The 288,358-nt window shown below is 43.1% G+C and overlaps 8 protein-coding genes across 17 annotated transcripts; 2 read left to right on the plus strand and 6 right to left on the minus strand.

Annotated features, from left to right (window-relative positions):
• Positions 1 to 349: 349 nt before the first annotated feature.
• On the minus strand, positions 350 to 46,577 carry sec13 (SEC13 homolog, nuclear pore and COPII coat complex component). Of its 4 annotated transcripts, XM_078414402.1 has the most exons (10): positions 44,336 to 44,650; positions 43,095 to 43,237; positions 38,421 to 38,465; positions 25,650 to 25,765; positions 23,818 to 23,969; positions 18,449 to 18,582; positions 17,958 to 18,091; positions 8,724 to 8,844; positions 7,182 to 7,328; positions 350 to 1,698 (listed from the first exon to the last, which is right to left on the minus strand). In XM_078414402.1, exons 2-10 carry the CDS (start codon positions 43,161 to 43,163, stop codon positions 1,588 to 1,590), a joined length of 1,029 nt encoding a protein of 342 aa, XP_078270528.1. In that variant the 5' UTR covers positions 43,164 to 43,237; positions 44,336 to 44,650; the 3' UTR covers positions 350 to 1,587. The 4 variants fall into 4 exon arrangements, with proteins under 4 accessions (XP_078270528.1, XP_078270531.1, XP_078270529.1 ...); XM_078414405.1 differs by lacking the exons at positions 43,095 to 43,237; positions 44,336 to 44,650 and adding an exon at positions 46,559 to 46,577; XM_078414403.1 differs by lacking the exons at positions 43,095 to 43,237; positions 44,336 to 44,650 and adding an exon at positions 45,473 to 45,649.
• A 73-nt stretch (positions 46,578 to 46,650) lies between these two features.
• LOC144601884 (cullin-associated NEDD8-dissociated protein 1-like) lies at positions 46,651 to 78,839 on the plus strand. Its single transcript, XM_078414401.1, has 15 exons — positions 46,651 to 46,837; positions 48,307 to 48,450; positions 50,861 to 51,015; positions 51,622 to 51,745; positions 58,309 to 58,565; positions 60,201 to 60,306; positions 61,729 to 61,877; positions 63,746 to 64,038; positions 68,399 to 68,540; positions 70,044 to 71,549; positions 73,046 to 73,141; positions 74,517 to 74,686; positions 76,056 to 76,220; positions 76,534 to 76,641; positions 78,560 to 78,839. Exons 1-15 carry the CDS (start codon positions 46,659 to 46,661, stop codon positions 78,785 to 78,787), a joined length of 3,822 nt encoding a protein of 1,273 aa, XP_078270527.1. The 5' UTR covers positions 46,651 to 46,658; the 3' UTR covers positions 78,788 to 78,839.
• Positions 78,840 to 82,584: 3,745 nt separating this feature from the next.
• On the minus strand, positions 82,585 to 102,610 carry ccdc174 (coiled-coil domain containing 174). The gene is made up of 11 exons (XM_078414406.1): positions 102,490 to 102,610; positions 98,771 to 98,875; positions 97,228 to 97,328; positions 95,636 to 95,694; positions 93,563 to 93,725; positions 91,585 to 91,680; positions 89,703 to 89,839; positions 86,882 to 86,976; positions 85,771 to 85,915; positions 85,437 to 85,601; positions 82,585 to 83,466 (listed from the first exon to the last, which is right to left on the minus strand). Exons 1-11 carry the CDS (start codon positions 102,529 to 102,531, stop codon positions 83,198 to 83,200), a joined length of 1,377 nt encoding a protein of 458 aa, XP_078270532.1. The 5' UTR covers positions 102,532 to 102,610; the 3' UTR covers positions 82,585 to 83,197.
• Positions 102,611 to 105,487: 2,877 nt separating this feature from the next.
• Positions 105,488 to 122,940, minus strand: tatdn2 (TatD DNase domain containing 2). The gene is made up of 7 exons (XM_078414413.1): positions 122,778 to 122,940; positions 119,048 to 119,426; positions 112,091 to 112,612; positions 110,762 to 111,622; positions 110,290 to 110,417; positions 109,219 to 109,402; positions 105,488 to 105,798 (listed from the first exon to the last, which is right to left on the minus strand). The coding sequence occupies exons 1-7, from the start codon at positions 122,792 to 122,794 to the stop codon at positions 105,658 to 105,660; spliced, it is 2,232 nt and encodes a 743-aa protein (XP_078270539.1). The 5' UTR covers positions 122,795 to 122,940; the 3' UTR covers positions 105,488 to 105,657.
• A 5,566-nt stretch (positions 122,941 to 128,506) lies between these two features.
• On the minus strand, positions 128,507 to 175,551 carry LOC144601887 (interleukin-1 receptor-associated kinase-like 2). Of its 7 annotated transcripts, none has more exons than XM_078414407.1 (14): positions 175,048 to 175,551; positions 164,343 to 164,522; positions 159,601 to 159,738; positions 155,604 to 155,698; positions 151,766 to 151,960; positions 150,005 to 150,069; positions 148,178 to 148,292; positions 146,555 to 146,670; positions 139,497 to 139,707; positions 138,582 to 138,644; positions 137,730 to 137,897; positions 134,393 to 135,212; positions 133,542 to 133,667; positions 128,508 to 130,917 (listed from the first exon to the last, which is right to left on the minus strand). In XM_078414407.1, the coding sequence occupies exons 1-14, from the start codon at positions 175,208 to 175,210 to the stop codon at positions 130,913 to 130,915; spliced, it is 2,460 nt and encodes an 819-aa protein (XP_078270533.1). In that variant the 5' UTR covers positions 175,211 to 175,551; the 3' UTR covers positions 128,508 to 130,912. The 7 variants fall into 7 exon arrangements, 5 of the variants coding, with proteins under 5 accessions (XP_078270536.1, XP_078270533.1, XP_078270538.1 ...); XM_078414412.1 differs by lacking the exon at positions 175,048 to 175,551 and adding an exon at positions 171,011 to 171,091; XM_078414408.1 differs by having other exon boundaries at positions 128,509 to 130,917; positions 133,542 to 133,664.
• A 7,978-nt stretch (positions 175,552 to 183,529) lies between these two features.
• LOC144601891 (uncharacterized) lies at positions 183,530 to 200,930 on the minus strand. Its single transcript, XM_078414415.1, has 9 exons — positions 200,705 to 200,930; positions 199,459 to 199,563; positions 195,667 to 195,748; positions 195,402 to 195,464; positions 194,213 to 194,298; positions 193,090 to 193,182; positions 190,682 to 190,787; positions 189,006 to 189,113; positions 183,530 to 184,277 (listed from the first exon to the last, which is right to left on the minus strand). The coding sequence occupies exons 1-9, from the start codon at positions 200,893 to 200,895 to the stop codon at positions 184,140 to 184,142; spliced, it is 972 nt and encodes a 323-aa protein (XP_078270541.1). The 5' UTR covers positions 200,896 to 200,930; the 3' UTR covers positions 183,530 to 184,139.
• Positions 200,931 to 212,768: 11,838 nt separating this feature from the next.
• Positions 212,769 to 243,599, minus strand: LOC144601890 (protein SSUH2 homolog). The gene is made up of 13 exons (XM_078414414.1): positions 243,489 to 243,599; positions 239,748 to 239,815; positions 236,493 to 236,591; positions 235,435 to 235,510; positions 229,719 to 229,848; positions 228,625 to 228,685; positions 227,912 to 228,036; positions 227,388 to 227,450; positions 226,032 to 226,111; positions 224,050 to 224,142; positions 221,592 to 221,697; positions 216,300 to 216,407; positions 212,769 to 214,316 (listed from the first exon to the last, which is right to left on the minus strand). The coding sequence occupies exons 1-13, from the start codon at positions 243,509 to 243,511 to the stop codon at positions 214,176 to 214,178; spliced, it is 1,173 nt and encodes a 390-aa protein (XP_078270540.1). The 5' UTR covers positions 243,512 to 243,599; the 3' UTR covers positions 212,769 to 214,175.
• An 8,904-nt stretch (positions 243,600 to 252,503) lies between these two features.
• Positions 252,504 to 266,147, plus strand: LOC144601642 (caveolin-2-like). Its single transcript, XM_078413871.1, has 3 exons — positions 252,504 to 252,647; positions 263,363 to 263,550; positions 265,997 to 266,147. Exons 1-3 carry the CDS (start codon positions 252,504 to 252,506, stop codon positions 266,145 to 266,147), a joined length of 483 nt encoding a protein of 160 aa, XP_078269997.1.
• Positions 266,148 to 288,358: the final 22,211 nt, after the last annotated feature.

The raw sequence follows: 288,358 nt of genomic DNA on the forward strand, positions 1-288,358 counted from the left end.
GCACGCAATAAAAAGTTTTTTCACTGTACCTCAGTATACGTGACAATAAACTGAACTGATAATGGGGTGACCAATGCTACCTAACCAAAGTCTTATAAAGCTGCACCATGACTTCCTGGCTCTTGTACTCAATGCCCTGACCTATGAAGGGATGCATGCCACGTGTCTTCTTTTCTGCTCTAACTACTTATGTTGTCACTTTCAGCGAGTTATGGACTTGGACCTCAAGATCCCTCTGTACATCAGTGCTGTTAAGGATCATACCATTAATTCTATATTTAATGGTATATAAAGGATCATACAATTCTATATTTTAAAAAAAGCAAGAAAAACATATCAATAATATTGTATCAATTTATTTAACAATTCTATGTGAACCAATGAGTCAGCGCACCACAGGAAACAATTAATAAGTATTTAAACCAAATGGCTTAATTTCTAGTCTTGAGTTTTGAAATTCTAGTCTTGAGTTTCTAGTAATGAGTTTTTTTTAAATCACCCCATGCTCCTGCAGTTTAAAGTCTGAATTACACACAGGAAAAAATATTTATGAAAATGGGCTTTAGCCAAAGACTCAGTCACACAGAAACTTAAACAATGCATTCAGTTTGGACGGTTGGCGATAAATGGGCTTTGAAATGGAAGTGTTGCAGTTGCAGCTGGAATGCACATTAAACTAAACTGAAGAATGGGTCGATTTCTCTCCTTAGGCCTGTGAAGTGCAAGGAAATCAGAAACTTCAACAGTCGTTAGCTCAACTAAATTCTGGCATTTAAATGCTGGTAGATAAATATAACTGTTTTAAAATGCAGGGCCAAGTCAGAGCATGCAGTGGAAAGAGTCCAACGTGGGGAAGAAATTTAGCTGATAGGCAACATTTAGATGATAATGTATTTATTTTTAAAGGCAGGTGATACAATTTGAATCTCCCATAGTTTTATTACAAGGCAACTTTCCTTTTTGTTTTAAAGGGACTTGCTTCTCAACGTCTACAAATGCTACGCCGAAATCAATTGACAGAGAGTGGACAGGAACAATTCATGACCACTAACCAAGCAACATTTTACAATTTGGGGGGGGGGGGGGAAAGAGAAACCATGTACTCACTACTCACAAACCAAAGCAGCACGCACTGGTTCTACTTGACAGATCATTGTGCTGTCCAGGAATATTTATTTTAAATTCGTCAAATGCTCTATTGCTGGAGATGCAGTATCACACGGTGATAGATGAGCTAATGGCCTGTCTCAAATCTCTATGCAGCTATAACATTTTTAATTTATGCATCACAGACATTTATTGCACAATGCCTTACAATCATTCCAAGGACAACCAATTTGGCCAAATAGCACCTCCTTTTAAAAGCCTCCATTACTTCCCCGAAAAGCACCCTGAATCTGGCAATTATAAAAGGTTCACCGTACACACCAATGACGTCCAGCTAGTAATATATTTTTTCCCACCCATTATCAGTCCAAGGATCCAGACACAAAACACTTTATGCTTTTGTTCCCAGTTTTCTTGGAATCCATTTTATTTTGCCAAATATACAAGTCGGGCAGCATTCCTGCAGTGGTCCTTTGCCATTCACTGCTCATTCTGTTGGCCTTCTGTGACACTTGACACTGATCCCTGGCCTTTGTTCACGTCACTGATGCAAACCCACTGGCCTTCCACTGATTCTTTCCACAAGCTGACCTGCAAAGACAAATTGGGAAAGACAATGCTTAAGGTGTTGGATCAACGGATGTACCAACCCGCGCATTTTAGTGAAATGGAAGTAAACTGGAGCACAAGGAGAAAACCTATGTGGTCACAGGGAGAGCATCCAATGTCATGGTTTAATTAGGATCGCTGGAGGTGTCAGGCAACAGTTCGACCAGCTGCACATCGCTTCGTCCTAATTATGCCACCTTGAAAAGTAAATGAATGAGAGATTCAGAGTTGCAAATGAACCATGTGAATGTGGGCATGGATCGAGTATCGGCTAAAAGGCAGCTCTTCTTCATTAAATACATTTTTTAAAATGAGGGCTATTATGACAATCTAGCAGCAGTGTGGCATTATTGCACTATTACATACACAGGTTTTGCTTAAATGAAGTTAAATTCTAAATCATAACTGGAAGATTTAATCCATCGGATGATTCTTCTGACATATAAATTGGCCAGAAGAAGCGGTAAACCAGAGGACTGGGAGAAATTTAGAACTCAACGGAGGAGGACAAAGGGGTTAATGAAGAGAGGGGAAAAAAGAGCATGAAACAAAGCTTGCGGGAATATAAAAACTGACTATAAACGTATCTTTAGGTATGTAAAAAGGAAAAGATCAGTGAAGACGAATGTAGGTCCCTTACAGTCAGAGACAGGTGAATTTATAATGGGAAACAAGGAAATGGCAGAACAGTTAAACAAGTATTTTGGTTCTGTCTTCACTAAGAAAGACACAAACAATCTCCTGGAAATATTAGAGGATCGAGGATCTAGTGGGAGGGAGGAACTGAAGGGAATCCACATTAGTCAGGAAATGGTGTTAGGTAAAGTGTCGGGACTGAAGACAGATAAATCCCCAGGGCCTGATGGTCTGCATCCCAGAGTACTCAAGGAGGTGGCCCTAGAAATCGTAGATGCATTTGGTGATCATTTTCCAATGTTCTCTCGACTCTGGATCAGTTCCTATGGACTGGAGGGTAGCCAATGTAACCTCACTTTTTAAGAAAGGAGGGAGAGAGAAAATGGGAATTTTAGACCGGTTAGCCTAGTGGGGAAGATGCTGGGAATCGATTATTAAAGATGTTATATTTGGAAAGCAGTGATGGGAATAGTCAAAGTCAGCATGGATTTATGAAGGGGAAATTATGCTTGACTAATCTTTTGGAATGTTTTGAGGATGTAAAAAGTAGAATGGATAAGGGAGAGCCAGTGGATGTGGTGTATCTGGACTTTCCAAAAGCCTTTGACAAGGTCCCACACAAGAGATTAGTGTGCAAAATTAGAGCCCATGGTATTGGGGGTAGGTTATTGGCATGGATAGAGAACTGGTTGGCAGACAGGAAGCAAAGAGTAGGAATTAACGGGTCCTTTTCAGAATGGCAGGCAGTGACTAGTGTGGTGCCGCAAGGCTCAGTGCTGGGACCCCAATTGTTTACAATATATATATAAAGATTTAGATGAGGGAATTCAATGTAACATCTCTAAGTTTGCGGATGACACAAAGCTGGGTGGCAGCGTGAGCTGCGAGGAAGGTGCTATGAGGCTGCAGGATGACTTGGATAGGTTGGGTTAGTGGGCAGAAGCATGGCAAATGCAGTATAATGTGGATAAATGTGAGGTTATCCACTTTGGTGGCAAGAACAGGAAGGCAGATTATTATCTGAATGGTGTCAGATTAGGAAAAGGGGAGGTGCAACGAGACCTGGGTGTGCTTGTACATCAGTCACTGGAAGTAAGCATGCAGGTACAGCAGGCAGTGAAGAAAGTTAATGGCATGTTGGCCTTCATTGCGAGAGGATTTCAGTATAGGAGCAAGGAGGTCCTATAGCAGTCGTACAGGCCCCTGGTGAGGCCGCACCTGGAGTATTGTATGTAATTTTGCTCTTCTAAATTGAAGGAGTGCAGTGTAGGTTCACCAGGATAATTCCTGGGATGGCGGGACTGACATATGATGAAAGAATGGGTCGATTGGGTTTGTACTCGCTGGAATTTGGGATGAGAGAGAATCTTATAGAAACATATAAAATTCTTAGAGGATTAGACAGGGTAGAAACAGGAAAAATGTTCCTGATGTTGGGGGAGTCCAGAAACAGGGGTGATAGTTTAAGAATAAGGGGTAGGCCATTTAGGACTGAGATGAGGAAAAACTTTTTCACTCAGCGAGTTGTGAATCTGTGGAATTCTCTGCCACAGAAGGCAGTGGAGTCCAATTCACTGGATGTTTTCAAGAGAGTTAGATTTAGCTCTTAGGGTTTAGGGTTAAGGGAATCAAGGGATATGGGGAAAAACCTGGAACGCTGTACTGTTTTTCGATGATCAGCCATGATCATATTGAATGGCGGTGCTGGTTCGAAGTGCCAAATGGCCTGCTCCTGCACCTATTTTTTCTATGTTTCTAGTCCAGTTTCTGCATTATTAGTCCAGTAAAATGACCAGATTGATATTGATTCTGGCATCCCTTGAAGAAGTCCAAATATGTACTATATTTATCTCAAACCAATTATAACCGAAACAAATTATCTGGTCATTATTCCATTTACTGTTTATGAAACAATTCTCTGTAAAGTTGTTCCTGTACTTCCTATATTACTTTATTTCATGAAACTACATTTCATTTCATTGACTGTAGAGTGTTTCTAATTTGTTACGTTTCTCATTTTTGGGGAAAGAGAAGGATCATAACTCATGCCGCATCTATGACCTACATTTGTCACTTGAGGTTGCCTATACACTGAGTGGTCCCTCAAACTACTTCAGAAGGGTTAAAAGCTCTAGTATATCACATTAACACTGATGCCAAGCTGGATAGGGCCCCACTTTTTCTGCAGAATGTGAGAACCCAACATTTCATTTTGGCAACCAGCTCGCTATTACAGGTTCCATTTCTCAAACTGCCATTCAATTGAAGCTCTCATCCTCTTGCTCAGCACCATAACTGCCATCCAGTGAATCACACTTCAAATCCTCCAGTGGCAAATTAGATTTTAATTTTGTCTGAGTAAAATTTGTTTTAAAAGTGCCAGTAATGGTGACACGTTGCTGTCAGATTTTCATGTTACCCTCGCACACTTTCTAATGCATTAGGCTGAGGAAATATGCCTTTTGGGCGATACGTGATCCTTGCTCACTTCCATATGGTTTATTTGCAACATCCTTTGAACTCTTCACTCATTTACTTCAAGATGGCACAGAGACACAGTTCGGATGGTGTAATGTGTAGCTGGAAGAACCACTGCCCTATAACTCCAGTGATTCTAGTTCGATCCTGACCTCCAGTACTATGTCGTTTGCACATTCCCTCTGTGAGCACATGGCTTCTCCAGTTTCCTCCCACACCCCTAAATCATGAGGGTTCGTAGGATAATTGGCCACTGTAAATTGCCTTTAGTGTATAGGTGAATGGTATAATTTAGGGGAAATTAAGAGAATGAAAGAAAATAAAATGGGATTAGTATAGGATTAGTGTAAATGGGTGTTTGATTGCCTGTCTCAAATCTCTAGGCAGCCACCACATGGCTGAATATTAGGCTGAATGGGCCCGAACCATGCTGATCATCAAATACCCATTTCTACTAATCCTATACTAATCCTACACTATTTGATTCAAGGGCACTCTGAGTTAGGAAATGAATGCCAATGATCTGGGTGTCATTTAAAGATCAGATTTAAATTATAATCTTGCTAATATCAGTCATCTACAATTTATGATTAAAAAACAAGTACAACGTTAATGCACATAAATAAAATAACCTGCATCAATAGGGAGCCATTCAGAAACTTAACATGGGAGAAACACTTCACAGTCAATAAAATGAAATGTAGTTTCATGAAATGAAGTAATACAGGCACTACTTTGCACAGAGAATTGTTCCTAAACAGTAAATAGAATAATGACCAGATAATATGTTACAGTGACATTGGTTTGAAATAGAGGACATATTTGGACTTCTTCCATTACTTTACAAATTTTTCTATGCCCACTTCAAAGATAGCATCTCCAATAATGCAGTATTCTCTTCACACTGCACTACACTATCAGTCTTAAGTCTCTTGAACTCAGAAGGTGAACTCTTCCATATTAAGTCAGCAAAGGCACTTCCCAATATGATGAAATAAGCCAAATAGGCCAGAGGAGCTCCATGTTCAATGAGAATAACCGCAGTTAATTATTCTTGGAAGCTTATATCCGTGTTATTCTCTATTCCCAATGACACGCTGCTCAAAATTATATCTACAGCTGATGGAAGAACTTGTGCTGACCTCAACAATGCAATACCTCATCGCTGTCCAGTTTTAGAAAACATTACTGGTTTCTGATATCCCCATGAAAACAAAGATGAGAGAACCACTAACTTTGAAAGAAAAAAAATTGAAATATATACAGACACATCAAATTGGCAAAAGATGCACATGGTATGAAAGGGAAATACCCCAGACAATGAGGTGTCTTCCAAGGTCAGCACCCCTCACCCATTCCTCAAAATGTGATTAAGAAAACATTTTCTCTACCCTCCCCAATGGCTTAGTTTTTTATACATAGACCATTTAAAAAAAAATCAACTGTGGAACACAGAAGTAATTTCAATGCACTACTGATGAAAGACTTAGATACTGTGCATGAAATATGGGATGTTAAGTAAGACATTGATTTAATGCACACATTTTACCAATGAAAATATCCTCAACACCAAATAATTAAATGTATGCTTGTGGCAGAATACGACTGAGGAAGTCTGATTGCCGTCGGATTCTATGTATCCCATGTATCCCAGCTCAATGAATTGTAGATAGAGTTATAGACTGACAGGATTAAATGACAGGCTTGAAATTCAATTCAGACACTAAGATTATTTATATATGATATATAAAATGTCAGATCAGTCAGACAGCGTTATGGACCATAATCTAAAATCAAGGTAACGATTTGAGTTAGATCTGAAACACAACTTTACGATTAGATTCCAAAAGTCAAATCAGTTCAGGGACCAGTTTTAAAACGGTCACAATCATTGCATAAATTCTTGGGATGCTCTAGCAGTGAATCATATGGACACATTTTCTGGGTTGACCATGACTATTCTCTGAAGATTAGAATACGGAGAGAAGCATAGAGCTTGACAGTCTGGGTGCAGGGAAAATGTTTTTTTTTCTGGCTGAGGATCTTAGGAGATTTGAGGTAGGCCATTGAAGACTGAGATGAGGAGAAATACCTTGTAAACGAATGGTGAACCTGTGGAAAACCCTCATTGGCGAGCTGAGGTGGCTCAGTCGTGTTATTCATTCAAAACAAATACCAAGATTTATGAACATTAAGGGAATAAAAGGGTGAGGATTTATCGGAAAATGGCACTTGGTAGAAGATAGTCATGATCTGGATGAATGATGGAGAATGCCTTCGGAGCCAGATCGACCACTCCTGCTCAATATTTTAATATTAGAGCACACACGTCAAATCGAAGCAACCATTACCTTGTTGTCACCTCCAGAGACTGCCAAGATATTCCCAGTGATGGACCAGCTGACATGCCACACGACGTCGTTGAACTTGTGCAACAGTTTATGCGTCCACACATTCCCAGCAGGGTCATCGCAAATCCAGATAAAAACTCTGCCATCCTGTGAGGAATAGAATAATAATAATGAAACCCTATGGACAGATGAAAGCTATTCAGCACATGTGCGCTGACTCCAGAAGAGCTAGTCTCCCAGCCCTTTCTACATAACCATGGAAGTCTTACCTCGAAGTATATATCCAGCTTCCTTTGAAAGTTAATACAGATTCTGTTTTGCACACTCTCTCATGGAGCTTATTAAAGCAATTTACCATCCAAAACGTAATTCTGTCTCCAATCATTTTCTTCTTACAATTATTCTCAATCTATGACTTTTAAAGCTACTTTAACTTCAGACCCAATACTGGGAATAAATTAACTCAGGCCATCATTTTTACAGCCAGATTTGAATGTGCAAATTTAAATCAGCACAGATTGGATTTCAATACCCCTGCTGGCAAGTTAAAGTACTACAGAGTGAAAGACAAATCTACAGCACAAAAAAGCAAGATAATATTAAGTAACAACTCATAGATCCGAGTGCAATGTTAATATTTGAGACTGAATCATGATGACCTTGGTCTTGATACATGGCATCCATTTTCAAATCTTTGCTTCATCTATTCCTCATTCAAACCAATTGTTATTTATGTTAGGTACGAGTCTTATGTGGATAAATGCATTTCCGATTAGTAATTGAAAAAATAATAGCAGACAGTCCTATGCCAGGAATCTCCTACTGTGCATTTGTTTGTAAATGAAGTAAAAAATTATAGAACTCAAATGTTTTTTTAATAACTGCGCATTTCGCCAGGAACTAACAAGGCCATTTATCCCACCAAGGCCATGGCAACACCTGGCAGAATAATTCCATCACTGCCACCCGCCCTCTGGTCTGCAGCCCTGCGACTTATTCTCTCTCTCATATTCATCAATCACCTTTTGGTTCCTCTTGCTAATTACCTAGGCTCAAGGGCAATTTACCTCAGCCAATTAACTTGCATGTATGTTTTTAGGAATGTACCGGAGCATCCAGTCATTCATATTTGCTCAATAAATAACTATGTACATAAAGAAACAATTATTTTTATTGCCTGTATGCTCAAGACATTTTGATTAAGTTGATGGAATTAATCAACAATTTTTACTGGACCACACTGCATTAACCTCATGAATTGGAGCAGTTTACAAGCTTTGGCACCCTATTCACAAAGTTGTTTTACAGGCCCATTCCCCTTTGATTTGCCTCAAGTCTGTGGAAACATGCATAAACATCCCAATGCTTATTCATGAAACCATTGTTGCTCTCAGTGTTGTACCATTTCGAGACAGAATGCATCTTTCGCTCCAAGAGCTGCGATATATACATTCAGCTCCATAACAAGCTATCTCATCAAACTATCTTGCTCTTTCTGGACTGACCCGAGTCTGCTTATACATCTTAGTTCTGCTTGTTTACCTGGGAGCAACTGGCGATTGTACTTGTGGGAAGCCCAATAGATGGAGCCCATGCAACATCTCGAACCCAGTCGCTGTGGGCTTCAAGCTTTTGATCCTCTTTCCATTGGCCTTCCTCCTCTCTGCAACACAAACAGAATCAAGTTAGGCAGAATTATTTTAAACGTTACTAGAGGCTAAACGTTTACAGAAAATATATTGCATACAATATTCGGAGAGAAATCCTGTGATATTCATAGTGCCCCAGTCTGTAAAATGGACCAGTGTACTTCATGTGGTGTAATGACTAATTTTGACAATGCCCAGGGAAACATTAAGATGGGACCAAAACATTGCCATGAAGGTGATGTTAAGGGGGGGGGGGGGGTTTAAATGTGGAACCGTCAGGGAAGCAAAGCTTAGCAGGAGAATCCAAGGGCTTGGTGTCTAGATAACAGAAGACAGAGCTTTCAATGTAGGGCAAAGAAGGTGCATAGAACAGTAAAGCACAGGCATGGGCCCTTTGGCCTACAATATTTGTGCCGAACATGATGTCAAGCTAAAGCAATCTCATATACCTGCAGATGATCCATATACCTGGATTCCCTTCATTTCCATGTGCCTGCCTAAAAGCTCTTAAACGCCACCATTGTATCTGCCTCCGCCACCACCCCTGGCAATGCGTTCCAGGTCCTCACCATTCTCTATGCAAATAAAAATTTGCCCTGCACATCTATCTATATACTAAAACTCTTGTTTGTTTGTTTGTTGTTTGTTTGTTCCTGAACTACAGCCAAACGGTACACAATAGCGCAATAATTTTAAGCCCACCTCACTCACCGTCGTCCCTTTGGTGCTAATGGAAGAAGTTTCATTGAAATCAGTGTTATATTTTTTGTTATTCATATTTTAAAGTTTAAATAATTCTCCTAGGGAGGGGGAGGGAGGGGAATGGAGTGGAGGGGTGGGGAAGTGGGGAGCAGGAGGGTTGGGGAGGGATGGGGTAAGGGGGGTTGGGGAGAGGGGGAGGAAGGGAGGGGGAGGAGGGGAGGGGGAGGGGGGAGGAGGGAGAGGGGAGGAGTGCTGCACCAATGCAGGAGAGGTTTGGGCCTAGTATCCGAGTATCCATTTGGTCTAGTATCCATTAAACTCCTCCTCTCACCTTATAGGAAATCCACATTAGGCAGGAAATGGTTTTGGGTAGACTGATGGGACTGAAGGCTGATAAATCCCCAGAGCCTGATGGTCTGCATCCCAGGGTACTTAAGGAGGTGGCTCTAGAAATAGTGGAAGTATTGGAGATCATTTTTCAATGTTCTATAGATTCAGGTTCAGTTCCTGTGGATTGGAGGATAGCAAATGTTATCCCACTTTTTAAGAAAGGAGGGAGAGAGAAAACGGGTAATTATAGACCAGTTAGTCTGACATCAGTGGTGGGGAAGATGCTGGAGTCAATTATAAAAGACGAAATTGCTGAGCATTTGGATAGCAGTAACAAGATCATTCCGAGTCAGCATGGATTTACGAAGGGGAAATCATGCTTGACAAATCTACTGGAATTTTTTGAGGATGTAACTAGGAAAATTGACAGGGGAGAGTCGGTGGATGTGGTGTACCTCGACTTTCAGAAAGCCTTCGACAAGGTCCCACATAGGAGATTAGTGGGCAAAATTAGAGCACATGGTATTGGGGGTAGGATACTGACATGGATACAAAATTGGTTGACAGACAGAAAGCAAAGAGTGGGGATAAATGGGTCCCTTTCGGAATGGCAGGCAGTGACCAGTGGGGTACCGCAAGGTTCGGTGCTGGGACCCCAGCTATTTACGATATACATTAATGACTTAGATGAAGGGATTAAAAGTACCATTAGCAAATTTGCAGATGATACTAAGCTGGGGGGTAGTGTGAATTGTGAGGAAGATGCAATAAGGCTGCAGGGTGACTTGGACAGGTTGTGTGAGTGGGCGGATACATGGCAGATGCAGTTTAATGTGGATAAGTGTGAGGTTATTCACTTTGGAAGTAAGAATAGAAGGGCAGATTGTTATCTGAATGGTGTCAAGTTAGGAAGAGGGGATGTTCAATGAGATCTGGGTGTCCTAGTGCATCAGTCACTGAAAGGAAGCATGCAGGTACAGCAGGCAGTGAAGAAAGCCAATGGAATGTTGGCCTTCGTAACAAGAGGAGTTGAGTATAGGAGCAAAGAGGTCCTTCTACAGTTGTACCGGGCCCTGGTGAGACCGCACCTGGAGTACTGTGTGCAGTTTTGGTCTCCAAATTTGAGGAAGGATATTCTTGCTATTGAGGGCGTGCAGCGTAGGTTCACTAGGTTAATTCCCGGAATGGCGGGACTGTCGTATGTTGAAAGGCTGGAGCAATTAGGCTTGTATACACTGGAATTTAGAGGAACGAGGGGGGATCTTATTGAAACATATAAGATAATTAGGGGATTGGACACATTAGAGGCAGGAAACATGTTCCCAATGTTGGGGGAGTCCAGAACAAGGGGCCACAGTTTAAGAATAAGGGGTAGGCCATTTAGAACGGAGATGAGGAAGAACTTTTTCAGTCAGAGAGTGGTGAAGGTGTGGAATTCTCTGCCTCAGAAGGCAGTGGAGGCCAGTTCGTTGGATGCTTTCAAGAGAGAGCTGGATAGAGCTCTTAAGGATAGCGGAGTGAGGGGGTATGGGGAGAAGGCAGGAACGGGGTACTGATTGAGAGTGATCAGCCATGATCGCATTGAATGGCGGTGCTGGCTCGAAGGGCTGAATGGCCTACTCCTGCACCTATTGTTTATTGTCTATAGCAATGCCCTCTAGTGTTGAACATTTCCAACCTGAGACAAAAGGTTCTAACCGCCTACCCTATCAATGCCTGTCATAATTTTGTATACTTCTATCAAGTGTCCTCTCAACCTCCAATGTTCCAGAAAAAACAATCCTAGTCTATCCAATCGTTCCCTGTAGGTGAAACACTAATCCATGCAGCATTCAGGTAAATCTCATCTGCATCCTCTCCAAAGCCCCCACATCTTTCCTGGGCGACCAGAACTGCATGCAATACTCCAAATGCAACCTAACCAAAGTCCTACAGCACTGCATCATGATTTCCTAAGTCGTATAGAGCTGCATCATGACTTCCACGCAATTCAAAGCTCCATTTACTCAGTTAAAATGCTCTCAGAAAGGGCTGTGCATTTATCATCATACATCAGCTATGCTAAAGGGGGGAAAAAAATCGCACAAAGCCAGCTCTCTCTGATAAAGTATAATTCATGGCTGGTAGGAGCACTTAATCTATCTAACACCAATGCCAAAAGTGTGAGACTGGTAATCAACAGTACTGCAGTAGCCTGGTGTTTTTTGTACCGTCTATAACAAAATACTTTCACCACACATATATGAAATATGGAAGAAAATCAGTTACATTATTAACACATGCAAAAAGACAATGAACTGACAGAAATAAGCTTTAAACTGCAACAACCAGATTTATTAACCACCTAATCAATGAGGGTAGTTTTATACTGAGTTCAAGAGCAGCCGAGGATAGACACAAGGGGAAACAAAAGGTGTCAAAAAGGAAGCTTTAAAATAAAATCTCCAACAATGCGCATGTCAATCCCGCATGCAATCCCGTAGCTATTGTCTGAATACAGTACAGATTCAAGCTACTGTCAGTCTGCTGTTAGGTGGGATAGGGAAGGGAGCTGTGGTAGTTTAATTGTAGTCTGAAATACCAGGAAGTAAGATGTTGTCACTGGCTGTACAACTCATTGGAGACCTTATTATTTTTTTAAAAACTGATGGATATAACTCACGTTGATTCCAAGTGGCAGCAAATCACACCTGAAGAGGAACATTCTTGGTTACAGTAAAAAATTAATCTAAGTTTTGCAGAGACATGCATGCTTGCCTAATGTGGTTCAGCATGCTACTGAGCTGCTCTTACGGCTGTGAACCTCAGAAATCAGAGGTTCTCAGGATTCATCTCATCCTTCTACTGAGTTAGATAGCTTCCTCCAGGCTCTTGTGTTAGGGAGATAAAAATCAAGAAATCTTTACTGCTATACAAGAAGCCCCACTGGAATAACGACTTGGGAAAGACAAATTATGTTCTGCCAGGGTTGCAACTATTTTCACTGTTCTCCAAACCCAGGTCAAAACATTGCAAGACAGCGTGAAAGAACGTCTGAAAATGATCACAATGCTTGTTAATAGAGAATAATCTATTTTCAAGTATGGGTTGATAAAAAACAACTCGCGTTTATTTAATATTTATGCACAACACAGGGAATGGAATATCCATTTATGGTAGGATTTCCATGACAGATTCAAAGACAAGACAAGGCAGATCAGTAGCCACAGCAAAACACAGTGATGGAGGAGCTCAGCAGGTCAGGCAGCATTTGTGGAGGGAATGGACAGATGACATTTGGGGTTGGGACCCTTCTCCAGACTTCAATTGGGTAGTTAGATTGGAACTAGCTGGAGGCGTGAAAAACATTGATAAGTGGGAGGCATTTAAAAACGAGATGGCAGGAGTTCCGAGTTAACGTCCCTGAAAATGTCAAGGAAAAGGAGAAAATGTATGTCAAATGTAGGAAATTGGTATCAACGAATTTTTTTAGGTTTATAGGGTACTAGCTGCTGTGGACCCGTTGGGTCCAAACCTCTCCTGCGTTGGTCTAGCACCCTCCCCTCCCCTCCCCCACCCCCCCCCCCCCCCACTCACCCACTTCATCCCCCCTCAACCCCCCCTACTCAGCTCCCCCTCCCCCCTCATAAAACTCCCCCAAACCTCTCTTGCATTGGACTAGCACCCTCCCCCCCCACTCCATCCCCCCTCAACCCCCCTCCATTCATCTCCCTCACCCACTCCTCCCCCCTTAAAACTCCCCCAAACCCCTCCTGCATTGGTCTAGTACCCTCCCCTTCCCCACTCCCCCACTCCATCCACCCTCAACCTCCCTTATCCCCCCCTCCTCCCCCCTCACCCACTCCATCCCCCATCAATCCCCATTCCTGCCCTCCCCCCCTCCACCCCTCACCGACTCCGTCTCCCCTCAACCCCCCTTATGGCGATCTCAAAATGGCAAACCTCCCCCAAATGCGCACGTGCGGATCCAGCGGCCATCTTACCATTGTGACGCAAGATGAACACATAAGTATTAGATCAACGGGCCCCAACTGTGCAGGCACGGCTGACAGGCAAGTCAAGTGGGAGCGATTTATTAAAGTTTAAAAAGTAATTTATTAAACTTTAAAAAGTGAATAACTTTAAAAATATAACAACAATTTGAACTGCAGACCAATGGTGAGTAAGGTGGGCCTAAAATTGTTGCGCTATCGTGTACCGTTTTGGCTGTATTTCGGGAATAAACAAACAAACACACAAGATGAGAGTTTTAGTGATATATACTAGCGAAGAGGGCCCGTTGGGCCCATTCCCACACCCCCCATTCTCTCCTCCCCCAACCCCAATCTTACTCTCCCCACACCCCCCCTTTCCCCACGACCTCCCCTTTTCCCAGTACCCCTATTTCCCCCACCACCAAGCCCCCTCCGGACGACCCCTGTTGTCCCCCTCCCCAGTCCCCATTCTCAGACCCCGCCACCATTCTCTCCCCCAGACACACTCTTACTCTCCCCCACCCCCCCCTTTCCCCACCCGGGTCTCCCGGGTGTGGGAGAGAGGAGAGAAGCAAGGGGAGAGAGGAGAGGGGAGCCCATACGCACAGCAACGCCACGCTGAAAGCCTTCAATAAATCAGTAGGAGGGGGGTTGCGCGAGCTCTTATTTTGACGTCACACCCTGAAGGCAATGGAAAAAACAGCTGAAATCTTTTTTATTTTACTAAAACCTCTGTAACTTAAAAAATACACGACTGAATCAAATAAAAATATCATTTTCCAGCAGCGTTCAGCGTGGTGATTAAGTCGGTGCAAAAACCGTGGCGCTACGGTTCACCGTTTTTGCCGAAATCAGCCGAAATAACTGAGAGAAAAAAAGTTTTGACTTTTAAACCTCTGTAACTTAAAAAATATACGACCGAATTAAATAAAAAAATCATTTTCGGCAAGCGTCCAGCGGTGTGCAAAAATTGTGGCGCTACGGTTTACCGTTTTGCCGTAATCAGCCGAAATCACAGATATATATGCGTGCTGAGCACAGAGTGAGGAGATGCCGCGCATGCGTGCTGAGCACAGCCGCACCACAGCGCCACCCTGAAAACCTTCAATAAATCGGGGGGCAGCGCTTTTAAACCTCTGTAACTTAAAAAACACGCGACCAAATCAAATGAAAATATCACGGCCGGTCGTCCGGGAGGTTGGCGATTAAGGCGGTGCAAAAACTGTGGCGCTACGGTTCACCGTTTTGCCGCAATCGCTGTTACGTATATATTCAGGTCAAACCACAAAAAACAACATATATATACATATACACAAGATCTGACTTTTAATAAGATAGATATATATATATATATATATATATATATATATAGATTTAGGAGATAACTTAAGAAAGAAATTAGGAAGGCAAGAAGGGGCAATGAAATGACTTTGGCAAGTAGGATAAAGGACAATGATTAAACCTTTTAGGTATATTAGAAGAGGGCAGCTCAGGAAAGAGTAGACACCCCTCAGGTTTACAGGCTAATGAAAGGCAGGAACTGATTAGCAGTCACTTGGTTTTGTATGGGGAGATCAGGTCACAAATCTGAGTTTTTTTGAGGAGGAAACTAAGAAAATTGTTGAAGGCAATGTATAAAATTTACATGGACTTTAGCAAAGCTTTTGACAACATCCCACACAGTCCAGAAGGTTGGGGCACAAGTGATCTGAGGTGAAATGGAACCCAAAAGTGGCTTGGTGATAAGAGGCAGGGGATAGTGGAGGATGGATGATTTTTTCTGACTGGAAATCCATAACAACTGGTGCACTGTTGAGACTGGTGCTGAGACCTTTGTTATTTGTAATATAGAAATAAATGATATGCACGAGAATGTAGGTAGTTTAATCGGATGTTTACAGACGACACAAATAGTGATGGAGTCATGGATAGTGAAGACATTTGCCTAAGGATGCAATGGGACACAGATCAGATGAAAAGTTGAGCAGGGCAGTAGCAGATGGAATTTAATCCAGATGTGTGAGGTAATGCACTTTGGGAAGACATGTTCTGGTTGGACAGAAAAAGTAAATAGCAGGGACTTTCTTGTCGTTGATGTACAAAGAAACCTTGGGGTGCAAGTCCATAGATCACTGAAAATTGTGTCACAGGTGGATGAGGTAGTGAAGAAGGCATGGGGTAGTGTTCATTTTCAGGGGCTGAAACACTGGTGTTCCAGCTGTACAAAATGATGGTAAAACTGCAACTAGAGTATGGTGTAGAATTCTGTTTGGCACACTAGAGAAAGGATTGGATAGCAATAGAGTGCAGAAGTGATTCACCAGCCTACAGCCTGAAATGGGCCATGCAGTTATGATGAGAAATTGGATATGTTGGGTTTATTCTTACCTGAAGATAGCAGCCGGAGGAGTGATGTGTTGAGGCCCATAAATATAATGGGCATAAATAGACCAGACAGTCAGAGACTTTTTCCCAGGTTAGGGGAGTCTCGAATGAGAGGGTATAGGTTTAAAGTACGAGGAGAAACATTTAAAGGAGATCTGAGGGGTAATGTTTTTTTACATGAAGGGTATTGGTTACCCGGACAAATTACCAAAGGTGGTGGGAAAGGCAGAGGCAATTATAATTTTTAAAAAGGCATTTCGACAGGTACTTGGAAGGAAAAAGATAGAGAGATTTACGGGCCTAGAACAGATAAATGGGATTATCATGGACAGGCATCATGGTAATCATGGACAAGATGGACCAAAGGGACCATTATGATTCAGGCAGGCAAAGAAGGTGACAAATTCTCGAGTGAGTTGGTGCTCTCAGACCATGAATCTTATAAACACTTCTTGGGCCCTGGGCATTGTTCAAACAAAATTAAACTGCAGAGTTAAAAAAATTGCACTCTTCCAATGTAGCTCAGCATGTGACTGTGCTGCAGTAATGAATCACAGGAATCAGAGGAGCCGAGGTTTGATCTCTTCTTGTGCTGAGTTACATTGTTTTCCCCAGGCCATGGAAAATTAAGGAATCTTTATCTTTCCTTTTAATTTTAATTCTCAGTCCTAATAATCACCCAATGTTGGCAGTTCAGTTACATATATTTTGTGCAAATCTTTTCTCAAACCTCTGCTGCCCTCTCTCAGATTAAATTCTTAATTATGAAACAGTTCTGCCTTCAAATACTTTGTCTCTCACAGCTCTGGGCTTCGCTTTCCCAAATGTTCCAGGGTCATAGTTGTTCTTAGGCGCCCACCTTTCCCTCATCTGGTTCTGCTTCACCCCTTCCCTCATGGTTTCCATTATCACCATTTTAATTATCACATTCCAGCTTTGGTAGCTTTTGTGTTCTAGGCATCTCCCCCTAATTGGCTTTTTAATGTCTCCATCTATTGCCTATTGCACCTATCAATGAACTCCACCCCTCCACCTCCCCAACCCTGACTCCATCTGCCTCGTTCCTCTTCCCACCAATCAGTTACTGGCCTGTCTCGCCCTCTCCCACTCTCAATGGTGCTTTATTTGTCACCTATGCAAGTGCAGTGAAATTCCTTGTTGTATATTATTGTATATTTACACATGCAGGCACTGCCATGTTTTGCCGCTTTTTCCAAAGTCTGTTCCACCTGCACGCTCGGTCTCTGTAAGCCCCAGGCTTCAGCAGGGCCTCTCTCCGTCGCCTTTGACTGGATCGGCCTGCAAACCGATGTCCCCCTCCTTGCCCAGCCAGCTTCGTAACCCAATGGGCATTTCCTGCAGCCGACCTTGAAGGCACTGGAAGCATTACCCTGGTTCGCCCTCCTACCAGCCAACCCTCCAGCGGCTCCCTCCTGGTTCTGCCTTCACAGGTCTTCAGGTCTTCCAAGTGGCCATTGCGGCTGCGGCACTTCAAGAAGGCCTTTCCCCTTGATATTGGCTATATTCCCTGTTCATTCTGTCCAGAAGCAGGGATTTGAACTAAAATATTGACAATTTTTTCTCCTCCACAGATGCTGCTCAATCCGCTGAGTTCCTCCAGCAGATTGTTTCTTCCTTCAGATTTCAGCATCTGCAGTCTCGTGCCTCCAAAGTTCCATCCAGTTGGCCAGAAAGGACTTTACTTCCCAGTATATAACAATTTGCAAAGAACTTACTTCCAAATTTTGACCAGATTGTCACAGCCCCCTGACACAAATCTCTTGACGTAGTTTGGCTTCTGTCCCGAGGGTTGATCTATAAGACTTCCTGGTAAAACTGCAGGAGCCCAACTTACAGCATTGCAACCGATCTAAAGGGGGAGAAATGGAAACAGCTGTATGCAAAAATCAAGATGCTATCACTCACTGAACACTTAAATCAGAGCTCAGAATCAAAAAGACATGCAGTATAATGATCTACATTACGACGCGACTTAATCCGGCCTGAACAAAGATTAGTGGATTACTCGCTCCTGATGACACCTTAATATTGCAAATAACCGACTCACAAATTTGACTCTAATTTTATTGTGCATTGCGCTTCCATGGATTTACTCTACCGTGGTTTTGATAATGAGCTTGCTTCCAATAGAAATGGAGTTAATAAGTTTCCCCAATACTGTCTTCTGGATCAGCCATTCAACTAAAAAAAGATTTTTTTTTCTTACCGTGTGTGCATTGCTAATTTTCTTCATTTCCCATTGACCATCGCCTGTGTACGAAAGCACTGAGATTGCGCCATCCGAGCTACCACATGCAAGGATCAACCCAAATTCGTGGGGTGCCCAGCATAAAGAGTTCACTGCAACAAGAAAACCAGACTGTGTTTTGGATGATAGAAAAGAAAATAGGAGTAGGCCACTTGGCCCCTCAAGCCTGCTCTAACACTTAAATCGATCGTGGCTGATCTGCCTCGTCTCGTCTGAGTCACTTCCTTAAACCCTTCATTTCCCCCAACATTTCAAAATGTATGTCTCTCTTCGTTAAGTGCCCCAATGACCAAGCTTCCACAAAACTCTGCGTAGAAATTCACCATCCTCTGAAAGTTCTGTTTTAAATGATGGACGTCTTATTTTGTAACTATGTCCCCTCATTCGTGTTTTTCGCTCTAATGGAAATGTCAACATTAACTATCATAGCCTCTTGAGATCTTATATTTTTCCATATGATCACCCTTCTTTCTTCTAAACCCTAAAGAATATAGATGTATTTCATTATCTACTCATAATATGACAATTCTCTCGTCCAGGAATTAGCCTACTGAATGTAGTTTCAACTGTGGCATCTACACAACAGTGTGGAAAATTACCTTGATATGGCCAGTACACAAAAAGCAAGACTAATCAAATCTAGCTACTCCCAATTATGCTAAGTGATGGAATCTGCCACCAACAATGTTATTGAACAATGTTACGGATAGGATATAGACCAAATGCAGGCAAGGGGGCCTAACTTAGCTGGGGCATCTTGGTCAGCATGGACAAGTTCGCCGATGGATCTGCTTCCATGCTATTCCATGATTGTATAACGATGTTATCAAATAACACTTACTCTCCAATAAGATGTTGATGGATGCCAAATTTGAGCTTCAATTGACCACGCGGCTCAAACCTCATCATAACTTTGGTCCAAATAAAGACCAAAGATATGGATTCTAGAGAAACGCAGAGAGTGATTGCCCTCAACATTGGCAACATTTGCCCAGTTATGGCTATAAGAAACCCTGGTAAAACAACAGTCAATGGCATTAAGTAATATACTGTTACATTTAGAGTCACAACTTTCACACAGGTTGTAGATGTGGTCGGTCAATCATGTCAACATCAGGACTGCTGCATAATTCCCGTTATTTCCCCAACTAACAAAGGAATGAATAGATCTTTGTGATAGCCAAGCCTGTATATGATACTGAATAGAGTGGGTGGATTTGTAAGAGAATAACTCCGCATGCCTTTGAAATCCACTCAAATATAATTTCAAACTTTGAGTTTGGAGGTTCCTCCAGCAATTGATTTTCTATCATCAGAAATTCTTAATGGAAGTATTGCAATGTGTGTGCACTAGTTTGATAAAGTTGAGAGGCATTATTTTTTATTTGATTTTAGGAAACAAAAGCAATTTTAATTTTAATTGGAATGCAGATGCAGCAGCACAAAGTTAATCAGTTATTCAAGCCTGATTCACCATTCAATTATACAATGCTGATCTGTAACCCAACTTTTGATCTAAATTGTTTGAAAACCTTCACCTAATAAAAATCTGATAGATTTCTGTATTGATAGGTTAATTGCCCCAACATCCAAATCCTTTCAGGAAAAGATTTCTAGATCTCCGTTATACTTGTGTGAAGAACTGCTCCCAATTATTGTCTTTGAAGCACTTCTGAGATGGTGTCACATAGCTCTGCATTCTTACCAAAAGATTAAATGGTTTCTTAGAATCACTGTAATAGCAACAATTCCCTTGCCCGGCCCAGATGAATCATTCTGGAACAAGAATGTACAGAATCACAGATGCCAAGGCAGAGCCAGCAGAACATAGGGGAAAGACTCATGACTCTTGCCCACTCTAATGTGGAGTAATTCCTCATGATCAGGAATTTTTCAAATCTAACAGAAAAAAAAGTAATTTACTCGCACAAATGATAATTGCACAAGTGCAATGCATGAAGACTGAAGCATCTGTTTATAAAACAAAAACACCTTTTCTCATGCGCCATATTTTGTGGTAGATCTCAAATTGGGATGCGAGTCCACCTTATGAAGTAAGTATATTCGTGCAATTACCCAAAGGTTTTTTTAATTTAACTAGTAGAATGTCCATCGTCAGCTGAAACTCCTGTAATTACTTTTTCCAAAAAGTCTTGTTTGCTTTTTTTTTTAACCCTCTGACTCAGTATATTGGTCTTTTATGCTATGTACTCATTTATTTTGTCTGTTGTCACTTTCCAACATACCTTGTGAATGATAAACAGGCATAATATGTTTTGTATGAAGAGATATTAATATTTTGCAGGGAGCCTGGTGATCTTTCCAGGTGGAACAAAGGAGTCCAAGGGGATAGGTGTACAAAATTATGAGAAGCCCAGACATGATAAACAAAAAAAAACCTAATTCCTTTAGAAGTGGGGTCAATGACAAGTGAACATAGATTTAGGTTAATTGGCAGTAGGATGAGTGGGGAAATTGAGGAAAAACAAAAATTTTGCACAATAAGTATCTGAATGAACACTTGAGCAATAATCTGTAGGATTAGAGAAGGAGCAGGAAAAGTGATATGAGCCAGAAGTGCATTTTTGGTTGTTATGGACATAAACCAATGATCACCCCTTTCTATGCCATCAATTTTTGATGATAATGATGGCCTCATCAGTTCAGTGGGACGTCTGGATATGGTGATATTATCAAACTGAGTGACCAGGAAGGAAGTATCAGATGTTTCAATTACTTTTAAAATATTGCAGTGTTAATGATATATTGGGACATATGCTATTTGTTTGGAATGTGAGGAATTGCAATGCACATGTATGAAATTAGATTTTTTTTACGACCAGATGGTTAAATACAGTTTATAATGATCTCACTTCAAATTAATTCAACAAAGTGGAATATATTCCAAGAGGATAGACAACGAGACTACTCTGCATATAGTTTGAAATCATGTCAGTCGAAGAGATTGCCCTTGGTTCGTTTGGAGAAGATTGCAAACAGCACAATTTGTGTAGGAGTGTTGAAACACGATTTTGCAAAAATGCCAAGTTCTTGTCAATGCATAGAGCTGTGATGGTGAATCCGAGGCTTCATCTTTAATACTGAGAAACCAGGCTAATAGATCAGCAGCAATACTCAAAACATTTATCATCCATTTGGACCACTGGTTTACAATAGATTAGATGCTACCAAATGTGGTCAATTATTAATTTACAAAAGGGACTGACAAAATAATCCAATTGATTGTATACTCGGCTGAATGTTTCAAATTGCGGGGGCAGAGGTTGCAAACGTGTTAGGGATAAAAAGGAAAAAGCAGAAACTAGAAATGTAATTGTTATTTAAATAAAATTGCAATGATAGATCACTTATTTGAAGACTAGATATTTGGAAATTGTTTTGGAGTGATTAAAATGGATGGGAAGGATTATTGTCCAAAAGAACATGGTAACTGGATCTTTCTGTCTGAATTTGCTTCCAAATTCAAATAAATACCTTTAACCATCTTTTGTACCTGTTATGCACAACCATGCTGTGCAACAGCCTAGATAAACCAGTCCCTTAAGGCCCATTTCCACTAGAATAATCTGGCCACAGTTATTTTAAGATGCACAGGATAGAACAGCTTTGCACCTGGCATAAAATGAAGAGTTGGGTAAGCCTCATGCCTATTTTGTGCGCGTGTTTTTTAAAATCAAAATCATTTGTCAAATTTCACACTTCATAAAGTAAGGATGCACAGACTGGAAATTAATTCTCCTCACTCTGTGAAGAGTAGCACTTCGCACTCAGCTCAAACAATAACTTTTATTCTGGTTACCTATCTCTCTTTGAATTGCTCACTAAGGCAATCTCTGATCTATTGTCCATGAAGAGGGTCCTCAGGTTACAACAGGGTTCCATTCCACGAGAGCTGTTCGTACGTCAGAAATGAATATAAAAGTGTGTGCGTATGTGAGGACGACAGAAACAGCTGTGACAGGAGAGTGAGCAGGCATGGGCAGAGTGGCCGCCAGCCGGCCTCACTGACTCATTGTGCAAGCGAATCTGCTCAGTGCTTCCAGCTCTGATCGCCTCAATCTCGCGCCCGATTGTTGCGTGGGGTGGGGTGTGATGGTATGGTGCGGAGAGAAGGCACATGGAAATGCCCTGTTCACAACCAGAAGATGCTTACAGCCCAGTAGCAGCTGGAAAATTAATTCTGCCGGTCTCCCAAATGCCTGGGGAAGTACCCTTTTCAACCCTGAAAACAACCAACTGTGACCCTTCAACAGGCAGAAAATCCATCTCCGTGTTGACCTCCGAAGAGCAGGAAAGCATGCTCAAACCACACATTCCTGCAAAGATATCACTTCAGTTGCAGCAGTATACAGCTGTACTCAGGGTTCAAGTCAATGGCTAATGCCAAATCACCTGATTTGTCTCACAGACTCACCTATGAAGCTGTGATATAAAATTAGCTTGTTTCAAAATATTGTTTACAAGTTCATCTGAAAATTTCCGTTGTCAAAAATGAGTAAATCACAGGTTTCATAACCCCAGGAGACGCAAAACGTCACCTATCCATGTTCTCCAGGGACTGCCTGACCCGCTGAGTTACTCCAGCACTTTGTATCTTTCTTTGTAATCCAGCACCTGCAGTTCCTTATTTCTGCAGTTGCTGAAATCCTGCGGGAAGTTTGAAGAAGAGCCCCAACCCGAAACATGATCTGTCAGTCTAAAGAAGGGACCTGACACGAAATGTCATCAGTCCATTTCCCTCCACAAATGTTACCTGATCCACGGAGTTCCTCCAGCAGTTTTTTTTTGCTGATGAGGCCATGATGTGTTTTCTCTCTCTTCTGGTCATAAATGTCCCTATGAAACAAGTCTGACAATGTGGAGTCATATACAGCTGTAATATACACAGTAGTCTAACACTGACCAGAGTAAGGAATATGGATAACTCAGTGGTACTTTCAACTTATAGTGAACAACTGTGCCACTGCGAGAGAAAAGCCTGGAAAGCTTACAGTTAGTGTTTGACTGAGTTCAGCTGCGGGGAAAAAAAAAATCCTGACTAGATATTTGTACCTTTAAAATTTAACAGATGGAGACATAAGGAAATGCAGATGGAGGACATGGATAGATGATGTTTTGGGTCAGGATCCTTCAAAGCATTGCCTATCCATCCCCTTCAGAGATGCTATCAGCAGTTGTGTTTTTCTTTTTCTTTAACAGATATCTAGATGAACTCCCAAGCCACTAAAAGGAAAAGAAACCCAGAAAATTCTTCTGAAAAAGAATATTCCAATCCTAAACTGTGAATAGCAAAGAAGAATCCTTACCAGAAGAATCATGGCCTGTGTATTCATACATCTTGTCCCAAGTCCCATTCTCCTCCTTCCAGATGATGATCTTCCGGTCATAGGAACAAGATGCCAAGATGTTTCCGTACATGGGATGAGCCCAGCCCACCTGCCACACGGGACCTTCATGGCTGAATAAGGATTTGTTCATTTAAGTGTGCAATTGACCATTTTTTTCTTCCAGATTATGTAGTTTTGTAAATTAATTATTTTATGCCAAAGCTTATTATATACATTACACGAGTCTGGAAAGCTATATTCTTGTTGGAAAGTTCGAAGGTTTCCCAAGAAAGGGAGGTTCTGAAAGTAGCTGTAACTATAGGTACTTGGTGGAATTATTAAATCACATACAAGCCGGACAGGATAAGGATGGTAGATTTGCATTGCTGAAGAGCATTAACAAACCAGGTAAATTATATACGACAATTAAGTCGTCACCATAATGGAGAGCAATTTTTCTTCCCTAAAGAATAAACATACTTATTTTAATTACATTCCCCAGCTGTTGGATGTCTGGGCTCCAATAAGTCAACCAGTGTAAAATTATACCTCCATAACAACTTCGGACTTCAAAACAAACTAAATCTAATCACAGATAGATACAAAAAGCTGGAGCTGAAGGAATGGGTGATGTTCAGGGTCTTGGCCCGAAACATTACTCCAGCTTTTTGTTACTTCAGGTTTGAGTTACTCCGGCTTTTTGTGTCTATCTTCGGTTTAAACTAGCATCTGCAGTTCCTTTCATAAACCTAATCACATTTGCCAGTCCAGGTATTTACACAGTCTTAGGATTATTCTCTCGTATGGTGTTCAACTGTAGAGTTACCTTGCTGGAAAAAAAAGCACAGCTCAAGTTGAAGGGTGTCACAGGTGAGAATGAAGGAGGTGGGGAAATTTTGAGCACTTCCTAAATCTGTTTCTTACAACCAAGGATTGGGAAGTATATCAATCACAAGCCATATGCAGAAACAACATCATTAAGGATCTCTTCAATTGAAAATACCCACAACTAGAAACTTATACCATCTTACAATCAGATCAGCCATGGTCTTATTAAATGGCAGAGCAGGCTTGAGGGGTTGAATGGCCTAATTCTGCTCTGAAGATGCATGTTTATATGTGTGATCATCAACAAGCCATTCACATTGGAATGATGCTAACACTATGAGAGCCAAATGGCAATTACATCAGTTGGTTTGCTGGTTTATGCTACATTGCTCCAACTGACATTTAAGCGGAACGGAGCTAATGCAGATTTTCCTGGAGGCATGAATGCTAGTCTGGCTCGATATAAGTTCTCTATTCACAAAATGCTGGAGTAACTCAGCAGGTCAGGCAGCATCTCAGGAGAGAAGGAATGGGTGACGTTTCGGGTCGAGACCCTTCTTCAGACTGATGTCAGGGGGGCGGGACAAAGGAAGGACATAGGTGGAGACAGGAAGTTAGAGGGAGAACTGGGAGTTAGAGGGAGAACTGGGAAGGGGGGGGGAGAGAGGGACAGAGGAACTATCTAAAGTTGGAGAAGTCAACTTGATATAAGTTCTTTAGTGGAACAAGTGTTTGTTGCTATCTGAAATCTCACTAATCATTGCTAGGCAAACTTTGGCAATTTAGTTTTTGAAGAAACATTGAAATCCAGCGCAGAGTATACAGTGGTAAGAAGAAAGGATTGCAAGAATGCTCTATTTTTACTTCTGACCAAGCTAAGTTATATTCATTTCACTATCTTTGAACTGTGGAGATGTGGACCTTTTCCAGTACTTTATGTCAGTACTAAGGAAATATGCCTCTAACCAATACGTTCCACTTACCCCCTCAGATCAGCAACAAGGATTTGGCCTCCATTTTTAACATCAAATATCTTGACAGATCGATCAGAGGAGCAGGTTGCGAGACGAGTGCCGTAGTAATCCATCTGCGCATCATGCTGCACGTAAACAGCGGAGAGAGTGATTACAACAGTAGACTGCAATTGCTCAAATTAACTCAGAGGCGGTGTCGAATCAAGTAATTTCAATTTACAAAGCTACTGTAGTTGTTAAGATCTAAAATACACTGTCTCCACTACTCTGCCTTGCTGGTTTCAAAAGAGAGATTGATAAGTATTGGAATAGAAAGAAGATATGGCATTGGGGAGAGGGTAGGGGAACAAGACCAGCTGGATTGTTCTTACAAAAAGAGAATATGAACTTCATGGGCCAAATGGCTCCTGTGTTCTAATCGTACAATTGACTAACTGTTTTGAAATTAGAGACATATCAGAAATATCTACATTAAATACAAAGAAGCTATACCAGCTACAGAGAAAGGAATAGAAAGGCAAATGTACATTTTTTTAAAATTCAATTTGAAAGAGATTAGATTGATAGAAATCACCCATTCTTCAAAAGAACCCTTGGCATCTAGAACTACTGCACTCGCTATAACATTCTAGATCATATAGTACGTCTCAATTTCTTTTTACCTGAATTTCATGTCTAAAACACTCCAATCAGGTTTCCAATCATGCTGTAGTAAAGAAGCAGGCCTGATGACATAGTGGGGAAACAGGACCTTCGGCCCAACTTGCCCACACCAGCCAACATGTCCCAGCTACACTAGTCTCACCTGCCTGCATTTGGTCCATATCCCTCCAAACCTGTCCTATCCATGTACCTGTCTAACGGTTTCTTAAATGTTGGGATAGTCCCTGCCTCAACTACCTCCTCTGGCAGCTTGTTCCATACACCAACCACCCTCAGTGTGAAAAGGGTTACCCCTCAAATTCCTATTAAATTGTTTCCCCTTCACCTTAAACCTATTTCCTACTCTGGGCAAGAGTCTTTGTGCACCCACTCGATTTATTCCTCCCATGATGTTATACACCTCAATAGGATCACTCATCATCCTCCTGCGCTCCAAGGAATAGAGACCCAACGTACTCAACCTCTCCCTGTAGCTCAGACCCTCTGGTCCTGGCAACATCCTCGTAAATCTTCTCTGTAACCTTTCCAGCTTGACAATATCTTTCCTACAACATGGTGCCCAGAACTGAACATAATACACTAAATGCAGTCTCACCACCGTCTTAAACAACTGCAATATGACCTCCCAACTTCTATACTCAATACTCTGACTGATGAAGGCCAATGTGCCAAAAGCCTTTTTGACCACCCTATCTATCTTTAAGTGCTCTATCTAACTCTCCCTTGAAAGCATCCAGAGAATCGGCCTCCACTGCCTTCTGAAGCAGAGAATTCCACAGATTCACAACTCTCTGGGGGGGAAAGTGTTTCCCTCATCTCCGTTCTAAATGACCTACCCCTTATTCTTAAACTGTGGCCCCTGGTTCTGCACTCCCCCAACATCGGGAACATGGTTCCTGCCTCTAGCGTGTCCAATCCCTTAATAATCTTATATGTTTCAATAAGATCCCCTCTCATCCTTCTAAATTCCAATGTATGCAAGCCCAGTCGCTCCATTCTTTCAACATATGACAGTCCCGCCATCCCGGGAATTAACCTTGTGAACCTACGCTGCACTTCCTCAATAGCAAGAATGTCCTTCCTCAAATTTGGAGACCAAAGCTGCACACAATACTCCAGGTGTGGTTTCACCAGGGCCCTGTACAACTGCAGAAGGTCCTCTTTACTCCTATACTCTTACTATGAAGGCCAACATGCCATTAGCTTGCCAGACTGCAGTAAGATTTATGTGCAAAGTTGACCACACTATCAACTACCAAAGCCTCTCTAACATCATCGAGCTGGATCAGACTATGCTGCCATATATATCTATTCAGTCACAAGCCAAAGAATTATGAGAAATGGCTTCTCTCTCACATCTGGTGCACTTCCAAAGATCCATCATTGTAGATAAGAAACATGAGTCAACCACACTTGGTAACAATCCCTGGAAACACTGCATCAGTTTCCACATGCATGATGAGGATCTCAGCTCTTGATTCATCGGGAGCCCCTGACATCAAGGGCCAAATGAGTAAAGATTTATTGCAACTTAACATTGGAAAGACTATAGCTATTCCCTTTGAGCCAAATCAAAAGTTATTTTTCCATATTTTCTGGTTCCGTTCATGAGCAACATTTTGAAACTGAACTGTTATATGTTATAGTCTTTTGTTATATCCGACTCCAATTTTAAATTCATTTACTGACATTTGTATTTGAGCAACATTCAAGGTAGAAGTAGGGAGTGCAACTTGAAAAGGAGTCACTATGTACCTTTGAAACATGACAACTGAAAGAAATAGAATACAATTGGTTGAAAAGGGAAGTATGCAGTTGTTTCTGCATCATACAGATGATATGCATACTAATACTTTCAAATAACAGGTATTTAAACTAGAAACTAAATTGAAGATTGAGGGCTTGCTCCATCTCTGCATTTCATGATGGCCCTTGACAAGATGTTGAATTGAATCAAGCACATTCATTTGAAATGGCAGATAACATTTACTAAACAATGATGAAACCACAAATTAAGTTTATACTCGTATTCAATTTTGATACGGTTCACAAACATCTGACTGACAGACTGAATAAAGTATGGGTAACAAGCCAGCTTGGAGCTCCTAATTCCAATGTTTATCCTGATCAACACTGCCATCCTCTGGTCTCTGTGTGACACAAAGAAAGGCACACCATGTTGCTTTTCTACTTGTTTAAGGATTCCTATTCCTCAACAGTGTTACATCTCTACACAATGTTAGCAATTATTTCAGCCAAGCTACTGCAGATCCTCCATGCTATTAATCACTCTGCAACCCCTGCCACCCACTCATGGTCACTCTGCAATATACTAAACTCAAACATGACCTTTTATCTTGGTTGCACTTAATTCCCTTAATTTCTAAACATTCATCAATCTCGGTATTGACTACATTCAACAACTGAGCTTCTACAGTCTTCTTGGGTAGAGAATTTCAAAAATGTAGACTCTCTAGACTATGACATTTCTATTCATGAAAAATAAAAACTAAACTACAGATGAATATCTCAAATAAAAACAGAAAATGTTGAAAACATGTAGGTCAGGCAATATTTGTGGAAAGTGAAACGGATAATATTTCTGGTCAAAGATCCCGATCAGAACTTTAAAGTCTTCTCATCGCTGCCCAGAAAGTCTGATCTATTATTTTGCACCTGTGTACTCCAATTCTGGATGCACCAGCAATGGAAAACATTAACCTTGCCTTGAGCCCATCAAACCAATTAGTATTTTATATATAAAGAAATATAAACACATAGTATTTTATATATTTCTATTTCTTGTTCTTTTAAACTCAAGACAGTAGAGGCCAGCTTGATATGACAAACCTACATCTCAGGAATCCATCTTACTACAAAAACGTATGTTGCTATTTTTTTACAGCAAAATGGATGACCTACTGCCAGTGTCTCGCTCATTCACTTAACCTTGTCTTTCAAAGCCTCTCTGAATCTTCGTCACACCTCACATTGCAATGGACTTTTGTGTGATAAACAAACAAATATTTAATTTATTGCATTCACTCATCCAAATCATTGATATGAATTGTGAACACATTGTGATCCAGCACCAATCCTGCTCTCTCCCCATAGACACAACATCCAAACCAAAAAAAAATAATATTGTTTTCTGTCCAATAACCATTCCCCAATCTACACCAATGCATTACTCCCAATCCCACATGCTATCATTTTGTCTAGTAATCCCTTGTGTGGCACCTTATTGAAGGGCCTTTAGAAAGTCTAAATACACAATATCCACTGATTCTCTCTTTATCTATTCTGCTAGTTACAACCTCAAACGCTAATCAATTTGTCAAACAAGATTTCCCTACCATAAATCCATTGACTTTGTTCAATCCGTTCATTATTTTCTACGGGCCGTTATCGCTTACTTAATGATTCCAACATTTTCCTGAACTTACAACAGGTTATGTGTGTCATTCCATTTTTTCTCTCTGTGGTTATAAATGTGACTAGGTCGGTTGGAACAGTTCGAGAATCCATGGAATGTTGGAAACCAACATCTACTACTTTCATGGCCATCTCCTACAAAATCCTAAGAGGTAGTCATCGGGTCCTGGGGATTTAATTCCTATTCATTTCTCCAATACTAGTTTTACACCTTTGTTAATTTATTTTGCCTCCTCATTCACCTATAGTTTTCACTGGTTCCACAAGATGTTCTGTGTCAAAGATGAGCACAGAGTTTTTGTAAAATTCACTGCCTCTTCCCTACTTAGCATTTTCAGTTTAACTTCACTCCCTTAGCCTCTAAATTGAGGCAAAACACAAAACTGCATCACACTAAAATGTAAGAATACACACCCAACCTATCAGCTACCTTAGGGGTTTTTTCTGTAACTCAACATACACACTCCAAGCCTTCCAAATCTCCATATGAGTACAGGTGTTAAATTCATCAGACATACCCCCATATATGGTAGCGCAGAAGCACAGCTGCTGCGTCACAGCACCAGAGACCTGGTTTTAATCCTGGCCTGGGTGCTCTCTGTGTGGAGCTTTCACCTTCTCCCAGTGACCGTGTGGATTTCTGCTGGGTAATCCGGTTTCCTCCCACATCCCAAAGACGTGTGTTTGTAAGTTAATTGACCACTGTAAACTGCCCCTGGTGTGTAGGGAGTTGATACAAAAGAGGGATAACATAGAACTAGTGATTGGGTGATCAATTGTCAGCGTGCTCAATGACCCGAAGAGCCTTTGGCCATGCTGTATCTTTTGATCAAACAATCAATACGGTAATCTCTGCCTGTACCCACTTAATAATGTACAAAGAACACTTAATTATAATCACCTTTGCTATACTTAATGATATGAGCGGGCCCGACATTCAAAGAATGTAATTTTATTACCCAATGTGTCACCCGTTATGGGTAATAAAATGCTTTGTATGACAGCAGTAACGTGGAGCTGTCCAAATCATCAGTCAAGGCAATGGTCCAACCAGTCTGGGCAAAAAGCACTTACCTTTGCTCACATCAGCAGAAACAACAGTGAGTTGCAATGAACTGGCATTTATTCATTCCTCTTATCAGCACCAGACTTATTTCTGGGCGGGGAGATCCAAGAGTTGGGCGTACCATCACTTAATTAGGTAAAGCTGATGAGTAGCTTAACCTCATTTACCCTTCTTCATTTCATTAATGTTAATACTTCTGTCCATCATCTTCATGTGGCAATTTTAAATTGTTTAACTTCAACAGCCTCATCCTTACCTATCAAAATCAATGGGTGGAGGACCCCCCCCCCCAACTTTCTCAACTTTGAATTCCATCTGCTACCATTTTTCTAAATGAGTTCATGCCAAAATTTTCAGTCTCAATTTTGTTTTTAAACATAAACATCTGAACAAATCTTCAATCTGTAGATACCATTTGGCAACCATACTATAAAAACTACTGCTAAACCAAGACATGGTGCTGCAGGAGCATCTCTGTTTAAAGATGAAATGCCAACACAGAATTTCACTTTCTAGAAAAATTGTTGTCATTTTTAGCCAACAGCTTTTCCTTCAAAAAGGTGTTCAGTGCTTGCAGGATAGATGACAATGACGAATTTATATAAAAACTAATCAGGTCTAACATTCTTGCAAGCAGAAAAATCCTAGGGCTGTGATCAGTCTGACAAGCCTTGGGACAATATTACGGCAAATCCCATATGTGACAGAGACACCAGGATTAAAATAATCCACTGCTTTTCTGGAATCAATATCCCACCTAAAATGGCCACAAGAGTAAGGCAAAAAGTAGAGTTCTTCAATCCATTCTATGTGTTTTCTATTTTTATCGCTGATGCACAACTTTATTAAAAGGACAAATTTATTAATGTCAAAAATAAATACAAAATTACTTCCAGCAAAATCCTTGCTCTCCTCTCATCATAACTACCTATGACAGGTTTATAATGCTGACTGAAGTTTCAAAGACAAAACTTAGAATTGAACAAGAGGGATATTTCTTTAGTTTAGGATGTGGAAACAGGCCCTTCGGCCCACCGAGTACACGCCAACCAGCGATCCCCACAGATTAACACTGTCCTACCCACACACACACACACACACACACACACACACACAAGGAACAATTTACATTTGGGCCATTCTTAGTCACGTGTATGACTAAAAATGGAAAAAATTGTGGAATACATGTCTGCTAATTCTGAAAGCATTACAGGTATATTGTTTTGTACTGTATATATGACATATATGTCGAAATTTATCGTGAAATTTTTATATGTGACAGTGACGTTTGTTTAGAGTCAGAGGTCAAACACGACTGGTCACATAAGTCATATATACAGTACAAAACTATATACCTGTAATGCTTTCAGAATTAGAAGAGATGTATTCCACATTTTTGGTCACACACGTGATTAACAATGACCCAATTATACCAAGCCAATTTAACCTACGAACCTGTACATCTTTGGAGTGTGGGAGGAAACTGAAGATTTCTGAGAAAATCTACGCAGTCACGAGGAGAACGTACAAACTCCATACAGACAGCACCCGTAGTCAGGATCGAACCCGGGTCTCCGGTGCTGCAAGCGCTGTAAGCCAGCAACTCTATCGCTGTATCACCGTGCCGTCCTTAAAATTTCTCTGCAATTTGTGCATGCGCTCACATGCCTTTTCACTTTACTAAACTCCCTGTGAGACATCAAAATGTTTTCTTCAAAAACAGCTTATTTCGCCATACATAATAAAGGGTGAGATGTTGTACAACCTCAGAGATCTAAAGTATCCCTGTTTGATTCCAAAGTTGTGCTGATCACAACATTAAGTGGTAGGACATTAAAATCAGCAGTGATTGATGAAGGAAAAGGAAGAGGAAATAACTTGTCACAGTATCTCCAACTGGTAGGCACGAGAGACAAGTGAGATGATGATCTGGCTCAGCTCACAATGGAGAATACTATTTGGCCTAAGAAGGGCTAGAAGCTACCAATACCTAAAGTTTTTTTTAAAACTGAGAAGGATGATCCATCTATAGCTAACTGAAGAAGTTAATCATGACATTAATTCAAAGGGAATGGCAATGTTGCAAAGATTAGCGGTGGGCCACAAAATTAGGTACATTTTTAAAACGAGCAGAGAATAATTAAAAATATAATAGAAAGGTTATGAAAGATAACAAGGACTTTGAAACGGGCAGTAAAGAATCCTTTCTATTCTTCCACATAGGAAGAAAGAACTTAGCTAATGGTTGATCACTTAGATGCAAGACTGGGAAATTAATATTGAGTAATGACAAAATTGCAGAGATGTTGGACAAATATTTTGTTTCTGTCTTCATGGCAGAAGACATGAAACATGTCCCAATAATAGAAAAAAATTAGAGGTAAAAGAGATATGTCCTTCATGGCATTATTCAACACCAATGATAGCATTTCTGGCCACTGAATTCTACAGTTTAGACTTGGATGTAAGTCTTCCCATTACTTGGTCTATGGTTCCTGCTACATAATACCTGTCATACCTTTCCCTGTATAAGCCAGCTCAAGCCTGGCACAAAGTTGAACGAGGAACAATGTTGTCCATGCCCATAATGCTATTTTAACAATACAAAAAATATTCCAGGTTGAACATGGAATATTGTCCTTTGTTCCATTACCACAGCTAACTCGTCTCTGCTCCTTCCCTGTAGCCTTCTAAAGTGCCTTTATCAACAGCTTCCTTATTCTTGGCATTGAAACCCCTTCAGTAGGAGTTGCTGATCTATTCCTAACCTCAAAACTGATTGTAGGAAATGGAATCTTCATTTTATGTTTAATCCAATCAAGACTGATGATTTTGCATTCTCAATTTCCCTAACCAGAGACAGACAAATAAATATTTATTAACTCTTCTGAAAACTTCTGTATGATTACCCCTTGCTCTTCTTTGGCTCAGTAAATACAGCTTTTTGTTTCCAAGTCTACTGGTTTCACTCGTCCTGTTTAGTTTCACTGTTTGCGTATACTTTATCACCTTTTCCTCAGCCAACAATGACCATTGCCTTTTCTTGATCATCGTTGCTGCTTTGATTTGTCTATTCATACCTTTCATTCATTTGTTCTTTGTAACTTTTCATACCTCTAGTTTCCCCCTCCCCTGACTCTGTCTGAAGAAGGGTCTCGACCCGATACGTCACCAATTTCTTTTCTCCAGAGATGCTGCCTGACCCGCTGAGTTTCACCAGCATTTTGTGTCTAGCAGTCTGGTAAAACTCTTACACCTCTCCAAAACTTGCATGTCCACTTCCACATTAAACAAAGAAAAGATTCAATAAAATGAAAGAAAATGAATGAGCACAAAGAAAAATCCAAAAGGTCTTTTCACTATTAAAATTAAATACTTTAAGTGGGCCAGTAATTAAACATCATCAGATGGACAATTTTTAAGTTAGTGGATTGACATAAAACTCATGCAGCCTTTGTCCTTTCCGTTCCCATAATTTCTTGTGAGTAGTAGTGTAGCATATTGGCCAAGTTGGAAAATTAGTATTCAGAGGCCTGAATTATTAGTCTCACCATGACAGTTGGGTAATTTAAATTCAAGTAATTAAATAAGTCGATTTGGGCTTGTATTCACTGGAATTTAGAAGGATGAGAGGGGATCTTATAGAAACTTATAAAATTCTTAAAAGACTGGACAGGCTAGATGCAGGAACAATGTCCCCAATGTTGGGGAAGTCCAGAACCAGTGGTCACAGTTCAAGAATAAGGGGTTGTCCATTTAGGACTGAGATGAGGAAAAAAAAATTCATCCAGAGAGTCGGCCTACTCCTGCACCTATTGTCTATTGTGACATTTCTGACCAGCCAAGGCCATTGCCCTGAAATATTAACTGAAAATCAAAAACGCTGTCAATGTTGAAAATCTAAGATAAAACCAAAAAATGTTGAAAACATCTCAGAAGGTCGGGTATCATCTGTGCAGAGACAAACATATTTAATGTTTCTTGTCAATAAGGCTGCATCAGAACTACATGACCTTCTGAGTATTTCTAACATGTTCTGTTTCAATTTTAGTCTGGAATGCTAAATCTGATTCTCCCTCCACAAATACTCTCTGATCAGCTGAACATCCCCATCATTTTGTGTTTCATATTAGATTTCCACAATCTGCTGCAGTTTGCTTTGAAAATAGATTAGTAATGACGACCATAAAAATCCATCCAGATCACTGAAGCTCTTTGGGAATGGAAATCTGCCATCCCTAGCTAATCTGACCTCTTTGCAACTCCTATCAACCAGTCTTGTGCTGTCTGAAATGGTCCAGCAAATTTCTCAATTCAGTAGCCAATTTGATATCAACAATAATTGCCACCCTTGCTAACTGCACCCTCATATACAAGTTAGAAAAGCTGCGAGGGGAATGTAGCTTTCCGAATTTAAATAAAATGTTCCTGTCAAGGATTACATATTAAAATCAAAGTAAAGTTCAGTTCAGTATAGTTTATTGTTACATGTACCGAGGTACAGTGAAAAGGGTCTAAGAGTCTCGACCCGAAACGTCACCCATTCCTCCTCTCCCGAGATGCTGCCTAAGGGTCTCGACCCGAAACGTCACCCATTCCTCCTCTCCCGAGATGCTGCCTGACTGATCTCCCGGTGGCCCAGCACTTTAACTCCCCCTCCCATTCCCAGTCTGACCTCTCTGTCATGGGCCTCCTCCAGTGCCATAGTGAGGCCCGCCGGAAATTGGAGGAGCAGCACCTCATATTTCGCCTGGGCAGTTTGCGGCCCGGTGGTATGAACGTCGACTTCTCCAACTTCAGATAGCTCCTCTGTCCCTCCCTTCCCCTCCTCCTTCCCAGATCTCCCTCTATCTTCCTGTCTCCACCTATATCCTTCCTTTGTCCCACCCCCGACATCAGTCTGAAGAAGGGTCTCGACCCGAAACGTCACCCATTCCTCCTCTCCCGAGATGCTGCCTGACCTGCTGAGTTACTCCAGCATTTTGTGAATAAATCAATTTGTACCAGCATCTGCAGTTATTTTCTTATACAGTGAAAAGCTTTTGTGTTGTGCTAACCAGTCAGCGGAAAGATTACATGATATACACCGATGAGCCAAAATATTATGACTGACAGGTGAAGTGAATAACATTGATTATCTTGTTACAATGGCACCTGTCAAGGGGTGGGATATATTAGGCAGCAAGTGAACAGTCAGTTCTTGAAGTTGATGTGTTGAATGCAGGAGAAATGGGCAGGGGTAAAGACCTGAGCGGCTTTGACAAGGGCCAAATTGTTATGGCCAGATGACTGGGTCAGAGCATCTCTGAAACAGCAAGGCTTGTGGGGTGCAACAGGGTGTTGGGCGCCCAAGGCTCATCGATGCGCGAGGGCAACGAAGGCTATCCCGTCTGGTTCGAACCGACAGAAGGTCTACTGTGGCACAAGTCACAGAAGATTTTAATGGTGCTCACGGGAGAAATGTGTCAAGTCAAGTTTATTTGTCACATACATATATACAAGATGTGCAGTGAAATGAAAGTGACAACGCCTGCGGATTGTGCTAAACTACAAAACAGAATAGAAAAAACAATTTTAACACAAAAAATAAATTAATACAGTAAATTAAATTAGTCCCTGGTGATATGAGAGTTAACAGTCCTGGTGGCCTGTGGGAAGAAACTCCGTCTCATCCTCTGTTTTCACAGCGTGACAGCAGAGGCGTTTGCCTGACCCGGAACAGTCCATTGCTGGGGTGGTAGGGGTCCCCCATAATGTTGCTGGCTCTGGATCTGCACCTCCTGATGTATAGGTCCTGCAGGGGGGCGAGTGTAGTTCCCAGAGTGCGTTTAGCCGAACGCACTACTCTCCGCAGAGCCTTCCTGTCCTGGGCAGAGCTGTTCCCAAACCAGATTGTGATGTTCCCAGACAAGATGCTTTCTACAGCCCCAGAGTAGAAGCACTGAAGGATCCTCAGAGAGACTCTAAATTTCCACAACTGTCTGAGGTGCCTTTACCACCAGTACGGCAATGTGTATTGTCCATGTCAGATCCTCTGTGATGTGGACTCCCACTCTCACCCTATCCGCAGTAATCCCATTTACAGTGCATCACACCCTGCTGCATATGGGGCTGCACGGGGAGGACCAACAGCATATTAGGCAGGTGGTCATAATGTTTTGGCTCATCAGGTCATCGTGTTTTGGCTGATCAGTGTATTTACGTTGAATTCTTCAAAATTAGATAGCATTGTTATGTTTCTCTCTCTCTGTCCCCACTCTCTCTCTCTCTCTCTCTCTCTCTCTCGTTCTCTAATACTAAAATAATCTGTGGCCGCCTTATTTCCCTTGTTGCATTGCTCTAGCTGAGATCACCTTGCTGGCAGAACAAAAAAAAAAATTACTTTATCGATTTTCTCTTGCAAAATGGCATTCTATATTGTGATGTAAGGAAATAAAGAAACTGCATTGCAGTGTCTATGAAATGCAGTTGATGCCCTGCTGCTAGAAGTAATTGCTCTGGAGGTTTAAGTGTACTTGGGAATAAGTGAATTTGCAGTATAGAATCAAGACCCTGTCAGTTCTCCATCCCTTCCCCTAATGTGGCAGCCCCAGTCACAAGAGGGCAGAGTTCCCTAACACAAACATTCGGAATTGTCTATTGGGAAGCAATGTTTTTGCTGACTGTCCATTTACAGGACCCCTTAAGGCTTATACCCTAAAGTATTCATGACATAAATGCAACCGTGGCAAGTTCAAACAGAAAAATCATTAGTTAATTAAACTTCAATGATGGTCAATGCCTGCAAGGTACAACAGCTCAACTTTCTCCACGAATGCTTACACTTATCGTCTAAACTTACTTCCTGAGAACATTTAAATGGCTCTCCCTGGAAATTATTCAAAGAGGAGATGGCATAGTTATGGTATTGGGCAGGGAACTTCCTTCTTATTCTCAATACAATTAATGAAAACAAAACTGAAATTAAAGACCCAATCTTGATATTTGAATCATAAAGAGTGATAGTTACTCTGAGGTTTGTTGGCATGAGAGTATAAATACCTCATATATAACTAGGTGCAAGGTACCATGTAGTAAACCAAACCATTAAACCTTCATTTGTCAATTTAACAAGTGCTGATGAACATAAGTTACAACAAGCAAGCAAAGGTCAAAGAGCTAATAATATTCCAAAACCCGAATCGATTATAATTCATTAATCATTATAATGGCATTATTCTTCGATAGTGGGTGTGTCTCCAGTTAGCCAGCTGACAAAGACATTGTGAGTGCAATTGGCAGTCAACACTGACATTGCCTGTATGCTGCACTTAGCTACACTCAAGTAACTGAGCACCAGCCAGGGGCAAGATGCCAGGGATTTTAGGATATCAGAATATCTGCCCATTACATGTGCTGTAAAGCTCTAAAATTCCAGTATGACACCTTACTACGACCCTCCAACTCCACTCCTCAATGATTCAAACTTTGAGACCTGCATATAAATAGGAAACATTTCTAGACTAAAAGGTGAAGTAGATTCCCTCTAAATTGAATCAAATGTCCTTCGTAGTAGCAATTAAGGAAATTTGCGTACTTTCAGAGTTGACATGAATATGAATGAGCAATCTACTTACGATCATATCCTCATGGGAGGTGTCCACTGTGTTGATCACGGAAACCTGTAAATAACAATAACACAGATTAAAAGACCCTGATCATGCTTAAAAATGTGACCCATTGTTAATTTTGGCAAGAATTTCTGGTCCATTAACATTCAAAATACCCAGTGACATTATCAAATAATTCCAGAAATGTGCCTCGGTCACATTTCGAAGAGCAATTCTAATGCATCAGCACAAGCTTTTGTTTGTACGTCAAAGATCCTGTGCTCTCTTCAATAAGACTGGAAATATACCTAATTATCTGGTTGATTGTCACAATAACCACATCATCCCCCCCCCACCCCACTCCACTCCAATCTCAACTGATTTCACATACCATTTTTGGAATATGCAGAAGAAATTCATCCCTTTGTCAAATCTAGAGGAGATCTGACCTGGAAGTCCCCCAGCTGCAGATTCCCTTATAGACACACATGACAGCATTTGGCAAACCAGCGGTATGAATTTGCTATCTGCTGAGGTGCTACAGGCACCTTTTGTTGTGTGGGAACGCAGTCATGGATGCATTTCTGACTTGGGAACTGTATATAACAACGGAACACTCCCATAGCCTGGGAGAAACCTGCATGTTTCTGCAGCTGCCCACAATGCGAAAAGGGGCGGCACGGTAGCGCAGCGGTAGAGTTGCTGCTTTACAGCGAATGCAGCGCCGGAGACTCAGGTTCGATCCTGACTACGGGTGCTGTACTGTAAGGAGTTTGTACGTTCTCCCCGTGACCTGCGTGGGTTTTCTCCGAGATCTTCGGTTTCCTCCCACACTCCAAAGACGTACAGGTATGTAGGTTAATTGACTGGGTAAATGTAAAAATTGTCCCTAGTGTGTGTAGGATAGTGTTAGTGTGCGGGGATCGCTGGGCGACGCGGACTTGGTGGGCCGAAAAGGCCTGTTTCCGCGCTGTATCTGAAATATGAAAAATATGACCACTAAATAGAGCATACCATAATCTCTTCCATAATTGCCTCCACAAATACTTTTTATTCATTTGATCCTTCCATTGAGCTGGGCATCATTGGCAAGGTCAGCATATGTTGCCCTTCTCTAACTACCCTTGAGAAACTAGCAATGAGTCACATACATAAACCACAGTAATGCTTATGTAGGTATTCTAATTGTCTGGATATATAGGAATTCAGACCCAGTGGTAGAGTTCCAAGTCAGGATGGTATGTGACAAGGAGGTGGAAATGTTCCTATACACCTGCTGGTCTTGCCCACCTTGGTGGTGATAGTTAACAGTTGGAAAATAGTCTGAGTGGCCTAGGTGAGTAATGCAGTACATTTTGTAGGTGCACATACTGCAGCCAGAATGCAACGACAGTAGACAATAGGTGCAGGAGTAGGCCATTCGGCCCTTCGAGCCAGCACCACCATTCAATGCGATCATGGCTGATCATTCTCAATCAGTACCCCGTTCCTGCCTTCTCCCCATACCCCCTGATTCCGCTATCCTTAAGAGCTCTATCTAGCTCTCTCTTGAATGCATTCAGAGACGGCCTCCACTGCCTTCTCAGGCAGTGAATTCCACAGATTTACAACTCTGACTGAAAAGTTTTTCCTCATCTCCGTTCTAAATGGCCTACCCCTTATTCTTAAACTGTGGCCCCTGGTTCTGGACTCCCCCAACATTGGGAACATGTTTCCTGCCTCTAACGTGTCCAACCCCTTATATGTTTCGATAAGAACCCCTCTCATTCTTCTAAATTCCAGTGTATACAGGCCTAGCCGCTCCAGTCTTTCAACATATGACAGTCCCGCCATTCCAGGAATTAACCTAGTAAACCTACGCTGCACGCCCTCAATAGCAAGAATATCCTTCCTCAAATTTGGAGATCAAAACTGCACACAGTACTCCAGGTGCGGTCTCACTAGGGCCCTATACAACTGCAGAAGGACCTCTTTGCTCCTATATTCAACTCCTCTTGTTATGAAGGCCAACATTCCATTGGCTTTCTTCACTGCCTGCTGTACCTGCATGCTTCCTTTCAGTGACTGATGCACTAGGACACCAAGATCTCGTTGTACGTCCCCTTTTCCTAAATTGACATCATTCAGATAATAATCCGCCTTCTTATTCTTACCACCAAAGTGGATAACCTCACACGTATCCACATTAAACTGCATCTGCCATGCATCCGCCCACTCACACAACCTGTCCAAGTCACCCTGCAACCTCATAGCATCTTCCTCACAGCTCACACTACCACCCAGCTTTGTATCATCTGCAAATTTGCCAATGTTACTTTTAATCCCTTCATCCAAGTCATTAATGTATATTAATATATAATGTATAGTAGAGAGAGTAAATACAAAGGATGGCGGATGGTGTGCCAGACAAGCAGACTACTCGCGTGTAGGAAGGAATTGCAGATGCTGCTTTTAACTGAAGATAGACACAAAAAGCTGAAGTAACTCAGCTGATCAGGCAGCATCTCTGGAGAAAAGGAATAGGTGACGTTTTGGGGCGAGACCTTTCCTCAGACTGAGTCATGAGAAAGGGAAACGAAAGATATAGACGGTGATATAGAGATATAGAACAAATAAATGAAATATAAGCAAAAAAAGTAACGACGATCAAGAAAAGGGGGAGTCCACAATGTTGGCTGTGGGGTAGGTGATAACGACTGCTCTGTCCTTTATAGTTTTAAGCTTCTTCAGTGTTATGGGCTTGTACTGATCCAAACAAATGACCCACTCTCCTGACTTGTATATTTGATAAACATAGAATGAAACACATCACAGGAATAGATCATTTGGTCTCATGTGCCTGCTTCGCCATTCAGCAAGATCATGACTGGCCTTTAATCTCTGTGCTACTTCCCTACATCCTTTGATTCCCTTAACATTTGAAGATCTATCAGTCTGTTGTGAATGAGCCTCCACTGGTTCTTAGGCACAGAATCCTAAATATTCACTAGCTTCTGGATGAAGAAATCTCTTGTCTTCTGTGTCCTGAATCCCTTACATAGAAACTGCGAACCTCTGCCTAGGTAATCCAGCCAGGCAAACATCTACCGTCATGAGGATCTTGAATGGTTCAATGAGCTCACCTCACAGGCACAGCTTGATCTCTCCTCACACCACAAACTCATCTTCACAAGATTCAACCTTCATTGCACTCCTTTCTTTAAAGTTTAGCCCTACTTAGTTAGGGAGAAAAGACCTGGATACAATAATCTGGATGCATTCTTAATAGGCACCTACAATAATTGGAGCTAAACAATTCTTCTCTGTACTCGAATCCCCATGCAATAAAGGCTAAATTCCTAATTGCACATAGGTATCCCTTGACTTGTGAACATCTAATTCGTGATTTTTTCAGATGTGTCCTAACAAAGCTATTTTCACTGTAACAAAAAGTGCATCAATCCTTGCCGATAATGCATTCATACTTCTCCCACAGGGTTTTATCTTGTCAAGATTGTAATGCTCCACTTATTACCTGAATTCATTACAATTTATTACATGGATCCTCTGTGAAGGTTTCAAAATAGCTCTGAAGATTGCACATCCCCCAAGAAATCAGAAGCTGTAAGCATTAATATTATTCTGATATAATTAATAGAGATGAAAAACGTGTGTTTGGTAGGACTGGCATTTAGATAATGGTGGTGAATCTGAGTTGATGGAACATCAGCTTGGTTTTAAGTCTTATGCTGCAAACAATCCTTACCAATGGACAAAATAATATCACTCAAAATGGTGCCCAAGAGATTTTACAATGCAGTGAACAAAAAAAATGAAGCATGTTGTTAGGTGAGACCTACACTTTGAATCTGATCCTGAAAATATATGACTGTTATAGGAAGCATGAAAAAAAAAGTATGTTTGTGAGGATGCAGGTCTTTAGAAAGGCCAATTTAGTCAAAGCCAGCCAAAGCTGATTTGAGTGCTTCAAGTGGTTTGCAAACCTGAATATTGTTCATCTTTAACAGTAGGCGGAAAGTGCAAATATTTTCCCCAAGGTGCTGAAATTAATCAAGAAATGGCTGAACAGTGCATATGATAATCATTTGGAAGAGGATGCCCCTCACACACATTCATTTCAATGGATGAGACAACTCCACCAAAAAACACAGAAGGCTCCAAAGAGATGCTGAAAGACAAATCTTCCAGTGCTCTGGTACTCAAGTTAGAAAGCTTGTATGAGAATGTTGCTCCATCAAAACTATTCCCTTCCGTTTCCCTCTCCCATCATCAAAAGATTTTGAAGTAAGGAATAACCTGAGCAACAGACCCTTGCTCATTGTTGACACATTTCTGGACATCTGATTAATGTTGAGAACAAGACTGATGACATCTGGGTGGCATTTTTGCCCACTAATCCCACTTCACCATTACAACCCTTGGGCCAGGATGCTAGGAACAAGGCTTGATATATGCAGTGTGTTATGATGTATGCTATTTCACAGTTGAACATTAGTTTCCTCCCGTACTTCAAAGGCATGCAGGTTTGTAGGCTAATTGGCTTCTGTAACTGTAAAAATTGCTCCGAGTGTGCAGGATAGTGCTAGTGTACAGGGTGATCGCTGGTTGGCACGGATTTGTTGAGCCGAAGGGCCTGTTTCCATACTGTACTTCTAAAGTCTAAAGAGATGTAACACCTGTCCCTATAACTCCTTTCCTCACCTCCATGTCGGGTCCCCAGCAGTCCTTCCAGATGAGACAGAGGTTCAGGTGCACTTCCTTTAACCTCATCTACTGCATCTGTTGTTCCCAATGTGGCCTCCTATGCATCAGCGAGACCAAGTGTGTAATCTACGAAAAATTTTCTGAACATGCACGGTCCACCTATTAGATCTCCACGTTGCTGACTACTTTAACTCATCGTCCCATTCCCATACTTACCTTTCTGTCCTGGGCCCCCTCTACCATAAGTAGCTTACAACCCAACAATTTGAACATTAAATGCTCTAAATTTAAGTAACTACCAAACATCTTACCAATCACCTGTATCCACCTATTATTTGCCACACTTTGTCTTGGCCCTCCTGAGTTACTCCAGTGTGGAGTTTGCATGTTCTCACTGAGATTATGTGGGTTTCCCCTGGGTGTTCTGGCTTCATTCTATGTCCAAAAGACATGTTGGCTTTTTGGTTAATTGATCTGTGTAAATTACCCAGGGAGTAGGTGGGAGTTGACAGGAATGAAAGGAAAAATGGGATTTGCGTAAGATTAGTAGTTGATGGCCAAAAATCTGAATGCCCTGTGTCAGTGCTGTATGACTCTAACACCTAAATAGCCTGGAAAATCCTCAAAGACACTAGATCACCACATATAAAACCTCTGACTTCAAGCTGCCAGCCAAGAATCAGTGTGCATGGCTTCAAACTAAATCTTGAACAATATGCTGGAGGAACTGAGCGGACTGGGCAACAGTTGTGAAGGAAAATCAAGTTTGTTTTTTTGCTCAAGATTCCGGTCTGTTCTCTCTTGCGCCTCCTTGAAACTGAAGTATTTGTTTTGAAGTTTCTCATAACAAAGCCGGTTACATTTTAAAGCCGGTATCCTTAATCAGTCAACTAAGGACTCGGGCATAGGCGGACATTTAGTCATGCAATATCTGGATGATAGAGCAAGTTGATGGACTAAGTGTGATGTGGAAGGAGATGATGTGTCCGCAGTTGAACGGGGTGGAGAACAGAGCACCCGTGACCCGAACCCTCTGCCTTCTCTTCCACCCACACTCTGCCGGGCCCGCCTGGGTTCCCTGCAACAGCGCCGAGGCCAAGCTCCGGGCCGGGCCTCGCCGACGCCGTCCTCGCCTACCTCCCCCACTCGGGCCCTGACCGCACGCAGCGGGCGTTTAACGGCCTCGCCAACCCGACCCGACCCACCGCGGAAGGCTCAAGCCGCCCAGAGCCGCTCACCATGGTTGCCGCCACCGCCGTGGGTCCAGGTACCGGCGCCGCTCCGCTCCGACGTGGCAAGCCGTAAACCAGCGCCCGCGCTAAACCGACCGGCTCGTTGCAAGGGCCCACAACAAAGGTTCCGAGCAACTGCAACGCCGCCGCTGACAGAGGGAATACACTGAACTCCAGGACACACGGCGCACCCTGAGCTTCAGGAACACTCCCCGATCTCCAGAATTACAACCGGCATCCTAAGCACGACGAGACATAACTGTGCCGCACGACCAGACAGACTCTAGTGTTCACGAACACTGCCCGGTCCATCACTGGTTTTGATCTCCCCACCAACGAAGGGATTTACAGGACTCGCTGCCTCAAAAAGGCCGCCAGCATCATCATGAACCCACACCACCCTGACCACACATTCATTTCATTCCTGCCATTGTTAAGATGAAAAGGAGCCTGAAAACTGTAACGTCCAGGTTCAGCTTCTTCCCTACAGGCATCAGGCTATTAAACACTGCAACTCCAAATAAGCTCCAGACACAAAATGCTGGAGAACTTCAGCGGAACAGGCAGCATCTCTGGAGAGGAGGAATGGGTGACGTTTCGGGTGGAGACTCTTCTTTAGACTGAAGTGAGACTGTCTGAAAACGGGTCTCGACCCGAAACGTCACCCATTCCTTCTCAAGAGAGATGCTGCGTGTCCTGATGAGTTACTTTGTCAGCATTTTGTGTCAATCTTAAGTGTAAACCAGTATCTGCAGTTCCTTCCTACACATAGATATAGGGGCATTGGTTTTGTCTTTTTGCACTATTATTTTTTGTTGTTATGTGTATGTGTGTGTGTGTGTGTATATACACAGGCTGCGGACCACCGCCCGGAGAGAACCACCCCGGTCTCGACCGTCCCCCCAAGCCGTGGGATCAGCCGCAGGACTACCCCCGCCCCCATGATGTCTCCACTGTCTTGTGTGCATGCCACAAGTACAGTCGGCAAGTCGTTGGTTCCAGCGGCTTAGGGCTTGTCTACCTAGCATGTGAAGCCTGGGTTTGGCGGATTGCCTGGAGGAAACCACCAGAAGGTTCAACGATCCCAGCAAAGCGTCGTGGAGTGCAAACAGGGCAGAGTGAGATACGTAGGACACTACTGACCATCCACTGCATCCTGACCTGTCCCCAGCCGTCTCGACTATGTCTTGCTGCTGGAACCCGATAGGCCAGGACGAGAGAGCGAGGCCGACGATCTGCGCAACTCCCCCTCACTTAAATCCAAGTCAAGCGCAAGTCATGACTTCAACCTCGGCCAGCATACCGCGGCTGGCGGGGATCCCAATCAGCGGTCGAAATAAAAAGATTGAAAGTTAAGTCACGGTCATCTTCGAACCCGAAGGACGAACAACATGATACACAGGCACCAAAATTCTTCTCATTTATTGTATTGTTTACAGAGTACGATGGTTACGTATTCTGTTGTGCTGCTGTAAGTAAGAATTTTTATTGGTGTATCTGGGACATATGACAAAAAAACTCGACCTCCCACTCTGCTCCAGGTGCACATCCCTCACTTTGAACCCTGGACTGCATCCTCAGTTCCTACACAACACACTGCACCCGAGCCCTCTATGTGGGGGTGCGGTGGAGCAGCAGTAGAGGACATTAACTGCCACACTTGGCCAGGACGACCCTGCAAAGCTGCCTGGACAAAGGCTTTCACAGACAGGTTAAGAACTCTGCACTTACAACAAATAGGACTTGAAAATGGCGCCAAACCTGACGACTCTTGTATACTGAAGATACACACAAAATGCTGGAGTAACTAAGCGGGACTGGCAGCATCTCTGGAAAGAAGGAATTAGTGACTTTTCGGGTCGAGACTCTTCTTCAGACTGACTGTCAGGGGGAGAGGGGGTGTAGAGATATGGAGGGATAAGGTGTGAAAACATCAGATCATGTTAAGGAAATGCAGAGTAGTTCATTGTTAGCTCTGGGGAAGGTGACAAGGAGGCATACAATCAGTAACATCAATCAGAAGGACAGTGAATCTAGTTGGAGAACTAGAGTGTGGGAGGGTCGGAGAGAGAGGGGAAGCAAGGGTTACTTGAAGTTAGAGAAATCAATAGTTCTCTTACTTGGAGAAATCAACGACTCGTGTATACTGTCTCTGTACACTCGTGTGTCTAAGATGTGCTTATGTATAGTAATACTTATACTAAACGGTATGCAAAAAGATTTCACTACCTCGGTAAGGTACCATTGAGTTACTCCAGCTTGTAGTGTCTATCTTCTACATCCTGCTGTCGATGCTGCGCTGCCGGGAGCGGCCGGCAGGTGGCATTGGATGCCGGTGACGTCAGGCGGAGCACGGCGCCATCTTTGCCCATGGAAGAGCAGCGAGTGGCGGCCAGTCGAGTGCCAGCAGCCCCCAGCCCAGGCCCGTACAGCCGCCACCATGACCAACGTCTCCTACCACATCTCCAACCTGCTGGAGAAGATGACTTCCAGCGACAAGGACTTCAGGTGAGGCGGGACACGGCGTGAGGCCACGGCCCCGGGCGGGGAGAGCTCCCACCCTGGCCTCGTGTGCGGGCTCGCCGGCCTCGGACAGCAGCTGGGCTGCGCCGCTGGCTCCGGCCCCCTGCACTGCGACACTGCTCCACTCACTGGGCGACTTGACCCCTCGGACCAAGCGTGGGGTTGTTCACGGATGGAGGATGGAGGGAAGAGCTGGTACCCCGCCACACCCCCGGCGTCTGCCCCACCCACGGGCTTAGCCCCCCCCCCCCCCCCCCCCCCATTTCTCGGCCACAGCCCGGTACTGCCCTGACCACCTCCTTCCCCCCCGGCTCTTCCCTCCTCCCCCCGGTCTTCTCTCCCCCCCCCCCGGTCTTCTCTTCCCCCCCCCCCCGGTCTTCTCTTCCCCCCCCCCCCGGTCTTCTCTTCTTTCCCCCCCCCCGGTCTTCTCTTCTTCCCCCCCCCCCCCGGTCTTCTCTTCTTCCCCCCCCCCCCGGTCTTCTCTTCTTCCCCCCCCCGGTCTTCCCTTCCACCCCCCCCCGCTCTTCTCTCCCCCCCCCCCCCCCCCCCGCTCTTCTCTCCCCCCCCCCACCCCGCTCTTCTCTCCCCCCCACCCCGCTCTCCCCCCCCCCCCCCCCACCCCGCTCTTCCCCCTACCGGCTCTTCTCTCCCCCCCTGGCTCTTTTCTCCCCCCCCTGGCTCTTCTCTCCCCCCCCCCCTGGCTCTTCTCTCCCCCCCCACCGCTCTTCTCTTCCCACCCCCGGCCCTTGTGCCCTGAGGACAGAATTTATTAATACTCAATTACACAATTTCTTCTTCAAAGAAAAAAAATCAAGGTGTTTTTTAGTAGGAAGGAACTGCAGAAGCTGGTTTACACTGAAGATAGACACAACAACTAGATTAACAGTGGGTCAGGCAGCATGTCTGGGGAAAAGGAATAGGTGACATTTCTGGGTCGAGATCCTTCTTCAGAGGGTCTGAAGTAGGGTCTTGATCCAAAATGTCACTATTCCTTTTATCCAGAGATGCTGCTGAGTTACTCCAGTTTTTTATGTCTATCTTGGGTGTTTTTAGTCCTCAGTTCTTTGACATTGAGAAAATGCTCATCTGTGAATATTTTGTGAATTCACTTCGCATGCAGCTTCGTCTTGCAGGATTATTTTGTAGAATTTAAAAAAAATCAAGAGCTTTTAATGGTAGCAGGCTCTGATTCATTAAAAATAGAATTTTACAGGTATTTGTACCATAGATATTTGTAGATTGTTGAAGCTATTAGTTGTACTGGTCTGTATACATGTAACATGTAGGTGGTATTTTCGTCATGGTAATAGTGAGATCTCTCAGCAATGGAGGCCAATCTACTTTTAGAAAGTCACTAAAGAGCTATCCAAGTAATTGCCACCCTTGCTGCATGATGTTTTCAACGGTTTTTGGTTTGTGTTTTTAATAAATCTTCATTGATTTTTGTTTTTCAGGTTCATGGCCACCAATGACCTGATGGTGGAATTACAGAAAGACTCTATCAAGTTGGATGATGACAGTGAGAAGAAAGTGGTGAAGATGCTGCTTAAATTACTGGAGGATAAAAATGGAGAAGTACAAAACCTGGCTGTGAAATGGTAAGCATCCGTTAACAAATCCATTCATATGTTGGCCCAATAGCCATTCGCTGCAAATCTTTGCCACAGGTGACACTGGGCGTATGTTTTCCCAAGCACTCCTAAATCGTTAGCCTTTCTGAATGTTGACAGGGGTTTGCTTTGTGTGCTGGACTACATTTGAGGGAATTGCGTTATTTCAAATGTATTTTCTACCCATTTGCATGCAACCATTCACAACCATCTATTATATTAGTGTTATATTTCCAGTGACAATAGAATTCCAGTCTGATGTATGATGACAGTTAGTATTCTCTTTGGGCCTAAGACGATAGAAGGGAGAGGGAGAGGGGCCTAGTGTGATTGGAGTTGGTGTCAACAGTTTCTCGAATGAGAGCAGGCTTGATAGTCAGCAATTGTGCTTTTATTACTGCAACTGAAAGGAAAACTAGGCATCAAGTATGTTAAGTGGGGGAGAAAAAAAGTGTGGATAATCGATCACAGCAGAAATACAGCTCAATGTGTGGAATAAATGTTCCTTATACAAAAGTGCAGACTATAAGGAATAACTTGAATGAATTGTAAGCACACATTGAAGTTCAAGGGAAGCCGTTATTATAATATGGTTTCGGAAAGGTGAATTGAATCTTAACATCCACAAAATAGAAAAAATGAAAAAGGTGAAGGAGTAGGCCTACAAGTTAAAGATGAAGTAATTTTGTTATTGCTAACATATAATAGAAACACAGAAAAACAAACTTGCATTCAAACTCCCAGACTTGCAGGAACCTCCCCTCTGCAACTGAATCCTCAACTTCCTGAATCAGCGAGGATAGACGACGAAACATCCTCTACGATAATTCTTAACACTAGTGCAAGGTATCATTCTCAGCCCCAATATATACACGATTGATGGGCCAACATCTGCTCTAAATCCATTTACAGGTTTGCAGATGACACCATTGTAGTGGACTGTACATCGAACAATAACGAGATAGAATACTGAACAGAGGTGGAGAGCTTCATAACATGGTGTCAAGACAACAACCTCTCCCTCAATGTCAGTAAGACAATGAAGTTATTGACTTCAGGAAACTAGGTGGTATACATGCCCAAATCAGCATTAATGGTGCTGTATTGAAGATGAAGAGACTCCTAGGTGTAAATATCACCAACAATCTGTCCTGTTTTGGGGGGGGGGGGGGGCACAATGGCCGCCAGGATCGGTACCCATGGGAGTGGCCGCCAATGGGGGGGGGGGGCGCTGAGCCGTGGAGCTTAAACTTTAATAAATGCGCCCCTCACCCCCCTCCCGTGGTGCAGCGCGGCGGCAGAGGGTCAAACAAGATGGCTGTCGCCGCCGAGCTGCATTTTCAACGTCACAAGGGGAGATGGTCCGCGCGTGCGCAGTTGGGGCCCTTTTATCTAATACAGAAGCTTCCCCCGCTTACGATGCTTCGACTCATGATATTTCAACTTACGATATTTTGACTTTGCAATGGTGCAAACGGTAGCGAGCTGCAGCTCGCTTCAGGCCACATGATCTAATACAGATGCTCCCCGACTTATGATGCTTTGACTTAAGATATTTCGACTTTGCCATGGTGCAAATGGCGGGGGGGGGGGGTTTAAAGGTGGGTTGAGGGGGAATGGAGTTGGTGAGTGTGGGGGTGAAGGGGGGATGGAGTGGGTGGAGGGAGGAGGGGGGGATAAGGGGGATGGAGTGGGGGAGGGGGGTTGAGTGGGGGGGGGGGGGAGACGATAAGGGGGGGCTGATGGGGGATGGAGTGGGGTGGGGGTTTGCACGGAGGGTTTGCCGAGCCCGCAGGGGAGATTTGGACCCAGCGGGTCCACGCCCGTCTAGTATCTTTTTAAATTCCTGATTGTATGCGCTTCTCTAGCTTCCTCTGATGGCTTGTTCCAGATATGGATTATCCTCACGGTGAAAAAGTTGCCCGAGGTCCCTCTTAAATATCTCCCATCCAACCGCTTTTGTTCTTGAGTTTTTGAATCCTCTACTTCTGGAAAAAGACCAAGTGTTCGCCCTGCCCCTCATGAGCCTGTACACCTCTGTAAGATCACCCCTCAGCCTCCTATGCTATAACAAAAAAAATCCTGCCTAGCCAATCTCCAAACAATTCAAGCCCGCAAGCCAGGTATCACTCTGGTGAATCTTTTTTGCATCCTTTCCACTTAATAACATCCTTCCTATCACTGGGTGACCAAAATTGCATACAATACTCAGTGGTCTCACCAGCGACATTAACAGCTGCATCATGTTCTTATTTTTCTACTCCTCACAATGAAGTCAAGCGTAACAAATGCTGTCTTTATCACACTTTCGACCAGGCAAGGGAAGAAGGGGCAGAGAAAGTAACAATGTTAAGATTCCAGGATCACAGGATTTCTTTTGGGTTTTTTTCCCCCACAGTCTGGGCCCCCTGGTCAGCAAGGTTAAAGAGTACCAGGTGGAGACTATTGTGGACACATTATGTACCAACATGCTGTCTGACAAAGAGCAGCTCCGGGATATATCCAGCATTGGCCTGAAGACTGTCATTGCAGAGCTACCTCCTGCTTCCAGTGGTAAGCAAATCCTTTATACCTAGTAACCTTTGCTTAATCTCTTGCCTTGTGCTCTATTCTGATGTTTTTGTGCAATCATAAACCTCGGCCTGATTTTGGACCCTTGTAGTTCACCAGTCCATGTTGTGGGATACCTCACAGTGCCAGAGATCCTGACCTAGGATGCTGTCTGTGTGGAATTTACACATTCTCACTAAGACCATGTGGACTTCCTCCGGGTGCTCCTGTTTCCTCCCACATCCCAAAAACGTGCAGGTTTGTATATTAATTGGCCTCTGTAAATTGCCCTAAGTGTGTTGGGAGTGGATGAGAAAGTGGGATAACAGTGTCAGCGGGTGGTGGTGTGGACTGAAGGGCCTGTTTCCATGCTGTATCTCTAAATATAGAGGGGAATGCTACAATGTCCATATCCTTTTGACTTAGGTTTTCGGATCACCATCTAGTATAGGAACTCTGTCCTCCACTGTCTTTACTTACTTTCCATTTGACCCTTTGATGCTGTTTTGCCAATAAGTAGACATAAGGAACTGCAGATGCCGATTTCCCACTTGATAAACCATGGGGTAAGCAGCATCCCATGGACAATAAACATTTATGTTGTTCTAGGTTTAGCCCTATCTGCTAACGTGTGCAAGAAGATCACTGGGCGTCTGACAAGTGCTATTGCCAAACAAGAAGATGTATCTGTCCAGCTGGAAGCCTTGGATATCCTATCTGATATGTTGAGCAGGTAAAGATATTTGCACAATAGACAAAGGAATAAATTGTGTGAAAGAAAAATAGAACGATAATGGCAGAGATGGGGGGCTATTTGGCAATCCAGTCAGAGCCATTCTATTCTCCCCCTTTCTGCTGCTCTGTAAATTATTTTCCTTTCCTACTATTTTGAATGTATAGAAGGAATGCTTTTGTGAAGTGTACAAGGTATGAGCACCAAATTATAACTATTTGAGAAAAAGCTTTCTCTCATCCCAGTAAGTTTAGCCCATCACTTTGTACCATTTGCTAATAGGAAAAGCTGCTCCTGTTTTAGTTTATCCAAGCATGCATGGTTTTGTGCCCTCAAATTTTAATTAGTTTTCTCCTCGGAGAATAACCCTCGGTTCTGCAGTCTTGTATTGCAGCTGAAATCTCTCATTACTTCCTAAAATGATGTGCAGAATTGGAGACAATCCTCTCAGTCAGTGTTATAAAGTGTCAATGTAACCTCTTTTCTTTTGTATCCTATGCTTCTGTTAATGATTCTCAAGAACCCAAATATTTTACTAATATTGCTGTCGTCATGTCCATTCCCCATTTTTTTCCCTATTAACATTTGGTTCATCTTATTCTCCAGAGCCTGATCCAATAATACCCACTTCCTTGTAATGAAACCATGGTTATTGGGCTCCTCCTGAACACCAGGAATTACCCTCCTTTGCCTGCTAATCTTACCCACACATGGTTTGTAGTCATTTAAGCCCCAAGTATCATTGTTTTACAGTTCATTCATATATCTAATGTACTTTTGGGTTTACTACTTTCTCCCTCTAATTATTTAGCAACAGAATGCCTTCCGTACTTTTCTGCTACTTAACGCTACCCAAATAGATTATATCATTGAACCCTCAAGCACATCCTGTACAGCGATATCTTCCTAAATCAGTTTTGCCGCCCTGCCTTTTTTTCCTCTTTTGTAAACCTTGTGTTTGGTGTGGTGGAGCATGTTCTATGTCAATAGTGTTAGGAGTATCAAGGGTTATTGTAAGAAAGATTTTGTGTGATAACATCACTGTAATAATTTATTTTCCAATAGTTAGCAAGCAATGACACATGAATATCATATTTTGTTGTGAAAATTAGGAATAATACAATGTGCATGGACCAATCTTCAAGGTTAGTTTATTGTCACATGTACCAATTAAGGTACACTGAAACTCATTTACCATACAGCCATACTAAAAAGAGCAATAAGAGACACAACTACCTAAATGTTAACATAAACATCCACCACAGTGTATTCCCCACATTCCTCACTGTGATGGAAGGCAATAAAGTCTAATCTTCCCTCTTTATTCTCCCGCGGTTGGGGGAGTCAAACCATCTGCAGTCGGGGCGACCAAAGCTCCTGCGGCTTGTAACTTCCGAAGTTGGTCCCTAACCAGGGACCGGGAGCTCCGTGATGTTACGGTGCACAGGCTCCCGCGGTTGGAGCTCCCCGAAGTCAGTCCCCAGCAGAGGCTGCCAGCTGCACGATGTTAGGCCACAGTGCGGATGGAGATACGATATGGAAAAAAATCACAACCCGTCGAGGTAAGAGATCAAAAAAAGGTTCCCCCAACACCCCCACCCCCGACATAAAACAAGCTAAAGAACACTAAAACATACATTTAACACATGCTATAAAACAACAAAGAAGAATGGGACGAGACAGGCTGGACGAGGCGGCCATTGCGGGCACCATCCAATGGTCAATTCTTGGAATGTCAGGGATAATATTCTTTAGTGATATATGTGGAATGTAATGGCATATAATGTGTTCTGCAATTGCACACAGGAATGCTATTCTGAACAGTGTGGTTGATGTTTTCTATATTATATTGTAAACAAGTAGAGGATATTCCAAAGTCAAGATCCAGAATTACCTGTTAGACAGAGCTCAGGTTGCAAAACACATCACCCATGATAATTATATTGATAGTGATGCAAATAAAAAGAGAAATCAGTCAACTCTGTTAACAGGAGAATCAGCCTGCGATGTTCCCTTTTAAATGTTACACCATCGGAATTACATTAGGCACCGTGCACTTTTTTTTGTTGGAGCTGGATGCCCAATTATGAAACAGTCCTTCAAGGAGTTTGAGCCCTGTTACAAATTTTGCATCAGGTGACGCAGCCTGTTTAATCCACTTTTCCAGACATCCAAGTATTCTTATTTTGCGGTGCCACGAAGAATTCCAGTTTCTATGCCTTTGTTTTTGTAGTCTTTTAATATTTAAACCTCTTGCTCCTCTTGAAATCGGATTTATATAGAACAGTAGAAAATTTGAAGACCAGCTTGAAAGTGCACATCATGCAAGGTTATTAAAAAGCCACCTCTGATATGTAGATGTTAAGCATCTGAAAAGAATAGAGGCTAAAAGAGCAGTGTTTTAAGATTGGAATTCCACTATTTTGATCAAGACATCTGAGGGTATAGATGCCAAGGAATTTGGGGTACACACGAGGCCAGAATTGAAGAAATGTTGGGTGCAGGAGAAGTTATGTGGCTAGAGCAGTTCACAATGATAGAGATGGGGGCATGGAATGACTTGAACAAGAAGAATGTTTTAAACAACTTGGATATAGGAAGCCACAGAAGGGCAGTAAGCATAGAGTGATTGATGAATATTGTAGGACAGGATATCAGCAGAAGTTTTTGGTAAGTTTGCATACTGGTAGGTGGAAGAAAGTAAACGGGCCTAGAATAGTTTGTTTCTGAAATAAAGCATGAGTGAGTTTCAGCAAGAGTTTGGCTAAAGCTGGGTCTGTAATGGGCCACGTTACTAATATACAAGTAGATGGTCTTGGTCATGGAGAGGGAGAGGAAGCTGAGTTTAGTTGAAAAAAGCCAAGACTGCAAACTCCTAGTTCAGATTCAGAAAGTTGCCAGGGAAGGGACCAGAAACCCGTGAAGGCCTAATGTCTTCCAAATGTTAGATAAATATTAGTACACTAATTCTGCTGTATTTTTTAACATTTGGTGCAAGTACCCTCCTGTGCACTGATTAAATGCCAAAGATTTAAAAAAAGCTTGATACTTTGTTCAAGAAGCAGCCTGTGAAAACTAGCCATAAAGCCAAAGTATCAGCTAGGATTCAAAAAGTTACTGAGAAGATCCAACAAAACTGATATTTTAGAATTGTGGAGCCACGGCTCACAAGCCAGTGGGAGAGTTTTCTTTCACTGGCAATGTCCACTGAGGTAATTTTGATTGTGATTAGGGAAGTTGGTGAGATCTTTGCAGGCTTATGAGAGTGTGGATTACATGAGTAGTCGGCAATAGAAAGTATTGAACTGATTGAATCTGTGGACCAGCTTAAACGTAATAGATCTAGTGATTTCTAATATGGCCTATTAAGTTATTGCTGCAATCTTGTTACCATTGGGTCTGTTAGAGAAAGGTAGAGTGTGCATGAGTTTCTATTGGATGAGGTAAATGCAGTCATTTTGCTGCAGGTGGTGGTCGTGAGAGTCAGTCTTAGAGTTTCCATCCATTCAGTGGAGCGATGGGTTGCACAGATTGCATTCCCAGTAGACACATGTAAGTTTTCCACGTCATCTGGTGTTGTGTTAGATACCAGTGATTGGAGAACAAAGATGTACTTGCAGGGCAGTTCTTTAATTATTGACATGACAAGTATTATCAGGAAGGCTGATCATGTCCATGACAAGTTATTACTGTCATATCATCATATCATATCATATATATACAGCCGGAAACAGGCCTTTTCGGCCCACCAAGTCCGTGCCGCCCAGTGATCCCCGCACATTAACACTATCCTACACCCACTAGGGACAATTTTTACATTTACCCAGCCAATTAACCTACATACCTGTACGTCTTTGGAGTGTGGGAGGAAACCGAAGATCTCGGAGAAAACCCACGCAGGTCACGGGGAGAACGTACAAACTCCTTACAGTGCAGCACCCGTAGTCAGGATCGAACCTGAGTCTCCGGCGCTGCATTCGCTGTAAAGCAGCAACTCTACCGCTGCGCTACCGTGCCGCCCATCATCTCATTGTTTTGCTGAGCCTCTTCATAGTGCTAACATTTCTGCAGTTATTGTGGTCACTGTGTTTCCACTCATTCTCTCCCCTTTTAATCAGACACATTGGATTTAATCAGTTCAGCTTTGGTCTCATTGTCTGCAAGGTTTCTAAAGCAAAGGACTGTCAGGAAATCCTGTTCCTTTTGTTTATCTTGGTTCTTTTCATTGTCCCGTTCGACAGTCTCAGGGTCTTCTGGTAGTGCTGTTCCGTGCCATTTTTCTACTTGCGATTATATTTTATGAAATCTCTGTTCTAGCACTTTCCCAGACTTTTAATTGTATATTATGCAGGAAATGTGGCAGACAATTTCTAAACATATTTGTTCTGTTTTAATGATCCAAAACCTAAATACTGCAATGCTGGAAATTTGAAATTAAAACCACAAATGCAAAAAATACTTAGCAGGTCAGGTAGCATCTCTGAAGAGAGGGAGTTCATGTTTCAATTGAATGACTTTAGAATGAAATTCAGGTGAAAGAATTTTAGTGAAGTTGATTGATTGAGAAATAACTAGCAAGAAATAGTAGGTTGTCAGGCCCTTCAAATTTGCTGTTTGTTTTCTTCACCACTATCCTCCGTTTCTCTGTTCCCTTTAAATTCAGAAATCTATTAATCTCTGCCTTGAATGAATTCAGCAACTGAGTCTCCACAGCACCATCTGAGTGAAGGTAGACACAAAATGCTGGGGTAACTCTGCGGGACAGGCAGCATCTCTGGAGGGAAGGAATGGGTGACGTTTCGGGTCGAGACCCTTCTTCAGACTGAGTGAACACATTTCTCATCATAACAGTTCTAAGTAATCTGCCCCCTATTTTGAAAATATAACTCCAACTCTGTACTCCACAACTGCAGAGACAACCTCTCTCCATCCAGCCTGTAAGAATTATGGTGTTGGTGTTCTGTTCTTTTAAACTTTAGAGAATCCAGACCTAGTTTATTCATCTCATTCATAAGGCAAACTACCATCCCCAAACTCAATATAGTGAAACTTTTCTGCACTTTCTTTTAGGCAAAGACACCCTTGGCTGTAGAGAGCAGAACTGTTCATAATCCTCCAGCTGTGGTCTCATCAAAGCCCTATATAATTGCAGTAAGACTTGCTTAATACTCTGTTCAAATCCTTTTATAATTGAGATCAGCATATCATTTGCCTTCCTAATTGCTTGTTCCATCTATGTTGGCTTTCAGTGAGTTTTGTACAAACATGAAGTCTCTTTGTACATTGACACTATTCAATTATTTTTTTTTCTGTTTTGTGGACTAAAGTTGAAGATCTTGTATTTTTCCCCATTATTTTCAATCTGACATGTTTTTGCCCACTCACTAAGCTTGTCCATGTCGATGAAGCAGTTTTACATCTTTCTTTATACTCTTAATCCTTTTTAGTAGTAACAGCAAACTTGGGAAGATCGTATTGGTCTACTTGGGAAATGGTTAGTGTTGATTATGAATAGCTGGGGACTAAGAGCTGTGCTGCAGATCCACACAAGTTGAATAATATTGAGCTAAATAGCCCACTTTGACGCACATTCCAATATACTATGGTGAGCTTCCTGTTCTATGCAATGGTACTCCAAGCTTTTGGAATTGATTGTGTGGACAGATGAGTCTTTGAGATAATATGTTAATTGAAATGAGACACTTCTAGCAGTGTACTCTAGATCACCTGCTAAAATCAGGAATGGTAGGAATAGAGACATGACCCCTGGCGTGATATACCCAGAATAATATGACTAATGCTTTTCCAGCAACTACCACTTTGTATATTAACACCACTAATGTATATTAAAATAACAGCATTTTCAGTTTGAATGAGTATGTCAGGTTGGTCTTGCTTTGCTATTCTTTTCGATGGTAATGGATTAAGGTAAAGAAAAAGGTTTTGATTGCTGTTGCATGCCCATGAAGGTTTTTGATGAAGAAAGCTTTTTCCACTGGCAGGTGGATCAGGAACTATACCTTCACTGCATGATTCTGCATATAATTAAATTTATTAATCATTAGACAAGTATTATTGTGGATTGCTGAGTATACCTGGAGTAGACAGAATGTAATTTCCACCTTCCTTTTTTTCAACCTCCCACGCCACCCCCCTTACAGTAAAAGTCTGATCATTCTGTATCTGATTATTCCTGGGGGCCCTGGACAATGTTTTACTGTATGTACAGTATTTGTAAGTACAGTACTTGGTGTACTTAAGCAAACTATTACAGTAATATTACATTGTACTTGTCATGGTATTACTGTAATAATTAACTTATTACAATTCATCAATAAGCTGAACTGATTTTAATGTAGATGTATCTAACTTCTGGTGTGAAATCCAGATTGATTTTGTTCGCCATAAATGGCTATCCCACTGAATATGTCAAATGTGAGATGCCAAATTGAGTTTTGGAGTTAAGATTAGTCATAGTCGAAGCAGAACTAAAGGGATATTTCGTCTCAGGTCTATGTATAACTCAAGGAGTACATAATATCTCCTCTTGTCTATCTTTACAGGTTAGGTGGGACTCTGATCACATTTCATTCTTCCATCCTGAGTTGTCTGTTACCCCAGCTATCAAGCCCAAGGCTAGCTGTTCGGAAGAGAGCCATCATCTCTCTGGGGCACCTGGTGATGAGTTGCAGCAGCTGTCTCTTCTCTGAACTAATGGATCACCTAATGGTGGAACTATCAAAGAATGAATCTACCTCCATGACCAGAACCTACATCCAGTGCATTGGTGCCATCAGTCGACAGGCTGGGCACAGAGTTGGTGAGTGTCTGCAAGGCTCTCAGCTGTTTTAGCAATACTGACTTTTTTTCTTGTTTATGGGTGCAATCAAAATAGTGAATTCCATTTTGCTCAATATAAAATCTTTATCAAAGTTCATATTGAGGAGGTGATAACACCTTGCACAGAAATAGTGAAAAATCCTGAATTGTTAATCCATGGGTTTATGATTAACACCTTGCTGGAGTGGTGGAGCAGGATTGTGCTCTGCAACAAGCCCTGTAACTGACCTGAGAGGGCTTGTTAGGATAGCGTAAAACAAACTTTAAATCAAACCCAAATGTGCATAAAAACAGTAGTGAGCCGTTAATCCCAATGAGCAATCTGTTCAGTTAGATCCCTCACTGATGTATCAGTGTACTATGGTTCCATTAACCCTGTAGACTTGCCCAAAAATGGTCATCAATCTCTTTTTCAAATTGTCCTGAATTTGGAGATGAAATCTCCAGATTCTCACTATCTTTGTGAAATTGCCCTGTGTAATTACCATGAAGCATTAGCAATAATACTACACCCCATGTGGCATTAACATCTCCCTACTGTCAAAGTAGAAATCCCAGATTTGCTCACAGTTCTGAAGTTTAGGGGCAGAACTCCGATAGAGGTGGCTCTAAGTCTCTTCTTTTCCTTACTAATTTCTCAATTAAATAATGTAATTTTTAATATTCAAAGGGCTATAAGCCTGGCATATTAACTGCTAATTAGCATCAGCATCACTCTGTCATCTCTCCATCCACACTCCACATCCATACTGCCATCCCTCCCAAGACTATTCTATCGTGAGGTTTTGTGCAATGCTTTAAATGGTGTCTAACCAGATCTTTACTTCACTAACTTAACTTGCAGCCCTCAGTGGCCCATTACGTTTTGATCACTGGCTTCTAAAAGGAAATAAAACAATATAGACAGCCTCTCCTCATTTTATTATTCTGCACCTCTGGTGGCATCCTCATAAGTATCCTCTGTGCCCTGTTAATACTGTTACATTCTTGTTCTACTAAGCTGACCAGACTATGCAGTATTCTAACCACTGGGTGTATCTAGCATTTTAATCGAATTTATTGCAAAAACCAAGATAATGGATGCAGAACATAATCTTAGGAAAAAATGAATATATGTCAGTCAACACCAAAAAGTGAATGAGGATCAAGTAGATAAGCAAATATTGAGAGAGGGGGAAATAAAATGCTGGAAGAACAGCAATTTAGGCAGCATCTGTGGAGGGAAATAAACTGACAATATTTCGGATTGGGACTCATCTTCAGACCCTTTTGCAGTCTGAAGATGGGTCACGACCCAAAACATTGTCCATTTCCCTCCAAATGGCCTGCTGAGTTCCTCCATTGGTCTGCTTCGAGCTCAAGATTCCAGCATCTGCAGTCTCTCGTGCCTCCCAAATGAAGGGATGTTTGATACTCATGAGAGCTGGAGTTCAAGTACATTGACTTCAGTTCGTGTTCAGTGTGTGAGGTAGTCATTGATGACATGTTAAAGGAAGAGCCTTAAAGAGCCAATAAACTTTTTCAAATTCCAATTTGAGCTTTATTTATACATTTAGAACCCCCCCCCCCCCCCCAGTCCCTCACTGACCATCTCCTGTGTGTATCTGTTTTTTAGGAGAACATTTGGAGAAGATTATTCCGCTGGTTGTAAAGTACTGCAATGTGGACGATGATGAGCTACGGGAGTACTGCTTCCAAGCGTTCGAGTCATTTGTGAGAAGGTGCGTTACTCCGTGCTTGTTACCAGGCTCCTTTACCATGATGTGTAGGAAAAAAAACCCGGAGCCCCCAAAAAACCGGAGCCCCCATGGAAAACCCACGTGGTCACAGGGAGAACATGCAAACTCTGTACAGATAGCACATAGTCTGAATCCCACATCCCAAACACGTGGAGGTTTGTAGGAAAGTGGGATAACCTAGAACTGGTGTGAATGGGTGATGATGGTCGACATGGTCTCGATGGAGTAAAGGGCCTGTTTCCATGCTGTGTCTCTAAACTAAAAGTCCCATTTTTTGCTTTCTAGCTTGATTTCATCTTTTCATCCATTCTTTGGATCTCATGAGAAGGATTGGCTTCTTACAATATGATGACTGGTTGGATTAGGCATGAATTGTACAGAAGTCAGTGTAATGTAGTATGGAAGAGGCTGGGGAGTGAGATGGGGTGAGGAGCGAAGCATTGGTTACAAGGAAGGAGTAAAGTGGCATCCTTTAACAATACTTGAGATTTATGTGTATGGTGTGACAGTGCATAAGCCATTCTAACTCATTTACTCACGTTTGCTTTGTCTCGGGTACGTTGTATTCCACTGGCAGTACAAATCCATTGAGGATGGTGGAACAATGAGAGACCTGAGAATTCTTTATATTGACTCCAGTGGTGTCTCGTGGCAGCAAGTAAAACCATTGCAAGGAGACTTCTCCCTGATCACCGATTACTGTTCACCCAGAGCCAGCTGACGAATGCTTGTTGAACAAATCTTGGAAGAAACCATGAGAACTGAAGATAGACATAAAATGCTGGAGAAACTCAGTGGGACAGGCAACATCTCTGAAGAGAAGGAATGGGTGACGTTTGGGGTTGAGGCTCTTCTTCGGACTGATGTCAGCGGCGAAGGAAGTACATAGATAAGGAAGTGTAAGGTGTTAAAACAGGACAAAGGGAATGAAGGTCAAGGAAAATATAGAATCGTTCATTGTTAGCTGGGAGAAGGTAAAGCAAACAGATAAAATATAGTCGGAGACGGTACAACTGGTCAGAGAACTGGGAAGGGGAGGAATGGGGAGGGGGAAAGCAAGGGTTACTTGACGTTAGAGAAGTCAATGTTCATTCTGCTAGGGTGTAAGCTGTCCAAGAGAAATATGAACTGAAGCCAGCTTAAAATCTGTTTTTTTGGGTGGCCATCAAATCGTTGTTCTACTTACCTTGCCTCAGTACGTGTGCATTAAAGCCAACTATGCCATTTCTCATCTAACTTTTCAGCTCGAATTTTGATTTGGAATGTATTGTGCTTTGTTAGACAGCATGGCATCCAAATATTGGCAAACAACATGTTTGATATGATGCATGGTTAAACAACAAACTTCAAAAACTGCTGCAGTTTCAAACAGCTAGCATAACATTTTGATTGTGCACTTTTCAGGTGTCCAAAGGAGATGTCAGTTCACATTCCTGCCATGATTGGATTGTGCCTAAAGTACATCACGTATGATCCTAATTACAACTATGACCAAGATGAGGATGATGAAGATGCCATGGAAACAGAAAAGGGTGATGAAGAGGAAGATCAAGGTCAGTGCTCAACAATGTGAGGTGTTTAGTTTAGAGATACAGCATTGAAACAGGCCCTTTGGCCCACCAAGTTCATGCCAACCAGCAATCACCTATTCAATCCTATACGCTAGGGATATTTTACAGAAGCAAATTAACCTACAGACCCGCATTCCTTTGAAATGTAGGAGGAAACCGGAGCCCCCATGGAAAACCCACGTGGTCACAGGGAGAACATGCAAACTCTGTACAGATAGCACATAGTCTGAATCGAACCCAGGTCATTGGCGCTGTAAGGCAGCAACACTGTGCTACCTACTTCTCTATACTTTCTAAACAAAATGCAACAATGTTAAATGGTTGGAATGGCATCGTAAATAAGAGGAAAGGAAAAGGCCTTCGGTGCTAGCCTGAGCTCTCATCAATTGAGAGCTCCTTCAACGACAAATTTATACTGTGTCGGGTTAACCAGAGGATCCTCCATAGAGTTACTGTCTGACCTTAGTTGACTGATTTTATTATGGGATACTTTCAACGTTCCTGGGTAGAAGGAAGACAATCATCCAGGGTTAATAATGGTGACATTTCACCAGATGGAAATATGTACATGTGGATTTCAGTTGAGGAGAGTATCAGTATGAACCATGCTTTGACCTCAAGCCTTGAGCTCAGACAAAAATAAATGCCACTGGTGAGGTATTGTTAATCTCTATTGCCCATGAAACAATACCTCCAATTTGTAATCAACAGCTTTGGGGTGAACATGGGGGAGGAGGTGGCCAGTAAAATCTCTTTTTTGCTTTTCATTTAGGCCTTGGCTTATCCATATGTTAGAAACCTGGATTTGATTTGTATCACTTGACAATCTTGTGCAAAAAAAATCTATTGGTCTCGGTCACAAAAAGTTTATGAGCAAGTATTTACCACCTCAGGGAGTTGCCTCGATATTAACAATGGCCTTTGGAAAAACAATGCAGAAATAAGCTTTATTGCTCTGGAAAAGAAAAGAGGACAAGTGAAGAGAGAGAAAATCTCATTAAGGTTTTTAGGGAGGAATTAGTTTATCAGTTGTTAAAGCCAGTGGGGCATTTTAATCAAGTAAAGTAGCTATAGAAATAATTGTGAAAATTCTTAACAAGTTAAATTAAAGAATACCCAGTCATCCCTCAGTGACCTCGGAATGTTTGGTGGCCCTGCTTTGCCTCTTAGTATGTTATATTTAATTTAAGAGTTCTTAATGCTTGGTGTGAGGAAATGCTTTGTTTCTTTTGCGACAACAAAATAAAATAATTAAGGAAACGGAGGGAAACATATGACTGGTTATGTTGTTAGTTTATGTTGCTTCAGTTGGTTAAATTCTACATAGGATTTCAGCGTCCATCTTGCATCTCACTTTTCTGCTCTTGGGTAAGTGGGTTTGGTTCCATTGGCCAGATATTGCAAACTACTTACCCACCAATTAAAAGTTCCTTGCATTTATCACTGATTTGGTTTGATGTTCTTTACTACTGTAATTGTTTTGCTAATGCCACTGACAGAAAGTGTAATGGCCATTTTTTAAAGTGTGCAGATTCATGGCTGCCAATTCAAGCAAAGGGTCCAGCAATCAGCAATGTATAAATGAACAAATAACCTATTTCAGTAAAGTGTTTGATGGATGCATGTTTGCAAAGAAAATGGGGGCAACTTTCTTATTGTGAAAGACAAAAAACATAATCTTGCCTGTTACATTGCTGTGCTGGTCTTCACATAATTGGCTTTGAACCTCCGCAGTATTGTTTTGATGGAGTCAGGGATGGAATTAATGGTGGGTAAATATTTTAGCAATGAATTTGATGGCTTTGTCCGACCTGAATTTACTACTTTTTAATTTTTGATTCTACAATCAGACAGTGAAGAGGAGTACACCGATGATGATGACATGAGCTGGAAAGTACGTCGAGCTTCCACCAAGTGTTTGGATGCCATTATAAGCACCAGGCACGAAATGCTGCAGGAGTTTTATAAGACGGTCTCGCCAGCTCTCATTATTAGATTCAAGGAACGGGAAGAGAATGTGAAGGCTGATATATTTCACGCTTATGTGTCTCTCCTGAAGCAGACTAAACCAGTTCAGAGCTGGTTGCAGAATGCAGACGAACTGGAGCAAGGAGACATGCCCCTTGTGATGCTTCAAAACCAAGTGAGTTTCTTTCTTTAGGTATGCACTTTAGTTTCTTGTGCACCGTAACCCACCTTTGCATGTTGCTACATTGTGAACACATGAGAGTGGTGGAAATGTTCTCATTCTTCCCTTTTCAATATCAACCACCTCAACACCGGCGGAGCATCATTCTGAGTGGTTGTACAGACCACTGTCAGATTGCAGGGAATGGTATATGTGATGGAACACTTACTATTTTAAAGTTGTAACACAATATAGTATAGTTTAAAAGATTGAGAGTTATTCTGAAAAATGCAAAGCTCTTAGCAGGATTTATAAGGTGGGCGCCAAGAGGCTGCTTCCTCTACCTGAAAAGCCGAGGAGTAGGGGTTACTATCTCTGGATTAGATGATGATAATGACGATATGGAATTGAGTGGAGGGGCAATTAATTCATTCAAGGTTGTTTTAGAATCCTCTGTAGGGTTTTGGGTGTTCGTTCAACGTTGTATTCAAGGTGAGATCAGTGGATATTTAGGATGGGATAGGAAGCTTGATAACAGGCAATCACAAGGAGCTGATATGTGCTGTGTAATCGCAATAAGCAGTAAACTCTAATATAGATTGTAAATGTGTAACATAGCCAGCATATCAATCAGTTACAGGCAGAGTTATAGCAGGTAGGGAATTGGATTCTGCTATAACTCTGGGAATTTGATATGTTTACCTTCAGTAGCAGAATGAGAATGTGAATCAAGGTAATGGATAGGACATTAGTTACCAAACAATGGATTGTTAATAAGTTACTCAGAGGATAATAGTTTATTAATCACTTGCTTAGGATATTAAAGATTGGGGTTGAGTTGCACAAGATATTTTCTTGTTTTCAGATGGGCTAATAATTAGCAAGCATTACTTGGTGAGCTAATCTGGGGACACGCATATAACATATATATAACAACTACAGCATGGAAACAGGCCTGTCCGGCCCTACCAGTCCACGCCGACCATTCTCCCTGACCTAGTCTCATCTACCTGCACTCAGACCATAACCCTCCAATCCCCTCCTATCCATATACCTATCCAATTTACTTTTAAATAATAAAATCGAGCCAGCCTCCACCACTTCCACTGGAAGCCCATTCCATACAGCCACAACCCTCTGAGTAAAGAAATTCCCCCTCATGTTACCCCTAAACCTTTGTCCCTCAATTCTGAAGCTATGTCCCCTTGTTGGAATCTTCCCCACTCTCAAAGGGAAAAGCCTACCCACGTCAACTCTGTCCGTCCCTCTCAAAATTTTAAAAACCTCTATCAAGTCCCCCCTCAACCTTCTACGCTCCAAAGAATAAAGACCCAACCTGTTCAACCTCTCTCTGTAGCCTAAGTGCTGAAACCCAGTCAACATTCTAGTAAATCTCCTCTGTACCCTCTCCATTTTGTCGACATCCTTCCTATAATTTGGCGACCAGAACTGCACACCATACTCCAGATTCGGCCTCACCAATGCCCTGCACAATTTCAACATTACATCCCAACTTCTATACTCGATGCTCTGATTTATAAAGGCAAGCATACCAAACGCCTTCTTCACCACCCTATCCACATGAGATTCCACCTTCAGGGAACAATGCACAGTTATTCCCAGATCCCTCTGTTCCACTGCATTCCTCAATTCCCTACCATTTACCCTGTACGTCCTATTTTGATTTGTCCTACCAAAATGCAGCACCTCACACTTATCAGCATTAAATTCCATCTGCCATCTTTCAGCCCACCCTTCCAAAAGGCCCAAGTCTCTCTGTAGACTTTGAAAATCTACCTCACTATCAACTACTCCACCTATCTTAGTATCATCTGCATATTTACTAATCCAATTTGCCACACCATCATCCAGATCATTAATGTAAATGACAAACAACAGTGGACCCAACACAGATCCTTGGGGCACGCCACTAGACACTGGCCTCCAACCTGACATACAATTGTCAACCGTTACCCTCTGGTATCTCCCATTCAGCCATTGTTAAATCCATCTTGCAACCTCACTATTAATACCCAACGATTTAACCTTCTTAATCAACCTTCCATGTGGAACCTTGTCAAATGCCTTACTGAAGTCCATATAGACAACATCCACAGCCTTGCCCTTATCAATTTCCCTGGTAACCTCTTCAAAAAATTCAAGAAGATTAGTCAAACATGACCTTCCAGGCACAAATCCATGTTGACTGTTTCTAATCAGGCCTTGATTATCCAAATAATTATATATATTGTCCCTAAGTATCTTTTCCATTAATTTTCCCACCAGACGTCAAACTAATAGGTCTATAATTGCTAGGTTTACTTTTAGAACCTTTTTTAAACAAAGGCACAACATGCGCAATGCGCCAATCTTCCGGCACCATCCCTGTTTCTAATGACGTTTGAAATATTTCCGTCATAGCCCCTGCTATTTCTGCACTAACTTCCCTCAATGTCCTAGGGAATATCCTATCAGGACCTGGAGAATTATCCACTTTTATATTCTTCAAAAGTGTCCGTACCTCCTCTTCTTTAATCCTCCTAATTTTCATCACTACTCTACTTGTTTCGCTTACCTCACATAATTCAATATCCTTCTCCTCGGTAAATACCGAAGAAAAGAAATTGTTTAATATCTCCCCCATTTCTTCCGGCTCAGCACATAGCTGTCCACTCTGACTCTCTAATGGACCAATTTTATCCCTCACTATCCTTTTGCTATTGACATATCTGTAGAACCCCTTGGGGTTTACTTTTACATTACTTGCCAAAGCAGCCTCATATCTTTTTTTCGCTTTTCTAATTTCCTTTTTAAGATTCCTTTTACATTCTTTATATTCCTCAAGAACCTCATTTACTCCCTGCCGCTTATATTTATTGTATATCTCCCTCTTTTTCCGAACCAAGTGTCCAATTTCCCTGGAAAACCACGGCTCTTTCAAATTATTATTCTTTCCTTTCCACCGAACAGGGACTCTGTACTCTCAAAATTTCACCTTTAAATATCCTCCATTTCTCTATTATATCCTTTTCATAAAACAACAATTTCCATTTCACTCCTTTTAAATCCTTTCTCATCTCCTCAAAATTAGCCTTTCTCCAATCCAAAATCTCAACCCTTGGTCCAGATTTGACCTTCTCCATAATGATATTAAAACTAATGGCATTGTGATCACTAGACCCAAAGTGCTCCTCAACACATACCTCCGTCACCTGACCCATCTCATTTCCTAACAGGAGGTCCAACACTGCCCCTTCTCTGGTAGGTACCTCTACGTATTGCTGCAAAAAACTATCCTGCACACATTTTACAAACTCCAAACCATCCAGCCCTTTAACAGAATGTGATTCCCAGTCTATATACGGAAAATTGAAATCACCCACAATCACCACTCTGCTTACTACTAATATCTGCTATCTTCTTACATATTTGCTCTTCCAATTCTCGTTCCCTATTTGGCGGTCTATAATACACCCCTATAAGTGTTGCTAAACCTTTCTCATTTCTGAGTTCCACCCAAACAGCCTCCTTAATCGAGCCTTCTAGTCTGTCCTGCCAAAGCACTGCTGTGATATCCTCCCTGACAAGCAATGCAACACCCCCACCTCTTGCCCCTCCGATTCTATCACATCTGAAACAATGAAATCCTGGAATATTTAATTGCCAATCGCAACCCTCCTGCAACCATGTTTCACTGATCGCCACAACATCATACTTCCAGATGTCAATCCAGGCTCTAAGCTCATCCACCTTTCTTACAATGCTCCTAGCATTAAAATATACACATTTAAGGGACCCATCATTTCTTATTCTCAGTTTATTTCTTTTCCCTTCTTTCTCTCCTACATATTGGGTCTGAGTGTTTCCCTTTTCTGCCTCCTGCCTCACACACTGCCTATTAGCTATCTGTGTTTGAGTCCCTCCCCCCAACCGTACTAGTTTAAAGTCTCCGCAGTTATTTTAGCAAATCTCCCCACCAGGATATTGGTTCCCCTCGGGTTCAGATGCAACCCGTCCTTTTTGTACAGGTCATACTTCCCCCAGTGCAATTGCAGGAGTTGCTTAATGTAGTTGCATGTGAATAGCAAGGACATTTACTTGCATCTCAATGGTTTCCATTGAGCTGGGTTTGTGATTATAAATACCTGCATTCTATGTGTAGTTCTTTAGAATATTTTTTTCTCAAATACTTGCTATTTGTTGGTCTGCTTGTTCTGTTTACATCAGATCGGTTACTTGATGTAACTTTGAAAATGTTTGTTCTCTCACTTCTAATTCCTCAACCCTTCTCCATTCCACCTTCCCTCCCCTCTTATTTCCTTTGCCCCCTCCCTCTTCTGCCCATCATGCTCCCTTTTGCTTTTATTTCCTGAAGGTACCTAGCATCGTGAAAGCTTTACACAAGCAGCTTAAGGAGAAGAGTATGAAGACGCGTCAAGGCTGTTTTAACCTTTTAACTGAACTGGCCAGTGTACTGCCTGGAGGCTTGTCAGAACATATACCAGCCTTGGTACCAGGTATGAATGAGTGTGGATAATGACCGAGTGTAATGTTCTTATCTGAAATAGATAAATTGCAGAGAAGCTCCATATTTAGAATTTTGTGAATCAGTTTCTGGGCAGCATAGAATGATGAATTGCTGCATCCTTGCATGCTTGATGCTTCCAAGCAGCGGCCATGACTTATCACAAGAAGAGGATGTCACCAGACCCTCTGCGTGGTCCACATACGATTGGATCTCTGGGCTGTTCTCTTGTTCCTAGGAACTCAGTGGGCCATGTAGTAAATGGGGAGGGAATAGACAGACAATGTTATGGATTGAGACCCTTCAGCTTGAAGTGCCCCAACATGAAACATCACCTGACCATTCCCTCCACAGATGCTGACTGACCTGCCTACCTCCAACACTTTGCTCAAAATTCCAGTTTATGCAGTTTTTCATGTCTTGTTTCTAGATTGTATTTTGTGTTGCAAAGCTTCAAAAGAAACCTTGGTAACTGTTTTAAAACAAAATCAATTCCATTGATATTGGCTAAATTGTACTCTTGAATCAAGGAAGATCAAGGAATAATTGGAGTCCAGGACTAAAATACATTTGAAAGTGAAGGCTGGGGAACATAAGTTTGAGAAAGGAAAAAAGGCAAGAGATTAATCTATGTTTCGGTGCGAGATGGGTTAAATATTCAGGGACAGTGGAGAATGCTATATATAGGAACAGGTGATTTGGGCCTTTTAGCACATTTCTAAATTCAGTTGAGCCATGGGTGATGTGTATGTTCATTCATCTCGACTTGGTTCCTTATCTCGTGGAAGGAAAGATCATCCCTGATCTTTGTCTATCATGGCCATGAATCCTGCTACAACAGCTCATAAGTCATCGGAGCAGAATTTGGCCGTTCGGCCCATCGAGTCCACTCGCCATTCAATCATGGCTCATCTATCCCTCTCAACCCCATTCTCCTGCCTTCTCATAACCCTTGACACCCTTACTAATCAAGAATCTATCAATCTCCGCCTTAAAGATACCCATTGACTTGGCCTCCACAGCCGTCTGTGGCAATGAATTCCACAGATCCACCACTCTGACGAAAGGAATTTCTCCTCGTGTCCTTTCTAAAGGTACACCCTTAAACACTTGTTTTGGATCAGGCCCAAGACTTGTACTGCTATTTTTGTGAAGTCAGGCTTTCAATCATTCTGAATGGCCCAGAATAACCTTAAAGTCCTGTCTCCTAATACTGAATTCTCTCAGAGGAAAAGGGAAAAAGACAGAATATAATCATGATGGTAACAGTGAAGTGGTAACATGGAATGTGTTGGGTAAGGGAGAGGGGGGAAAAGATGATGTACCAAATGCTTTCCCTTCTATCTTGGCACAGTCTGCAGGATTGTTGGTCAGGAGATTGCATTTGGCTGAGAATGGACTGTGAATTTGTAGAGATACCTCTGGTGATAAGCTTAAATCATAATATTTGATTGTTCAGAAACAATGAACTGATCCCACTTTCTTTATTTTACAGGCATTATTTACTCCCTTACTGACAAATCAAGTACCTCAAACATGAAGATTGACGCACTGGCCTTCCTCCATGTCATTCTCTGCAATCATCCCCCAGAAGTGTTTCACCCCCATGTTAAGACTTTGTTGCCTCCAACAGTGGCCTGCATCAGTGACCCTTTTTACAAAATCACTTCCGAAGCTCTGCTGGTGACTCAACAACTTATAGAGGTGATCCGTCCACTGGGCAAACCTTGTTCGTTCGATGCTAAGCCATATGTAAAGGATTTGTTTAGTAACACTTTGAAGAGATTAAAAGCAGCAGATATTGACCAGGAAGTAAAGGAGAGAGCAATTGCTTGTACGGGGCAAATCATCTGTAACCTGGGAGACAATCTGGGTGCTGACCTAAATCCCACATTGCAAATCTTCCTTGAACGACTGAAGAATGAAATCACACGACTGACCACAGTCAAGACTTTGACACTGATTGCAAGTTCTCCTTTAAAAATTGATCTGCGCCCTATTCTTGGTGAGGCGGTTCCCATCCTGGCCTCTTTTCTAAGGAAGAATCAACGTGCATTAAAATTAAGCACCCTTGCCGCACTTGATATCCTGATTAAGAACTACAGTGACAGTCTAAAGCCAATGATGATTGAGTCAGTCTTGAAGGAGCTTCCGTCCCTCATTGGGGAGAGTGACATGCATGTCTCCCAGATGGCTATTACCTTCCTGACATCTCTAGCCAAAGTCTACCCTTCATCTGTTTCCAAGATCGGTGTGTCCATTCTGATTGAGCTATTCAACCTGGTTCACTCACCGCTGCTGCAAGGAGGGGCTCTGAATGCAATTTTGGACTTCTTCCAGGCTTTGGTCATATCCAAGACTCCCAACATGGGCTACATGGAGCTACTCAAGCAGTTGACAGGAACCATCTATTCATCAGCTCAGTCAGGTGGTCCTGTGCTTTTGCACAAGCAAGCCTATTACTCTGTGGCGAAATGCGTGGCAGCGCTTACTTCTGCTTGTCCAAAGGATGCCAGTTCAGTGGTGAACCAGTTTGTTCAAGAGGTGAAGAATCCCAAATCCTCTGATTCGGTTCGTTTGCTGGCTCTACTTTCCTTGGGTGAGATAGGCCGCACCATGAACCTGGGTGCACACAAAGAGCTCAAGGTGGTCATCCTTGAAGTGTTTTCATCACCTAGTGAAGAAGTAAAGTCGGCTGCTTCCTATGCATTAGGGAACATCAGTGTGGGAAACCTCAGTGACTATCTTCCTTTCATACTCAAGGAGATCAGTGGTCAGCCCAAACGTCAGTACTTGTTGCTGCATTCGCTGAAAGAGGTTATTAGTTCTTCCTCAGCAGACAGCTTAAAACCTTACATTCAAGACATTTGGGCTTTGCTGTTCAAAAACTGTGAGTGTGTCGAAGAAGGAACTCGTAATGTGGTGGCTGAATGTTTAGGAAAGTTAACCCTCATTGATCCATCCCACTTGCTACCCAGGCTAAAGAAACAACTTACATCTGGTGAGTATAGAAATGATTTGTTGTATACCAGGATCAAGCACCTGATGCACCAGCATATCATTTGTGTGTGTGGGTGGTGGTGGGGGGGGGGGGGGAGAGAAAATATCTGCTTTTCATGGTTAATGATATCCCAACATATGTTATGTGCTATAACCAATTAAATACTTCTTCATATAATCTTGTTTTAATGTGAGAAATGTAAGTCAAATTGTGCACAACATGGTCCAAAAACACCATGATTGCTGTAAAATATATTTTAAAGCTTGGGCTGATGCCAGTCAGTGACTTGATTCTATTTGAAGATTAGCATTTGGACCAAATTGCTGGTGAAGATTGCATTTGACTTTAAAATAATGCCGTTGAGTTTTCTGCATCAGCCTGAGAGACCGTATTGGATTTCTGTTTAATGCATCTGACAAATGAATTGCAGAGTTCCAGAATGTAATGCAGGCCTGGAAAACATAGGGCTTGAATTCAAAACATTAATGCTTCAGGGGCAATAATGCTGGTAGTGAGTATATGCCTCATTGTTAATATGTTCATCTGAGTTTTCTTCCTGTAAATGCTAACTCAGGAAGCCCAACTTCTGTCACTAACCAGACAAGTCAACCAAGGTGTTCTTTCTATGCTCATAGTTTATCACTGAGCAATATTGTTATAGCCCAGTGGAGCATAATAGATGCAGATATCAGAACTAGAATGAACCATGAAGAGAAATCAAGTCAAACCGTTGACCTCAACGTCCAAGAAAGACAAAGTCAGCAGGTGCAGGGGAACATTGTCACCAAGTTTCCTCTCCAAGTTACACGCCATCCTGGCTCACTTGCCCTTCAACTTCACTGAGTCTAAATACTGGAACTCTTTACCTTCCCCTCCTATAGAACTTTCCCCATAAGGACTTCAAACAGTTCACTAAGATTGTTTCTCGTCACCAGTCCTGCAGGGCAATTGGGGATTTTCAAAATAAATGCTGGCCTTGTAAGCACTGTTCACATCCTGAAAATAAAATTGTGTTTATCAGGTTGATACATTTTGGCTGATAAGTGAGTTACAAAACATGATTCTGAATTGTACATCAGGGATTTATCAGATATTTGTCCCTCATCTGTCTTTGCTTCTCTCAATTCAGCATCTCCAGTTTTTAAGGAAAAATTCCAAATTCCAGGTTATTTTCAAATAACAATTGGTTGATTCTCTTTGATTCGGTTGTGATTGTTTCAAGAGTCAAAATAAGCTCATCTGTTTGTGGTTTCAAAATGAAATGCAGTCACTTGTTTAACAGCCATTGTTTCCCAATATGACCCATTAATCTTGAGTGTTCTTTTCCTAAACTTGCTACTTCTGCTCTTTATCATTCTTTACCCAAATTTGTTTTCAAACTGAAATTGTGAAGGAATTCGTCCCAAATTTGTTTTTAAAGTGTCTTATGTTTTTAAAAAAATTGATGTACATTATTTGTGTTTCACCTTTTTAATTTTCCCTCGTGCCATCCCCAGGTTCTGCCTATGCACGAAGCACAGTGGTGACTGCTGTCAAGTTTACGATCTCAGACCATCCACAAGCAATTGACCCATTACTAAAAAGCTGCATAGGTGAGTTTTCTGAATAGGAAATATGTTATGATGCATTAATCACACCATTTACCTTGTGTACCATATGTCTTTGTAATTTTTTTCCAGTATGCTAAGACTATTGGCTTCTGAGAAAAAAATGTATTTGATCAGTGTATCAGGCCACCTGAGTTTACTGTGCCACCTGTGTCCTCCAATGCCAGCAATCTTTTGGCTTTTGGGGAGTGTCTGGAGACTTGCATTTGTCTGTTCTGGTTTTGGTGTGTCGAGAAGTGGTTAGATTTCCTTAAAATATTTGTTGCCAAGGGTGTAAACATCTTGAACATTAACATGATCTGGTGATTCTTAACTTATATATTTTCTGTCTTAAATTTAACATCTGTTGGTGAATTTTGTTCAGGTAATGCAATCCAATACAAATAAAGTTGGAAAACCTCCCATTTGGTGATGTAATTTCTCTTGTGATTGAGGATCTGTGAATGCACATAGGATCACAGATGTTCTCAAGTAGAAGAATAGAATGCAAGAGTGAGATAGACATGCCAAACCTTTAAAGCACTGGTTGTGCCACAAGTAGAATATTGTGTCCCTTTCTAGACATATACTTGGAAAGATGTAAAGGCTTTACAGAAGAGATTTCCCAATATTATTTCTGGGATATGGGTCTTCAGATCTTTGGATAGACTATAAAATCTGGGGACAGAGGTTGCAAGAATATTTAATGGACATATAGAAATTGGAAGGGTTTGGACACAGTTGAGAGAGAATTTTTATTGTGTGCACTGAGTGGTTAGGGGTTTGAATCTATCCCCACAGGTACTAAAGGGGGAAAATACAATTGTAACATTAAAACAAGAGTTAGATAAATATCTGAAAGGAAATAATTTGTAGGACTATGGAAGAGTGGGGCTAGCTGGATTGCTCTTGCATAGAGCTGATTTCCATCCTGTAATCATTCTATGAACCCCAGAATTAGTTTATTTCGGCAAGTAACAGCAATGGGCTGAGTGTAAGCCTCTTTTCAAATTCAAGTTGTCACCATGACACTTGTCAAGTGTGAGGACAGATTTCTATCTACTCTGCTCAATACATGTGTCAATCCCATGTTACAGTTCAAATCAAATTTCTGATCTGAAGCATAGCTACCTTACTTTGTCATGGAGCAGTCTGTGACAGCTCTCTGCCAAGGCCCACTCAGTTCTAATTGAAATTAACTGGTGATCTCAGTCTGAGGAAAATGGTTAGTGATTTAGATTGTTTGCCATTGGCTGGCGGTTTTAGGTAGACTCTGCAACTCTGAACACTGCAGCAACTCGCCAACTATTAAGGAGATTATTTTCTTTTAAAAAGATTTTTTTAACTATGCTGAGCTGCAAAATGTAATTTTATTTTTCAGGCGATTTCTTGCGGACTCTGGAGGACCCGGATCTCAATGTCAGGCGTGTTGCCTTGGTCATGTTCAACTGTGCAGCTCACAACAAGCCTTCGTTGATCAGGGACTTGCTGGAGACTGTGTTGCCACAGTTGTACAAGGAAACCAAGGTCAGAAAGGAGCTCATCAGAGAGGTAAGCACATCTCACAGAAGGAAGACGAAGAGCGCTGAAGTAACTCAGCGGGTCAGGCAGCCTCTCTGGGGGAAAAAGGATGGGTGACACACAGAAGGCTTGTTCACAGAAGGTATGTAGGTTAATTGGCTGGGTAAATGTAAAAATTGTCCCTAGTGGGTGTAGGATAGTGTTAATGTACGGGGATCACTGGGCGGCACTGACTTGGAGGGCCGAAAAGGCCTGTTTCCGGCTGTATATATATGATATGATATGATATGATTATGGGTAAAGATACCAGAATACCATTCCAAATGTGGCATCCAATTTGTGCAAGGTAAGATCCCATGAGCAATTATCTGTTAGTGACTATATTACGAGTTAAGAAGAAACATCGGCCAGGACACTACAAAACCTACTTGCTTTTCAAAACTGTCATCAAAGAAGCAGAATTAGGCCATTTGGCCCATTGAGAATTAGGCCATTTGGCCCATCGAGTCTACTCTGCCATTCAATCATGGCTGATCTATCTTTCCCTCTCAATCACATTCTCCTGCCTTCTCTCCATAACTCTTAACACCCTTACTAATCAAGAATTAGTTCCACTTTGTGACAAGGCAACGGTTTGTTGGCTCAGGCTTTAGGGTTACATTGCTGTTTTTGAAGGAGTCATAATAAGTTCATAAGTCATCGGATCTTTTGTGCCTCATGGCAGATGGGTATCAGATTAACATTGTTTGAATCGCTGACATTACCCCGCACTCTCTCAGTATTTCATCAAGGTGTTGACCTGAATTATGTTGAAGTGCTTTGGGTGGGAATTGAATCCAGAACCTCTGATTCCTATTATTCTATAACTGACCCCCTGGGTTCTCCATGGGCTGCTGTCTGATGACCAGGCCTGGGTAGAGGATACTATTCTGAAAAGGCAAACACTCTCGATCTCACAGTTCTCCAATTGCAACGAAAAAGTGGGTTGAGGCACTGCCATTGCATGCAGCTCTGGAGCAGGTAAGTGAGGTGGCAGTTTTATCCTCTTGTCATTACCTTGGATATGTTAAATTAAACCCGGCTTCACTTCCCTTAGAGAGTCCCAAGAAATCTCTACAATATAAAAGGTGTGACTGGTTTCTGCTGCTGTACCTTCTATGTTTTGTCTGAGAATTATACGGCTTATGCTGCAAAATTGACAACTGTGAGGGTATGTTCAGAGTTTGGGACTGTGCCCATCTAATTCTGTACATTCTATTTTGTTCCTTCCAAATAACTGATTTAGCAGGAATAGTGGGAGCTATTTCTTTTTAAACAACCTTTTAACTTCCACTTTCCACTTGTTGGCGCTTTCATTTTGTTTTGGGTAAATTATTTGTTTCTTTAAATCTCTCTCCAGGTAGAAATGGGACCTTTCAAACACACAGTGGATGATGGACTTGATATTAGGAAAGCTGCCTTTGAATGCATGTACACTTTGTTGGATAGCTGTCTGGATCGGTTGGACATCTTTGAGTTTCTGAACCATGTGGAAGATGGATTAAAGGATCATTATGACATCAAGGTAAATGGACATATCTGTGACAGCCAAGTGAGCTTCCATGCTGGTGAGCTGCAGTTGGACGCAGCTGTGCCGGAGAGTTGCTCAACAAGGGATGACTTAAGATTGGTTTTGGAATTGTACTTGGAACTGTTAGAACATCATGCAAGAGGTGGTGATTAGCCCTCTAGTCTGTGCCTGTTCAAGTTCAGATGCCCATGCTCACGGCAATCTAACTAATCTAACTTTTAATTATTGACTGTTAAGTTATCTTGTATTTCTATCTGACCCAGTAAATCTGAATTTTACTTTCTAGTTCATTTCTGTTATCTTGCAGATGCTGACTTTCATCATGTTAGCACGATTGTCAACTGTCAGTCCCAGTGCAGTTCTGCAGAGATTGGACAGGCTTGTAGAACCACTGCGTGCAACATGCACTACTAAGGTGCGTCTTTTACTGGAATTGCTAACTAGAATGCTTAATGTGGTTTAAGAAAATACTTGCATAGATATTAGGCCGCCAGCATGTGTACTGAATCAGATCTTTATAACTTGAAGCAAAAAGCGTTGAAAGATGAGTGAAGTGCATACCCACTGGAATGAATGTGCTTGTGTGCTGAATGATTTTAATTATTCCTCTTTCCCCATCTTGCTGAACAAATGCAAGCCATTTAGGATATTAAGGGATGCGGTTTCAAAGATCTTGCTCTCACTTTGGAATTCCGTACACTCACATATACTCACATGGGTTAGCTGTAGATCCACTCTCATTGTATGTACACATCAGTTGACACCACTTCCTGCATTACTTTGGTCTATGACACACAAACCTAGCCTCTCCAAACATGTAGTTCCCCAACACAAACCTCAGGGCTGTATTAGTTATTGCACCATTTCAGTCTACTTTTGCCTTGTGTTACATAGTTTTCCCATTCAATTTTCCCCTGGTACAGTCTCTTCAAGAAAATCTCTTTCAACATTCTGCTGTCATTTTAAAAGGTGTCAATTTTTCATTTTCGCCCTGAATGTCCAGTCTTTTTACCCTCAACTAGTCTGTGTCCTCCTGTTTTACTGAGCTAGCTCTCCAATAGAACACTCATTTTGACATCACTCACATCTGCCTTTCTAAAGACTATTGTTATAAACACCTATCCTTTTGTGGGATTAGTGAATATTCCCAGTTGCAAGCCCACTGTCCTTTCTTTTCCAATACATTGATCATTTGCTGCCATTTCCTGCTCTTGCCACAATCTTTTCTTTCCCATTTTCACCCTTTCCATTTTGTCATAGCTATCCCCAACTCTTTACTTGCTCTGCTATCTCCACTTTTGGGAGCTAGTGCATTATCCAACATCCACTATGAGCCCAATCACTCCTGCCTTGCCAGCTGGAAGAGAATTGCTCTATTCTCCCATTTTCACAATGATATCACACATTCTGAAGATCTATCTTCCTATTCCATGCTGCTGAATCTTTGTCTTCCACCAAGTTATTCCTCGTAATGTGGTACCCGTAATATCCCACTTCTGGCATTCCTCCCCTAACCTCTCCCTTTCCTTCCCAGAATAATGATGAAGCTTGCTATGTTTGTGTATTTGACCAAGAACAGGATGATATTCTACCTCATCGTTAGAATTGGATGTGAGGTTGCCGTTCCTCTATCGTTTCAATATAAGGGAGGGAGGGACAGACCTTTCCCTCTGATTTCTGGTCTAATCTCCCTTCCTAATTTACTTGGCCCAATACAATCCTAGACTATACAGAAGTGATATATTTAGTCTGTTGTATTTGTTTTTAAAAATCAAAACAGTGGATTTCCCTTATGTCTGACCTGCAAGCTACAATGAGAAGCCTAATTTTCATTTGCGACTGGCTTTATGCAGTTATAGTCAAGGTTTACTTTTCTGAGCCTGCACGCTAAGTCTCATACTGCTAATTTCCACTCTAATTTCCAGTGTTATTCCAAATCCATGGTATGGATTCTATTTCAACATCTCACTCTGTTAGGACCTTTCATAGCCTGTAAATTGTTGGTGAAAAGGAAAAATAAAAACTCTTGACTTCTGTTTGGTCTTGCAATTATAAATGTCCACTATTTATTGCATCAGAAATCTTCAGTTTCAGACACCTCTGTCAGATTTCCACTTGGAACATTTGGAAAAATGTTTCTTTAATCTCCTAATTGAAGTGTGTCATTCCTGGTGTCAGCTGGGTGAATTTCTTTGCCATAGCCTTTATCATTCCCAGAGCTGTTCCAAACAATAGTTTACAAAGATTTATCATGACCCAAGTGTGTTGTGTAAAACTTTTGCTGTTTTTGCACAGCTGTATTTGAGATTATATAAATCCTGTTTGCCCTTTAGGTGAAGGCTAACTCAGTAAAACAGGAATTTGAGAAGCAGGATGAGCTGAAACGCTCGGCGATGAGGGCAGTAGCAGCTCTGCTCACGATCCCAGAAGCTGAGAAGAGCGCGCTGATGGCGGAATTCCAGTCGCAGATCCGATCCAACCCTGAAATGGCATCCATTTTTGAAAGTATTCAGAAGGACAACACGTCAGTGGCTAGTACAGAAATAATGGACCTCAGCTAGAAAAGAAAGTAAACCAAAGGATCTGAACAAGATGCCTTGCCTTCATAACTAACTTTTGTGTGAAATGTTATTTATGTTGTCTTTTGAGTTTTACTTTTCTGTTGCAGCACCTCTTATGATCATTCTGGCAGGCATTTACAGGTCAGCTGCCTCAATGTTGCCTTTGCATGACTTCTCTGTTTCTACTGCCAGTGCAGTTTAGGCTGTATCCTGTTGACCCACCTTAACAGCTCTGACTCCTACCTAGTGTTGTGAAAGGAGAGCAAACTGGATAGTGCAAAGGGAAGTACGTCTTTCCTACTATACTCATGACCTACTCTACTCGTAAGGCATTAAGTGAAACCTGCGTGGGTTTATTGGCCTTGCCACTGTTAGTATGTCCTGTTGCTAAATGGCTGGCATAAACCCATCCATTCTGCTGAAAATTGCATGCCAACCCAGGTAGTTTCTGGATTGCATCATTTTAATAATGGGCAGGCTAATGGTGCATGACTTCTGGATATAGTTCTCATGGTACAATCTCGAGGTTCACCAGCTCCCATGTGAAAAGTGTGTTGCAATGAAAAAAACAGGAGGTACCTGACTTTGGGCAAAAAGTGTGCATGAGATTTCCTGGGAGGAAAACTTGACACAAAAAACTGGTTTACTAGATATGTTGAATCATTCAAACTTGAGTAATCTCAGTTGTGTTGGCAAAGCTGCAGTGATGAAGATGTATAACCATTGCATTGGATTTGCAATCTTGGATGCTTTTTAAAGATTTGAGAGAACAGATGCAGAGCTTTTGTTTGCTCTGGATGCTTTTTAAATTGACATAAGCTGCAATTGTGCCTCTTCCTGCGATATTAGCACAAGATCCATTAAACTTTCTGCATGGTCCAGCTGAGATCAGGGAACATTCTTGTGGATCCTAGTCTTATTAGGAGTCAGTTAGTAATCGGCATTATGCAGACCATTGTTGGTGTAGATCATCCTTCACTGTTGTTGGGCTAGCATTACTGTAAAGTACAGGTGCACAAACTTTAGATATGTTCCATAGATTTATAAGGTGCCTGGGTGTATAATCTCTTGTATTGCTTCAGCCATGATAATCAGACTGCTTGAGAAGCTATAATTTAATGGGTGAGCCAGATTTTCCCGCACTCTTCCATGCCTTTTCCTGGATCAGATGACTTCCTTGTCAAAGTATGGTCATCTTTGAGCAAATAAAATTAACTCAGCAGCTGAGATTTATCACTTCAGGTTGTAGCTTGGGGCAGTGCTTTATGTTATCTTGGTCATGGTACACTTGGGTTTATAAATTATTTTCAATGGTACTTCATTTCTGCCACCATCTCTGATCTATGAGATGTTAACTTTACGTTGAATGTCTTCAGTTGACCAACAGCCAAATTCATTTTGAGGGTCCTTTCCCTGCAGAATAGGTAACAAACTGCATATGGTACATGTTACATCTGGGAGGGAAAAGTGGATTCAAAGCATTTTTGTTGGTTGTGAATGGTTCATTAGGAATGAAAACATTGGAATGATGGCACACTGAAATGGACCACCTCTCTCCCCTCATCAATCTGCAATGAAATGAAGTCAGTGCCAATATAGATCTTGAATGAAGCAAAATATTCTGCTTCCTTTCTCTTCAATAGAGGATACAAAAACCTGTTCTACATTTAAATCTATATACAAATTTAAAACATCAGTGGTGGATTGAATAATGTCCACTTACTACAATGCACTGTTTCACCTAGGATTCTGAGGTGAAGCAGCCACCAAGGTTCCCTGTGTTACTTTTTAAGTATTTGATTTGAATTACAAGAGGTGAGATTAATTGCTTTCAAGGTCAACAGCATGACTTGTATCATCCATCAGTAACCAAATGTTTTGCTGGCATTCAGTGCCACATGCACAGAAGTGGCAGCAGATTGCATTACCCTATTTGATTTTCATTATGTCAAGTGGGAATTGGCTGCTAGACAAGCACTGGGTTTGATGGACTGCTGTTCAGTTCCATTGTATCTTGGCTTGTAAGCTTAGATGATTTGAACAGTTTGCAAGCTTTTGCTACAAAATGCACTAGAAGACCACAACATGAAGCAATGGAATAACTCATTTACATGTTTTCTTTTGTAAAAGTCAAAGGCAACTGACATGGATGTTGCTACTTCTAATATGGAGTGTTCTAGTAAAAGTTCATTAACTTGGAGAGTGGTATAGAAATAAAGTTTGAAGCACAGGGTTTTGTGCAGCTTGTTGCCAATGTGTCATATGTGCCTCAGAGTTGTAGAGGTGCCTCCTCTCAAAAGTGAACATATCTGCTGCATTGGCTCCAGCCTAGTTTTGCAAATCCGATCAGGGTTCTCAGCATAATATGTACCATCTGTCATTTGATAGATTCCAGGTACATTCTCATAACTGCTGTAGGACCTTAGCTTCCATCTTAATACCAAGACGCAAGAAGATATGAATGTCAAGTGTATCAGGTTGTATACTTGCGTTTTGCTTCTAAAAATGTAATACTTGTTTTTAATCCTCTTCATGGCCAATGGTTTTAAAATGCAGCTGGTGTTCAAGCAACAATGGCTGCTAGTTTGAGTCCAATAAAACATTTAAAGAACCATTCCTATTCTTTGGAAAACTACAGATGTCCTAATAGTGCGGGAGCCATATGCACCAGACTATTCTATCAGAGATTAATTGCTACTGGAAGGAATGACCAACTCTCTGAAGGTATAAGAAGATAGCACGGTAGCGCAGCGGTAGAGTTGCTGCTTTACAGCGAATGCAGCGCCGGAGACTCAGGTTCGATCCTGACTACGGGTGCTGCACTGTAAGGAGTTTGTACGTTCTCCCCGTGACCTGCGTGGGTTTTCTCCGAGATCTTCGGTTTCCTCCCACACTCCAAAGATGTACAGGTATGTAGGTTAATTGGCTGGGTAAATGTAAAAATTGTCCCTAGTGGGTGTAGGATAGTGTTAATGTACGGGGATCACTGGGCGGCACGGACTTGGAGGGCCGAAAAGGCCTGTTTCCGGCTGTAGATATATGATATGATGATATGATAACTGCAGATGCTGGTACAAATCGAAGGTATTTATTCACAAAATGCTGGAGTAACTCAGCAGGTCAGGCAGCATCTCGGGAGAGAAGGAATGGGTGACGTTTCGGGTCGAGACCCTTCTTCAGACTCTGACAGTAGTTTGGCAAGGGAACTTCAGTAACAAAAAATCAATAATGAATCCTGATGGTTCAGTATCTGGAATGCTTCAATTGCTTACTCACTGGCTTCAATAGAAGAAAATTATACTGTGGTAGAACATATGCCAGTAACTATTTAGTTTAGAAATAGTGCTGAAACAGGCCCTTCGGCCCACCAAGTCCACGCCAACTAGCAATCCCCACACATTAACATTATCCTATATGGACAGTTTACACATACACCAAGCCAATTAACCTACAAACCTGTATGTGGCATTGCCATTTTCATTTCACTGCACATTGTGTATGTGACAAATAAACTTGACTTGACTTGTGGGAGGAAACTGAAGATCTGAGAAAAACATGCAGTCACAGGGAGAATGTACAAACTCCGTTTGGACAGCACCCGTTGTCGGGATCGGATCCAGGTCTCTGGTGCCGTAGCTGTGCCGCCCTGTCTATCTTGAAAGTTCATTTAGCTCTGAAGACCTTTGGCTAAGAACGTACAATCGAGAACCTGAATCACAGCACCGTGCAAGGTATGAAATTAAACTTCTTGCTTGTACATAATTGAGTGAATGACCTGAAAATTATAATACGACAGGCAGCCATTTCATTCATCACACTTCAACTGCATTTTCAGTGAAACTTTAATGCTATAATCCTGACATTCACTGCCAAAACCTCATGGCAGTTTTTCAACAATTATAGTACAGTTGGTTAATGTGCCACCAACTTTACCTTATTAATTACAAGTCCAAATATTAGTGGCTGAAGCAGTCTTGCTGTCTTAGTTTGTCTGGTTTTTAAAAAGGCCAGTGATGGACAGGTAGGTTTGTTTAATGTTTGAGCATTATCATTACAACTTTAATTGTGGAGTTCAGTGACAGGATTCCAATACTTGCCCAATAACCATGATGGTGGGGTGGGAAGATGCACACACTGCTTACCACCAGCTGGTGGTCCTTTTCCAAGCCACTTCAATACTTGTGTCATTAAAAGCAAAAATGGCCACACCTCCAGAGAGGTAATTGAAAAAAAAACCCAGCTGTACTTATCTTTTCCTCAGTATTATACATTTGTGTGAATACTTCTATGTTAAAAATTGTCAGTATTCTGACAATTGGACAGCAGAGAGATGTCATCAAAGCTGAACTGTGGGGAAAATACTTTAATCAGACCTGTCACCAGTGACAGAGTGTGGCTCATTCTTCCTGTTCAGGTAGAATGCTTGTAATAAGACAACATATCATCTAGAGAATTGCCATTGGCTGGCTGATGGCAGTTCAAATTGCTTTGCCACTTCTTGTTTGAATAGTGCTGCCCCTCAAACTGTGCAGTCTGTTGGGAGGAAGATCCCCGCTGGCCCTTCTTCCACTCTCCATAGTTATTTGATTTCTTGGAGTCACAGTAATATTCTGAAGGTGGTGCAAATTCAGACAGTCTCTCATCCCTTTGCTTCTTGGACCAGTGTTCAAACAGTAGCTCTGAAATGATATATTAAAAAATTAGTTTAACTCTTCAGAGCCTTGCCACTCCTATCCATCTTCAAAATAAACAGAATTCCCAGGTTTTAAGCACATCCTGCAAAGGCGGTAAGGTAAAAACAAAATATTCATCAATACAATATATCTTTATTGTCATTGTACAGGGAGGGGTACAACGAGATTGTGAATGCGCCTCCCATACGATGCAATAAATTAATTAATTAGCTAGTCAGTATTAATTTAAACAACCCAATGAAACAAATTGTAAATAAAGTGCAAGTAGATCTGTGCCAGTTCTGTGACCATCCGGCTCAGCAGGACCGGTTCATCGCAGCTATGGCCCTGGGGATGAGGCTGTTCCTGAGTCTGGAGGTGCAGGCGTAGAAGGCCTTGTAGCGTCTGCCCGATGGCAGAAGTTCGAGCAGACTGTTGCAGGGGTGTGAAGAGTCTTTGTGGATGCTGGTGGCTTTTCTGAGGCATCGTGTGTTGTAGATGCCCTCCAAGGCTGGTAGCTGTGTTCCGATGGTCCTCTGAGCTCTATGGACTACCTGCTGAAGAGCTTTCCTCTGCCTCCGTGCAGCTGAGATACCACACAGGGATGCCATGTATTAGGATGCTCTCTATGGTGCAGCAGTAGAAGGTCGTCAGCAGCTGTTGGGGTAGACCAGACTTTTTCAGTGTTCTTGGGTAGAACAGTCGTTGCTGTGCCTTCTTGACCAGCGCAGCGGCGTTATTGGACCATGTTAGGTCCTCCGAAATGTGAGTGCCCAGAAACTTGAAGCTGGACACACTCCATACTGTCCCCGTTGATAAAGATCGGGGCGTATTCCCCATTGTGTGACCTACGGAAGTTGATGATCAGCTCCTTAGTCTTGGTGGTATTTAGGGACAGGTTGTTATCAGAGCACCAGTCCGCCAGGTTCTGCACCTCCGCTCTGTATTTTGTTTCATCACCGTTGGTGATCAGCCCGACACGTTGTGTCGTCTGCAAACTTGACAATGGTGTTGGTGTCGAATGCAGGAACACAGTCGTGTGTGAGTAGAGCATGGGGCTCAGAACACAGCCCTGTGGTGTGCCGGTACTCAGGGTGATAGTGGAGGACTGGTGCGGGCCCATTCTCACTGCCTGCCGTCGCACCAGCAGTTTCTGATCCATGTCACATGCTTATCCCACATACACATCAATCTATAATAATTAACACTAAGTCCTTGTAGGAAAATAACTGCAGATGCTGGTACAAATCGAAGGTATCACAAAATGCTGGAGTAACTCAGCAGGTCAGGCAGCATCTCTGGAGAGAAGGAATGGGTGGCGTTTTGGGTCGAGACCCTTCTTCAGACTGATGTCGGAGGGACGGGACAAAGAAATGATATAGGTGGAGACAGGAAGACAGTGGGAGAACTGGGAAGGGGAAGAAAGGGACAGAGGAACTATCTAAAGTTAGAGAAGTCAATGTTCATACCGCTGGGCTTTAAGCTGCCCAAGCAAAATATGAGGTGCTGTTCCTCCAATTTGCGGTGTGCCTCACTCACTATGACACTGGAGGAGGCCCATGACAAAAAGGTCAGACTGGGAGGAGGAGTTGAAGTACTCAGCCACCGGGAGATCAGGTTGGTTAAGGCGTTAACGTCAGGAATTCATCTCGTGCACCTCTGCATTGACTCCAAGCCACATACTGTACATGTCTTAACAAGGAGATTAAAACCAATTGTGGCCTCAGCAAGAGCCAACAGCAGGCCTTCCTTACCTTTCTAAATCCTCCAGGCAATACAGTAGGACAGATGGGTTGCTCGTCTAATTGCTCATTGTGTTGCATGCTAACTTTGTTGTACAAGGATACCAAACTACTACACCAGCAGAAGATCAGAACCGGAGACACTCATCATCAGGGAAATTAGTCTAGTTTTAACTAATGGAATTGAATAAAACAAGTATCAACTATACCCATAGACTGACTTTTCTCACTTACCTTTCCCTCTGTCCCATTCCCGGACGTGAGGCACACCAGGTTTCGTGTCCTTTCGCTCCTGTATTACAATTTCCACTTTTTTATTTCTTGGGCTGGTGACTTCATTCTGCCTTGTATCCAGTTCTGAAGTTATTGGCTCTGGCACCAGTTCCCCAGTCTCTTCACCTGTGCATGAAATAATATCACATAAACAAAACATTAGTATCACCTGCCAATCACAGTCCGGATCAATTCCTTGGGATGGAAATTAGGGAACAGAGGGAAAAAAATTGGTTAGTTCTGATCCCTCATGTCCCATATCCTTTATGTTAGTAATTAAAAGTTCAGATTGTACCTTCGGTCTGCAACTCTGCAGGAATTTCGATTCCATCAGCTTTCAGCTTCTTTATCTTCCGCTCACGAACTTTTGCCAGCCTGACATTCAGCATGGCTTTGCGTTTCTCCTTAAGTTTCCCTCGTTTGGTTCTCTGGTCCATCGTCTGCAATGGAGGCAAAGTTTAACTGTCATGACAGCAGTACGTAGAGAAAGAACAATGAAAATAACTAGTTTAGACTTGCTGAACAATGTGATACAGATTTGTCTTGGATTATTTGTTAATTTGTGTGAAACACTTCAGCCATTGCCCTTAATGCCTTTAAAAAACTGGAGTACATTACTGTTGCTCATCCTTGTGTTCACCATTTGGGTTTCCAGTTGTTTAAGGCTGAGCTTCAAAAGTAGAAAATACATTTAGCTGCTGCTATTACACCAAGGAGGTCCCTAGGTGAGGTAGATTTGGGTCTGAGCGTCAAGGAAAGGATTGGGTTAGATCCCTGTAACTTCTACAAATGCCTTTTCTCCTAAACAATTCCATTTACTCCATGCCACAATGGTATCACAGCTTTAACATCTTGGGCATATACTCAAATCATTTTTACAAATGCAGCACAGATTTATGAGGATGTTTAACTCCAACTAAAACTTACCTACCTCTCCCATCACCCAACTAAACAATTCATTCTTATTTCCTATTCATTCAGGGCAACTCTGATTCTCCTGGTATCCACCTACACTGGGGTAATTTGCAATAGCTAAAAACTTAGCAAACACTTCTCTGGGTTGTAGGAGAAACTGGAGCACTTGGGGAAAACAGACCTGGCCCCGGAAAGAACCTGCAAGCTTTTCACAGGTAGCCACATAGCTAGCTCATTAATGAACGTGGTTCACTGGAGCAAAGTTTCTGTGCTGCTCATTCATCTATCTTGCCACATCCTTATTTATATGTTTCTTAAAGGAAGCCTCTTATGATATATCTGGGCCTGTGTATATATAACCTGCATTTCAAACCCAATATGGCTCAGTGCCTGCTAACTCAACCCGTTGAGCATTCAGGACAGCCCGCCCTCCTGTGATTTAATCATTTGATTAAAATGAATATTAAAAACATGTACATGTGGGAGTTTACCTGTTCTCGCAGCATATCCAGGGTTTCAATCTGCTTCTTCCTGGTGCTTTCATCACGAGCAAAAGCGAAATAACCTACACCCAGCTCTCGAGCCTCTGTAATAGCAATTAACTGATTAGAATGATTCCTTTCAGATGGCTGTTCAAATTTATTTTCTCTATGTTAACTGGCTCTGCTACCTCACATCATGGCAAATTGAGCTAACAACCCACTGCCACGTATTTGAAGATGTTGCTTTGCAGTTCAAACTGCTATTGTGTCACGTGTGCTGCAAAGGAAAAGATTCACACATGCTCAAAGGTTCCTTGCAGAAGTACAACATCCCCTCTGACTCCTGGGCACCTTTAGCCTATGGCTGCTCAAACTGTAGGAGCATTCTGGATGGTATTCACAACCGCGAGGTCAGTGGGGGCGCACAGAAGCCCCCTCATAACCATCAGAAAGAGCAACTACCCACTCTATGCCTGATCCATGGAAGAATCGGGCATTCCCACACTGTCCTCATTAGTTATCTCAAAACAAGTGAAAACAAGCTTTCCTTAATCCCATGGTTTAGCCTAAGGAATAGGCACATATAAGATGCTGCTTTAACCGGTAGAGGAACTATTGGTAGAACAATCCTACAATGGATTAAATGAAGGCCTCACAAAAACCGTTACCTGTAATCCAACACCCAAATCCTAAGGTATAGGCCAGCAGCTTCCATCTCCTCACCCACACAACTGGTTCTGGTTGCTGTGGTGTAATAACTAATGATTAAGCACTGGGTTTGTACCTCTTCACTGGCAGGACAATGGGATGTGTAATGGCTTTAAAAACTAGAGATCTTGCAAAATAAGTTTACCACAAGAATGGGCACCTTGTCAATATTTGAGGAGCAGTCGGTTTCCTTGAATCATGCCCATTGTAAGGAAGTGCCAAAATAGAGGTAAAGCAAGAGGGAGACAATTGAGAGAACAAGTAGCAGGATCTACGTGTCAATCTAACAGGCAATTTAACCAGGAACACCAAGTCTTTGGCAGGGGCTACGGACTATAACTAGCTACAGGTCGAGCACCCCCTCAACCGGAAGTGCCGGCTCCTCCTTAGCTGATGACCTGAACTCTTTTTACGCACGGTTTGAGACGGGTAACACCACCAGCTCGCCGTCTAAAAACAGCACCGAAGGGGCGCTGGCTAGCGAGGCTGGAGGGGGATCCACCGCTGGGGATGTGCACACATTCTAGGTGTCCGAGCATGAGGTGAGGTGGGCTCTGACGCGTGTGAACACGAGGAAAGCTGGAGGCCCAGATGGTATATCTGGGCGAGTACTAAAGTCTTGTGCTACTCAGCTTGCTCCAGTGCTCACCACAATATTCAACCTCTCCTTGGCAAAGTCCGTGGTCCCTGCATGCTTCAAAAGATCCATCATTGTACCGGTGCCAAAGAATGCCTCTCCAGCGTGTTTAAATGACTACCGACCGGTGGCCCTCACCTCGGTTGTCATGAAATGCTTTGAGAGGCTAGTCAAGAAGCACATCTGCGCCCTCCTTCCTCGCAACATGGACCCACTACAGTTCGCATACCGTCCGAACAGGTCCACGGATGATGCAGTCTCCCAGGTTCTACACACCGCTCTCTCTCATCTGGACAGCCAGGGGGGCTATGTGAGGATGCTGTTCATTGACTTTAGTTCAGCATTCAACACAATAGTCCCCAGCAGACTGGTTGAGAAGCTGCTGGAACTGGGGCTTAGCACCCCTCTGTGTGCCTGGGTCCTGGACTTTCTCACTGCCAGGCCCCAAGTGGTCAGGATGGGGGAACACACATCTAGCTCCCTCACCCTGAACATAGGATCCCCCCAGGGCTGCGTCCTTAGCCCCCTACTGTACTCCCTGTACACACATGACTGTGGGGCCAGGTTCAGCTCAAACTCCATGATCAAGTTTGCTGATGACACTGTGGTGGTGGGCCGGATCTCCAACAACGATGAGAAGGCCTACCGGGAGGAGGTGGCTGATCTGGCACTCTGGTGTCAGGACAATAGCCTCCTCTTGAATGTCACTAAAACAAAGGAGCTGATTGTGGACTTCAGAAGGGCTAAACATCCAAGGACGTACACGCCACTGGAGATAAATGGGTCTATTGTGGATAGGGTGAGCAGTTTCAAATACTTGGGAGTCCGCATCGTAGAGGATCTGACGTGGGCAACGCACATTGCCGCACTGGTGGGTAAGGCTAAGCAGCGCCTTTACCACCTTAGACAACTGAGGAAATTCAGAGTGTCTCAGAGGATCCTTCATTGCTTCTACTCTGGGGCTGTAGAGAGCATCCTGTCCGGCAACATTACAGTCTGGTTTGGGAACAGCTCTGCCCAGGACAGGATAGCCCTGCAGAGAGTAGTGCGTTCGGCAGAACGCACCATGGGAACTACACTCGTCCCCCTGCAGGACCTATACATCAGGAGGTGCAGATCCAGAGCAAGCAAGATCATGAGGGACCCCTGCCACCCCAGTAACGGACTGTTTCAGATGCTACGATCAGGCAAACGCCTCCGCTGTCACGCTGTGAAAACGGAGAGGATGAGACGGAGCTTCTTCCCACAGGCCATCAGGACTGTCAACTTTTATAACCCCAGAGACTACATTTTTGTCGACAATAATAGTAACTTATTAACTTTATTTATATGCTGTAACTGTAATTCTTTTTGTGCACAACCCGCAGGCATTGCCACTTTCATTTCACTGCACATCGTGTATGTGTATGTGACAAATAAATTTGACTTGACTTGAAGTCATACTTTAGATTAATAAAATTGTGCTGCGCTCATTAAAATACACACCATTTTGCCGAATGTCCTCGTAGTGCATTGGTCCAATTGGTTTGCTCAGTGCTTCCTCTTCCTCCTTTTCCCACTGCTGCCGCTGAAGCTCCCGTCTCATGTCTTCAGAAAGTAATGTCTTTTCATCTGCCTCCTGCCTGTGAATGGTTCAAGTGGATGCATCACACGAGTACCACAGTAACTTCTATGCTCACAGCATCCCAGGATAGTACTGGTTTATTTCCCAACTTTTTTTGGTTTTTTTCCTCACAGTAAAAGCAGTAAAGGAGAAATTCTAAGGATGGTGATAATACAATACAAAACAAGCTAGAGAAAGATGTGGTCCTGATGATGGAAATCTGACTTGAAACTAATTTGGGGCAATACACACAGGCGAAAGCAGCATTCAGTGGAGAGAGGCAGACAGTGAGAGAGTCAAGGTTTCAGATCAATAACTCATCTCAACCAGAAGAGTAAAAAACACACATTTGTTAGAGAATGGAGTGGAGAGGTGAGTAACATGGGAGTGCAGGTGATAGGGTAGGGATCACAGCTGTCCAGGTGACACACTGATTTTACAGCTGTCTGGTCAATAGATGAGTGAGGGCAGACAGAATTAAAAACAAAAGAACAAATTAGAACCATGAGAGGCAGAACAGGGCTGTGAAACCTGATTCAGAAAAGAATGCTGGGTTTACCCATGGAGAAACAATGATTTTGCTGGATCGCCTTACATTAAAACTAACCCATTCTGACACAAAAGGGGAAAGTCGATTACCTGAAATTACTGGTCAATAGTAAATTGCAAGGGCTGCAACATGCTTATGCATAAGATGAGGGCTCTTCCTTCAGCCCTCGGATCATGACATTGAATTCAATAATTTCAGCGAAGTGGCCAGTTCCAATACAAGTTTGTTTGGTATTGGAGTGTCAGAAACAAAATACCAAGCAGTGGTATATTGTACATGGCAGAATGGACAAATCAAATAACCTTCAATTGTAATTCAGACATTTCTCTTCTTCCTCACTGTGCAAGCAACAGAAATAATAAAGAGAAAATAATGTAAGCAGCAAACCCCGCACATCCATGAACAGAGAAAACAACTTTGGGTCAATGAACCTCAAGTTTATGCAATACTAAATCTGTTTCTTCAAGGATGTTGCCTGGCAATTTCTAATATCTTCTGTCCTCATCGCACTTTATCAGAATTTCCAGTATTTGTTTTTTGGATAAAATGGATGGTCAGTCTTTTTCCTAAAACTAGAAGGCATAGGTTTAAGAGAAGATTTTTCACAGAGGGTGGTAGGTATATGGAATGTGTTGCTGGAGGAAGCTGTAAAGGTGGGTACAAACTTTTAGAAGGCATTTAGATAGGTATATGGATGGATTAGAGGCATATAAGCTACTTCGCATAGGTAACTCATACAGCATGGAAATAGTCCATGCCGACTGATTATTACTATATTAATGATTTGGAAGGGATTGTAGGTGGCATGATTAGTGAGTTTGCACAAAATTGGTGGTTGATGGATAGTGAAGAAGGCTACAACAATGAAATAGAATTCTCTGCTCTTCAAGGAACACCAATTTTGGTATATTTAGTACCTGCTTCAACTACTGGAGGAGGCAGAGTTACCAGTTTACAGCCAGCACCACAACAGCTGGGATGCTGCACAGATATTATTCAGGAAAAGTTGTTGTGCATCGGAGAAATGCTGGTTATATGTAAAAAGTGAAGCATTTCTTTCAAAAGGTTAATTTTTAAAAAATATTGTTATTCTGGATAATCAACTCAAGCACCCAGCTGTTTCTAAGTAAGGCAATATCCAATATGGTTTTCCGTTGTGGAGCTGGCATTGCCTCTTACCTCCCTGCACTTAAAAGGACATCACATATTGTTACCTTGCCCCCCTTAGTTCTTTATCCATAGTGAGTAGACCTGACAAGTCTTTCTTCATGCATCTTCGAGATCGGCCTAAAGAATCCACATAGTCCACCCTGAGAGGGAAGCACATAATAAATCACAGTTCAAAGTTCAAAATACAGTTTTATCATCCTGTACTGCTGCAAGTGTAAAGTCCCTACCTGAACACTGAATTGGGAAACTCTCTTGATAGCAGGAAGCAAGAGTGTGTTGGAAACAAGGCCTTCAATTGATGACAGTAGATACTTCAATTACAGAAAAGTAGCTCTTTAAACTGACTGCTTTTCAACCTCTAAGATATACCAAGTGCCTTTATGAAAGGGTTAACCACATTGACGTGCATTACCACAGACACTCATGGAATGCCCAATGTTAATGTTCAAACTGAAGAAAGTGTATTTCGATAAGGGAAGAAGAAAAATCACCCCCAGGAACCTAACAAAATAGAGAAAGAATGAAACCAAACTACCTACTCTGCATTATCCCAGGTACTGAATTCAGACACAAAAAATATTGGCCAACCTAGCAAAGTCTTTCTTTGAAACATCTTTGAATCTGTGCACAGACTCATCAAGCAGGAGGGGCATGACGGTTGTACTCACAGAATCACATATTACAGCCAACATGCCAAATTCCTGTCTCACCAAGGGGACTGACCCACTGGAGGAAAGCAGAAGCAGCCTTGGGTGGGCCTCATCACTGACTCCAGACATTGAAGCCTCACGGCAGCAGATCAAACCGTACCACCCACCATACATCCTCAGTTGATGACTGAGTGCTCCTCCATTAGTAACAATTAGAAGCACTGAGAGCAAGGACATAGAATGCACTCGGGGGTGGACTTCAATGTCCATCATCAAAAGCAGCTGAATCATACCACCACTGACCAAGCTGCACGAATCCTCAAGGAAGAAACTCCCAAACTCAGTCTGAGAAGTAGTAAGTGAACTGACTTGAGGGATAAACCTATTGACTTAATCTCATAAATCTACCTGTGGCAGATGCATCTGTCCATGATAGCACTGGTAGAAATGATCCCCATACAGATTTCGTGGAGTTCAAGTCTTGCTTTCAAACTAGGGATATCCTCGCGTTGTGTGGAACTACAGTTATGTTAAATAGAATATATATGTAGCAGATCTGGTAGCGGAAAAGCTGATACAGTGAGGAGTGCTCAAGCTGGGAGAAGGTGGCGCAGCAGTAGAGTCGCTGCCATACAGTGTCAGTGACTCGGGTTCAATCCTGAGCACGGGTGCTGTCTGCAGAGTTCGTATATTCTCCCAGTGACTGCCTGGGTTTTCTCTGACTGCTCTGGCTGCCTCGCACACTCCAAAGAGGTACTGGTTTGTCGGTTAATTGGCTTCAGTAAAATTGTAAATTGTCCCTGGTGTGTGGAATACTGCTGGCATACGGGGTGATCGCTGTTCGGCACGGACTTGGTGTGCTCAAGGGCATGTTTCCACGCAGCATCTCTAAAGAGGGCTGCATATAACTATATGGATTATTGTTGCAAAACCTATAGCATCACTGATTTATCATATCATATATATACAGCCGGAAACAGGCCTTTTCGGCCCTCCAAGTCCGTGCCGCCCAGTGATCCCCGTACATTAACACTATCCTACACCCACTAGGGACAATTTTTTTACATTTACCCAGCCAATTAACCTACATACCTGTACGTCTTTGGAGTGTGGGAGGAAACCGAAGATCTCGGAGAAAACCCACGCAGGTCACGGGGAGAACGTACAAACTCCTTACAGTGCAGCACCCGTAGTCAGGATCGAACCTGAGTCTCCGGCGCTGCATTCGCTGTAAAGCAGCAACTCTACCGCTGCGCTACCGTGCCGCCCGTGTCAGCACAAATTGTTTTTGAAGCATTAAGCAAAATCATTTGAAAACTAAAATTGTAGAATACCATGGAATTATCCGCTATGTGTATTCCTGGGCTCTCACCATTCTTCATCGGGGTCCTGAGGTGGTGCAACATCAGAAGCAGGTGCTGTACCCTCACCCTTCTCACTCTCCACTGCCTTTGATGCCCAATTCTCACTGCAAGCCTGCTGATCAAAAATCTTCTGTGTGAAGTCCACCAGGTACATACTTTCTGTTTCTTCATCTGGCACAGCATAACAAAATGTCCATTCGAATTAAAGAAATAGGAAAAGCAGAAATTAGAAAAAAAACTGCAGCAACTAGAAAATTACATTGGAATTAAATCAAAGGGAAATTCAACCTATCATAGCTAGAGTTGAAGGAGTTCTCAGTCCAGCTTTCTGCATTCTGCCCTCAGCCCTTCTCGTTTCACCCAGAACATGGATAGGGGTTTCTGTTGTCCTCGCCTCCCATCTCACCAGCCCTCACATTCAACTGGTCATCTCTGTAATTCAATGCGATTGTTCGTCTGACATATGCTACCTTGGTTTTTTCCATTTTAGGCTTTGGTCCCTCTATGACTCCCTCGCCTATTCTTCCATCTTCACCCGCCACACCTCTTCCCAGACACTTTCCGGTGGAACTAAAGGACATGAAACACTGGGCTTTTATTCTCTTCCCTTCCCACTATCCAGGGACCAAACAGATCTTTAAGCTAAAGGAAAGATTTGTGTGCACCTCTTCCAATCTAGTGCACTGCATTCAGTGCTCACAATTTGGAATCCTCTGCATTTACTTTCTTCAATGTAAATTAGGTGACTGCTTTGCAGAACATACTGATTCAGTCCACAAGGTGACCCCGAGCTACTAATTTCCTGTCAATTTAATTCCCCAACTGACCGGCTACCTTCAGCCTTTAACATTATTCCAACAAAGCCCAACAGAAGCTCACAGAATAGCAAGCACATAGATTGAAAATGTGTTGATAGGTTCTCGTGTTTCTCAAGGTTGATGGATCCTTCTCCATCAACTGTGACTGGCGGAGAAATGCAGAAATCAGTGCTCATTACCCATGTCTTCATGATACTTTTCAGTGATTTGGATGAAGGAACTGAATGTAGTATTCCTAAGTTCACCAGAGACACACAACTGTGTGAGATTGGGAATGGTGTCGAAGATGCAAATAAGCTTTCACTAAGCACTAACTTAGACAAGCTGAGAGAGTGGGCAAGAACATGGCAGATTCAGACCACCATGGTTTAACATGAAGTTATTCATTTTGGTCAGAAAAATAGCAGAGGATTATTTAAAAGGGAAATAGATTAGGAAAATGTAATGTATGAAGGTCCTTGTACCCCACTCACAATGCAAACATGGAGATGAAGCTAGAAGTTAATATAGCAAATGCTGGCAATCATTGCAAGAGAGTTTGAGTACAGGAGCAAGATATCTTACAAGAGTTATTTCAAGCCATGGTGTGAGCACACCTGGAGCACTTTTGGTCTTCCAATTTTGGTCTTCTTACCTTAGAAACAATATACTTGCCTAGCTGTTAGTGACTGTCCAAAATGCCGTGGGGAAACACTGAACAAAAGCAGTCAATAGAGTTGGGAAAAGGCAGTGGTGGGATGCAAAACAAAAAGCTGAAAATATTTTGTCAGGTAGCAACGCAAGGTTGTCTGGCCCAAGCGTTTCTAGCATTTCCTGTTTTTATTTCAGATATTCAGCGCAGGCAAGTGGGCCGAGGGGAGCTGGGACATTGTTGGCTCGTGTGGGCGAGTTGGGCCGAAGGGCCTGTTTCCACACTGTATCACTCTATGACTCTGTGACAGACATAAACCAATCCATGTGGCTTCACATGATGGAAAAGTGAGGTGAGGCTACCTATCAGAGTTATCAACAGTCTAGCTGATAGCAAAGGCCATCTCGTCAGATGCAGTAACGGGTGAGTAGTCAGGACACAAAATTATTTTTGTGACTTTATACACATCAAAATAGCAGATCATACGGGGGTAATGATAACACAAATTCAGATACCAAGTATCCCAAGGTTAGATGGAGACATCTCAAGTTCACTTAATATTAATTCTACCACTAACGATGCTTTCATCTTTTCTGCAGCATGAAAAAAATTCAAACCACAACCCAGATTACCTGGAAAATCTCCTTTCGTCATCTGATCGTAAAGCTTTGCTTTTTCCTCCAACCTCTGTCTAAAGAAAACACAAATTAATTTAATACAAATTTATCAATTAATTCCAAGCATGAACATAGCTTGCTCAGAATATGGCACAAACATTAACCTGTAGGTTGTCCTTTTAAACATAATTCTCTTAGGTGAGGAACCCCACCCTAATGACATGAATGCAACCCTATATTTACACTCTCCGTGCTGCATGGAAGGAAGCTGCTATATTGGGGTGCCTTCTTCCAAATGAGATGTTAAAATGAGACACTGACAGACACTTCCTCTCAATATCCCAAAATCACTTTTCGTTGGTGAGTATGGAAGTTTGGTCCATTGTTCCACTCAATATTTATCCTTCAACTAACATTCAAGTTACAGACTGGCTTGGCTTTTGTTGGTGCAAGCTTGCAATTTTGAAGAAAACATTTGTTCAATTCTATTCACAGCTCCTCAGCAACTAAAGAGGGAGTCTAACAACCAACCAGGGGCATTTAATAGCACCATCATTGTTGAGTCATGGAGGGTCACCACTGACCAGAAATTCAACTGGACCAGCCTCGTAGATACTGTGAGGAAATCAGAGGCTGGGTATCATGGTGAGCAAATCACCCTGTTGTAGTGGCCTGGCGGAGGCCAGAGAAAAGGCAAGACGCCAGGCAGTTTTGAGTAAGATTCTTTTATTAGGCTGTGAGCTCCTGCCCACAGCGTAGTTCTCCTAGGGATGAGCCACGCCTCCCCATGGTCTCACTTTTAACCCCTTACGCCTGTCCGTCACGTAACGAGGGGCTGACCCAAGAAGTGGCCTGATCCGCCACACTGTGACACTTTTTGAAAGTCTTTCCACAGAGCACAAGTCAGGAACATGCTGGAACACTTACAACTTGCCTCAATGAGTGCAGATCCAACAACTCGCATGAAACCTGATAAGATCCAGGAAAAAGCAGTCCATCCACCTCATCCAATTTTAACTCAGTCCATCACCAGCATAGTGGCTGCAGTGTGAACCATTTACAAAATACACTACAGCTATTCACTTAGGCTACCCAAACAGTATCGCCCAAATCTGCAACCTCCATCATCAAAGGACCAGATCAACAAAACTTGTGGGAACCCAACAAAGTGGCTCTCCTCCATGTTGCGTACCATCCTGACACGGAAATGCATCTCCAGTCCTTCATAGTCGCTGGATCCAAATCCTGAAACTCCCAAACCAACAGCATTGTGGGGATAATTTACCAGAATGAGCTGCAACAGTTTAACGCAGTAGCTTTGAACTTTCATCACTTTCTAAAATCAAAACACTGCTAATGCTGCAAATGTGAAAGAAAACCAGAAAGAGCTGGAAACAATTAACAGCAGATCCTTGACCCAAAATGTTAACTTGCTTCATCTGCTACACATGCTGCCTGATCTGCTGAGCATCTCCAGTATTTTCTGGGTTTATTTTTGCTCCAATAATTTGCCCAGTGCTACATCCCTCGTGATTGTAATTTTCTTGAATTGCTGCAGAGTGATTTGACAATATGCCTTCATGGAGCTTTGTGTTTAAAATTCTTACCTTGATTTATCAAGTGTCTGTTGTTCCTCAATCCTTTCTTCAACATCCTTCTCAGCCCGATCAGAGACGCCTATATTTTGTTTGCTCCAGATACCTGGCTTCTATAAAATTTATATTTATGTATTTCAATATAACTGCACCTTAGTGGTTTAGTAATTGCAAAGTATTATCTAAATTATAGACAGAGGATAAGTATTACGACCAAAAAGAGTTCATAAATTACTTACTTTATTAAAACTTTACTAAGAACGGGAATGAAGGAATATTAGCAGCAGACTCAAAAAGTGACACAATTTGCCCACCCATTTAACCCATCTATATCCCTTTCTAACTTCCTCATATTCTCTTCACAACTTACTCTCCTAGCTACATCTCTAGTGCCTTCATCAAGTTCATTTATGCAATTGTAAAAAGTTAAGACCCCAGCAACAATTTGCACGGTCCATCACTTGTTACACCCTGCCATCTACCTAAAATCTAATTTATGCTTTCTGTTAACCAACAATCTTCTATCTACACCAATGAGTTCACTCCTACATTCTGAGCTTCTATTTTATGCTATTACATTTGATGGGGTACCTAATCAAATGTCTTCTGGAAGTCTTTTGGATTGATAGTGTGTCCACCAGTTCCTCTTTATCCACACTGCCTGTTACCGGTTCAATGAACTCCAATGAATTTGTCAAACATGATTTCACTTTTTTGAACAAAAGGACATGGATCACTTTAAATTTTGCTCAGATCTTTGTTGTAATGTGTTCAATAGTTGCTTCTAATAGTCCCCCCTTGACAGATGCAAAATTAACTGGCCGTCTCCCTCCTTTTGTGACAAGAGGGTGTTATGTGCTAACATGCCCACCTTCAAGAAAGCGCAAGGAAAGATCGTTGCTGGTAAGCGGGCCGGTGCTTACCTCCCGCACCCTTGAAGGCATTCTGAGACGGCTGCACGAGGCGCCCTGGGTCACGGAGGCTGAACCATGGCCAAAGGCAAAGGATGGCATGTTCCCAGACCAATGTCAAGGAGGCATCAGTGTGGTCAAGTTAGCAGAGTGGGCTGTTGGAGAAGCTGATTGGCCTTAGATCAGGCACCGCTCCAATGACACGTAACGGCGGAGCAGTGGTAGAGGACATCGACAAAGCACCTGGCCAGGACGACTCCCGCAACACTGACCCAGTGCCGCCACACCGATGGGCCTTCAAGGCCAAGTTCTCTAAGGGTACAAGATGGCTCCAAAAACATGCAACTCTTGTGTACCAACCCAGTGTGGTCTACTATCTTACACCTTTTTACTTAGTATGATTGTGCCTAATGTATAGGATTGTCACTGAATTGCATGCAAAAATATAATTTTACTGTACTTAGGTCCATGTGACAATAAAGTACCAGTGAACCATTAATGTCCTCACCAAATAGAAGTGAAATTTCCATCATAAAATCTGGTTGTGGTGTTAATGTATTTTGCGCTACGATCATGGAAAATTAACGTTAAGAAAAAAAAAAGGCTTTCAGAAGCCAGGAATGAAATGGCAGTAACTCGCATACCTTGTTAGATGACTTCACTTTATATTGACCTCCTGCTTCTTTCAGAAGTTTATCCTGCTTGAACTCTTCCTGCTTCCGATAAAGTTCGGCCTTCAGATCGACTAACTACAGCACAAAATTATTATTATTTTTTTTTTAAGACAGTTCTTTAAAACATTTTACAATTATCAACCCAATATGTATAGCTACATATAGGTACAGATAGGATTTTCTTTTACTCTAAGAGATGCTGTTTTATTAATGCCAACATTGTACTCATCTCAATATCATGCAATGTAATGGGTGCTATTTGTTATAGATGCAGGTACATTTTTGCAGAGATAAAAGTAAACAAATTTTCCCTGTGGAAACAAATACTCTAATAAGAGTTCATTAATAAATCTATTGAAACTTTATATATACCGAGGATTTTTTTAACATATACCGAGGAAATTTAAGCTCTGGGGATAAGTTCTTGTGTGTTGCTAGAGCACCCAATGGAAAACTTCCACCACTGGCCACCACATTCAATTGTCTATCTTTCATCACAGCCACACTTTCAGTACAAACTCCATAGCAGCTGTACCACTGGAGTGTATGTCTTGTTATCAGAAAAAATTCAGCACCAGCTATATTTTGTGACAGTTCTTCACAGTGAAGTATACAGTGCCCGTCATAATATTTGGGACAAAGACCCATCATTTATTTATTTGCCTCTGTACTCCAAAATTTTACATTTGTAATATTAAAAAATTACATGTGGTTAAAGTGCACATTGTCAGATTTTAATTAAGCCCATTTTTATACATTTTAGTTTCATCATGTAGAAATTACAGCTGTGTTTATACATAGTCCCCCCATTTCAGAGCACCATAATATTTGGGACACATGGCTTCACAGGTGTTTGTAATTGCTCAGATGCGTTTAATTGCGTCCTTAATGCAGGTATAAGAATGCTCAGCACCTAATCTTTTCTCCAGTCTTTCCATCACCATTGGAAACATTTATTGCTGTTTATCAACATGAGGACCAAAGTTGTGCCAATGAAAGTCAAAGAAGCCATTATGAGACTGAGAAACAAGAATAAAACTGTTAGAGGCATCAGCCAAACCTTAGGCTTACCAAAATCACCTGTTTGGAACATCATTAAGAAGAAAGAGCACACAGGTGAGCTTACTAATCACAAAGGTACTGGCAGGCCAAGGAAGACCTCCACAGCTGAAGGCAGAAGAATTCTCTCTAATAAAGAAAAATCCCCAAACACCTGTCCGACAGATCAGAAACACTCTTCAGGAGTCAGGTGTGGATTTGTCAATGACCACTTTCCGCAGAAGAATTCATGAACAGAAATACAGAGGCTACACTGCAAGATGCAAACCACTGGCAAGCTGCAAAAATAGGATGGCCAGATTACAGTTTGCCAAGAAGTACTTAAAAGAGCAACCACAGTTCTGGAAAAAGGTCTTGTGGATAGATGAGACAAAGGTTAACTTATATCAATCAGAGTGATGGCAAGAGCAAAGTATGGAGGAGAGAAGGAACTGCCCAAGATCCAAAGCATACCACCTCATCTGTGAAACACGGTGGTGGGGGTGTTATGGCTGCTGAAGGTACTGGCTCACTTATCTTCATTGATGATACAACTGCTGATGGTAGTAGCATAATGAATTCTGAAGTGTATAGGCACATCCTATCTGCTCAAGTTCAACAAATGCCTCAAAACTCATTGGCCGGCGGTTCATTCTACAGCAAGACAATGATCCCAAACATACTGCTAAAGCAACAAAGTTTTTCAAAGCTAAAAAATGGTCAATTCTTGAGTGGCCAAGTCAATCACCTGATCGGAACCAAATTGAGCATTCCTTTTATATGCTGAAGAGAAAACTGAAGGGGACTAGACCCCATAACAAGCATAAGCTAAAGATGGCTGCCATACATGCCTGGCATCACCAAAGAAGACACCCAGCAACTGGTGATGTCCATGAATCGCAGACTTCAAGCAGTCATTGCATGTAAAGGATATGCAACAAAATACTAAACATGACTACTTTCATTTACATGATATTGCTGTGTCCCAAACATTATGGTGCCCTGAAATGGGGGGGGGGGGGACGACTATGTATAAACACTGCTGTAACTTCTACATGGTGAAACCAAAATGTATAAAAATTGGCCTTTATTAAAATCTGACAATGTGCACTTTAACCACATGTGATTTTTTTTCTATTACAAACCTCATTATGCAATACAGAGGCAAATAAATAAATGATGGGTCTTTGTCCCAAACATTATGGAGGGCACTGTATGTACCTGGAAGCTTCCTTTAAAGGTGTATATATATTTATATAACAAAAAAAAAAGTATTACAGAAATCAGTCTACTCCTTTAACTGTTGTGCAAATATGCCTAAAGATTGACACAAAGTGCTGGAGTACCTCAGGTCACGTAACATCTCGGAGAAAAAGGAGGAGGGATGTCATCCATCCTTTTTTCTCCCGAATTGCTACCCGACCTGCTGAGTTACTCCAGCACTTTGTGTCCATCTTTGGCATAAACCAGCATCTGCATTTCTTTATTTCTACAATTTGTGCAAATAAGCCTGATGTTTTCACTCTCATTCCATTGGGATTCAAGGTTTTCTGCTGCATTAGAAATTCTACATGAGATAGTAGAATTAAGGGAATTTGCTCCACAAAATTCACAACTACAATCCCAAGGAATGTTAAACTCTGGAGACAGTTTATTGGCTGTAACACCTTGTTTTTTTGACACCTGAACCCAATGCATCTAATACTAAAAGCCATATTAAGTTGAACGTCAAAAGTGTTTATTTGTCATGTGCGCAAGATATGAACAGGATAGGCAGTAACGTTTCAATCTCTCTTAAGCCAATATTTCTTTGATTCCATTTGTTTCACTTTTTATTGGTAAATTTATATCGGTTTAAATATTCCAGTGGATAAGTCTGCATTTAATCTCAATAAGGATCAACAAATTTAATTGCAAAGTCAGCTGTTGCTCTGTTGCACAGACATAAAATGTGTTCTAGAAGATGCTGTTCTGACAACTGTCCAATTAATATGAATTTCCACCTAAAAGTATACTAAATGCTATGGGCTGAGCATGCAGTCACAACCCAAAAAGTGTCAAAAGGAATAGGGAGGTGTAGATAAACAGGGTGTAGGGCACAGATAGTTGAGGAAGTACTGAGAGACTATGTGGAGAGCTGATGTCTGGGAGACCTGTGGGTCTGAATGATGTAGTAGAGAAAGGGAGATGCAAGACCATGGGGGGGGGGGGGGAGGAGAGATTTAAATAACAACGTACAGTAAATGGTAGGGGGACGTTATAGGACAGAGAGAATGAGGGGTGCAGGCACATCGTTCAATGTAGGTGGCAACGTGGTGGACAGGGTGGTGAAGGTGGTATTTGGCATGTTTACCTTCATCAGTCTATTAAGTGCAGGAGTTAATAGACCTGCCGTTTGCACCATCGCAAGGTCGAAATATTTGAGGGGTGACCCTACAGAAGTTCATGAAATCATGAGGAGCTTAGATAAAGGAGATTAGATTTCAGAACAAGATTTTATGATCAAGATAATAAGAAAATTAGATAAGGTGGATGATGTTTCGGGTCGAGACCCTTCTTCAGACTGAGAGTCAGGGCGGGAGAGGGAAACTAGAGATATTTCTAGTTTCCTTCTCTCCTGACTCCGTCGTTTTGCAGTCTCTGGGACTCACCGAAGATGCCGTCACAGCAAACGTTTTCTTTCTCTTATCCATGGTGACAGGAGCTGCTTTCGTTCCCGACAGTTTATACCGGGGCCAGCACACGCAATTCCGCTGCCATCTTGGTGAGGTCACGTTAACGCATGCGCCTAACACCATATTCGTAAGGTCAACCAGCAGCAAAGATACTAGAGGAGTAAGACAGACCACTCGACCCTAAAAACCGTAGTACGTCGAGGCGCCATTTTAGTAGGCAGAAACTTGCAGAAACATTTTAAAAGAAAAATAACAAAAATCTGTGAATTGATAGATGAGATATTTTCTGCATTTTAATGGTATTATCACACATACTGTCCCCCCAAAACACTGATTACACTGCGAGAAGCATAACGGACGGCGGGTTTTGCCTACTAAAATGGCTCCTTTACGTACTACACTTCAGTATAGGCGATTTCAACGGAATGGTTCATCTTGTTCCTCTAGTATATTTGATCAGCAGCGTTTTGTCAGATGATGCGATGCCCAGCCTCCATTTAAGTAAGGCCAAAGAAAGCTCATGGGGCGAGTCTAGTCTTTACTTATTAAAGTAAAATTCTACTTTATTTCATGGGTTCTTTAAGATTTTCTCTAGGATAACATCGTGATTTTCTCCATTTATAATTGTATACCTGGAAATGTGGGCAATAATTGCTAATTAGTCATATGGTTAAAGATGCAAAGTAATTCAGTGCAGTGGGTTAGGCAGCATCTCTGGAGAACATGGATAAGTGACTTTTCGATATAGGTCTCAACCCGAAACAACGCCTACCCAAAAACACTGCCTGACCCACTGAGTTACTCCAGCACTTTGTGTCTTTTTTTTGTAAATCAGCATCTGGGGTTCCTTCTGTCTGTCGTCATACAGCTCCTTAGTCTAGTTCATATTTTTGGGGGGTCTGTCCCTCAGCATCCAGAATGACTTCCTTCCACTCCAGATCTATGTGTTCTTTGGTAGCTAAAGTGTCCAATGCAAATCCATTGGGGCAGTTGGTGCTTGACAAGATGAGTGGGGGTGTCGTTTGATGGTTCATTCACACTCGTATTCACGCATCGCATTTGTGTGCTCCCTCTTACAGTGGTTCCGTCTTCGATGCACCTCCTCTGCTTTGAACAGTTATGAGCCATGAATTTTTGTGAGAATATTGCAATTTTTCAAGGATATCATATATATACAGCCGGAAACAGGCCTTTTCGGCCCTCCAAGTTCGTGCCGCCCAGCGATCCCCGTACATTAACACTATCCTACACCCACTAGGGACAATTTTCACATTTACCCAGCCAATTAACCTACATACCTGTACGTCTTTGGAGTCCAATCCTTATAAGTTGTTTTATTCTCTTGGAGGTTTCTTTCAATGGCAGAATGGAATGTTTGTTTCAGCAGTCAGGAATCCACCCACCAAACCTAATTAAGAATAATTAAACATTTGATGTTGGCCTTGGCTAGAAAGAGAAGCTGGCTTTGTTTCCCTATCCTGCAAATGGTTTTGTAGACAAGAACAGTGATACCACTGCAATGCTTCATAGTCCTAATCTAGATTGGCTATGTGTCTGAGCGTTCAAGAAGCTGATGACCATTTGACTACAAGCTTGGTATTAACTTTGATGTCTTGGTCTTCAAATACCTTTTCATCAGTCATCCATATTTTCCTGGTTCTAATCATGCTACCTGGAGTTAGAGAGAGGTGTTCTGTGTCAAATGCAGGTTGGTAGAGGACTGAACATAATTAGGCCATTCAGCCCATCGGGTCTACTCTGCATTCCATCATGGCCGATCTATTTTCCCCTCCCAACCCATTCTCCTTCCTTCTTCCAGTCTGTCCTATGGTTAGGTCTGTGCCAGACCCATTGATCACCTCTTACATGTGATCATGTACAGAGTTTTAGAGTCACAGTAAATTTCTGTAGTAGACAAATATGATCAGGATTTTCCCTCTTGGGACAGAATTAAAGGCTTGCTGATGCCTGTCTACATATATATATTTATACTGAAACAGTCTGAAAAAAGTCCCAAACTGAAACTTCACCAGTCAGTTTTCTCCAGAAATGCTTCCTACCAGTTGTTACTCCACCATTGTGTCGTTTTTTTAAAGATTCAGATTTGTTAGCATCATTCTCCAGCAGTTTGTTCATACATGAAGTGGAGGAGCAAAATTATAGAAGTGTGGCCATGACATGCATATTCATTTGATCTTATCTCTAATCCATACTAGGGTTCTTAAACCTCTATTTAACTTTGTTCTCCACTGAGCTCACCACACTCTCTGCCCACAGGACTACACACCTTCTACTTCAACCCTTCCTTCTACCCCCAACCCCCGTTCCCATCCCAACCTCTGTCTTTTCCACTCACTCAGCCCCCTCCTCCCTTCCCCATTCACCTCAGCTCTCTTCTCTTATATCCTGCACCTCCAGCCAAAAGACCCCTTCTCTTTCCCTCGTTCTTCCAAGCCCTTTTCCCCAATTCTCCTTATGCCGCTAACCTTCAGTCCTCACCCTATACACCTCCTGGGGTTGGGTGGGAAGGGACGATGTTTGACATCCCAGCCATGTACAATAGGATTCCCACTGAAGAAAAGTCCCCACCTGAAACATCACCTGTCTATTCCTTCCCCAGGTGCTGTCCGACCTGTTGAGTTCCTCCAGCACACGTTTTGTTGCAAGAGAATTCCTTTAAGATTCCAGAGGACACTCTGATTACTGACTTCTTGCCAATAGTTCTGCTCAACACTTGGAGTTGAGCTTAATGAACCAGCTGCTAAACCAAATGAGATAAACTCATCAACATCTCATTATTTAGCAGATCTTGAACGTGAAACATGAAACCAGGCTGATACTTGAAAATGAGTTGCTTTTTAATATTGAGAAAATCAATAATTCAAGACCAAACTGAAAAAAAAACACGTCAGAGATTAGAGTCATATCATTTTTCAAATTGTCTCAAGTTAAAATTGCAACTTGAGTAATCAAAGTTAATAAGAAATAAGGAGTACACAACTAAAAAGTAAAATAATGTAAACTTTAGGCTTGTCAATACTCTTTTTGACTATTTTCATGTAATGTTGCAATATTAATAATCTTTTGGATTTGTATATTTCAAAGTAACTGGGATTACATTTTCTAATCGATTTTGTCAGTTGTTTATATTCCATATAGATTGTGGGTATTTTTTCTCAGTTTACAAAGAACTGTGGACAATGTCATTACTTTCAACCTCGCAATTTCCTTTACAGTGTATAAGCCAAGTCCTGGATGGGAATGGGAACAAAGCCCTTTAGAGACCTGAAAGTAAGGGAAACACACACAATGTTCAGGTTAAAATATCCACTTTTAGCACTGCAAAATAAACAAGACAACAACATCACATTACAAAAAAATAGGAAGAGTATACACCAAGTAATTTTACTTTTCGCTGCATTCTAAACCAAACACGCCATTTTCCAACATTTTGCATAAATTCCTGGCTCTGACTGATCTAGTACTTCCACTTTCTTAAATCCTTCTCCTATAGATAGCGAGAGTAAGGGGAGTAATTTAACATCTAAAGTTTCCGTAATGCAGGGTACTGTTTGGTGTTTGCTAATCAGTCACATTGTACAGTGGTCCCATGATTATAAACTGACTATAGACCACATTTGTAATAGCATTAACTTTTACAAAACCAAGCCATAAATCCAGGCCGTCCTAGATTTAGTGCTCAGTCTGCTTGCTTTATAGGAGAGTTGAAATGAAAATAAAAATAAGCAACGCCATCTATTGATCAAATGGAATACAATGTATACTCATCACTATAGCACCTCAAATGGCACAGAATATAAGTAGTCAATTTTGTAAACATAGAAAAGTACAGGTGTAGAGAATCAAAACTTTAAATTCCAGGGTGTGCATATCTCTGAAGATCTGTCCTGGACCTGGCATATTGATACAATCATAAAAAAAGCCCATCAATGTTTCCACTTCCTACACTGGAATTTAGAAGGATGAGGGGGGATCTTATTGAAACATATAAGATAATTAGGGGATTGGACACATTAGAGGCAGATAACATGTTCCCAATGTTGGGAGAGTCCAGAACAAGGGGCCACAGTCTAAGAATAAGGGGTAGGCCATTTAGAACGGAGATGAGGAAGAACTTTTTCAGTCAGAGAGTGGTGAAGGTGTGGAATTCTCTGCCTCAGAAGGCAGTGGAGGCCAGTTCGTTGGATGCTTTCAAGAGAGAGCTGGATAGAGCTCTTAAGGATAGCGGAGTGAGGGGGTATGGGGAGAAGGCAGGAACGGGGTACTGATTGAGAGTGATCAGCCATGATCGCATTGAATGGCGGTGCTGGCTCGAAGGGCTGAATGGCCTACTCCTGCACCTATTGTCTATTGTCTATTGTCTATTGACAGTATGTCGATGAATACTCTCTTGAACTTCTATAGAGCTGGTTGCATCATGGCCTGGTTTAGCAACTCAAATGTCCAGGAACGAAGAAGATTGCAAAAAGTGGTGAACACTGCCCAGTCCATCACGGGTACTGCCTGTTCTCCGCGGGATTAAACTGGAGTCTAAATAATTTTATCCCTAGTCCTGATGGGCAGTTTTATATTGCCAGTTATGCTGGCGTCATAATGCTGGAATCTTATTCATAAATGATCAAGGTAAGGTAAAGTGGAACTGCCACTGCAGTTTAGTTTAGTTTAAAGTCATGTGCCCAAGGTACAGAAAAAAAAGTTGTTGCGTCAGTGGAAACGCCATGTATGATTATAATCAAGCCGTCCACAGTGTACAGATACAGGATAAAGGGAATAACGTGTAGTGCAAGATAAAATCCAGGAAAGTGATTAAAAATTGCCTGAGGGTCTCCAATGAGATACATGGTAGGTCAGCACTGCTCTCTAGTTGGTGATGGTTGCCTGATAGCAGCTGGGAAGAAACTGTCCCTGAATCTGGAGCTATGCGTTTTCATACTTATAGATAGGTATTTTCACCTATCTCGTGCAGTGTAACATGAGATGGCTGAAAATGTGGCAAGGAAATATTGTTCATGCTAACTGGAGGCAGGTACAATCTGGGAAGAAACCGTCCCTGAATCTGGAGCTATGCGTTTTCATACTTATAGATAGGTATTTTCACCTATCTCGTGCAGTGTAACATGAGATGGCTGAAAATGTGGCAAGGAAATATTGTTCATGCTAACTGGAGGCAGGTACAATCTATGCTGAATGACACTTGTTCGAGAACAATTTATACTGTGGGTTAGGAAGAAAATCATGAATCGGTTTTACTTTTCTGCTGCCTAGTAAATATCACTTTGGCTGGAAAGGCTGCTATATTACAAAATTAACAGATTAAATTACAGATATCAGCTTTGTAAGTATTGTAAGAGAATATTCTTTGCAAAAAATCTGATTGGGTTATTTGAGGAGGTAACTAAGAAAAATGAAAGCTAGACGTAGTTTGCATGGACTTTAGCAAGGCTTTTGACAAAGTCCCGTATGGTAGACTGGTGTAGAAGGACTGGGCACATGGGATCCAATGTATCTTAACAAACTGGATCCAAATTTGGCTTGGTGAAAAGGGGCAAAGGGTAGTGGTTGAGGGCATTTTTCTGACTGGAAATTTGTAAATAGTAGTACAACACAGGGACTATTTTTTATTTGTCATAAATATAAATGACTTGGATAGGAATGTGATTGATTGATTAGCAAGTCTGCTGACAACACAAAAAATGGTTGAGTAGTAGATAACAAAAAAGATTGTGGAAGGAACAGAGGGATGTAGATCACTTGAAAAATTGAGCAGAGTGGTAGAAGGAGGAATTTAATCCAGAAAAGTAAGGCGATACATTTTAAGACATCAAATACTAAATGGACATGTACAATAAATGGCATGGACCTCTCGAATGTTGATGTGCAAAGGAGCTTTGAGGGCAAGTTGAAAGCTCCCTGAAAATGGCGGCATATTATAGGGTGATGAAGACAGCATTCAACACGCTTGCCTTCACAGGATAAGGAAATGAAATATAAGAATTGGATCAGGCTGCATTTGAAATATTGTATACAGTTTTGGTCACCATATTACAGGAAGGATGTGGTAGCATTAGAAAGAGTGCAGAAGAGATTCATCAGGATGTTGCCTGGAATGAGGGACTCTACCTATAAGGAGATCGAATGGACTGAGTTTTACTGCAATTTAGGAGGTTGAGGAGTGACCTAGGAGAGAGGTTTATATATCACGAGGAGCATAGCTAGGATGGAATGTAAGTCTCTTTTCTTGGTTGGGGAAGTCTAAAAACTAAAGATTGGAGGATTAAAGTGAAAGAGGAGAAATTTAAAGGGACCTGAAAAATAAACTGTTCATTTGACATCTCAGAATGTAGACGTAATTGATGGTGGTTATAGGAAACAAGCAGGCAGAGGAAATGGCAGAGCCAAATACAATTACAGTATTTAAAAAGGCGCTTCGATAGGAAAGGAATAGAGGGTTCGGGTCTAATGCGGAAAAATGGGATTAGCTTAAATAGTCGGTATTGACGAGTTGAACCAAAAGGCTTGTTTCTGTGCTATATGTTTAGCAGTATTTTCTCAATTTTCAATACAGTCCTCTATTTGCAAACAGACATCAGGATTACATGATTTATATATATATTATATATATGTGTCAACTCATCTTCTGACCCATTACTACATAAGAAATGATATAAACAAATTACAACTGACCCCTCTGGGTAAGAAGTATGGTGCATCAGTCTCTACGACAATCCGTTCCATTGGGATTTTTCTGACTGCCTCCTTGGTCACACCAGCAGATGGGTAGGTGATCAGGGCTGTGAATCCAACTGATAAATTAGAAAATTCCTGCAGAAATGGCTCAATCACCTCATAAGAGCCAGTGAAGCAATGCCTGCAGAATGGAAAAATACATTAAAATAAAAGCAAATATCATTTTTTTGTTTCTGGCAGGACTAAGTCTTTCTGAAAATCACAAAAACATAAAGTCCACTCTAGGTACCTTGTAGGATATAGCAACATACACCTGTGAACAATTATTCAAGTGCTGGAGGGGGATAAAATATTGTTCTTTGTCATCTCACCATGATGTTACATGTCAAAATTTGGTTTATTGCAATATCTGTACATATCCCCTGATGTTCTAACATCCTTGTTTTACAATGGATTAACTACAGCGTTGTACAAAGAGGAGTTAGACCAGTTATAGGTTGTAAAGCTTGTGGAGATCACATTTGAGAAATGGCAGGTAGATTGTTCAGTTACATGTGGTTCATGTCATTTACTGAATTAGTTCCATTTGCCTGAACAAGCCCGAGAGAAATTTCCTCAATATTTTTGGGTTGAGTAATTGCAGAAAGGATATGTAAACTGTCTGCAGCATTATAGGTCAGTGAACCATTCAAGTAGGGGGATGAAAATAAACCACACAGTTATAGGGTTCTCTGCAGCAAAGACAAAATGTCCTGAGGTGCAGTATTGCCTGTCCATTTCTAGGTTTAAGGACGCTTGGGCTGGAAAAAAGGCTGATCTGTGAGGAACGGGTCTTGCATGTGTACAAATCTCCAGAATGTTTTTATTCTGGAAGTTTCCTTTCAGGCAATCTACTTTATAACCAAAGAGTATAAACATCAACTACCCACAAGCCCCTTAACTAACATACATTACAAAATAAAAAGACAAGATCATTTTGAGGACCTGCTTCATCTTGTGAACACAACTGAATCAGTTTTTACACAAGCAAAAAAAGGAATGCCAAAGCATTCACCTATGACCTTTCACCTATGAATTTTGTAGTCCTTTGGCACATTGATTTTCATTATCTCAAAAAGATCTTGATCAGCGTCCCTGCAGTGGATAACAAGTGGTTTCTTTAATGCCACCGCAAGCTTTAGCTGTCTCTCAAAGACCTGGCAAAAACAAGAATCCAATTATTAATAAATCTTTAGCTCCCATATCCATTTGCCCCTCCCTTCCCACCACTCCACATCCCAACGTCTTCAATCCCAGACCATCCACCTAACCCACATGCACCATTGTCAGAAATGCTTTCTTTTGGCTGCTCTGGCAGATGAAAAAGATGCCATACCAGCACCAAATAATCACATACAATATTTATTGACTTTTAAATTACACATTTTTGCAAACCGTTAGCCAAGTGCTATGATGTCACCTCAGCACTTTTTAAGTCACCGAATAAATTTGTTTACAAATTTACGATTACAAAAAAATGTCCCCCCTGCTCTTTACTTACCCGTTTTTGGTCAGGAATGTTTGTTGAACACTTATAAGAGTAGTCCAAACCCATCTCTCCAAATGCAACAGCTTTTGGGTGTCTCAATGCATGAAGAATTGCTCTTTCCTGTGAATTTGTGTAGTAACGGGCAAAATGCGGATGGCAGCCAAAAGCGCCCCAAACAAGTGGTTCTTCCAATAAATGTTCCCATAAGTTTCTACGAACCAGGCAACGAGGGTCACAGAAATCAGTGATACAGCCATGAAACTCAGCTGGAAACGTGCTGTCATAAAGTTTCATGAAATTTGCAAAAGTTCCCTGAAAGGATAACTTAGAGAATAAAAAATCCAGATGGCAATGAGTGTCCACAAAACCCCTTTGGTAATTCAGTCCCCAATTTTCTTGATACAAATTCTCTGAATCATTGTCCCAAACTTCTGAATCTTCTTGTGATGAGTTGACACGATTCTTACTATCATCCATGTTATTGCTCTGATTAAACTGATGCGACGAGTAGTCTAATGATTCAAAAGACAAGTTACTGCAAAGAGCAGACTGTGAACCTTGTGAAAATGTTTTTGAGTAACTTGGGAAAGATTCTGTTCCGTCATCATGAAGGTTATGATAACAACAGTCGTCAATAAAACTGCCAACTTGTGAAGACTGCTGAGAAGTCCAATTTTTTGCATATGAACCGGAAGGGGTAGAATACATAAAAGATGGTTGCGTGTTATATTTGTTGTTCAATGGAGTGCCTGGCTTGAAGCTTTCCAGGTTATCTGTTGGACTGGAATCTCCTTGTGAAAAAGTAGCTATTTGAATGGAGTCTTCAACATCAGACCAGTCACTTCCAGATACATCATCATCAAAAGCCAATTTCTGTTTAGAAAGAAATACAAGTGGCGTGATAAACTTAACTTGACCAAGTCAAAACTATACAGATCTGTGTATGTTACTGTACAGAGACCCAAGGCAACCACATGCATTTTGAAAGTTGAATCTAGATTATATTTTGTCATACTTCACAAACAGAATCATGCTAATCAGCCTACAACTGCACTGCCCTTATATACAAGTGTAAAACAAAAGAAAACATGTCCTCAAATATATTTTCAAAATACTTGAAATTAAATTAATCTTACTTTCATACAATAACATTTTTGCTGGGGTTGCATGAGAATTCCAAATGGATGAATACTGGATAAACAAGAGTTTACTGCAAGGTTTTTATTTCAATTGGCACTTAAAAAGGATAAAGGAGAGCTGTACTTGTTCTCTTCCAAATTCAACACATCCATTTCCTGTATGATAGAGATCTTAAAAAGGCTAACATTAAAGCACAAATACCTTGTGGCCTACACCCTCATTTTCTTGAAGGAGATCATTGCTTCTTTCTTCTGTACTTGTGTCAATAGTCACCGCCGCTACATTAGGAAACACTACCTTGGGCCTTTCATTTGGTATTTCTTCACTGGCCTTTAATCCAACATTCCACTTTTGGTCCACAAAATTATTTTCAGTATCAGTTTCTTGTTGCTGAATGCTGTATCGAGAAGCACTACCCTGAGTTGTTTCATGCCAACTATCTTCTTTAGTTTTCTTGCAATATTTCGTCACAGGTTTAGCAGGTATCGAATCAACATGCTCAGTGTCTCTGGTATGGCAGTGCAGCTGTGTTTTCTGGAAGTCTCTGCCAATTGCTTCTGATATGGCTTTCAGGTAGAGAACTCTGGTACCCTGGGGTGGCACTGCCTTACGAGACTTCGGCTGAAAGATACCATTGTCATCCCTTGCCCTGAATGTAGATTGAGAACTTTGTTTAATGGAACTGCTTAAAGCTGCAGGTAGACTTCTTTCAGCTTCCATATTCTGAAATTTATAAAATTAGTAAAATAAATAACATTGAACAAGCTACTACAAAACAGCTTCTTAAATTTTGTTTTTAAATTTTAGGATTTTGCTTGTATGCATTCATCCAACAAAAGCATCCTTCACCTACCACAAGTTTTCATGTTTTAACATAGTCAAACCTTTGGTAGCCATAGAGGTAGTTATAGAGAAGTCTAGAACCAACTTGGTTTCAGAGCCTTTCAGGATTATCAGTTTTGCCAGACCAAGAGGTACTGGCCCCTGAGAGGTGTCCAACGTTACCTGAACTGTACCATTCAGGTACCATTATAGCGGCCCCCAAAGTCAGCCACGAGAACGGATCTACCAGCTCCAGCCGAGCCAGATTTCAAGTGCGCTCGAGTAATTTCATCCAGATTAAAGGTGGTGCCGGACCACTAATTGCCAGAAAATCAGTGGTGGAACTGTACTAATAGGCATTTTAGAAAAATGCACAAATGTAACCCAGTCACTAGGTGGCGATGTCGTGCAGTCTGAGGAAAGTCATACACATTTCTACATACAAGTTTAGTTACCATCCTGAACATTATTTCTTCTTCCGAGGCACAAGGAATTGAGATCTTGTACATCAATTTTCAGAATTCCCATCGGCAATACATAACCATAGGCAATATAGCTTAAATTACCAGATAGCTGGAGGAATTAGTCCAGTTTTTTTGTGGAGCACAACTTGCAGAAAAGTACAGTTTTTATCTTTCCTGGTTGATTCACATAACATTCTTTTTTATTTTCACTGTTCATCTCTAAAAATTGCAACAAGGGAAAGGATAATAGATAGAGTTATATATACAGCCCTGTAACAGGCCTTTCCACTTATGCCTTACATCACCGATAGTACATAAAACACAGTGCTGGAGAAACTCAGTGGATCAAGCAGCATCTATGGAAGGAATGGATGGGCGACGATTCAGGTTAGGACCGAAGGTCCGAAGAAAGATCTGGACCCAAAACATCACCTCATCGTTCCTTCTGCAGATGCTGCCAGACCAACAAAGTTACGATAGCACTTTGCATTTTACGCGGGATTCTAGCATCAACATTCCTTGTTTCTCTATCAACGTTAATACTCTCTTCAGAATGGATTCATGAAGTGGCCTAATAGTTGATCATCATTGAATGTATCCATGATGAGCTACAACGTGCAAGAGCCGAAAGATGAGATTAGCTTTTTCAATTGGTATATAAATGGTGGACTGGATGGTCTCCTTCATTGCATATTTTCTAAGATTCGATGGTGATTTTGTACATCTGAAATAAATCTTATCTCAACATTTTTTTCTCCGGGCAGAACAAATCCATCTTCTCTAGTCCAACATTATACCTTATTTCCCTCATCACTGGAACATTTCTAATAAATCTTTTCTGCATGCTGCTCTGGTGCCTTTACATTCTTCCAAAACAGTGGGTGAACATAATTAACTACACTTTTCAATTATATGCTAATCAGCGATTTGTATGGATTTAGTGCATTTTTATACTGCACTTTAAGTAAATAAAATGAAACACCTTAAACCAAGTAGAGTACTGATAGCACGTCGACAGAATAATGAAGAGCATTTATTCGGAAGACTGATATTTATTCTGAAATGCAGGAAACCATCCAATGGAAAATCGGCCAAAAATATCCTTGTTTCCTCCATCAATAGGTCGCATTAATGATCCTTCTGTAAGCATTGCAGAAGCCAAATGAGAGAACCCTCCCCATCTGCCACAACTCCTCTTCCCTATGCCAATGACATTCGCAACAATGGAATCAACACAACGTCCCAGCACTGTCAAAAAGCTCGGCAGAACATAATGTTGCTGTCCAAATTTTGAAACACAATATAGGGTGGAGGAAGGATGGATTGACAATTTTAATTTCCCTTTTGTTAACCCTCCTCTTGTAATTTTCCAATTTCTGTAGAAATTCATCTGCAGTAGCTCGAAACAATATCATAGTACATTCCATGTACTTGCCGCTGTCTGGGTGAAGAAAGTCTCTCCGATTCCCTCTAAATCTCTTCCCCCTTACCTTAACCTTAAATCTATATCGTAGCTGGATACTTGCTGATGTCAAGTATCCCTTGAAGCTCTGTAAGTATGTTGTTAACTAGAGAGACAGAGAGAAATACTGGGACCAGGAGACCAAAGAAGCACTGTGAAAATGGTCACATGATTTACATCTGGTGAGAACAGAGCTGAAGGTAACTTCATGGCTATGTAGTGTGGCTTTGAGAAGAGAAGCTGTCTGGGAACAGCCATTTTGCAAAGGGACTGTATGATGAGAATGAAAATGTGAACAGGCAACATAATTAAGAATTCTCGAGCTTGATAAGGAACAAAGTGTTTTGTTTATTCAGCCCTTGGAGGAGTGACAACTTGAAATGATTTACTTCAAAAATGTGAGAGCCTTCGGTTCCAAAGGCAAAATTAGTATAAAAGTACGTGGTCCGAGACATCGGCAGCGACAACCCGGGAACAACCTTAGCAAGAAGGAGAGACTCAAGTTCAAAGTTTAGTGAAGACTATCCCCCAAAAACAGACCGAATCTGGCCAATTCGGTCATATGGGTAATATCTGAGTCCAAGTCATTAATGAATGTTGAACTCTCCAATTTTAGGTAACACCTCCCTCCCCACTCACCCCCTACCTTCTTCCACTAAAAGTTGGTGAACATATTCCACAACTATGTATCCCTCATATGCTCATACCTGTCTCTAGCCAACAGTCAGCCTATCAGAGAACCTCCTTGCCGGAGGTCATCTGTTGCCGGACCCAATTTGTCCTGCTTTTTCATCGCTTCCAGTTTTCCCCCACTCTCCCTTTTACAATCAGTCTTAAGTAGGGTCTAGACCCAAAATGTCACCTATCCACTTTCTCCAGAGATGCTGCATGACCTACGGAGTTACTCCAATATGTTCTGGCTGTCTTTGGACCCAACGTCTATACTCGATTCCCTAACTGAAGAAGGTCAGCGTGCCAAAAGCCTTCTTCACACCTCTACCTTTGATGCCATTTTCAGATAACTATGTACTTGTATTTCTAGATTCCCCTGCTCTGCAACACTACCCAGCACCTTATCTTGTCATACCATCTTACCACAAAAACATAGCAAAATGAATCAACTTAACTGTGCTAATACCCTCTAATCCAAACAGCATTTTGATAAACCTCTTTGGCACCCTCTCCAAAGCCTCCATATTGCTCCGGTAATGTGATGACCAGAACTGCATTGAATACTCCCAAAAGCTGTAGTCCTTCAGCTCCTTCAGCCTGGGGACCCAGCACAGGCCGGTCAGCAACACAGGGCCCCACCCAGACCACCCCCACACTGACACACCCCCACCCCCACCCAGACCCACACCCTGATAAGGGGACTAGAGGTAAAAGAGCCATTAGGAGGCAGTGATCACAACATGATAAGTTTTACTCTGCAAATGGAAAGGCAGAAGGGAAAATCAGAAGTGTCGGTATTACAGTATAGCAAAGGGGATTACAGAGGCATGAGGCAGGAGCTGGCCAAAATTGACTGGAAGGAGGCCCTAGCAGGGAAGACGGTAGAACAGCAATGGCAGGTATTCCTGGGAATAATGCAGAGGTTGCAGGATCAATTTATTCCAAAGAGGCGGAAAGACTCTAAGGGGAGTAAGAGACACCTGTGGCTGACAAGGAAAGTCAGGGACAGCATAAAAATTAAGGAGAAGAAGTATAACATAGCAAAGAAGAGTGGGAAGACAGAGGATTGGGACTCTTTTAAAGAGCAACAAAAGTTAACTAAAAAGGCAATACGGGGAGAAAAGATGAGGTACGAGGGTAAACTAGCCAATAATATAAAGGAGGATAGCAAAAGTTTTTTTAGGTACGTGAAGAGGAAAAAAATAGTCAAGGCAAATGTGGGTCCCTTGAAGACAGAAGCAGGGGAATTTATTATGGGGAACAAAAAAATGGCAGACGAGTTAAACCGTTACTTTGGATCTGTGTTTACTGAGGAAGATACACACAATCTCCCAAATGTTCTAGGGGCCGGAGAACCTAGGGTGATGGAGGAACTGAAGGAAATCCACATTAGGCAGGAAATGGTTTTGGGTAGACTGATGGGACTGAAGGCTGATAAATCCCCAGGGCCTGATGGTCTGCATCCCAGGGTACTTAAGGAGGTGGCTCTAGAAATAGTGGAAGCATTGGAGATCATTTTTCAATGTTCTATAGATTCAGGATCAGTTCCTGTGGATTGGAGGATAGCAAATGTTATCCCACTTTTTAAGAAAGGAGGGAGAGAGAAAACGGGTAATTATAGACCAGTTAGTCTGACATCAGTGGTGGGGAAGATGCTGGAGTCAATTATAAAAGACGAAATTGCTGAGCATTTGGATAGCAGTAACAGGATCATTCAGAGTCAGCATGGATTTACGAAGGGGAAATCATGCTTGACAAATCTACTGGAATTTTTTGAGGATGTAACTAGGAAAATTGACAGGGGAGAGTCAGTGGATGTGGTGTACCTCGACTTTCAGAAAGCCTTCGACAAGGTCCCACATAGGAGATTAGTGGGCAAAATTAGAGCACATGGTATTGGGGGTAGGGTACTGACATGGATAGAAAATTGGTTGACAGACAGAAAGCAAAGAGTGGGGATAAATGGGTCCCTTTCGGAATGGCAGGCAGTGACCAGTGGGGTACCGCAAGGTTCGGTGCTGGGACCCCAGCTATTTACGATATACATTAATGACTTAGATGAAGGGATTAAAAGTACCATTAGCAAATTTGCAGATGATACTAAGCTGGGGGGTAGTGTGAATTGTGAGGAAGATGCAATAAGGCTGCAGGGTGACTTGGACAGGTTGTGTGAGTGGGCGGATACATGGCAGATGCAGTTTAATGTAGATAAGTGTGAGGTTATTCACTTTGGAAGTAAGAATAAAAAGGCAGATTATTATCTGAAAGGTGTCAAGTTAGGAAGAGGGGATGTTCAACGAGATCTGGGTGTCCTAGTGCATCAGTCACTGAAAGGAAGCATGCAGGTACAGCAGGCAGTGAAGAAAGCCAATGGAATGTTGGCCTTCGTAACAAGTGGAGTTGAGTATAGGAGCAAAGAGGTCCTTCTACAGTTGTACCGGGCCCTGGTGAGACCGCACCTGGAGTACTGTGTGCAGTTTTGGTCTCCAAATTTGAGGAAGGATATTCTTGTTATTGAGGGCGTGTAGCGTAGGTTCACTAGGTTAATTCCCGGAATGGCGGGACTGTCGTATGTTGAAAGGCTGGAGCAATTAGGCTTGTATACATTGGAATTTAGAAGGATGAGGGGGGATCTTATTGAAACATATAAGATAATTAGGGGATTGGACACATTAGAGGCAGGAAACATGTTCCCAATGTTGGGGGAGTCCAGAACAAGGGGCCACAGTTTAAGAATAAGGGGTAGGCCATTTAGAACGGAGATGAGGAAGAACTTTTTCAGTCAGAGTGGTGAAGGTGTGGAATTCTCTGCCTCAGAAGGCAGTGGAGGCCAGTTCGTTGGATGCTTTCAAGAGAGAGCTGGATAGAGCTCTTAAGGATAGCGGAGTGAGGGGGTATGGGGAGAAGGCAGGAACGGGGTACTGATTGAGAGTGATCAGCCATGATCGCATTGAATGGCGGTGCTGGCTCGAAGGGCTGAATGGCCTACTCCTGCACCTATTGTCTATTGTCTATTGTCTTACAAAGCTACAACATGACTTCCTAACTCTTATATCCAATGCCCTGACTGATGAAAGCAAGGATACCATATGCCTTCTTTATCAATTTATCTACCCTGTTGCTACTTTCAGGGAGCTATACACTTGGAACCCAAGCTTCTGCTGTACATCAATGCTGTTGAGGTGTCTTGCCATTAACTGTACACTATGTCCTTACATTCAATCTGCCATTTCTCTCATTTCTGTGGCTGATCTATATGCCTTACTATATTTTTAACAGCCTTACTCACTGTCTACAACTCCATCAATTTTGGTGTTATCTACAAACTTACTCATCACCGACCTATATTTATGCCCGTTGTTTTATTTTAATTTTAAAACACACACACTCTTCTAGATTAATCTGCTCTACAACACACCCTCCCCTCATCTATCACCTTCATCACCTCCTCAAAAAAAACCTCAAACAAGTTCATAAGAACAATCTGCTGTAGACAAAGCCATTCTGACTGTCACCAATTAGCCAATTATCTTCCAAAGGATTGTGGGTTTTATTTAGCTTGTCTGGAATAGAAATATTACCTTTATAGTTTTTTTGAGAGAAACAATTTATTTTATACATTAAATTTAGTCAGGAAAATTGCTGCCATCAGATTAATACGGTAATGATTCAGGAATTCTCTTCAACTACAAATACAGGATGTCACTTTTAAATGCAGGACAGGCTCTGATAAAATACCTTCTCAGGCTCCAACCACACAGGTCTTGACACCAATCTTCTACAATGGTGATATTTGTCACGAAACAAAGCTTCCTGTGGTTCTGTACTGTTTAACTTGTCTCGTGAATGATGAGCGTTTCCTGAAGAAATTGCATTTGACATGGTATTCATTTGTACATTACTCTCATCAACAGCCTTCTGTCCTTTGCCAGTTTTCTGAATGATTTTTCTTCTGGTATCTGTGTGATCACATACTGAACCACCGCTAGACATTGCCTCATTATAGCCTGTTTCTTCCCATGGCAGCTCAGATACACATTTCCTGTATTTTGATGGAGAGGTAGTGAAGGGTCTGAACATCTTTTGCTTTTTACAACTTGGCTTCATTGGTTCCTCACTGAAATGAAAAAATATCTTGGTCAACAAGCATTCAAAGACCCCATTTAAATGAAACTTCAGGATCAATAACAATGATCCCAATCACACAAACAGACAACGATTACTATGCAATTCAACGTGGTAATAGGAAGAGTTTAGTTGTCCTTAGCACAAATTAATGACCAAGATTCCTGATCAAGGACACTACATGTTTCTCTAAATTCAATTAAAAAAAATTGAAAACTGCAGATAATAAAACATAGAACAGTACAGCACAGGAACCGGCCCTTTGGCCCACAGGGTCTGTGCTGAACACAACGCCAAGTTAATCTTCCCTGCCTGCACATGATCCATTTTTCTCCATTAGTTTCATCTTTCATGTATCTTGTGTTTTATGACTGTTGGCAGATCAATTTCCCTCCTGGGATAAATAAAGTTCTATTGTATCGTATCGTTACCTGCATATCCATGTCCCCTATCCAAAAGCCACTTAAATGCAAAGTTTCTGCCTCAACCACCACCCCTGGCAATGCACAGAACTCATTTGAACTTTCCCCCTCTGAACTCAAAACTATGCCCACCAGTAATTGGCATTCCCACCCTGGGGAAAAGGTTCCACTGTCTACCTTATCTATGCTTATAATTTTACATATTTCTATCAGGTCTCCCCTCAATATCCAGCAGCCCAAACAGTCCAGTTTGTCCAACATCTCCTTATAGTTAACACCCTCTAATCCAGGCAGCATTCTGGTAAATCTCTTCTACCTCCTCTCCAAAGTCTCTGCATTCTACCTACAATTGAGTGACCAGAACTGCACCCAATGTTTAAAATGTGATCCAACCAAAGTCCTATAAAGCTGTTACATGACTTCCTAACATGACTTCCTAACTTGTATACTCACTGTCTCAACCAATGCAGGCAAGCATACCATATGTCTTCTTTACCATGCTATCTACTTGTGTTGCCCCTTTCAGGAGCTTTGGACTTGGACCCAGAGTTCCCTCTGTATATCAATGCTGTTAGAGGTCTTGTCACTAACTGCAGACTTTGCCTTTGCATTCGACCTCCCAAAATGCAGCACTTCACACTGGCTGTGATTAAACTCCCATCTGCCATTTCACCGTCCATTTCTGTAACTGATCTACATGGAACATAGGATAGTACAGCATAGGAACAGAGCCTTCAGCCCACAATGTCTGTGCCAATCATAATGCCAAGACCAAATCTACCTACCCTACCTATGTCTCTCATAATTTTATATACATCTATCAGGACTCCTGACCTCCAGCATACCAAAGAAACAATCCAAGAAAGTACGGAATTTAATGTGCCACTGCATCTGACACTATGCTCTGTGGCTGGACACAATGTGGAAGTCAGCAGCTGAGCCCAAAAATTGTGCTAGCATTCTCCAGCGTTATGTTATCCAGGTCCCATGGCAGATCAGACCTTATGCAGGACAATAGACAATAGGTGCAGGAGGAGGCCATTCGGCCCTTTGAGCCAGCACCGCCATTCAATGTGATCCTGAGACCCCTTTCATTTGAATGGAGTTCTGGTCTGTGGATTAGATTTTTTTGCTGCAAAGGTTTTTAATAACTTTGAAGCGTTTCATTTTTTTAAAATTACTTGTATCACAAAGTCTCTTGCCCAGAGTAGGGCAATCAAGGACCAGAAGGCATAGGTTTAAGGTGAAGGGGAAAAGATTTAATAGGAATCTGAGGGGTAACTTTTTCACAAAGGGTAGTGGGTGTATGGAACGAGCTGTCAGAGGAGGTAGTTGATGCAGGAATTATCGCAAAATTTAAGAAACAATGGCAACTTAAGGCACATGGATAGGCCTGGTTTAGAGGGATATGGGCCAGATGCAGGCAGGTGGGACTAGCATAGCTGGGACATGTGTGGGCAAGTTGGGCCGAATAGCCTGTATCCACGCTTATGACTATCAATTTCAATCTCTTATCTGCCTACGCATAATCCATATTCCTCTATTCCCTACAAATCTATGTGTCTATCCAAAACTAGGAAGTCCTTGTTACTGAGGCAGTACAGCGTACGTTCACGAGGTTAATCTCTGGGATGGCGGGACTGTCATACGAGGAAAGATTGGAAAGACTGGGCTTGTATTCGCTGGAGTTTAGATGAGAGTGGATATTTTAGAGACGTATAAAATTATAAAAGGACTGGACAAGCTAGATGCAGGAAAAATGTTCCCAATGTTGGGAGAGTCCAGAACCAGGGGACACAGTCTAAGAATATAGGGGAGGCCATTTAAAGCTGAGGTGAGAAGAAACTTTTGCACCCAGAGGTGTAAATTTGTGGAATTCTCTGCCATAGAAGACAGTGGAGGCCAATTCACTGGATGAATTTAAAAGAGAGTTAGATAGAGCTCTAGGGACTAGTGGAATCAAGGGATATGGGGATAAGGCAGGCACAGGTTACTGATTGTGGATGATCAGCCATGATCACAATGAATGGCGGTACTGGCTTGAAGGACCTAATGACCTCATCCTACACCTATTTTCTATGTTTCTCTCAAATACTACTGTTGTAACTGCCTCCATCGCCCGGTAGCATGTTTCAGGCACTCACCACCCCGCCTAAAAAAAACGTGCCTTGTACATTGCTTTTATATTTTGCCACTCTCACTTTAAAACTATGCCTTCTCATATTTGATCATTCTATCCTGGGTAAAAGGTTCTGATGATCCATCTGATCTATGTCTCTCCTAATTTTATATACTTCTAGCAGGTCTCCCCTCAACCTCCAGCATTCCAACAAAAACAATCGAAGTCTGTCCAACTTCTCCCTGTAGCTAATATCCCCTAATCCAGACATCATTCTGGTAAACATGAATAGGTGATGTTTCAGGTCCGAACCCTTCTTCAGACTTCCAATCCGAAATGTCACCTATCTATCTTCTCCAGGGATGCTGCCCTACCCGCTGAGTTACTTCAACATTTTGTATCACAGTAAACCAGGATGCAGAGTTCCTTATTTTATCACTCTGGTAAACCTCCTCTGCACCCCTCCCAAAGCCTCCACATCCTTCCTATAATGGGGCGACTAAACTATAAGCAAGACTCCAAATGTAGCCTAACCAAAGGTTAAGCGGTATCATTACTTCTTGACTCTTATAGCTAGGCAATGCCCCAACCTATGAATGCAAGCATAACATGTGCCTTCCTTACCACCCTACCTACTTATGTTGGCACTTTCAGGGAGTTATGGATTTGGACCCCATTCTGCAACCCATGCCCTGCGCGCGCCCACGCTCCTATCATGCGCGCCCCCGACTCGCCCCGCGACCCCACATGCGCGCCCCCGACTCGCCCCTCATGCACGCCCCCGACTCTTCCTCACACGCACCGTGGTGGCCGCTCCATCCCCTCCACTGCCCGAGGTGAACCTTGCGACCGCTTGCTGAGGAACCTACAGTTGTTCCGTTGTAACGCCAAGCCAAGGGAAGGTTTGGCACCAGAAGGTGGAAGCAGAAGAGTCAGACCGTTCCTCCCCGCTCCGGCCAGCCTGGGTGCGAGCACTGCGGCGCCATCTTAACTCCGGCTGAACTTGGGGAGTGAGTGTTGAAGAGGAAGTGGGGGATCACGGGGTGGGTGGTGGCTGGGGAGCCGAGAGTGGCAAGTGCCTGAAGGTGAGTGAGGGGGATGGGGTAGGTAGATGGAAAATGGGTAAGTAGTTGGATGGGAGGGAATGACACCAGAGGGAGATAGGGATGGGGAAGGTCGATGGAAGATGGTAAGTGAGTAGTTAGGTGGGAGGGAATGACACCAGAGGGAGATGAGTTAGGTAGATGGAAAATGGGTAAGTAGTTGGATGGGAGGGAATGACACCAGAGGGGAGATTGGGCATGGAGATGGGAGATTGGTACGTAAGCAGTTTAGTGGGAGGGATTTTTTTAAAAATTTGGGGGGAATACATTTCTGACTTCTCTCTTGAAGTCCATTTCCCAAATACTTGCAAATGTACTCAATGTTCCTGTTTTTACCCCCTTTAAAATAATTCAGGTTATTTCTGTATTATAGAAATTATGGACTGGAAAGAGGTCGCTGCGACTTATATGGAACCGCGTGTTGATTTATTTACACTGACGAAAAAGTGTTTTTAATGAGCGGAATTTAATGAGCAACTGACTCTGCTAGACTAAACATGGCATCCAGCAGTTGAGCCCAATTGTGCTAGGGTTCTCCAACATTATGTTATTTGGGTCTTATCACAGGTCAGATCCAGAGCAGGACTGGAGACCCATTAATTTGAATGTAGTTCTAACTTGTGGGAAGGATACGTTTTTAATTTATTTTATTTTATTTTTTTGCTATGGAGGTTTTTAATAATTTTGAAATGCTCTCACAAATAATATTTATTATTTTTTAAATTATTTGTATCAATTTTGAACAGCTTTAAAATATTTCTGAAAGTCAAGCCCATAGAAAAACTTTCGTTTCTTGACAACTTTGTCAAAGTGCAATAATTCAAGATAACAAGCCTAGTGCAGAGGATTCCCATCCCCCCATGTATAAATGCAGTCTGTCAAGAATAACTAAGAAATTCAGGCTAACATATATTAAATGAATATGAAATCAACATTAACACAACATCAGCACTGATGTAATATTAGAGTGTTATGCCCCAGAATAGGTTTCTAAACTTCTCCCTTTGCTGGAAGTTTCATGATGAAATAAAAGTAACCAGACATTTTTTAAGCAGGGGTGAGTTTAATATTGACACTGACATGAATCAAGGTTGTATCAGTCATTTCTCATGATGTTCATCAACAACTCCATATTCAATCGCAACATGCTGCTTTAATCTGACTTTTTAATTGCCTCTAGCTATTTCTAAGAAATGGGATGGATGCCAGTACTAAGTGGTAGCATTTATATTCTCCAATTCTTTTGAAAAAGAGCAATTCGACTGACATGCTGAATACTCATAGCTGTTATTACTTGGACCTCATTGGAAGTTATGCAAATCATTGGGCAGGACTTAAACACAGTAAAACTGTATTTATTTTTTTAGACAAAGGAGACCATTTGTTTGTGCTGGCTCTCAGAGCCATCCTATCAGTCCCCAGCTCTTGTTTATTTCTTTGTGGCATATTCTCTCTCACCTCCCTACTAACTTTCCCATTCCAATTCACCTGACCCACGAGAGGCAATTTATTGTAACCAATTAAACTACCAACACATCTTTGGGATGTGGGTGGAGACTGTAACACACAGGGAAAGCCCAGATAGTTGCAGGTAAAATGTGCAAATTCCTCACAGCACTCAAGGTCAGAATTGAACCTGAAATGCTATTTTGCATAGGAAGGAACTACAGATGCTGGTTTAAACAAAAGATAGACACAAAAGGCTGGAGTAACTCAGCGGGATAGGCAGCATCTCTGGAGAGAAGAATTGTGTGATGTTTCGGGTCGAGACCCATCTGACTCGAAACGTCACCCATTCCTTCAGACAGGTCTCGACCCGAAACATCACCCATTCCTTCTCTCCAGAGATGCTCCCTGTCCCGCTGAGTTACTCCAGCTTTTTGTGTCTATGCTATTTTGTGTAATCTACGCTTGGAAAGGCAGAGATTAATCAGAGATGGTCTGCACAGATTTGTTGGTGGGCGATCCTGTTAGGCCAATAATTGAGTGTTTTGAAGATCCAAGGCAAATTGACAAATTGGATCCAAAATTGGCTTGGTAATGGGGAGATGGAGGGTAGCATGGAGGGCTGCTTCTGTTTGGAAAATCTGTGAACATTGGCGTAGTACATGGATTAGTGCTGAGACCCTAGTTTGTTATACACTAACAAGTTACATGTAAATGGGGACAGTATGATCAGTATGTTTGGAAAAGACGCGTGAATTGGCAGCGTTGCTTAGAGCAAGGAGTATAGACTTAGACTACAGAATAATTTTAATCAGCTGGTAAATTGGCCAGAGCAAATGGAATTTAATCCTAACAAGAGTGAGGTGATGCATTTAGGTTGTCTCAGGAGGGTGGTCATCAAATATGGGTAAGACATATACTGTGAAAGGTAGGGCTCTCATAACAGGTATTGAGGAAGAGGATACTTTGGTGTACGGATCCAAAGTTCTCTGAAGATGGCAGTAGTTAAGTCGGGTGATAAAGAAGACATGCAGGAAGCTAGCCTTCATTATGTGGGCAATAAGCAGGGATATTTTGCTGCAACTTTATCAACATTATTTTGGTGCAACGTTATCAACACAGATGGAATATTGTGTGCACTTCTGGTTTGGACACTATAGGAAGGTCATGATTGGATCAGAAAGGTGGAAGCGAAGTTTGAGCGGTGACCTGGTGAACAGAAACCAAAATTTAGTAGACTGTAAGAAACGTTATCCATGGCAAAGATGAGCAAGAAGACTCTCACCCAGAGGGTGGTTGCAGTTTGGAACACAATGCCTGAGGTTCTGCTGAGACAGGTACTCTCCAAATGTAAGAAACACCTGGACAAGCATTTGAATTGCCAAGACCATTTTCTGTTCAGGCTTCTTCCAACAGGCTCATCTTTACCGTGAACGTACGGTCTCTTTGCACCTCCATCCCATACTTGCAAGAGGATAGGAGTTCAATGAATCATCACCCACTATCACTGGCCATTGTCTGAGGTCATTAATTCAGTCTATTAACATAAACACATCTTCCTGGTGCTCAACTTTAGAGTGATTGTAAGGAGGCTCGGTCTATTAACATAAACACATCTTCCTGGGGCTCAACCTTATGGTAATTGTTAAGAGGCTCAGTCTACTCTGTGCTTTTCCTTTGTATCCGTTTCCTGTCCTTTGTAAGATTACAATAGACAATAGACAATAGGTGCAGGAGTAGGCCATTCAGCCCTTCGAGCCAGCACCGCCATTCAATGCGATCATGGCTGATCACTCTCAATCAGTACCCCGTTCCTGCCTTCTCCCCATACCCCCTCACTCCGCTATCCTTAAGAGCTCTATCCAGCTCTCTCTTGAAAGCATCCAACGAACTGGCCTCCACTGCCTTCTGAGGCAGAGAATTCCACACCTTCACCACTCTGACTGAAAAAGTTCTTCCTCATCTCCGTTCTAAATGGCCTATCCCTTATTCTTAAACTGTGGCCCCTTGTTCTGGACTCCCCCAACATTGGGAACATGTTTCCTGCCTCTAATGTGTCCAATCCCCTAATTATCTTATATGTTTCAATAAGATCCCCCCTCATCCTTCTAAATTCCAGTGTATACAAGCCTAATTGCTCCAGCCTTTCAACATACGACAGTCCCGCCATTCCGGGAATTAACCTAGTGAACCTACGCTGCACGCCTTCAATAGCAAGAATATCCTTCCTCAAATTTGGAGACCAAAACTGCACACAGTACTCCAGGTGCGGTCTCACCAGGGCCCGGTACAACTGTAGAAGGACCTCTTTGCTCCTATACTCATCTCCTCTTGTTATGAAGGCCAACATTCCATTGGCTTTCTTCACTGCCTGCCTCACCTGCATGCTTCCTTTCAGTGACTGATGCACTAGGACACCCAGATTTTGTTGAACATCCCCTCTTCCTAACTTGACACCATTCAGATAATAATCTGCCTTTCTATTCTTACTTCCAAAGTGAATAACCTCACACTTATCTACATTAAACTGCATCTGCCATGTATCCGCCCACTCACACAACCTGTCCAAGTCACCCTGCAGCCTTATTGCATCTTCCACACAATTCACACTACCCCCCAGCTTAGTATCATCTGCAAATTTGCTAATGGTACTTTTAATCCCTTCATCTAAGTCATTAATGTATATCGTAAATAGCTGGGGTCCCAGCACCGAACCTTGCGGTACCCCACTGGTCACTGCCTGCCATTCCGAAAGGGACCCATTTATCCCCACTCTTTGCTTTCTGTCTGTCAACCAATTTTCTATCCATGTCAGTACCCTACCCCCAATACCATGTGCTCTAATTTTGCCCACTAATCTCCTATGTGGGACCTTGTCGAAGGCTTTCTGAAACACCTTCTGCAATCTCAAGCCGGCATCTACACAGAGGTAGACTTGCAGGCATCTGAGGTATGCATTCTAATTTAGTGACAGTTCATCTTCATGTAGCATTTGGTCACATACATCTTAACCCTTAAATCCCCTTTTCTCCTTTACAGATTAATGGTGAGCTTTTTTTATCCTTCAGGCCAATTAGCAAGATATTTATAGTTCAGGGTATATCCTTGACATAAATGTCTTTAAACACATAAATAATAGCAAGGACATTTATCTGACAATAAACCAGAAACAACAACTGACAAAACTACAATATCTGCCATTGTTCTCCTATTGACCAGTATCTTAACTCGTTTATCCTGTCCAACGTAGCCAACTTCTTCCTTATATTATTATATTTCTCCTTGTTTAAATTGAAAGCACTTGTTCTGGACCTATAGTGTGCATCCCAAATTGCATTTGGAATTTATCATCTTCTTGTAGTCACTACACCTGAAGGGATTGTTAACCACAAGGCCCTGCATTAATTATTCCTTGTTACATAAAAAACAAATCTAAAGTAGCCTGTTCCTGATTGTGAGAGAATTTTGCTAAACTTTAACTGTTGTGCTTGCGAAACTCAAGATGCCGCATTGTTCTTGGCCGAATGATTGAGCATTGTGTACGGATATCTGTTTCTTTGTGCGTGATGTTATTATCTGTTTTCTGCAAAACCAACAGCGTCTATGTACGGGTCTGAGTAATGTAATTTAGGCAGTTTCGATCAAATCGCAACTCCCCATCTAAGCTGTTTAATGAACTCAGGTCTGGGCTAGTCTGCACATACACTTGTTTGTTCGACAGAATATAAACCTGTGCCGTCTGTACTCTTAAGGAACTGCCTCCCGGGGCAGTTCCACTGTGATGTCACGTAATAAAGTCTCGCTCTCCATAAGTCTGAGTCCTCGATTGATTTCTCTGACACTGAATAGGCCCCCAACGTACTACAAAGCAATTCCTGATGCATTCCACAAATTCTACGATACCCTTGCCAGCTTATTATGGTGGATCACTCAATGTGGTCTGGCCTTTAGCCATGAACGTTTAAGAAATCGTTTTAATAAAAAGACAATAAGAATGGTTTTGCCTTTGCATGGCTCTGGCTAAGAGTGACAATCTTTTAAATAATATTGGTGCAGTCAAGATTTAGGATGCTCTTGATGGGTTTAAAAATGACACTGCTAGCAGTCTGAACAGCTTGGCTTTCGTGAGAATGCTTATGTGGATATCAATTTTTTGAAACGACTCCTCCGCCTGGGCAAAGTGTGGCATGGGGGCAGGAAATATTAAGAACAGCCTCACAAATCCTTATTGGATTCCTGAATTTATTTGAAAAACGCTGATAATTAGTAGCTTAACACAACTGGCTCCATATTGCTCATGGTATTCACTGAGAGCAGCAATTGGCTGAAATGATCACCTTAAATATTCAGCAAGGTTATTGGCAGTCATTCCTGGCAGTAATCAAAATATTGTGATACTGAATAATCTAGCGGAGACAAAACACAATAAAGGACTAGCAAGTGTTTTTATAGACGTTGATAAGTTCTTTGAATCTAGGATTATGAGCATCTTTGCCACAAGGGGTCAATCCCCATGTTATCAATCTAACTGCAGATCTATATTTTAACCTGAACACTTACTGAAAATGCCAAGGCCAGAACCACACCATTCCTTGTTAAGTGGGGAGTTAAATAGGGTGATGCTCTCTCCCCTCTATTGTTAACTAATCTGAGGTGGACCCGTTGGGTCCAAATCTCTCCTCTGGGCCTCTCCTGGGGCAACCCTCCCCCAACTGACGATCCTGCGGGCCCGGCAACCCTCTCCAACTGACGAAGCCCGTTGCCGGGCGGGGAGTGCCCTCAGGGCCGTGGGTGGGCGAGGGGGGACAGGGAAGGGGAGAGGGAACCACTCACCTCGGCCCCGTGCCTTCAGCTCTGCAGCCAGAGCAAGCCGTGGACCCAAAGACTCTGCTGCAGCACGACGGCGATCGTCAATGGAGTGGATGGAGTGGGGGGAAGGGAGGATGGAGTGTGAGTTAGCGGCAGCTCATCGGCCCACAGCCCCCCCCCCTCATTGGCCGCCATTCCCGTCACTGGCGGGTTCCGCCCCCGGCGGTCATCGTGGGCCCTCATTGGTCGTCACTCGGGCGGGACCCATTGTGACATCATATGTTGAACATTGCCAAGCGTCAGTTTAATAAGGTAATTTTTAAACTTTAAATCTCTCTTACTTTAAAAATATAAGACCGGTTTGAATGAAACTTGGATGAAGGTGTCCCCAGGACAAAGGTGAGTAAGGTGGCCCTAAAATTGTCGCACTAACGTGTGACGGGGGCACAAAAATAAGGTTACATCAAAGGCATGGACAAACAAATAAATAATCAAACAGAGGACAGACAGACAGACTTTATTGAGTTCTCTTGTGAGGGAGGTTATGATTTTTTATTTTAAAATGGTAGTGTATATTGCACCTAGTTTTTTTTCCAGTGATTCTCAGAAGGATATGTTGGAAAATCTCAAAATTTGTTGAAAAATATTGTTCTAAAATAGGGCTTGAAATCAATATCAATAAAACTGGGTTTTCATATGTTGTCTGAGATCAAAATGTTAGTTTATAATTTCATCAGAATGTCCATTAATTTTAGCAAATTAGATTTTAGGGCATCAGAAAAAATATTTAGGTGCCCAAATCAATCTGGATAGGTTGCGTGTAATGATTAGGTTGTCAACTTAGAGTGCAGTTCGGACATTTTGTTAAAAGCTACATTTCTAGAAAGCTATATTTTTAAATTTGATATTTTCAACGTTTTTTTTGTGATTCCTAGCTTTAGATATTCTTTGATGCTTAAATGAAGTATACCAAAATATTTTAATGGAACTATATTAAAAAATATTATTAAAACTAGAGAACATTTTCTTAATGGCATTAACAGCAGAATTTTATATTCCATAATATATAAGTGATGGTCTTGAACTTTTGAAATTGGAAGTCCAGATTACTTTATCAATTATTAAGAAATTTACGGGGTTTTTAAAGGGCAAGCGATAGTATTGTTACCCTATTTTTCAAGTTTGGTGGCATCAATTTAGAGGAATTAATTGCTAAATATAAGAAGTTTAACTCTTTTAGGGCTAATGTTGTTAATGATGATGCTTCTGATATTGAGGATGCTCCAAAACCTTCTCAGAAAATGTAGTCAGCAAAGCAACACAACACATTTTAGAGTGTTTTCTGAGTGTAATTTTAGTGGGCAAATCAATGGAAGTCTTAAAATGATAGTTTGCATCATGTGGAGATAACAATAAATGTGAAAATGAACAAAGTATTAGTTGTCATTGAAGCACATAGACACAACCTTTGGATACTTTGTAAACAGTGCCTTCACCCTTCTGGCTTGAGTGCATGAATTTCCAGTAAGTTTTATAGTTTCTATATTGTCACTTGTTTTCTGTAGTGCAGCAATCCGGTTCAATCTGTTTAAAAAATAATCCAACATTAGGCCTTGAAGTTCACATTTCAAAATAAAATGATAAATTTTGACATTCCTCACTAACACTTATCCAGACCTCCCAACATTTGAATTTACAAATTCATGATTTTGATGTCCAAAATTCAGAATTTTACATCAAAATTCATAAGGTGGCGCGTAATGCAACTTTTCAGCGAAAAAAAAGTATGCACGCCAAATGCGCGTAATGCTACATTCATGTGTGAAAAATGACTATTATTTCCAACAGTCTGTAGTTCTTGGACTACATTTACAATGTCAGGCCTATTATGAGTATATTCTGCTATTTATAGAAAGGTTATTGAACAGAGATACTTTTCGCAACACAAAGAAAACATTATTTTTTATTTTGCTTTTTCCTTACACATCCCAATTCTCTTGGTATTGAATAAAAGAACAATGGTCATAAAATGTATGACTAAGTTATGAAGAAAGAGTTGATATATGCGACTCGACTAAGCATACGGAAGGATTTCATAGCGCAAGTCTGACTGCTAACAATGATCGCAATACAACGCATCGATATGACCATCTGAAAGTCGGTAATTTCGATCACTCCTGTACCATCTGGCACAACGTTTATCAACCTTTTTACCCTTGCGGAACCCTTGAAATAATTTTCATGTCTCAGGGAACCCCTACATAAAAATCCATCACGAACAGTTCCTGTCCACTGACCACTAAAGGCCGTTTCACACTAGTGCCATATAGACGTCGCTAAATATATTCCCTATGATTATTATACTTTTCAGGCATGTGAGTGCGGTAAAAAGAGGAAAAGAGCCTAGCCCTAGCGCGAGGCGTACAGCAGGGGTCAAAAAATTGGAAAAATTTGGGAAATTTACACACAAAATTACCAGTTTCAAGCCTCTTTTAGTGCATTTCAAAGTAAAAACGGACATTACAAAATAATGTGAATATGTCACTGTATACTAATAACATTTTTATTATTTTAATTAATTTAGTTATATAATCTTGCACTTAAATTTAATATTTACTCATTACAGTTCCACCACTGATTTTCTGGCACTCTTGGTTCCAGAGCTTTGCTGGTTTATCCAGCCGGCCAAGGAAGTCGGCTATGGGGATAGATGAGCTGGCTCCAGCTGGGCTGGAGTTCCAGAGCCCCGGCCGCAGGTTGCAAATTTTACCGATCGGCCGTGGAAGTCCCGATGAGGTCGAGATTGGTTGCCTTGCCCAGCCTAGGTGCCACATTTTTGGGGAGACTTCCAGGGCTTACCTAGCGATGAATAGCGGCCGAATTGACACATTGCAATTACCGACTGTTTTGCGAAAAAATGTGAGGTGAAATCGGAATGGCGGAAATGAAATCAGAAAGTGGAGAATTTTCGCCAAATTCGGAAGGGTTGGGAGGGGTGCTTATTATAGTTTGTAATCCTTAGAAGCAATTATGAACATGTAAAAGTTGCCGTTTCTTTTTATGGGGAATATACTACTCCAAGTTGATTGGGGATATGATTAGCGGGAGCAGCCAATCAAAGTAATTTGTAAACCTACATTGGTATATTCAATGTGAGCGTATATTTTTACACTTTCTCCTTTCAATTTTTTTCTTTCCCCTTAATTTGGGATTCGCCCAAGGCCACAATAAGATTGGACAGAAGACCGGCTAATTACACGACAGATTGCATAGATATTGTAATTATTCATAGAAGCTTTAGGTGAAGTGGTTGTATATGATGATACCGCCCGTTTTTATTCTAGAGGTGGTAGTGGGAAATCGGGATAAACTCATTGTTAATATGCAATTTCAATATAAATCCGTTTTGGCTGTATTTCGGGTACTGTTTTGGCTGTATTTCGGGTACGTACAATCAAACTAACAAAGCGACAAACAAACAAGATGAGAGGTTTAGAGACAGACAGACACAGACAGACAGACAGATAGATAGATGGATCCTGTCTGAGCTAGGCAATACCAGTATGTATCAAGAAAAGTTACAAGCGTGAAGACATTTAAAAAAAAAGGATATTGCAAAATTATCAATTGAACCTTTAAACACTTGCCGACATTCCTCACAAATAGATGCCATATTTTGCACCTTCATGCAATGATTGCTGCCAAAAAAATTAGTGAGGAAGATCAATTCAAGTACTTCTTTGCGTTTGTGTGGGAGTACTAAATAATATATCTGATTGGGAAGCGTAATAAGTGTGTTTTCGGCAATCTACTTGCTGACATTGTTGTTATTCCACACTTGTCATTGTAATAATGAAGCTAAAGAAAGTTAATCCACTACTTGGAATATTCATTTTTTACTATTTAGACCATTTGTTGATGGATAACATCTAAAATAGGTTCTAATGTTATATTGATCATTTTAGATAAGAGACATTGAAGTTCATGCATGACTTCATGAAGGATGAACTGAGAAAGGTCTTCTGTTCATTGTCCCAGGCCCACCAGGACACCAACCCAGTGATCAGACAAATTCAAAGCCACAGTTAAGGATAGAGGAAAAACATCTCTGACACACGTTAAAATTATCTTTAACAACTATGGCGAGAAACTACTAGCATGAGAGGCCTACGTGAAATGAATCTAATAACAGCAGCCACCATACATACCCTCTGTTACAAAAGGTGCTGAGAAGAGCTCAGCACTATCGATTCTTCCTTCTTCATACAGATGTATTTTATCTAGCAGTTTCTTTTTGTGCGGACCGATCTCAATATTTGAGGAAGACAAATCTACTATGGCAAAATGAAGACAGAAAATTAGTGCTGTGACAGATCATAACATAAAATAGTGCTGGCCATAACATAAAATAGTCACTTTAAAATTCTGGTACTCTCTGCCGTGTTGGTAGAACTAAGACTGTTCTCAGAGATTAGTGCTGCTTCACCAAACTATTTGAGCATTTAAAACAGATTATTACAACAAAATCATGTCTCTAGGAAGCTATACCAAGAAACATGTTTATTCATTATGTTTGGGTAAGAATCCTCCGAAAATTATTGGACAAAAGATTAAAGGGTCCAAACTTTATATGTGCCATTTTGCAAGAGACCGAGCGAGCACTTTAAACTTTTTTTTTCATCATCTCTGGAGTGTTGAGACTGCTCAATGTTGCTGGGGTCAGGTTATGTTCTTGACTCAGATATGCTTCTTAAAGAAATGTAATTGGGGAAAATGGGCTTGTTTTGACTTTATTCAGACAGTAAGTTTGACCTTATAAATCATGTGAAAATGTGCCACCGCATCAATCACATGCAGGATGTTGTTTTTTAAAAAATTCAGACCTGGTTGTGTTCAGCCACATTTGAGCCCCTGGTTTGTTCTCCTGTGATGTGTGTTGGTTGGGTATATTGGGGCCATCCACCTCAAGGGACTGTGTGTAAACACAAGACTTTCAAGAAGGGCAAAAACAGTGTAAATTATGTGCACGTATATCTAATTTCATAGAGCTGAACATTACCTGGACTCGTACCATTGGACACTCCCGGACAATGTTCCACAGAGTGCTCAAATGCACATGCTTCATCATATAGCTCACTGATGTTAAAACTCTGGTGAGAAGGATCTCTTGAGGGGGATTTTGTGTTCTCAAATCCTGAATTGTTTGTCATCCTGACTCTTCTTTGAAGAGACAACATAGGGGAAATATCAGAATTGCAACAGTAGCTCTTGGAACAATCGTTGTAGTTGACTCCGTTGGGGTTGAAAGGATATGCTGAACTATCTTTTGGATATGCAGGAAATTCACAAACACCATTTGATGCAGTACCAGAATAGTCATTTGGAACATAACATCTATCTGAGACTCTGTCTCTTGAATGAGATAATTCTTGAAAGAAACTGCTTTCGGTTTCTATAGGATCCAGGTTGAACTTGCAGTCATGTGTATTGGTTTTTGAATTATCTTCAGTTCTGTTAGAGCAAGAGCTGTAATCACTGCAAACACTCTTTACCTTAACCTTGAATACTTTGCAAGACAATTGGTCATGGTGGTAACAAAATATATCTGACTCGTCTGATTCGCATGGATATTGAAGCAATTTTGCATCAGGTAGCTGTTCTGAGGTTCGTTGTAAGTCTTTGAAATTAGTTGCACTCTGGGGTTGTAAAGACTTTGTGTCATTATTGTGCTCTAGGAAAGGGGAAAGGATCTCTGTATTTTCCTGTGGACATAAGGCCAATCGCTCTAGCTTGCAAGCAACGTTTTCTGTCTCCTCAGGAGAGTTGTGCATATCACGGTTTTTAAGGTCGCGGTCAAGTCGTTCCAGCATAGAATAAACCTGTGAAATACAGATTCAAATGTGAAGAAGGGTCTTGACCCAAAACGTTACCCATTCCTTCTCTCCAGAGATGCTGCCTGACCCGCTGAGTTGCTCCAGCATTTTGTGTCTATCTTCAACTGTGTGGGGGATGTCAGTTTAGAGGAATTGAATACTTTTGGACTGCATACATCACTCCAGCAAGAACTATCAAATCCACCTCTCAAATTTTATATTCAACCTTGGCAAAATACTATTAAAATAAGAGTTTTTAATTTCCAGTGTTAGCCACCATTAAAGTTGAAAATATGCTTTCTCACTCTGAGTCAGCTGGCTGAGAAGTGTGATCAACAACTATAAAAGAATAATTCTGACAACTGTGGATGATGCAGTATTTTCAGTTCTCTTATTGGGTTATAAATAAATATTATTATAGTCATAAAACACGGAATCAGGCCCATCAGCCCAACTTGCCCCTCACCTGCCCGCGTTTGGCCCCTATCCCTTTAAATCTTTCCTGTCTGTGTACCCGTCCAAATGTCTTTTAAATGTTATTATAATATCTGCCTCAACCACCTCCTTCCATATACCCACCACCCTGAGGGAAAAAAGTTACAGCTTAAGTTAGAGGCTTGTTTGTGCTCTCTGAGTTGTCCCACCGTGCACTTCACACTTACGACAAACTGGGTGTAAGTAAAGGTGCCTTTATGTTTTAGTGCTAAGCCGTTGCAGAGAATATATATCTTAAGATAAAGCACAAGTTTTACCAGCACAATTTCAAACCAAAGCCCAGTAACAATATTAAATACAAATGCCCCTCAGGTTCCTATAAAATCTTGCCTCTCTCATCTTAAACCTATGTCCTCCAGTTCTTGATTCCCCTACTCTGGGTAAAAGACTGTGCATTCACTCTATCTATTCCCCTCATGATTTTATGCACCTCTATAAGATCACCCCCCAGCATCCTGCGCTCCAATGAAATAAAGTTCTAGCCTGCCCAGCCTCTTCCTATAGCTCGAGCCCTTAAATCCTGGCAACATCCTCATAAATCCTCTCTGCACTCTTTCCAGCTTAACAACATTTCTTATAGCAAGGTGACCAAAATTGAATACAATACTCCAAATGCGGCCTCACTAATATCTTGTACACAACAGTAACATAACATCCCAAATTCTATATTCAATACTATAAATGATGAAGGCTGATGTGTTGAAAGCCTCTTGACCACCCTATCTGCTTTTTAATCCATAGGTTCCTCATAGGTTACAATTTAAGCAGACATCTCACTTTCTGCACATCCAGTCAGTGTATATAGGTTTTTCACATGGATGGTGGTTTTTATCTGAAACGAGCTGTCAGAGATGGTGGTTTTTATCTGAAACGAGCTGTCAGAGATGGTGGTAGAGTCAGATACAATTATGTTTAAAAGGTATATAGATGAACATCAAGGGATTAAGGCAAATGGGATTAACATGGACAAGGTCAGCTGGAAGAACTTTTCTGTACAGTACAATTCTATGAACTAAAACACCATTTTAAAGACATTTGGACAGTTACATGCATAGGGAAAATTTAGAGGAATATGGACCAAAAGCAGGCAGGGGGGACTAGCATACAGCAGAAGGGCTTGTCTCCGTGCTGTATGGCTCTATGATTTAATCAATATAAAAGGAGATTACACTCTCACAGTCCAAAAGCATCAGATAGATTTAAAAAACTGTTTTGTAGGTCTAAGTGAAGGGAAGGTAAAACATAGTAGTGAGAAAGTTTGAGTTAAGTGTTGGGGCAATAACAGTCTTGTTTGACAGTGCTTTTCATTGAGATTGGGCAGCTTTGTGGTTTCATAGATGCCATAGAGCAAACAGAGAATCGAGAGAGGTTTCTATGGGCTGTTAAACTTGAAGAGGGTGTTCCACAGTCCTTCCCACATGTTTGACTTTAATCAGGTCGAAGAAGGCGCACAGTCAAATCCACAGGGGATATTGAGAAATTCTGTGTATTTGATTGGTATGACTAGATATCATTGCAGTGGAGGGCCTAATTTTACGTTTGAAAGTAGACATGGATACTAGAATGGTTGTCTAGTAGGGATATAAATACCTACTAGACAACGTTTACAACGTTTACCCCATTAATACTTGATGGTGATTATTTTCTACAAAGACTGTAGTTATAATTCAATATGTTTATCTTGGCTCCATTTTCCTTTACTTCCCTACTTTTGATAACATACAATATTAAATATTAATTAGAACATAAATTGCTGGATTAACTCAGCAGGTCAGGTGGCATCCCTGGAGAATATGGATAGGTGACGTTTCAGGTTGGGATCCATAATCAAGTAACCTATTAATTCTGATATTTTCTTTTTGGTCCCGATCCGAAATCTCTTGAATCTTATTTTTCAATCCTCTTTTAAATTATTTCCCTCCCAACCCTCCACTTTTCAAAGGGTCTTCTAAAGTTTCCCAATCATCTATTCCAACACCCCAAGTTTGTTTATCTTACGATAGCAAAGCATTTTTATTTTTAATTTACCTCTTTCATCTTGGGTCTCTTCTTTTTGATGCACAGACAGGCAATTACAGCAAACCTAATTGCAAAACTAAGAGAAAACAGACCACCGTTTCCATCCAAGTACGTCTGACAAATTTTATTTGCTGTTTTCTCTGTATCTGTCTCCAGCTCTCTCAACATGAGATCTTTCTGTTTAACACAAAGATAAGAATGCAGTATTTCGGGAAAATTGGAAACATTTTCAAATATTGAAAGTCGTGGTACTTATTAATGGAAAAATACATTAATATGATGAAAATAATCTATTTTGTCAGAGTTGAAATATATTCAGAGCACATTTGCAGAAGGTTACCTTTAAGGCCACAGTAAAATAGATTCTCAAATCATTTACATGATGACTACTGTTTTGGAGTGAGAAAATAATCAAAGGAATAACTGGAATTTACACACAGCTGATTAACAGACCTTCTCGAACCTTAGTGCTAAGTGGGCTTTGTCATCTTGCCTACATGCTCATCTGTAGTTAGACAACTGAGGTGCTGAGTATCAGTAAATTTAGTGATTAACTCGAGGTATCAAATGACCCTTAAATTGAATATAAAAGAGATGGGTTTTGTTAAACTGAATCAGAAGGAAACCGAAGAAGTCATCTCATTTGCAGTTGGACAAAGTCTGAAGATATCCATTACTCAATGAATTGTCAAGTTTTTTGTTCAATGTCAAGATGGTATTGTGAATAAATAGGAGAGTAAACTACTGCTTAATACATTTTGTCTTAATGCTGATGCAATAAACCGTTATTATTTATCCAGAATGGCGTTAATGTGCATCCATGGTAAAACTTTACAGAATATATCACTTGTGTCTTCTTACCAGCAATGCTGGTTGTCTCCCCTCATCCACTGCTTTCATACCAGTCAGAATTTCAGAAAGAACCTGTAATAAAATTAAACATAATAATGAATTTTACTGTACATCTTTAGTTATTTTTAAGAATTACAGAAAAAGGCTCATTGGTGATATAATCATCATGGTTCTAATATTAAACATAGTGTGTTGATTGTACTCTATAAAGTATTTTTTTAAAAAGGGGCAGTTATATTCTGCTTACATGTGGGTTTGTGTCAGTGAATTCTTCCTAATTTTGGGAAAGTACTGGGTGGAGTCAAACCAATTTGAACCTGGCAGTGAGCGGACTGGGGGAGGCACCCTGGTGCATGGAGTTAAAGTTGGAGCTGTGGGTGTGGGAGGAGAGGGATAGCACGTTCGCAGGTTGACATATCCATGTTGTTGTGTCCATAGAGTGGGCTGCTGGATATCCTGCAGTCGCACTTGGATCAGGTGCCATTGGGGGCCCAACAGAGGTCAAATGAACGCAAAGATCGGAAACGACCTGCAGCAGCATGGAGCAATGGTGGAGGATACCGATATCATTCGCCAGGCCAGTGCCACCACGAGTACAACGGGCCTTTGAGGCCAAATTGAAACTCTGTATTTTTAAGAACTTCGAACTTGAAGGATTCAAGATGGTGCCGGAAGCGTGGTGGCTTTTCGATGCTGCCCAGTGTTCTTACACTCTTGTACTTGGGTATGAATGTGCTTATGTATAGTAAATATTTCAGTGAATTGTATGCAAATAAGAGATTTCACTGTACCTAGGTACGTGATGATAAAATACCATTGAAATTCAAAATGCTTAAAGCCAGTTCATATTATATTGAATTAAACCTCACCCAAGATTCTAATAATTTAATTGATAAGCAAATACATAGATACATCATCACTTACTATTCCAAAACTAAAGGTGTCAACTTTTTCAGACAGCAACCTGTGTCGTATGAACTCATCTGGTAGGTAGGCCAGAGGTCCCTGTAAAGCCTTAGTCTTTAGTGTGGTGTGGCTGTTGATTTGATTAGCATCTGCACTAAGAAGGCCAATCTTCACCAATCCAAAGTCGCCCAGTTTTGGTGTAAAATATTCATCTAGCAGAATATTTGAACTACGAAAAGACAACATTTTAATTAAATATATAATGTTAATTAAATAAGCATAATATTAAACTTCCATGCTACAATGTGGTCCATTCTTGAGTGTTTTAATACTTTGGCTTTAATTACCATTAAATATTAAATGTGATACAATTTAATATCAATAACTATTACACACTATGAAAATGTATTTCCCAAAATCCCAATATTTGATAAAAATTAATAAGTATGTTTTTTTTATTCAGGAAATCCCATCTCTGGTTTAACCTGCAAAACTCTGTATATGTGCAACGGAGACTATGTTATTTAGTCAAATAACTGCAGATGCTGGGACTATGTTATGCTGATTTTAAAATGCATCACTTTCATCCCAAAAGTCGGTAGGTTATGCTAAAGTACAGCACGTTAAAGTGGGCGGCACGGTGGCGCAGCGGGAGAGTTGCTGCTTTACAGCGAATGCACTGTAAGGAGTTTGTACGTTCTCCCCGTGACCTGCGTGGGTTTTCTCCGAGATCTTCGGTTTCCTCCCACACTCCAAAGACGTACAGGTATGTAGGTTAATTGGCCGGGTAAATGTAAAAATTGTCCCTAGTGTGTGTAGGATAGTGTTAATGTGCGGGGATCGCTGGGCGGCACGGACTTGGAGGGCCGAAAAGGCCTGTTTCCGGCTGTATATATATGATATGATATGATATTTTAACAGTGCCCTCTAAGTATCGATGACGTTACTCAACAAGGTAAGAAAATTTGGTGAGATAAGCTTAGCTTGATATTTAAAGGTCAATAATTGATGAGCTATGAATGGTTTTCAGATCTGCAATGTCAGGGAGGGGGCAAGTTACTGAATACTTTGTTCCAGGAGCAGTTTGCCCTTTTATATTCAGTACAACACAACTGGTCAGTTGAGGTGGGGGGTGCCAGCTATAAGTGAAGCAAATTTAGGGATACAGAGGTATTAATGGCAGCCAATTAATTCATGCAATTGTCCAGCAGATAGGTAATTCATGCAGCCTGTGTGAACATTGAGCAGAGGCTACTAGTAGGATGATCACAGCACTGAGATTCAGGAAGCCATTCAGGTTTGGAGAGTAGGAGATAAGAATTCAAGGAATAACTACTATTCATACAGGAGTGAAGGCCTTATTTCAATTCATTAGGCACTGATAAGAAAAGCCTGAGACCAGTAAGTTTAACATTGTGGTCGGAAAGTTATTGGGGTTGATTGGGGATAGTCAGCATGGTTTTGCGTGTGGGTGTTCGTATCTGATGAATTAAATTTTTTATGAAGGAACCAACCAAGAAGGATAATGAAGGTTGGGCCAGTTCAGCAAGGTCAAACTGCAAGCAGAGGGGTGTAGATCTAGTCCAGTACATCACAGACCAGACTTCCCACCATTGATTCCATCAACACTTCCCGCTGCCTCAGAACAGCAGCCAGCAAAGTCGACGACTTGTCTCACATTCTTTCCTCCTTCCACGGTGCAAAAGTTACAGAAGCTTGAAAGTGCGCACCACCAGACTCAGGAACAGCTTTGTCACCTGTTATCAGGATTCTGAACAGTATATCCATAAACTACAGTGCTGTCCGAATCACCTCTACCCCATTGCGGCCATTGGGCGTTGTCTATGGAACTGTTTGGCTAAATTGCTAATTAAATTATTGCATCGTATGGGAGGCGCATTCCCAATCTCGTTGTGCCCCTGTACAATGACAATAAAGATATATTGTATTAACATATAACATATAACATATAACAACTACAGCATGGAAACAGGCCTGTCCGGCCCTACCAGTCCACGCCGACCATTCTCCCTGACCTAGTCTCATCTACCTGCACTCAGACCATAACCCTCCAATCCCCTCCTATCCATATACCTATCCAATTTACTCTTAAATAATAAAATCGAGCCAGCCTCCACCACTTCCACCGGAAGCCCATTCCATACAGCCACAACCCTCTGAGTAAAGAAGTTCCCCCTCATGTTACCCCTAAACCTTTGTCCCTCAATTCTGAAGCTATGTCCCCTTGTTGGAATCTTCCCCACTCTCAAAGGGAAAAGCCTACCCACGTCAACTCTGTCCGTCCCTCTCATAATTTTAAAAACCTCTATCAAGTCCCCCCTCAACCTTCTACGCTCCAAAGAATAAAGACCCAACCTGTTCAACCTCTCTCTGTAGCCTAAGTGCTGAAACCCAGGCAACATTCTAGTAAATCTCCTCTGCACCCTCTCCATTTTGTCGACATCCTTCCTATAATTTGGCGACCAGAACTGCACACCATACTCCAGATTCGGCCTCACCAATGCCCTGTACAATTTCAACATTACATCCCAACTTCTATACTCGATGCTCTGATTTATAAAGGCAAGCATACCAAACGCCTTCTTCACCACCCTATCCACATGAGATTCCACCTTCAGGGAACAATGCACAGTTATTCCCAGATCCCTCTGTTCCACTGCATTCCTCAATTCCCTACCATTTACCCTGTACGTCCTATTTTGATTTGTCCTACCAAAATGCAGCACCTCACTTATCAGCATTAAACTCCATCTGCCATCTTTCAGCCCACCCTTCCAAAAGGCCCAAGTCACTCTGTAGACTTTGAAAATCTACCTCACTATCAACTACTCCACCTATCTTAGTATCATCTGCATATTTACTAATCCAATTTGCCACACCATCATCCAGATCATTAATGTAAATGACAAACAACAGTGGACCCAACACAGATCCTTGGGGCACTCCACTAGACACTGGCCTCCAACCTGACATACAATTGTCAACCGTTACCCTCTGGTATCTCCCATTCAGCCATTGTTGAATCCATCTTGCAACCTCACTATTAATACCCAACGATTTAACCTTCTTAATCAACCTTCCATGTGGAACCTTGTCAAATGCCTTACTGAAGTCCATATAGACAACATCCACAGCCTTGCCCTTATCAATTTCCCTGGTAACCTCTTCAAAAAATTCAAGAAGATTAGTCAAACATGACCTTCCAGGCACAAATCCATGTTGACTGTTTCTAATCAGGCCTTGATTATCCAAATAATTATATATATTGTCCCTAAGTATCTTTTCCATTAACTTTCCCACCACAGACGTCAAACTAATAGGTCTATAATTGCTAGGTTTACTTTTAGAACCTTTTTTAAACAAAGGCACAACATGCGCAATGCGCCAATCTTCCGGCACCATCCCTGTTTCTAATGACGTTTGAAATATTTCCGTCATAGCCCCTGCTATTTCTGCACTAACTTCCCTCAATGTCCTAGGGAATATCCTATCAGGACCTGGAGACTTATCCACTTTTATATTCTTCAAAAGTGTCCGTACCTCCTCTTCTTTAATCATCCTAATTTCCATCACTACTCTACTTGTTTCGCTTACCTCACATAATTCAATATCCTTCTCCTCGGTAAATACCGAAGAAAAGAAATTGTTTAATATCTCCCCCATTTCTTCCGGCTCAGCACATAGCTGTCCACTCTGACTCTCTAATGGACCAATTTTATCCCTCACTATCCTTTTGCTATTGACATATCTGTAGAACCCCTTGGGGTTTACTTTTACATTACTTGCCAAAGCAGCCTCATATCTTTTTTTCGCTTTTCTAATTTCCTTTTTAAGATTCCTTTTACATTCTTTATATTCCTCAAGAACCTCATTTACTCCCTGCCGCTTATATTTATTGTATATCTCCCTCTTTTTCCGAACCAAGTGTCCAATTTCCCTGGAAAACCACGGCTCTTTCAAATTATTATTCTTTCCTTTCCACCGAACAGGGACATAAAGACTCTGTACTCTCAAAATTTCACCTTTAAATATCCTCCATTTCTCTATTATATCCTTTTCATAAAACAACAATTTCCATTTCACTCCTTTTAAATCCTTTCTCATCTCCTCAAAATTAGCCTTTCTCCAATCCAAAATCTCAACCCTTGGTCCAGATTTGACCTTCTCCATAATGATATTGAAACTAATGGCATTATGATCACTAGACCCAAAGTGCTCCTCAACACATACCTCCGTCACCTGACCCATCTCATTTCCTAACAGGAGGTCCAACACTGCCCCTTCTCTGGTAGGCACCTCTACGTATTGCTGCAAAAAACTATCCTGCACACATTTTACAAACTCCAAACCATCCAGCCCTTTAACAGAATGTGATTCCCAGTCTATATACGGAAAATTGAAATCACCCACAATCACCACTCTGTGCTTACTACTAATATCTGCTATCTCCTTACATATTTGCTCTTCCAATTCTCGTTCCCTATTTGGCGGTCTATAATACACCCCTATAAGTGTTGCTAAACCTTTCTCATTTCTGAGTTCCACCCAAACAGCCTCCTTAATCGAGCCTTCTAGTCTGTCCTGCCAAAGCACTGCTGTGATATCCTCCCTGACAAGCAATGCAACACCCCCACCTCTTGCCCCTCCGATTCTATCACATCTGAAACAATGAAATCCTGGAATATTTAATTGCCAATCGCAACCCTCCTGCAACCATGTTTCACTGATCGCCACAACATCATACTTCCAGATGTCAATCCAGGCTCTAAGCTCATCCACCTTTCTTACAATGCTCCAGCATTAAAATATACACATTTAAGGGACCCATCATTTCTTATTCTCAGTTTATTTCTTTTCCCTTCTTTCTCTCCTACATATTGGGTCTGAGTGTTTCCCTTTTCTGCCTCCTGCCTCACACACTGCCTATTAGCTATCTGTGTTTGAGTCCCTCCCCCCAACCGTACTAGTTTAAAGTCTCCGCAGTTATTTTAGCAAATCTCCCCGCCAGGATATTGGTTCCCCTCGGGTTCAGATGCAACCCGTCCTTTTTGTACAGGTCATACTTCCCCCAGAAGAGGTCCCAATGATCCAGAAACTTGAAACCCTGCTCCCTGCACCAGTTCCTCAGCCACGTATTTATCCTCCACCTCACTCCATTCCTATTCTCACTATCGCGTGGCACAGGCAGTAAGCCTGAGATTATTACTTTGGAAGTCCTTTTTTTTAACTCTCTTCCTAGCCCCCTGAATTCTCCTTTCAGGACCTCTTCCCTTATCCTACCTATATTGTTGGTACCTATATGTACCACGACCTCTGGCTCCTCTCCCTCCCCTTTCAGGATATCCTGGACACGCTCAGACACATCCCGGACACCGGCACCAGGGAGGCAAACCACCATCCGGGTCTCCCGACTGCGTCCACAGAAACGCCTATCTGACCCCCTCACTATAGAGTCCCCTATTACTACTGCTCTCCTCTTCCTTTCCCTACCCTTCTGAGCAACAGGGCCGGACTCCTTGCCAGAGGCCCGGGCACCGTCGTTGCCCCCAGGTAGGCTGTCCCCCCCAACAGTACTTAAACAGGAGTACTTATTTCCAAGGGGTACAGCCACCGGGGTACTCCCTAGTCCCTGCCTCTGTTCCTTGCCCCCCCTAACAGTGACCCACTTGTCTACCTCCCGTGGTCTAGGAGTGACCACCTCCCTGTAACTCCTATCTATAACCTCCTCACTCTCCCTGATCAGACGGAGGTCATCAATCTGCCGCTCCAGGTTCCTAATACGGTCCCTTAGGAGCCCCATCTCGTCACACCTGGCGCAGATGTGGATGTCTGGAAGACTATCAGACTCCCAGATTCCCCACATCTGACACCCAGAACAAAAAACTGCCCTGGCAGTCATACTCTCCAAACAAAGCCCCGCGCTCGGTTACTAAACCTACCGCCCGGCCGCTACTCCAACCGCTCCAACCGCCCACCCAAAAGAACTGAGTGATCTCCTGGGAGAGGTGAAAAACCGGATAAAAAACCCAGGCCAATTTGGGAAAAAATCCGGGAAATTCCTCTCCGACCCCAAGCTAGGCGATCGAAACTAGTCCGGGAGATCACACAGGTCTTACTCCTTACTATCCCCACACAATCCCCACACACTACTTCCCAAGCAACACAGCTTGGTGCTGCTTGCTGCTGCTTGCTGCTGCTTGCTGCTGCTTGCTACTGCTTGCTGCTGCTGCTGCTGCTTGCTGCTACTGCTTGCTACTGCTGCTTGCTGCTGCTGCTACTGCTGATTGCTGCTGGTGCTGCTGCTACTGCTGATTGCTGCTCCTGCTGCTGCTACTGTATTGTATTGTATTGTATTGTACTATATCCTGCACTCTATCTTCTCCTTTGCTCTATCTATTGTACTTGAGTTTGATTTGATTGTATTTATGTATAGTATTATCTGATCTGATTGGATAGCATGCAAGTCAAAGCTTTTCACTGCACCTCAGTACCCATGACAATAATAAGCCTGCACTCTCGATGTAAAGAAAAAAAATAGGAGAAACCCAGCAAAATGCTTCTGGGCACTCAGTGACTTTTATGGGGATTATTTAGAAATAGTCTTAGGGAAACATACAACACTGCTTCAATTACATTAAAAAGCAAACAAAATTTCAGTTGCTAAAATTATTTTGCTAACAATTTTGTGTAAGAAAAATGAATGTGTGGGCAAGAAATCAGACGTCTGATCAACACCAGTGGGGTTAATGCCTTTAGGAGTCTAGATATCAAATCATAGAAAATAAGCTTGAGGTTGGCAACACTTTACATCGTCACTCTTTTGGGAATCTGTTTGGAATAGATTCCCAAAACTCCAGCCTGGAAATTCAACCATGATCAGGTGCGATAAATGTACACTTTCCATTCTGCTGTCGAATTTCAAAATCTGCGAGGAGCATTCAGGTTCACTTTATAGCTTTAGTGTTACTGACAAGAAATCTTAAACCCTATTTTTCAAATTAGTACAAAAGTAATTAGACTTGGCGAATCAAAATATGTGTGAATGACAGTTTTACCTTTTTATATTTCCATGTATTAGAGGCGCATCACAATGATGCAAGTATTGTATTGCTCTCGCTGTTCCAACTGCAATCTTAAGACGTGTTTCCCATAACATTGCATCAGCAGGATTCTAAAACACAGGAGATGTTAGCCTGACAACTGGATTAGTAGGGAAAAAATGTGTGCTTTTACTAAATGGGTAAATGGCTACCTGGGTCATGTTTTGAAGTTTATACACCAATTTCCTGTTGAAGGTTCCACTGGGCAGTTCCAGTTGCCACTCATGCTAATACACATCCCTATCACATCACATCCTTATCATATTTTACAGTTGATGATGTTATTAATGTGCATGACTTATCAATAGCAAAATTGGATCGAAAGATCACGGCTTCACAATTAAATTACAACTCATTAAGGAGTACATCATGCTGAAAGTATATAAGAATACGATCTATTCCCCCACCCCCTCCCAATACGATATAATTTTAGACCATAAGACACATGCGTAGAATTAGGTCACGCAGCCCATCAAGTTTACTCCACCATTCAATCATGGCTGATCTGCCTGACAGGTGGGTGTTCAGTTTAGTTCAGAGGTACCATGTGGAAACAGGCCCTTAGGCCCACCGAGTCTACCTAGACCAATGATTACCCATGCACTAACTCCAGCACTAGGAAGGGGGAAGACAAAGGGGGAATGGGAGCAGGGGTACTTTGTCACATTGGAAGCGGCCTTAATGTGGGGACTATTGCATTCCTTGGGTATGCAAGCAAAGAATTTCACACTAACTTGTCTCATGTGACAATAAAGTACTCATTCATTCATTCTATCCTACACCCTAGGGAAATTTTGCAGAAGCCAATTAACCTACAAACTGCATGTCTTTGGAATGTGGGAGGAAACTGGAACACCCGGAGAAAGCCACAAGGTCACAGGGAGAATGCACAAACTCCATACAGGCAGCACCCGTTGTCATGGTCGAACCCGGACCGCTGGTCCTGTAAGGCTACTGCTGACACAGTGAAGCGTTAAACGCATGTTCTGTTCTTAAATTCAGATTTTCCAGGTCTGCAAGTCTTTTCCCCCACTGTTTATACATTAATCATCAGGACTGCCGATGAGATTCAAGTGGATAAACAAAAATTCAGTGACATTTGTCACTGACAACCAGGAAAGCTTTTCAGCTTATTGCATATAATATTCATTGATCAAAATTTCAAAATAAACCGTGCTCAATTGTAATCATGTATTGTCTTTCCGCTGACTGGTTAGCACGCAACAAATGCTTTTTACTGTACCTCGGTGCACGTGACAATAAACTAAACTCAAACATGGCCACAAACAAAGTGGTTGCTGTTTCTCCGTATTAAAACAGGGACAACACTTCAGAAAAGCTTTCTGTAAACAATTTTTTGGGGGGATTTATTAAGATTCTACTGATATATTATTTTCCCCTTCAGTGCTTACTGCAAATAGTTGTTAAGGCTGTGTTCATTTGGATTCATTGGATAACAGAGGGGAATCCAAATTAATATAAGTGTGTTCTTACTGCAGCCTGATTATTGATGAGTTATTCTAAAATCATGAGCATGCTCCAGTTTATTTATTTAAATGAAAAAGAACAGCTGACTACCTTGCACTGAAGCTTGTTTTCAAGGGAACCGTTCGGCATATACTGATAAATAAGGCAATATAAATTATTTTCGGCACAGTAGCCTTCTAGAGCCATAATATTAGAGTGTTGATACCTGAGGAAAAAATGGAAAAATCCAGAGTTCAAAAACTTTAATACAAAATCAATACTTCATAAGACATCATTCTGGCAGCAAATCACTCTCCAAATCCTTCTCCCTTGTGCAAATCCATTTCTACTTTGTGCATCTCATTTAGAGGAGCCAAAAAATACTAGTAATTTTGTTGTTTTACCTCAGTGAAGGGTCCATTAAATTTGAAAATACCCAGAGTACTTTATTCAGAAAGGGAAGGAAAGAGAGAGAAAGCTGAAAACTGTAGGTCAGACATCTGACACTGACAAATGGAAATCATGCAAAGCTATTAATGAAGACATTAGAGCAGCATACTTAGAAAAGATAATCAAATAAAGCCTGTGTGGTTTTGTGGAAGGCAAATCATGTTTGACCAATTTATAGGAATACTTTGAAAAGGTAACACATGCTGTGGACAAAAGTGAACCATTTCACGAACCAAGCTTAGATTTCTAAAAGACATTTGATAAGGTGATGTGTCATCAGTGTTGTAGATAACATATGGCATGTAGGGAAGATTGGCTGACTGATAGGACACTACTTACTTTCTGGTTGGCAAGAAGTAATAAGCTTCACAGATCGTACTGGGGCCTCAACCTTTTTTAATTTATATAAATCAATGAAGGGACCAATAGTAGATACATAAGAAAGATACATAAGAAAGCAAGTTGTGAAGAGGACGTAAGGAGGCAACAAGTGTTAGGTACACAGGTGGAAACTGAATAAAAAGTGAGAAATGCAAAATTGTTCATTTTTAAATTTTAAAAACAGCTTTCATTTAAATGATTCATAATTTAATACAAGTTTATAAATATAACTTTATTTAATATTAACTTTAAATTAGATATGAATTCCAGACTCTTTATATATCTCTCTAGATATAAAGAGCCTATAATTAAATGTTGATCTTTTGATTACTTCTACAGGTTATAATTTTAGAGGTCCCCCCATTTTATATTTGCTGTTGTTGTTTTCCAAAAATGTAAGTCAAGTTTATTGCATCTTAAATAGAACAAGCTACATTAAGGAAAAAGCAAGGATAGCCCAATTTAACAGTTTCTTCAGTGACTTCCCAGTAGGCACCATTGACTACCTGTTTAGCGCACTAAACATGACTTTATAACACAAAGAACTGCAGGTATTGGTTTACTAAAAAAAACCACAATTTGCTGGAGTAACTCAGCGGTTCAGGCAGCATTTGTGGAGGGAATGAACAGACAATGTTTTGGATCAGGACCCTTCTTCAGACTCAGGAACAGAACCCTGCCATAACCTGGGGATAAAGTATTGTTTTCTTATTGTTTATATTTTGATAAACTTGTTCTGAAAGATGTATTACATATCGGTGCTTGGATCATGTATAACCACAATGGTGTCATGTTGCCAGGTAATGGATGTGTGAAAGGTCTAACTTTTGATTTATCAGTACTTCAGTTGCAGTTAAACAGCAACTGTTACGTCTATTAGGGTCAGGTAAACAACTCTACCCAATTATTTCTGATTTTCTGTGGGTATCTACTGTTCCAATGCACAACAAATCTTCCCGGGCAATGCAATTAAATTCCAGGGGACAGTGGGTGTGGATTATGGGCATATAAAATGGTGCACTAATGCACTGTGTTGGTCGCATTTACTCTTTAAAAAAATATCACAAGGCACACAAACATCTTGGCACACAAAAACATTATACTTACTGGAAGAGAATCTCCACCTCTCTGCGAAAGAATTCCCGTGTGATTTTCAAGTCGGCATCTTCTAACTGTTCAAGGGAAAACTCAACATGGTAAGATGCACAAAAAAGCCAAATTTACAAATACAAAGACTTCAACGCACTATCACTCAGTGATGACAGCCAGACAATTAGTCAAAAAAATAGAACAGCTTAAAAAATAAAGGCTAAGAATGTAGAGTAAAGTTCGGTCAAAGGTGGGTACAGAGATGCAAGCTATAATGGAGAGAGTTTGGGTTTGGAACCTCAACTCAGTCAGACTACTGGGCTAGTTTAGCCTGTAATCACTAGGATGCTCTGGGCTTCCCAAGTCAATTTTATTTGTCACATACACGTATAAGATGTGCAGTAAAATGAAAAGTCACCCACAGTCCAGTAATCAGAGCAATAATAATAAGCAATTTCACACACAATCACAACCCAACACAAAACAAAAAAAAAGAAACATCCATCACAGTGAGTCTCCTCCAGTCACCTCCTCACTGTGATGGAAGGCCAGAATGTCTTTTCTCTTCCCCTGCCGTCTTCTCCCGCGGTCAGGCTGTTGACGTTGCCACGTTCCAGGCCGCGCCAGACGGTGAAAGGTCCGCAGCGGGCCGACCCAAGCCCCGCGATCCGGGGCGGGCGAAGGCGCTGCCGCTGCACGTCGGGGCGGTCGTGGCTCCCGATATTGAAGTCCCCAGAGAAAATCCCGTGGCCTATTTCAGGCCGCGCCGGATGGTGAAGGTCCGAGGCGGGCCGACCCAAGCCCCGCGATCCGGGGCGGGCGAAGACGCTGACGCTGCTGGAGCTCCTGATGTCGGCCCCCACCCAGGGGGCTGCGAGCTTCCGATATTCACGGCGGCCCGCGGCCGAAGCCTCCGAAGGCGAGACGCAGCTGCTCCCACAGCGCCACCACAGCCTCCGAAGGCAGCCAGCTCCGCAGATGGTAAGTCCGGTCCGTGGGCTCTGCGAACCAGAGCCTAGGTGGTCCCAGGTGGAGGCCGCCAGCTCCAGGTGTTTGGCCGATGGTAGGCCACAGCGGGAACAGAGACACCACCCAGAAAAAAAGGTCGGGTCTCCGTTCGGAAGAGACAATTTTACAGTTTCTCCCCCTCCCCCCCACACATAGTACACAACCACAAAAGACAGTACATCTACACACTACAATCAAGACAAAAACAAAAAACACAAAAGACAAACGGACTGCAAGTAAGCCGCAGCTGCTAGGGCAGCGCCGCCATTTCCAGTATCCAGGACACAGTCCCTCTACTATGCTAGCTTTCTAATTCCTCCTGCACAGTGTTTACTTAAATTCAGGGGTCTGTGCCTTTAGGATTCCGATAGCCTGAAACCTGTTCCTGTCTATCGTGTCCAATTACTTCCTACTGGGATGATGTGAGAAACTAAAGAAGCCTTTGCAGGTGAAGATCAGTAGTTAAAATCTGTCAGAATGGGATTGTTTGCTGTCGGCTTTTATAACTGCTGAGATAATAATCCCCGTCCCCTGATTACTGAGGGGTGCATTATACAACAATCTTTTTATCCCTGGTAGGAGGCCTCAACTTTTATATTCTCAAATGTATTTTGTAAAACTGCACAAACTGCAAAAGCATGATACTAAAAAGCAATTACTTTATCCTCATATCTAATTAAAATTATACATTGTTATGATCCAGATGGTAAAAAGCAAGCCTTACGATGGTGAACAGAATCATCACCTTTTGCACACGATGAAGAGACCTACCTTATTTAGCAGTTTTACGGCATATTCAGTATTGAACTGGTTGGCTTTGTAGACGTGGGCAAACGTACCTTGGCCAACCTTATACCTCTCATTGAAATTATCTGTGGCTTTTTTCAAGTCCAGCAAGGACCACATGCCACCGAGAAACCGAGGAGGTTGACTAGTTTCCTGGCAGGGCCTGTTGCTAATGTCATTCTGAACAAAGCAAACAAAAAAACACTTACATTGTCTGATATAGAAATGAATGTAGAGATAGCAATGCACAACTATAATGCAGTATTATGAAATGTATGTATTAATATAATCTAAACATAGCACAAAAAGTAAGGAAATTTGTGTTTGGTAGATTATTTCTTTGTTGTAACAATGCTTCTTGGCAATAAATCTTATACCGTTGGAAAGCCTGTTTATTTCCCTTTTAAATGGTGCCACATTTGTAAGGAACATGCATTTGTGGGATGAGCAGCAGAGCTGAGTATGTGGGTTGCGCCCATGAAAAATTTGCCAAATCTTCTCTGCCAATGCCAAACAGCTTATTCTGCCATTGACTCTTGTTCGGTGTTGTTTGGTGGATTGGATGATTGAAGTCTGAAGAAACAAGACATATTGGCAATTTAACAATTTATTCATTTAATAAACAGGAGCCACAGTAGCGTGTGGAAGAACCATACACAGCCATAACAGCCTGGCACCTCCTCCTCATGCTGGTCACCAGCCTGGTCACACACTGCTGTGGGATGGCATCCCATTCTTGTCAGCACCTGGGGGTACCAGAAGCTCAAAACAAGAGTCAATAGCAACAGCAAAATAAGCTGTTTGGCGTTGGCAGAGAAGATTTGGCAAATATTTCATGGGCGCAACCCATATACTCAGCTCTGCTGCTCATCCCACAAATGCATGTTCCTTACAAATGTGGCACCATTTAAAAGGGAAATAAACAGGCTTTCCAACGGTATAAGATTTATTGCCAAGAAGCATTATTACAACAAAGAAATAATCTACCAAACACAAATTTCCTTACTTTTTGTGCTATGTTTAAGTGCTACTCGCATGTAACATCGTACTTCCTATTTTATGATATAAGAATATCCTATCATTCTCTGTGAATGAGAAATGGGGAATGAGAAAGGAGGAAGTGGAGGGAAGTTGCTCAGAAAGCAAGAAGTAGTAAAATCAAGTTTCACAATTGCAGGCAATTTGATAATTGATCATTCACAGCGATTGGGTGACCACCCAGTCCTAGGAAATGCATAAAACAATATTCTGAAGTTTGAGAGTCACACTCCACCCCTTTATCCACCTGCATTGTACTGAAATGTACTAAATGCTCACTTTTTGCATTGGGCCTAATTATTGTTGGAGATAGAGGCCCTGTGAACCTTAATTGTGGTTGCTAGAACTTTGGAAATTGGAACTTCCTTTAATGGTTTCAAAGGTTTTATAGCTAAATGGATAGCAAATTGGCTCCTTGGTAGGAAGCAGAGGGTGACGGTGGAAGGTTGCTTCTTGGACTGGAGGCATGTGACTAGTGGTGTGCCTCAGGGTTCGGTGCTGGTCCCGTTACTGTTTGTCATCTACATCAATGATTTGGATGAGAACATACAGGGCAAAATTAGCAAGTTTGCTGATGATACAAAAGTGAGTGGTTTTGCAGATAGTGAAGATGGTTGTGAAAGATTGCAGCAGGATCTGGATTGATTGGCCAGGTGGGCAGAGGAATGGTTGATGGAATTTAATACAGAGAAGTGCGAGATGTTGCATTTTGGGACATTGAACAAGGGCAGGACCTACACAGTAAAAGGTAGGCCTCTGGGTAGTGTTGTAGAGCAGAGGGATCCAGGAGTATAGGTGCATGGTTCCTTGAAGGTCGAGTCGCAGGTAGATAAGGTGGTCAAAAATGCTTTTGGCACTTTGGTCTTCATCAGTCAGAGTATTGTATAGAAGTTGGGAGGTCATGTTGCAGTTGTGTAAGATGTTGGTGAGACCGAATTTACAATATTGGGTTCAGTTCTGGACACCATGTTATAGGAAAGATATTGTCAAGCTTGAAAGGGTTCAGAAAAGATTTACGAGGATGTTACCAGGACTAGAGGGTGTGAGCTATAGGGAGAGGTTGAGCAAGCTGGGTCTCTATTCCATGGAGCGCAGGAGGATGAGGGGGGATCTTATAGAGGTATACAAAATCATGAGAGGATTAGATCGGGTAGATACACAGAGTCTCTTGCCCAGAGTTGGGGAATCGAGGACCAGAGGACATAGGTTCAAGGTGAAGGGGAAAAGATTTATTAGGAATCCGAGGGGTAGTTTTTTCACACAAAGGGTGGTGGATGTATGGAACAAGCTGCCAGAGGTGGTAGTTGAGGCTGGGACTATCCCATTGTTTAAGAAGCAATTAGACAGGTACATGGATAGGACAGGTTTGGAGGGATATGGACCAAGCACAGGCAAGTGGGACTAGTGCAGCTGGGACATTGTTTGCCAATGTGGGCAACTTGGGCCGAAGGGTCTGTTTCCACACTGTATCACTCTATGACTCTATGTCATTTTAATCTAAAATTGCAGCTATTTCTGCAATTGTCTTCTTATCAGTCTGCAGCAGAGCTTGTACATTTAGTACAAGCAACATACTGTGACATTTAAAAAAACACCCTTGGTTGTTCCGACAGCTTCCCTATCAAATACAGAAATGTTGGCTGCTTTGGTATATTTTTGTATGATTGCGCTGCTTTTGATTCCTGACTTTTATCCAGGAATATATCCAAATGCACAAACCTATTACGATTTATTTTGTGTTGATATTTCACAGAAGTGGACAATGTTTTACAGCTCAGGTGGTTTACCATCTTTAACAATTATTACAAAAACCTTCTTCCCACTCTGACTTAAAGTTTTCTGAAGAGGTGATGATGGCAGCACAGTAGCACAGCAGTAGAGTTGCTGCCCTACAGCGCCAGAGACCGGTTTTGATCCTGACTCAGGGTCCTGTGTGTACAGAGTTTGTACGTTCTGTGTGAGTTTTCTCCGGGTGCTCCGGAGTTTCTTCCTCCAAAGACGTACAGGGTTGTAGGTTTATTGGCTTAGGTAAAATTGTAAATTGTCTCTAGTGTGTAAGATAGTGTTAGTTGTTGTAATATATAAGACAAGGGGGATGTTGTGATATTGCTGGGACTACTTTGTGTATCCAAGAACTACTTTGTATGGCTGTGTATATAAGTGATGGGTGTGATTAGGCGGTCACTCTGGATGCAGGTGGCCACGGAATAAACAGCCTGGAGTTGAGCTCCAGCAATGTAACCTTTTTATACACGTGTACTTGTGGTCCTTCCAGAGTCACCAAAGGTACAACAGGTACCGGACCACGAAGTACAACAATCCCACCGCTGCCACCATGTTGTACTTCGTGGTCCGGTACCTGTTGTACCTTTGGTGACTCTGGAAGGACCACAAGTACACGTGTATAAAAAGGTTACATTGCTGGAGCTCAACTCCAGGCTGTTTATTCCGTGGCCACCTGCATCCAGAGTGACCGCCTAATCACACCCATCACTTATATACACAGCCATACAAAGTAGTTCTTGGATACACAAAGTAGTCCCAGCAATATCACAACATTAGTGTACAGAGTGACTGCTGGTCACGTGGACTCAGTCGGCTGAAGGCACTGTTCCCATGCTGTGTCTCTAAAGTCTAAAGTGAACGAGAGGATGGATGAGAGTAGGGCAGTAGACCTTGCAAAGACTTCAGCAATGCAGTGAATGTTTTATAATCATTAATTATTGATAAATTTAACACGTCTTATTGAAATGACAAATGCATAGTTACGTTTGTCTAAACTTACCATCCCTGATAATATATTGATTTTGTCGCAACTTGACTTGGAGTTCAAATAACCAGGAGGAGTTGCTGGTCCAGGTAATGGATCAAGCTCATGTGCTGGAGGTTAAAAAATAAATATATGTCAGAAGAAACAACAAAAGCCACAGTTTGGAGCTGTCGTGCCTGTAAGAGGTAAATTCAACAAATAATAGAGAGAGAGAGAGAGAGAGAGAGAGAGAGAGAGAGAGAGAGAGAGAGAGAGAGAGAGAGAGAGAGAGAGAGAGAGAGAGAGAGAGAGAGAGAGAGAGAGAGAGAGAGAGAGAGAGAGAGAGGGAGGGAGAGAGAGAGAGAGAGAGAGAGAGAGAGAGAGAGAGAGAGAGAGAGAGAGAGAGAGAGAGAGAGAGAGAGAGAGAGAGAGAGAGAGAGAGAGAGAGAGAGAGAGAGAGAGAGAGAGAGAGAGAGAGAGAGAGAGAGTGTGGGAGAGAGAGATGGGAGAGAGAGATGGGAGAGAGAGATACGGTAGAGATACGGAGAAAGAGAGAGTCAAGTCAAGTCAAGTCAATTTTATTTGTATAGCACATTTAAAAACAACCCACGTTGACCAAAGTGCTGCACATCTGATTAGGTACTAAGGAAAAAAATGAAACATACAGTAGCACACAAACATAACAGCACATACAAAACAGTTCACAGCGCCTCCTCAATGAGCCTCAAACGCTAGGGAGTAGAAATAGGTTTTGAGCCTGGACTTAAAGGAGTCGATGGAGGGGGCAGTTCTGATGGGGAGAGGGATGCTGTTCCACAGTCTAGGAGCTGCAACCGCAAAAGCGCGGTCACCCCTGAGCTTAAGCCTAGACCGCGGGATAGTGAGTAGCCCCAAGTCGGCCGACCTGAGGGACCTGGAGTTAGAGAGGTGGGTTAGAAGATTTTTGATGTAGGGGGGGAATGTCCATTTAGGGCTTTATATGTGAATAGGAGGAGCTTGAAGTTGATTCTGTACCGTACAGGGAGCCAGTGGAGAGAGGCCAGAATCGGCATGATGTGGTCCCTTTTACGGGTACCCGTCAGGAGTCTCGCTGCGGCGTTTTGGACCAGTTGCAGGCGGGACAGGGAAGATTGGCTAATCCCTGTGTATAGGGAGTTGCAGTAGTCTAGGTGGGAGGAAATGAAAGCGTGAATGATTTTTTCAGTGTCGCCGAATTGGAGGAAAGGTTTGATTTTAGCTATGGTACGAAGTTGGAAGAAGCTGGCTTTTACCACAGCGTTGACTTGCTTGTCAAATTTTAATGCAGAGTCAAATATCACGCCGAGGTTTTTGACATGCGCTAGACATGCGCTATTGACTAGGCAGGATAGGCTTCCAAGACTGCCTGTTATCGATTTGATGGAGTCGGGGGGGCCGAATAGGATGACCTCAGACTTGCACTCGTTTAATTGGAGGAAGTTCTGTGCTATCCAACATTTTATGTCCTCAAGGCAGTGTAAGAGGCTGTTTAAATTTGACTGGTTGTTGGGTTTCAGGGGGAGGTAAAGCTGAGTGTCATCGGCATAGCAGTGGAATGAAATGCCGTGCCTTTGAATGATTTGGCCAAGGGGGAGCATGTATAGAGAGAAGAGAATGGGGCCTAGGATGGAGCCTTGTGGAACTCCGCAGGAGAGGCTAGCTGGAGAAGAGGAAAAACTGCCTATGTTGATGGCGAAACTCCTATCTTTGAGGTAGGAAACGAACTAGCTCAGGGCAGTGCCATCAATGCCAACCGCGTACCGGAAACGGTCAATAAGGATGGTGTGGTCCACTGTATCGAACGCTGCGCTGAGGTCGAGAAGGAGCAGGATTGCACAGTCGCCGGTGTCGATGGCGAGAAGCAGGTCGTTGTGTACCTTCAACAAGGCAGACTCTGTGCTGTGGTGGGCTCTGAAACCTGACTGGAAACTTTCCAGGATGGTGTTTTGGTGTAGGTAGGGCACTAATTGGTTTAGAATTGCCTTTTCAAGGACTTTTGACAGGAATGGCAGTTTGGAAATGGGTTTGTAGTTGCTAGGCAAGGTGGGGTCTAGGTTAGGTTTTTTCAGTAGGGGCTGGACCACCGCGTGCTTGAAACAGGTTGGAACAGTGCCAGTGGCCAGAGAACTGTTGATAATAGAGAGGATGCTGGGACCGGCTATTGCAATGACATCCTTCAGAAGGGCAGTGGGGGCAGGATCAAGGGGGCAGGTTGCAGGTTTCATAGCGGAGACAAGCTTTGCAAGGGAGGATAGAGTGACGGGTTGGAAACAGTCCAATTTCGATGAACAGACTAGTGAGACAGCTAGGTCACGGGTGGGAGGGGAAATGTTCATTCTAATGTTCTCAACTTTGCTGGTGAAAAATTTAGCGAATTCTTCGCACTTAGCATGGGACCCAACTAAGCTGGTACTGGGGGCGGGACATATGACAGAGGTAATTGTGCTAAATAGGACCTTGGAGTTATGAGAGTTTTTGGAGATAAGGTCGGAGAAGTATTGTGCTCTAGCAGACTTTACTGCTTCCTGGTATTTGAGAAGATTGTTTCTCAGAATTTCGAAGGAAATTTGAAGATTGTCACATTTCCACCTCCGTTCTGATTTTCTGCACTCCTTTTTTAGGGCTTTGGTGGTGTCATTGAGCCAAGGCCGACCTTTGGGCTTTAGGCTTTTTCATTTTAAGGGGAGCGATAGAATCCAGGATGGAAGAGCAAGTGATATTAAATAAAGAGGTGAGATCCTCAGTGCTGAGATGGGGGGGAGAAGCTTCAATAGTGCAGATGTTGGGGGCAGCTGTGAGAGCCTCGGAGAACTTACTGGCAGTCAATGAATTTATGTCGCGGGAGTAATGAACAGGGAGATGAGATTTTGCGGGAGATAAAGGCAGAGATGCGTCAAAAATGATAGCGCTGTGGTCCGATAGACAGGCCTCAGTAGTTTCAATGTTGTAGATTGGGAATCCAGACGATAACACTAGGTCGAGTGTATGGCCTAACTTGTGAGTGGGTCCCGTGGTGTGAAGAGTCAGATTTAAGGACTCAACCAGGTGCATAAATTCACTCACAAGAGGCTTAGTGGGACAGCAAACATGAATTTTAAAGTCACCAAGAATCATGACCCGGTCAAATTTGGGCAAAATGTTAGAAATCAGATCAGCAAATTGGGTGATGAAGTCCTTATGCATTTTTGGTGGGCGATACACAAGAACAATTAAGAGGGGATAGGCTAAGCCTACTTTAATTAGTTGCACCTCGAAACTGGAGAAATGATCAGCGTTCAGGAGGCGGCAGTTGAAATGTTTCTTAAACACAGTGGCTAAACCCCCACCGCGACCGGAGAGCCTAGGTGAGGTGAAGAAGTTACAGTCATCAGGACAGAGTTCCACGAGTGGAGCAAGCTCACCAGGGTTGAGCCAGGATTCTGTGACAAGTAAGAAGTCCAATCCACGGGTGGTGAAGAAGTCATTGAGGAGAGAGATACGGAGAGGAGACTCAAGATTTCGAGGAGGGGACTGATTGCAGTTCCTGTTAAATATTGTTTCTTTGTGGAAAGTACAACTTACTTGGAATGTTTCTTGTAACCAATATATCTGTACTCTTAGTAGTCCATTGATTGGCCAATTCCACACATTTTCAAGGCACATTTCTTGATAAAATTGGACAAGTTTTTCAATGTTACCTGTCACAGTGTACAGTGCACAGTGCTACAGTGTAACAAGATTATCAAATGTACATGGCATTAAGATGGACCTGTACACTGCACAGGAACAGGCTCTTCTGCCCACAATATTAGTGCTGAACAAGATGCCAAGTTAATTCTCTGCACATCTGTGATCCTATCTAAAGACCTCTTAAACGCCACCATCATATCAGCCTCCACCACCACCCCCAGGGTGTCCCAGGCTCCCAGACTTCAAACGTTCTCCTTCTGACCTTAAAGCCCATCCTTCTCATCTTTTTTTTCTGCACCTGATCCAGCTCATTGATAGCTACCAGGGTTTAGTTTAGTGTAATTACCACTGGTTTCTGAAGCCATGTTGACTATACAATCCAGCGACGGACCAGACGAAGCCAAGGGCTGAAATAACTCGGGCGTTTCTGGCACAGGTAGGTGGGAGGAAACGGGCTGAACAACGAACAAATCTTTGGAATTTCCTGAAAGATAAGGGTATTATGTTAATGCCGTTACACTTAAAAGTAAGTTTTCTATGCTAACCAAATCTTCCACTGAGGCGCCAATGAACACAAACTTTACTAGCACCATGTTGCTTTCCAAAATAACAAAACGTTGCTTTCCACCATATTGCCTTTCATCACAGTGCACTGCGGCAGATGTTAATGTTAAATTTTATGTAGTTGTGTGTCTTGTTGCTTTTTTGGTATGACTGTATGGCAAATCAAATTCTTTGTATGTTTTTACATACTTGGCTAATAAATTAATTACAATTACAATGTTGGCCGCATTGAAAATATTACATTAGATCAGGATTGAAAGCCATCCTAGTTATCAATATCAATCTGAGCCCTGTTTGTGGGTGCAAGGTGAGACACCATTACAGTGCCCCTAGTGCTCCAGGTGTCTTGCATTGGATTGCAAAGGAGTCAAGAATATGCAATTGTCATATGCACCAGCACTGGAACAATGAAATTCTTCCTTGATGCAACTTTTCAGGCACAATAACAAAAACTCAACAAATAAATATACAATAATACAATACATTATCAGTAATATTAGTGCAAGCTAAAGCTAAAAGCAGCACAGTAGCATAGTGGTGGAGCTACTTACTGCCTTACCACGCCTTGTAGTTTAATTAGCTTGGTATATAAATGTTTTCAAAAAAATTGTCCCCTAGTGTGTGTAGGGTAGTGTTAATGTGCGGTCGGTGATTGGTGTGGTCTCGGTGGGCCGAAGGACCTGTTTCCACGCTGTATCTCTAAACTAAACTGAACTACACCGATCAGCCAAAACATTATGACCTGATGAGCCAAACCATGATGACCGCCTACCTAATATGCTGTTGGTTCGGACCAGATGGGATAGCCTTTGTTGCCCTCATGCATCGATGAGTCTTGGGCGCCCAACCCCCTGTCGCCGGTTTGTGGTTTGTCTCTCCTCGGACCACTGTCGGTATGTACTTACCACTGCTGACCGGGAGCACCCCACAAGCCTTGCCGTTTCAGAGATGCTCTGACCCAGTCGGCTGGTCATAACAATTTGGCCCTTGTCAAAGTCGCTCAGGTCTTTACTCCTGGCCATTTCTCCTGCATCCAACGCATCAACTTCAAGAACTGACTGTTCACTTGCTGCCTAATATATCCCACCCTTTGACAGGTGCCATTGTAACAAGATAATCAATGTTATTTACTTTGCCATGGTCATAATGTTTTGGCTGATCAGTGTATATGATCAGGCTTCCTGACATTACTTAGTGTCAAACTTCATTTCCTCAGGGTTTCTTCAGGCATCTGAAAACCACAACATTATTAAGGTGGCTGAGGTGTCAACTGCATTGAAGATTTCTCCAATGCTTTAAATATTTTACTGAAAATGAAATACGCTGGCATGTATTATAGATACACTTTTTTGAGAGAATATTTAAAGTATTTTTCAACCCGGGCGTCACAGTGGCACAAAGTTGCTGCTTTACAGCGGCAGAAACCTGGGTTCGATCCTGACTACAGGTGCTGTTTGTATGGAGTTTATACATTCTCCCCGTGACCTGTGTGGGTTTCCTCTGGGAACTACGGTTGCCTCCCACACTCAAAAACGTACAGGTTTGTAGGCTAATTGTCCCTAGTGTGTGCAGGATATTGTGAATGTGGGGAGATCGTTGGTCGGTGCGGACTCGATGGACCAAAGAGCCTGTTTCCACGCATTATCTCTAAATTAAACTAAACCCATTGTACCTTAGAAATAACACAATGAAGAAATAACACAATGAGGGAATGCATGACTCCAAATCTCACATATACAATGAATGGAAACGAAATTCAGAATATTTCACGGAAGACCTAGTTTCTAATCGACTGGAATTTAGTTGCACCACTGATTTCCCTTGATTACAATAGAGAAACATTTCAAAACTTTGAAGCTCGGTTGAATAACTACAAAGGTAATACCAAAACAGGCACGGTGCACAGTAATTGCTTGGAACCAATTTAAAAAGGTCACCATTTAGACCTTTCTTACAGCTGTGCACTAATTGCTCAGAAGCTGCTTGAAAACCACAAGACATTCAAAGCTTAATATAAATGATAATGAATATTATGCTTGAAGTAATTGGAATAATGACTTGTGATGAAAATATTGACTTGAACGTTATGCATCATGAGTAAAGTTTGAAATAAAATGTCACCAGTCCTTTTCGAAATAGGCCTTTAGAAGTGGCATCGCCCTTAGCATATGCAGGAAAGGAATCATGCAAAACAACTTTTTGCTAAGTTTATAAATTGAGGATCTTACTTTTGCAGAACTGAATCAAGCCTGCTTCATTGTGCACAGTTCTCCTAATATATTGATGCTACAATGAATTAAGACCATGAGACTAAGCCAGAACCTTTTTGCTACTTTATATCTTGCACTTCCTGCTTTGTGGTTAACACTACACTGAACTTGAAATTCAACATCAAACCTGAGTGGGATTGGAAGCCAGCCACTCTCGGACTTTCAATTAAACAGAAACATGATTGAGTTTTTTGTAATTTTTAGATAGATACTAGACCGTGGATCCGTTGGGCCCAAACCTGCATTGGCCCAGCACCCTCTCCGCCCCCACTCCCCCTCCCCCTCCCCCCCAACCTCGCTCCCCCTCATTCACCCACTCCATCCCTCCTTATCTCACCTACCCCCCACTCACCCACTCGATTCCCCCTTATCCCCCCCTCCCCCCACTCCATTCCCCCTCACCTCCAACCTCCCTTATCTCCCTCCCCACCCTCACCCACTCCATCCCCCCTGAGCCCTCCAAACCTCTCCTGCATTAGTCTAGCACCCTCCCCTCCCCACTACCCGCTTCCCCTCCCTCCCCCACTCACTAACTCCATCCCCCGAACCTCCCAAACCTCTCCTACATTGGTCTAGCACCCTCCCCTCCACCACTCCCCCTCCCCCACTCACCCACTCCATCCCCCCTCAACCCCCCCTTATCCCCCCTACTCCCCTACCCCCCCCACTCACCCACTTCATTCCCCATGAAACCCCCTCCTCACCCCCCCTCCCCCCACTCCATCCCCTCTCAACTCCCCATCCTCAAACCCTCCCTCCCCCCCACTCACCGACTCCATTCCCCCTCAACCCCCCTTATCACCCCCTACTCCCCTCCCCCCACTCCATCCCCCCTGAACCCCCCTTCTCCCCTCCCGGCGGGAGGCGCATTTATTATTTCCCCCCCCCCCATTGGCCGCCACTCCCATCACTCTGGAGGGTCCCGCACCCGGGGGTCATCGTGGCTCCCCCCCCACCTCATTGGCCATCACTCGGACGGGTCCCATTGTGACGTCATACACTGAACATGGCAAGCATCAGTTTAATAAGGTAATTTTTAAACTCTCTCTTACTTTAAAATCTCTCTTACTTTAAAAATATAAGACCAATTTGAATGAAACTTGGATGAAGGTATCCCCAGACAAAGGTGAGTAAGGTGGGTCCTAAAAGTGGCGCGCTATCGTGTACCGTTTTTTTGTGGATGAAAACCGCACAAAGAAACAACCGCACAAAGAAACAACTACAGCACGAACATACGGAACAAACAAGATGAGGGTTTTAGTAATATAATAGGTAGAAGATAGATATATCCATTGGCATATTTAAGATATGGTCAATACAGACCTCCAGAAAACTTCCAATATTTTAGCTTAACATTGAACATGTTCGGATCTTGAACCTTTCTCTGATCTGTCCATTGGCACTGCAAGGTCTTTCCTACCAAGGCCTTTGGTTACGCACTCTGAAAATCCAGCCCTAAAGACCCTGAAAAATCTATTCTAATTAATGAGGTCAAAGAGATTTTACATTTAGTTCATTTTATAGCATGGAAACAGGCTTTTTGGCTCACCAAGTCTATGCCGAGCAGTGATCACCCATACACTAGTCCTGTCCTATACAACAGGGACAATTTACAAAAGCCAATTATCCTACAAACCTTTACATCTTTGGAATGTGGGAGGAATCCACAGAAAACCCACGCAGTCCGCAGGGAGAACGTACAAACTCCATACAGACTGCAACCATAGTCAGGATCGAATCTGGGTCACTGGAGCTGTGCCACTGATGCCCCCAAGTTACACTCCAAGTTCCATACCATCTTGACCTGGAAATATCTTCATTGTTAGCGGGTCAGGATCGTGGGACTAACCAACAGCATTGTAAGTGCGCCTTCATCAAGCCGACGTCAACCATTTGAGGGTCCCTACTACTTTGCCAAACATGTGGACAATCATTGCTGGTCTTGCAAGTGACACCTGCCTCCAAAAAGAATTTAAATATGAAGCTAATTCTTCATAATTAATCTCCACGCTTCTGGTATCAATCAACTTGTCGCCCCATCGAATGAGTATGCCAAACAGTTTTACATTGTGGAATCATTTTCCCCCAGGGAATTCCAATTCTATAATTTTTGTAGAACCAGTCTAGGAGAAACTATTGTCAACTGGGGCAAGATTCATGCAGAAGACATCACTTTGCAACCATTGGGTTCAAAACCAATCTCTGGAAAGCAAAATTCCCACAAGTATTGTTATCAATAACGGGGCACACTTACCTGGCATAATGACAGAGGTGGCTCTGTACAGCTGCAGCTCATTCAGGATGTCCAGAAGCTGTTGGATGGTGGCTTGTTTCATTCCCCACACCCACATCAGCTCTCGTGTCTTGCTGGTTGACTTTCGTTCAGAAGATTCAATGTTCCTTAGTTCGGTCTGATCGGTTATGATGCGAGAACCTGAAAGGAGTTTCAAAGATTAGCTTGGTTCCTTCATCATTCAGTTCCTTCTGATTTACTTCCCTTATATCAAGATCAAAAACTTCAGGCATAAGGACTGAAAGCAAACCGTGGCCTCCTCTGCCCAACTCACTATCAACAACCTTTCCAACCAATGCGATAGAAGATGGTGGGAGTTCCTCCTACACAATAGCTATCCACACATCTCTATCACACACAAAAATAGAAAATAGCCACTGTAAATGTCCCACACTGTGCTACGGGTAGAATTCACCAGGAATTGATGGTAGTGAGAGGAGAATAAAATGGGATCAATGCAGGTTCAGCGTAAGTGGCTGCTTGATTGGTGGTGTGTACCTGGCAGGCCAATGGGCCTGTTTCCACACTCTATACTCAGCAGGTCAGACAGGATCCAAAACATCAACTTTAAACATTAACTCTGCTTTTCTCATCACGGATGCTGCCTGACCAGCTAAGTGTTTGTAGCATTTCCTGAATCTCTCAGGTTTCCATACATGTGCTTAAAATTAATGCATTAACTCCACAAAAGCACCAACTCTGCAATATATCCTGGGGACAGTGAGCTCCTGGAGGAGGTGTACCTGGGGAGAGTGGGTGCTCAGGAGAGGAGTAACATGAGGAGAGTGGGCTCGTGGGAGAGGTGTACCAGGGGGAATGGGTGCCAATGAGAGGAGAACCCTGGGTAGAGTGGGCACCTGGAAGGGGGAAGCATCTGTGGAGAGAAAACAAATTTGATTTTTTTAAATCAACAACCTTTCATTAGTGCTGGTCTAAATAAAGTTCATTGACATTGGCTTTAACTCGGCTTCTCTCTGCTGATGCCACCTAGCCTGCAGTGATTTTCCAGCATGCCCCATTCTATCTGCAATAGACATAATTAAAAATATGCCCATATGTCTGCATGCATATAATGTGTTTTGTAAATATGCACCTCTAAAAACAATCAGATTAAATTCTTGCATCCTCCCAAATTGATGTAACTCAGTGAATGCATGCGAGCAGTGGGAAGTAGTATTAAAATTAACGGTTGACAAAACGTTCGTGGTGGGATCACTTGCAGAAGTTAAGGTTGGGTATATCGGCTTTATAACAGCTAAACAATCTATATAGAAACCGGAAGAAAATATGTATTAAAAAAACCTAGGCAACAGTGTTTGTGTGTGGAAAAATATTTGAAAATTTCCACTATGAATGAAATTCCCTTATAATCTGTACGGTTTCCAGTGAAGCTCTGTGACAGATTAGGAGCACATGCAGTCTACGAGTTCATTATGTAAAGGGTGACAGCAGACAGGAAAAACAAATTACAGTGGCTTAGAGTTCACGAGATTTTGATTTTGACAGCTATTTCCTGTGTAACCTTAAAAACTGAATTAAAATTGCCATCACTCACTATCTCTGACTAGTGTCCCACAAGAGTTACAGACACTTATATCCTTTAGTTTAGTTTAGAGATATAGCAAGGAAACAGGTTCTTCGGCCCACTGAGTCCACGCTGGATAGCAATCCACGTAAAGGAACACTATCCTAGACACATTACGGACAATTTACAATATTACCAAAGCCAATTAACCTACAAACCTGTACGTTTTTGGAGTGCGGGAGGAAACCAGAGCACCCGGTGAAAATCCAAGCAAGTCATGTGGAGAACGTACAAACTCCATACCGACATTACCTGTAGTCAGGATAGAACCCAGGTCTCTGGCACTGTAAGGCAGCAACACTACCACTGCGCCACCATGCCCACCTTCTTATCATAGAATCCTTCATCATGGGAGAGATATGGTCTATTCTACCTGCACCAGCCTTTTAGAAGAGTTAGCCATCTGTCCTTCTTTCTTTTGCAACCTTTGCCTTTTCATGTATTTATCCAATTTCCTTTTGAAAATAACTATTGAATCTGTTACCACTATCATTCCTGGCAACGAGTAGCTGAAAGTTGAAATGGATGGAAATTAAAATGGGGGAAATTGCACTGCCAGTGACACTAATGTCAGAGAGTGATTTCATAAAATTGGCACTTTATATCTACACATTGCAGAGAACTCCAGGGAGAGGTGCTTTTCACCACAGAACCAGTGATAAGATCATGTACAGCACCACGTCAAGGAAGACGAGCATCTAGGATGTGGTCTAGATAAGGACCGTGCCAAAGCCTAAAGAAGTTACTGGAATGACTACATTCCAAAAGTATGTTTAGATAATTCATCTCTTCAGATCATGGCTCAAAACTCTGCTCTGCCACCTCCGACAAATTTTAGCATACAACAGCAAAGGCTGACTTTGCAGAGGCAGTTTCCTGGTCCAGGATGTGCAGGAAGGAACTGCAGATACTGGTTTACACCGAAGATAGACACAAAATGCTGGAGTAATTCAGCGGGTCAGGCAGCATCTCTGGAAAAAAGGAATGCAGTAGGTGACATTTCGGGTCGAGACCCTTCTTCCGACTGAGGGGGAAGAAGGGTCTCGACCCGAAACGTCACCTATTACTTTTCTCCAGAGATGCTGTCTGACCCGCTGAGTTACTCCAGCATTTTGTGTCTATCCTGGTCAAGGATGCTTGGAATCCCAGAAGGAGTGCGGCTTAAGGAGAGTGCGGTTCCCAGGGGGAATGGACTCCCACGGGAGGTGCTCCTTGGAGAAAGTGCTCCTGGGGAGAGCGGGCCCTGGGGAGAGTGGACTCCATCCACATGACACCGATCAGTGGGCAGAGAGCATCAGTGCGGAGGGAGAATTTTGTCAGCCAGCACAAAACGACTGTATAAGCCAAGGATTTCAAAAGAGCCTTGCAAGGGGGTTGGAGGTTGGGAGTGGGTGTATGGTTGTGGACCAGGACCAGGGAACCTATTGTCCATCTTGCATAGCCATAGGGCAGTGTGGTGCTGGCTCGAAGGGCTGAATGGCCTACTCCTGCACCTATTGTCTATTCCCACGTACTCTGGATCATATTTTGTCCCACAGCTGCAGCAGAGCCATGGTCAGATCGGAGTTGTAATCTAAGCGGGAACACCACTATATGATGGATTCATAACCTCTTTCAACTCACAAGCAACTTGTCGCCACAGCAGGACATAGATGCAGTGAGGAGTTAAGCCAAAATAATTCTATCAGCTAAAGGGCAATAAGGGTGAATGTTCAGCTCTGGATCATTGCCCTGTTTTTGCTCTTTGGTGTCCAATCAGCCCTGCTCCCCCATTCACGAAGGAATTGGCTGACTAATGACTTTCATCGAGGTTCATTATTAGGCCTACACTGCACTGACTAATTGAACAAAGATGTAGGTGTAGGATATGTTTAGTGCGATATGGGCCAAACACAGGCAGATGGGACTAGTGCAGATGTAAGATGTTGGTCGGTGTGGGCAAGTTGGGCCGAGCGGCCTGTTTCCACGCTGTATGACTCTCTGTCTTTGCAGCGTGGAAGGAAACTGGAGCACTCGGAGAAAACTCACATGGTCACAGGGAGAACGTACAAACTCCGTACAGACAGCACCTGTAGTCGGGATCGAACACGGATCTCTGGCGCTATAAGGCAGCAACTCTACTGCTGCGCCACTGCGCCACCGCTAGAAAGACTATTTTCACGTTTTAAAAAGGTCTCTCTTTTGTGCATCCTCCTTATTTTCCTGAGAATGCAAGAACAGTATGGAAGGAAAGGTATGCGAGATAAAACACAAGGCCCCCCCCCCTCCCCAGAAGAGGCAGTAAAACCCCTAGAATCACACCAGTGTTAGGCATGCTGCCCCTGGCATGGCACATGGTTGATATGGGCAGCCATACAGGTCTCTAGAAATGACAGCTCTCAGTGACAAAACTAAGAACCCAGTGTGCAGATTTACCACAGAGCCCTTGTGTAGATTTAAAATTGAACATGGTTTCCAATCAGAATTCTAGGTTGTGGGGATGGGGCAGGAAAGTGGATCAGTCTTGGTCCTATTGAATGGATTTGAGGACTGAATAGAACTTATAGAACTGTACAGCACAGGAACAGGCCCTTTGGGCCACAATATTTGTGCCAACCATTATGTCAATTTAATTTGTACATCTTCCTGCCACAATTCCATGCCTGTTCAGAACATGGACGTACTCGACCCAAAACGTCACCTGTGCATTTTCCAGAGATTGTGTCCGAGTTACTCCAACACTTTGCGTCCTTCCATGCCTGTTCATTTGTCTGTCAAAATGCCTCTTCAAAGTTGCTACTGTAGCTGCTTCCACCACTTGAGGCTGGGATAATCCCAACGTTTACAAAACAGTTAGATAGGTATATGGATAGGACAAATTTGGAGGGATATGGACCAAACGTGGGCAGGTGGGACTAGTGTAACTGGGATATGTTGGCCGGTGTGGGCAAGTTAGGTCGAAGGGCCTGTTTCCACGCTGTATCACTCTATGACTCTTCCCTGGCAGTGTGCGTCAGGCACCTACCACTCTTTACATTTAAAAAAGATTCCCTGTAAATCTCCTTTAAAAAAATTCTCTCTCTTACCTTAAAGCTATGCCGTCAAGTATTTTGTATTCCCATCCTGGGGAAAACTCAATTGACTCTATCTCTATGCCTCTCATAATTTTATACACCTCCATCACGTCACCTGTCAGCCTCCGATGCTTCAGGGAAAACAATCCAAGCTTGTCCAACCTCTCTTTCTCGTGAATATTCTCTAATCTAAGCAACATCCTGGTGAACCTCTTATCCACACGATTGTAAAACCTCCACGTCCATCATCCCATTTTCTTATTACTTATGTTCATAATAACCACTCTCACAAATGTCAACAGGATGAAATGTCATGGGGAAAATGAATACTATTTAAGTCACAGTCTATGAGATCATCTTAATTTCTGGGGGAATTCGAGCGATCATAAGACTGTCTCAGCTGGCCAGCTAAACATAATGCAGTTTTGTTTTACTTTCTTTATGAACTTCCTAACCAAATTCCCTGGTCACCTTTAGTGCCACCCCTCCCCAAGGAGATTATTAGTTTAGTTTAGTGTCACGCATACCGAGGTACATTGAAAAGCTTTTGTTACGTGCTAACCAGTCAGCAGAAAGACAATACATGATTACAATCAAGCCATCCACAGTGTATGGATACACGATAAAGGGAATAACGTGAATAACGTTTAGATTAAAAACAACATAGTCAAAGTAAGAAATGTTGCTGTCGGAGGAGAGATTTAAAAGAGTGGAGCGATTGTAATGCACGATTGAAGATCACTTCTGTGACTACCACACAGAGAGTCGCCTGGGTTGGGTGCCATCTTGGATCTGCATCATGAATTGCCATCTTGCATTTTGGATATAGTCAAACAGCATGGCAAACCAGGCTCCTTGGCCCACTGAGTATATCAAGCACTCATTTACCCCAATCCTGTGGTATTCTTCCCAGATTTGCATCAACCTCCCTCCAGCTCCAAGAGTTGACCAGAGGTGATGTGACTGACATTTGCTTAACATAACAGGGTGGCACAGCAGTAGAGTTGCTGCCTTGCAGCACCAGAGACCAGGTTCGATCCTGTGTCCTGGTGCTGTCTGTATGGAGTTTGTACATTCTTCCCATGACCTGCCTGTTTTTTCTCCGGGATCTCCGGTTTCCTCCCACACTCCAAAGACGGACAGGTTTGTAGGTTCATTGGCTTGGTATAATTGTAAATTGACCCTAGTATGCGTATGGTCGTGTTAATGTGCGGTGATCGCTGGTTGGCACGGACTCGGTATTAGAAGGGTCTGTTTCTGCTCTGTATCACTAAACTTATTTTAAAAAACCATATGTGGTAACGGAATTACATGAAGTCAAAGACAGCTGATATCCACAGTGCCTCAACTTCACATCCGGTTGCTCCTTTTTCTCCCACATTCCAAAGATCTGTAGCTGCTAGGTTAATTGGAGAGATAAAAAAGTTGCACCTAAAGTGTAGGTACGTGTGTATAATTTGGAAAAGTTGATGAAAATGTGGGGAAGAATAAATCTAAGTGGTTATTGCAGGATGACTTCAGCAGCATCTGCCTTGATTTTTTGAACTAGAAAATAGAACGCAGAATAGTACAGCACAAAAACAGACACTTCAGCTCACAATGTCGGTGCCCAACATGATGCCAAGACCAACTGTTATCAACCTACACATAATCCATATCCTTCCACCTGCATATCCATGTACCTGTACAAAAGTCTCTTAAATGCCACCAAATTATCTGCCTCAACCACCTCCCCTGGCAGAGCATTCCAAGCAAGCTCTGCCCTCTGTGTAAAAAAACGTACCCTGAACACCTCCTTTACACTTTGCACCACTAACATTAAAGCTATGCTAAAACTAAAGTTTTGATTTTTCCATTCTGGGAAAAAGATTCTGGTTGTCTACCCCATCTGTGCCTCACATAATTTTATACACTTCTCCCAGATCTCCGGGCAACATCCAACGTTCCAGGGAAAATAATTTGTCTGTCCAACTTTTCCTTGTAGCTAATACCTCCTAGTCGGCGGCACGGTGGTGCAACGGTAGAGTTGCTGCCTTACAGCGAATGCAGCGCCGGAGACTCAGGTTCGATCCTGACTACGGGTGCTGTACTGTAAGGAGTTTGTACGTTCTCCCCGTGACCTGCGTGGGTTTTCTCCGAGATCTTCGGTTTCCTCCCACACTCCAAAGACGTACAGGTATGTAGGTTAATTGACTGGGTAAATGTAAAAATTGTCCCTAGTGTGTGTAGGATAGTGTTAATGTGCGGGGATCGCTGGGCGGCGCGGACTTGGTGGGCCGAAAAGGCCTGTTTCCGCGCTGTATCTGAAATATGAAATAAAATAAATAAAAATAGTCCAGGCATCATTCTGGTAAACCTGCTCCGCACCATTTCCACTATTCACCAATCTTTCTATAAGGCCTTCCTTAAGTACTCCCCGTTTGACCAAGGCTTTGACGCAGCTCAATGCCTCCACCCAAGATAGACTCAAAGTGCTGGAGTAACTCAGCCGGTCAGGCAGCATCTGAGAAAATGAGTGGGAGACGTTTTGGGTCAGGACCCTTCTTCAGACTGGTCCTGAGTTACTCCAGCACTTGGTGTCTATCTTCAGTATAAACCAGCACCTGCAGTTTCTTTCTACACACTCAATACCTCCACCTGACGGATCAGATATACCTGAAGCTCCCGAGGCAGTTTCACTGTGCTATCATTATATAAATAATGCTGGGGTAAGTTCGGCTTCATCAGAAGACGGATACAACAAAATTATTAAGTAGAGACATCAAGAGTCTGATTGTGCAACATTTGTTGAGAGCAGAATGTAGTTAACGTTTTGAACAGAGTAAACAGCCTCAGGAATAATAATTGTATAAATGTATGAAAGGAAGTTGCAGGGAATTTTTCTTCACACATCCTGTTTTCTCAATTACTTCCTACGTGCGCATCTGAACATGAATCATGCAAAAATTTCCCTCGCCATGACTCACGACAGATCAAGGGACAACAAGCGCCATGGTGTTTTGGTGACTGCATTTAGCCCCTGATAAATATTGGTGTTTGAAGTCAATGCAAGGAGAAAAAAAAGACTTTCAAATCAGGGCATTACAAGTGGAAAATAGCGGATGGCACTCGGCAGGTCGGCAACATATGTGACAAGAGAAACAGAGTTCACGTCTCCAAATCGAGGGGGGAAAGACCCATTACCCGTTTCTCTCCCGATATACATAGCCGGACCTGTTGAGCGTTTCAAGCCTTTAAAAAAAAAAAATTCTGATGAAGTTTGTTTTTGATTGTTAGTGCCTAGTTTTCCAACCATTAACATGCCTCGGCCTCCTTCACATTGTCCACCAAGACATGGTGTATCTCCTGGTTACTAACCATTTTAACTCCCTTCCCATTCCCACACTGACCTTTCCATCCTGAGCCTCCTCCTTTGCCAGAGTGAGGCCGCACGCAAACTGGAGGAACAACACCTCATATTCCGCTTACAACCCAACGGCATGAACATTGAATACTCTAATTTTAAGCCACTTCTAACTCTCCCCCTACTCAACCCCCACCCCATCTCCCCCTTCCCTTCCCTGGGCCCCACCTATTTCTCCCTCCAACATCCCAGCCCCTCCTGCTAGGTTCTACCCACTGACTTCACAATCTGCAACATTTATGCTACTGTTGTCGTCTGTGCCTTTTGTTCCAATCCCGTGTCCACCTATGACCTGCCATACCTTGTCTTGCCTCTCCCCTTTTTCAGCTTTCTCTCCCCCAAATACCGCCCTTGCAATGTCTGAAGAAGGGCCTCAACCCGCAACGTCACCTATCCATGTTCTCCAGGGATGCTGCCTGACCCGCCGAGCTACTCCAGCACTTTGTGTCCTATTCAGCGACAGGATCCGTGCCACACCGCCTCAAACAGTGCGGGTTGAGAGCCGTATACAATGGTGCCAGCAACTAGCCAGCCCCCTCCAGCAACTAGCCAGCCCCCTCCGGCAACTAGCCAGCCCCCTCCGGCAACTAGCCAGCCTCATGCAGTAACTAGCCAGCCCCTCCAGCAACTAGCCAGCCCCCTCCAGCAATTAGCCAGTCTCATGCAGTAACTGGTCAGCCCCCCCAGCAACTAACCAGCCTCCCCACCCCCACACCCACAGCAACTAGCCAGCCCCTCCAGCAACCAAAGATACTAGAGGAGCAAGATGGACTACTCCGTCAAAATCGCCTATACTGGTGTAGCACGCAAAGGATATAAAAATATAAAAATGTGTGGGTGTGGGCCTGTGTGTGAGAGGCAAGATAGTGATAAACAGATCTCAAAGTTCCTTCTCAAGAATCAGAAGCAACTTTAATTTAAAGCAACGCTCTATTTCTCTCTTCATCTTATTTTTCACATGATGTACATAAACCACAAAGGAGATATACAGGGTTGCACTGTTTCGCATATCAGCTAACCAATGAAAAGATCAGGTCCTGATTTATACCAGCTCTTCACCTGGCGCTGAAATTTACCCATGCCCGACTACGGCTTTTAGAGTCGAATGGTCTATCTTGCTCCTCTAGTATCTTTGCCAACAACTAGCCAGCCCCCCTCCAGTAACTGGCCATCCCCCCTCCAGCAACTAGCCAGCCTCATGCAGTAACTAGCCACCCCCCTCCAGTAACTAGCCACCCCCCTCCAGTAACTAGCCAGCCCCCTCCAGCAACTAGCCACCCCCTCCAGTAACTAGCCAGCCCCTCCAGTAACTAGCCAGCCCCCCTCCAGTAACTAGCCATCCCCCCTCCAGTAACTAGCCACCCCCCTCCAGCAACTAGCCACCCCCCTCCAGTAACTAGCCAGCCCCCTCCAGCAACTAGCCACCCCCCTCCAGTAACTAGCCAGCCCCTCCAGTAACTAGCCAGCCCCCCTCCAGTAACTAGCCAGCCCCCCTCCAGTAACTAGGCAGCCCCCCTCCAGCAACTAGCCAACCTCATGCAGTAACTAGCCAGCCTCCCTCCAGCAACTAGCCAGCCCCCCTCCAGTAACTAGCCAGCCCCCCTCCAGTAACTAGGCAGCCCCCCTCCAGCAACTAGCCAGCCTCATGCAGTAACTAGCCAGCCCCCCTCCAGCAACTAGCCAGCCCCCCTCCAGTAACTAGCCAGCCCCCTCCAGTAACTAGGCAGCCTCATGCAGTAACTAGCCAGCCCCCCTCCAGCAACTAGCCAGCCCCCCTCCAGTAACTAGCCAGCCCCCTCCAGCAACTAGCCACCCCCTCCAGTAACTAGCCAGCCCCTCCAGTAACTAGCCAGCCCCCCTCCAGTAACTAGCCATCCCCCCTCCAGTAACTAGCCACCCCCCTCCAGCAACTAGCCACCCCCCTCCAGTAACTAGCCAGCCCCCTCCAGCAACTAGCCACCCCCCTCCAGTAACTAGCCAGCCCCTCCAGTAACTAGCCAGCCCCCCTCCAGTAACTAGCCAGCCCCCCTCCAGTAACTAGGCAGCCCCCCTCCAGCAACTAGCCAACCTCATGCAGTAACTAGCCAGCCTCCCTCCAGCAACTAGCCAGCCCCCCTCCAGTAACTAGCCAGCCCCCCTCCAGTAACTAGGCAGCCCCCCTCCAGCAACTAGCCAGCCTCATGCAGTAACTAGCCAGCCCCCCTCCAGCAACTAGCCAGCCCCCCTCCAGTAACTAGCCAGCCCCCTCCAGTAACTAGGCAGCCTCATGCAGTAACTAGCCAGCCCCCCTCCAGCAACTAGCCAGCCCCCCTCCAGTAACTAGCCAGCCCCCCTCCAACAACTAACCAGCCCCACTCCAGTAACTAGCCATCCCCCTCCAGTAACTAGCCATCCCCCCTCCAGTAACTAGCCATCCCCCCTCCAGTAACTAGCCAGCCCCCCTCCAGTAACTAGCCAGCCCCCCTCCAGTAACTAACCAGCCCCACTCCAGTAACTAAGCAGCCCCACTCCAGTAACTAGCCAGCCCCCTCCAGTAACTTGCCAGCCCCCCTCCAATAACTACTTCACTCTCATGCAGTGACTAACGAAACTGTCCCTCAGCGGCCGGGGGAATAAATCACTCACCAAACCGATGCCAGTCTACAGGCGCCAGAGTATCCATCACCATACAAAACTCTTCCATGACTTTGGCTGGGATGTCATACACAAAATACCGATCATTTCTCTGCTGCTGGTTCCTCCGCCTTCCGGATAAATCCATCTTTTGTTCGGAAACCACCAGCGACATGGGAGACAACTTCTCCTCAGCAGCTGCAAGTGAAATTATTCTGACAGATTTTACCCTGTGCGTCACGGAAAGGAAATGTATCGGGGGCGAGCGAAACTCTGAACCAGTGCACTGGCTTTAAACATTTCCCCACTTCCCTGTGCATCGAAACTGCAAGCCTGTTCTGCAATTAACAGCGATGGGCGAGAAGCAAAAAAAATACACCGTAAAAGCAGGAAATCTGATTTTTTTTTTTAAACGTCGCTTTTGCTTCACTTTGTACAGTGATCCTGATTTCGGGTCCTTCTTTAATCACTAGTTGTTAGAGTGAAAGCAGTGTTAAAGAGGGCGGCTCCCTCTGCCCCAGAGTCATGGACTCTGTCAACGCCCAGCACTGCATAGCCGGAATACTCCAGACTAGATTTAGGACTGAAAATTAAAATCAGAACAAAACAGTGGATACTGGAATTACTCAGCAGGTCAGGCAGCATCTGAGGATAGAGGAAAAACAGTGGTGCAATAGTGGAGTTGCTGCCTAACAGCGCCAGAGACCCCGGTTCGAACCTGATTATGGTTGCTGTTGTGTGCAGAGTTTTGTACGTTTGCCCTGTGACCGCGTGGGTTTTCTCCTGGTGCTCCGGTTTCCTTCCACACTCCAAAGAAGCAGAGCTTTGTAGGTTGAAGATAGACACAAAATGCTGGACTAACTCAGTGGGTCAGGCAGCATAAAAAGAATATGTGACGTTTTGCACCAAACCCTTCTTCAGACTGACTTTCCTCCAGGGATGCTGCCTGACCCGCTGAGTTACTCCAGCATTTGTATCTATCTTCTGTGTAATTCAGTATCTGCAGTTCCTTCCTACACAGATTTGCAGGTTTATTGGCTGAAGTAAAATAGTAAATTGTCCCTAGTGTGTAGGATATTGCTTGTATATGGGTTGATCACTGGTTGGCACAGGCTCGGTGGGCCGGAGGGCCTGATTCCGCGCTGTAAGTCTAAAGTGTGTCACGGCAGGAGGGCCATTGACTTAAAACATTACTTCCTCTACAAATGCCGCCTGACCTGCTGAGTTCGTGGTGGCGCAGTGCAAGCAGCAGCGGCTCACCTGCAGTCCGTTTGTCTTTTGTGTTTTTTGTCGTTTTTTGATCTTAATTGTAATGTTTAGATGTGATGTGTTTTTTGTGGTTGTGTACTATGTGTGTGTGTGTGTGGGGGGGGGGGGGAACTGTAAAATTGTCTCTTCCGAATGGAGACGCAAGCTTTTTTTCTGGGTGGTGTCTCCGTTCCCGCTGCGGCCTACCATCGGCCAAACACCTGGAGCTGGCGGCCTCCATCTGGGACCACCTGGGGCTCTTGTTTGCAGAGCCCGCGGACTGGACTTACCATCTGCAGAGCTGGTTGCCTTCGGAGGCTTCGGCGCGGGCCGCGTGGATATCGGAAGCTCGCAGGCCCTGCCCTGGGTGGGGGCCGACATCGGGAGCTCCGGCAGCGGCAGCGTCTTCGCCCGCCACGAATCGCGGGGCTTGGGTCGGCCCACTGCGAACCTTTCACCGTCCGGCGCGGCCTGAAACAGGCCGCGGGATTTTCTCCGCCCGGCGGGGGCTTCAATGTCGGGAGTCCCGACCGCCGCGACGTGGCAACTTCAACAGCCTGACCACAGGAGAAGACGGCATGGGAAGAGAAAAGACATTCTGGCCTTCCATCACAGTGAGGAGGTGACTGGAGGAGACTCACTGTGATGGATGTTTCTTTTTTTGTTTTGTGTTGGTTTGTGATTGTGTGTGTTATTGCTTATTTTTATTGCTCTTATTGTTGGACTGTGGGTAATGGAATTTCGTCCAAAAGACTTGTTTATTTTGGATGACAATAAAGGCTATTCATTCATTATACAGGTTATGAACGCCTGACCTATGTACAGCCTGCACATCTGCATAATGTGTGCATTACGTACAGCCTGCATAATCAGATTGGGAGATAATAATCCTTTCAGTTGTTTGAAGGTGCATTATGCAACCTGGTTACCCTATATAGATAAGGGAACCGGTTTTTCAGCAGTGTGTTCTGTGTGAAACCTGTTAGTTGAATGTCCAGTATCTTTTAACTGCTAGTCATGTTGTCTTTAGTTTTTTAGTTGTAATTCCATAACCTGCGGAAGATGCCCTCTGGAGGTGCCGCTGAGCAGCTGAGGCCGGTACCTTGTGGGCTGGAGCCTCAGGAGCCTCAGGAGCCGATGACCCTGTGGCCATCGTTGCCTTGGTCCATTTTGTTTTGTTAGTTATGATATGATCAGCTTTTAGTTAAGGTCTGCAGATATTTGAATGCTTTACCCTGATGCATGTTATCACAGTGCTGCCTAAATAAGAAGTTTTAAACTCTACTACTGGACTTGGCAAATCATTGAGAATTCAGTGATCCTACAGATATTCATCTTTTCTATTTGTACAAAATATCCACAGTGCCTACAAAGAGAGGTGATGGTGTGGGGAACAACTGCTGGAGAAGGGCTTAATTGGAGGTCTCAGCATTAGTAAATTGTCCTTAACTTTTCTGTTATGACTAATTGCCATCACTTGCTGCTGGTTTCTCTTGTTTCCCTTTCCTGTGACTTTCAGTCTGAAGAAGGGTCTCCACCCAAAATGTCACCCATTCCTTCTCTCCAGAGATGCTGCCTGTCCACTGAGTTACTCCATCATTTTGTGTCTATCTCAACCCAACCTCTCCTGATCTCCCTTTCTCCGTGACCCCCTCCATGACCACTTCCCCATCACACCCTACACAGCCCTCTCTTCTACTCATTCATTCTGTGACATCCATGATGGTTGAAGATCACAGAAAGGTCCCACTCTCCCACAGACACTTTGCTCTTCCCACAGTTTGTCTCTCGGGGAGCAAAAGTGAACAGATTATTGTTGTCTGATAACAGTTATCAGGTTGGCTGTTATCAGTTTGGTGATACTAGAGACTGCAGATGGTTTACTATGGAGCAGAAAAAAACAACTGCTGGAGGGACTCAGTGGGTTAGAGAGCATGGAGGAAGAGGGAAAGTTGACATTTGGGGTCAAGGTCCGATCTGAACATCACGCATACTTTCCTTCCACAGAAGTCACCTGACCCGCTGAGTCAGTCCAAAAGTTAGCTTTAACTTGAAAGCTTGGTATCTGTGGAAAGTTTTAGTTTTGTTTAGTTTTAGACTATTTTAGGGATACAGCATGGAAACAGGCCTGTTGGCCCACTGAGTCCACACTGACCACTGATCCCTGCACACTAACACTCCCTACACACGCCTTCCGGAGATGCCCCTATGGAAGATGCCCTTCAGAGATGCTGCTGCGGAAGATGCCCTCTGGAGGTGCCGCTGAGCAGCTGAGGCCGGTACCTTGTGGGCTGGAGCCTCAGGAGCCGATGACCCTGTGGCCATCGTTGCCTGGGTCTGTGGAGCATGTGGCTGCGGCTTGTGTCGGCACCACGGAGGCATCCGGAGAGGACCGCCATGAGGGAGGGGGAAGGACAATGGAGGACTGGCTTGGGGGGGGGGGGGGCGCCAGGAGGAAGGGGGGGAAGAACAAAGGGGGAACTGGGGGGGGGGCGGGGCGGTGTAATTTGTAACTTTGTCAGCGTTTTTTGTGGGTGACTATTTGCATACCTTGGGTATACAAAGAAAGAATTTCACTGACATGTCACATGTGACAATAAAGTGTTCAATGCAATTCAATTCAACACGCTAGGGACAATTTACAATTTTATCAAGCCAATTATTCTACAAACGTGTACATTTTTGGAGTGTGGGAGGAAACCAGAGTACCCGGAGAAAACCCACGGAGTCACGGGGAAAACGTACAAACTCAGTACAGACAGCACCCCATGTCAGGATCGAACCTGCGCCTCCGGTGCTGTAAGGCAGCAACTCTACCGCTGCGTCACCATGCCGCCTATCTATAGAAACATAGAAACATAGAAAATAGGTGCAGGAGTAGGCCATTCGGCCCTTCGAGCCTGCACCGCCATTCAATATGATCATGGCTGATCATCCAGCTCAGTAACCTGTACCTGCCTTCTCTCCATACCCCCTGATCCCTTTAGCAAAAAGGGCCACATCTAACTCCCTCTTAAATATAGCCAATGAACTGGCCTCAACTACCTTCTGTGGCAGAGAATTCCACAGACTCACCACTCTCTGTGTGAAGAAATGTTTTCTCATCTCGGTCCTAAAAGACTTCCCCCTTATCCTTAAGCTGTGATCCCTGGTTCTGGACTCCCCCAACATCGGGAACAATCTTCCCGCATCTAGCCTCTCCAACCCCTTAAGAATTTTATATGTTTCTATACGATCCCCCCTCAGTCTTCTAAATTCCAGGAGTACAAGCCTAGTCTATCCAGTCTTTCTTCATATGAAAGTCCCGCCATCCCAGGGATCAATCTAGTGAACCTTCTCTGTACTCCCTCTAAGGCAAGAACGTCTTTCCTCAGATTAGGAGACCAAAACTGCACACAATACTCCAGGTATGGTCTCACCAATTGACTTATAAATTGATTTATGCAAATCTGCTACTGGGTGAAAAGCACTGTGTTGAAAGCACGTCAGGACATCCTGAGGTGAATGTTTTGTAAGATATATTGAGTCAATTTAGTGTAATAGGAAGGCAATGCATGGAATATTCTGCAGATTGGGTAGATTATGAGATTTTGTGAAGCAGTTGTAAAAGTGATTGCTGGGAACCTTTTACTTGAACTTTTACTTGAACTTTTACTTGAACTGGGAACTTTTACATTGATTTGAAATTGATAAAAATAAATAATAAATAAATAAATAAACAAACAGATAAATAGATGCAATGAAGATATGGACTAGGGCAGATTTTAATGGTGCTCATCAGTTCCAGAGTCAGTCAGAACCACTCCTGAGCACTCTTCATATCTGACCCGGAGTCTTTGGTAATTATGGGGAATTGTCTGGATGCAGTCCAAGTTATTGTCCTCTTCTTCTCAATTCTCCACATCTTCAAAATGTGAATTATACATAAATTACACAAGGCATTGAAATGAAAATGACTGAAAAAACAAGACATTAGTGACAACACAACTAGAGAAAACAAATCCACATTAGTGCAAGAGGTGGTCTATAGTGTCCCATTTCTGAGGAAGGATTAGGGTTGTGCAGACCGGATCAACAACCTAGTGGTTCCTGAACAAGGTGTTGTGGGACTTCTGGCTTCTGTACCTCCTGCCTGATGGTAGCAGTGGGAAGAGAGCATGGCCCGAATGATGGGGAACCTTGATGATAGGCAGCACCTCATGCCGATAATTTATATGATGGTAAGGGTTGTCCCCATGATGGACCAGGCTGAGTCCATCACTCCCTGCAACCTCTTCCATTGGAATTTCTATAGCAGGCAACCAGTCAATATGTTTTCTGCAGTGCCTCTGTTTACGTTTATTCTAAAATTTGAAGATGGTGAATCTCGTTACATTCTAAGAAAGTGGTGGCACTAGCACATTTTCTTCATGATTACATTTCACCTGAGATGTTTATACACTGGAATCTGAAGCTGCTAACTCTCCACTGATGAAAACTGGCGTGTGGTCTCCTCACTTCCCCTTTGATAGTTTGTTGGTCTTGTTAATGCTGAATGAGAGGCTGTTGTTGGGCCACCACTCAACCAGGTGTTCTATCTCTCTCCTGTACCCTGACTCATCACCACCTGTGATTTGGCAACAAAGGTGGTGCTGTTGGCGAATTTATAGATGGCATTGGAACAGTCCTAAGCTGCACACTCATGGGTGTAAAGAGGATAGAGCTGGGATCGGGTGGCACTGTGGTGCAATGGTAGAGTCGCTGCCTTACAGCATCTGTGACTCGGGTTCAATCCTGACTATGGGTGCAGCCTGTATGGAGTTTGTATGTTCTACCCATGACCTGCGTGGGGTTTCTCCGGGATCTCCAGTTTCCTCCCACACTCAAAAGACATACAGGTTTGTAGGTTAATTGGCTTGGTATAATTGCAAATTGTCCCTAGTGTGTGTAGGAGAGTGTCAGGGATCACTGGTCGGTGGGGACTCGGTGGACCAAAGGGCCTGTTTCAACTCTGTATCTCTAAACTAATCTAAACTAAACTAGACACAAGGTCCTGATGTGCACCTGTGCTGATGGTCAGCGAGGAGGAAATGTTGTCACCAATCTACATCGATGAGAAGTCAAGGATCTAATTTCAAACCAAGCTTAACAAAGATAAATTGCAAAGCTTCAAAAAGACAGAATGGGATAGGGATATGTAGAGTGCTTTAAACGTTTAAAGTCCTCTTCATGCATTATAATAATTCTGTGCTTTAAAGAAGGCTGAAGCTGGGCATATGTCGCTGACACTCACTGCAGTTCACTTTAGTCAGATTCTGTTCTCTGTTGTCAAAGGACAAATGGCAATCATTAAACGATAAAATAAGGTCAAAAGGGTAACATGGCATTTGCTTATCCATGATGGTGTGGAATTGGGCTGTGTTTACTCTGCTGTGTCTTTTGGAGGTGCACAATGTATATTTGTTTTCAGACCATTTGGAAGAAGGAAAACCTCTAGTTAGATAGAGCTCTAGGGGCTAGTGGAATCAAGGGATATGGGGAGAAAGCAGACACAGGTTATTGATTGGGGACGATCAGCCATGATCACAATGAATGGCGGTGCTGGAATGGTCTCCTCCTGCACCTATTTTCTACGTTTCTATGTTTCTATACTTGCTATGATAAACAGAACATCAAAAGAAAAGTCTGTCTATTAGGAGCAAAGATTCATCTGCTCCTAATAGACAGACTTTCCTTTTGATGTTCTGATCACTGTATTTGGCATTCTGGAATAGTCTTGATTGTCTTTCCCGATATTTGTGTTGTGTATTAAAGTTTTCTTCATCAAGCTGCATAGTGCACTTTCATCATGTAGTAACCCATTATGTGGCATGTTACAATGCCTTTGAGAAATCCAAATATAGGACAAATATGGTTCCCTTTTTTCCGCCCTGTTTGTTACATCCCCATTGAACTGTAGAAAAATTGTCAAATACAAGTTCCCTTTCACAAAGCCACATTGTTCTCGCCAAGTTTTTAAAATCTTTTTCTAAATGCCAGCTGTTAACATCCTTAACAACAAATGTTTGCTCTTTTTCCAAATGAAAAGGTTACAATAACTGGGCTATAGTTTCCAGCTTTCTGTCTCTCTCCTTTCTTGAATAGTGGAGCCAAGCCAGCAGTTTGTTGTGCTGAACTGGTATTTATGTAAGAAATGCACCCCCCACAACTGGGTTAGATAGAGCTCTATGGGCTGGTGGAATCAAGGGATATGGGGAGAAGGCAGGCATGGGTTATTGATTGTGGACGATCAGCCATGATCACAAAGATTGGCGGTGCTGGCTCGAAGGGCTGAATAGCCTCCTCCTGCACCTATTTTCTATGTTTCTATGTAACTCTGGAAAGATATGTTTAGATTTATCCAAGCTCCTAAGTGCAAAGACAAAGTCCAAGCACAGCCTACATTCAACTTCCCATCAAGACACAAGGTGATCAGTCCCAACCTGCCGTTCCCAAACTTGGGGTCTCCCTTGCCTTTATCCACTCTTGTGGATTACTGGGCAATGTGGTAAGAGTGGATCCACTGATTCTAATCTCACCATAATCAGATTGTGAGTGGTTTTGCTTTCAGTTTGCTCTTTGAGACCTTGAGTCTTAATAAAACAATTTAAACTTCGTAATTCATCATTGTATTTTGTGAAGCTGAGAAAATGTTACATGGACTATTGTTTTTTATCTCATGCTGGTTGAGTTCATCATGCAATAAATCATTACTGCAGATTCACTCCTTCAATAAGAAGTTCTATCCAAATGCCAACTTGAGACCTGGGTGACATATTTCTTGCACTTTTGACATTCCACAAAACTAAGTGTGAACGTTAGTTAAATGGTTGTCTCGATGCATTTCACTTTACCAGATGTCCATAACCTGCTGTCATAGGAAAATATATTTCATTCATCCTTGGCTGGGTATCATGCTACTTCCCATGATAAAGTAAGGATCTTCTTTCTTTTCTGCATGAAGTTATGATATAGTGGTGCAGGATATAATTTCTAACCACTTGTTCCTGTAATACGATACATGCTTAACTTATTACAATCAGCATAACGCCAATGTACACAGTAAACATAATTCAGAATGAAAAGTAATAAATCTTTTTTATTGATTGGTGTCAAAAAAGGCACTTGCTCATTGAATAACTAAAAACAATAATAGGATGTCTATAATGAAGAACATTTATACAAAGATTGTACTTATTAATCATAGAAATACATGCAATTAGTGAGGTAAAGGAATATTGAAAATAAAGCTAATAAGGCATACAATTGATTGGAAACAAAATTACAGAATAACCCATGTCAATAAAAATTAAAAGCTGTTTACACGGTGAATAACCCAAAGCATCCACTTCAAAACAAGTTAGTTTGATTATTTGTCTTATTCCTGTGACATAATTTAGCTGACGCCTAAATATATGCTTTTTAGTGGGTCTGCATCAGTACATAGTTTATTATAAGGTCATAAGTGATAGGAGCTGAATTAGGCCATTCAGCCCATCAAGTCTGCTCCGCCATTCAATCATGGCTGATCGACCTCTCCCTCCTAATCCCATTCTCCCACCTTCTCCCCACAACCCCTGACACCCCTAGTGAGAATCAAGAATCTATCCATCAGCCTTATTTTTTGTTTCAATTTCTACATATTCAATTGCTGAAATTACATCTTGTGTGAAATAATGAAAGATTGCTGGTAAAGAGGAAAAATTGAATTCCTTAATAATTTGAGGCCAATCTCTTTGCCATACCTGCCGAGTACTTCCAACAACTTCTGCTTTTATTTCAAATCTACGACAATTGCAGGTTTTTTTTGCTTCTGGAGGACTCTCGGATGAATGACTTCACATAATGGTGCATTTCTTGCCAGGATACTCCGGAGCATGCACTTTATTTTCGGTGCCAAACACAAAGTAGCTGTGCTCTTCGTTTTTCCACTGGAAATGCACTTTGGTGACTGGGATGAGCTCAACTGCATGGCGCTGCCAAGACAGGGAGGAAAAAAAGCAACATGGTTAGAGAGGGATGGGGTGTGTACAAAATGGCCACAATGAAGATTGATAGTTAATCAAGACAAAAAAGAGACCGATCCAATAAAAGAATCGGCGAAATCACCAAGAAACCAGCAGGAGACACTGAATTCTCTGAATAATTTTCTGGACCGCCTCTGACACTGAACAATAGGCCTATACAAATTGGTTATGAGGTAATCACTCCATGAACTCTCAACATTCTGGTGCTTCAAAACAGCACTTAATACAGCAGTGAACCATTAAAAGGAATTGCATTTATATGGCAACTTTATAACACCAAATCTTTATAGATTTATAGTATTACAACTTGGTCCAACTGGTCCATGCCAACAAAACCCCATTTGACTGATATCCCACGAAACATTCTCTATCTGTGTACCTGTCTGAATGTAGCCAATTAAATGGTCTTGAAGTGTAATTAAGGACAAAAGGCAGGCTATTTGCATGAGGTTTAACAATGATACACTATTCTTGTTACCTTAATTGAGGGATCAGTATTAAGCCCAATACGAAGGTAAACTTACTGCTGTTCGTAAAAATAGTTGTCCTTGGAAAAGCAGGTAAGGCCACAGTTGCATGTCTTATCTGAAGGACAGGACGGCATGCTAAGAATGACAATGTTCCCTCAGTGTTATAGTGTCCATCCATATTTTTACAATCAAGGCTTTGGTGTGGAATTTAAACTCACAAATGCACCTGTAAAGCTGCAGCAAGTTAGACTTGATCCACCTACACTTCATGCTGCCTCGGGAGAGCAGCTAACATAATCAAAGGCCTTTCCCATCAGGAACATTGTGCGTGTAGGAAGGAACTGCAGATGCTGGTTTACACCGGAGATATAGACACAAAATGCTGGAGTATCTCAGCGGGTCAGGCAGCATCTCTGGAGAAAAGGAATAGGTGACGTTTCGGGTCGAGACCCTTCTTCAGACTGAGACCAATTCCTTTTCTCCAGAGATGCTGCCTGACCCGCTGAGTTACTCCAGCATTTTGTGTCTATCTTAGGAACATTGTGAGTTTGAGCCCTGTCTGGCAATGCATCAGCTACACTCCAATAGAGCAGCAGAAGGAATTTCAAAATCAACATCTTTCAATGAAAGAAATGGAGTGCAATAGGTGGTGCAGGGGTCAAATTAAAACGATTCTCTGCTTGCATGGGAAATGTATCCCGTGAACATCCTTGGGGCATTGTGTTTTGTTGAATACATTTAAAATAAATGGATTACACAGACAACATTTGAGCCTTTGCCAATATTATAAGCTCCACATTACAAAATTGACTTTTGTGGAATTATTCCATAGCATGTCAGTGATCTCAGGGGAGCAACAAGGAGACAGGAAAATCAATAGAAGGAAATGAGTTCCGTAATAAGATACTTCCCAATCACATTGAGAGCAGGCGTTTCAGAAATATGAGGAGATCCTTGAGCTCGGTACTGACGGGAGGCAATGTTGAACCAAGCTATTAATCCAGATTCAAATTATACTTTGAGAAGGAGTAATTTAATCACTCTTTTTCTTGGGTAGGAAGAAACTGCAAATGCTGGTTTAAACCGAAGATAGGCACAAAATGCTGGAGTAACTCAGCGGGACAGGCATCGCTGGAGAGAAGGAATGGGAAACGTCACCCTTTCCTTCTCTCCAGAGATGCTGCCTGTCCCGTTGAGTTACTCCAGCATTTTATGTCAACCTTTTGCTTGTGCTGATTTTGTGGACACTAAGGACACAATGACTTCAATTTACCCCCCCCCCCCCCCCCACACACACACACACACACACACACACCTTACCCTACCCCGAACGGGTGGGAGAAAGTAGCAGGAGTGGGGACAGTTGAGGACTGATCAGCTTAATCCTATTTACAGGCACCATTATAGTGATGAATCAGGTGAGCCTTGTATTGAATGAGGTGGTTTTAGAGGATGGGGAAAGACAAACAGAATGCACAGAACTTGATCGAATGTCTTTGGCACTGCATTTTCAATGTAACCAGAGAGCGAGAACAGGTAGCATCTGTACAATGAAGAATCAGGCGATGACCGGCAGCAGAGGCAGGTGGTTGGGCTGTGGACTGTGCTGATTCATTATTCAGACCAGTAAGTGTTCCACACCCCTAGAGCATACTTTGTTCATTGCCTGCCACTAGGCTTAGCATTCAACAGTTCTACTTCAATAGCTGCTGATGGCTCTGCTGTATGTTCACAAAATATGATATTACTTTGTAACCTAATCAAGGTTCATTGTGGTTTTAATCAGAAGATGCAATGCATCAGTTCTTGGCAACATAGATTAAAATTATGGGAAAGGACAAGAACTGCATTATTTCTACATAAATAGCAAAACATCTGTTGGTGGCCAGGCTGCCAATGATACCTTTATGTGCTTATGAAAATCTCCTGCCACAACATTCATTCTAGCTTCATGTGGTGATGTCATTACTAAACATAGCACAAAAAGTAAGGAAATTTGTGTTTGGTAGATTATTTCTTTGTTGTAACAATGCTTCTTGGCAATAAATCTTATACCGTTGGAAAGCCTGTTTATTTCCCTTTTAAATGGTGCCACATTTGTAAGGAACATGCATTTCTGGGATGAGTAGCAGAGCTGAGTATGTGGGTTGCGCCCATGAAAAATTTGCCAAATCTTCTCTGCCAATGCCAAACAGCTTATTCTGCCATTGACTCTTGTTTGGTGTTGTTTGGTGGATTGGATGATTGAAGTTTGAAGAAACAAGACATATTGGCAATTTAACAATTTATTCATTTAATAAACAGGAGCCTCAGTAGCGTGTGGAAGAACCATACACAGCCACAACAGCCTGGCACCTCCTCCTCATGCTGGTCACCAGCCTGGTCACACACTGTTGTGGGATGGCATCCCATTCTTCAACCAGCATTTGTCGCAAGTCAGCCAATGTGGTTGTGTTGTTCACTCTGGCACGAACAGCACGCCCAAGCTGATCCCACAAGTGTTCAATGGGGTTGAGGTCAGGACTGCTGGCAGGCCATTCCATCCTCTCCACTCCCAAATTCTGGAAGTAGTCTCTGAGAAACCCTGCTCTGTGGGGGCGAGCATTGTCATCTTGGAGGATAGAGTTCGGTCCCAGACTGTGGAGATATGGGATTGCCACTGGTTGCAGAATCTCATCTCGATATCTCTCTGCATTGAGATTGCCTCCAATGATGACAAGCCTCGTTTTTCCAGTGAGGGAGATGCCGCCCCACACCATCACACTGCCTCCACCAAAAGATGTTACTCTATCGGTGCAGCAATCAGCCTAGCGTTCTCCGCGTCTTCTCCACACTTTGACCCTATGATCCAACTGCCGTAGGCAGAATCTGGACTCATCGCTGAACATAACGTTCCTCCACATGTTCAGGTTCCAGTGCACGTGTTGCCGACACCAGCGCAAACGGGCCTGACGGTGAAGGGCAGTCATGGCAGGCCTCCTGGCAGCCCTATGAGACCGGAGATCGGCTGCGTGCAGTCTATTCAGAATTGTCTGGGCAGAGAGCCGTCGGCCATATCGTCCTGCAAACCTTGACTGCAAATCTGTAGAAGACAGCCTACGGTTCCTAAGTGCTGACAGGGTGAGGAAACGGTCTTCTTCGGGTGTCGTCTTCTTGGGACGCCCACTTCGCGGCCTGTCTCTGACATCCCCCGTTATACGGAACTTGGCCTTCACTTTGGAGATGGTACTAGGGCTCACTCCAAATAATGCCGCAACTTGGTTTTGCGGAACACCAGCTTGAAGTTGCTCTATCGCACGGGCCCTATCCAGATCAGTCAAACGTGGCATGCCGATTCTTGGAGCAGACACCTACTGACCACTGTAGCAGGGCCCATGCTCACAGATGCTGCCAATCAGGTGCCAATCAGGCACCTGATTGTCAGCACCTGGGGGTACCAGAAGCTCAAAACAAGAGTCAATAGCAACAGCAGAATAAGCTGTTTGGCATTGGCAGAGAAGATTTGCGAAATTTTTCATGGGCGCAACCCATATACTCAGCTCTGCTGCTCATCCCACAAATGCATGTTCCTTACAAATGTGGCACCATTTAAAAGGGAAATAAACAGGCTTTCCAACGGTATAAGATTTATTGCCAAGAAGCATTGTTACAACAAAGAAATAATCTACCAAACACAAATTTCCTTACTTTTTGTGCTATGTTTTTTACATAAGCATATTGGTTAAAAGATCAAGGCTGGTCTACAACATACACTGATAGATGGCAAGGTGCAACCCATACCTTTAGAGCCAACTACTGCACTGGCCACAGCCAAGTGCATGAGAATGACATGGTTTGCTTGTTCTACCAAGACTGAAACTGTGATGCCAAATATTTTAGACTTTAAACTTTAGAGATACAACGCGGAAACAAGCCTGCACTAAACAGCGATCACCCCGTACACTAACACCATCTTACACACTCGGGACAATTTACAATTTTACTGAAGCCAATTAACCTACAAACCTGTATGTCTTTGGATTGTGGGAGAAAACCGGAGCACCTGGAGAAAACCCAAGCGGTCACAGGGAGAATATACAAACTCCGTACAAACAGCACCCGCATTAAGAATTGAACCCAGGTCTCTGGTGCTGTAAGGTGGTAACTCTACCGCTGCGCCACTGCGCCACCCCAGCACACTGGCTGGGTAATTCCATTTCATTCTCACCTGTTGAATTATACGAGAGGTTTTCCCAAACTGAGTCCAATGCTCCTGGAGCCCCTGCTGGGAGACCTGGTTAATCCTGGGTTCTGGGAAGCCCACGATAGGGTACACCTAAGAAGGAGGAAATAAATCTGACACTGAGATGAGACATGAACCCCAGGGTGTAAGCATTCAGTTGCATCTCCAGAAGAAAGTAAAATTGCTGAAGGAATGTGAATGGTTCTACAAACTATGCAGATAATTACAGATGCTCCCCGACTTACATAGGGTCATGCCCCACAGACCCTTGCGTAAGTCAGATGTTATGCAAGTCGGAAATGGAAGTGCTACAGCGTGAGAGCTCCGAAGTGGAGACCACGGGGGAGCTCTGACGCGGGGCATCACGGTGCAGCTCTGACGCAGGGGAACCATGGTGGAGCTCCAATGCGGAGACCATGAGGGAGCTCTACCATGGGGGGAGCTCCGAAGCGGAGACAATGGGGGAGCTCTAATGCGGGGCACCACGGTGCAGCTCCGACTTAGGGGGAACATGGTGGAGCTCCAATGCAGAGACCATGAGGGAGCTCTACCATGGGGGGAGCTCTGACGTGGAGACCATGTGGGGAGCTCCGATGTGGTGGGACCACAAGGGAGCTCCGATATGGGGGAACCTTGGGGAGAGCTTCGATGCGGAGACCAGGGAGAAGCTCTGACATGGGGCACCACGAGGTAGCTCCGACATGGGGCACCACAGAGGATTGTGGAAACAACCGCATGCAATGGCAGTAGTGTACTGGTACTGAGACACGTAACTCAGAAATAAAGCAGTGGGCTAAAAGAATTGCTTATGCAAGTGCAAGTGCAAGTTTGTGTAAGTCACCAATTACTTAAGTCGGGGAGTGCTTGTAAAGGTTTGATAACAAAATTTGTCAATGTAACATGTGTAGGAAGGAACTGCAGATACTGGTTTAAACCGAAGTTAGACACAAAATGCTGGAGTAACTCAGCGGGACATGCAACATCTTTGGAGAGAAGGAATGGCATGTGGGCCTGTCCCACTGAGGTACTCCAGCATTTTGTGTCTATTGTCAATGTAACAAATTTATATCAATGGATAGATTATAAATGGGTCCATTCCTACTGAAAGAGTCCAGGACAGAGTACGGTGTTTGACGGGAGTTGGCAGTAGGGAAAGAGACCTTTGGATCTATGAGTGAATTGTCTGTTTCTACAACAAAGTAAGCCTCCATGTTCTGAGGCTGGGGCCTGTCGACTGACTGAGAAGCCACAAAGTGTCTGACGCACATCCTGCAGAAGATCACTGTTTTAACTGCTTCAGGTCAAGTCAAGGCATGCGTTAGACACTTTGTTACCCTGGATGATAAAATTATTTTTGTCAGCCTCAGTGGAGTAGTTCCACTCCCCAGGTCCACAGAAGTATTCAGTTCCATGACCACGTAATCAAGAGTTGGACCAGTGTGATAAGCACAGGATTGGATCAGACTTGACCTAAATTGCCAACTGTCCTCAATTATGTCAGAGGACTCCAATATCCACATATTACCCAAGGCAAGCAGGGTAATGAGTCCTTCAGTGGTAAGTATATCAACACCATTTTGTGGCTGTTAACCCTCAAAGGCAAAGGTAGTGAAAATCAACCCTTTACCATGTTCCTCAGTCTCGATACCCAATCTCTTTACCTGAAAATGTTGATCACTGAAGAGCTCTTTCCCAGTAACTTTATTGAGTTTCTGAATGGGAAAATCACACTGTTGATCAATAATCTGTTCAAATTTGTTGTTTTCCCTATTTACGAATGAGAAAGAAATGATAAACCATCAATAGATTATAGCACGTTTAAAGAGAAACAAAGAACTGCAGATACAATTTAATATACAAAAGGGCACAAAGTGCTGGAGTAACTCAGCAGGTCAGGCAGCATTCCTGGAGAACATGGATAGGCGACATTTTGATCAAGATCCTTCTTAAGACTGATTCTAGGGGAGAGGCAGGACCCACGTGGCAGGTAATAGGTTGACAAAGATGAAGGAGGGTCCCCCCCCAATCAGTCTGGAGAAGGATCTCGCCCCGAAATGTCATCTATCCATGTTCTCCAGGGATGCTGCTGCCTGACCTGCTGGGTTACTCCAGCACACTGTGTCTGTTTCAATAACATGTGCTTTGCTTTTAAATTTCTACCTTAAAAATCAAAATGCTTTTCACTCCACACCTTAGTAAATTTATTCACAGTATTATTCGAACCGAATAGCTGCCCATTTACAAATTGAATGCGAAAGCCCATTTCGAACAAGGCAGAATTGGATCCCATTGTGTTAAAGAAAATTTGCCTTGCATTTCTGTGTAGAGTGGGTGCATTGTGGAAGTTAGTCTTGCAATACAATCTTATAAACGTCCATTAAATCAAACTCAGTTTGAGAATCTATGCTATTAGTTGATATAGTTAATTAGAGATATTGATATTTTGTTGTAGTTGAGATGGTTTATTTTGTTGTTTTAGCTAATATAAAATGAATGCTTATTTTCAGTGGAAAGCAGTAAGATGGATGCTTGTGGCAGAAACGTTATCATTGGGATGGAATGTGTTTGTCCTTTTATGAATGATAGGGAGTAGACATAGGAGTATTACTCCCTTCGTCTGATAGTGTATTGAAACAGTAGAGCAAGGTCGTGCAGCTGCGAGATTCTTTCTCAATAACAACTCCTTAGATGGGTGCGTGTGAAAGTAGGAAAAGTTTCGAATCCACTCTAGGTAAATTGATGTGTTTCCCCGAAAGCATGTGACTTATATTAATGGTTTGGTTTCTGAGCATGTGACCTGTATTAATGATTTTGTTTTCTCTGTAACCATGGGAATTGTATTAGATTTGTAATTGGTCCTTAATTTTATCTGTTACGCCCCTTTTTCCTTTCTGTATAAAAAAAGTAAACAATCGTGGAGAAGTTGTTCTTCCCCTCCCCTGAGTTGAGATCTTTTCAGACACTAGTATTGTGTCTGGAGATCCTCACGGGAAGAAGCCCATGGTGGAATAAATCTGATGTGCTCATCCAGTATTACGTGTGATTATTCAGACTGAAGGTAAAGAACTCGGATTATCAAGTTCAAAGTGACACACAAAGATTTTCACCTGAACGGCTGCTAATTTGTGGAATAACTTGACCAATCCCTAATCAAAGGGCGCAGAGAAGATTTACAAGGATGTGTAGGAAGGAACTGCAGATGCTGGTTTACTCCAAAGATAGATGTAAAATGCCGGAATAACTCAGCGGGACAAGCAGCATCTCTGGGTCTCGACCCGAAACGTGACCCATTCCTTCTCTCGAGATTTACAAGGGTGTTGCCTTCTCTATCTTCTGCCCAACAGGAGCAGGGAGTAGAAGGAATGACCGGCATGGGAAAGGTATTAGATTATGCTGGCTGTTTATAACGTTGAAGTATAAAAGAGTCAAAGGTGGGGAGTCTGGTCTGTGTGATGGACTGGCAGGCAGCATCTCAGGAGAAAAGGAATAGGTGACGTTTCAGGTATGAACCATTCTTCAGACTAAAAGGGTGGGGGGGGGGGGGGGGATGACTAGAGGCAAAAAGAGGCCAGAGCAAGGTAGGGTCAGCAATAGATGACCTCTGGAGGGGCGGAGTCCATAATGGCCCATTGTTGGCTGGGGAAGACATGCTAATGACAGGTATACAAGGGTGCGAACAGTAGAACTAGTAGGACCTCTAGGGTGGGGAGGGGTTGGAGAGGGGGGCAGGGGATGGTTAATGGGATTAAGTTATATGGTTAATTTATGGTTGGAATGGACACAGTGGGCCAAAGGGTCTGTTTCTGTATTGTATGTTTCCATGAGTTTTACTTGGTCAGCTGTTTATAGCAGATGGTAATTCCACAGATTCAAAGTTCCAAGTAAAACAACCGGTTTTATGTAACATTAAAAATACACACACAGTTTCATTTGCTTCTGGATAAAATCCTGTCAAACTTTATCCGGTAAAAATATTTAAGATCTGATGTGACATTTAGCAAATGTTGCCGACTATCCCCTTAAACAAATAATTAATCCGACTTCACTGCAGGTGAAAAACAAAACTCACCATTTTACTGTCAACTGAATGTAGAAAAACAATTGACATTTGCCTCCACACACATTGCACTTCTGCTGCCCATATCCACTGCACGATCTACAACTGTGGGGAGACAAGAAAAGTGATAGTCTGTAGAAAAGTTTAAAACGAGGGTGATAATGCCACCTAGTGGACAATATCTCTAAAAAAAACATGCAATGATGAATTCGTATTTAATCCTTTACAAAAACATAAATCAGGTGAATAATTTCTGGTACAGTATTATATTGTGTTACATCCAATTAGCATTATGGAAATGTGTTATAGCAGAATTACCTGCATTTTCCAACTTCTGTGTAGGGGTCCTACACAGTTAATGTGTAGCACCATGTAACCTAATTCTTGGGGTGATTCACAGACTGATTTCAATCAGGACATTGCACCGATTGTGTTTAAGAGTGAAGTGCAGGTGGTAGGTGATATTTTATGGTTAAGGTCCTATTTTCCACAGAAATACCGCAGCCTATTACTTGCAGGGTCAAGGACATCCCCACGTTTGTAACATGGGTGTATGAATACACAGATAGGGTGAGTAACGAGGTCCTCAACACGTCTGAGCTGTTAGCGGCCAAACTGATAAGCAGTCCATCTGGGCCTTCACCCGAGTACGTGCAAATTGTCACAAGACAAATAGAAGGTTAATTGTGTGGTGGATAGAGTGGTGGCCAGTGGTACCACTGGTACCTGTTCTGGGGAAGTTGAGAGTGATTTCTTTGGGACAGGCCCCGCTTGGAGCTGGGGCCTGTATCCTGGTGAATACAACATGGAATGGTGGATAGTGCATTGAAACAACCGTGAGGAGGATGGGAGAATTCAAAAACATTTAAAAAAGTATTCAAGTCTGTACGGCAGAGTAACAATTTAGGTGAATGGAATCTGAGTCGGTCCGGCAGTGACAGAGTCCTTATGAACAGTGATAGGAAATCATCCCATGTTTCTGATGGTCCCAGGGGAAATCAGCCCATGTTTCTGATGGGCCCAGGGGAAACAGCAGAGTTAGCAATCAAGAGCACTGTACATAAACAAGTGAAGTATTCACAGCTAGTTCATGAGGAGGTGGGTAATTCAGGCCTCAGTCACGAGCTCACCTTACCTTTCTATCCCATTACCCATACAATGATTGCATCTGCTGTCATTGCCAAACGAAGATCCTTTCCCATCACACATTCTGCATTTTACCTGTAGGTGGAAATTATTCAATGTCACCTCAACATATCTCACAAAATCACTGCCCTTTATGACAACTGTCGGCTGATGTCTTAGTGACTTAGCTTTCATGCATCTCTTTCTCTTTTGCGAAGAGAATGTGCTCCCTTGCACTGAATTCAATGCAGTCAGTTGTGACCACTTGCCCTGGAAGAGATTGAGGTGGCCGGCCATCCATTCCAGTGGCAAAAAGAGGAGGTCCTTGACCAGCCCAGGAATTTCAGGCTTCTGGTTAATGTAAACTTGCCGCATGGCTTTGGCATCCAACATGAACAAATGTAATATCGGCTGGGAATGTGGGTCACAGAGAAATATGCTGGGTCCACTCCATCATTTCAATATTTAGAGGATCCTATTACTTGAAATAGATACTTTTAATGAGCGGCTTTGATACCAACCTTATTTTGAAATTGTTCCCGTTCCATTGGGAATGGCCTTTGTAGGGAGCATTGATGGGGCCAGGTTATTAAAAAAGGCCGTAACTGCTGGAGAACTTGTCTGCGAAACACAGTGACAGAGTGGCTGTGAGCTCAAGGTTGCCACTGCTAAGGTGCTTGGTACATCCTGATCACCCATGTAGTTAAGGAAACATGTTTTTCAGCAGTGTGCTCTGTGTGAAAGTGTTAGTTGAATGTCTCACGTCTTTTTTTGCCAGTCCATAGTTTCTTTGTTTTGTTAGTTATCTTTAGCTTTTAGTTAAGGTCTGCAGATATTTGAATGCTTTGCTCTGATGCCATATAACCATTACACCCGAATATAAGGTTTTAAATGCTATTACTGGACTCGGCAAATCATTAAGAATTCAGAGATGTCGAACGGCCTGATCCAACTGTGGACAAAAAAATGTAGTATTACATATATTCTATTTCTCATCACACTTCTCCAAGATGCCTTTAAGTGCACTTTTGTCTCATTGAGATTTCTGGTGTTGGCAAGGGATGAACTAGAAGCCGGCGTCTACCTACACAACGGTGACACCATTTCATAAGGTAATTCCTTGCCCGTGAAGGGCATCGACAGTCCCAGAGAAGCTACAAGGTTCTTTATAACTGAGAGCGTATTCTTTGTTAACTTACCCTCCCTGTTTGAAGGCAATTATCACAAGGGAATTTCCCCCTTGCCATACATCTTTGGCATCCCTGCAAATAGAGCAGATGGAACACATAAAGTCAGTACTGGCTCCTAGATCGACACCTGGTCAGGATACTTTCAAATATTAATGCAATGCAAAGGGACAACCGTATTCTTAAAATGTTTTAAAATTTCCCTTCAGCAACTGAAAGCATTTGTTATATGCATCGGTTTATTATTGTCACGTGTATCGAGATATAGTGCACTTACCGAGATATAGTGCACATACCGTTGTTTGGCATCCAGGCAAATCATGCTATACACGAGTAGAATCACATCATACATGAGTACACTGTGCAAAAAGAGAAAGAAAACAGAGGGCGGGATATAGTGTTAGTGCTAAAAGAGAAAATGTAGTTAAAGAAAAGCACAAGAGCCACAACAAGGTAGACTGGGAGATCGGGAAATACATCCTTGGCTTGTGAGAAATCTGTCCAATAATCTGATAACGGTGGAGAAGAAGCTGTCCTTGAATCTGGTGGTATGGGCTTTAAAACTATTGTATCTACCCGACAGGAGAGAGGAAAGAGGCAATGAGAGTAGCCCTTCATTATGTCTGCCAATTTCTCATGGCTGTGTGAAGTGTAAGCACGATGGGATTTTCATTCCTCATTGTGTAGATATGGAGAAGCATTGTTACTGGTGCTCATGAAAGCCCTGCATGAGTCACTGCCAACAAGGAGTGAGGACTGGAGGTGGAGGAATAAAAGGAAAAGCTGGCTAGAAGTAATCTAAAGCACTGTACAGAATCTCCAAATAAGGGATGTGTAGGAAGGAACTGCAGATGCTGGTTTAAACCAAAGATAGACAAAAAATGCTAAAAATGCCAGCGGGACAGGCAACATCTCTGAAGAGAAGGAATGGGTGATCTACCTTCCCAATCTACCTTGTTTGCCCTTCTTCCGGGGGGGGGGGGGGTGTGTATGTGTGTGCGTGTGCGTGTGCGTGCGCGTGCGCGCGTGTGTGTGTGTGTGAAGAAGGGTCTCAACCCGAAACGTCACCCATTTCTTCTCTCCAGGGATGCTGCCTGTCCTGCTGAATTACTCCAACATCTTGTGTCTATCTCCAAATAAGGGAGCTTGATTAGCTACTTTACGTTACTCCCTGTGCTTGTGGGTGGGAGAATTGGGGGCATCAATGGACAAGTGAGAGAGAATGGATTGCAGGGAGATCATTTAAATGGGGCAGTGGGATGAACAAAAACGCCTGGAGGGCTGGCATTGACTCAAAGGGCTGAATTGTCTTCCATGTTGTAACATAATACGTGAAATGAGAACTTTAGCAACTGTGCCAAAGATTGGAATGCAATTTTAAAAACAGCACAATGTGCTTTTGATTCAGACTCTGGTCTTGTTTGTAACCGGGATTGAAAATTGCGCTTGTTTCCTAATGGTGGTGATTATGCGGAAAATGAATTCAGTTGTTTTGCAAGCACAGATCTAAGACAGCAATCTGCAATGATTCTAAAATGTCGGCCAGCTGACACAAAACAAGCACAGTAAGACAGAGAGAAATGGAAAATTGTCCCACTGTTGCTGTGGAACCACACTGTTGGGGTCTTGTTGGAGCAGTATAAGGGGGGATGTAGTCTCTCAGTAACTGCACTGGATATAATATGGAGAGCTTCATGCTCACCCAGGTCACTGGAAATATGAAAATATCTCTTCTCCATTATTCACACAATGAAACGAAATTCCTGTTCACATTGATAAATGTATTTACCCTTCACCGTCAAAAACACATAATATGGACCAGAGGAAGTGTCTCATCCAAAGCTTTCTCAAAGAAAAGCCTTTCTCAGAGAAGACCAATCACAGTTTAAAAAACAAGCTTGTGGAGTAACTCAGCAGGTTAGTCAGCATTTGTAGAGGGAAGGGGCAGATGATGATTTGGATCGGGAACCGACCTCAGACCTTCCTTCTTCTTTTGACTAATGGTGGTGTTTTTTGGACTTCTCTTTAAAAGTGAGAATTTGTTTCTGTTTTGTTTGGAGCAGAAGTACAAGGTTTCATTTCAATGCTGGGCAGAGATCGATTGCAATGATGTCACAAGATGTTAATTAATTGCTAGGCAACAATTTGATGGAGTGAGATCTCTGGATATCCAAGTGGAAAGGATAGGTTTAGAGGGACATAGGTCAAATGCGGGCAGATGGGATGAGCACAGATGCAGACCTTGATTGGCATGGACAAGTTGGGCTGAAGGGCCCATTTCTCAGCTATATGACTCTACGACTATTAATCAAGTGTTGTCTTTACAAATCACACCCCAGGACTCTTTCATCTCATAACTAGGAAAGTCATTTGACTAATGTGTTGCAGTTTTTGCATGAAGTGACTAATAGAGTGGAAAAGGGGTGACTAATTGATGTGGTCCATTCAATTTTCATGTCTTTTGATAAGGTCCCCACATGGGTTTGTTTAATGAGGCTGGAACATTTGGAAATGGAGATAATACATGGCTATAGATTGAGAATTGGTTATCTGAAATCCCGATGGTTTGTCATTTGGCTCACCGGGTACTTACTGACTCTTGCAGTTCCTTTAGCACACTGCGGTCCCAGTTCCAGCAATCCCTTTAATACACCAGGGCCCTGTTTCCTCCATTCCCTTTAATGCTCCATTGCCCCAGTTCACACATTCCTTTTAACACATCAGGGCTCCAGGTCCCGCATTCAGTTTAACATATTCCAGTTCCCAGTTGCCCCCAGTTCCCACAATCCCTGTAACACTACGGAAACCCAGATCCAACGTTCCCTTTAACACACCACCAGGACACTAGTTCCTGTGTTCCCTTTAACATCAAGGTATAAAGTGCTGGAGTAACTTAATGGATCAGGCAGCATCTCTGGAGAACATGGGTAGATTATGTTTTGGATCAGGACACTTCTTCAGACTGATTGCAGCGAGGGGTGGGGGAAATCTGGAAGATAGGTGGATACAGGTGAGGGTCAGTGGCGGGGGGGTGGGGGGGGGGAGGGGGCGCGGTTTGGTTGGCCAATGGTTGGCAAAGGCCAGAGATTAAAAGCCAAAGAGTGTGAGAAAAGGATAGAAGTTGTGCTAAATATGAAACCAGAGAAAGGAATATAGGTGGAAAGAGACATGGGGGAAGGAGAAAGGGAAAAATGATAGCACATACATGCAGGACCCAGGGAAGAGAGGGTGAAAGGCAAGGAGGATCTTTGTAGTTAGTTACCTAAAATTGGAGAATACCCGTAGGTCATAAGCTACCCGTGGAATATGAGGTGATTTTCCTTCAGTTTGCATTTGGCCTCATTCTGCCTATGGAGGAGGCCCAGGACAGAAAGGTCAGTATGAGAATGGGGAGTTAAAATAGGGAGCAACTGGGAGATCCTGCAGGCCTTGACAGACCGAGCGCAAGAGTTTGATAAATGGTGACCTAGTCTACATTTGGTCTCACCGATGGAAAGGAGGTCACATCGTGAGCACCAAATGTAGTGGATGAGGTTTGAGAAGAAGGACTGTCTCGCCTGGAAGGACTGCTGGGTCCCTGGGTGGATGTGAGCGAGGAGATATAACGACAAGTGTTACATCTCCAGCTGTTGCAAGGGAAAGTCTACATTTTCTCCGGAGATGCTGTCTGACCCACTGAGTTACAGCAGCACTTTGTGCCATTTTGTAAACCACCATCTGCAGTTTGTTGTGCCTACTCTTCCCTTTAACACCCTTTATTTTGTTTCCCCCAGATTCCCTCTAAACTTACCAGGGGTTAATTTCTTGCACTCCATAGCAACCTAACTGGAAAAAATATTATAGCATCATGTAACATCTTCAAAAAATAGTGAATGAGTAATGCGTTGGTGTAAGAATAACACTCAATAATCTAGCAAGTCTGCCAGTCTGGCACCAAAGTCTCAAGTGTGCCAGATGAGTTTAACAATACAAAGAATCCCTTTGGATGCGAATTGGTACAATAGTCCAAGCTTGCATTACAGCACATAATTGATCTCCATTGACTCTTCAATAGCTGCTGCTCACTTACCTCCACCTTCGGTTATAGATTCGTAGCCAGGCAGATAATCCAGCATGTTTGCCGATGGTACAGTTTGGCCCACAGAAGCCATTGGAAGATCTCCAGACACTACAACTGTGAAGAGTAGATCAACTTAGTTTAAAGTCATAGAAGTTGTATGTTCCAAATCATGCTTGAGGTGGACAATTTAAACAGAGCATCTTACCCTGTCTTACCTGTCCAAAATGCAATATAACAGAGGATTGATAAATGGAGATACTCTTCAATCCTGTGGGTGGGCACACTACCCTACCTTCGCTCAGCCGCTGCTATTTAAAGTATTGGGACGGTTCCAAAGGAACTAATTAACGGTGCCCAAGATTGACACAAAACGCTGGAGTAAATCAGCGGGTCAGGCAGCATCTCTGGAGGAAAAGGAATAGGTGACGTTTTGGACGACTGAGTCTCTCAGTCTGAAGAAGAGTCTCAATCCAAAATGTCACCTATTTGTTCTGTCCAGTCTGAAAAAGGGTCTCGACCCAAAAGGTCACCTATTCCTTTTCTCCAGAGATGCTGCCTGACTCGCTGAGTTACTCCAGCAATTTGTGTCTATTTTCGATGTAAACCAGCATCTACAGTTCCTTCCTGCATAATTAATGGTGCCTATGGTCCAAGACTGAATTCTTATTGGTGCCATCCAATCTGATGCCATCTCCATGTGGAAAGAGGAGCCAGTGCACACACTAATCCTCTGCGAAAGTGTCCAATGTGTTTTTTCATCTGTATCTGCGGGTGTGAGGGATCTCATGGGAGGATTCAGCACAAATACATACAGTGATTGTGTCAAAGATGACCGAGGAACATTTACCACAAACTCTGTACTGGACTGATAATCTAGGGCCAATCAATCAAATAAAATCCTGCACGCACTGGGAATCCGAAATAAAACCAGAAAATACTGGAAACCTTAGCAGATCAAGCAGCGTCAATAGAAAGACGAGCAGTTAATATTTTACAGCTGAGACTCTTCACCAGAATTCAGAAACTTAACGTCTGACAGAACTCTAACATTGACCTCCACAGATATTGTCTGATCTGCTGAGTGTGGCCAACATTCTCTAGTTTTATTTATGATAATCTAGGGCAGTGGACCAATGATCCAGAGATAGAAATTTAAATCCCACCATAACAAATCCTTTAATTAAATAATCTGCAATATATATAGAAATATTAGTAATAATTACCATGAAGGTACTAGTTTAACTCGAAAACAAACCTGTTTCTTTGGAGATTGGATATAACCATAGTCCATGCATTCAAAAAGCAGCATAATTGCAGAAGCAGTGGAACAACGACTGCCCGACATCTAAGCAAAAGCGAAATGATGAATAGAGTTGAGAGGCTGTGGTTGAGAGGGTGTGGTTGAGAGGCCTGGATGAAGAACCCTGAGACTACAGTTTCAGTCATACCATAGCAGCTGTAGAATTTAACCCCAGTTTATAAAAGTAACGTTGAATTTGCAACAATGAGCACAAGACGACTGCAATTGTTCCCTGGAATTTAGTATTTATTATCACAGTAAAAGGAAATGGGAGTCGACAACATCCTAGCTGCAGCACGTAGTCTCACCACTACGCAGCTTATTCCGGTACAGATACGGCCTTGCATTCATGTAACAGTGTGGCAAATAGTGCAGGCATGTCCTGTTTACAAAAAGCTGGAACAACCCAATCTGGCTAATTACACATCGGTCTACTCTCAATGATCAGCACAGTGAGAGAAGATGCACCAAGCTTCACTTCCTCCCCAATGCTGGTTTGGAGTTCCCCATAACCCCTCAGCTCCACACCCCATCACACCCGTGATAGAAACATGGATAAAACAATTGATTCTAGAGGGGAGGTGAGAGTCACGGCCCTTAAAATCAAGCCCTTTGGACAGCAGGAACGGTAGTAAAACTAAAGTTGATGGGCATTGAGAGGAAAAGGCTCTAGTAACTGGAGACAAAGCCTGCATAAAGACTTTCAGTGCTTCTTTCAAAAACTTTAAATCATTAAAGTTTTTAATTTATTAAAAAAACGATTAATGTAAAAATCATCCCCTTAAACTTGCACTGGTATTTTTCTCCACTATCAAAAGAATCTCTTTCCATAATTTACGGAGTTCATAGAGCATGTCTGAATGCGATTAGTTCTGACATTTCACTTGGAAAACAATAATAGATCGGAACTATGCAAGTGGGAAGTGTACCAGTCCCACAACAGGAACTATAACCACCAAACAAAAGTAGAATGTAGAAAATCAGAACTAGCTACTAAAAAGGGGAAAGGAAAAGATTTAAGTCATTGTGTCTCAAAAATGACTACATTTAAATGGAAAATTTAGAACGACTACATTGGTAAGCTCAGATTTGTTACTGCTCTTGGTCCTCTGGTCTGAATTCTCACAGGTACACATTACCTGTTCCTTTATTAAGCATGTCCACTCAGTCCAGGCTAACTGCGAGAGTGGGTAAGGGTGGGTGGGCAGCTGCTCAGCGGTAAGATGTGGGGCCTGGAGCTTCACCCTGACAGGCCCAATGGGTGTAGCCAATTCTGGCGATTGGTAGCACCGGCTCTATGTACAGTTGGAGCGCCCGGTCTCTATCATCACCTGTGTAGGAAGGAACTGCAGATGCTGGTTTACACCAAAGATAGGTACAAAATGCTGGAGTAACTCAGCAGGTCAGGCAGCATCTCTGGATAGAAGGAATGGGTGACGTTTTGGGTGGTGACCCTTCTTCAGACCCGAAACACACAAAAAAAAAAAAAATTGCCTACCATAACTATGCGGATGACACTCAAATTTACATAGCCCTCTCCAAATGACTATAGTCCCATCGATAGTCTCCATCAATGCATTGAACAGATAAACAGCTGGATGAGACACAATTTTCTCCAGCTAAACAAAGATAAAACCGAGATAATTGTCTTCGGTGCACATGACAAAAGATCGATAGTCAGTGCCCACCTTGATTCTCTCTCTCTTCAGATTAAAAACCAGGTCAGAAATCTTGGTGTAATTCTAGACTCTGATCTAAACTTCAACAGCCACATAAACTCAATAACTAAATCAGCCTATTATCACCTGAAAAACATTGCAAGAGTTAGAGGTTTCATGTCTAAACAAGAACTTGACAAGCTCATCCATGCATTTATTTCAAATAGGCTTGATTATTGTAATGGTCTTCTGACAGGCCTATCTAAATGGGCTGTTCGCAAGTTGCAGCTCATCCAAAATGCCACTGCTAGAGTCTTAACAAAAGCTGAAAAATTTGAACATATTACACCAATTCTCAGATCTCTACACTGGCTACCAGTCAGTCAGAGAATCGAATCCAAAGTACTCCTAATTGTCTACAAATCACTAAATGGTCTTGGACCAAAATACATATCAGACCTTCTCTCACCTTACATTCCAGCTAGGCCCCTTAGGTCAGCTGGGACCAGTCTATTAAACACTCCAAGAGTAAAAACAAAACATGGTGAAGCAGCTTTTAGTCACTCTGCTTCGTGCATCTGGAATAAACTCCCCGAAGAACTCAAAACAGGCCCAAACTCTAAATATATTCAAAACTAGGCTTAAAACCTTCATGTTCTGCAGTGTCTATGACTAGCACTTTGATTCTTGTTACTCTATATATCATACTTTTGGTTATTCTTATTGCTTTTTATATTTTATTACTTTTTATCTAATTCTATTACTCTGTCGTTCGCTCGTGTGTCAAACGACGTTAGCTTGCTGTTGGCTTCTGTCGTCGTCCAACATGTTGACAGAATTTTCCTACCTTTTCTCCTTATACTGTATTTTTATGCTCTGTGTAAAGCACTTTGAATTGCCATTGCTGTATGAAATGTGCTATATAAATAAACTTGCCTTGCCTTGCCTTACTCCTGGATTTTATGTCTCTCTCTCATCACCTCCTGTTTGATGTAGTGGAAGCTGCCATCTCCCCCTCTATCTAATAGGGTAATATTAAAGGGATATTCTAACCTCCCTTACATTGACTAGGTCTCTCATAGCGTAAAGAGCTTGGATGGTGTGGGAGTTATTAAATGTGTCCACAACATTTTCCTTAAATCGATAAACAGAGACCCTTACTCGAGAGGGCACAACACTGGACCTATTTTTAGAGAATGAAGTTGGACAAGTGACTGAAGTGTCAGTGGGGGAGCACTTTGGGACCAGTCACCATAATTCTATTAGTTTTAAAGTAGTTATGGAGAGGACCTAGATTGGGGCAGGGTGTTTTTGTAGACATTAGGCAGGAACTTGCAGAGAGGTTAATTGTTGGCAGGAAGGGATGGCTGGCATGTGGGAGGTATTCAAAAGTAAGTTTGCAAAAGTACAGGGCCAGTCTATTCTGTTAGGGTGAAGAGCACGGCTGGCAAGTTTAGGGAACCCTGGTTGACAAGAAATGTTGAGAATCTGGTCCGGAAAAAAAGAACAGCCCATACAGACAACCCCTCCACAAGGTGCCACATGGTGATTCCTTGTCAGATTTTCACCATTTCCCGACACAGTGCTGTGGGTAATGCGTCAATATATAATGACTTTGAGCACTGATCCCATGAGCACCCCAGGGAACGTATACGGGTACTAGACTCCAAAGACGTACAGGTATGTAGGTTAATTGGCTGGGTAAAATGTAAAAATTGTCCGTAGTGGGTGTAGGATAGTGTTAATGTGCGGGGATCGCTGGGCGGCACGGACTTGGTGGGCCGAAAAGGCCTGTTTCCGGCTGTATATATATGATATGATGATGAGTACACCATTTCTGTGTCTTCTCGAGTTCTCAGCGGGTATTAATCTATCTATCACATTTTGGTTTGAAATAAACCAATCCTCTTAATATTGCCATTGCTTTGTTTTTCAGTTTTGTGTTTAAGGTTTGTTTACTTCGTGCTTGTGATCCAAGTTAACTCGCATACCGAGCTGCAGGGAACTAAAAACTGTTGCTTCAGGCTGGGGGCCTATTAGTGATTATGGCTGTTTTGCTGCTTTTACTGAAGCTGAACAATGATTGGAGATGGTTGAGCTGAAGCAGGGCTCCTTATTGACGTGCACCAGATGCTCAGCATTAACTCAAAGCACATGGGAGAGTCTGGCTGAGGATAATTCAAACATTCTGCAAGGCACAAATGCACAGTTGAATGTTTTTTTTCTAGATTGATACTAGAAGAGATTTAAGAGAACACTCCCTTTTGAAAGTTTCCCTGATCAAGAATTATTTACAAGTAGATCTCCCCATCACTGCCTTTTGCAGAGAGTTCCAATGATGGTGCTTTCTTGCAGATTCACCGTACCACTACATCTCCATGGATGGTAGCACAATCAATTCCCCTTTCCAGAGAACTAGTTTAGTTCAGTTCTATTTATTATTTTCACATGTACCGAGTTGTAGTGAAAAGCTTTTGTTTGCCTGCTATCCAGTTAGAGAAAAGACTATACAGGATTACAATCACGCCATTAACAATGCACAGATGAAAGGTACAACATTTAATGAAAGATAAAGTGCGATTAGAGGTAGTTCAAAGGTCTCGATGAGGTAGATGGGAAGTCAGGACAGCATTATAGCTGATGCGAGATCATTGCCTGATAACTGCGAGGAAGAAGAGAGGAGAGGGGAAGAAGAGGGAGTGACCGGCATGAGACTGGTCCTTGATTTTGCTGGTGGTCTTGCCAACGCAGTTTGAAGTGTAGATGGAGTCAATGGAAGGGAGGTTGGTTTACGCGAGGTTCTGGGCTATGTCCACTACTCTCTTCAACTTCTTGCGGTCTCTGATGGAGCTGTTCCCAAACCAGGCTGTGATGCATTCTGATGAAATGCTTTCTACGGCGCATCTATAGGAGTTGATGAGGGTTGTTGAGTTCGTGTCGAACTTCCTACGCTTTCTAAGGAAGTAGAGACTTTGGCGTGCTTTCATGGCCACAGCTCGCTGTGGTTGGTCCAGGACAAATTGCTGGTGATATTTATTCCTAAGAACTCGAAGCTTTCGACCATATCTCTACATCACCATCAGTGTATGACCCTGTTGTGTACTGCTTCGCTTCCTAAAGTCAATCACAATCTCCTTTGGCTTGTTGACATTAAGGGCGAGGATGTTGTCTTTGCACTTAGTTACAACTTCCTCAATCTTTTTCCTGTACTCCGTCTCGACACTATGATCTGGAATATGTGGTCTGTGAATTTGTAGACTGAGTTGGACTGTTATTCGGCTGCACAGTCATGAGTGTCCAAGGAATGTAGAAGTGGGCTGAGACCGCATCCTTGTGGGGCACCAGTGGTGAGAATGATCGCAGAGGGCGATTTGTCACCTATTCTCACTGACTGTGGTCTGTGGGTCAGGAAGCAGCTGTTCCTGAACCTATAGGTCATGGTTTTCAGCCTCCTATACCTTCTTACTGCTGCCAGGAGTGAAATGACAGCATGGCCAGGCTGATTTGGGTCTCTGATGACGATGGGTGCCTTATTGAGGCAACTACGTCTACAGATCCCTTCAGTGGAGGGGAGGTTAGTGCCTGTGATGGACTAGGCATGTCCATCACTTTTTGTAATCTCTTTCATTCCTGGGTGTTCCAGTTGCCGAACCAGAACCTGATGCAACCGGTCAATATGCTCTCTGCAGTACACCTGCAGAAGTTCAACAGAGTATTCGTTGACATCTCCTCAATCTTCTATGGATGTAGAGGTGTTGACAGTCTTTCTTTATATTTGCATCAATTTTTGGGTCTAGGACAGATCTTCAGAGATAAGCAGGCCCAGGAACTTGTAGTTGTTGACTCTCCCCACTAAGAAATTGAACACAACCCTGTCCTCATCAATAGAACTGCTGTAGAAATGGTCAAAAGCTTCAAGTTCCAAGGTATCCACAATCATCTGGTTGCTTCACACTGATGCAGTGATCAAGAAAGTGCATCAGTGTATTCACTTTTTTAAGTGCATGAAAAGATTCGGCAAGTCCATGAGAATTCACCAGAACTTCTACAAATGAGCTATAAAAGGAATGTTGACAGGAAGAATCACAACCTTTTATGGCAACTGCTCTGCTGTGGACGGCTTGAATCAGTAGAGTGGTGAACACAGCCCAGTCCGTCACTCGCTTGTCACTTTGTTCCATCCAGTCCATCTTCAAGAAGTGTGGCAACAGGGAGGATGAAAGTATTGTTATTGATGCCTGCCATCCTGGCCATTCTCTTTCCTCCCTTCTACCTACTGGGAGAAGATCCCGGAGATCAAAACCCTGGACGTCCAGACTTAAGAACAGCACCTCTTGGGTGCTTGGAAAAGCCTGGATAGAGTGGATGTGGAGAGGATGTTTCCATTGCTGGGAGAGTCGTGAACTAGAGGTCATAGTCTCAGAATTAAAGGACGTTCTTTTAGGAAGGAGATGAGGAGAAAATTCTTTAGTCAGAGGGTGGTGAATTTGTGGAGGCCAAGTCAGTGGATATTTTTAAGGCAGAGATACTTAGATTCTTGAGTAGTACAGATGTCAGAGGTTATGGGGAGAAGGCAGGAGAATGGGGTTCGGAGGGAGAGATAGACCAGCCATGATTGAATGGCGGAGTAGACTTGATGGGCTGAATGGCCTAATTCTACTCCTATCACTTATGATCTTATCTCCTCCATTGCTCTCAGACTCCTGAAACAATCACCTCTTTCACACCCTCTTCCCAGATGTACTGCCACATAGTCTTCCTCTGAACCCATCTGTAGATCAGTCACTGTATTCATAGTCCATGTCGGGTGTTTGCAGATGCCGTTCCTGGAGGAAGTTATCTTGCGCATGCGTGTTACCCGGGGGAGGTTCCGGCGGGAAGCTCTGGTTCGGGAAGTGCGGCTTTGTCTGTAATGTTGCACCCTCGATGGTCTTTAAACTAGGTTTGAAGTTAAACAACTCGTTGTTATTCTTGCAACTTCATACATGGTGTCAGAGGTTTTATTCAGAACTTTCACGGCCTATGTTTTTCGACCGGGATTTGTTCTTTTTTCAAGCGAGGACAACTAACTAAGCCTGCTAGACAGCGCAGCTAGCAGCTGAACAGTCAACAAGGCGGATGCATTCCGGACGCCGGGCCCACTCGTCTTCAACAGACAATAGGTGCAGGAGGAGGCCATTCGGCCCTTCGAGCCAGCACCACCATTCAATGTGATCATGGCAGATCATTCTCAATCAGTTCCCCATACCCCCTGACTCCGCTATCCTTGAGCTCTATCTAGCTCTCTCGTGAATGCATTCAGAGAACTGGCCTCCACTGCCTTCTGAGGCAGAGAATTCCACAGATTTACAACTCTCTGACTGAAAAAGATTTTCCTCATCTCCGTTCTAAATGGCCTTACCCCTTATTCTTAAACTGTGGCCCCTGGTTCTGGACTCCCCCAACATTGTTGTACCCCAACTAATACCCCACTAGTCACTGCCAGCCATTCTGAAAGGGACCCATTTATCCCCACTCTTTGCTTTCTATCTGTCAACCAATTTTCTATCCATGTCAGTACCCTACCCCCAATACCATGTGCTCTAATTTTGCCCTCTAATCTCCTATGTGGGACCTTGTCGAAGGCTTTCTGAAAGTCGAGGTACACCACATCCACCGGCTCTCCCCTGTCAATTTTCCTAGTTACATCCTCAAAAAATTCCAGAAGATTAGTCAAGCATGATTTCCCCTTCGTAAATCCATGCTGGCTCGGAACGATCCTGTTACTGCTATCCAAATGCTCCGCAATTTCATCGTTTATAATTGACGCCAACATCTTCCCCACCACTGATGTCAGACTAACTGGTCTATAATTTCCCGTTTTCTCTCTCCCTCCTTTCTTAAAAAGTGGGACAACATTAGCTACCCTCCAATCCACAGGAACTGATCCTGAATCTATAGCACATTGGAAAATGATCACCAATGTGTCCACAATTTCTCGAGCCACCTCGTTAAGTACCCTGGGATGCAGACCATCAGGCCCTGGGGATTTATCAGCCTTCAGTCCCATCAGTCTACCCAACACCATTTCCTCCCTAATGTGAATCTCCTTCAGTTCCTCCGTCACCCTAGGATCTCTGGCCACGAGAACACCTGGGAGATTGTTTGTTTCTTCCTTAGTGAAGACAGATCCAAAGTGCCGGTACAACTCGTCTGCCATTTCCTTGCTCCCCATAATAAATTCCCCTGCTTCTGACTTCAAGTGACCCACATTTGCCTTGACTATTTTTTTCCTCTTCACATACCTAAAAAAGCTTTTACTATCCTCCTTTATATTAGTGGCTAACTTACCCTCGTACCTCATCTTTTCTCCCCGTATTGCCTTTTTAGTTATCTTCTGTTGCTCTTTAAAAGATTCCCAATCCTCTGGCTTCCCACTCTTCTTTGCTCTGATATACCATTTTTATGCTGTCCTTGACTGCCCTTGTCAGCCACGGGTGCCTCTTACTCCCCTTAGAATCTTTCGTCCTCTTTGGGATAAATTGATCCTGCAACTTCTGCATTGTTCCCAGGAATACCTGCCATTGCTGTTCCACCATCTCCCCTGCTAGGGCCTCCTTCCAGTCAAATCTGGCCAGCTCCTGCCTCATGCCTCTGTAATCCCCTTTGCTATACTGTAATACTGACACTTCCGATTATTCCTTCTCCCTCTCAATTTGTAGAGTATTTGTCAGCGGCAACATTGGCGTAAAATGGCGGATTTTTGGACAAGAATACGACATTTTTATCTCGGCGGTACTCTAACCCTAACCCTGACAAGCCAGCCCGCACTAAAGCATACATTTTCCTTAATCTGGCTGGACCGGAGGCCATTGAAGGTGAATGGTCTTTTGTGTATGCGAGGGACGTGAGAGACCCCGCCGATAGAGGCAACATCCTCACTCCCACGGAATCCAAAGAGGATCCTGAATGCCTCGAGGAAATTTCGGGAGATATGCAGCACTCAGACCAATCTGACTATGGAGAGGCACGTTCAACACATGGAATCAAAAGGCCATCTGCGAGAGATGATGGTGCGGCTTGGCATTGTCCTGCTTGGAGAGGGGGATTTTTCATCTGTGGTTACATCTCACTGTGCCCAGCAAGGATGAAGTGTCCTCTCCATTTGATTTGGCCGCTGAGCATGGGCAGGTAAATGGGAATACAAACTTGCCTAGCATCTGCATTCTCATCTCGACCTGACAGGCTGATTCCAGAGGAACAGCGTGGCTGCTACGTCTGGGGCCTACGCGGTTGCAGGAGTTGCCAGAAGGCAGATGCACGAGGGATCAGTCGACCGTCTTTAGGGATTCCAGCTCCAGTGCTTTTGGCTCTCCCGACCCACAAGGCAGCGGGGTGCTATTTAACCCATAGTTGGGACCTGGTTGATGGACATCAGGACGTGTCCACACGCCGGTGGGCCAGAGTTCCTCCGAGATCCCCGCGGTTTAGCCTGGGACTGAAGGTGGCCCCAGTTACCATGTGTTGCCATGAGGAGGCACTGCGAGAGTCTTGATGATGCAGAGGTTATGCACTGGCAGGGGGAGGCTTACGCACTCGACTCCCTTTCTCGCAAAAATTGCTAGCCAGCGGCATCTGGATTTATACCAGGGCACTAGACACATGCAACACCCTGTGGCTTGTACATATGTATTTAATAGCAGTAACTGAATATATCTGTTGGATATAGGTCATTTTGTATAAGTCCTTCTATATTTACTACTTAACAAGATATTTTGTCTTTATATGGAGCATGAGCTGAGGAAAGGGGGTGTGGATCAGTCACTGTATTCACAGTCCATGTCGGGTGTTTGCAGACGGCGTTCCTGGAGGAAGTTATCTTGCGCATGCGTGTTACCCGGGGGAGGTTCTGGCGGGGGGGAAGTGCGGCTTTGTCTGTCATGCTTCATGATCGATGGTCATTAAACTAGGTTTGAAGTTAAATAACTCGTTATTCTTGCAACTTCATACACCATCCTCATTTGGTTATTCTGTTATTATACTCACTGTGATGGATGTTTCTTGTTTGGTATTGGTTTATGATTGTGTGTGTTATTGCTTATTTTTATTGGTCTTATTGTTGGACTGTGGGTAATTTTTCATTTCACTGCACATTTATGTATATGTGACAAATAAATTGACTATTGACTATTTTAAGTTTTTGCACTACTTTGGATTGCACAACAATCTTGCACCATTTTGCTTCTTTTCCCACAGATGCTTCCTGACCTGGCAAGTATTTTCAGCAGTTTGTTTTATTTTAAATTTTCAGCATTTGCAGTATTTTTAGATTTGCTGCCTGACCCTGATGCCAGTCCATGAATGTCATAACCCCTGAACTGCTTCTCGTGAGGTAATGATACTGTGTGCATGGCAGCTTTGTAAAGTGAAGGGACACTTCTAACCAGTGAAGAGAGGCGACAGTGATGCGATAGCTTCCTGAGACAATGCAACAGAGTTCCTTAAATATGTTTAGGAAGGAACTGCAGATGCTGGTTCACATCGTAAATAGACATAAAATGCTGGAGCAACTCAGCAGGTCAGGCAGCATCTTTGGATAGGAATGAAACATAGGTGCAGGAGTAGGCCATTAGGCCCTTCGAGCCAGCACCGCCATTCAATATGATCATGGCTGATTATCTAAAATCAGTACCCCATTCCTTTGTCCCCATACCCCTGGATTCCTTTAGCCCTAAGAGCTAAATCTAACTCTCTCATGAAAACATCCAGCGAATTGGCGTTCACTGCCTTCTGTGGCAGAGAATTCCACAGATTCACAACTCTCTGGGTGAATTTTTTTCCCCTCATCTCAGTCCTAAATGGCCTACCCCTTATTCTTAAACTGTGGCCCCTGGTTTTGCACTCCCCCAACATCGGGAACATTTTTCCTGCATCTAGCCTGTCCAATCCTTTAAGAATTTTATGTTTCTACAAGATCCCCTCTCATCCTTCTGAATTCCAATGAATACAAACCCAGTCGACCCATTCTTTCATGTCAGTCCCGCCATCCCGGGAATTAACTTGGTGAACCTATGCCGCACTCCCTCTATAGCAATAATGTCCTTCCTCAAATTAGGAGACCAAAATTGCACACAATACTCTAGGTGCGGTTTACCAGGGCCCTGTACAACTGCAGTAGAACTTCCTTGCTCCTGAACTCAAATCCTCTCACAATGAAGGCCAACATGCCATTAGCTTTCTTCACTGCTTACTTCCAGTGACTGGTGTACAAGCACACCCAGGTCTCATTGCACCTCCCCTGTTCTTAATCTGACACCATTCAGATAATTTGCCTTTCTGTTCTTGCCACCAAAGTGGATAACCTCACATTTATCCACATTATACTGCATCTGCCGACTCACCCTACCTATCCAAGTCACCCTGCAGCTTCATAGCATCCTCATTGCAGCTCATGCTGCCACCCAGCTTTGTGTCATCTGCAAACTTGGAGACGTCACATTTAATTCCCTCGTCAAAATCGTTTATATTGTAAATAACGGGTCCCAGCACTGAGCCTTGTGGCACCCCACTAGTCACTGTGAGAATGGGTGACGTTTTGGGTCGACCAGTCTGAAGAACGATCTCAACCCAAAACGTCACCCAATCCTTTCATCCAGAGATGCTGCCTGACCCGCTGAGTTACCCCAGCATTGTGTGTCTATCTTCCTTAAATGTTACTTTTGTTACAGATTTGCAAGAAGTTGGTGAGGGCACACATGGAATATTGTGTTCAGTTTTGGTCATCCTGCTTTAGGAAAGATACCATTCAGTTGGAAAGAGTATGGAGAAAATTTATGAGGATGCTGCCAGGCCTCAAGGGCTTGAGCTATAGGGAGGCTAGCATTTATTCCCTGGAATGCAAGAGGCTGAGGGATGATCTTATAGAGGTGTATAAAATTATGAGGAAAATAGATAGGGTGAATGCATTGAATCTTTTTCCAAGGGTTGGGGAATCAAGAACTAGAGGGGAGAGGGGAAAGATACAATAGGAACCTGAGAGGTGACTTTTTCCACATTGAAAGTGGTGGGTATATGGAACGATCTGCCAGAGGAAGTAGTTGAGGCAGGTTCGAGAAACAACATTTAAGACATTTGGACAGGTACATTGAAAGGAAATGTTTAGAAGGGATATGAGTCAAATGCAGGTAAATGGGACCAGCAGATGGGGCATCTTGGTTGACATGTGTGAGTTGGGCTGAAGGGCTTGTTTTGGTCTGTATGATGCTTTGACGCTATGGGGTAAGTGACACTAGAATGCTGAGTAAGCTGCAGAAACCAGAGATGTGAAAAACATGAGGGAGCGATGATTATGATTCCAAAAACAGACAGAAACAATATCAGAAAGCTATTTTAATAATCTCACCAATTATCAGATACATAAATCAGGGTTAATTAAAACTAAAGTGATAATTCTTTAAAAAGATGCAGCTCAATAAACATTTGTTTAAAAATGATGTCTCGTATAAGTAAGAAAAAATAAAGTCGATCTGACCCATTCATGACTTCTCTCCACAATTTTATAATTACAAAAGAACTCCTACAATTATACCAAGGTGTCCGAGATAACATGGAGTAAATAAAATACTGTTTATAAGCTCAAAGGATTTATACCAATTACGTTATTATTGATGATCTTTTGATGATATTGGTATCAAAAGGCTACTTTAAAGAGTTGAGCAGTCGATGTTCTTCTCAGTACATTGATTTCCAATCCTACCATTGCGCACTGCAGGGCCGTTAAAAGTTTTCGCTCCCAGACAAGTTGAAAACAGTACGGTGTTGATATCTCAAATGTCCGATTAGTGTTAGAAAAGATATCAGCATTTAGTTTCTCGGCAGGCACACTGGTGTTTAAAAACGTGTGCAAGGTTCATAGGTTGGGTCATTTTCTAAACGTATTTTAAAAAACAGGTATCATGGTTTGGTGGATTTATGCTTTTAAAATGCTGGACTGGTTTTTGTTAAAACTTTGTTAGTTGAAGGTGTTCAGGCAAAGCTGAACATACAGAATTATCCAAAATTACTTGGGTGAAAAAAATATGTAAAAAACATAAATGTGAAATATAGTGACAAGACCTTTTTCCAAAGTTGGGGAATCAAAAACTGGAGGACATATATTTAAGCTGAGAGGAGAAAGATTTAACAGGAACCAAAGAGGCAACTATTTCAAAGATGCAGTGGGTATGTGGAATGAACCAGAGGAACTGGTTGAGGATGATACTGTAACAACATTTAAAATATATTTGGCCAGGTATCCGGATAGGAAATATTTAGAGGGATATGAATGCAAGCAAATAGGACTAGCTGAGTGGCCTCTTGAATGGTATGGATAGTTTGGCCAACGGGGCTGTTTCTCAATCTGTTTCCTGGTGTCTCTCTCAATTTCTTTGTCTCTGTTTTTCTGTTCATCTGTGTTTCTCAGCCTCTCCCTCTGCCCATTTCATTCTCTCCCCTCTGCCTGACTGTACCAGTCCCTCCCTATCCCTTTACTGTAAACTCATCGTGGTGTCCAATCCATCAGTGGCTGATCAAGGATTGAACCAGGACCAATCCTGATCTGGAACTCAATGGATTGGATAATCAATGTGATATTTGTTGACATATTTCGATCCTTTGACAAGGGACAACTCAGCTAATCTTAGTGGAGTTAACTCAACAGGAAAGTGCAGAGTTTGATCAGGGCTTTTGTGGCTTTGTGCTCAGATGGCGGATCATAGGCCTTGGGTGAGCAGTTTTGATGGAATGACATCTCAGAGAATGGTGCAGCAACACTTGGCCGGGTAGTCCGGGGCATGCACTTTGTTGTCAATGCCGCATGTGAAGTAATGGTATTCTTTTTCTTTCCACTCGTAGTATACCTGAGTGACTGGAACGAACTCAATTGTTTGACGCTGCCAAAAATGAAAGAAAACTCAATTTAGTCAAACTTTAAGGCTATAATTAAGGTCCGGGTTTGTTTAGTTTAAGTTTAGTTTAGAGATACAGCGCGGAAACAGGCTCTTCGGCCCACCGGGTCTGCGTCGACCAGTGTTCCCCGCATATTAACACGATCCTACACACATTGGGGACAATTTTTACATTTACCAAGCTAATTAACCTACAAACCTGTACGCCTTTGTAGTGTGGGAGGAGACTGAAGAATTCGGAGAAAACCCACGCAGGTCATGGGGAGAACGTACAAACTCCGTACAGACAGCACCCATAGTCGGGATCGATCCCTGATCTCCGGTGCTGCATTCGCTGTAAGGCAGCAATTCTACCGCTGCGCCACCATGCCAATGTTTGGTTTCTCATTCTTCAGACTCAGTCGGAAGGAGCATCTGACCCAGACTGTCAACTGTCCATGTTGTCCAGAGATGCTGCCTGACCTGCTGAGTTACTCCAGCACTTAGTATTTTTTTTTCATAACCCCGCATTTATCGTTCCCTTGTGTCTTTACTGAACCAAATCAAGGTGCAATTAACAGCAACTTACTCATGCAGGACCTTTAATATTGCAAAATATCCCAAGTTGTGACAGCAGGGACAGTAAACAATATTAATACCCTGAACAGCAACATGAGGAGAGAGTGGAAAGTGGACCAATTTTAAGGCTGGCTTCACCGGAGAGGGTGGTGGTGAGATTTAGAGTGGGATTGTCTGTCTAAGGCCTGGTTGCACCGACTATTATTGCACCAATTAAAAATGCTTGTAAAGACTTTGTTCAGTACAAATCACAGATATCATACTTATTGTACTGAGCCAAAGGAGAGGTGAAGGGTCCAGAGAGGGTGCAGAAATGATTCACTTGAATTGTTTCAGAGGTGGGTGGCACAGTGGAGCAGCGGTAGAGCTACTGCCTTACAGTGTCAGAGACCCGGGTTTGATCCTGACTATGGGTACTGTCTGTACGGAGTTTGCACGTTCTTCTCGTGACCTGCGTGGGTTTTCTCCGAGATCTTTGGTTTCCTCCCACGCTCCAAAGACATACAGGTTTATAGGTTAATTAGCTTGGTATAAAATGTAAAATTGTCCCTAGTGTGTACAGTGTTAATGAGCAGGAATCGCTGGTCAGTGCAGACTCGGTGGGCCGAAGGGCCCGTTTCCACACTACATCTCTAAACTAAACTAAACGAGGGACCTTCTGCTGCAAGGTTAGACTGAGGAAGCTGGGCACACACTTCTTGGAGCAAGGAAAGTCCAGAGGAGATATGTTGGAGACATGTTTGAGATAGGGTCAGTAGAGGCGAATTGTTACCATATAAATTTGTTTCAAAGATCAGGGAACAGAGATTTAAGACAACAGAGGGATGTTTTAATGCAGTGACTGTGACTTGGTGCTCTCTGGCTGTAAGGGCGGAAGAAATGAAATGTTTTCAGGCTTTCAAAGGGGAACTGGCACAGTGGCAAAGGGGAACTGGCACAGTGGCATAGCGGCAGAGTTGCTGCCCTATAATGCTTGTAGCGCCGGAGAACCGGGTTCCATCCTGACTACGGGTGCTGTCTGTACGGAGTTTGTACATTCTCCCCCGTGACCGCGTGGGTTTTCTCTGAGATCTTCGGTTTCCTCCCACACTCCAAAAGTGTACAGATTTGTTTTCGCGCTGTATCTCTAAACTACACTGGGCATCTGCTTGACGGATGATACTGTGCAGGACTACAGAGAAAGGGCTGAGACGGCGAATGGCTGGATTGAAGAGCTGTGATGGATTTGATGCTCCCAAGATATATCCTTCAGTGCTGTGATGTATAAATGATTCCATGAAGCAGTGTCAGACTACCTAAATCTGGGCAACTCATCATAAAACTCAAATACCATCTTCAGCTCTGCATACAAATGTGCCTGACGAACATGCGATACATTACTGCCTGTTCCAGGCCCGACCAGGAACTCACCTGCTGGATGATGAGAGATGTTCTTGTCAGCTGCTGTCGGTGCTCCTGGATGAGCTTCTGGGAGGCCTGACTGATCTGAATTTCTGGAAACGCCACTATGGGACTGACCTATGGCTCAATCACAAAGCAACATGTCAGTCCAGAATGTGAAACACATGATTCAAAATCAGAATGTGTAGTTTACCACGGAAACATTCACTGCCTAATTCTGTCCCTCAAGATTTGACCCAATTTTTCAATTATCAAATTCACTTTGATGATCTATCAGTTTTGCTTTGAAAACACATTCAAGTCCCCCTTAAGAAACGGAGTCCATGCCGATCAGCGGAATCCGCGCCTACCACCAAGTCAATTTGAAAAGTCCGGGAGCAGAGCAAGGACGCCCGTTGGCTGAGCAGTAAAGTAAGTGCTAATCACAGTTCAACAGGCAGTTTAAAAAGAGCGCCAAAAGGAAGTAGTAGTCAATTTGAAAAGTCCGGGAGCAGAGCAAGGACGCCCGTTGGCTGAGCAGTAAAGTAAGTGCTAATCACAGTTCAACAGGCAGTTTAAGTGAGAAGTCAGGTAAATTGGACAATCAGGCAATTTAAATTGGTGATATAAGCAAGGCTCACAAAAGGGTGCAGCCCTGTTCAGGTGCAGCCCAGTGAGAAAAGTGCGAGTCTTTGGCTGCGAGTCTTCGGCGAGGAGGCTGAGGTGAGGAGGATACCATTGTTTTAAGCCAGAGCTGGTTATAGGCACAAGGTGATGGCGGAAAAGTTGGTGCGGTGTGTTTCCTGCAGGATGTGGGAAGACAGGGACGTCGCGGGAGCTTCTGGGAGCTACACCTGCAAGAACTGTGTCCAGGTGCAGCTCCTGAAGGGACGTGTGGTGGAGTTGGAGAGGCAGTTGGATGACCTCAGGGCCATCCGGGAATGCGAGAGTTTCCTCGACAGGACCTATTGTGAGGCTGTCACGCCAAGGGTCCAGGTCGAGCGAAGGTGGGAGACTGTTTCCGGGGGGAGTGGACGTGGACTACAGGAGACCCCAGTGGCTGTGCCTATTGCAAATAGGTATACCCTCTTGGGAACTGTCGGGGCAGAAGACGTTTCCAGTCCGAGTGGCGGACCTGTTGGCAAGGATACACGACAGGGGAGACCGAAGTCTGGAAGAGCCGTAGTGGTCGGTGACTCCATAGTCCGAGGGACGGACAGAAGATTCTGTGGCAGCAGGAGGGACTTGAGGATGGTCTGTTGCCTCCCTGGTGCCAGGGTTCAACACATCACAGACCGGCTTCAGAAAATCCTAGCGAGGGAAGGCGATCAACCTGAAGTCGTTGTGCACGTGGGCACGAATGACGTCGGGCGGAAGAGGAAGGAGGTGCTACAGCGGGAGTTTAGAGAGTTGGGAAAAACGCTGAGAAGTAGGACGTCGAAGGTAGTTATCTCTGGACTGCTACCGGTACCTCGTGCTGGTGAGGCCAGGAACAGAGAGATAGAGGGTATGAATTTATGGCTGAGGGACTGGTGCAGAGAGCAGGGATTTAGATTTCTGGACCACTGGGATCTCTTCTGGGCTAGGGGTGACTTGTACAAAAGGGACGGGTTGCATCTTAACAGCAGGGGGACAAACATTCTGGCAGGCAGGTTTGCTAGTGTGACACCTGTGGCTTTAAACTAAGTAGTGGGGGGGAGGGGTTAACAAATTGTGAATATGAAGATGAGGTAAAAGGGAATACAGGAGATATTGCAAAAGACTCTCGGAAGAATGGGAACAGAAGTTCTAGAGCGGAAAAGAAATTAAGGGCAGGGCCAATTGTGAACGATGTGAGAGGGGAGGTAAATACAGAAGTTAAAGTGTTGTACTTAAATGCGCGTAGTATAAAAAATAAAGTGGATGAGCTTGAGGCTCAGTTAGTCATGGGCAAGTATGATGTTGTAGGGATCACTGAGACATGGCTACAAGAGGACCAGGGCTGGGAACTGAATATTCAGGGGTACACAACGTATAGAAAAGACAGACAGGTGGGCAGAGGGGGTGGGGTTGCTCTGATGGTAAGGAATGATATTCATTCCCTTGCAAGGGGTGACATAGAATCAGGAGATGTTGAATCAGTATGGATAGAAATGAGAAATTGTAAGGGTAAAAAGACCCTAATGGGAGTTATCTATAGGCCCCCAAACAGTAGCCTCGACTTAGGGTGCAAGTTAAATCAGGAGATAAAATTGGCGTGTCAAAAATGTAATGCTACGGTGGTTATGGGAGATTTCAACATGCAGGTAGACTGGGAAAATCAGGTTGGAAATGGACCCCAGGAAAGAGAGTTTGTAGAGTGCCTTCGAGATGGATTCTTAGAACAGCTTGTACTGGAGCCTACCAGGGAGAAGGCAATTCTGGATTTAGTGTTGTGTAATGATCCTGATCTGATAAGGGGACTAGAGGTAAAAGAGCCATTAGGAGGCAGTGATCACAACATGATAAGTTTTACTCTGCAAATGGAAAGGCAGAAGGGAAAATCGGAAGTGTCGGTATTACAGTATAGCAAAGGGGATTACAGAGGCATGAGGCGGGAGCTGGCCAAAATTGATTGGAAGGAGGCCCTAGCAGGGAAGACGGTAGAACAGCAATGGCAGGTATTCCTGGGAATAATGCAGAGGTTGCAGGATCAATTTATTCCAAAGAGGTGGAAAGACTCTAAGGGGAGTAAGAGACACCTGTGGCTGACAAGGGAAGTCAGGGACAGCATAAAAATTAAGGAGAGGAAGTATAACATAGCAAAGAAGAGTGGGAAGACAGAGGATTGGGACTCTTTTAAAGAGCAACAAAAGTTAACTAAAAAGGCAATACGAGGAGAAAAGATGAGGTACGAGGGTAAACTAGCCAATAATATAAAGGAGGATAGCAAAAGTTTTTTTAGGTACGTGAAGAGGAAAAAAATAGTCAAGGCAAATGTGGGTCCCTTGAAGACAGAAGCAGGGGAATTTATTATGGGGAACAAAGAAATGGCAGACGAGTTAAACCGTTACTTTGGATCTGTCTTCACTGAGGAAGATACACACAATCTCCCAAATGTTCTAGGGGCTGGAGAACCTAGGGTGATGGAGGAACTGAAGGAAATCCACATTAGGCAGGAAATGGTTTTGGGTAGACTGATGGGACTGAAGGCTGATAAATCCCCAGGGCCTGATGGTCTGCATCCCAGAGTACTTAAGGAGGTGGCTCTAGAAATAGTGGAAGCATTGGAGATCATTTTTCAATGTTCTATAGATTCAGGATCAGTTCCTGTGGATTGGAGAATAGCAAATGTTATCCCACTTTTTAAGAAAGGAGGGAGAGAGAAAACGGGTAATTATAGACCAGTTAGTCTGACATCAGTGGTGGGGAAAATGCTGGAGTCAATTATAAAAGACGAAATTGCTGAGCATTTGGATAGCAGTAACGGGATCGTTCCGAGTCAGCATGGATTTACGAAGGGGAAATCATGCTTGACAAATCTACTGGAATTTTTTGAGGATGTAACTAGGAAAATTGACAAGGGAGAGTCAGTGGATGTGGTGTACCTCGACTTTCAGAAAGCCTTCGACAAGGTCCCACATAGGAGATTAGTGGGCAAAATTAGGGCACATGGTATTGGGGGTAGGGTACTGACATGGATAGAAAATTGGTTAACAGACAGAAAGCAAAGAGTGGGGATAAATGGGTCCCTTTCGGAATGGCAGGCAGTGACCAGTGGGGTACCGCAAGGTTCGGTGCTGGGACCCCAGCTATTTACGATATACATTAATGACTTAGACGAAGGGATTAAAAGTACCATTAGCAAATTTGCAGATGATACTAAGTTGGGGGGGTAGTGTGAATTGTGAGGAAGATGCAATAAGGCTGCAGGGTGACCTGGACAGGTTGTGTGAGTGGGCGGATACATGGCAGATGCAGTTTAATGTAGATAAGTGTGAGGTTATTCACTTTGGAAGTAAGAATAGAAAGGCAGATTATTATCTGAATGGTGTCAAGTTAGGAGGAGGGGGAGTTCAACGAGATCTGGGTGTCCTAGTGCATCAGTCAATGAAAGGAAGCATGCAGGTTCAGCAGGCAGTGAAGAAAGCCAATGGAATGTTGGCCTTCGTAACAAGAGGAGTTGAGTATAGGAGCAAAGAGGTCCTTCTACAGTTGTACCGGGCCCCGGTGAGACCGCACCTGGAGTACTGTGTGCAGTTTTGGTCTCCAAATTTGAGGAAGGATATTCTTGCTATGGAGGGCGTGCAGCGTAGGTTCACTAGATTAATTCCCGGAATGGCGGGACTGTCGTATGTTGAAAGGCTGGAGCGATTGGGCTTGTATACACTGGAATTTAGAAGGATGAGGGGGGATCTTATTGAAACATATAAGATAATTAGGGGATTGGACACATTAGAGGCAGATAACATGTTCCCAATGTTGGGGGAGTCCAGAACAAGGGGCCACAGTTTGAGAATAAGGGGTAGGCCATTTAGAACGGAGATGAGGAAGAACTTTTTCAGTCAGAGGGTGGTGAAGGTGTGGAATTCTCTGCCTCAGAAGGCAGTGGAGGCCAGTTCGTTGGATGCTTTCAAGAGAGAGCTGGATAGAGCTCTTAAGGATAGCGGAGTGAGGGGGTATGGGGAGAAGGCAGGAACGGGGTACTGATTGATAGTGATCAGCCATGATCGCATTGAATGGCGGTGCTGGCTCGAAGGGCTGAATGGCCTACTCCTGCACCTATTGTCTATTGTCTATTGACCAGCAATCACCCCTTCCATAGCACTATCCTACACACTAGGAACAATTTACAATTTTACCAAAGCCAATTAACCTACAAACCTGTACGTCTTTTGAGGAAAACAGAACACCCGGAGAAAACCCACAGTCACAAAAAAAAACGTACAAACTCTACAGACAGCACCAATAGTCAGAATTGGTTGGCGCTTTAAGGCAGCAACTCGACCGTTGTAAAACTGTGCGGCCCACTGTGATCCACAGATTATTTGTAACATTTTTTTTACACAATGGGTGGTAGGTATGTGGAATGAGCTGCCGGATAAAGTAGTTTAGGCAGGTACTATCACAACGTTTAAAAAGGCTGCTCAAGTGAAATATGAGGGTCTGTTTCTCTAATTTGTCGGAGCGAGGCTAAACTCAAATTGGAGGGACAGCACCTCATATTTCGCTGTTCCAAAAGGCCTCTCCATTAATCTGCCCCCATCATGGCCTCCAGTCCCACTAACTGATGCATTAAGATTACGCGAGGATTACCTAATCCTTTTATCAAAGTAGCGTTTTAAAGAAGATTCTCTTTCTTACCATGGGCTGTTCATCGGTTAAGATGTTCTGCCCAATCATTGTATTATAAAGTTCTAAAGAAAGTCCGATATGTCGGTCAGCAATGTATTCATTAATGTTATTTTTCCTGATCAAGGAAGAGAGAAGAAAAATCAAATCACAAATTCTTTTGATGCATAATTGCAGAAGCTCCGTTTTTACAAATCGATTTGAAATGGAGCTCACTACACACTGGGTGCTTAATGCACCAGTAATAAATCTTATCCTTAAACGAGCATGCATTACAATAGAGTTCTACTCCTGTAACGGATCAAGCCATGACGGAATGCTAAACTCATAAAGGTTCAATGTTTGTGTACAAAAGGCAAACTGCTGAAGAAATGTAGCGAGTTTTTTGTTTTGAGTTTTCACAACTTTTTTTCCTTCCCAGAAGGAATGGCCGAGAAGTATGAGCATGTTCTGCAAACCGAATCACAGGAGCCAGGACATAAAGTTTAGGCTCCATTGTATTGCAAAATAAAAAATGTTTAGAAAGGTGATAGTTTTCCAAGTGCATATAGAACGTAGAACAGTACAGCACAAGAACAGACCCTTCAGCTTGCAATGTCTGTGATGACAAACATGATGCCATGAACATCCCTTATCTACCTGCACATCAACCATATCCCTCCATTCCCTGTGTATCCACATGCCTATCTAAATACAACAAATCATCCGCCAACATTTCCGTTACCTACAACGGGACCCCACCACTGGCCATATCTTCCCATCCCCTCCCCTTTCTGCGTTCCGCAGAGACCGTTCCCTCCGTAACTCCCTGGTCCACTCGTCCCTTCCTACCCAAACCAGCCCATCCGCGGGCACTTTCCCCTGCAACCGCACAAGATGCAACACCTGTCCCTTTACCTCCCCCCTCAACTCCATCCAAGGACCCAAACAGTCTTTCCAGGTGAGACAGAGGTTCACCTGCACCTCCTCCAACCTCATCTATTGCATCCGCTGCTCCAGATGTCAACTTATTTACATCGGCGAAACCAAACGCAGGCTCGGCGATCGCTTCGCTCAACACCTGCGCTCGGTCCGCGTTGGCCAAACTGATCTCCCGGTGGCCGAGCACTTCAACTCCCCCTCTCATTCCCAGTCTGCCCTTTCTGTCATGGGCCTCCTCCAGTGCCATAGTGAGGCCCACCAGAAATTGGAGGAACAGCACCTCATATTTCGCCTGGGCAGCTTGCAGCCCAGTGGTATGAACATCGACTTCTCCAACTTTAGATAGTTCCTCTGTCCCTCTCTTCCCCTCCCCCTTCCCAGATCTCCCTCTATCTTCCTGTCTCCACCTATATCCTTCCTTTGTCCCGCCCCCCTGACATCAGTCTGAAGAAGGGTCTCGACCCATTCCTTCTCTCCTGAGATGCTGCCTGTCCTGCTGAGTTACTCCAGCATTTTGTGAATAAATGCCTATCTAAATGTTTCTTAAATGCCACTATTGATCTGCCTCAACCACCATGCCCCGCACATCTTCTTTAAACATTGCCCCTCTCTCCTTAAAGCTATGCCCTCTAGTATTTGATTTTTCTCTGCTCGGAAAAAGGTTCTGACTGTCTATTCTATCTATGCCTCTCATAGTTTTATATACTTTTATCAGCTCTCCCAACAACCTCTGGCCTCATTCTACCCTCATTCCCTTCAACTCCCCTGAGATTCAACTACTCAACAACACAGTATATGGTACAAGTTGCCTGAGGAGGTAGTTGTGGCAAGAACTGTAACAGCATTTGAAAGACATTTGGATATGGATAGGAACGGTTTAGGGGGCTATGGGCCAATTGGGACTAGTTTAGATTGGAGTATCTTGGTTAGCATGGATGAGTTGGGCCAAAGGGCCTGTTTTCGTGCTGTATTACTCTATGAACATTCCAGAGGTAAGTTACAGTGGCTAATTAACCAGCCAACCCGTACGTCTATGGGATGTGAGGGGAAACTGAAACACCTGCTTTTGCAAGCAGAACATGCAAACTCCATTCAGACAGCATTGGGAATCAGGATTGAACCTGGGACACTGGTGCCAAAGGGCAGTGGCTGTACTCACTGTGATACTCTTCCATTTGATCTCACGAGTTTAAAACATTTCTATGGCAACCGTTTCCCACCCCACTCTCGCCCAAATTACACGATAATTTCACCAGAAATATACAACCAACAAAATCCACCCCCCATCTTTCACATTCCTTTTTTCTCCACTATCCTCTCCCCATCTCCTTTATTACCTAAACGATCTTCTCACAATGATCATCACCGCCATGGTGTGAAAATATATTGAAAAATTGTGCATACGTGGACAATTCTGTCACAAACCGCGGTCTGGGCACTGTGTATGGAGAGATACCGCATCCAAATGGCAGAAACAGCAGTAAGTGGCCCAGCCTCCCATCCAATATTACCATCTAACTGCGCAGTACATTATGAAGGCTGAGCTTACCACTTGACTGTTAGCTGGATGTACATCATGAGCTGTCCGCTTTGTTCACATGTCTCACAGGGTTTTGTACCACATCCGGAACACAAAGTACAGCTGAGGACCAACAAGAGCCAGCATCAAAGCGGAGACAAAAGAGACTGCAGATGCTGGAATCTTGAGTAAAAAGTAACCTGCTGCGAGAACTCTGGAGGTCAGGCAACATTTGTGGAGGGAAATGGATAGATCACATTTTGGTTTGGACCCTTCTTTGGACTGATGGAGAGGAGAGATTGCTGGTAGAGGGAGGTGACAGGAAGGGATGGGGAAAGAACTAGCAAGTGGTAGTTGGAACCAGGTAAGGAGAGGTTCATTGACAGATGAATCAGGTAGGGAAGGGATGGTGAAGATAGTAACCAAGGCAGGAGGTGACAAGTGAAGGAGATAAGAGATCTCCCCTCTACTCCAGTCTGAAGGGTCCCAACCCAAAATGTTACCTTCCATTTCCTTCCACAGATTCTGTCTGACTTGCTGTGTTCTTCCAGCAGTTTCCTTTTTAGTCAAGCAGCCAGGATCAATTAAACTGCATCCATCAATAACTCCTGCTCATTTCCCAGTGAATGCTGCGTAAATACATGAAGGCAGGACCGACATAGTCACCTACATCCACCAGCACGGGTCACTCCTAATCTGTGATTAAAAGAATGTTAATGAAGGTGATTCAGCTTCACAGCCTTAAACTTTAACTGAAATAAGAGTAAATTGGACCCCATTCTCAAAAGGAAGAAGAAATATCCCACATCTGTCCATTAAAAAATGCTCTCATTGAAGTACTGGGAAAATGGGTTAGTGGCACACCCATCAGGCCTGTAACTCCAACTTGTTATGCATTGCCCAGAACAATAACCACAATGGAGTAAGTAATTTAGTTAACTTCGCCAGCGCATGGGCTGACTTTAACTCTTCAGGTCGGGTCACAACTCATTTCCAAATACAATCACCACCATTAAGCATTTTCTGTTTCTGAGTGTGAAAGACCATTTCACACTCAAAAACAGAAGTAACCCACTTTGCTGCTCGAGGGAATGCATCAGCACTGCACTGAAGACACCCCGGCATTCACCACTGATATGTGATGAATGAGTTACTTGCACATGAATGTGCTAATGGCGAGCTGTAGGGACTGAGCTACAAGGAGAGGTTGAGTAGGCTAGGACTCTATTCCTTGGAGTGCTAGAGGTTGAGGAGTGATCTTACAGAGGTGAACAAAATCATGAGAGGAATAGATCGGGTAGATGCCCAGAGTAGGGGAATCGAGAACTAGAGGTCATGTGATTAAGGATAGTGGAGTCCGGGGATATGGGGAGAAGGCAGGAACGGGGTACTGATTGAGAATGATCAGCCATGATCACATTGAATGGTGGTGCTGGCTCGAAGGGCCGAATGGCCTACTCCTGCACCTATTGTCTATTAGGGCGAGGGGGATAGATTTAATAGGAACCCGAGGGGCCATCCTTTCCACACAGAGTGGTGGAACAAGCTGCCAGAGGGGATAGTTGAGGCAGGTATTATTGCAATGGAAACATTCAGATAGGTAAATGGATAGAAAAGGTTTAGAGAGATAAGGGCCAAATGCAGGCAGGTGGGACTGGTGTAGATGGGATATGTTGGTTGGTGTGGGCAAGGTGGGCCGAAGGTTCTGTTTCCACGCTGTATGGCTATCAAACGACTGGAGATAGTGTGGGAGGTGGTGGCTTAGGGAAATAGCAAGGTTCCTGGTCTCACCATCCTTTTAACGTTGCTCGCATTGCTTCCCCGCACACCAAATTCAATTATCTTATATACCCACACCGAGGCAGGTTATATTGTGTCTTGGATTTGATTCTGATGATGGGTCTTCAAATCTGTTTCTCTCTCCACAGAAGCTGCCTGACCTGCTAAGTGTTTCCATCATTTACTATTTCGGTCTCCTTGATTCAGCGCCGCGTCTGATCAAATATGCTTACCGTTTAAGCCCAGTACCGTGGCAGGGATTGCATCTGTCATCAAGCCTGTATCCACGACCATTGCAAAACGGGCATTTCACCTGCATTCATAAAACAGTGTTAGTCTCATATGCAGCAATCCACGGAACAAGAGACGGTAACCCTCACAGGTCACCCAACAGACGGCAAGGTGCATCACTGCTATGTAGACAAGCAAGCAACAGAAACACCACAGCTTATCCCCTTATAGACCTAGCCTTCCATTTCAATCTCTTCCCCACGAGGTCAGACAGGTTTGAGCATCTCCTGGTTTTTTTCCCCCCGCAGTTCTGCTTTGATGCTAAAGTCCAATCAAACCATGGAAGTGGAATAAGGGGAGCTATTTCTCAGACGCTTTTCCTGGCCTAATGAAATAACCTTGACAAGAGTCTGTACTATTTTTAATGCCATTGAAGTGGTGAAGCAAGAGGAGGCCAGACAGGAGATATCCACCATAGACAGTGCATCCAACAGTTACATTAAGGGTAGAGGAGTCAGTAAGGTGTGTGTACATCCATCCACACACAGGTATGGCGTACAATGATGCCTCTTCAGTTTTGGGCCTGGAATTTTGGAAACTTTGTACTGCAATACAGTCGCCAATAATGTCAACTTTGGTTCCATTCCTACTTCCAATACCCCTCGGGTCCAGACAACAAATTCCAAGATGTTCTGGGCTGAAGGTGGTGAAAGTGGGGGTGAGAAAGATAAGAGAGGGGGTTAAGCAAGTTACCATTTCACCTCCATGCCTTGCCCCTAATGTTTCTATGATTTGATAATCTGAAAAACCCCTTCATGGAACAGAGATATACAAATACAAGCTCAGCAAGTCTCATCCAAACACAGTGCAGGGACAAATGAGAGCATGGGTGGCTGGTATGGTTTTAGCGCTTAAGAGTCAATCTAGGACCCATGCTTCCACGAGTGAAGCCACAACAGGCCCTTCGGCTCACCGCCCATGCTGGCTGCTAAGCACTCAACTATACTAATCCCATCTCATTCATTTCAACCACCGCCCTTGTCCACCCCTCCCCCTCGCCCACCCTCTGATTCCACCACTCACCGACACAAAGGGGGCATTTTACAGTGACCAATTCTCCCACAGACCACCAAATCTTTGGGATAGGGGTGAATACTGGAGCACCCGGAGGAATCCCACTTAGTCACAGGATAAATGCTCAAAGGCCACCCAGGCAGCATTGGAGGCAAGGATTGAACCCAGGTCATTGGAGCTGTAAGGTGGAAACTCTATTAACTCAATGGGGGATGTATGATTGGGTGCTATTAACCCCAAGCAAGTGCGGATGAGAAAACGAGAAGCTGGAGTTTATTGCTCACCCGTCCAGTTGCAGTGCAGTTGGTACATGCGCTTCTACCCATTGCCATGCATGCGTGACATCCCTGAGAAAAGAGAAACATGATTCATCTTTGCTCTATCCCACAACTCTCAAAGTCAGGAGGCTCTCAGTATTTTGATTTATGGTAGAGAACAAGTGTAATATTTGAGAACATGGCTCCACTGATTACTGAGGTTGGTTCCGTTTCTGTCAGCTCATCCATCTGTTCTTACTCCATTTACAAAGAGGGAGGGTGTGACCGTTGCACAGCCAATCTTTCAATGGGAATCTGTACTGAGGTGGATTTCAACTTCAACAATAGCCCTCTATTTCAAGCAGGCATTCCCAATTATATATTTGATAACGGCACCAAAATTATCGCCGTGGTGGTCTAACACATCAACTCCAAACATGTTACAATCTTCAATTTTGGGGAAATTGGAAAGTTCCATGGCAAAATGAGGGAGTTGTGAAGTTGGTGAGCGAGTATGTGTTTTTCCAGCATGTGGTTTAGAGGAAAAATACCTTAATGGATGAAGAGTGTGGCACTGGGACTTTCTTGATGTCCTTCTGAAACATTTGTGGTATTTCCACTATAATATTCCAGGGAAGGGGGGCGGCCCCAAACGCGCTGCTGTCCACAAACTGACCTAGAACAGCAAAAGACCATTGACAGGCTCTAAATGACTTGAACAAACTTCTGGCAAAAAATTAGTATTATTTGAGACAATTCAAGGACCATTCACCTGTATCCACCTATTGCGTGCCTTCTATATAGGAAGGAACTGCAGATGCTAGTTTACGCCAAAGACACAAAATGCTGGAGTAACTCAGCAGACCAGGCAGCATCTCTGAAGAAAAGGAATAGGCGATGTATCCGGTTGAGGTCCATTTTCAGACCCTGGTCTGAAGAAGGGTTTCAACCCAAAACATCACCTCTTCCTTCTCCAGAAATGCTGCCTGACCTGCTGGGTTATTCCAGTATTTTGTGTCCATCACTTGACTGGCTTTGGCCTGCCCCCACCTCTCTCTTCCCCTACACGTACAATCACTCTAAAGTCCCAACCCAATGCATCAGCTGTCCATTCCCTCCACAGATGCAGCCTGACCCGCTGAGTTCCTCCAGCACTTTGTGTTTTGTTCATTGCAATAATATATCTAATAGCATCTACAGTCTGTGCCAGTTGTTCCTGCTGTAATTCTTTGTCTTCTGCTCACTTTGTTTGTCTCATGCTCACCTTTATAAGGCATGGATGTCCACTCAGTTGATCTGGATTCAGTGAAGCTTTCCAGGCGATACTGAAATAAAACGAACCTTGTTTAGCGATGATGCAGAGCATGTAAGATCACGGCATATAACTAATTGCTATGGCATTTGCCGAGAGCTTCACATCCGAACACAAGACTTGGTTTTATCAGCATTGGTTAATGGTGGCATTGCTAAGATTGCTTCCTCTTCTTTTTACTCAGACCATTGTCATTCAGGTTCAGATTTGCAAATCCCTTGTCGCACTCTTCATGATCTTTCTCATTCACGTCCTCACGTTCCTTTGCTCCGTCATGCTCTCCCCTACAAAGGTCGATGGAAGGCTGCCCTAACCGTGGTATTCTTACTCTTCACTTGCCCCATCAAGTGCCCCAAGACGAAGCCCCCTGACAGAGGTCTGGCTGTTGAGCCACACTTGGCCTCGCACTCTACAGTGTGATGGGCATGAATATAAATTCAGAATTAACATCCAATCCCTTCCATCGACTTGGAAGTTCCATTCAGCGGAAGGACCGGGTGCAAGTTAAGATGTAATTACAAATATTAACCTTTCCAGCAACATAGATTCCATGCACATAAGTCAACTGTTGCTCAGGGTCCCATTTAGAAATGGGTCTGGTAATATTGGAGGTTGAAGTCATACCACAGATCTTTAAAAAATGGAGAGCCAGTTTGCACCAAAAAAAAAATGGAACTGATTAAAAGAGATTTTCAAAATAAATAAAATTATTTTCAAAATATCAGGTATGCAGTAAGTATGAACCCAGTGGGCATTCAAAGGGAAATTTGACAGAACCACTGGACTTTGGCTGGCCAATTATGTTGCTAACAAACTTTAATCTAATGCTTCACTGGTGGTACAACCATTGAAAATCCTTACATCGGTGTCAAGATATATATATTGAAAGTTATTTTACATTAGTATGAGGAACCAGGCTTAAAAAAAAGTACTGATAACTGCACAAGAAAATGAATTTATCTGTAGCCCTGGAGATATTTCTTGGAAATGCAATAAAACGATAAATTAATGCGGTTGGTGTTTTCTCCAAAAAGGTCATCACTTACTCTAAATGCGTTACAAGGTTTTAAATCTCGAAAGACCATTTCTATGGCAGGCTTGGAACTGTAACAACAGTGGCTGGATACATGCTGAATAAATGCCTCTCTGGCCGTCTCTTCAGTGATGGATGGAATACTGTGGAGAAAGGAAGGTGGTGATATGAACAGGGAGTTAAACGAGTTGCTGATGATATAGAATCAGCCATGAGCCAATTGACAGGTAGGACAGTTTCAAGATGTAGAGCATTCTCTGATTCCTGTTACTTAATGCTGTCATCAACCCCCACCCCCCTCCCCACCCAGTTGATTTTTTCAAGTGTTTCAACGGGCCTTCATGGTCAGGTCAAGAACCCTACACTCACAGGGACTTGAAAAAGGGGCCAAAAAGCTGGCGACTCTATATACTGTCTCAGTGTACTACTGCTGTACTGTATCGGAGATGCTTATCTAAAAGCTATCTGGGTGCTTATGTCTAGTGGGACTTGTACTGTACTGAATACAAAAAATGAATTTCACTATACCTCAGCACATGTAACAATAAGTTGCCATTGACCATGTCCAACCAGAAATAGTTTCATTTCATCCATCCTACATATTCCTTCATTTTGTTTTTAAACAAATCAACCCTTTAAGTCCCTGTGCACGTAATTGTAGTTTAATAATCGAACACCTGGAGTTCAGGTTATTAGTCTGATAAACCTAGATTACACTCGTACAAAGAGGCCAGTGAGAAGCTGAGCTGTGAACCATCCTGAGGAAGAAGCTGCTGACCCTCTGTAGAGCTGAGTGGCACCGAAGACGCCGGAAGGAAAGAGCCAGGAAGCGAGCATCCTTCACCGCCATCCCCTTCAGCTTCATCAAACAACTGTTAGGGCAGAAGGGCAGTGGGAGTTTGGCTTGCTCCAAGGAGGAGATCGTCCGGCACATCCACACCACCTATAGCGACCCCATCAGGCAGCAGGAGCTGGGCCAGTGCTACATCCTGATAAACCCATCTCCACCCATCAAGGAGTGACTAGAGAGTCACTCCTGAAAGAGGTCCAGGACGTTGAGAAGAGACCAAGATCAGCCCCTGGCCTGAGCGAAGTCTCCAAGAACTGCCCCTTGTTACTGAAACGGCTGTGGAAGATCCTGAAAGTCATCTGGAGGAGAGAGAAAGTGGCGCAGCAGTGGTGATTCGCTGAAGTAGACTGGATCCCAAAGGAAGTAGATTCCAAAAGAATCGACCAGTTCAGGATCATCTCCTTGCTAAGCGTTGAAGACAAGATTTTCTTCAGCATAGTAGCGAGGCGGCTGACCAACATCCTCTCCAACAATGGCTACGACACCTTAATGCTTATCAGGAGTGCCGGGGTGTCTCGACCACAGGGGAGTGGTGACCCAGCTCATCAGAGAAGCCGGGGAGAACAAGGGTGATCTGACAGTGCTCTGCCTTGACCTGGCCAATGCCTATGGCTCCATCCCGCACAAGCTGATCCAGACAGTCATGGCCAAGCATCATGTGCCGGGCCAAGTGGCAGATCTCATCCTGGACTTTTACAACCATTTCAGCACGAGAGTCTCAGCAGGATCAGTAACATCAGAGTGGCAGAGACTGGAGGTTGGGATCATCACCGGCTGGAACATGTCTGTGATCCTTTTTGCCTTGGCGATGAACATGATCGTCACGTCTGCTGAACCAGAGTGCTGGGGCCCTCAGACCAAGTCAGGAATGCGCCAACCACCAATCAGGGCCTTCATGGATGAAGCAGTGATTGTCACCACTGAGTCAGTGCCAGGAGACAGGTGGGTCCTGCAAGGGTTGAAACTGATTGGATGGGCAAGGATGAGGTTTAAGCCAGGAAAATCAAGGTCACTGGTGCTGTAGAAGGACAAAGTCATGGACAGGTTCCGCTTCAGCATCGAAGGGACACCAATCCCAACTGTCTCCAAAAGACCAGTGAAGAGTCTTGGCAAGGTGTTTAACAGCAGCCTGAAGGATACAGCATCAGTCCAGGCAACCTGTCAGGAGCTGGAGAGCAGTTGAGAGCAGTGGACCGGTCAGGGCTTCCTGGCAAGTTCAAGGCGTGGATCTACCAGCATGGTATCCTGCCAAGGATACTCTGGCCACTGCTTGTCTACGAAGTCCCAATCTCCATCGTAGAGAGCTTGGAAAGGAAAGTCAGCAGCTTCCTCAGGAGGTGGCTGGGACTGCCCAGGAGCCTTAGCAGCATCGCCCTTTACGATAATAACACCAAGCTCCAGCTGCCCCTGGAGGAGTTGCTTAAGGGGACTCGGGCCAGAGAGGTGATGCTGTACAGGAACTAGCGACCCCAAGGTGGTTCAGGTAGGGGTGGAGGTGAAGACTGGGAGGAAGTGGAGAGCCGGCGAAGCTGTGCTGCAAGTGGAGTCTCGGATAAGCCATCGAGTCCTGGTGGGAGCAGTGACTCGGGGAAGAGTTGGGAACCTTCCCAACTCCCCAGTTTGACAAAGCCAAGGGGAAGGAGAGGCGCAGGCTGGTCCAGGAGGAAGTAAGGGCAGCGGTGGAGGAGGAGAGGTCTAGCAGAGAGGTTGGCTTGAGGTAGCAGGGGACTGAACTAGGACCGAAAAGTCACATGGACTGAGCCCTGGCAGGCTGAACCACAGCGTATCAAGTTCCTAGATCAGGCAGTGTACGATGTCCTGCCTAGCCCATCGAACCTCTTCATCTGGGACAAAGCGGAATCACCGGATTGTCCGCAATGCTCAGGCAAGGGGACGTTGGAACACATCCTGAGCTGCTGCCCAAAGGCTCTTGGGCAGGGCCGGTACACCTGGCACCACGACCAGGTTCTGAAACCCATTGCAGAAGCCATCAGCATGGGAATCAGCAGCTGCAGACGAGCTTGCCCCTCCACCCAGATGATCACCTTTGTGAAGGCTAGAGTGCAGCTGCCAAGAACCACAGCAGCCAAGAATCCGTCAGGAATCCTGGTGACTGCGCTGGACTGGCAGCTTTCTGTAAACCTGGTGAAACAGCTGACGTTCCCACAGCACATCGCCACGATCACCATGAGGCCAGACAACTCAAGTCAAATTTATTTGTCACATACACATAAATGTGCAGTGAAATGAAAGATTACCCAGTCCAACAACAAGAGCAATAAAAATAAGCAATAACACACACAATCAAACAAAAAGAAACATCTATCACAGTGAGTCTCCTCCAGTCACTTACTCACTGTGATGGAAGGCCAGAATGTCTTTTCTCTTCCCATGCCATCTTCTCCCGCGGTCAGACTGTTGTAGTTGCCACGTTCCAGGCCACGCCGGACGGTGAAAGGTCCGCAGCGGGCCAACCCAAGCCCCGTGATCCGGGGCGGGCGAAGATGCTGCCACTGCACGTCGGGACGGTCGGGGCTCCCGACATTGAAGCCCCCGCCGGGCAGAGAAAACCCCGCGGCCTATTTCAGGCGGCGCCGGACGGTGAAAGGTCCGCGGCGGGCCGACCCAAGCCCCGCGATTCGGGGCGGGCGAAGACGCTGCCGCCGCCGACGCTGACGCATCCTCCTGGTCTCAGAGGCAACTTGCTGGAACTGACAGAGCAATGGGAGGACGTCTGGAGGAGGCCCATGAGAGGAAGAAGACCAAGTACGAAAAGCTGGTCATAAACTGCTGTAAGCAGGGACGGAAGGCAATCGCTCTGCAAAGCCTTGAGTGCACTGGGCATCACTGGAATGGAGAGGAGAAGAGTCATCACCACAGAGGCAGCGGAGAAAGCCTCGAGATGGCTCTGGATCAGGAGAGGAGGTCCATGGGGAGGAGCGAATGTCACCTGAACACAACTCGTAGACCGATCAACCACGGCTGGGTCGCCTGGGCGAGGGTGTCAGATGTTGAAAGAATGACCTCAGGTTACATCACTGATGTTCAGGAGCATCAAGAGATGTATTTTATCAATCAACCTCCAAGGACAATATCCTCCCAAGGCATTGAATTGCGCACAGTACTTTAGGCCTGGTAGGAGGATTTGTTGCAACTTTAAAATATACCACGCCAAATACATATTATTCAGTATTAAGTATCCGCATTAGTATTTCACCCCATTCCACAGACTAAATAACATAATTTAATCCAGTGCTAAATGACATGAGTCAGCATCACAGTAATGCAATAGCCATTATATCGAGGCCTTATTGCCTGCTCAGGTGAACACAGAAGTTCCCTCCATGCTTTTCCAAGAACAAGGGAGATCTCTGGCCAATGTTTATCACCTTCAATTTCCACTGAAGCCATGCTTGGGCCAACCCTGAAAGCTAACTCTCTAATGTTCTCTAAATATGACATAGACCTTATTTCATAGTCACAAAAGCTTGGGCCGCTGTTCGTAAATGCCTCAATGCTTCCCCCTAGTGGAAGGGAAGAGGCCTGCAAGGAAAATTGTTGCTTCTCTGTTATAGCTACTTACTCTCGGTTATCAGACTTCTGAACGGTCCTTCCATAAACTAGGTTACTGCCTGATTCACCTCTACCCCATGGTGGACATTGGACTTTGTCAATGGAACTGATGCACTACAATGCTGAGAACTATATTCTGCACTCTGTATCTTCCCCTTAATCTATTGTACTCGAGTATGACTTGATTGTACCTATGTACAGTATATCTGATCTGTTTGGATAGCATGCAAAACCAAGCTTTTCACTGTACCTCAGTACATGTGACAATAATAAACCTAAATCGACTAAAGATAATTTTGTCATTTTCTACTTGTGAGATCTCGCTGCTTGCAATTTGGCAGCTGAGTTTATCAGACGACACTAAAACAAATTGCTGCAGTGGCTGAGATGCGTTTGGGAATGTGAAAGGTACCTCTCTCACTCGTTCCTAACCTGTGACATTGATGACACTGGGGCAAGCAGAGAGAAGCTAGTGCAATCACCAGCACACTAGGTAACACGGTCTGGCCACACGGTAGATGCTGGCAAATATGTAGGAAGAGAAGGAATGGGTGATGTTTCGGGTTGAGATCCTCCCTCAGACTGATGTCAGGGGAGGGACAAAGTGTCCCACCCCCTCCCCTGACATCAGTCTGAAGGGTCTCGACCTGAAACGTCACAAATTCCTTCTCCCCCGAGATGCTGCCTGAGCCGCTGAGTTACTCCAGTATTTTGTGTCTAGATGTTGGCAAATGGCAGCTGTGTGGCTGAGGCAAAGTCCCGTCCCACGCTTTAGAGATGCAGCACGGAAGCAAGCTCTTCAGCCCACTGAGTCCGCGCCAACCAGCGATCACCCCGTATGCTAGCGCTATCCTTTACACCATGGATGATTCACAATTTTTATTAAAGCCAAGTAACCTACAAACCTGTACGAGTGTGAGAGGCAACCGGAGCACCCCGAGAAAACCCATGCAGTCACAGGGAGAACGTACTAACTCCATACAGACAGCACTCGGGGTCAGGATCGAACCCGGGTCTCTGGCGCTGTAAGGTGGCAACTCTACCGCTGCGTCACCGTGTCGACACGCCACTGTGCTCTCGCTCATTGGTTTGCCCCGCCTGAAAACCTAACCGCACTTTGAATTGCTCATTTCTCCCATTTGCTCAACACAGATTTCGCACTGGTCCTCGTTGTCATGTTTCATTTCCCATTGCCCCAGGACTGCTCCCAGATTCCAGAATTCCTGCAAGATACTGGGGACCAGACCAGAATCTGAACTCAGGTGCTGCAGGACTGAGTGTGACCTTCCAGGATGTGGTCGCTCACCTCCAAGCCCTCTGTGGTTGAGGCTCATCTCTCCTTGCTGCTGCCTCCGAGAAAACAGGCGGAGGAACAAATCTCTCTGTGAATTACAAGCACATTGTTAGATTTTCCACTGCAGGATTCTGTCTTCACCTTGAAGCTCCCCCTCCCCTGTCCCCATCAGGGTGAGACAGTGAGTGACTATCCACCATCAGCCATCACCATCTGACATCAGCATTAAGACCCCTTATTAGCCCTCTCTGCTCTTCACAGTTGGAGTAATGGAAGTCAATTCCATGTCACTGGGTTTTGTGGAAAGGAGTGAAGAGGGGATGAATGAGAGTGGCATGGGCCCCACTTGCTTATATCAGTGTGGATTATTGGATGTGAAAGGAGTACGTTCCAGAGGCCAGCAGTTCCACCAGTTAATGGGCTTGTCACATCGTTGAGGGTCACGTGATGAACGTGGACAAGGGCCAACAGTATGGAGTCTCTGCTTTACGGAGACGGGCCGGGAAAGAGAGAGGAAGTATTATTTCATTTTGGAGTAAAAAAAATTTTTTTGCATGTTAAAGTGAAAGTTAGAATGATTTTGCAATTACATAAAAATATGCCAATTTACTGCAAGGTTGGCAATTTTGGTGTCAGAGAGTCCGCAAAATGCAAATCATTGCTCGACTCTTCCTCCTACTCCATGCTCTCTTCCCCATTTGATGCCCTTCCCCCACTCGATGCTCTCTCCCCCACACGACACTCCCTCCCCCCCACGACTCTCTCTCTCTCCCCCACTACGCTCTCCCCCCCCCACACGATGCTCTCTCCCCCCACTTCCCCAAACGAGCAGTGCATCTGCAGAGATTCAGCCGAGGCTCATGGTTCTGCTGCCGTTTAATCTTCAACACAGCACGAGTGCCAGGAGGCAGGAATGAGAAAGCTACAGTTTGTGGGATTGGGATGGAGTCACGAGAAGATGAAGCCACCGGGGGGGGGGGTTTGTAGAACCTGTTGTGTTTGGGATGGTGTACGCGCTGTTACGCTCTGCGCTGACCCACAAAGCCACTGAGCCAACACCTCGTACTTACCCCCGCCTGCTGTAGTTCCCTCGTATCCAGTCACGTCATCCAGCAGGTGAACTGACGGAGCAGAGGCAGATCCCTCGGCTCCTGAAACTTCGGGGTAAGCTGCAACAACAAAAGCGATACATGCTCCCATTGACAAACTGTTCAAACACATGTGCTAACCTTTAAAACTAATTTGTTAAGTTTAGAGATACAACACGGAAACAAGCCCTTCGGCCCAGGGTATCCATGCAACGATTAATCATCCGCGGACATTAGTTCTCTGTTATTCCACTTTCTCATCCACTCCCTGCACAATAGGAGTAATTTTACAGAGGCCAATTAACCTACAAACCTGTGTGGACGTGTGTGGAAACAGGACCACCCAGAAAAAGCCATGCAGTCACAAGGAGAATGTGTAAACTCCACTCAGACAGCACCTGAGGTCAGGATTCAAACCCGGGTCTCTGGTGCTGTGAGGCAGCAACTCCACCAGATGCACCACTATGCCACCCTGTAGAGCAATTTGTCAACGGCTATATTTATACCACTCAAAGCTCTACTTGCCATCATAGAATTCCATTTCTTTCCCTCTCTTGTGTGAGGAGATCTCTGAAGAGATCACGCAACATTGTTGCTGGTCCGAGGAGATACTGAAATTCAGACGAGAGGGGCACAAAGTGCTGGAGTAACTCAGAGGGTCAGGCAGGTGGGATCTTGCTTGGCATGTTTGGCCATGGGGGTAGTGGGAACCAGGAGAAGACCATTCTAGCCTCAAACCTGTTGCAACATTTAATGGGATCATAACTGATCTAAGTCCACGATCCGGACCATTCCCCATAATCCTTGCTGATTAGAACAAGAAATCTCATCCTCTATGCCTTGGCAATTCAAGTCCTTGTCTAGATACTCCTCCAATATTATTATGAACAGATGAACCACTGCAGATAGGTTGATGCGGAAGTAGTCAGGTAGAGTTATCCTTGTGTTGATCTACTCACTATGTGCTGCAGATCCATTTTTGCAGCAATGTCCTTCAGGATGTAAGCAGCTTAATAAGTGCTGACGCTACAAGTCCCCCACCCTGAGGACATTCGGTGCCCTTGCTAGTTCCAGTGCTTCTTCCTGCAGTGGGTCAACCTGGTGGATTCATCAGCTAAAAGGCAGATGGTAAACAGGAACTAGTTCTGCCAAATCACTATTCAACGTGAAAACACAGAGGACAATACACGTTGAAACGTGAGTTATCATCACTTGTGGAGGGCAATAGTGCAATTAAATGATTGGAATGTCTCTACAGATGCTTGGACTACAATCCATTGATCTGAGTTCAAAACCATCAGAGTAGTTCTGGCAAGTAAGACGTTATTAGCAATGGCTCCAAAAAAACTCACTGGATTAGCTTTAACAACCCATCTCATCCACTAATTGTCCACAGGAAAGGTAATCTGCCCCCTACCCAGTCTGGACCCCTGATCAAGGTGGGTGAGTCCTACGTGCCCTCTGAAATGGCCAAGCAAGGCATTCAATTCTCGGGCAATTAGGGAATCAGGCAATAAAAGAGGTCGCTGCAAACAAAACCTTGATCCTGAAAATGAACATATTTGTTTCTTATAAAGCTATGGGATCATTTAAGAAACGATACAGGTAGTTCTGTTCTCTCAGCAATAAACAGCCAGCTTAATGTTGGTCAGACACAGGCACTGAGACAAGCTCAAAGTCCATCTCGGTTTAGCTCCTTTTGAATGGCATTCATCCCCCCAATTACACCGAGATATCTTCCTCCAGCCTTCTACATTGCTCCAATGAAGCCCAACATAAGCTCAAGGAGCAGCGTGCCATATTTTCACCAGCACACTGTTGCTCTCACAATGCATCATTGCATTAGGCATTTTCAGAAAGCCAATCTTTCAAGTACATGTCAGAAATGGCCAGTTCTGGTGAAGGGTCATCAACTGCAACATTAATTCACTTTTCTCCCTCCATTGTCACTTGCTGGTTGGCTGAATAGTTTCTACACAGTTCCAGGTCCAAATCTCTGCTTACACCTCCTCCATATAGATCAGAATGGAACTAAGAAGCCTCCAATATCCTCACTGAGAAGGGGCCAGCGGCATGTCATCCAAGTTCCCTTGGTCTCCACTATATAGACATTCCTTTTGTTCTCTTCAACCCTTCCACCCTCTGTCACTTAAAACAAACTTACTTTCTCACGTTTTACTACTCTGATGAAGGTCATCGACCTGAAATATTGTCTGTCTCGTCAGATGCCACCTGACATGCTGAGTATCTCCAGCACTTCCTCTTTTCATCGCATCATTGCGCTATTTCCGTGCTATTTCAGGATACAATGTTTGGGTCGCGAGATTGGTTATCATAAACAGACATTGTCTGTTTCCTTTCTGAGTTCTGTCTGCCTAAATGCGCATGATTTTCCTGTAAATGTTTATCGAATTTTAAACTTTATGAGAATGGTGTTCTTATTGAAACATGCAAAATCTTTGGAGGGCATAACAGGGGAGGTGTTGAGATATTTTCAGTTCGTGGGAGAGTCTCCAAAGAGGGGACTTCGTTTCAAGATACAGTCATTTAAAATGGAGGTGCATAGAAATTCTTTCTTGCAAAGAGTGGCAAATCTTCGCAGTTTACTGCCACTACTTTTTATCCAGCAGTTCGACATTTAAATCTCCACCTACTTTGGGGCTTTCTCTTGAAGGTGATGTTCTTCTAAGTCAGGCTCACAATTGAAACACAAGAGACTGCAGATGATTTACTTGAGTAAAAAAACCAAGTGCCAGAGGAACTCAATGGGTCAGGCAGAGTCTGTGGAGGAAGATGGGCAGATGACATTTGGATTGGGACCTGCTGAATGTACTGTACTAACTGGGGTGATTGTGCTTATTTACTGGGATAGTCTTCATGAGCTGTATGCAAAAAAATGTGTTTCATTCTACCTGGTGAACAATAAAGAAAGCATTGAGTTCTTCCAGCATGTAGTTTTGTTAGGCAGGCTCACGACAGTCAGCTGCTGAGCTGGTATGTTCATGCCCCAACATGCTGAAGCAGCATATCTCTCGCAATCTCCTGCAGTAAACTGGTTTAAATAGTAACTGGAAGTACTCTTGCGTTCTGAGTTGTCAGGCATGAACCGAGGTTAGTTGCACAATCCAGGAGTTTCAACAGTGAGTGGCGGGCACAGGAAATTGCACATGATCTCCACAGATGGGTTTCCAACCAGCACCAAACACTACTTTCACTTATCACAGACCAAGGTTTTACCTTGAGCTGCAGCCACAGCTAATAGATTGGGATTCAGGGGCTGACATGGTTCGTCGGCTTCAAGGGCTCTGTAACAAAAATACATGGCATGATCTTGTGAGCTGAAAGCAATTATTACACACATCACATGTAGACGCAGTCTGGTTTTCATGTACTGGGAATATCCAAATGAGAGCAGGTCCATTATCATAAATACACTCTATCACCTATTAAAAGAAAAGGTAAATAACAATAACAGAACAGCAGGGGAAGGAGGAAAATCACTCATTGTGTCCCCAACATTTAGCCCATCAATGACATTAACTTCTTTGCTGCTAGTTGGAGCTTGCTTCGAACAAAATGGCTGCCACATCACCAACATTAGACCAGCAAATCCATTTTTAAAATGGTGGCTTACTCCAAAGTATTTTCAAATGGCACATAGAATGTAAAACAGTTATCATAAAGGGGTCATCAACTTGATGAGTTACAGCAATCAGTACTGGAATCTAAACTCGTTACAATTTTAAAGTTGTTGATGTCACATAAGTAGGAAAATAGGCTGTGAAGAGAACTGATTAAGGATACGTCAGGGACCCATGCATTCCCTCTCTCTCCATCCCTCCCCCACACATTGTACCAGCTTCAAAGTCATCTTGTTGAATCTCATTGTCTGTAACTCGTTCTCACCCAGCACACAACTAACAATGGCCTGTTTCTTTTATCATCGTTACTTTTTTACATATCTTTTATTCATTTGTTCTATATCTCTCAACATCACTGTCTATCTCACTCATTTTTCCTTTCCCCTGACTCTCAGTCTGAAGATGGGTCTTGCCCCGAAACGTCACCCATTCCTTTTTTCCAGGGATGCTGTCTGCCGCCGAGTTACTCCAGCTTTTTGTGTCTATCTTCACTTTAAACCAAAATTTGCAGTTCCTTCCTACACAGATCAAGGATACATGGTGATTGCAGATTGTGAGAGGGAAACGATAAGACAAATTAGTCGAATGAGAGGTAGCATGAAATTAAAAAATTTTTTTTGCTGTCAAACGGACCATTTTCCAAATAGCCAGAAAAATGATGACACATTTAGAAATGCAGGATCTGTAGAGGACAGGAATCTTTGAAGAATTACACATTCACCTCAATAGCCTTTTCAAAGCCAGTCCACAAAGTAGCCTTTAGTGTATTCACACACTGCTTGGATTGAAGCAAATGACATTTAGTTTAGCGATACAGCAAGGAAATAGGCCTTACGGCCCACACCGATCATCCGTTCACAATATTTCTGTTATTCCACTCTTTCTTTCACTTCCTACACATCAGGGGTAACATACACAGTTCAATTAACCTACAAACCCGCACATCTTTTACGATGCAGGAGGAAACCAGAGAAAACTCAGCGGTCATAGCGGCACGGTAGCGCAGCGGTAGAGTTGCTGCTTTACAGCGAATGCAGCGCCGGAGACTCAGGTTCGATCCTGACTACGGGTGCTGCACTGTAAGGAGTTTGTACGTTCTCCCCGTGACCTGCGTGGGTTTTCTCCGAGATCTTCGGTTTCCTCCCACACTCCAAAGACGTACAGGTTTGTAGGTTAATTGGCTGGGTAAATGTAAAAATTGTCCCTAGTGGGTGTAGGATAGTGTTAATGTACGGGGATCACTGGGCGGCGCGGACTTGGTGGGCCGAAAAGGCCTGTTTCCGCGCTGTATATATATGATATGATATATGACAATGTGTAAACTCAACACAGACAGCACCCATGGACAGGATTGAACCTGGGTCTCTGGCACTGTGAGGCAGCAGCTCCACAGCCTTAAATAAATCAAAAGAGGGTGACATGTACTCCAGTATTACATTGCAATATTATATGATGGTCCTAGCCATATCCAGAAGTCTCCACTCGTCAAGGAAGGATTCAAGGAGCCCAAAGCTGGAGTTTCCTGAATAACAGTGATTTCAAGCAATTGTAAATACAGAATGAAAATTAAAGCATAAGAACTAATGAGGCTAGGCCGTATACCATGAATGGCAAGGACCTAGTGAGTATGGAGAAACAAAGGGAGCTCAGGATTCAAGTCCAAAGCTCCTTGGAGATGAAATAACACAGTTAAGATGACATATGGAATCCTGGCCTTCATTAGTTTGGGCATTGGGTACAAGAGAAGGCTATGTTCCAACTTGATAAAATGCTGGTCAGACTTCAGCTGCTGTACTGTGGTCACGAGACTGAAGATGATGCAGAGTAGATTCAATAGGAAGTTGCCTGGGATGGAACATTTCTATTATGAGATGAGATGAGATTGGAGAGGCTAGATCTGTTTTCACTAGAGCAGAGTTCAATTATGTGAAAATACTCCAGAAGCTGGGATTAGTTCCCAATAAGCAGGGAATGTAAAGATAAGAACTAATCTAAACTAAACTAAAAAATATTACAATATTTTCTCACAATATTTTGAAAATACGTATTATTAAGGCACAGGGTAGCATAGTGGCACAGCTAGTAAAGCTGCTGCCTCAGAGTACAAAGGGCCTGGTTTGATCCTGACCTCAGATGCTGTGTTTGCAATTTCAATATTCTCCCTGGGTCCATGTGGGATTCCTGTGGGAGATCTGGTCTCCTCCCACATCCCAAAGACATATGGGTTTGTAGGTTAATTGGCCTCTGTAAAATCGCCTCTCATGTGTAGCGCATGGATGTAGATGAGAGAGTGGGATAACACAGAAATTGTATGAATGGGGTGATCGATGGTTGGCACAGGCTTGGTGAGTCGAAGGGCCTGTTTCCATGCTGTAACTTTAAACTAATAATAATAATAATAATAAACATTTATTTTTTATAGCGCTTTTCCAAATGCTCAAAGACGCTTTACAAAAACAGTCAAGACAAACTAAGTTTCGACTAAACTAAAACAGCGAGGCTTTGATAAAAAACACAGGGAGACACTATGTCTTTCAGCATGTAGGTCAGTAGCAAAAGTTACAGATTTAACATAACCAGCAAGCTAAGTAGAAGAAAAACTGGACAGTTTCTTTCTAACCTCAAGAGCAATTAGCATTTAAATACACAAAATTAAAAGCATGTTCATCAGGTCATGATAGTAGAATTAGGCCATTCGGCCCATCAAGACTGCTCCACTGATCTATAGCCCCATATCCCTTGATTCCCTTAGCCCCAAAAGCTATATCCAACTATCTCTTGAATACACCCAGTGAATTGGCCTCCACTGGCTTCTGTGGCAGAGAATTCCGCAGATTCCCAACTCTTTGGGTGAAATTTATTTTCCTGCTCTCAGCCCTGCATGGCCTACCCCTTATTCTTAAACTGTGACCCCTGGTTCTGGACTCCCCCCAGATATTTATTGCTTAAACGATGGATTAATTTCCGGACTGAGCCTGAGGGTTAGTTTAACAACAATGGCACTTCTTTCAAAGAGGCAGTTGAGGTGGGTGAAGGCAGGTGGGGGGGAGGGGGGTTGGAAGAAATGTCTTTCGTAACGACCATGTTGTTAAATAAAGTCAGTCTCACTGCAGCGGACTTAAATAAATGATGAACAACTCTCCCCGCGGCCCCTGCTACCTGTGGCCTTTGCTGCCACCGAGAGCTTTGAAGGGCTCCCTTCAGGTGGCCGGCGGCGACCAACGTTGGGCGGTGAGCTACTTATTGCACCCACGTACCACAACTGCAATCGTTACGGACCAGAGTCTCTGCAGCGCGACGGGTCGGCGGGGCGGTGGGTGCAGCGGGGGCGAGGTACCTGAGCAGCGGCTGTTTGTCCATCGGCCAAGCGGTGCGGGGCTCGGAAGCGCCAGGGAGTCCTGTGTCCACGGCCGGAACTCACTTGCACCTCCCCTCCCCTCCCCTCCTCTCCTCTCCCCCCAAGTGCATTCAGTTTCGTTTTCCTTGCTCTTGTTCTTCACTTTAAAAAACACACACACACAAGCTCCGCCTGGAGAGACCGTCACATTAGTCCCGTCCCATCACGGTAGCGGAAATGACTTTATTGCCAATAGTTAAAGAGTTGCCATCCCAAATTTCGCAGTTTAATCGTTGGCATCATTGATTGAACTGCGCCTTTGCCCATTGTACATCTCCCAAGAACATGTACGTCTTGTATGATATGCTCTGTGTAATCGCTGGCTATGTGTTTTTGTTCAATGTATCTAACCTGCAGCAACAAAAAAAGTGAACAGTGGCTTACAAAGGACACCCATTTGACCGGGGAGGCATGATAATCGAGTTGGGTCCAGATCCAAACTAGAAGGTCAAAGAATCATAGAGATGACACCCACAGAGTGTTTCCATGACTTTCCAGGTTCACCGTATATTGAAAGAGCTGTTTCAATTCAATCTATTGGTTCTGCAAGCAAAACAAACTGAGAACATTTAGAATCTAGCTTGGTGTTTATAATGTGATGAAGGAAATGCTGGAACTTATAAGAAAATTGTCGGTTTGTCACATGTATAACCCAGGAGCATACATACTGTGGAAGCATGATGAGAAAAGAGGCTAAGATAGTTAAGGTAACAGAAGGATGAGAGGAGATCTTATCGAAACGTATAAGATTATTAGGGGGTTGGACATGTTAGAGGCAGGAAACATGTTCCCAATGTTGGTAGAATAAGGGGTAGGTCATTTAGAACTGAGATGAGGAAAAACTTTTTCAGTCAGAGAGTTGTGAATCTGTGGAATTCTCTGCCTCAGAAGGCAGTGGAGGCCAATTCTCTGAATGCATTCAAGAGAGAGCTGGATAGAGCTCTTAAGGATAGCGGAGTCAGGGGGTATGGGGAGAAGGCAGGAACGGGGTACTGATTGAGAATGATCAGCCATGATCACATTGAATGGCGGTGCTGGCTCGAAGGGCTGAATGGCCTCCTCCTGCACCTATTGTCCCCCATCGTATGGGAGGCGCATTCCCAATCTCGTTGTACCCCTGGGTACAATGACAATAAAGATAAATTGTATTGTATTGTATTGTATTGTAGAGGTCATGTAAAGAGTGGCAATTGATAGATTTAGGAGGTGTGTAGACTAAGGTATTGCCAACAGGAGTAAAGATAAATATGACATTTTGTAGATCAGGCTGTGGGCAATAAAACTAATCAGGAGATCAGAAGGGTTCTTTATTACCCCCATTTGACAGGCAAATATGCGGATGTTTTCTTAATTAATTAAGAGGAAATAGAAAGTTGAAGGTTACTCTAAGAGAGAGTAAACAAGGATGAATGATCACAAAGAAACATTGATAACTGATGAATTATTTCAAATATGTAATATCTGCATGTAACCATTGAAACACAGAATGTAATAGCCTGTGCTTGAATTTTTGAAACACTTTGGGTCCTTTGGGAACATTCTGGGAACATGTATGAGATGTTCTTTGTGCCTGTTCCGACCTGAGGTGTAATTAAGAGGGCAACTGATCCCCACGTGAAAGCCAGGCTCAGCATACAGATTAAACACAAAATTCCCCCAACATAATGATCACAATTTCTTTGAATATTTTTTAAAGCAGATGGGTTTAGGTTTAATATTGTCATGTGTACCTCATACAGATACAGGGAAAAGCTTTTGTTTGTGTGCTCTCCAATCAAATCAGATAATACTGTACATGATAAGACAAAACGTGCTGGCGTTACTCAACGGGTCAGCCAGCAGCCCTGGAGAACATGGATAGGTGATGTTTTGGGTCGGGCCACTTCTTCAGGAAGGAGGATCCTGACCCAAAACCTCACCTAACCATATATAAGAAGATAACTGCAGATGCTGGTACAAATCGAAGGTTTTTATTCACAAAATGCTGGAGTAACTCAGCGGGTCAGGCAGCATCTCGAGAGAGAAGGAATGGGTGACGTTTCGGGTCGAGACCCTTCTTCAGACTGATGTCAGGGGGGCGGGACCAGGTTAACCTAACCTAACCATGTTCTTCAGGGATGCTGGCTGATCTGCTGAGTTACCAAAGCACTTTTTGTTGTTTTGTTGTAAACCAAGATCTGCAGTTCCTTGTTTTCATAATCCTATACATGACCCTTGATAAGTAAGAGGGTGAATGGTTACAGGGGTTGGGCTCGACAGGAATGCAGAGTTGTGGTTACGATCAGTTCAAACCTGATCTTCACAAGATCACATTCACAAGTTATAGTATAATTAGGCCATTTGGTCCATCGAGTCTACTCCGCCATTCAATGATGGCTGATCTCTGTTTCCTAATCCCATTTTCCTGCCTTCTCCCCATAACCGTTGGCACCCATTCTAATCAAGAATTTGTCTATCTCTGCCTTAAAAATATCCACTGACTTAGCCTCGACAGTTCCCTGTGGCAACTGGTGATCTCATCTTTGAGTTCCACAGATGTACTACTCTCTGACTAAAGAAGATCCTCCCCACCTCCTTTCTATAAGAGCACCCTTTAATTCTGAGGCTATGACCTCTGGTCCTAGATTCTCCCACCAGTGGAAACATCATTTCCACATCCACTCTCGGCCTTTCATCCTTTCATTAATCTGTAAGTCTTAGTGAATAGCAGTGTGGCTTGTGGTGCTGAATGCTCTGCTCCTGCTCCTGCTTTGTTGATACCCAAGTTGATGTTTAGGGAGTACTGCACTGTCAGAAGCTCTGGCTTCCTGATAAGACTGAGCCCACACCTCATCAACCCTCCCGGATGAACCTAGGGGCGTTGTTCGAAGGAGAGCACAGAGTTTGGGCAGCACAGTGGTGAGTTGTTGCCTTACTGTGCCAGAGACCTGGGTTCGATCATGACTATGGGTGCTGTCTGTAGAGTTTGAACATTCTCCCTGTGACCCCATGGGATTTCTCCGGGTCCCCAGTTTCCTCTCACACTCCAAAGACATACAGGTTTGTAGGTTAATTAGCTTTGGTAAAATTGTCCCTACTGTGTAGGATAGTGAGTGTACGGGTTCACCACAGGTTGGCATAGACTCGGTGGGCTGAAGGGCCTGTTTCGACTCTGTATCTCCAAAGTCCAAAGTCTAAAGCAGGTGAATTTCTCCAGCCATCAAGCCCAATATTTATCCTCCATACAACATCATTAATGCAGGTCGCCTGGTGTCTTATCACACTTGTGTTGGTGAAAGTGTGCTGTGAAAGAAATGAACTCATGCAGTTCCCACAATGGTGATAATCTATTTGTTCCCAGGCACTGAGTTCATGGGAGTGAGGCAAGCTACATATGTATCCACAGTAAACTCTGGTCATCGGCTATCCAATAGTTTGGGAAGCCTGATGGTTCACCATCCACGTAATGATTCCCATGCTTCTAATAACACACTAGGGGCCTGGTTGCCAGGTCCATTTAACACACCAAGACATTGTTTCCCATGCTTCCATTAAACTCACTAGATCCCTGCTTCTCACATTCCCTTTACACTGACTGGCGCCCCAGTTCCTGCACTCCCTTGAAACTCGCAGACTCTCGTTCCACAGCTCCCTTTAAAGTAATTGGGTCCGTTCGAAAATATAGTATGCATCTAAAAACAGTGAATTAAAGGTCTATTGAAGCATTGAATAGCATCCGATAGTCCTGAAAATATGACAGTCCAATGCTACCCATGTCCGGAGCACAGTGGACTATACTCGCCTTCCCATTCCCACACTGACCTTTCTGTCCTAGGCCTCCTCCACTGTCAGAGTGAGGCCCAATGCAAATTGGAGGAACAGCACCTCATATTTCGCTTGGGCAGCTTACAACCCAGTGGCATGAATATTGACTTCTGCAAGTAACCCTTGCTTTCGCTCTCTCTTCATCCCTCCCCCATCCTGGTTCTCCGACTAGTTTTACTGTCCTCCTGATTAAATATTGCTATTTGTGCCTTATTGTCACCTTCCCCATAGGTAACAATGATCTATTCTACATTTTCCTTGGATCTCCGCCACCTTTGATCCTTTGTTTTCATGCCATACTCTTCCATATCTCAATGTCTCCCTCTCCCCTGACTCTCAGTGTGAAGAAGGGTCTCGACCCGACACGTCATCCATTCCTCTATGCAGAGATGCTGCCTGTCCCACTGAGATATTTCAGCATTTCGGGACTATTTGATTATTTGAACAGCCTTTTAGATCCTACCCATTATGTCCAGTGGGTGGCACTGTAGGGCTGTATCATCTGAAAAAGTTCAGACACAAAATGACATGAACAATTGTTTCAACAATACAAAAGTGAATAAAATATTAAAAACAATAAATAAAAGAAGCACTTTCCACCACCTTACTTCCTAATCTGCAGGCCCAGAATGCCCATTGAATTCAGTGGGGTCAAATCAAGCCGACTTTATTGTCACAGCAACAGGTGTGATGAGGTGCAGGTACAATGAAAATCTTGCTTGCAGTTGCATTAGAGGCTATAGACTCAGACAAACACACAAAATAAAATGATACATAAATTACATATAAACATTCTCAAAGAACGAAGACTGCACAAGAAAAATACGTCCGTGCAAAACACAATTAGAAAATAAAACCAGGTCAAGCAGGTCTGGCACCTGCTGACACCTGGGGAGGACAGATATAAAATGCTGGAGTAACTCAGCGGGTCAGGCAGCATCTCTGGAGAAAAAGGATGGGTGCCATTTCGGGTCAGGATCCTTCTTCAGACCGAAGTCAGGGGATGGAGGCAGGGTGGTTGAAGAGCTGGAAGTGAGAAAAGACCAGGCCCATTCAGGGCTGGCCACATATGAACTCAGGCACAGTGATTCCCTGGTAGGCCCATTGTTTGCTAGAGAAAGTGTGATCTCAAGAAAGATGCAATGTGGTGAACGGTGGAACTAGTTAAATGACTAGGATGAGGTAGGGGGCAAGGGGGGAGAGGAGTGTAGGTAGAAGTTACTTAAAATTAGAGAATTCAAAGTTCATACCACTGGGTTGTAAGCTGTAAGAAATATGAGGTGCTGTTCCTCCAATTTGCGTGTGGCCGCACTCTGGCAGTGGTGGAAGCCCAGGACAGAAAGGCAAGTATGGGAATGGGAAGGGAAATTAAAATGGCTGGCAATCAGGAGATCTCGCAGGCCTCGGCAGACCGATCGTAAATTTTCAGCGAAATGGTCAGCGTCTACATTTGGTGTGGTCGATGATGATTTCACACTGTAGTGCTGGGGAATTTAGCGAAACTGGGTCTCACCACTGGTCACCATGCCTACTAGTGATGTGCCCAATTGTGTGTCTAAATCCAAGACCTGCTTCTGTTCTCCTGGTTGAATGCTCATGATGGGTCGATTGTGGATAGGGTGAGCAGTTTTAAATACTTGGGAGTCCGCATCGCAGAGGATCTGACGTGGGCAACGCACATTGCCGCACTGGTGGGTAAGGCTAAGCAGCGCCTTTACCACCTTAGACAACTGAGGAAATTCAGAGTGTCTCTGAAGATCCTTCATTGCTTCTACTCTGGGGCTGTAGAGAGCATCCTGTTCGGCAACATTACAGTCTGGTTTAGGAACAGCTCTGCCCAGGACAGGATGGCCCTGCAGAGAGTAGTGCGTTCGGCAGAACGCACCATGGGAACTACACTCATCCCCCTGCAGGACCTATACATCAGGAGGTGCAGATCCAGAGCAAGTAAGATCATGAGGGACCCCTGCCACCCCAGTAACGGACTGTTCCAGATGCTACGATCAGGCAAACGCCTCCGCTGTCACGCTGCGAAAACGGAGAGGATGAGACGGAGCTTCTTCCCACAGGTCATCAGGACTGTCAACTTTTATAACCCCAGACACTAATAGTAACTTATTAACTTTATTTATATGCTGTAACTGTAATTCTTTTTGTGCACAGCCCGCAGGCATTGCCACTTTCATTTCACTGCACATCGTGTATGTGTATGTGACAAATAAATTTGACTTGACTTGACTTGACTTGATGTGCCTAGGACCTGCTGGCCATTGGCAGCAAGATTTGTACCATTGGGTTGTCCTTCTATCTTCCTTTTATGACAATATACATAGTGGGAATGAAGGGTGAATAACAGCAATGCTGTTCCAGGCATCACAATGTACCCTGGACCGTCCCTCCTGATCACTTCATGCAATTAATACTCATCACCATCTATCTTAGCTGTAACTTTGCAGTGTATAATTTACGTGTGTGATCCCATCGGAAATATATTCCCACTTTTCTAGTTAGGACTATGGGGTAATTTCCCTTACCCAGAGCATCATTAGCATCTGGAACTTGCTACCATAAAAGGGTAACACAGCATGGAAAGCCAGAGTATTGTCTCGATTTAAGGATGCACTTGCCTGTATTCATTTCCAGTGGCGATGCTTAAAGCACCACAGCCAAGCTTCAACTCGGTCAATTTTCATCCCAAAATCCACTGTGTTGAAGTCAATGGAGTTGACTATATCACTATATCAGAGGTATAGTGCAATATGCTGGCGATTTTATACAGGGTACTCAGCGTCAATTACTTGGGATGAACTACCAGGTGAGCCTTTATGCCAGAGGGGAAGTTTGTCCTTCTCATTGGCAGGTATAGCGATTTGTGCGCTCTAACAAACCGTTCTGAGCTCAGTGGTAATCAGTGGGGCGGGCTGGGTATATACATTGAACCAGAGGGAGAAGCAGCAAGCTATGCCTATGAGGTTCAATGAAGTAGGACAGGAGTCTACTGAGCATCCTAAGCCTTGGCATGGCTCAGTCAGCCTGTCTCCAGGCTGCAGGTACCATGCAATATGATTCTCCTTCCCTCTCACCTGCTGGAGATGGTGTTCAGTGCTGGCAATGGGCCCCACTGGCATTCAAACATCCTTTCTTCACATTGGCAACACCAATGGCAGGGCTAAACATCCCCACCAGATGAGGGGGGAGGAGGAGGAGGACCTGAACCCAGTGGTTAGAAGCTGGGAGATTCAGCCCAACTGTTCCCTGTCAGTGCTGTCAATTGTTCTGTATTGTGCACTGCACTCTGGAATTCATTCCCTCACCCTCAAAGGAAGCATTTCAGAGCCATAGGACAACTAATGCTATCATATTTCACATCTTGCGTTACCCTTGCGATGAATTTATAGACAGGTATTTCTATTAACAAGAGTGCAACTTTACCAGAGGTGTTGCTTTAAATGATGCTTCAAATGTCCCTTTGAAAACAAAGCTCCTTCAAGTTCCTCACCTTCTGTAACTATAGTGCTGAAGTGGAGATGATTGAACTTCAAATTCCTTGGCGTAAATATCACCGACATTTTGACCATGTTCAACACATCGACATTACAACCATTAAAGCACACTGACACCTCTACTTTCTCAGAAGGCAAAGGAAATTTGGCAAGTCTCAATTGACTCTTACCAGTTTTTACAAATGCACTGTAACAAGCATCCTGTCCAGATGCACAACGGCTTGGTTTGGCAGCTGCTTTGCCCAACGACGCAAGAAATTGCAGAGAATTGTGAACACAGCTTAGTGTATCACACAAACCAGCTCATCCTCCATCAACTCCATCTGTACTTCATGCGGCCCTGAGAAAACGGCCAGCATAATCAAAGGCACCTCAAACCCAGTCATTCTCTCTTCAACCCACTCCTCTTGGGCAGAAGATGCAAAAGCTCGAAAACACGGAACAGCTTCTTTTCCACTGTTATTAGACTCTTAAAAGGACTTCTCATTTTGCTATGGATGAATTCCTGGCTCTTAGTCTGTATTCGCTGGAGTTTAGAATGATGAGGGGGACCTCATTGAAAATTCCCGGATAATGAAAGACAGAGGTAGAGTGGACGTAGAAAGGATGTTTTCAGTATTGGGAGCCTAGAATCAGGGGGCACAGCCTCAGAATTAAAGGACATACCTTTAGAATCGAGATGGGAGGAATTTCTTTAGCCAGAGGGTGGTGGAACTGTGAAATTCATTACAACAGATAGCTGTGGAGGCCAATATATTGGGTAATTTTAAAGCAGAGTTTGATTGGTTTTTGATTAGTAAGGGTGTTAAAGATTACAGGGAGAAGGCAGGAGAATGAGGCTCAGAGGGAAAAGTAGATCAGCCATGATTGTATGGTGGAGCAGACTCAATGGGCCTAATGGGCTAATTCGGTTCCTATGTCTTGTGGGCTTATGGTCTAATTTCTGATTTTCCAATCCACCTTGTGGTAGACCTTGCATTTTATGTTTTATATGAACTTCCTCTGTGGCTGTAACACTATATACTGCACTCTGTTTATTTTTTCGTTTGCGCTACTTGTAGACTCATGCATGGTAAGATTTGCCTGGAGAGCATGCAAAACAAAGTTTTTTGCTGCATTGCGGTATACGTGGCCATAATAAACTAATACCAATATTTTCAAACTCACCAGTTGCCATTGGGGTAAGATTTGGTGATTGAGAAGGAGGTGGGCTGGTGGAGCAGCAGTTAATATGGATGCAGGTCAGTTTGATTGTTGGAATACTGCAGTCTCTCATGAAATGCTTCCACTTTCATTAGCACTCGGAGGACAAAGTCTATATTTAGTAAGAAAAATCTACAGCCCATGGTCCAAATAATCTGTATTTATTCAGCATTAGGCTGAAAACGCCAAAGCCGGCTGCCATTGGCACACAGCATTGCATCAAGCATTCCTTTCCCCGATATGTCAGAGGCAGAATATTCTCTGGTGCTGCGGGAACAGCTGATGCCAGTGAACAGGCTGATCACATAGCACGGGCTGTCCGACACAGCTATAGGTTTACATGGGCTGGGTCTGCAGCCTCTGCAACTCCGTGCAGAGCTCCCGCTACAGTTGCTGCCTGTCCCGCCTGCCCCAGCACTGACGCCCCACAGTCGGATGTGCAAGCATGCTCACCGACGAGCACTTGAACGAAACCAAAATTGACCTTGACGAGGAGCAAGGGCAACCAGATCAAAATGTTCCAGCAGACAAAGGGCAGATCACGTCGGTGGAAGACCGGGACCCCAGAGGTGTCAATGCCCATTTAAAGGTGAGTTCTGCTTGGCCTTTACCAGGGCCTGTACAAGCAAGGCTGCATGCAGAGTGGGAAGGGGATAGCGCAGTGCAATCAGAGAGCTGGCCCTAACCTTAAGCTGGTGGAAGTCAAACCCCCCTTTAAGGCCGACCACTGAAAAATACAAAGAGCATATTTTTGGAAGCTCCACCCGGGCTGGGAGCTTCACTTGAAGAGAGTTTGGGCTAAAGGATTAGTCAAGATACAAGAGAGTCATGAGTGTTTACTTGTCACGTGGACCGGAACTGGAATAATGACACTCTTGCTTGATGCCACTTTAAAGGCACATTAAATGCAACGTTACCACAAATAAATGTGCAACAAATTATCAGTTATATTAGTATTATAACAGACTATAATAGTGAAAGTGTGTAGGAAGGAACTGCAGATGCTGGTTTACACGGAATATAGACACAAAGTGCTGGAGTAACTCCGCAGGTCAGGCAGCATCTCTGGAGAAAAAGGATGAGTGAAGAAGGGTCCCAACCAGAAACATCACCCATCCTTTTTCTCCAGAGATACTGCCTAACCCGCTGAGTTACTCCAGCACTTTGTGTCTATCTTCGGTATAAACCAACATCTGCAGTTCCTTTCTAAACATCATCTATCCATGTTCTCCAGGGATGCTGCCTGACCCGCTGAGTTACTCCAGCACTTTGTGTCTTTTTGAGTGGTATGTAATTTCTCTGAGCTATTTCATTGCACTATAAATGCATTCTATCTTTTGATAATTTAGCACCTAAAGTATGAATGTTTAAGGTGGGCATGCCATTGAAAGGAAAGACAAGTATTCTAGAAGTTAGATGGTGTCACTCATGTTTGTTAGAGGTTACAGGACCTAATTTGTTTTTACCCAAAGTAGACTGGTGGAAATTATTTTCAGATGAAATAGCGCAGATATGGAATTAGACTGGGCATCCCTGTGCAATGTCTACTCTAGCATGTCTGATATTTTCCCAGTGCCACGCATGCACCAATTGATGCTATTATTTGTGTAACACGCCTCTGCATGTATGGACCGACATAGGAATAGGAAGCGTGCTATAACCATTGATGATCAATCTCTGCAATACAAGGAACACATTACGCCAATATATTAGTTTTTTCACTATTTTAGGGTATACTCTGCTGATGTTGGGTGACCTAATTGAACACCTTCAGAGCAGGCTGCAATCTGCTCAGACACTTTCAAGGTCTACAGAGTGTGCTACCACTCAGAGGCAGTGCTTCTCCAGCATTAAGATGCTGGGACATTTGTTCTGTGGGTGCTTCAAGTGGCGGCACTGTTGGTGACACATCATTACTGAAGGCATCTTACACCCAGGGCCAGGTGGGAAACGATCCTGGGAGCAGTAGGCAAATATGTGGCTATATCAGAACACTTACTCTCAGAGTCTCCAGAGATGCCACGTCCTATCTGGATCTCTCCCATGAACAATATATTTGCAGGGCTAAAAAGAAACTGTTGTAGGAACTCAGTGGGCCAGGCAGCATCTGTGGAGGGAAATGGAGAGACAATACATTTGCAGGCCCAGGTTCGATCCTGACTGCGGGCGCAGAATTTGTACATTCTCCCCGTGACCATGTGCGGTTTCTTTGGGTGCTCCAGTTTCCTCCCATACTCCAAAGATATGCAGATTTGTAGTTTAATTGGCTTCCGTAAATTGCCCCTGGTGGGTGGCATGCAAAATTGGGATAACATTGAACTAGTGTACGGGCAATCGAAAGTTGGTGTGGACTTGGTGGGCCACAGGGCATATTTCCACGTTGTAAAATTCATTTCACTGCACATCGTGTATGTGTATGTGACAAATAAACTTGACTTGACTTGACTCTAAACTAAACTGAACTAAACTGAACCTGTATCCTGATGGAGTCTTTACTGATGGATAATGGAGAATCTCAAAAGCTGATGCTACCTGGACACGTAGAACCTGAAGAACAATTGCTACCCTTGCAATATACAATTTCCCAATGCATTCAGGTGAACCACTCCATACAACAATCTGTAACACCATCACTATAAACCAATACATAGGTTAGACAACCCAGTTGATGCATTAAACAACACCACATCATGATTTGATTGTCTAGCTGTACTGATACTTGCGTGTGAATGAATGAATGAATCCATGCTCCAATTAGTTTAATGATTTGCCACAATTTACTAGCACCACAGGCCTAGGGAGAGTGGATGTGGAGAGGATGTTTCCCGTAGTGGGAGTGTATTGGACAAGAGGTGCACAGCCTCAGGATAAAAGGGTATATTTTTAGAATGGATATGAGCAGGAATTTCTTTGGCCACTGGGTGGCGAATCTGTGGAATTCATTTTTTTGTGTGGTGACCCATTTGGATTTTATGTCAAATGTTAATTAATGTGGTAAAAATTGGAAAAATTCAATCTCGTGCAAAACCACTCCACCATCCTCTGCTCCCCCCCCCCCCCCCCCCAAAGATCTGTTGCTGTATTATCCATGTTTGGGCTAATGCCAGTAGGACACTGGGCAGTGGGAAAAGTGTGATAACCATGGAAGCAAGAATTATGGAAAAGAAAGACTTGCTGGCCTATACATGACTGCTTGGAGCCTGGGACTGGGAGGCTATTCATTGCACCTGGGGCATTCGGATGTGAGGAAGCACTTTGAACCATCATTCTCTCACTTGATAATCAATGCCCTTTTGCTTTTGACGTCCCGACCATGGGGAAAAGACTTTGACTATCTACTCTATCTATACCCTTCATAACCTATACACTCCTGTTACTCAAGCCTTGGTGCCATTCAGTTTTGGAGATGGTATACACTGCAGCCACTGCGTGGCATTAATGAGGGGACAAGTGTTTTAAGTTTCAACGATTTCAGAAAACCAGCCTTTCCACTTTGGATAAGCAACTGAGAAACACTGATTTTGTGTTCCCCCTATCCTCATTCATCTCCTTGGCTCCTCCTACCAAATCATCAGCAATTAATAAACTTTTACCACTCTGTCTCAGCCAGCAACATCGACATTTGCACCTCCAGAATGTTTGATTGCTACCCTCTTATTTATTCCACCCTTTACCCTTTCTCTCCAACTTAAATCTGGTTTGGTTTCTAAATGTTTCCAGTTATGATGAAAGTTCATTAACCTGAAACCTTAACTTGGTTTCTTGCTCAAGAGATACTGCCTGGTGAGCTAAGTATTTGCCTTATCCATTGCTTCCATGTTTTTCAATGCTGTATCTGGTTAATGGGTTCAGTCAAATGGCCACCTTTGTCCGAAATAGTGTTGAATTTCTTAGTTGTTGTTGGCCCTGAGCTAATCCAGGCAAGTGGAGAGCATTCCATCTCACTCCTCACCTGCCTTGTAGGTGGTTGGAAACTTTGGTAGCAACCTTTGTAATTCCGAAACTTACTTTTGCCGGATCTTACTTTTTTTCCCAGCATTATATGCCCAATCTTAATTTCCCTTTAGAAGGTTGTGATGAGACATCTTCTTGAACCATTGTAGCTATTGCTGTAGTCTTTCTTCCATAGTGCTTTTAAAGAAGAGGTTCCAGAATTTTGACTTGGTGTTGAGTTTAGAAGAATGGGGGCGACCTAATTGAAACATACAGAATAGTGAAAGGCTTAGATAGAGTGGATGTGGAGAAGATGTTTCCACTGGTGGGAGGGTCTAAGACTCGAGGTCATCGCCTCAGAATTAAAGGACGTTTTTTTAGGAAGGAGATGAGGAGAAATTTATTTAGTCAGAGAGTGGTGAATCTGTGGAATTCTTTGCCACAGAAGGCTGAGGAGGCCAAGTCAGTGGTATTTTTAAGGCAGAGATAGATTCTTGATTAGTGCAGGTGTCAGAGGTAATCGGGAGAAAGCAGGAGAATGGGGTTAGGAGGGAGAGATAGATCAGCCATGATTGAATGGCGGAGTAGACGATGGGTCGAATCGCCTAATTCTACTCCTATCACTTATGACCTTACGAATAATGATCAGAATGGTCTGTGACTTGGGGAATTTGGAAGTGAGCGGTTACAGACTTGGCAAGTTTCTGCAGATGTTCAAGACTACAGCCATGACACAATGCTGGTGGAGACAGTGAATGGTTAGGCTAGTGAATGGGATGGCAGTCAAGCAGGGTGCTTCGTGTTGCCAGATGCTGTAATTCGTGAGCATTGTTAGGTCTGCAGTCATCAATTCCAGCACAATTCACATTGATTGTAGTATTAGTAACTTGTCCTTAACATGTAGGTAAGTGTTAGAATCTGAGGTGGAGGGCAGAAGATATGAAGGTGGGGCGAATAGTGACAGATTTCAACTTCCCTAATGGTGACTGGGTCTCCTGGAGCGGAAAAGGCCTGGACGGGATGGAATTTGTTAAATGTTCCAAAAAAGCTTTCTTAAACAATATATGGAGGGCCCTTCTAGAAGGTGTACAACACCTGACCTCCTGTTGGAATGAGGTAGGGCAAGTGACCACAGAACTCTACTAGTTTTAAAGTAGTTGTAGTGGTTATAGAGAAGGATAGGACTGGCCCACAGGTTAAGGTCTTAAGTGGGGCAAGACTGACTTTATAGCCATTGGGCAGGAAATTGCAGAGATCGATTGGGAGACTCTGCAGGTAAAGGGATGGCTGGCAAGTGGCAGACTTTCAAAAGTGAAACATCAAGAGTACACAGGGAACATGTTCCTCTCAGGGTGAAGGGCAAGGCCAGCAAGTTTATGGAACCCTGGTTGACGAGAGACGTTGAGGCTCTGATCAGGTTTAAAGGAAGCAAATGTCAGATTTAGGCAGTTGAAATCAAGCAAATCGCTGCGAGAATGTTGGAGGAGACTTAAGAAGGCAACCAGGAGGGCATAGTTGAGAAGTTGAGCTGGCAGGCAAGGTAAAAGAAAATCCCAAGGGATTATACAGGTGTTTTAATACTAAAAGGGGAAAATAATAGGTCCCCTTAAAGATCAGCATGGCTGTCTCTGTGGGGCATCCACGTGATGTGGGAGAAATTAAATGAATATTTCTCATCTGTTTTTACTGAGGAATAGATCATGGAAGCTAAGGAAAGGAGGTATAGGAATTGCAATGTCTTCGATTATCTACGAACTACGAAAGATGTTATTGGTTGCTTTAAAGCGCATTAAGGTGGATGAATCCCCAAGGCCTGACCGAGTGCAGCTTTGGATCTTGTGGGAAGCTAATGATGAAATGACAGAGTCCCTTGCAGAGATATTTGCATCATTGTTAGCCAGCAGTGAACGCCAGGAAGACTGGAGGGTGGCTGATATTTTACTGTTTATTTAAGAAGGGCAGCAAGAAGAAACCAGGGAATTACAGGTCGGTGAGCCTGATGTCAATGGTGGGAAATTTGTTGGAGGGGATTCGAAGGGATAGGATCTACTAGCATTTGGATTGGCAAAGACTGATTTGGGATGGTCAGCATGGCTTTATGTGTGGGAAATCATGGCTCATAAATCTGATAGAGATTTTTGAAGAGGTCACCAAGAGAATTAATGAGGACAGGGCAGTGGATGAGGTCTATATGGACTTTGAGAAGGTGAGATAGCGAATTGGATTCAACATTGACTTGGTGGAAGGAGTCAAAGGGTTGTTGTGGAGGATTGTTTTTCTGATTGCTGGACCATGACCAGTGGAGTGCGGCAGGGATCAGTGGTGGGTCAACTGCTGTTTATTACATACATTAATGATTTGGATGACAGTATAGTTAACATTGTTAGGAAATTTGCAGATGTTACTAAAATTGGACAGTAAGAAAATATGTCTAAATTTACAACAGGATCTGGACGAGTTGGGGAGGTGTTCCAAGGAATGGCAAATGGAATTATAGTCTGACAGGTGTGAGGTGTTGCACTTTGATTTGTCAAACCAGGACAGGACTTCCACAATAAATGGTAGAGATCTGGAGAGTGTTGCAGCAGAAAGAGATCTGGGAGTGCAGGTGCATGGTTGCCTAAACTGGCAAGTTGGGTGGACAGTGTGGTGAAGAAGGTACTTGCCTTCATTGGGAAGGGTATTTGGTACAAAGGTTGGGACATCATGATGCAGCTATTTGGGTTATTAGTGAGACCACACGTGGAGTGTTTTCTGCAGTTCTGGTCAACCAGCAATAGGATGGATGTAATTAAGGTGGAAAAGGTGCAGAGAGGATTCACCAGGATATTACCTGGGCTTGCAGGCGAGAGGTATAGGCAAAGCTTGGATGGGCTGGGACGTTTTCCTTTGGAGTGTAGGAGACTGAGGTGTGACCCGTTGAGGTGTCTAAGATCATGAGGGGCATGGATCAAGTGAATGCTCACTGTTTCTTTCCCCATGGCAGATGATTCTAAAACTAGAGGACAAGATGAGTGGAAAGAGATTTAAGAGGGACCTCGGGGGCAATGTTTTCACTCAGAGGAGAGTTCATATCTGGACTGAGGTGCCAGAAGAAGCTATAGAAACGGATACTATTATGACTTTTACCATTTGGACAAATATATGGATAGGAAGGATTTAGAGGGCTGTGGACCAAATGCAGGCAAATGGGACTAGCCCAGTATGCCTACTTGATTGGCATGGACAGGATTCAGAGCTTTATAGCTCCGTGATTCAGTGATTTTAATAAAATGAGATTAGTGTAAATGGCTGTTTGATGGTTGGCACAGTTTTGAAAGGCTGAAGAACCTCCTCCTGCAATCTATGACTATGTTGCTGGTTCTCTTGTCAATGGTGGACTCATGGGTGTTGATGGCATGGGTTTGGACACTGGTAATGCCATGAAATGTAGAGGAGAAATGGTTAGATTCTCTCTTGCCTTCCTCTTTGGTGACACAAACGTTATTCAACACTGCCAGCAAATGCTTGAATGTTGTCCAGATTTTACTCCACGTCACCGAACTGTTTTGTTATCTGAGGAGTTGTGAATGGAACTAAACGCTGCAACCATTTGTGAAGAGTCTCATTTCCAACTCCATTGATGACTGTGTCAGGACGGCCTCCTGCAGAGATATCCTGGGTCTAAGTTGTTTGTTGTCAACTAACACAGCCACACTCGCGGCCAATGGAAAGTTTCCCCCTAATTTCTGCACAGTTTAATGTTATGAGCATTCCTTAATAGATAATAGAACAGTACAGAAGATAGACACAAATGTTCAGCGGGTCAGGCAGTATCTCTAGAGAAAAGGAATAGGTGACATTTCAGGTCGAGACCATTCTTTAGACTCTTCTTCTCATCCTGAAACATTACCTATTCCTTTTCTCCAGAGGTTCTGCCTCACCTGTTGAGTTACTCCAGCATTTTGTGTCCATCTTTGGTTGCATCTGCAGTTGTTTCCTACACATACTGTATAGAAAAATACATCACAGGAACAGGCCCTTTGCCCCTCAATGTTTGTGCTGAACATGATGCCAAGTTCACATCTGCCTGTACATGATCCATAGCCCTCCATTACCTGCACTTCCATGTGCCTATCTAAATACCTCAAATGCCACTATCGTATCTGCCTCCACCACCACCCCTGGCAACGCCTTCCCGGCCCTCACTATGTGACAAAAAAACCTACTTAATGCCACAATTTGTTAAAAGCTGCCTCGATGTCACTGTCTCATCTGTGTAAGGCTATGATGATTTTAGAGTCAACTAGTTCAAGTGAATTACAACAGCACTGGTGAGCAGATTATTGGTGTGTAAGTGCTGCTTGATATTTTCATTTGCACCACATTCCAATCTTTGGCATGCTTGCAAGTGGATTGATGAGATTTGCATATTTCTGGACAAGATATACCTGACCTAACTGGGCAATTGTTCACTGTTGGGGGATGAATGGCAGGTGTTTACTGGTGCAGCAGCTATTGTTTGTCTGTCTTCAGCAGCACAGCTAGGATTCTTTTGCGGCCGTTCAGCTTTGATGTACAGGGTGTGCAGCCTATTACTGCTTCTGCTGTTTATCAAGGATGTGGACATGGGCTGTTTCCACAGTTAGCACCTCATTTTTTAAAGTAAACTGATGTTACCTTTGACACTTTTCATTGAGCCCAGGCCGGTAATTGCAGAGTAATGGACATGCCAGGGCAGCAGGTTGCAGATTGTGGGGCAGTTCACTTGGGCAGCTACCGTGTGTGTGCTTTTCTGCTCTTGAATTGTTTCTCACTGTCTGTGAATGAATGTTTCGCATTTTCATAAATCCTTTCCAGCTCTCTCCTCTGTCCCTCACTCTCTCTCTCACTCTTTTTCCTCTCCTCTCTCTTTCCCCCCCCTCTCTCTCTTTCTTGCTCTCTCTCCCTCTCACCTTTCCCCCTCTCTTCCCATCCCTCTCCTTCTTTCTCCCACCTCTCTCCTTCTTTCCCTCCATCACCCATCCCCTCCTCTCTCCCCTCTCTCTCTCCCTCTTTCACCCACACCCTCACCCACATATCTCTCTCTCAATTTTGCTTGCTCTCTCTCTCTCTCTCTCTCTCTCTCTCTCTCTCTCTCTCTCTCTCTCTCTCTCTCTCTCTCTCTCTCTCTCTCTCTCTCTCTCTCTCTCTCTCTCTCTCTCTCTCTCTCTCTCTCTCTCTCTCTCTCTCTCTCTCTCTCTCTCTCTCTCTCGCTCTCGCTCTCGCTCTCGCTCTCGCTCTCTCTCACTCTCTCTCACTCTCTCTCTCCTTCTCTCTTCTAGCTTCTCCATAAAACTTGTGGTCATCAGCTTGGTAAATTCTTACTAGTTCAGTGCCAACTTTTTTTGTCCTAAAATATTTCTGTGACATGCCTGGGGGATGCTTCAGTACATTTAAGCTTCTAATATAAATGGTTGTTTTAAAAACTTTCATTTGTACCATCTAGATGCCCAGCTGGAGGATCTATTTGGCCCTCTCCTCTCCTCTCCCCACCACCCACTGCCTCTCCATGTGTCGCTGCTTAACAGCAATTATTTCATTCTGGAAGATAAAAATACCAGCACAGCTGTTGCAGCAACCAGCAACCCTGATCATATCAAGCCCTCACAGTGAGACTAGAGTAGCACTTAACCCATGGCTGTATGTGGAATATTCAACATTTACAGTTAGAAAAATGAAGAAAGCTGAATATGTGCAAGTAGTTGGCATTGACAATAATACACTGCAAACATTTATCCGATACATGACGTTTCCCTATGTTGTTTTGATTTAGGCCAAAAGTCATTTATTTTGAACAGGATAATGTCTCCACTAAAATAGCAGGCACAGGAATGATATCTGAGTATTTTAATCATCTACCGGGAATAATAATTTATGGGCTGCACTTAATACATTCCGCAGTGTTAACAGAAAGTGGGCCGGTTCAGGAATCAATACCACAGCTCTTAGAACACACTATATGGTGCAGTGGCTTCTCCTCGCAATATAGTGCCAGTTTGTGTTCATGAGCCAAGTGGCTGAAGGGATAAGAACATAAGAAAACAAGAAAATAAGAGCATGATCACTTGATCCCTCAAGCCTGCCTCCCTATTCCATATGATCATGGATGATCTACTCTGGCCTCATCTCCCCTTCTGTGCCATAGCCCTAAATTCCTTGATCTTTCAAGAATTTGTCTGCTTCCTCTTTAATACTTCCATTATCTCCATAATCCTGGGGCAAAAAATTCAAGAGGTTCACCATCCTCTTTAAGAAGAAGTTCCAAAGCACCTTGGTTTTAAATGTCTGTCCCCTGCAACAAAGTCCCCTCATTCAAGTTTCTCCACTCGTGGAGACATCTCAACATCTCCCTTAGGATCTTATATAATTCAATGGGATTATCTTCATTCTCTTCAACTCCAAAGCAAATGCATCCAATTTTCTGAGCTTGATAAGACAACCCTCTCATTCCAGGAATTAACTCATTCCCCCTGGAAATTAGCCTAGTCATCCCAGGATTTAGCCTGTGGTGAGTCAAGGCAGGGTGGGGATTGGTGGTTCAACACAGAGGTTAGAGTGTTTGTTTGAATGATGGAGGCACTGGATAACTTAAGGATTAAGACTTGAAAGGATTCAAGCACAATAATTAAAATGTTAAACGTTGGGGCAGGAACCCATTGAAGATCTAATAATGTGCTGACCAGAACTGTACTCAATACTCTATGGGCAGTCTGACTAGCATTTTGTAAACTTGCAACATAACATCTCAACTCTTATATTCTATGTTATGACTTATGAAGGCAAGCATGTCAAATGTCTTATTTACCACCCTTTCAACCTTCAGGGCCACTTACAAGAAACTACGGAATTAGTCCCTTCGGTCTCCCTGTTCTTCAACATTCATTAGAGCACTGTCATTTACTTTATGTCTCCTGCCACTATTTGACTTTTCAAAATGCATCAGCTCACACTTTTCAGGATTAATTTCCATCTGCGATTGCTGTCATCAACTGCCCATCTTGTTGTAGCCTCAGACAACCTTTCTCTCCTCTAATTGTCGCCTCTTCAGGAAGTGTATGCATCAGAGTTCCTGCACTCACTTCCAAGTTGTTAATATATGTGACAAACAACATTGGTTCCAGCGCCGATTCTGATAGGAAGTCACAGAAAATGGAAAGAGCATCCTTGCGCTACTCCACTCTGCCTCCTACTACCAAACCAATTTTGCATCCAATTAGCCAGCCCAAATGAGCTTTAACTTTTATATTGGGGTACCTTGCCAAATGGCTACTAAAGTCCATATAGACAACATCTACCAGCCTGCCTTCATCAATTTATTTTGTTAACTTTATTGTATTTTTCTCCATTAAGGTAAACTTTGAAGATGTGATCGCAGAACCTGATTCGATGCACAGTTTTGACAAAATCTGGATTTGGAGTGACGCCTTATTCGAAGTATCCAAATTATGGTGCTATAGAATCATCTCTCTTATTTTCGCTGTACCTGTGGCTTTATTCTCTGGAATTATCTTTGCTATTTTGAGTTGTCTGCATATCTGGTGAGTTTAACATATGCAGAGTTCATTGATTAGTGTCCATGGTTTCTGTTAAGTAGCTGGTGAAGTTTCTGAATATACATAATGGATCCAACCTTTAGTGTTTTATTTTGACTAACATTGTCCCACTTCCTTCCCTCCTGCTCTAAAGGTATTAACCCTCCCTAGAGTAGGCTGGGAGTTTCCTTTACCTGAGCTGAGGCCATTCTTCATAGTGTAACCATGCTCTGGGCCTTGAGAGGAGTATCAGCAGACATCCGCACATACGTTTTGGAGCGGAAGCTTCCTGGCGGTTTGAGAATCTTGGCAGGGATGACATTTTGGAGATACTACTAAGCATTCTTGAGCATAAATCGTATAAAGTTAGCAGGCAGGTGCAGCGTGTAGTTAGGAAGACATGGCATATTGACCTTAAACATGAGGGGGTTGGAGTTCAGGAACAGAGAACCATTGTTTATGTGGGGCCAGACCTGGGTATAGCTAAAGTCCCCTAATTTCAGAAAGGATATGCTAGCTTTGATGGCAGTCCAAAAGAGATTCATTAAACAAATTCCTGGAATGAGAGGATTGTTTAGTCCTGAGAGACTAAAATGGTTGGATCTGAAGACTAGAATGATGTGGGATGTTAGATTCTCGAGGGGCATTACAGTGTGGCTTTCCTTCTGAGATCCCCACACTCCAGTCTGTAACCAATTCTATTTGTGCCACATGATATCATGAAACGAGAGCAATGTACATGTTAAAGGATTGGGAAACATATTGGCTGCTGTACTGAGTACATGTGTGAAACAATATACAACACATGAATTAGTGCAAGAGTAAGTCACATGACCCTTTAAGCTGCTCTGCCATTCTATTGTATTATGAATGGTTTGATCGTAACCTCAGTTCCACATTTTTATCTACTCGCAGTAACCTGTCACCCTCTTGGTTAACAAATAGCATTCTACTCTGCCTTTAAAATATTCAAAGACTTTTTAGATTTTAGATTTAGAGATACAGCGCGGAAACAGGCTCTTCGGCCCACCGAGTCCGCGCCGCCCAGTGATCCCCGCACATTAACACTATCCTACACACACTAGGAACAATTTTTTACATTTACCCAGTCAATTAACCTACATACCTATACGTCTTTGGAGTGTGGGAGGAAACCGAAGATCTCGGAGAAAACCCAAGCAGGTCACGGGGAGAACGTACAAACTCCGTATAGACGGCGCCCTTAGTCAGGATCGAACCTGAGTCTCCGGCGCTACATTCGCTGTAAGGCAGCAACTCTACCGCTGCGTTACTGCTTTGCTTCCACTGCCTTTGAGGAAGATAGTTCCAAAGACTGGAGAGCCTCTAACTGCAAATATTTTCCACAGCTTGGCCTAAAATTATTTAAACCAATTAGGGCGGCATGGTGGTGCAGCGGTAGAATTACTGGTTCATAGCGCCAGAGACCCAGATTTGATTCTGTACGGAGTTTGTTTGTTCTCCCCATAACCTGCGTGGAATTTCTCCGGGTGCTCCGGTTTCTTCCCACGACCCAAAGACGTACAGGTTTGTAGGCTAATTGGTTTCGGTAAAATTGTAAATTGTCCCTAGTGTTAGTGTGCGGGGATCGCAGGTTGGTGCGGACTCGGTGGGCTGAAGGGCCTGTTTCCACGCTGTATCTCCAAACAAAACTAAACTAAACAATAACAATTAGTTTCTTCTGCAAGATAACACTGCTTCTCCACAACCACTCTGCCAAGATCCCTCAGCAGTTATATGTTTCAATCAAATCCCCTCTCACTCTTCTAAATACCCTCATCTACAAGCCTAGGCAACCCAACCTATCCTCCTCAGACAACGGATGTGTAGATACTGCTCCAATATTTGCAGTGTAATAGCTATTTGGACAGCCATGCATCACCGATGCATTGTAATTCTTGCCCAGATCACGTTTTCGTGACATAGGTTAAAGGGTATAATGGCCAGGACGAGGTATAGGTCCCTGCTCTTTGAAACAGTGCCAAATGAGTGTTTGCATACACTTGGTCGGGCATTTAGCCTGGCTTTAATATCTGATGCAAAAGATAGAACTAAAAATAGCGCCGTGTTCCCTCAGTACTGCTCTGGATCCAGTCCGAGCTTTGTTCTCAGTGTAAGGGCATCAGTCATAATATTCCTAATATTCCGAAGAAGAAGGGTCTCATCCCGAAACGTCACCAATTCCTTCTCTCCCGAGATGCTGCCTGTCCAGCTGAGTTACTCCAGCATTTTCTGTACAACTTTATGACTCAAGAGTCAAGAGTCAAGTGTTTTATTGTCATATGTCCCAGATCGAAAAATGACATTCTTACTTGCAGCAGCACAACAGAATATGCAAACATAGTAGTACGTTGTTCTTATTGTTGCGAAGTCTACTGTGTGACATCATGCTATTACTTTTAATAACTTGTTTCCATCGTCACCCTTTCTTCAGGTGTGTCATGCCCTGTATCAAGAACTGCTTGATGAATATGCCTTCCATTCAGGCCATCTGGGGGACAATTGTGGACGTGGTCATTTCTCCTTGCTGTGAAAGTATGGGCAAATGTTTCAGTGGCATCAATCTGCATATTGCACGGGATTGAAATCCCTCGCTGTCGCAAGTGGTCGATCCGATTGACCCGACAGACTGGATTTTGCGTCGTTTTGCTGACCAGGGTGCGTCACTGTACAGAACTCGTACAAAGCTGTAGATTCTAACACCTTTGCTCCTTTCAATTCATGCCCTGTGCTGGGCGTTTTCGAAATACTCCATTTCAGTGGCATCTTCTGAATTTTCTTTTTTGTATTAAATAAATTCTGCAAACCAATGCAACTTCTGCAACAGAGCTGGAAAAAAATCAAGTAAAGACAAAGCAATGTATGCAATTATGTAAGACCTTGTACATTCTGAAATAAACTGAAAGTATGCTTTTATTTGGTGATTTTTAAATTTGTGAGCTAACAGTGTTAGCTGCTCCCAACTTGTTCTATTCATGTCCTTTGTTGTTTTAGTTTAAGTGACCAGCTGAAACATTTGAAGTCATGAAGGCATTTTAGGGAGTAAACTCAAACTCATTGGTTGCTTTAAATATGGTAACATTACACCAGCTACCAGGTGCCTGGCTGTTTATGGAAACATCTGCCAGCACTCTTTATAATCCATTTCAACTCTGTACATCCTGAAAAAGAGCCATGCAGCGTTTTACACCCGACAACAAATGGGCCAAATGGCCTCTTCCATTCCACAGGATTTTTCAATGACCCCCATTTCTTTTCATGAACAATGGCTACTGCTCTTACTACCCTGAAGCATTTTACTGTATTCTTCATTGGAGCTTCCATTTATTGACCCTCGATATTAATTGTTAAAAAAGTGATTCTGTTTGCCTTTTGTCTCTTAAAATCATCCATTTAAAACAATCTTTTGTTGCCACACCATGCACATCCATGCATGCAATTATTGAAATATGGGTGGAAAATACTGGGAAAGGTCAGGCAACATCTGAGGATAAGGAAAGAGTTAATGTTTCGGGTAAATGATCTTTGCCTGAGGAAGAGTCTTTAACTTGAAATGATAACTCCATTTCTTTCTCTCAGTTTAGACTTTCCTTTAGACACACGGCACGGAAACAGGACCTTCGGCCCAATGAGTCCGCTCCGACCAGCGATCATCCCGTACACTAGCACTATCCGACACACTAGGGACAATTTACAGTTTTACCAAAGCCAATTAACCTACAAACCTGTACATCTTTGTAGAATGGGAGAAAACTGGAGAAAACTCATGCAATCACAGGGAGAATGTACAAACTCTGTACAGACAGCACCCATAGTCAGCATGGAAACTGGGTCTCTGGCCTCTGTGCCACCAATAAGTTGTTTCCTGGCCTGTTGAATATCCAGCCTTTTTTGTTCTAGCTTAGATTTCCAGCAGTCTTTTCCTTTTTAATTATAATAAAATTCCTGAGACTTGCTGCTTTCACAAATTTATAAAGCTTGGGGATGTTGCATAACATATAAAGGTGTGCCTGATTCTATTTGAAAGACTTACATAAAAGACCTTTATAGTCTCAGGATGTCTCAAAGCATTTTACAACCAATAAAATACTTCTGAAGTGAAGTTACTATTCTGGTGTAGGAAACATGACAGCCAGTTTGTAAATCTCCATTACTGGAACTATGATCTGTTTTACAACGGATGTTGCTTAAGGGATGAGTTTTTCAGATATTGCCGTCGTTAAATTTATTTCCAACTGAAAAGTTTAATGGGGTCCGAGTTTGACGTCTCACCTAGACGCCACTGGTCTTCAATGATGCAGCAGTCCCTCGGTACTGCACCAGAAAGTCAGTCTTGATCTTTGTGCACAAATATCTAGGGTGAGGCATGAACCAAATGTGCTGATGAAGAGATGAGAGTGCTCATAACAACATGAGATCAAAGAAACATGGAAGTAGGCCCTTCAGCCCATCAAATCTGTGCCCACCATCAATAGACAATAGACAATAGATGCAGGAGTAGGCCATTCGGCCCTTTGAGCCAGTACCGCCATTCAATGTGATAATGGCTGATCATTCTCAATCAGTACCCCATTCCTGCCTTCTCCCCATACCACCTGACTCTGCTATCCTTAAGAGCTCTATCTAGCTCTCTCTTGAATGCATTCAGAGAATTGGCCTCCACTGCCTTCTGAGGCAGAGAATTCCACAGATTCACAACTCTCTGACTGAAAAAGTTTTTCCTCATCTCCGTTCTAAATGGCCTACCCTTTATTCTTAAACTGTGGCCCCTGGTTTTGGACTCCCCCAACATTGGGAACATGTTTCCTGCCTCTAACGTGTCCAACCCCTTAAAAATCTTATACGTTTCGATAAGATCCCCTCTCATCCTTCTAAATTCCAGTGTATACAAGCCTCGAACATCGAGCATCTATTTATACTAACTTTAATTTCGACACATTCTCATCAAATTTTTGTCCTCCTCTACACCTACCTGCACACTAGTGGCAATTTACAGCAACCATTTAACCGACCAAGCTGCACATTTTGAGGAAACTGGAGCACCCAGGGGAATCCATCTGATCACAGGGATAACGTGCAAACTCCATACAGGCAGCTCTGGAGATCAGGATCGAACCTGGGTTATTAGTTGTTTGAGGCAGCAGCTCCGCTAGAGTTGCACCTCGGTGCTGCCCTGCACCACCTTCAGTAGACAGTGCTTGGAATGGCGCTCCCTCCCCACAACAGCATTGTTGTCGTGGTGCAAGTCATCTGAGTGACTACCGACAAGGAGCCTTATTATTCTGTGTAGGTATAGAGAATATTTCTCCATTATATCTCCGTCCTGAGTCTGGAAAGGGGCATAAAATCATAGATTCACAGAAAACTCACCCAGAATTGGGCTATTTGGACCATTGTGACTATGCCTGAAGAAAAGTGCTCCCGCCTTCCAACTCTTGGCCCATAGACCTGATATTGACCAAGGCAGTCACATTGCCCTGGGATATTTGGGCACACACTGCCCTTACCCACTCACTGGGCTTAGCACTGATCACAGGCCAGGTAACAATACAATAGCTGAGTGCAGGCCTCAGAGCTCCCTGTCGACAACCAAGCATACGGTTGAAGGTCATTTTGGTGTTCTCCCTTTTACCATTCGCTCCCTCTTGGGACCACCACTACACAAAGGGAGGCGGTGTTTATTGGTTAGTTACCTGCAACTGGAGAATTCAATGTTCAGCATGTTGGGCTGTAAGAACCTAGCAGAATAAGGTGCTGTTTTCCAGTCTGCATGTGGCCTTATTCTGGCACTTGAGGAGGCCTGGGACAGAAGGTCAGTTAAAACGGTGAGCCACTGAGAAATCTATCAGGCCTTGGCAGACTGATGCAAGTGTTTGGTGAAACGGTCGCCTAAACTATATTTGGTCTCGGCAATGTAAACAAAGCCACATAGGGAGCATCACATGCAGTAGATGACGTTAGAGCAGGTGCTGCCTGGTTCAACTGGAAGGGCTGCTGTGGTCCATGAATGGATGTGAGGGAGGAGGTTAGGGACAGGTGGACATCTGCGGCTGCAGGGGAAAGTATCTGGGGAAGGGGTGGTTTGGGTTTGAAGGGATCAGTGAACCAAGGAGTAGTGGAAGGAGTGGTCTCTGCTGAAAATGGAAAGGGGTGGGGACGGGAAGATGTGACTGTTGCTGGGATCGCATTGGAAGTGGCGGAAATGTTGGAAAATGATGTGTTTGACACGAAGGCTTGTGGGGTTAAATGCAAGGACCAGGGAAATATCCTTGTTCCATCTGGAGGGAGGGGGAGCGAGCAGAGAACTATAGGACACAGAGGAAACATGGGTTTGGATCCATCTACAACAGCATTGGAGAACTACGTTTATTAAGGAATGAGGACCTCTCTTCTAGCTTTCTCCCTCCTACTACAAGTAGAGTGAAGAAGGTTCTCGACCCAAAATGTTGACTGAAGGAGAAATGCTGACAAGTATACGGACGGGGCAAACCTCTCAGCACTTCTCTTATGGGCGGCACAGTGGCACAACGGTAGAGTTGCTGCCTTACAGTGCCAGAGACCGGGGTTTGATCCTGACTACGGGTGCTTTCTGTCTGGAGTTTGTACTGTATGGTTGCAGGGATCATTAGTTGGCAGGGACATGGTGGGCTGAAGGGCCTGTTTCAGCACTGTATCTTTAAGTTAAACTAAACTAAAGTTTTACATGTTTCTGAAAAGTCATTAGCATGTAGTTAACTTGTTTTTTTTCTCTCTTCAATGCGAAGTTCAAACAATCTTTAGATTTTAGACTTTAGGGATACAGCACAGAACCAGGCCCTTCAACCCACTGAGTCTGTGCTGAAGAGCGATCACCTCGTGTACCAGCAGCATCCTACACTTACAATTACAATTTTCTATTACCAAAGCTAATTATCCTGCAATCCTGTATGTCTTTGGAGTGTGGGAGGAAACTGGAGCACCCTGAGAAATCTCATGTGGTCTCAGGGAGAACGTACAAGCTCCATACAGACAGCACCTATAGTTGGGATCAAACCCGGGTCCCTGTCGCACCACTGCTGCTCCAGTGCTGCACCACTATGTCACCCCAAATCTTTTTTATTCTAGATGCACAATAACTGCTATGGACAATATCTTGCAGATCCAGCATTATTGTTTTTCCCCGCTTTCCTCCTTCATCTCCTTAGTCAACACCTCCCATAGATAGGTCACTGTAATTAACAAACCTTCATCACAGTCTCCCAGCCAGCTACACCATCACTTGCATTATTTAGGCACTCTTGGTCCCCAAGCCATTTCAGTCATTCCCTTGTTTCCTCTATCCTCTGGTCCTCCCAACTCCCAACTCACTTGTCTTCTCACTTTACTCAGTTCTGATGGATGATCATCAATTTTCTGCCTCCAAGGACGCTGCCTGTTGAATACTTTCAGCTTTTTCTGATATTATTTCCTCAGTACTGTTTGGAGTGTGAGCCTGGTTTATGTCCCTGAGTCTCTGGAAAGGAATTTGAGTTCTCAACACCCAGGCTCGGAGACCAAAGTGCTACCAATATAGTTACGTCTGACACTGTCTTTGATTTATTGTGAACTAGAGATCCAGTAGTAAAAATACAGTACATGATGTACATGGATCTTATGAAGAAGCGTAATGAATGTTAGGATTAGCGAGACACTCTGGTTTATCCATCCTGCAATCCTGACTTAATTAGTACTCAATTCTTATTTGTATCATTAAAAATACCTCATTTCCAGTGGAAATTACTGAAAAATCTAACTTTAGTGGCTTTCTCTGGGATTTATTCTGTACATTCACCATCACTCTGACTGCAGACCTTTGTCAGTTAGTTGTGAATGGGCTTTAATTTCCGTATATCTCTTAAAAATTAAATTTCCTGAACTATCCATATTCCCAGATAAACATCTTAATATGGGTCATTCTTTCCTCATGGCTCTGATGCCTAATCCTGATTCAGATGTCATTTATTTTATCATTGGGAACCTAACTTGCCTTTGACACAGTTCTAGCTTAGTCACGTCCTCTTTCCCCTGTATACAGTGAGATTATCAATTATTTTTAAAATATGGTGAAATTGGTCAAAAAGATCTTTGAAACTGTTATAGGAAGGGTTCAGTCCAGAAAAATGTGCTATGTGGGACATCTGTGATTTTGAACAGGACCTCGCACTTCTTTTGTCCAGTGAACAGAGAAGAGCATTAACCCTGCCCTGAACCGAGCACATTGATGCAATCGTAAAGGCCATCAACATTTCTACTTTCTTTGAAGATTGAGGAGATTCGGTATGTCAACAAATATTCTCTTGAACTTCTACAGGTGTACGGAAGAAAGCATATTGACTGGTTGCATCGCGGCCTGGTTCGGTAACTCTAATGCCCAGGTATGAAGGAGATTGTAAAAAAGTCACCTCTCCATGTTCTGCAGAGATGGTGCCTGACCAGCTGAGTTACTCCAGCAGTGCTTCCTTTTGTGTACAGAAGGAAATGTTCAGTCCAGTCAGGCAATCTCAATCAAAAGCATTTGCTGATGCAATCAACACCAGGTAAAAAAAAACAGTTCTGCACGATTAGTGCTTTAAAAATGTGTGCCATGCAATCTGACTTCTAGGCAATTATCTTTAAAGTAAAACCCAGGTGATTTTCTGCTATGTAAAGCTATAACTCAATCCAGTTCTAATAACTTGGGCAGACATTGCAGGAATTTCCTTGGCAGAGGATGATTGAGATGACAGCTATATCTCCTGCTTATCAGAAAAATCTCATTGCATGCAGACAAAGCTATGTGTCTTGGGTTTTCTTGCAGCTACATTTACATACAGAAGTAGACATCTGGGAAAAATTCTATTCATGCTATTCATGATTGTAGTTAATAAATGAATTAGAATGGCTCCCAAATGGTTTTATATCGGAACGTGGCATTTTTACTGTCTCTTGGCAAGAAGTAGTTTTGTTGGATATGTTGAGCTATTTCTTTTAGCGTTCCACCTTCAGATCAGACTTTATACACAAGAGTATTTGGGCTCGAGACAACATTGTGTTTGCTGCCAGGATTGCATTATGGAAGCCATGCAGAATATAAATGACTGTGGTCAATTTGAAAGATAAACCATTTCTTTTGATTAGTTAAGCAAATACCATGCTATTCTTATAAACTTCAGTCAAGGCTGAACATGTTATTCTGACAGAGTGTTCTGCCCTAGAAGTCTGGACTATATTTTTTTCTGTGATTCTCAGTCACGAGAAAGAATTCGCAATAAAAACTATAAATGTTGGCTCAGTTCTTTTGGATGAATTGCTTAAAATGAAGCTTGTGAAAAACATTTAAACACTGACCATTTTCAGGTGCTATCTGCTGTTGGTATACAGTGAAAAGCTTTTGTTTGTGTGCTATCCTTTAAAATCAGATTGTCCTCTATATGGGTACAATCAAGCCATACAAAAGTAATGTAGTGCAAGGAGAAAAAAATACCAGAATGTAGAATATAGTGTAAAAGCATTGTAGCATTACAGTTATAGAGAAATATGGAAGATAGACACAAAATGCTGGAGTAACTCAGTGGGTCAGACAGCATCTCAGGAGAAAAGGAAAAGGAAGCTACATAAATAAATGTAGTCCAGCATTTGCAATTAAGGTAGGTTGGAATAACGGGTCTACCCTTTAACCCATGGGGGCACGGTCCATTAGTCTGATAACAGAGGGATAGAAGCTGTTCCTGAAACTGATGGTACGTGCTTTCAAACTTTTATATCTTTTGCCTGATGGGGGAGAGGAGAAGAGGGACAGACTCAGGTGCAAAGGGTCGTTGATTACGTTTTACCGAGGCAGAATGTAGTGTAGATGGAGTTGACAGCGGGGAGCATGGTCTGTGTGATGGACTGGGCTACATCTACACCTGTCTGGAATTTCTTGTGGCCTTGGGCAGAACTGTCCCCAGACCACGCTGCAATGCAAGCCGGCAGTATGCTTTCTGGGGTGCATTTGTAGAATTTGTTATTGGAGACATGCCGAACCTCCTCAGTCTCCTGAGAAAGTAAAGGCATTTGTTAGCTTTTTTGGCCATAGCTTCAAAGTGGTTGGTTCTATGTGATTGTTGGTGATATTTGCACCTAAGAACTTGAAGTTCTCGACCATTTACTCCATCACCATTGACACTAATTGGACGTGTACTCCACCATGCTCCTTGAAGCCAATAACCATCGCACTGGAAATGCTCAAGCACAAGGAATGGTATTTTAAGATAGACACAAAATGCTGGTGTAATTCAGTGGGTCAGTGAGTTACTCCAGCATTTTGTGTCTATCTCGTTATCTTGTGTATAGGTCTGGTCTCCCGACAAAAGGAAGCATATGCGTGGTTGAAAGAGTGCGGTGAAGACTTATCTGATTGAACCTTGCGATAGAGGAGCCTCCATATGAAGATAGATTCAACAGACTGGCTCTGTACTCTCCAGAGTTTAGAAGAATGAGAGGTGATCTAATTGATGTAAAAGTCTTAAGGGGGTAAACGGTAGATGAAGGGATGATGTTTCTGCTTGGCTGTGATGTCTAAAATCAGGGGTCACAGCCTCAACATAAGGGTAGGCCATTCAGGGCAGAGATGGGAAGAAATTTCTTGATCCAGAGGGTGATGGATATTTGGTATTCTCTGCACAACAGGGCAGTGGACTTTCAATCACTGAGTATATGCAATAAGGAGATCAACAGAGTTCTAGATATTTGGACAATTATGGAGTTAATGCAGGAAAAGGGACACAGAGGTAAAAGATCAGCCATGATATTAATGAACGGGGAAGCAGGCAGAATGGCCTCCCCCTGCTTCTGCTTCTCATTTTCTTGTGGTTTCATTATACTGCTCTGGTTTGGTTTGGTTTAGTTTGGTTTAGTTTAGACAGTACAGTCGGCCTACTGAGTCCACACTGACCAGCGATCCCCCCACATGAATACTACCCAACGTACACTAGGGACAATTTAACATTTACACCAAGCCAAATAACCTACAAACCGGTACGTCTTTGGAGTGTGGAAGGAAACTGAAAACCCCGGGAGAAAACCCACGCAGGTCACGGGGAGAACGTGCAAACTCCGTACAGACAAGCACCCATAGTCAGGATCGAACCCGGGTCTCTGGCGCTGTAAGGCAATAGCTCTACCTCTATGCCACCGTGCTGCCCTGCTGTGGTCTGCAGTGTTGGGTAATGGCTATGTTACAAAGCTGTGTCTGTAACGGTTGTATCATTGTGCTCTGCTCTGGTGAAGTTCTGGTTGTATTACATTATGCATGTTGTGCTAATACAATATGAAATAATTTTAAGTTGTAACTTTGGAGTCCAAGAATTTGTATCTGGATAAAAAAAAGCTGGTATGAATAAAGTTAATCATGAAGCTTTTACAATGCTTTGGTTTTCAATTAAATTATCCATTTCTGTAGCAACAAACAAAGAGTTGGAGGAGCTCAGTTGACAAGGCAGCATCTGTGAAGAGAAAACAACAGACAATGTTTCAGGTCAGGATCGTTCTGCCTTCACATCATTGATGAGGCGAGGCCACACAACTGCTATGGCGTTGATGCTTGTCAAGACCTTACCATGGGTGTGTGGACAGGCAGCCAACTGAAGAGTGGCATGGTGGCTCAGTGGTAGAGTTGTTGCCTTGTAGCGCCAGAGACCTGAGTTCGATCATGACGATGGTCGCTTGTCGGTATGGAGTTTGTACTTTCTCCCCTTGATCTGCGTGGGTTTTCTCCGGCTGCTCCAGTTTCCTCCCACATTCCAAAGCCATTCGGGTTTGTAGGTTAATTGGCTTGGCATAATTGTAAATTGTCCCTAGTATGTGTAGGATAGTGTTAGTGTGCGGGGATCGGTGGGGGGCCTGTTTTTGCACTGTACCTCTAAAAAAAAAATTGATTACCTCTCTCACATTGGACATTCAGGTGTAAAATCTCTGAGAAAAGACTAATGAATCAGTGCTTTCGAGCCTGGAAAGGAAAGAGCTGAGAGAGATTAGCTTTGAAGAGATAGATTTATCTGGAAATATATGACTTTAATTGCAACATGGTCCCTCTCCCTCAACTCTCTCACGTGACTCAGTGGCTGACACATTATTCGTTTGCTTGTTTTCTTATCCATGTCTCAAACACATTTAGGGACATATTTTACTCTCACGCAATGATTTTATTTAGAATCTAATATGGGGGGTGCATTTCACAGCTAGATAAAATAAACACTATGACTATAGTAACTTTCCACGCCCTGATCTATTTCAGTTGAAAGAACAAACCATACACATCATACCGAGCATATTCTGCGGCTAGTCTCTAATATAGCAAGTTGAGAGCATTTTAATTTTTATACTGTCTGATGTACCATTGTGTTCCCCTCTCTGAATAAATTGAATTTAATTACTACGTTAAATGGTAGCTAATTTCCAACAATTACTGTTTTAGACAAACATTTCTCAATGAGTAGATTATATCAGATTTGTGAATCAGATTTGTAATGCAAACAATGTTTCAAACAAATTAGAAGATAGACACAAAATGCTGGAGTAACTCAGCGGGACAGGCAGCATCTCTGGAGGGAAGGAATGGGTGACGTTTTGGGTCAAGTCTGAAGAAGAATCCCGACCCGAAACATCACCCATTCCTTCTCTCCAGAGATGCTGCCTGTCCCACTGAGTTACTCCAGCATTTTGTGGTCTATCTTCGGTTTAAACCAGCATCAGCAGTTCCTTCCTAGACAATGTTTTAAAATTGATGGGAATATTCTGTTTTGTGATTTGTTGAGGAAACAACGGATAGGATTTTTCATGGAAAGACACAAAGTGATGGAGTAACACATCAGGTCAGGCATCATCCCTGGAGAATATGGATAGGTAATGTTTCAGGTTGGAACCGTTTTTCAGACTCAGAGTTAAATTCCTTGTTTCTACTCCAAGATTTTTCATAATCCATTATTCACACAAAAGATATTGGATATGCTGGTTGGCTCTATTGTGGTTGTGGCTCTGTTAGCTGGTGTGCTTCAGATTTTCTTTAAGATGTGCACATTCACATTCAGACCATTAGTCGTGTTGACTGCTACATTGGCGCGGACCTTGGTGTGCGTAGGTATGTGTGTGTCACTCACTATTCATGTAAGCAAGGAGAGCAGAAAGATGGTGATCCCTATGCAATGCTGATTTGCCATCCATGCTGGCAAAGGACTTCAATTATTCAACTAACACCCAGTACCATGGGAGCAGGATATGTCTGCCGGCACCTTGTCAGATCCCCAGGAGACCAAAGAAAATCACTTGCCTCTGACTTTGCTGAGTCCAGCAATGCTTCAGGTACCTTACAGAGGAATCTCAGTGCACGATCCTGGACAAGGCTAGTCCGGGATCTGTACTCCCCATTGGCTTCGATGCTGCAAAACTGCTTTTTGGTAATCATAAGGTCATAAGGTCATAAGGAATAGGAGTAGAATTAAGCCATTCGGCCCAACAAGTCTACACCGCCATTCAATCATGGCTGATCTATCTCTCCCTCCTAACCCCATTCTCCTGCCTTCTCCCCATAACCTCTAACACCTGTACTAATTAAGAATCTATCTAACTCTGCCTTAACAAATATCCACTGACTTGGCCTCCACAGCCTTCTGTGGCAAATAATTCCACAGATTCACCACCCTCAGACTAAAGAAATTTCTCCTTGTTTCCTTCCTAAAAGAACGTCCTTTAATTCTGAGGCTATGACCTCTAGTCCTAGACTCTCCCACTGGCAATATCCTGACAATACTCCAAGCATTTTTATTGTATATTTGCTTTCCTCTGTAAACTATCCCATCAAAGTCCTTGACTGTAGAACCTTCCCAGACTACAGTCCCGGGGCTATGATCCTCTAGCTATGGATTACTTGCATCTAGTGACATGTTACCTATAAATCTCACCCTGAAGTCAGAAGGGTTCTGAGTGTCAGATTGATTCTTGAGGTGCTGACATCATCACCTACTGATTGTTGACCCACTGTCATCGAGCCACGAGGTCAATTAGTTCTACTGAAAGGAGAAAGCGTCAAAAGGACACTTATAATGATGGGAGGGAGGCAGATACCCAGGCCCTGCAATCAGAAGAAATTGTAGAATGAAAGGAAAGTGGTTAGGAAGAGTTAGTATGGGTAAACCATCAATATCTTCTCTATTTAGACATTCCTTCTTATGAGATGGCATGATCTGGTAATTGTGGACCGCAGGGCACAGTGCATATTTCCACTCCCTTCTTATTTTTCTCATTTGTGGACTATAGGTAGTCAACCAACTAGTGTCCAAATTAATGGGAAACAGGGAGTGATGTGTTGAACAAAGGGAGTGTCTGTAACAGATTGAGATTAAATGGTTTAATGGGGACATTTACAATGCATTAAGGTGCTATGAGATGGGAGAGACTGCAGGTGCTGCAATCTGGAACAATAAATAAACTGTTGGAGGAACTCAGAGATTTGAGCAGCTCCTACGGAGAGAAAGGAATTATTGATGTTTTGGGTCAAGACCTTACAACAAGACGGGTCCCGATGCAAGCTATCGACCCGAAACATTTTAATTTCCTTTCACCCACTTGCTGCTTGACCAGGTGAATTCCTCCAGCAGTTTGTTTTTGCATTACGCTACTTGACATGTGTAATGGGTTGTTAATCTGGTGGTGGGACTTGCCAGCAGTCCGTATTGTGGGACTCCCTCCCCCATCTTCCCACTGACTGAAAACCGACTTGCATCTGACTCGTTCCCAGTTCTGGCAAAGGATCACAGACTTAAAACATGAACTCATTGTCCTTCCACAGATACTGCCTGACCTGCTGAGCTTTTTGTTTTCACATTTTTCTGCTCTGGTTTCAGATTTCCAGCATCTGCAGTTTTTTGCTTTTCGTCATCAGAGCTATGTTTGGGAAACTGCACAGCATTCACTATTTAAGGGCGATCCTGTTGGTTAGGGTTATTGAGAGGAATCACTAGTGCTTGATTGAGAATTAAGACATTAAACATTTTTAGTTGTTGAGGAAGAACCAACAAACACATCATGTAGGTTAGGTCACATCTGATGAAATTGACTGAATAATTTGAAGAGGCATCTACATTTAGGGAATTAATATGGAAATTCTTTCTATGGAATTTCAGAAGGTATATGTTAAAGTCTCTCACAGGAGACTGCTAACTGAAGCTGATGGAACTTAAGGCAAATGGTGACCTGTTTAGGACACTGGGCAGGTTGTCAACTTAGCACCATGCAAGAGTCAAGAGTGAAGAATCAAGAATGTTTAATTTAGTTCAGTTTAGAGATACAGCGTGGAAACAGGCCCTTCGGCCCACCGAGTCCGCGCCAACCAGCGATCCCTGCAAATTAACACTATCGTATACACAATAAGGACAATTTACACATACAGCAATTAACCTACATACCTGTACGTCTATGGAGTGTGGGTGGAAACCAAAGATCTCGGAGAAAACACACGCGGTCACCGGGGGACATACAGACTCCGAACAAACAGCACATGTAGTTGGGATCGAACCCGGGTTCCGGCGCTGCAAGCGCTGTAAGGCAGCAACTGTACCGCTGCGCCACCATGCCGCCCACAGATTTAATTGTCATATGTACTAACAACGGAATACTGAAATTCTTACTTGCAGCGGCATAACAGGCTTGTAACACAATAAACATATATAATATATAATAAACAAACTTCAATAAATTAATAATCCCAATACAAGTGTCTTTAGTGCAACCCAAGACTGTCCATAGTTGATATGTTAGCATTGTGTAGTGTTCAAGAGCCTGAATGTTGTTGGGTAGAAGTTATCCTTGAACCTGGTGGCCACAGTTTTCAGGCTCCTACAACTTCTTCACAACCTCTTACAAGCATGGGTTTATACCAACCATTAACCATCCAGAATATGTGGATGTGCAACCAATGCATGAGCTTTCCGCTTTCTACCTCTGGCCCTCACAAATTGAACAAAAACATATTTCTTTATAGCCTGCATTATGAGATGGCAGGTCCATGAGGTGGTAATTGTAGACCACAGGCACAAGGCACATTTGTATTCCCTTATTTTTCTCATTTATGGACTACAGCTAGTCAACCAGCTGCAGTGTCCAAGTTGTTTGAAGTGTTTCCGTGCAGGTTGTAAAGTCATAGTCTGCAGTGGTAGGTCCCAGGGGTTTCCAGAAATTAATAATAATATCCTGCTTATCATCTTACAAACTGTCAATACATTTTGAGTTCTTTGAATTCCATAAATAATCTTATCAGGTAATGCAATATGCGTGATGGATAAATATTGAATACTTGGCAATGTTGAATGAATAAAAATAATTCAATTGTTCCTACAGTGCTCTGGAATCCGATGAGTCTGGAAGGCGACTTGCATATTTTATCCTGTTCTTAACATACAGCATGTCTGTGGTTGTTGAATAATTTGCAAGAAGGCTTGATTATGGATGTGCACTGTTTTCAAAGAGGTTAAGGAGCAGAAACAATAATGCCCCATCAGATCACACCTGGTCAGTTGTTATTAGCGGTGAGCATGTTCACTGTCTCCCAACCTTGTCAGTAGATATTTTAAGGTCAAACCTACAAACTATATCCTGTTTAAACTGTTCATTACTTGGAGGATTGTAATTATATTGATATTGATTTCCAGACAGGATACATGTCCTTTTACAATCAAGGTTAAAGTCAGCCCCACGGTGACTGTTACAAAAACGTAGGTGCATAATATAAGTAGCATAATAAAATTAGACAAGGAATAAGCTCAAAGACAGATTGGAAACACTTGTACAAATATGTTAAAAAGCAAAGACTAGTTATTGTTATTGAATTATTGTAGACTCTTTATCCTCTGGGAACATTAGAACTACAGGTCTGGAATGATTGGGGATATTGAGGAAATTAGCATCAACAAGAAAGATATTTGAGAGATTATAGGTGATAAATCGTCAGGACCTGAGGACCTGCATCCCCAAGGGTTTTGACATAAGTTGTAATGGAGATACTGTGTGTACAAGTTGTCACCTTCCAAAATTCATTGCTTCAGGAACTGTTCCCAGAGATCAGAAAGTTGAAACTGCATTATTTTGGAAAAGAGGGGGAGAGAACAGTGAACTACAGATCAGTTCACCCAACGTCAGTAGTTAGGAAAATACTGTCATCTATTCTTAAGGTGGATACAATCCACTGAGAAATAATGTTAGATTGTTCATAATCACATGGATTTATCTAAAGGAAATTATGTGTTGAAAAATCTGTTCATAGTTATTTGAGGTTATAACCGGCAGAATAGATAATGGCAAGTGGTATAAGTAGTGTATTTGGAGTTTCAAAATGCCTTTTATAAAGGTGCCACATGAGAAATTATTGAACAACATTACAGTAAAAAAAGTAATAAATGTCAGTTGAAAATTGCTTAATGGTTAAAAAAAGATGGGAAAATTTGTAATTTTTAGTGTCGTGGGCTCTGACAGATAATGTGCAACAGGACTTAGTGATGCGATTCCAGCACTTCACAATCTCAAACAATTGATTGGAGGGTGGGAATGAAGTGCAATATATCCAAGCTTTCTAACAGTACAAAGCCAGTAGAATGTGAGAATGGTTTTGAACAGATGTGGACAGGTTAAATTAACAGGCAAGTGTATGACAAATGTGAAAAATTGTGAGGTCATCATTTCAGTATATATAAAAAAAGAAAGAGGAGTATTTTTGAACTGGTGACTTGGTGGTCTGATGGATCTCAGTGTCAGCATACAAATCGCTGGAAGTTAACATAAAGGTACAGCAGGCAATTGGTATTAGTTTATTATTGTCACGAGATACAGTGACAAAAACTCAGGCCATTCGACATTCCAACATTCAATACAATCAGGACTGTACACTTTAGTACCCTGTTCTTGTTTTCTCCCTTGTTGCTTGATCCCTTCATCTGTAAGAAATTGATGTTGATTGCTCAAGAATATGAACTTACAACAACCAAGCATCCTGTACATACGTTCAAATCAATGCCAACATTTTAATGGACAATACCCTAAATATGTGGCAGATACAGTATGATGAGTAGGGATGAAGTATTTTGTTCAATGTTGGTGAAGGCACTGATGGTTAGAAGTAGTTCCTAAAATTGAATCCTGAAAATTAAACTGTAAATTTAAAATGTAAAAATATGAAATGAATGCCTTTTTATTTTGTGGAAGTCTTGAAAGGATGCAAGATTTAATTTTGATTATTTTAAGAGGACCAAGATTTGTAAATCTTTATACAGAGCCATTGACTGAGGCTGAGAATTACTTAGTACACTCCTATGGATTCTCAAAATTACACGACCTGTATTATAGTATCTCTACACATAGATTTCTAAAATGCTCACGGACCAAATACTGAGAATGAACTACATTTCTGCTAATATTCACACTAGAGCTTTGGTGAAAACCGCACAGAAACCAAATACTTAAAAGGTATCTACGGATCTTCTGCCTAAGGAAACACAACAGAAATTAAAGCACATGTCCCTTACCACCTGAGTGATTCCATTTACATTGTACACATGTAGCCTCTTAATCTTGATGAATAGATTCCAATGCTTCCTTGTGCTTGAATCAATAAAAAATACTGCAAACTTCTAAAAACTTTTACTGAAAAGGGATTGAGCCATTTAGTTCAGCAAAATATTAAACAAAGCCGGGATTGAGAGCTATTAACATATTATCCACTTTTTATGCTTAGCTCATTGAAATTAATTCTGCAATTCAAAAGTTTACCATGTAAATCAATAATTTTAGATTTTTGCCAATATGATCCTTGTTTTACATTAACCTCAGAAGTGCCCATGAATAAATAATGTGTTTGTGCTGCTCACCTTCGCACCAACAGAAATAATTCCATCAAGGTGCTGCTAAGTTTTCTGATTATGCCTTCGTTCCTGCAGGTTTCAATGGGAACTGGTCTTATATATTCGGTAGTCTTTGTAGTGATGCCCTGATGTGATAACAGTACAGTTTACACACCTCTGAATGGAACTTGGAGACACAAGTGACTGCAGATGCTGTAATCTTGAACAAAAAAACAAACCTTTGGAGGAACTCAAGGGTCAGGCAGCAACTGTGCAGGGAAATAGACAGACAATGTTTTGGATCTTTCTTCAGGTTTCTTCAGGTAGCCGATAGAAAGAGGGGTGGGGCAAAAGCTGCAAAGTGGATGCAGGTAAGGACGAAGAAGGGGCTTCTTCAGAAGGGTCATGACCCGAAACGTCACCCATTCCTTCTCTCCAGAGATGCTGCCTGTTCCGCTGAGTTACTCTGGCATTTTGTGTCTATTTTCAGGAAAGGAGGAATTGATTGTCAGAATGAATCAAGTGGGAGGTTGGAGATTAAACAAGATAGTGAACAAATGGAGAAGACAAAAGGGTACAAAACACAATAATCTGATAAGAAAAGAACATGGGTAGTGATGGTGAGTAGAAAGGAAAGAGGGGAGGGGGAAATGGGAGACCCGGTGTATGGAGTGGGTGGGCGAGTGACAGGTGCAATGAGTGGAAAGAAGGGTGTGCTGGTGGAGATGGGGGTGGGTTGTGGGAGTTGGGTAGATGAGAAGGAGAGGAAGAGTTTACCTGAAGTTGGAAAATTCAGTGTTCATGCTGTTGAGTTGTAGGAGGTGCTGTTCTTCCAGTCTGCATGTGGCCTCCCTCTGATAGTGGACAAGACCAAGGAAAGACTGCACGGCTTGGGAGTGGGAAGTGGAATTAATGTGGTTAGCAACCGACAGCTCCAGTAGGCAAGTGTAAACTGGTTGCCCAATCTACACTTGGTCTCACTGAGACCACATCAAGTGTACTGAATGCATCTCCACCAGCACACAGAAACTCAACATCATAAAGAGGTCGAGGTAGACTCAGACCAAGTGGAGTCAAATGTGGAAAATGAGAGGTTATCTATTTCAGAAGGAAGGCAAAAGAGTAAGTTGTTATTTAACGAGTAGAATGGAGGAAGAATGAGGGGCCTATTGTGCGATAACAAGACCTGACAGTCTAGCATGTGAAAGATAATATCTAGAAGGCTTGTGCAGTAAATAATTTGGGAAGCCTGATGGAAAATGGCGACCTTCAGTGCAAAGGGCATGATGTATCAAGGTCACGAAGTTTTAAATACAACTTTACAGGGTACTGGTGAGTGTACATGGAGTAATCCATAGGTTTAGGTCTTTGTATTTAAGGTATGATATACTGCTAAGTTGGAGGCAGTGTGGAGAAGGTTCACTCACTTATGTCTGAGAGGTAGAGGATGCATATGAAGAAACGGTGAGCATTTTGAGACCATGCTAGGTGGAGTTTAGAAGAATAAGAGTTGCGAAGAATAGGAGTCGAGACCCAAGATTCTGAAAAGGATTGACAGGGACATCTACAATCTACAGTGGGATAACTTCAGTATAAGGGGACACCCATTTTAGATGTTAATGAGGAGGATTTCTTTAAAAACATTGAATGATAAAGCACAGGGGCAGGCCCTTCAGCCCACCATATCTGCTCTGACCATAATGCCAAATGCCAAACCATCTGCCTGCACATGGTATGTATCATGCTATCTTAGTTATGTCTAAATGCCTCTGAAAAGATATTATCATATCTGCTTCCACCACATCACTGGCAGCCTGTTCCAGCCATCAACCACTCTCTGCATAAAAACATTGCCTCAAAAATCTCCTTTAAATTTCCCTCCCCACCTTAAACCTGTGCCCTCCAATATTTGCTGGTTGGGTTATCTAATGCATTTAGCGTTCATAATGTGGCCTCCTTTACATGGGTGAGACTGGACGACCATATCGCCAAATACTTGCACTCGGTCTGTCTATGCCTGCTGGATCTCCCAGTTGTTAACCATTTTAAACTGACCTTCCCATTCCCACATTGAGCTTTCTGTCCTGGGCCTCCTTCATAGGCAACTGAAGGACAGCATCTCATATTCTGCTTGCGGTATGACCAATGAATTCTCTAATTTTAGGTAACACCCCCCCCGCTCCCTTTTTTTTTTACCCCTTTTTAACCCGTGCCCAACCAGATACCCTTTTCATTTCTCCCACCCTTTTCCTTCCCCTGTCCCCATTTCACCTATAATCTTTCCTCTAGCCTCCACTCCACTCCGCTTCTTATCTTATACATTTTTATCTCCCTTTTTATCTCTGTTCTTTGTCCACCCATCTGCCTATCAAATCCCCTCTCACCAGTATCCATCTATCACATGTCAGGCTTTGTTCCACTCCCTCCTCTTTTCAGCTTTCTCCCTCCACTAAGAGTCTTGAACCGAAACATCGCCCATCCATGTCCTTCAGAGATGCCTCCTGAGTTACTCCAGCACTTTGTGTTTCCCTTTAGTATTTGACACTTCCTAGGAAAAAGACTCTATCGACCATATCTGTGCCTCTTATAATCACATAATCCTATACACTTCGATCAGATTGTCTCTCAATCAATGACGTTCCAGAGAAAAGAAAATCTAAGTTTGTTCAACCTTTCCTTGTAGCTAATACAGTAGCTCCAATGCAGGAACATCCTGGCGTGTGAAAAATAAACTGCTGGAGGAACTCAGCAGTTCAAACAGCATCTGTAGAGGCAAAGGGATAGTCAATGTTTTGGATCAGGATCCTGCATCCTGTCCTGTAACAACAGGGTCCCAGTATTGATCCTGTTGAATACCACATTATAGACCTTAAGATAGAAAAACACCTCTCTATCACTAACTCGGTGCCTTATACTATATGACCAGGTCAATTTTTAAATTTAAGTTACCAACTTGCTGTGAATCCCATGTAACTTAATCTTTTGGATCAGCAAACCATATAGACAACAGCCACACATCCCTATCTACTGACTCCAATTACTTTGTAATTAGCATTCCCCCAATTTTGTACCTGCACCCAAGGACCAGTTCTATCTTTATCCATGGCTATCTTAAAACTTAGGGAATTATGGTCACTGTTCACAAAATTCTCACCCACTGAAACTTTGACCACCTGGTCAGACTGACTTCCCAATATAAGGTCCAGAACAATTATTTCCCCAAATGGACAATCTACACATTACTTCTAGAACTCCTGAAGTACCTAACAAGTTCTGCTGCATCTAAGCCCTTGCCATTATTGGGGAAATGAAAACCACCCTGATGTATTTACATCTTTCCATGATCTCCCTGCATATCCAATTAGTTATTGGGATGTCTCTAGTATAATCCCATTGTGGTGATTGCACCTATCTTCTTTCTGAGTTCTATCCATATAATCTTGTTTGATGAGCCCTCCAAGATCTCTTAAGCCATCTCTTAGTACTGCTGTGACAATCTCACTTGTCACCTGATGCAACACTGAAATGCCAATCTGTGCCCCTGATTAAGAGTCACCTGTCACTATTGGTCATTTAAACTTTGACATTCTCCATTGTACATCATATGACGGCCATGATTTGGCTGTAGCTGTTGCTTTCTCCCAGTAAAGTAGAGTCCTGTCTCTAATACAGTATCCAAAGCAGTACACAGTAGAGAGGGAAGAGGAGGACAGCCATAGGTGAATCCTGCACTATCCACCTTCTCCATCCGATGACCACCCAGCTATCTATCTCAACTTGTGATGTGACCACCTCCCGCAAATGCCTATCTATGACTCTCTCTGCCTCCTGTATTCTGCTCAGTTAGTCAACTGCTGCTCCGACTGATCCATGAAGTCTGAGAGGAACTGTAGCTGGACTCATTCTCTGCAAATGCCATTGTCAGAGTTACCCAGTCTCTACCAGATCCCCCACATATCATAGGAAGAGTGTACTTCTCCATTGACTGCCAGTACTATCCTTCCCCACCCCCCCCCCCCAGTAATCATTGGTTTAAAATAAAGTCCTCTTCTTTCAGAGCATTGTGAATCTCTCAGACTGCGGAGGTGCTCATTGAACATTTAAGGGAAGTTGACAGACTATCACATGCAGGAGTCAAAGTGATGGGGGAAATGCAGGAAACCAGTGCTGAGGCATGATCAGTCATGATCTTATTGAATGATGGAACATGCTTGTGGGACTGCCTGGCCCACTCTTGCTTCTCTTCTTATGTTGCTATCATTCAAGACAGAAAATCCTATTGAATTGTCATTCATAACACTGCTCTAAGCACAAACACTCTCAAGTCCCCCACCACTCATGCACCACGGCTGCAGTGTGTGTCATCAACAAAGTGCATTACAACTGCATAAATGCAAAACTGCTTAATGGTTTTGCATTACCCTAATGCAAAATGCATAAGGGTAATCCATTTTGTATTATCCTAAATTGTAATGCAAAGTGTATACAGCTTAGGGTAGTACCCTAATACTGCCTCCTGAAACCCCCCACAACCTCTACAACCGAGAAGGATAAGAGCAACTGATGCAGCAGTAAACAATTAATGCAACTATTTTCTAAGTTGTGGATTATTTTGGTTTGGAAACATATCTTCATATCAAGGTTCTTCATTGCTGTTGGACCTCTCCAATAACACTGTGGAAGTACCTTCACAAGAAGGATCGCAGCAATTCACAAAGATATCTCACCATTCCCTTCTCAACTAGGGATGGACAATAAGTGCTAGTGACAGATCTTGAGTCATGAATTTAAAAATAGTTTAAAAAAAATTAAGAACAGGTGCTTCCTGCTGTTATCTTCTGATTTTAGTAGCAGTCATTTATTGAAGCATATGAAGGATTACGTCCATTGTTGGTGGAGATTACATTTCACTAAACTAAAGCAATAAGCCTCTCCAGGGTCCCAGTAGGTATGTAGAACTTCTCCTAATGGAGGAGAGTGGTAGGCAGGAATAGATTTCAATTTTTACCCACTTCATGGGCTGACTACTTCAAACACAGCTTTGCTTTGGTTCCCGGCTTCCCGCTGTTTCACCAGATGCTGCAGAGAGAGGAAAATCAGACTGGGATGGTGCTTTGCCATTGACATTGTTCACCCAAATTCCTGACCATACAAGTAGAGATATATTTAGAAGGGGCAATTAAACATGTCCCCACAGGAATTCCAATGTAGCAAGTGTAGGAATAGTGAATACATTGCAGTCTCCACATTACATGAACATTATCTAATGAGCTGCATGTGGTAACATTCTAATAATCCACTCCCCTCTTCCTCCCCTCCTTCTTATGCCTCCATGTGCCCTTCTTCCACGTATCATCAGTTCACCAGTCCCATAGTTCACAATGATGTATCCCTCTTGCAATCACACCGCCCTTAGCCAACAATCGGTTTACCAGAGAATCTCCTTGCCTGAGGTCATCTATTGGCGGCCCTGATTTGCCCATGACTTTATTGCTTCCAAATTTCACCCATCGCCCTGCCCTGCGCGCAATGAGTCTGAATAAGGGTCCCGTCTCGAAATATCACCTATCCATTTTCTCCAGAGATGCTACCTGACCCGCTGAGTTACTCCAGCATTTTGTGAATATCTTTGGTATAAACCAGCATCTGCAGTTCATTTCTATTCCAATAATCCAGCATGCTCATTGGTAATATTGGACCAGCAGATTTTCCAGACTATTGGATGTTATTCTTATATTAACACCTAAATACATATTTAATTCACTTTTTAAAACTTTTTTTCCAGGATGCAAATGTCGAAAGCCAGAAGGCATAGCTTTAAGGTAGAAGGGGTAACATTTAAAGGAGATGTGCGGGGCCAGTTTTTTACACAGAGTGTGGAGGTGGAGGCAGATACTGGAATGCTCTGCCAGGGGTGATAGTGACATTTAAGA

The sequence above is a fragment of the Rhinoraja longicauda genome, chromosome 17, assembly GCF_053455715.1.
Source record: "Rhinoraja longicauda isolate Sanriku21f chromosome 17, sRhiLon1.1, whole genome shotgun sequence".
Classification (NCBI taxonomy): domain Eukaryota; kingdom Metazoa; phylum Chordata; class Chondrichthyes; order Rajiformes; family Arhynchobatidae; genus Rhinoraja; species Rhinoraja longicauda.

Bases quoted from the DNA above. Each gene is read 5' to 3' on its own strand.
- ccdc174 (XM_078414406.1), bottom strand. From the start codon at position 102,531: ATGGATAAGAGAAAGAAAACGTTTGCTGTGACGGCATCTTCG. The intron at 95,695-97,227 runs GTAAGAATTTTA...TGTTTTCTTTAG, and splicing joins CAGACACTTGATAAATCAAG to ACAGAGGTTGGAGGAAAAAG. The intron at 83,467-85,436 runs GTAAGTGAGAAA...ATATCATTTCAG, and splicing joins GGAATGGGACAGAGGGAAAG to AGCTACTGTTTGAACACTGG.
- tatdn2 (XM_078414413.1), bottom strand. The intron at 112,613-119,047 runs GTATTTTATCAG...TATAAATTTCAG, and splicing joins TGTGGTTGGAGCCTGAGAAG to AATATGGAAGCTGAAAGAAG. The intron at 105,799-109,218 runs GTCAGTTGTAAT...CCTTACTTTCAG, and splicing joins CATACTTCTTACCCAGAGGG to GTCTCTAAAGGGCTTTGTTC.
- LOC144601887 (XM_078414407.1), bottom strand. From the start codon at position 175,210: ATGTCGCTGGTGGTTTCCGAACAAAAGATGGATTTATCCGGAAGGCGG. The intron at 148,293-150,004 runs GTAAGTATAATG...TTTTTTCCTCAG, and splicing joins GAGGTGGAGATTCTCTTCCA to GTATCAACACTCTAATATTA. The intron at 138,645-139,496 runs GTAAGTGATGAT...ATTTTATTACAG, and splicing joins ACACCTTTAGTTTTGGAATA to GTTCTTTCTGAAATTCTGAC.
- LOC144601890 (XM_078414414.1), bottom strand. From the start codon at position 243,511: ATGGACAAACAGCCGCTGCTCAG. The intron at 236,592-239,747 runs GTAAAACCTTGG...TTGTTGTTGCAG, and splicing joins AGCTGTGGCTGCAGCTCAAG to CTTACCCCGAAGTTTCAGGA. The intron at 226,112-227,387 runs GTGAGCAATAAA...TTATGAATGCAG, and splicing joins ACTGCACTGCAACTGGACGG to GTGAAATGCCCGTTTTGCAA.
- LOC144601884 (XM_078414401.1), top strand. From the start codon at position 46,659: ATGCCGGTGACGTCAGGCGGAGCACGGCGCCATCTTTGCCCATGGAAG. The intron at 46,838-48,306 runs GTGAGGCGGGAC...TTTGTTTTTCAG, and splicing joins TCCAGCGACAAGGACTTCAG to GTTCATGGCCACCAATGACC. The intron at 74,687-76,055 runs GTAAGCACATCT...ATCTCTCTCCAG, and splicing joins GAAAGGAGCTCATCAGAGAG to GTAGAAATGGGACCTTTCAA.
- sec13 (XM_078414402.1), bottom strand. From the start codon at position 43,163: ATGAGGTTAAAGGAAGTGCACCTGAACCTCTGTCTCATCTGGAAGGAC. The intron at 18,583-23,817 runs GTAAGGATTCTT...TTCTTGTTGCAG, and splicing joins CACAGGCCATGATTCTTCTG to TGAACTCTTTATGCTGGGCA. The intron at 7,329-8,723 runs GTAAACAAGCAG...TATTCCTCACAG, and splicing joins CAATCGCCAGTTGCTCCCAG to GATGGCAGAGTTTTTATCTG.
- LOC144601642 (XM_078413871.1), top strand. From the start codon at position 252,504: ATGCTCACCGACGAGCACTTGAACGAAACCAAAATTGACCTTGACGAG. The intron at 252,648-263,362 runs GTGAGTTCTGCT...TTCTCCATTAAG, and splicing joins GTGTCAATGCCCATTTAAAG to GTAAACTTTGAAGATGTGAT. The intron at 263,551-265,996 runs GTGAGTTTAACA...CCCTTTCTTCAG, and splicing joins TTGAGTTGTCTGCATATCTG to GTGTGTCATGCCCTGTATCA.
- LOC144601891 (XM_078414415.1), bottom strand. From the start codon at position 200,895: ATGACTGAAACTGTAGTCTCAGGGTTCTTCATCCAGGCCTCTCAACCA. The intron at 195,749-199,458 runs GTAAGTGAGCAG...CTTTTTGCACAG, and splicing joins ATCTATAACCGAAGGTGGAG to TGTACTCATGTATGATGTGA. The intron at 193,183-194,212 runs GTAAGGTGAGCT...GTCTCCCCACAG, and splicing joins ATGGGTAATGGGATAGAAAG to TTGTAGATCGTGCAGTGGAT.